Genomic DNA, 288,358 nt, shown 5'->3' with positions numbered 1-288,358 from the left:
AAGCTGGAGCCCTTTGATAGGGTAACTAGGGCTCTTATAAGAGGAAAAAATAACACAATACCACAGTACTCCCTTTGTCGCTATGTGACCTTCTCTGTCTGTGTCTCTTCCTGTCTTGTCTCTCTGTCTCTTTCTCTCTTTCCATCTCCATGTCCTTCTCCTTCCTATAACTCTAGACAGCACCTAAATAGTAAATTTCACATAACTCAGAAGAATAATAAATGTATTTCTTATTTCCTTCTTATATATTATTTTTATAATCTTATTTAAGAATATTCTTAAATTCTTCATTATTTAAGACACTTAGCCTATCATATTATATTACGGTGCCAAAGAGACTAAATGAAAAGTATTACTATAATAGCCAAAATATGTTAACAACCCAGATGCCCATCATCTAATGAACGATACAATGAGATACAGTATACTAATACAATGGAATGTTTGTTATTTGGAAATATTAAAAATCAGACAACAGAAATATTATGCTGAATGAATTTTGTTAGATATTAAATTCCATAGATTTTACCTTTCCATTCATGGGTAATATTCAGAATATACATTCAAGAGTGAATCAAGATGATTGGTTGTATCTGATTGAAGGAAGGATGGTAAATTAGGAATGAATATTAGCCGATTTAAACTTAAAAATTGCAAACTACAAAGTTAGGTTGTAGTAAAAGTTGTATGCCTCTATTCATATATTGAGAATCATGTGTCAAACGTGATAGATCTTTCTTACAATCTCAGAAGTCCAGAGGCTACTAAAGAAAGATCACAAGTTTAAAGTCAACTTTGGCTTAAACCTCCCAAATTAAAAATTGTGTTGTAGGTTTTTAAATATATAATGTATATTTTGGATATCAATGCAACCATATAATAATTACTTCATTTAAAATAGCTCTGAGGTTTTCCATTATAAATAATGCCATTTTTGCTATACATTTTTTTCTTTTCCTTTCTCTTCCATTCTTCTCTTCTCCTCTCCTCTCCTCTCTTCTCTTTTAAGAATGCAAACTTTAAGACTATTTAAGATAGCATGAATCCATCTTTGGTGTGCAGTTTGATGAATTATAGTGTGTATGGTGTGTGTGTGTGTGTGTGTGTGTGAGAGAGAGAGAGAGAGAGAGAGAGAGAGAGAGAGAGAGAGAGAGAGAGAGAGAGAGAGAGAGAGAGAGAGAGAAATCTAATTCAGTCAAGGGGCTGAACATGTCTCTCAACCCCAGTTACTTCATCATCATGTTCTATATAATAAAACTTCCATCAACAGTTCCAGGTAGCTAACATTTTTCTGTCACTACAGATCAGAAGAAAAATTAATGGCCATATGGCCATGAAATACTTGAAAGAATACTCAACTTATAACCCATAAATAGAAAAAGGAATTGAGGTGAAAAGGTAATAAAACCATGTTTCTGCACACATACACACACACAAAGGTCAAGGAGAAAGAAAGAGCAGGGGAGGAGGGAGATAATGGATGGAGGAAGGGCATTTATGAACATGTGCACATGTGTGTGCATGCACAAACACATACACACACACACACACACACACACACACACACTCACTCACACTCATACACCAGAAACTGTTCTGTTTGTTGACTACATGAATCTTGAAGAATTGGACACATTGATGGAAATAAGAAATAGTACTCTCTTTTGAACACAGTTTAGCAGTTTCTAGAAAGTCAAACATGGAACTTACTACAGGACTTAAAGGCACTATGTGTATTTTAGTTAATAAAAATGGAAACCTATTTCTTACTAAAAGATAAAATACAACTGAATTCCACTCAACTTTTGTATAATTGTCACTGTACTTTAATACTAAACTGGTTTTGGAACATACTTTTAAATTTTAGTAGCTCAAAAGAGTTCTCTGGATATTCAAAGTCACTTATTTTTTGAAAACCTCAACATTATTTTGTTCATCACTAAAATCTCTCCTAAATTGCTTTATAAAGAACTGTCACTTGCATAATGTAGAATCTTAATAAAACCCTAAAAAACTTGTTTCAAAGATGGATTATTATGGCTTTCAATCAGATTTCTTAATAATTTGCTTAAAAATAAGAAAGGGCCTATATTTATTAAGGGAAATAACTAAACAATAGGAATATTATGTGGGTTGTGGAGTGAGGAAGAAGGAGAATTTACTTTGCTTTTATAGAGATCAAATGATGTTTATATTTCTTCATCTGACTTGTTTAGATTATGTTGTATGAGGAGTGGGGCCCCTTGTTTGTCCTGGCCACCGTGTCTGTAGTAAGAGGAGCTGGCTGCATCCCACTGCCCAGCTAACTTAACTCCTGAAATAATCACACAGATATTGTATTAATTAAATGACTACCTGGCCCTTTACCTCTAGCCTCTTATTGGCTAACTCACATATTAGTTTAACCCATTTCCATTAATGTGTATCACCACTTGACTGTGGCTTACCGGCATGAGTCTAACCAGTCTCAGGCATGAGAACCACATCTGCCTGTCTCTGCTTTCTTCCTACCAAAATTCTGTTCTGTCTCCCACGCCTACCTGAGTCTGCCCTATCAAAAGGCCAACGCAGTTTTCTTTATTCAACCAATGAAAGCAATACAAATACAGAAGGACCTCCTACACCAAGATTAATATTATTCTCCTGTTGTATCTATCCTCAAGCAAATGATATAATTTGATTCTTCAATACAGCTAAATAAACTTCTATAGTGTGTGTGTGTGTGTGTTTGTGTGTGCACGCACACGAGAGCATGTGTGCACATGCATGCGTATAATAGTTTCTGTGTATGTTTGTCTGCTGATACATACCTAGGTGGAATCCATAACTTGGCTCCATTGAATATTGCTGCAATAAGAATGGACATGCAGGTATATCAGGTATATCTGTAATATGTGGCCTTAAAGGACCTCCTTGTGTTTTATTTCAACAGTTTCACAGTTTGCATTTGACATTAAGGGTTTTGATCTATCTTGAACAAAATTTGTTCAAGATGAGAAATAGAAATTAATTTCACCATTTTGCATATGACTTATCTGTCATCCAAGTACCATTTGCTGAATAGTCTGTTTTGTCTTCAGTGTAAGTTTTTGGCATCTCTATTAAAAGCCATGTCTGGGTCATGGTAGAATAATAATGGTTGAGCACAACCTGAGGTGGTCTTGGGAAGTGGCATGAAGTGACATCATGAAAGGTGCCATAGAAAGTAACAGCAACATAACAGGGCTTTGCAAGGCTTTCAGAGCCAATGGAGCAGATTTTTCATAGATTTATTTGGCTGGCATCACCTAATTGGCATATACAATTGATGGAGGAGGGTCCATTCCTACAACATACAATGTCTTCTGACTTATATGTAGGTCCATAGCTTCTCATTCAGAATATAGATTATTGGGCTGGAGAGATGCCTTGGTGGTTAAGAGCACTGCCTCCTCTTCTAAAGGTCCTGAGTTCAATGACCAGCAACCACATGGTGGCTTTCAGAATATAGATTATTTTGCAGACTAGAATTGTAAGGAGGCTTCTTGGTCATTATAGGATATCACATGATGGGCTGCATTTAAGACAATGAATCATCATCCACTAATATTAAAATCCCCTAAGATGCCATTGACCAAACTAAGTATAAGGAAGATTTTGAATGTGGTGAATATGAATTGAATTTTGAATATTAACTGGGCAAGGGGCACTTTAAGCTAATACTTCATATTTTGTGCCTTTGATATATAGTGCATTTAGTGTTATCATTGAGTAAACATAAGGTGTAGATGAACACATCAAGCTGATAACAACCACAATGTTACCATGGGCGTGTATGAATATACCGGTGATCTTCAAAGTGTAGTCAGAGGTTGTCTAGCAAAACTAAAATTTGCAGGCCTATTTTTACTGTATAATCTGGAAGCACATTGAAAGGTATCATACTTCCACAGTCACTCTGAAGAATATAGCACCTTGTGAATAAAAGAGTTATGTGGGTTTCCCTTCTGTATGCTGTGAATACCATTGGTTAGTAAAGAAACTGTCTTGGGCCTGCACAGGGAATAAAGGTAGGCAGGGAAAACTAAATTGAATGCTGGGAGAAAGAAGGAGGAGTCAGAGAGAAGCCTTGTAGCCCCACCAGAGACAGACATGTTAACTTTAACCAGTAAGCCACAGCCATGTGGCGATACACAGATTACTAGAAATGGGTTAAATTAAGATGTAAGTTAGCCAATAAGAGGCTAGAGCTAATGGGCCAAGCAGTTATTTAAATAATATAGTTTCTGTGTGATTAGCTCAGGAGTCTGGGCAGCCAGGAAACAAACAAGTGGCCTTCCCCACAACAAAAGATACTTTATGTAGATTAATTAGCATGTCATTTTGAAGTTACTTTCAGTCTTGTACAATTATACTTTCTACAATCAGAGATTCTAATTTTGTGATAACGGTAACACAATGTTTGGCAAAGAATATGCTGTTTTTTGCCCTTTCTGAATCTAAGTCCCCTGGTGGTTTATGAAACAATGCCTTTTCTTCCCACTGAAGACAGTTTTGTACCTGCTTTAGAGTGAAAAGTATATTCTGCAATTTTTAGGGTTAAGTGTAATATCATGTTTTTCTGTCAATTCCTTTTGATTGCAATGGCATTACAAACTCCTGCTTTTTGAGAAATAATTTTTAGAAGATTCTTGATTACCTATTAGTAAAAGTAAACTACTGAAGTGGAATTATTTTGCCATAAGTTAAAACTGCTAACATCTGTTGCTTTCTACTTCAGTTAATATGGAATATATTTTTACACACATTTAACCTATGTATCTTTGACAGTGAGAGGTATACTTCTCATATAAACAAATAAAGGGTCCTGATTTTCCGTGCAATCTCCTGGTCTGTCTACTGATAAGGGAAGTAACATTTATAATTACCATTGAAAGACACACATTTGTTGCTGTCATCATGTTGTTTTTGTCGTGTGAAGTACCTGCTTAATTCTCATTTGTTTATTTACTATACTAGAAAAGTTTATTCTTCCTGTAGTTTCGTGGATAAGCTTATGTTTCTCTTCTCTGTGTATAATTTCTTCAAGTTATCCTGTAGTGTTAGGTAGTGGTCATGAATTTCTTTCAATGTTTACCATAATTTTTTATTCCTCTTTCAATTATGAAGGGTAGATTTGCTAGGTATGGTACTCTAAGTGGTTGTTGTCTTTAAGAGCTTTTCTTTACATCTTCTCCTAGGTGTTAGTTTCTTTTGAAATATCTGCTATTATTTTGGTTCATTTCCACTGGTACTCCTTTCAGCTTTTTACATACTTTATTTGTTTCACATATTTTGTGTTTTTTTCTATAATATACAGATAAGTAATTTATTAGTCTTGGATGTTTAGCCTTCTAAATCCCTCTTGTACCTTGATAACCACCTTACTCCTTAGCTTTGACAATTTCCTGTTGTGGCTTTATTGAATATATTTTCTATGCCTATGGCATGAAATTCTTCTTCTTTTATGCCCATGATTTGTACAATGTTAAATGATGATATGTTCCATGGATGTTCTGTCTTTTTCTTTATTATTTATTATTTATTAACTTTATTATTGTTATAATGTTTTAATTCATCACTTTGTTCTAAAATCTTGATTTTTTTCATTTATTCCACTGTATACTGAGGAGTTTCTTGTTCTTTTTTAATTTATTGAATTTTTATTTTTAGTATTTTAGTTTCTTTTTCCCAGTATTTCCCTATCGTTTTGACTTCTTAATCCATTCTGCTTTTTTGTTGTTGTTGTTTTCTCTGAATCATTCAGTACCCTGTTTCTTCATTGGTGTCTCTAAAAATACTTAGAATCGTAGCCGGGCGGTGGTGGCGCACGCCTTTAATCCCAGCACTCAGGAGGCAGAGGCAGGCGGATCTTTGTGAGTTCGAGGCCAGCCTGGTCTACAAGTGCTAGGTCCAGGACAGGCTCTAAAAAAGCTGCAGAGAAACCCTGTCTCGAAAAACCAAAAAAAAGAAAGAAAAAAAAGTTAAAAGTGAATAGAGTTGTCTCACTGAGCATGCCCCCCAGATGAGTTCAATCAAGATGGGAGTTGCAGCCGGGAGGTGGTGGCGCACGCCTTTAATCCCAGCACTCGGGAGGCAGAGGCAGACCTATCTCTGTGAGTTCGAGGCCAGCCTGGTCTACAAGAGCTAGTTCCAGGACAGGCTCTAAAAGAGCTGAAGAGAAACCCTGTCTCGAAAAACCAAAAAAAAAAAAAAAAAAAAACTTAGAATCATTCTTTGTATCCTTTGTCTCAGATTTTATCTAATTTACTCACAATGGAGGTTCCTCTTATAGGTATGTGTGTTTAATTGAGAATACCCAAAGAGATTAAGTAAATAGTAAGGGACAAAGAGGAAAGACATAATCTTCTAAGAAAATAAAATATAGCATGGTTTTACATAGGGGTAAAGGAGAAATTATAACAGGAGGAATAAGAAAAGTGAGGAATAGAACAAAAAGAGTAGAGCAGAGAATATAAGGAATATTAAAGGTCTGGAAATTTTACCCCTACTGACTAGTTAGCATTCACAGTTATGAGTGGTTGCATATATTACTATCAGAAATTAATAATTAAATCAGTTTCAACGTCAACTCTTGAAGCTGCAGTAATGACATGTATGTCCATTAATGCAATAATGGGACACAAATTTTGGAAGTAACAAACCACTTAAAATGGATTTAAGCCATGTGATTTAGATAAAACATGTATCAGACACTAAATAAGGCCAAGGATATAAGGGGAGGTGTCATAGGTCCTAGGGAAAACCCTACTAGTATTCTTATAATAAATGAACTTAGTAATAAAACAACTTCTACTGGTTCATTGCATACAGATCAGAGCTAGTTTCAGGACAGGCAACAAAGCTACAGAGAAACCTTGTCTTGAAAAAACAACCAACCAACCAACCAACCAAACAAACAAACAAATAAGTAAACATATTTTTCCCACCCTACAGTATTAACTTCAGACAAAACCAAACGTGTTTCCCCACTTTTAAATCAAAACAATTCTCAGTATTTTGCTAGCTTGGCTAAATATTGAGCCAGGCACACCCTGTTCTTACAAAGAAAAGGTATAAAGAGCACACATTTTCAAGGACAGAAATATTGTTCAAAATATAACAAAGCATATTTACAGAAATAGGGGTGATTTGGCACAAGCTGCTTGCATACAGTTAACTTGTATTTCTCTAACTGTTCCCTTTTCCTACAAAACATCCTGCATGCCTAAGTTTCTCTATAAGGGCAAACTTTGATAAGGCATTCTTTTTCCATCATGCAACACTGTTATTAATGTTTTCCCCCCAAAATTGAGAGACAGAGTTAATATCCCCTGAGTTTCTTCCTTATATGTGCCCATTAACTTTTATTGCCTCTGATCCTGTCAGTACTGAATCAATGAAGTTCCCAGGGTCTAGAGTAACAGCTGGTGCTTCCAGATTTAAAAACTCATGAAGCATCGGTTTCCAAAGTTTTAGGGGAAAATATTTGAGAAAAACAAAAGTGTTTTTCGAAAATTATCACACCTCTCCCCTGCATGACTGACAAACTGATACTACAAATTTTTAGAGAATCATCATCATTTAGAGGGAGAGGAGAGTATACAAGCCACAAGGTCCCTGCAGTATTATTCTCTGTCTTCAGGTTTGTAGGAGGGCTGCTTGTTATTCCTGGCTGCCGAGCTAGCTTAGACCCAAATAATCACTCAGAAACTGTATTAATTAAAACACTGCTTGGCCCATTAGCTTTAGCTTCCTATTGGCAAACTCTTATATTAATTTAACACATTTCTATTAATTCATATATTTCCATGTGGCAGTGGCTTACCAGCAAAGATTTTAACCAGCATCTGTCTCAGACAGAGAATCCATGGCTTCTCCTTCCACCTCTTCTTCCCAGTACTCTGTTTGGTTTTCCCTATCTAGCTATGTTCCCCTATAGCTCTGTTATAGGCCCAAAGCAGTTCCTTTATTAACCAATGAAAGCAACACATGGACAGAAGGAGCTCTTACACCACATGCCAAGTGAAAGAACATCTCCATGTGTTTTGTCTTGCATAGACCCATTGGACAAGCATTTATACACTGATCTAAACATAGGGCACATGTCTCCTCCCAGCAGTGACACTATGTACAAGGTCTGCTCAGGCTGGACAAAACTGGATGTGGGCATGAAGTTATGTCCAGAGCCAAGAGGCTATTACGAATAGAGAGATTCTGGGAGAGGGGAATAAAGTTCTTTTCAGTAGAGTGCCATTGCGTTTACCAATTATACTTCAAAACAGGCCTGGTCAATGTTCAGGAGTGGTCATCCAATACAAACAAGAATTCCTTTTTATTTTGTTTTGTTTGGAGAAAGAAAAAACAAGATTTGGGTAGGTAGAGAGGTGATGGAGGCTCTTGAAAGAGATGGGGTATGGAAATGAATAGGATAATAAGATATTGTATAAAATTCTCAAAGGACAAATAAATATATTTTTTCAAAAGAATCATATTATCTTGTTTATTCAGGCTTCTTGTGTTTTTATATTGAAATTTGTAGAGTTTAGATTAAAGTTTATGGTTGGCTTCTTTTAATCATCCATATTCTTTCAGTGAGAGTGAAAGTATTTTTAAAGAGAGGCTATGTCACAGTAAAGTAGAAGTGTCATTTCTTTCTGTTGAACTGGGAGTATAGCTAAATAACCAGACTTTTAGGAAACATGTTCAGAGCATTAGACTTGATCTTCCAATGCTACTTTAAGGGTACAATACCCTAACCATACTTATGGTTTCTATTGTGATAACTCACCAAGGTCAAAAGCAACTCAGAAAGGAAAAGATTCTTTTTATCTTAGATCTTCTAAGTCCAACACTGGGGGAGGCCAGGGCAGGAACTAAGGGCAGCTTGTAGGTGAGAGATAATACAGAGTCATGGAAGAATTTTCCTATGTCTTGACCCAATCGCTTGTTCAGCTCACTCTCTTATAGCACTCAAGAACACCAGCTCCAGGACAACAATGTTCACAATGAGTTAGACTCTTCAATATCAATCACCGTTCATTAAAATGCACCACAGGCTTGTCCAGAGGCCAATCTGCTGGGGTCATTTTCTTAACTGAGGATCCTTGTTTTCAATCAATTTTAACTTGTGTTAAGTTGATATAAACCACACCCAGGACAAATACTATGTGAGGAAACAATTAAAACTAAAGGATGAGCCCACTTCAAAAATATAATTGAAAGTTTAGTGTCAGTCACCCCTTCAAATCCAAGTTTTATGAAGGAGGCAGTAGTGTGTGTTCTAAGAGTCTAATTGCTAAGGAATGGAAAGGGAAGAGGAAAATTAGTCTAGACATTGGTATTCGTGTGAAAAAAGAACATGGGATAGAAGAATAAAACATGGGAGAAAAATAAAGTGGGAAGGCAACCCTGAATACAGGTAGAATGAACAGAAAATAAAGAAAAAATGCAGTCATTGCAACCTAACATACCCCAAGCCACTGGGGAGTCTAAACTGGGGAAAGAAGCCCCTGACCAACTCCAAATATTCTATCATTTCTCAAGAAAGACTATAAAAAGGAGAATAAAGGAGAGAAAGGAAGAGAAGAGAGAGTAGAAAGGGGAGAGGAAAAAAGAGAGAGAAGAGAAAGAGAATAAGAACTCATCAAATTCACATTAGATATTAAGGAAGGGACAGAGTTATAGGAGAAGCGCAGGGTCTGTTTTCTCTGGTCTGGATGCTGCTGTCAGACTTCCAGCTGGATGTTCTTATTCCTTTCACAGATGCCATTCATACTCCTAGGCAGTGAATGCTGATCTTATTCTGATGATGTCTTTCATTGGTCAAGTTGTGAGTGCTGGTCATTTTCTTGGGCAGTCCTTCCTGTTATGAGGGAATGAGTTTAGAGACTGTTGATTTTTTTCTATTCTATGGCACAGACCTTTTATCTACCTTGCTGCATAGTATATATTGAAGCTTTTTCTTTGCTTTCTGGAGATATTCTGCAGTCCAGGTTTCAAACCACTGTCCTGTGACACTTGATCTGAGTTCCAAGACTGCACAGTTTTAGAGATGGCCTTTTCCTTCTAAGATGGACTCTCCCACTGCCTCCCTTGTCTCTGCCAGTGGAACCCCTGCAAGTGACTTTTATTCTCTCTCTCTCACCTCTCTCACCTTCTCTCCCTTTTCCTCCACTCTTCCTCCCTCCTCTTTAAAATGTTAGTTACTTAAATTACAGGGCATGCTTTCTGAGGTTGTCTGTCCTAGTCTGTATTTCCAATCATCTGCATTCAAGTTTGTTCTCAAACAAGGCTAAGCTTCCTAAGATGAACTCTGCTCTTCTCTTTCTGTTTTCCTCTGTAGAGTTCCTTCTTTTACTCTGCAGATAAAACTAGAGATTCTCCACCAGGACTCACTCTTAGGATTGCTATTCTTCAGTTTTGCTGTCTACTCAGCACAGATCCTACCAGACTGTGGCTAGATGTTATGTGTCATCTCAAAAATCATGGAGAAAGGCCGGGCAGTGGTGGTGCATGCCTTTAATCCCAGCACTCGGGAGGCAGAGGCAGGCAGATCTCTGTGAGTTCGAGACCAGCCTGGTCTAGAAGAGCTAGCTCCAGGACAGGCTCTAAAGCTGCAGAGAAACCCTGTCTCGAAACCCCCCCCAAAAAGAAATCATGGAGAGAGAGAAAGAAGGTGGGGGGAGCTTTCATGAAGCCTTTCATAATGTCTTAGTTAGGGTTACTGTTGCTGTTATGAAACACCAAGACCAAAGCAACATAGGGTGGAAAGGGTTTATCTCATTCATGGTTGCATAAAATGGTTCATCATCTAAAGCTGTTAGGGTGGGGACATAAGCAGGGTAGGAACTTGGAGATGGGAGCTGATGCAGAGGCCATGGAGAAGTGCTGCTTACTGACTTGTTCATCAAGGATTGCCCAACCTGCCTTCTTATAGAATCCTGGACCTTCAGCCTAAGGATGACACCAACCACAACAACCACTTCTATCAACCACTAATTAAGAAAATTCCCTACAGGCAGATCTTATGGAGGCATTTTCTCAATTTAGACTCCCTCCTCTGATTACATTAGCTTGTGCCAAGGTAACCTAAAACCAGTAAACACACATAATACCTATAATTTTCTTTTCCTTAAGGAAGTCCTGTCCCCATATCCATGTAAAAGCATCTTATCTTTTACCTTTGGAGGAACTGTCATCCACCACATTTTGTCTCAGCAGTCTGCACAGCACCTTTGGCAGTATAAGCCAGCAGGTAGTGGGAGGCTCCAACTTGATTCCTCCTTGGTGTCTCTGTTTCCTGTAATCAGGGTGTGGAGTCTTCAGCAACAGGCTTTCTATAGTTTTGAAGGACAACCAAGAAAGCTGGAAATAGGATGTATTGTCTCAGGAATTTGCTGGGAGTTAGTTTTCCAGAAAATCATGGGGAACCTCTCACTCTATCTACCACTGGTAGTTTCTGTAGAAATTCTCTGATTTAATCACCCATGCAGAGTACTTCTGTTCAAGCTCCTTTTAATAGAAATCACATGTTAGTTGGCAGATAAGGTAGCATATTTTGATATTCTTTTGCTTCTTAGTTTTGGTTGGCCTTCACCACCACACTCACATTCCTATTTCTCTACCCTATGCTGTATTAGACATTTATTCCATTAACATTTGGTTTCTCCTGACAATATACATATGTTTTACTATCCTCACCACCCAAGCCTCCTTGTCTTGCCCTATGGCTCCTGGCTCCTTTCTTACAGCATCATCACTGATGACACTCACTGCAACCTTAACACAGCTATGCAAAATTTGAGTATGAGCAGTCTATGTATTTGCATATCTGGGTCTTGTTACCTGATTCAATCTAATGTTTCCACTTGCATCTGTTTTCTGTGAGTTTTGTTTTTCCTAAGTGCTGAACAGAGGAACTCCATTTTATATATGTATCATGTTTCCACAAACCACTGATAAATTGATGGAGGCTAGGTTGATTACATTTCCTATCTGTTTTGCACAGAGTAGCAACTAACTGAGATGTGAAGGTATCTCTTTTGTACTATAGTCCTTAGGGTACATTCTCAGGCATGATGTAGCGTGGACATATGATATGTATACTTTTGTTTTATGGAGAACTATTTCCACTAGTTTCCATAGTGACTACATCAATTTACTCTCTTTATAGCAGTCTGTGAAGGTTTACTTTCCCCAGATTCTTTTCAGCATTTTCTGTCATTTGCTTTCTTAATAAAGGATATTCTTACAGAGGAGGGACAGAAGCTCAGTGTAGCTTTGATTTGTATTCCCCTGATTGCTAAGGCTGTTAAATCATTTTCTGAAAAAGGTGTATTAGCTATTTGTGTTTCTTCTTTTGAGAACTCTCTGTTAAACTTCCCAACCCATTTTGAAATATTTTTGCATTTACCCAGCTATTTGCATGTGTGTGGGAGATGGAGAGCAGTGCATGCCACAATATGTATGTGAAAGCAAGAAGATAACATTTGGGTGTTGATTTTCTTCTTCTGCCATTTGAGTTTCAGAGATCAAACTGAGATCATCAGACTTTCTTGGAAATGCTGGTCTCATAGCCCATTTTCTGTTTGGGATATGTGTTAGATGCTTGTCCTTTTAAGCTTCTTTTATTTTGGAAATATTAGTCTTCTGTCAGGCATAGTGACAGCTTTGTTTTCTATCTTTTATTTTGTTCTCTCTTTCTCATTCTGTAGACTGGCTTTTTATATGGTTGGCTGTTTTCTTTGTTACATATACAAACATATTTTAAGTTCCTAATGTCCCAGATGTCAATTATTGGCCTTATTTCCTGAGCAACCTGAGTCTAGTCCTTACCTATATTTATGGTTTATAATAAAAATTATTCATTTTCTGTAGTAGTTTCATCTCTTATGGACAGATCCTGTGGTTCAAGGACTTTTAATCTTTTCTGTAGTTGTATGTTATCCCTCAAACTGGCTGCTCTCGCTGCCATTCCACTATAAATCAGTTTTCCAGAAAGTGCACCCACCCCAACCCATGTCATTTGCTGTCACTTCCTAGTGACTGTGATAGTTATTAGTTGGGGTCAAATATATTCTCTTCTCATAGTCATCTCATAATTCATGTGACTTTATTATGGAATTTTATTTGTAACTCAGAGGGCCACACATTGCTCAGGCTGTGTTCCTATATAAGGGCTCCTCCTACTGTGCCATTATGTAATGTTTGCTCCTACTGTATCTCTTGTAATCCAGCCCTCTACTGTGTCTCTTCTGCAATGGCTCCTTCTACTGTATCCCTATAAAATACCTCCTTAATCTGGGTCCCTATGTAATACCTTCTATTCTGTCCTTTTATTGGGAAACTGTCTCCTGTTTTGTATCTCAGTTGTATATAATGATTTGGGACACTTTTCTATATTTGCCTTAGTTCTTTTTTTTCAAGCTGTAAATTCTGTATTTTTTCTCATTTTGCATGAATTCATGTAATCTATTTTTCTCTTTCTCTCATTTTTACCTACATACACTATACTGACTGAAAAACTTGTAATATACCTCTACATAACAATAACTCTAGCCTTTTATAACATATACTTGATCACATTCATTAATTTAGAAAGTATCTTTGATAACAAGTCACATACTCAAAATTTAATAGTGAAATAGGCAGATTCAGTTTCTGCTGCAGAATCTTAAAGAATCATAGATTTAAAAAAAGAAAAGAAAAAACACTACTCTCTTATTAAAGGATCTCACTATAAAAGTGATATCTGAATTTTACCCTGCTGCTGGTCCTTTCATACTCCAACTGGCCCTAAGTAATTCTTGTGTTCATATTCAATATCTAAGATTTTTAATTAAAAAGGTTCTATTGCTCTCTGTATCTTTATGATAAGGGAATCACCACAGCAATATCCTCAGGGTGAATTCCCAGCTTTGCCTTACTGGGCAAAGCTGTATATGTATGCTGAATTTCAAGGAAAGTTTGTTACCTGGTGGGTTCCAAGATAAGAGCTGTCTAATATATTTACTCAGTTTTTCCATGGTAATTGGCTATAGTCTAAATGGTTTCTATTTCTCTCCACCCTAGTTTCTATGTAGTGAGGAGCTGTGGGCCAGATCCCGCCACCCAGCTCCTGGCCGCCTGGCTCCTGCATGATTAGCTTTATACCCAAAATAATTACACAGAAACTGTATTCTTTTAAACACTTCCTGGCCCTTAGTTTCAGCCTCTTACTCACATCTTGACTAACCCATATCTAATAATCTGTGTAGCACCACAAAGTGGTGCCTTCCCAGGTAGATTCTAGCGTATATCCATCTTGGGCTGAAGCTTCATCGCGTCTGGCTTCTCTCTGAGGAGAGGCAAGGTGGTCTGTCTAATTTAGGAGAGGCGTGGCATCTGACTGAGCCATCTACCTCACTTCCTTCTTCCTGTTCTGTCTACTCCGCCCACCTAAGGGCTGGCCAATCAAATGGGTCAGGCAGTTTCTTTATTAGCCAATGAGAGTCCTCCATCATTTCTAATCTTATTCTATTTCTTCATACTTCAGTGCTTCTTCATCAGCATGAAATATCAATTTTTAGGACAAGTGCCCACAGCTTTGTAAAATTTGATGAACCCAGTCTCTAGCCAAAAGTAGTATTTCTCTCCTCAAGACAATACTGCATACCTTTTTTTATTCTTCTGATTTCACAGTATGTGCTTCTTTAAAAATTAATATTGAATTATTTTCTTCCAAAACTTCTACATGGAATAGACATGTACAAGTCAAAGCAGTGAAACATTGTTAATCTCATGATGTGGGATTCCCCTGTGTATGCTGTGAATAAGTTTTACTACAATTGGTTAATAAATAAGCTACTTCAGTCAATAGCAGGGCAGAATGAAGCCAGGTGGGAAATTTAAACAGAGATAGAGAGAGATAGATAGATAAAGAGAGAGAGAGAGAGAGAGAGAGAGAGAGAGAGAGAGAGAGAGAGAGAGAGAGAGAGAGAAAGAGGGAGGGAGTAGGTGGAGTCAGAGAGATGCCTTATAGCTGTCAAAAGAGAAAGATGCCCAGAACCTTTACCATAAGCTATAGATTAATAAAAATGGGTTAATTTAAGATGTAAGAGCTAGCTAGAAATATTCCTGAGTCACTGGCTGAACAGCTTTACAATTTATACAGTACTGTGTGAATTTTGGGGTCTGGGCAGCCAGAAGCAAATAAGTGGTCTCCACCTACAATCTCATAAGTTTTGATCTGGTATTTTATAATTTAATTGGCTTATAAGACATGGATCACAGATCCCATCTTCACACTAGATTAAGAGACATTATTTCTTCTACTATGGTCTCCTTCAGTTATTAGTTACTTCCTTATGCTGAATAAGATAAGGTAGACAGAAGGACTTTTGGAGTAAGATAATTATTGGAATGAACTAATTTATAAAACACTGCAACCATGGTTGACTTTAGAGATCTGGCTGTACATGAATGAGGAACTTGCATTTGTACACATTGGATATAATAAGTTATTGAGCTAAAGAAATGGGCTTGGAGTCTGAACTAGCCGGATGAGTTATTTCTTCCCTTGGCACTAAATATGCACCTGGCTTTGAGTTATAGTTAAATAAATTCATCTTATCCCAGCTAGACCTCCTTTAAAAACTTAGGGTATTTTAGAACACATTGAGCAAACGAACAAGAGTCTTATATTTTTTTTATAAGACATCCCTTGCAGGAGTCATTACATCTTTCAGGCCAAGTACTACTTAATCATTTAATTAGGAGTTCAATGGTTCTTAACCAAGCATACCTCATCTGGAAAAATAAAAATCCTCACTTCCAATAGCTCTCCCAAAATAAATAGGCAAAATATTACTGGGGACAGAATTTTGGGATGGATGTTTGTTTTGCTCTGTATTTACTTAACATTGTATTCTGAAATAATTTTAGAACTGCTTAAGAATTTTTAAAATAACAGTATGTTCCTGTGTCCCATGGCCAAGGTTTACTGATGTTCCTATCTTGTTACCATAGCACAATAATCAAAACTACCAACAAACACAGCTACAATGTCATTTTAAATGAAGCTGTGTGTCTCTTTCTGGCCTCACCTTTTCTTTTGACTGTTAATCTTTCCTTTCCTGCTCTAGGGTTTATTGCAAAAAGTTTTCATGCTTTTGTGATTTCCTCCAATCAGTGTTTGCCAATCCTTTATGTCTTTCTTGACCTTGAAATATAAAAAAGTCTGAAAGATCAGTCTACAGAATATCTCTACTGTGCTTAGTGCCTTTCCTTTACCACACTGTGACTGTGCATTACTGGGAGAAATGGGAGGAGAGGACTTTTCTGCATTCTCCTCAAAGTCACAATGTCTTTACCTGGTATGTTAACCATTACACAACTGGGATTTTTCACCAATAAGCCTTTTCTTTTCTAGTTTCATTAAATTTTGACTTGTATTTCTGGATTACACAAATAATCCATCTTCTGAAATTTAAATCCATTATTTTTAATCATCTAACAAAGATTCACAGCAATGACCACTATTATTATTTCTTGATTTTGTAATAACACTCTATTTCTCTTATTGTACAGCCATTTAAAAATGTTTGTGGTCAAGAACTTTACTTTCTTTTAGTGTTACAATCAAATCCTGTCATTCAAAACAAATACTTCATTCAGATTATTCTTCAATGACCATAAAATGATTTGGGATTTTTGCTGCTTTAAATAAAATTTCTTATTTGGGATAGTTTAAAATCCATAGATGAGTTAAGAAAGTGGCAGTGGAGTTGTCATATTCATCTAGTTTTCAATGTTACCAGCAGCTTGCATTGGTATGGTTTACTTGTAATATGAAAGCTAGTTGCTCCAAATTTACTCCGGAGATCGTGTCTTTTTCTTGTTCCTAATTGGATCCATGCACATCTGTCTTTTGTTCCTCTTTGTTGTCTAGATTCCCTATGGTTGTGGACTGTAGGGTGGTTATCCTTTGGTTTATGTCTCCACTTGTGAGTGAATATATACTATATCTGTGTTTCTGGATATGGGTTACCTCATCCAATATGTTTTTTTCTAGTTCCATCCATTTGCTTATGAATTACAAGATGTAATTAATTTTTTACCACTGAGTAGTATTATATTGTGTTAATGAACCACATTTCCTTTTCCATTCTTTGGTTGAAGGGCATCTAGGTTGTTTCCAGGTTTCTATTATGAATAATGCTGCTATGAACATAGTTGAGCAAATGTTCTTGTTGTATGATTGAGCATCCTTTGGGTATATGCCCAAGAGTGGTATTGCTGGTTCTTGGGGTAGACTGAACACTTCATGATAAAGGTCTTGAAGAGAGAAGTAATACAAGGAACATACCTAAACAGAATAAAGGCAATGCACAGCAGGCCAACAGCCAACATCAAACTAAATGGAGAAAAACTCACAGCAATCCCACTGAAATCAGGAACAAGACAAGGATGCTTGGCTTTTAACCAATTTAAGGGATCTCCTTCAGGATAACACATCACATCTCTTGGCCACCTCTTGTCAGGCTTTTCTGGATGATGCAGTTTCTCAGAATTCCTGTGATTTTGACAATCTTGGAAATTTAAGCAGCACCTGGCAGGTTAGGATGCTTTTCTTATTCGTGATTGCCTGATCTTCATTATAAGCAGAGTGTCGCTGTGAGGTCTAGGGGAGAATAAGGCATAACTTTCTTTGTATTGTATCAGAAATGTTTATAATTGACATAATTCATCACGGTTGCTGTTTACGTTGACTGCATGGATGAGACTATGCTTGTCGAATCTCTGATCTGAGACAGATCTTTTTCTCTCTTCCCACACTGTGCTCTTAGAAGAAAACTTGTCCTCATTCTCACAGGGAACTGGGCAAAATCACCTCCTCTGGGAGCCAGGGTATCTGCCCAAATTATGTGGATCTCTATGTGGAAAAATGGATCAAATCTTTCCACGTTTTTAATTCCTTCAAGCATTTGTTTTCATCATTAAAGAACCATGTATTTATTCACTAATCTGGTTTTGTTTCTTCCCTATTATATTGCTCCCATATTTTTTTTCAGATATGGCCACTGGAGGATTCCAAAACCCTGAAACCGGAAGCTGGCCTATGTATCCCTCTGATTTATTTTCCGACGACAGTTGCCTTTAGTTTGGAACTTCTTTAGTTAGGGAACTTCCTGGTTCCCTAAGTTAAAACATATTTGATACCTCCCATTTAAGTCTTAGAATCAGCTCTCTCCAGAAATAATGGCTCTGGTTCAGTTTAGAAATTATTGTCTGGATTAGGTGTGCTTTTTGACATTGTTACTATTATGCCGTTTTATTTAATGCAATGAGAAAAATCTGTCTCTGTGCTAAGCTGTGTACAGAGCACATCTATAAATATTTCTGTGTGTTCGCCGTATTTGCTTCAAGCTCAGCATGAATCTCTGGGGATGTTTTCAGTTCTACTTCATTGCTCTTTTATAGCACGTTCTTACTCTTCCCCTTGGAGATCTGTTTCCTCCCACTCTTGGAGAAGTCTGGTGCCTATGTTCGGTACCAGAATCCATCGGAATCATCAATCCACACCCCCGCTGGAGCAGTTGTACCAGGGAGATTAGAGTGTGTTATGAATACTTTATGCCTTTAACCCCACAGTATTCAATCACATGTGAAGTTAAGTCAGCACCATTTTTCTGAAATTTTTCAGTGAGATTACTTCATGCACTCATAATGCAGTTGGATATACTTGTCACAGTCTTTAGGCCTTCCTGCAACTCCAGAACTGTGCCAGATGTTTTTCTGAAGTTCTCATATAGTGAGGTTTATCAGTTGTCTAATATATTCTAACAGGTTTTTAGCAAAGGACTAATGGAAGGTTTCTGTCATTAAAGTAGAGGAAAATTTTTCTTTCCTATAAAAATGTTCCTTATACTCCATGTAGGTAATTCTTCACCAATGTCCCATTCTGTTGAAAACTGCTTATCTTCTGACAGGCTCTGCAGCTCTGTATCCTCCAGTCTGGCATACAATTGAGCCATATGGGACAGATTTTTATCAAGGTGTCCTCTTTCACTTAACAGTATGCATGCACCCTGGTGTTTTTGGAGTAACTATTTCTTTTTAATCACTAAAATTATTCAATTTATTCAGATATACCATAGATCATTTAACCATAAATTGAATAGTAATTCCAGTTATTAATAAACATTTTGTGTGAACATAAATCTGTACATTTAGACACATCTCCTTCAATTTTCTTTCCCATACTCATCACATTATCCCAGTCCCTCAAACCAGTAGGCATTTCCTGGGAAGCTGCCTGCCACACCAGTAAGGAAAGCAGGGAAACAAACTGAAGATCTTTCCCTCGTCTCCTCCACTCCTATCTATCAATTTCATCTCCAACTCTATAGCTAACTGTGTTATGCAGACTTCCCTCCCTCCCTGGCCCTAAATCCAGTAGCTCAAACAAATGTTCTTCTCCAAACCTTCCTTCTGCCACTATTTACATTAGAGTAGTTCCCAATTCTAGCAGGAATTTCCTGGAAAGCCAACATCCAAAACTGTCTGAAAAGCAAGTAGGCAGGCTTCAGATCTTCATTCCTCCTTCTGTCCTTCAAATACAGTTCCTTTAATCTCATTCCCAGCTCTGTAGAAGACTACCTGTTTTGTGCTCTCTTCATTCTCTGCATCCATTTCCAGGGGACTATGTGCATGCTAATGGAAAACCCTGATTCCCTCTGTCCTGTGGACTCCCTCAGGCACCTGAAGGCAAACCTACAGTCTAAAGTGTCAGCTTATAACCGAGAAACACATTTTACCCAGGATACCCAGTGGCCAAAACTCGGAGGATACCAGAAGAATTCTCCAGCAGGCAACACACAGTCAACACCTTTCTAAGAACAAGAGAGGACAACAGAAACCAAAGAACAAAACATCCATTGGAAAAAAGACACAATTAGATAGTAGAATAACAATAATCTTAGACCTAGATGCCTATATGCCCACAATAAAACACAACCAGTAACAACCAGGACATTATGTCTCCACTAGAGTTCAGCAACCCTTTTATAGAAGGTCCTCAGAAATGTAATATAGATAAAGCACAAAACAAGGACTTCAAAAGAGTCATAATGAATGTTAAAGAGCCATAAAAAGAAGAATAAATTCATTAATGAAATTTATGAAAACACAAAGAATAGAATGTAATGAGGAAAAGAGTTCAAGATATGAAAGTATAAATACGATTGGTAAAGAAAACACACAGAGGGAGTTCTGGGACAATGATGTTGCAGAACTTGTGGGAGTGTCCAACCAATGTCTAATTTGAGGCTTACATCATGACAGCAAATCCTTCTCTGACACTACCAGGAAGACTAGGAACTGGAATCTGTTTAGCCCTGAGACTTATTATAGAAAAAAGAAATGAATAAAATGATTCCTGATAATATTCCTAAATACTCATAGATTGATATCTAGCCAAATCATCATCAGGGAGGCTTTCTCTGACAGCTAGTGGGAAGAGATACAGAGACCTACAGCCAAACTTTAGAAGGAGAGAAACCCCAGATTGGAGATCTCCATCAGGTTCCTTTTCTTGAAGGTCAGGGTTCTTGTAGGAGTCAGAGTGGTCAAAGACACAAGAAGAGTATCAACTAAGTAGGACTCATAGTGACTTATAGAGATCAGTATGAGAGTCACACAGTCTGCATGAGTCTGGTCTAGGTCCTCCACATATATTTTATGGTTGTTAGTCTATGGTTTTGTAGGACTCCTAATAGGGTGAATGGGATGTATCTGACTCTTTTCTCTCCTCTTGGGAAGCATTTTCTTCTACTGGGTTGCTTTGCCCAGCCTTGATATGAGGGTTTGCGCCTAGTCTTATTGCATTTTGTTAATCTAGGTTCAGCGGATATTCCTGGAGTGGGAATACCCAGAGACCTAGTGTAAAAAAACAAATGTTACTAGAGAGAGAGAGAGAGAGAGAGAGAGAGAGAGAGAGAGAGAGAGAGAGAGAGAGAGTAAAATGATTCCTAATGACATTCTGCTATATTCCTAGATCCATACCTTACTCAGTCAGCCTGAGATAAGTATCCTCTTGCTATAGATGGGAAGAGACTCAGAGAGCCACTGCTATACATTATACACGAAGAAAAACCACAGTACTCTCAGCTCTAAATGGGATGCCCCACCAAATTGCTTCCCTTAAAGGTCAGGGGACCCCATGAAGATGAGACTAAAAGGGTGTAAGAGCTGGAGAGGATGGAGGACACTAGGAGAGCAAGGCCCTCTAAATCACCTGAACAAAGTTCATATGAACTCAGAGGGAATGAACCAGCAATCACTGGATCTACCCTGGTCTATATATACTATAGCTGTCAGTTCAATAAATTTATAGGACTCTTGAATGTGTAAAAGAGTAGATCTATATGGTTCTAGTGCCTTCTCCTAGGTTTCTTTAATTTTTCTATTGGTTTGGCTTATTTTCATTTTATCTTATTATATTTTTTATTGTTATTTCCTAGAAGCCAGATCTTTTCTAATGAGAAACAGAAAGAAAGTGGATCCAGAGGGGAGAAGATGTTGGGAAATAAGTGGGAAGATTAGAGTGGGACGGTACTTTATTCAGATTATATTGTATCAAAAATATGTTTTATAAAAGGGGAAATAGAAAAAATAAAAAGGCAATGAAGAAACTTGTGTAAGGCATTTTATATATAATCTTCAATGTAAATACATATGGCAACACACACACACACCAAGAAATAAATATGGTTGTAAAATAGTGAGTGGAGTATGCCAAATAAAAACTTGAAATTCCCAGCCTGTACTTGAGATACGAAGATACAATTGTATAGGTGTGAAGTTTAATCAATTCAAGTTGTAATTAATATTTAAATAAAATATTCTAAGCTCAGCTGGGAAGATGACTCAATGAGTAAATCCCTTTACATGCAATTATGATATCCAGCGACCCTGGTGAGAATGGCAGTTCTACTTTATCTCAGGAGATAGAGGCATACACAGGATCGTGATGGGAAAGAGGGCCTAACTTCACTAGCCAGGAGGAGTGAGCTCTGGTTTCAAGTGAGGGATTCTGTCTTGGTTTATGAGGTGGAAAAGGATTGAAGAACACACAAATCTCTTTACTTCCATGTTCATATACACACACTTGCACACAGGCACATGTGGATGTACATACAGACAGGTATTCCCATACATATGTGAGCATGTGTGGACACACAAAGAAATGTGTATACACTCACACAAACACACACATTGCATGACCACATGCATACTCTAACAAACTTTACGCAGGCACAAGTGTGAACATTCACACATGCAAACATTTGCTTACAAAATGTAAACCTATATTAACAAGTATATTCATGAGAGCCTGACTAGATGAGTAAAGGTATAACAGAAACTTACTTAGTCAATAAAGGTCAATTCCCTGCTTTATGCCATACAGTATGAAAAGCCAAGATTGCAAGAACTAAGTAAGACTGAATAATTTATTTTACATAACAAATCTTTAAAGGCTTCCTTGCTCAGCCTTGATACAAGGAAGGGGTTTGGTCCTCCCTCAAATTGGTATGCCACACTCTGTTAAATTCCCTCTAAGGAGTGGATGAGGGTGGAATGGGAGGTGGTAGCAGAGCAGGAAAAGGGGAAAGAGGGGACACTGGGGTTGATATGTAATTTTTTTTTTAAAAAGGCAGTAAGGAAAAATAAGATAGAAAGGTGAAAAAAATTCTCCAAACTATTATTGCCTTTAATTGTTGCTACTTTTGTTTCTCATGGCCACATTTCTATTGTTTTCTGCTCCTTCATGCACTAATATACATGTTTCACATCTATCTGATCTAAGAATGCACATATTAATCTCAAGATTGAGAAATTCTTGAAAACTAGACTGTATGCGTGAGGAATCATCACAGTACTATTTTTGCCCATGTTGTTATAGATGATTTTATCTATGAATCTTACTTCATCTAGAAAAGAAATGGCAGTTTCCTGAAATTTAAATGAAAATTCTAGGCAATGAGTGGTGTAGGAGGTTCTTCTGTTCATGTGTTGCTTTCATTGGCTAATAAAGAAAGAAACTGCTTTGGGCCAGATAGGGCAGAACTTAGGTAGGTGGAGAAGACAGAACTGAATGCTGGGAAGATGGGCAGAGTGAGAGAGACACTGCCATGGATCTTCTGCCTGAGATGGATGCTGGTTAGAATCTTGCCAGTAAGCCACAGTCATGTGGCAATACGCAGATTAATAGAAATGGATTAAATTAAGATCTAAGAATTAGCCAATAAGAAGCTAGAGCTAATGGGCCAGGCAGTGTTTAAATGAATACAGTTTCTGTGTGATTATTTTGGGTGTAAGATAGCCGGACAGCTGGGATGACAAGCAGTCCACTCCTCCTGTTACAGAGTGGTGCCCACATGGTCAACTAAATCCATATAAAATCTGAGAACTTCAAAAAGAATATAGAGTTTAAGACAGCTTCTTGCTGTTTGCTGGCAGTTTGCTGCAGCTGCCTTAAGAGAGATTTTCCTGATTCAGCTGTAGCGGGGATAGGGGGAAAGCCTCACAGTTTTAAAATGCCAGTTTTCTGGTCTATGCTGCTCGCATGACCTCTGTCTCCTACGGGAGACAGAGCATTTTGATGGTGTTTGTGAGTAAAGTGCTATGGTTTGCTTGATGGAAACGGACTCACTGTGTGCCTAAAAGAGAAAAAATGTATGCAGCTCAGAGGCACAAGTGTCTTGCTGGATTCTGCAAAGCACAGGCAGGAACTACTCTATTTACCATAATAACAGCACAGCTTAAGTTTTAGACTGGGCAGGCAAACAGGCCATATTACCCCTAACAAGGGTACACCTGAAGTCTTTAAGAAGTGCTTATCATTTTAAAAAGTGCTCCTGGACAGTAAAGAATTACAGATTCACAATAGGACAGATTCAGACATAAAAGACCTCTAAATGGGTCATAGTGTTGGATAAATGTACATAGCCTTGGGACAGAAAAGATAAAGACTATACAGAGTCATAAAATAATGTTAATTCTTTTTTTTAAAAAAAAGGAAAAGTCTTTAAAGAGACATAGTACAGATAATAATAGATTGATGGAAGTAAACAAAAATAAGCCACTTAAAATGAAAAGTTCACAGAGAATCTGGATTCTGTATATTATTGTGTTTTCTTTAATTTTTTTTACTGTGAAGAAACTAAGTACAGAGAGACAGTTCATTGTATGGGCTGCTGGGCTAACCCATGATGCATATTATAAAAGTATTATGACTTCAGAATTTTGGTCTAAGGATATGATGCTTTGGAAAAGAGGTTCTTCTTTTGTTTTCAAAGAGGATGAGACCCTGTGAATTGCTTCTAGACCAATATGGTATGATAGGCCATGCCCTCCTGAAAGGTTGCAATATAACACCCTCAGAAAATTACTTCATTCAGCTGCTGACTGAGATGAACCTAGCACACAGGATATACCATGAATTACCTGATTAACAGTGCCCCCATAGAGCAGGAAGTAGTTTGGAGAGAAATAACTATATCCATATTCCCAAATATTGTTTATACATCTTTGTTTACATTTAAAGGGGGATATGATATAGATAAGAATAATTTGCATTGGTATGGACCTTGCTTTATTGATAAAAATTTAAGGTCAATCTTGTCATATGTGTATTTCTGATCTCGATTAAGGTATTGTGATTGTGTACCTCATTTAAAAATATAATATAAAATTAAAAAATATAGGTTAATAGATAATCATCTATAATAGTCAAGTTCATAGTCATGTTAGATTTTCTAGATGTGCATAAATATAGTTCAGATAGGTATCCTTCATATCTTTCAAAGACTACAGAATATGGCATTTAAAATGCTTTAATAACTTAGGGCTTTTCATGACAATGAGACACATCTGCTCCTGGCAACACCAGCTACTTTAAGAGAAAGATGGGCATTGAAGAGGCTCATTATGGAGTTTGCTAGCCATTTGGGCAAGAAATTGCCTAGACTGCTTACTGGATATGCAGTACACACAGAGAGATGACTGCTGAACTTGCCTAAAGGTAAGATGGTCCTTCTGTAGTCTTCATGAAAGAGTCTGTAAGACATTCTGTAGGACACAGAAGAAAATGACTGAACTGTCTTTGAAGTTTCTGGCTTCATGAAAAAGTCTGCTGGATACTACGGGCCTGTAGGCTGAAGATGGATGCCCCAATGGTACGTAAGAACTCTGGGTGACTGTACAGGCAATGGGATGTCTCTGTCAATTCTAAAGTTTTGGAAGTTGCTTACAATGCATTTCCTGTTTACTTAGGTAATATTATATCCTTCTGGAGTCTTTGATGGAGTTGAAAAATAGATAGTTATTATTAGGGTTTTCCTCAGTTATGATAAAAGATAATGTAGATATAAATATTGTAACTGTAATTCTTGCTTAATAACTGTTTTGTTATATGTAATTTTACTATGTTAAAGTTAAAGCCTTCCTTGTTGTTTAAACAGAAAAGGGGAAATGGTGTAGGAGGTTCTTCTGTTCATGTGTTGCTTTCATTAGCTAATGAATAAAGAAACTGCTTTGGGCCTGATAGGGCAGAACTTAGGTAGGCAGAGGAGATAGAACTGAATGCTGGTGAGAGAGACGCCATCATGGATCTTCTGCCTAAGATCGATGCTGGTTAGAATCTTGCCAGTAAGCTACAGTCATAAATGAGTGTGCACAAAGTGCTCATGACTCAACAAATTTACTAAATCTGATCATATGTATTTTGATTATTTGTGTCTATTTACTAATCTCCCTGACTAGGAAACTCTCCGCATCAACATAATGAAAACTTTGAACTTGATGTGTAATACATCTTAAGTTATCTTTATTTTTCACAGGCATTGACTCTCCATTGAAGCTGAACTAATATTTTTCCATGCAGTCATTTCATGTACTATGATTTTTTTCTTTGTAAAATAAGGTAGTCGTCTTATTGGTAAGAGAGAAAATAAGATCCAGATTTTACATAATAATGGGACTTGAAACCCCAAATCAGGAAAAACTGAAAACTCTCATAAGATACCAAGATTAACATTAAAGAATGCTGTGGTTACCCACAAGCAGGAGATGTGAATACTCAAGGGGCCAAAACTTAAAGGATTTGGAATCTCTGCTATTATTCTACATAGAATTTCAATTACAAATTTGTTATATTAACAAATGGTAATGATCTACTTTTATATTATAAACAGAACTTTATGGGTATTACATGTTTAGGAAAATAATTGGAAAAAGTTGTGGTAATGATTGTTCAGTATAGATGTAAGTAGAATCAATATCTAATACAATGAAATGTCTGATGTATAAAATACAGTTTTGGTTTTATGTCTTAATTTTTCCTTTATTTCCTTCCTCTCTTCCCATATCACTCACTTATTAGATATTTGCCATGAGTCAAACAATGTAGTAATTATTTAATTATATAAAAATAAATTCTTGCCTTAGAAATAATATCATTGCAGGAGCAAATAACAAAAATCCTGTGAAAAGTAGACAAGAAAGAATACAGTCATTTGGCCAGGTATTGGTGGTATACACCTTTAATCCTAGCACTTGGGAGACAGATCTCTGTGAGTTCAAGGCTAGCCTGGTCTACAAGAACTAGTACAAGGACAGGCTCCAAAGCTACATTGACTTTAAAAAAAAGACAGTCATCTAAAAAAGTTTCTTTTCAACTAAAGCAAGTTAGTGGAGAATGAAATGCTCCTCAAAGGGGGAATTGCAAGCTAATTTGGAGACAAATGATTTTATTTTAAAAATGTGGTTTTTTAGACTTAAATTAATATGGAGTACAACATGGATTTTTGTAGACTAAAGCAAAAGGAGAAAACTAAGAAGACATTGACTTCATTATGTTGCCAACAAGAAGACCTTGGAGGTCTTTAGAATACCACCTCATAGTTTGGAATGTTTTTTATGGTCAGAGTATTGAGAATGAAAGTCATGAGTGTCACATTTATGAAGGAATATGACAAGATGAGACAATCATGATTCTCTGATAATCATCATTCTGGAGAAGCAGAAGAATTTGAGGCATGGGGAGATTATCAATGTGATTTGGTGATAGATTCCATGGCAGGTAGAAATCTTCAGATGTGTTGCTCCAACTTTCCACTGGAAACAGATAGGTTATTGTTTTGAATAAGCTCAACACTTAAGCAAAAGAAAAGGCACTTATAGACAAGAATGAGAGTTTCATTTGGTTGGCATTGAAGTTTAACATCTGAGTAGAAACATCAAGTAGGCATTATGGAACTTTAAGGGATATTCTGGGTTGAATGGTGATTTGACTAATCACCAATACAAAGATAATAATGATAAGGACCCTAGATGCTTTCTTAGAACTTACTATGTACTGATGTTTTATGCATTTTAACTCTAAATCCTCACACAGCCCTTTGATGTAGGTGCTAGTATTCTTTTCTACACCCTTTCTGCATGTGAGGAAACAAAGGAAGCCAGACTGAACCCAGAAGATCAGGTCCCAGAGCCCACACATATAGCCACTAACACAAAAGGAAAGATGCTATACTATCTATGGGGTGAGGGGGAGAGAGAGAAGAAGAGAGGGAGAGAGAGAGAGAGAGAGAGAGAGAGAGAGAGAGAGAGAGAGAGAGAGAGAGAGAAGTAAAAGAGACTAAAAATAGAATGAAGAGTCAGGAAGAAAAAAATATCATGACCATATCACAAAAATGGAAACATTTTCTTAGTTATGAACAATAATTAGTGCTGTGACATTATGAAAAAAAGACATCAGTCTGAAAATATACTCACTGAGTAGGCTACTTATGTAAGTAGAGCTGTGAAAATTCTTCTATATTATGTTGAGTTAAGGCACTCAACTTTTGCTCTGTGACAAAGACCATCTGCCCACAACTGTACAACAATACCCAATATGTGGTTCAGATATGAAGATGACTGTTTCTTCAATTCATATTCAGTAGCCTTAAACTCTTGCTTGGAGAGAAAATTTTCACACAGCATTAAAGCACTGCAGAAAGTTCTGATATGTACCCAACACTCAGAATCAACATATTAATCACTGAGATATTAGTGATAAGACAAGCAATGACATTGTCATACTATGTGTTTCAGAAAAGTTTATTTGATCAAAAGTATATTCAATATGAGAAGACAGACCAAACTATGTCTAAGAGGTTCAGAGACTTTTTATGTAGGTTATTTCGAAAACATGGATTTTTCTTCTTGAAGATTATAATGCATCTACCTGATACTTGAGTCCCTGTTACATTCATAACATGAAAAAGCCATTCATAATGGGATTTATAATAACTTATTTGGGAGTTGTAGTGTTTGTGTTTGAAAAAGTCCAAGATATACTTGTGAATAAGGGGCTTTCTAACCTTGTCCTATTCAATCATGAAAGGGCAATTATTTTAGTGCTTATAAATGAAACTTAACAGGTCTTTAATTCTAAAAGGTTTGAGAAGGTTCATTAGAAAGTGTTTGGTTTATTTATGTATTTATTTTACAGAATTAAAGAACAAAGAGGGAAGCATAAATTGTTTTCTTTCCTTTCTCTTGTTTTAAAAAAGGCTTAATTGAGAACAGCACAGACATAAAGCAGGAAATGACTGTTTTGATAATTCTATATTTCCACAAAATTCAAATGTCCTGTAAAAACACCAACAACAATCTTTTAGTTCAGTTGTAGATAGAGGCAGTTTGTTTGTTACTGGCTGCCCAGACCTGAAATACTCTCATGGAAACTGTATTATTACAACATTGCTTGGCCTATTAGTTCATGTTCTTATTGGCTAGCTCTTATATCTTAAATTAACCTATTTCTAGTAATCTAGAATTGTTTTGGCCAAATGTTAAAGTTCCATCTAGGATTCAGTGTCTGTCTCCTGTGATGGCTACATAGCTTCTCTTCAACTCTACCTTCTCTCTCTCTCTCTCTCTCTCTCTCTCTCTATATATATATATATATATATATATATATATATATATATATATATTCTTGTCTGGCTATATTCTGTTAAGCCATTGGCTGAAAGCAGCTCCTTTATTAACCAATGACAATAAAACCTATTTATAGCATATGAAGGGCAATCCCACATCATTCAATTATGCAGAATTGAATTTAATTCAGCAACCTATTTTAGGACCTACTCTTTTCATAGATTTTGATAAAAAGAAGTCAGTCTTTTTTTCTGTAGCCACCTAGACATACAAAATAATTAAAAATATAAGTAAGAAGTGAAAGAAATTTTTTAAAATATTGCAAGAAAGAGGGTGGGGTGCAAAGGAATAGAAGTCTTCTCTTCTACACAGAATTTGTCCTTTCTATGCTATGACTGCTAAGCACAATTTCACAGCTTTTGATATAACAGCAGTCCTTCCAGCACCACTTAGTTAGCAGGAACATGGCCAGTGATGAAGTACCTGGGCTCTGGGGAAGATTGTGAAGCACTTCACAAAGATTTGGTTTGGTAAAGTTGCTGCTGCTGCTGCTGCTGTTGTTGTTGTTATTGTTGTTTTCCCCTTTGTCAAATAAGACTGTGGGAGCAGCAAATCAATACTTGATTTGACTTAAGGCTACTCTGGGTGGTGCAACTCATACCTGCCCCTGCCTGGGTAACCAAGGACCAAAGCCACAGAGAAAAAAACAAATAATACTAGTCTAAAAAGAAAGAATTAAAGAAAGAATGAGAGAGTGTAGTGTGGGAGGTCCTTCTGTCTATGTGTTGTTTTTATTGGTTAATGAATTAATAATTGCTTTGAGCTTATGGCAGGGAAAAAAAGAAGTGGACAAAGAAATCTAAGCTATATGCTAGGAGGAGGGAGGGTGGAGTCAGAGAGAAGCCATGACCATGTAATGATAAAATGACTCCTAATGATATTCTGCAATACTCACAGATCAGTACCTTATTCAGTCATGATCAGAGAAGCTTCTTCTGCATTCAGTAAATGGGAACACATAGAGGGACCAGACAGAAAGTGATAGGTGTTGGAATACTTATCCCTAAACAGGATATCCCCATCAAATCTCTTCTCCTAGAGTTCCGGCAACCCAGTAGAACAGGAAGAAAAAGTGTAAGATCCAGAAAGTACACAAAGAAAACAAAGCCCTCTAAATCAACATAAGCAAAGTTCATATAAACTCACAAAGACTGAAGCAGCATGCACAAGACCTGCATGGGTTTGCACTAGACCTTCTGCATTTTTCTATGGCTTTCAATCTAGTGTTTTTATGGGATTCCTGTGTGAAATAGTGAATTTTAATTCTCTAGGGTTCTTTTCCCTTCTTTTTTTTCTTCTTTTTATACTGTCCAACTTGATGTGATGATTTTTATCTTATTGTATTTTCTTTTATTATATTTTTAAAAAATGAATGAATGCAAACCTAGTCATTAGGGTAAATATTAACAACTAAACCTTTACCTACTGGGAAATGTCTATACTTACAGGAAAGGGAAAAATCTGTTGTCTTCAATAGAGTAGCATTGGTTATATCAGTTACTCCAGGGAAAACCTCATCTTCAGGAGCTGTTGACCAATACATAATGGACTCTATGGTTTATTGGTGTGTTTTTATTTCATTGGTTTAGTGTTTTATTTATTTTCTGAGTGGGTGGTGTTTCATTATTTCTTGGTTTGGAATGTTTTGCTGTTGTGCTGGGTTTGAGTTTGATTTTTGAGAGAGAACTTAAACTTGAATGAATAGGGAAGAGGAAAGGATATGGAAGTAATTGGGGGGAACATGATCAAAATATATTTAAAGTTAAAGATTGTTTAAAATAATTAAAATTTAATAAAAATTGTTAAAACTAGTAGTTCTATATCTCTCATACCGTCTTAGTTTGTGTTTTATTATTCCTTGTCTACTCAGCTCTATGCTCACACACTGTCAGACGTATGTTCACAAATTCTTAGCCCTGTGCACACACACGCTCAGCCATACACACACATAATCTCAGCCATTTGCTCACAGACTCCCTGTCGTATGTTCACACAATCTAAGTCCTAAAATGTCATATAAGTTCTTTGAACACTATGTCATGCAGCCCCTTTCAATCCTTTGTCATATATCAATCTCTCAATTTACATCGAAAGTACATCCCCTCAGCCCTGTCTTGGATGTTCCTTCAGTTCTCTCAGCCACATGTCATGTAAAGTTTCTCAGTCCTCTGTGATACATCCTTCTCTGATCACCACCCCTAGTTCAGCATATGATATATTTACATCACTGACAGACAACACTGCTCAATGTTCTTGTTGCTTACAACAGAAGTGAACCGGGTTTCTGAAGCACTTGATTATTGTTTTCTCTCTAACAAATTCCTGTGTTTATGTAGCTTCCAGTGTGCTCAACATAATAATGTATGAATTCTGGTTTTCCAAATAAATATCCTCAGTTAAACAACAGAAAATTTGAAGAAATAGTAATATGTAAACACACAATGAAATTAACATACAGCATATGTTTATGGTCGTTTCATCCTTAAATGAAAAGACAAATTAAGCTATATGAAATTGTCAACAGTTGGCCATTTTTTGTGATAATTTCTTAAAATCTGACATAGGTGATAAGTGGAACCTATCGTAAATATTTTTGGATTATTATACTTACTGTAAGGTTAAATTAAATTCATAGATGAAGATGTTGATCAGTTCTATTTTGGACTATTGCACTAAAAAGGTAAATTTTGATTTATATTTTGATAAGAAAAGGGAAGAACAAGAGAGATGGAGAGATATAAAACATAGCATCAACACTTATCCAACCCCAACCTCAGTCATAGCAATAATAACAAACAGGGTGTATGATACATATTATATATATATATATATGTATATATATATGTATATATACATACATATATACATATATATGTATATATGTATGTATATGTACATACATATATACATATATATATACATACATATATGCATATATATACATATATATAATAACAAACAGGGTGTATGATACATATTATATATATGTATATGTATGTATATATATGTATATATGTATGTGTATATATATATAGTTAAGCCAGAGAGTCTAATGCCTTATATAACCTGCTAAAGTACTGCACTTCATACAAATAATGCAATGGTGTGCTTAACTAAGTAAATATTAAAATTTGATCTATATTTTAGCATGATAACTTCAGTAACCTCTAGGAACTCCAAACGGCACCTCTTGACCAGTTAGGAAAAGACAGCAACTTATTAAATCATATCTTTCTTACACTGGGGAAATGTTTTACTGTACTGATGTTATAACAAAGCACTTAACTGTCATTAAGTGAAATATTTTGAAATTTTCCCATCAGGAAAATATAGACAATACCTGTAGTGTGAATGGTGCTATGCACTGCAGTGTCTCTGTCCTAATTATGGGCATGGAGACCAAGACTTGGATCAGTTCCAGGTTAGTAACAATGCCAAGCTTTTCTAATAATCTTCCTAGCAGCAGAAGAGTGGGGGAACATTGGGGTGTGGGCAAGACAAATTTACAAGCATACATGATCTATGAGGGGGTGAGGAAAAGGAAGCAGAATTTGCACATTATTCTTAGCTCTGTATATGAGACAACTATATGAGAAACATTGCCTCTAATGTGAGTGTAAGTGCATAAAACCCAGCAAATTCACATCAAATTCAAATAATTATATTCTGCCCGGGATAAATTTAAAGTAAGCATGAAGCACAGACATTTGCCACCAGAGGTCTAGAATTCAGGAGAGAATTGGTGATATTCTCACGATTGTTCAGAAGTTAAAAATAGTAATACTGGAAGAAAGGGGATGAATTCAGACTAGAAATAGAGATCAGCAGTGGCAAAAATAAACAACATTTAAGTAACAATTCTGGAGGAAACCAGATGAAACTGCTATAATGTACTCCAAAGGAAAAATATATCCTGGCAGGAATAGACAAAGAGAACATTAATTTTGTGAGACCAATTTGAGCAGGTCAGTTACATCCTATGCAAGAGCAGTCTGAACAGCACAGTGATAATAAAATTATAACTTCTGGATGAAAAGGAAAGATGAGAAATGCAAATTAGAAGACATGCCTGTCAATTAGTTTTGCCATTATCATTACAAACAACATCTGACTGGACAGTAAATGACAAATAAGAATAAATGGTGGAAGAGAGGTTTTTTTTGCTAAGAGTTGGAAAGAATAATTAAATATATAATAAATACTTGCATGCATGCATAATACATGATACATAAAAGGACAGTGAATTAATTTCAAAGCTGTAACGACCAACAATAGAGCTTCTTCTAGTACCCAGAAGCACATTGTGAACTGCCAATTGGACATTTTGGGATAGAGGCATTAAGAGCCTCTATCAGTTCCTTCATCTAAGTATCTAATAGAGTATCTGAATTGGAATTGGGAATGTGAAAATTCAGTGCAAGGAAAGTGAAATATTATTTTTACATAGAGCTTGGAGATATTCTGAGGGCATAGAGCCAATGTTTTGCATCAATTCGGCCTTTCTAAAGCTTCTTCCATTGAGAAAAGTTGGAACTGAAGCTGAAGAGATGGTGCAGAGGTTAAGAACACTTAATGCTCTTACAAAGGGCTAGGGACCAGTTTCTAGCACCCACAAGGTAATTGTGAACCTTAACTCCAACTCCAGGGTATATGATACCATCTTTTGGTCCCTGTGGGCCCCAGACATTCATGAGCTGTATATGCATATGTGTGCAAAATTCTCACAAAGATGGAATAGAAATATAACCAAATTTGAGAGAGAGACACAAAGAGAGACAGACACACAGAGAGATCATTTCTGCTACATTTTAGTACATCACACACACACACACACACACACACACACACACAAATAAAAGTCCAGAAAAAGCAAAAATTCCTCCTAAATAGAAACATTCTGTATTCACACATTGATCCTGGAACATAAAAGAGTTGATTAATATTTAAGTCATTTCAAATTGTTGGTTCTCTTTTTGGTCTTTCCCCTTTCCTTGGACACTCCCGTTAATAGTATTAATTTCCTATGCCTAAATTTCCCAGACCCAAGATTTGTTCAGCAAACAATGTGTGAGCACAGCTCAAAAGAGATGACTCTATACATTATCCCCAGAATGCACCCAAGGCTGGATCATTCGAAGTTCATCCAGATTCTGATGAGACATGGTGACGTATCCAAGAGAATGTCTCTAGAGATATTCTGGTATCCATTATCCCAGACCTCTCTCTTTGCTAAGTGATGTCTCACAGTCCAAGCAAAACTTTGAAAAGATTTTATCTTTCCCTGAAAGTGACAGTCAAGGCTTCACAGCTGAGAATTCTTACAGTGTAATCAGATTAGCATAATAGGAATAAGTATAATTTTTGTTTTATTTTAGTGATGGTACCTGAAAGACTAAAATTATAGTTTGATGCTTTCAAAGTTATCCATAGGAGCTTAGAACTGAGAGTCACAAAAGTCACAAAATCTGAATTTTTGGTCACAAACAGATGAACCAGAAAATGCATCAATGCATTATTATAATGCGATATCCAGAATAAAAATTGTAGAATGCAAATGACTCAGCATGTTCTAAAGGTTTTGGTGAGTAAAGATAGCAGGCGTGTAGTCTTGAGCCAGTTTAGTGGTTTTGTCTTACAAATTTTTAAATCATATTTTAAAATTCATTATAAAACTAAGTTGTTTGCAATTTTTCATCTTTAAACAACTGTATCTGATACTGGAACAAAGCAAAAACTGAATCATAAGCAATAAATTCATATGGTTCATTTTCTTTTTTTTTTTTTTTTTTTTTTTTTCTCATGGTTTATTTTTTTTTTATATTTAAAAATTTCCATCTCCTTCCCTCCTCCTCCCCCCTCCCTCCCCTCCTTCTCCCCTTTCTCTCCCCTCCTTCTCCCCCTTCCCTCCCCTCCCCTCCACCCATACCTCCCCTCCCTCCCTCTCAAGGCCAAGGAGCCATCAGGGTTCCCCACTCTATGCTAAGACCAAGGTCCTCCCAACTCCCCCCCAGGTCCAGGAAGGTGATCGACCAAGCTGAGAAGGCTCCCACAGAGCCCGTCCATGAAGAACAATCAGAGCCCAGAGCCATTGTCCTTTGCTTCTCAGTCAGCCCCCGCTGTTGGCCACAACTCAGAGAGACGGGTTTGGTCGCATGATCCATCAGTCCCATTCCAACTGGAGTTGGTGATCTCCCATTAGTTCTGTCCCACCGTCTCCATGAGTGAACGCACCCCTCTCGTTCCTGACTTTCTCCCTCATGTTCTCGCTCCTTCTGCTCCTCATCGGGACCTTGGGAGCTCAGTCCAGTGCTCCAATGTGGGGCTCAGTCACCTTCCCCATCTGTCACCAGCTGGAGGTTCCCTCACGGTCCTGACTTTCTTTCTCATGTTCTCTCTCCTTCTGCTCCTCATAACCTTTGCTGGAGAGGTTGTGGGGTAAGGGGCACACTCATCCATTGCTGGTGGGAATGCAAACTTGTGCAACCACTTTGGAAAGCAGTGTGGCGGTTTCTCAGGAAATTCGGGATCAACCTACCCCAGGACCCAGCAATTCCACTATTGGGAATCTACCCAAGAGATGCCCAATCATACAACAAAAGCATATGCTCATCTATGTTCATAGCAGCATTATTTGTAATAGCCAGATCCTGGAGACAGCCTAGATGCCCTTCAGTGGAAGAATGGATGAAGAAACTGTGGAATATATACATGCTAGAATACTACTCAGCGGTAAAAAACAATGACATCTTGAATTTTGCAGGCATATGGTTCATTTTCATTATGAGGTGTGTAGAGCTCATCTAAAAGTTACAGGTGTGCAGGAGACACCAGGCGTCTCTGGGCCTCTGCTATACCAGCACCTGTTGTCTGCTCCTCTCAGAAGTCTGAGAGCTGGAAAGTTGCAGGTAGTCTGTTATGTGAATATGGATCAGAACAGGAAGAAGCCTCAAGCCTCAGGATACTTGTTACACCTGTATTTTCATCCTAAACCAACAGGATGGGGACTTTGGAAGGGAGACTGTGCTAGAAGAGTGGGAAGACTGTAAATTCTCCGGAATACCAGGCTACAGGAGAAAGGGCAACCACTGTTGCCTACCAAATCAAATCACCAGCCTAAGCATTTTGGCTTTTCCTCGACACTGGCCTCCTTTTCTGCAGACTCATATTAAACATTGCTCTGCTTTCCCTAAGCTCTTCTATTATCACAGAATGAGGGTCTTACTTCCCTTGTGGCTGTGTGCTTAGAAGCAATCAAGGCCAGGAAGAGCTGGCTGTTCCTATGATGCAAAATTTCTGGAGTCTGAGGTGGAATCTGCTTTCTCTTTTTTAAACTACTGCACATTATGCCATCTCTTAGACTCAAATTAGTAGATGGTTTTTTAAATGGTACATGAGTACAAATCACCTACACGTGTTAAATAAGTCTTTCTGCCACAGTTCACTATTGTGTCACCTACGACTCAAGTACAAGGGTGTCTACGGTTGTTTGTAAGGTCATTATCTCACCTTGAGCATTGCAGATTTCCAGGCTGCTCCAAAGGGATCTCTGTTTTGCATTGACATTCCCCCAAATGTGTGCTTCATTGTGTATATGTACCATGTCTTCCTTATTTATTTATCAGTTGATGGGCATCTAAAAGGATGCCATTTCATAGCTATTGTGAACAGCGCAGCAAGGAGCTGTGCAAGTCTCTGTGAGTAAGTTAGACACAAAGTCCTGTGGGTATATGTCCTACAGTGCCATAGACGAGCCACATGGTCATTCTGTTCCAGTGGTTTAGAAACCACCGGATTAATTTTAACGTGGCTACACGAGTTTGCACTCTCATCAACAGAGTATAATGATCCCCTTTACACACATCAACCACCAGTATGCAGGCCAGAGTTTGTGAGACAGGAAGGGGTAGGTGGTGAGTTGATCCATACTAAGCATATATGAAAAAGGCATGTGGAAACACACCAGTTTTTAAGCTACTTAGAAGTACATCATTTAAAAAGGACTTGGAATAGAGGACTCCTGCATGAAAAGACAGCAACATTCCCAGAAGACATGAAATATTAAATTAAAATTTCATTGCTAATTATAGAATGACTTTCTATGAGTATTTGGTCAGGAAGTTTCCGAAGGCTCACAAAATAACACAGGCCACTGCCATTGCTCTTGGTTCCTTGCCAAATCTAGATGATAAGACCCTGTGGCTGAAGAAATCATACACTTTGTTTATAGGATGTTGAAAAGTTAGTCTCAAATCAAAGGGACAATTCATCCCTGTGGACTAGCTTTCATAATACTGGAAAGCTGTTTGGAGAAAAGAGACATCAATCAATGATGTCACTAAGAACTGGTTCCCACATACTGCAAAACCAACATGACAGGCAAGTTGTTACCACTGGTATATTAGGATTACAAAATCTATGGGATGATGGAAAATGCTCTTACTTGACTTGAGGCTGGTCCACCAGAGGAAATTCATTCCTGATGGTCAAATGCCCAAGGCTAGTGAGGTTATAGGTCCTCGTGGGAGAACCTACACTTTTTATTTGGTTAAGTGGTTGTGTTATCAAACTGCTTTCTAAATGTTTATGTTTACAGCCATACATTTGTGCTGCTCACAAACTTGGCTAGAGAAGCCTGTTGTAGAAGATGGGGGTTAATGACTCGTAACAGATCAGGTGTTCAGAAGAATTGACTGTGTTTGCTCATTCCTAAACTTTTAAAAATCTGTTTCTCCAGCATATGGTTCAGGGAACATCTGATAAGAGGAATTAGAAAGATGTTTAGAGCTAAAGGATGGAGAGAATTGTGGAATACTGCCTTCTGGACATAACAAGACCATTACACTCCTAAACTCAACATAGCTGTGGTTACTTGAACAAAATCAAGAGAGCCAAAATTTTATTATGGTTCAGGGAGAAATTCATGAAGCCCAATTTCTAGCTGAGTTGCTTTTCAAATTCGTTGTCTTCTGGTAGAGGTATTATCATTTCCCTTAGGGGTGCAGTCACTACTAGAACATCAAAATTGTAATAGAACCCCCCTCCACACACACACACACACACACACTCACACACACACACACACACACACACACACACACACACACACAATAAAACATACATTTAGGTTAATGGGTAATCCTAATAGAACTCAGAGGAATGCGTATATGTATGTATATATTATTTATAAAGGCTCTAGTTGGGAAGGGCTGTGGGACATGAGAAGTCTAGGATAAGTTAGACAGGGAAGTAAGGGATAGACATTACCAATATACATTATACAGTGTGTATAAATTCTCAAATAATAAATTAAACAATTATTAACATACGATTTTTTTAACTTCCATGATCTTAGCTGGTGGCTTTTGGAGGAAGCAGTACCCATAAGGGCAAGACTTGTTATGCGAAGTTGTTTACATTATTTTAAGTTCTATTCTCAGAAGAGAGGGTTCAAAATAATCGAAGTGAAAAAATGAAACAAAAAAATAAGAGCTCTTAAATAATGCAGCTGCAGCAAAAAACAAAACCAAAACCAAAAAAAACCTTTAATCTTGGCAACTGATGTTCCTATCCCCAACTGACTTATATTTGATTGTGCCAAATGAGTAATAGTTGTGAGTTAATACAAATTATTTATAGAAATTCTCTTGTCTCTCCTTTGGCCACATTTGTCAGAGAAGCATGGCTCCCCATAGAGCTCTATACTAAGCTATCTGTCAAGAGTAGTTTAAATTACTAATGTATTTTATTGTAGGGGAGCAACCAGGACACTCCCTTCTATTTGTTCATTGTGCTGATTGAGCCTTTATCCGGGAAGGCAGAAAACAGGACTCTAGGGATCAGGCATTTCTTGTGTCTGACCTGGTGGCATTGAGCTTGTTCATTTTGATTTCACTCTCTGTCTTACTCAGTTTAAAGTTTCATGGAAGAGAGAACATGACTAATAGACTCTTCAAGCAGTTCTGATATTGTTCCTCTGTCTCATACACATATACACACATGTATGTACACATTTCATATATGTGTGTGTGTATGTGTGTGTGTATGTGTGTGTGTACGTGTGTGTAAGTACATACATTTTTCTTTCCATAGACTGTATCTTCACTTGATTGCTGCCTTTGCTATGCAAAAGATTTTTGTTGTTGTTTTAATTCAGTGTCTCATATACATGCATATATGCATACACATCACATACATATATTTATGTATGTATTTAATAAAGAAAAAACTAATTTTCAGAGAGATGGATGAAAATGAAGACCATCATATGAATTAAAGTGAGATACACTTTGAAAGAGACATACTATATTTTCATGACTCTTTTGGGGGCTGCATATCAAATATCCAACAATTGCAGCATTAGAAAGATTGAGAATCACTGGTCTAAATATATGTAATATATATTGTATGTCATATGTACTAACTTTAATGACATGGGAGTAAAAGGCGGGGAATTACGGGGACTAGGAAGGGGAAACAGAAAAGGATGAGGAAGGAAAGAAAGACAGAAATATCTTTTCTCATATGTGGACCATTGATTCAAATGTTGGCTAGATTTATGACATTAAAGCAGAAGGGAGAATATCTGGGCAAAGAAAGGAGAAAAGAAGAGGAAGGATAAGAGTTTGTAACGAGGAATGACTGTGAGCACAGTACATGGATGTATATGTGATATAACATGAGTTTCTTGGCCAAGAAACAATGGGGAGACCTACAGAGACAGTTGATCTTACCTAGTGGAAGCTCATGGACTCTGGCCTGATGTTTGGGGAGCCTGCATAGGACTGAAATAGGCCCTCTGAATGTGGATGATAGTTGTATGGCTTATTCTCTTTGTGTGACACCTGGCGGTGGAACCAGGACCTATCCCTGATGCATGAACTGGCTATTTGGTTCCCTATGGTGGGATACCTTGCTCAGCCTTGTTACATGGGCCAGGAACTTAGTCAAGCCTCTACTTAATATTCCAGGCTTAGATGGATCCCCATGGGAGGCCTTTCCCTCTCTGAGGACTGGAAGGGGTGGGGGCTAGGAGGTGAGATGAGAGGGATGAGGGGAGAAAGGAAGAAAGTGTGGTTGGTATGTAAAATGAATAAAAAATTCAAAATTAAAAAAATCTTACCCCCCCCCAAAAAAAAAAACAGAAATGAATTTTTTTGGCTTAGACATAGATCTTACATTCTCAGCTACTCAAAATGTAAAATTTAGGTCAATGTGTTTGGACTGGTTAATCACCTAGCTAAAGAAGCACTCTTCAAAAGAAGAATGATTCTTTAATGAGATAAAGTACTTTTCCTTTGCACAGTTCCAGCTCTCTAAATTGTCATTCAGAGCTGCAAGCAGGGTTGACTGGGTCTGTCCTTTCTGACTCCTGATTCAGTAAGACTTAAATAACTCTATCTACGTTTCTTTCTTTTTTTTTTCTTTTTTTTTCATGGTTTATTTTTTTATATTTAAAAATTTCCATCTCCTCCCCTCCTCCTCCTCCTTCCCTCCCCTCCTCCTCCCCCTTCCCTCCCCTCCTTCTCCCCCTTCCCTCCCCTCCCCTCCACCCATACCTCTCCTCCCTCCCTCTCAAGGCCAAGGAGCCATCAGGGTTCCCTACTCTATGCTAAGACCAAGGTCCTCCCAACTCCCCCCAGGTCCAGGAAGGTGCACCCCTATCCCCAATGCTGTCCCAAGCCTATATATGCTTTCCTTCTTTCCTTTCTTTCTTTCTTCCTTCCTTCCTCCCTTCCTTCATGTTTTCCTTTTTTCTTTCTTTCTTTGGTATTTTGCATTTCCCTTCTCTTTCCCTACCATGTGATGGCATATTTGCCGTGTGACAGATCTCCATTTGTGTAACTCAAATGGTATAGTTTTTTCCCCTTTTATTCTCTATTTGCCTTTTTAGGGCAGCAGCTGAGATTTATGACTTGTCTGCACTGGTTTCTTTCATTAAATTCTGATATAATTTTCTCTTTGAATAAACTTCAGCTTCTCTTGACTGTCAGACTTCTCTTGCTTTTGAATTCCTTAATGTGCAGAGCAAGACTATCCTGTTTCTGCAGCTCAAGATGGTGTCACATGGATGAAAATGCTGTGATGAGGTACATTATTTTGTGTGCATATGCATGTGTATACAATACAGAAAATAAACTTAACTTAAAAAGCAATGGATTTTTTTTTCTTCCAATATTCTTCATTTGTCTTTAAGCAAACTGTTTGAAGTGGCATAATGTTTCCAAAGTTGGGGTCATAGCCCATGTCTGAGCAAGTTACATCTGTGTACACATTCTCCATAAAATAATTAAGAGAAACAAATCAACAGTGAAAAGCAGAAAAGGGGGATTTAATCAATATGGCCACATTTGAGAGAGGGACAAGAGATTCAGGGACCTCCAAAGGACCAACTTTAGTGTCTTAATATGAGGGTAAGATTTGTGCAGAAAGCAAGAAATATGCATAACTGTGCAGTCTGGATTAGGTATGGTCCCCTGCTCTTCAGTGCTCCCATCCACCTTTCCTGCCAGGTCATGACAAGCTGTAAATCTTTCTCTATGTGACAAATTCCTCCTCTGAATGTCTCCAGGAACTTAGATTTCCATACAGGAGATTCTTTGACAAATTCCCATTTTTTTTTGCAGTCCCTTGTTTCATTGAGAACCAAAGAGGGAAGAAGAGGAATCTCCCTAGAATATATTCTCTGCTGTCAGACAAGCAGGCTGCAGGGCAGGACTTTATGTATTGATAGTATAAGAAAAAGGACATCAATAAATCACAGCCATATATTTTTGCCATTACTGATTTTTATGTACATATTTTATTTAAAAGTACATATTTTATGTGCCAAATGATAAAAAGGATTCATAAAATTTAACTTTAATATATATAGTGTAGAATTCAAGCAGAGCAAACAAAATGGACAGTAGAAGTTTTAAATTCCAGCTCTGATTCTGAAGTGACACTTGTACCCAGTAGCTAGACAGTAAGCTGTGTTCTCTGCTGACATGTAAATTCTTCCTTTAAAAATCTCTGCCTGTGAGTAAAGGTTTATTCTCCGGCCTTAAATTGTCAATCTCATTTTAAATTTCTATGTTAGCATTTATTTTGCGAGTAACTCTTTAGAAGAGCCTGACTCTTGCTTGCGTGTGCTTATTTGCACAGAAATACTGCTCAATTGAAGGTCATTTAGCTTTTGTGTCTCCCGCTTAAAGGTCCCAGCACATTGGAGACAACCTTGTTTGAAGGCATTATGTTTCAAGAGTGGAAGTAGTTGAGAAACTTATGGCTGGACCGGCTTTTTCTGCTTTATATCTGTTGATGCTCAGTCAGAGCCTCCACTGTCTACGCAATTTGATTATGGGGAGTTAAGGTCACCATTTGCCGTGTTTCATACATGTTGGTTTAGAGGCATAAGAAACAAATGTACTGAATATCCTGAGAGATTTCAGTATCAATATCTCCTGTTGTCAGCTTTTATTGATGTTGAGAATTTTCATAACCCAGAAGATGACATGTGGGAAACAGTGTGAACAATGTTATAGACTTCATGTTTGTAAGACATGAGAGTGAGGATTCCAATGAACTAACATTTTTAAGGAGTTAATGAATTGCTGTGCTGTCTAGATAACATTGCATGTAGAAGTAAGTAGAATGCAAGGCATGCTTTAGGTTACAGAAGAATGTTAGATAGAACCCCCAAGTCAGATATGACCTCCCAGTCATATATGGCCACCCAAATCAGATATGACCCTCTTCAAGTCTGTTATGAGCCCCCAAGTCAGCCATGCCTAAAATCTCAGTTCTGGGGGCTGGAGTGAAATTGTTTAGCTCTTATGAGAATTATATTCCCAGTACCAATGCTAAACAAATGACAACCACCTTGAACTCAAACCTTGAGCTTCAAAACCCCACATATTAATGTATTTGCTTCTCATGCCAGTTCCAAAGTTGTGTTCTTCTGATTTATGAATGAAGAAAAGATACCCAGGACAACTTTTTCTATTCATTTTATTTAGATTAGAATCTAAGTTTTAAAGAGAAGGTAGGTGTTGGGGAGACAGTTCCTTTGGTATAGTGCTTGCTATGAAAGCATGAGGACCTAAATGTAATCTTCACCACCCATGTTAGTAATGCCAATACTGCAGGGTTAAACAGGAGGATTCAAGGGCTTGTTGGACTCCCACGAATGTTATTGGAAAAGACATCTAAAGTTAACTTCTAGCTCCTATACACATGAATAGACATCACGTACACACATATTTCATTTGACATTTAAGAATGGGAGTTTAGAGAGACAGAAAATCTTAAGAAAAGGATATTTGTAGATACCAAAGAAAGGTGTATTGAGAGTTTACAAACAGGAAGAAGAGGAGGAGAAGAGGAAGAAATATATGGGGGAGATTTGCTGCCCTTCCAGATATGACATATTATTTATGTATGTGTACTTATGATAAGAAAAAATAAACTCCCTTTTCCCCTCATTTAGGAAACAAATAAGATGAGAACTTTCATTCATAGCTAAAGCTTGTATGGTTGAATTCAGAAGTAAATAGGACTCTATTGACAAATTCCTTCTAAAATCTAGGTTTATTTCACAGTTGCCTAGGGACAAAATCAAACAGCTCTGAAAAGAGAGCCATGCTGGAGACTCAGCTCATATTGGCTTAGTTTTGGTAGTAGTTTCATGCTTCTTCAGCACCATAAGTACATAAAATTAACTACTAGTCTCACAAGCTACATGTCAAAGTTAAAAAGAAATAAAAATATTCCCTATGAGGTAGGCCATTGTTATTTGCACGTAAGTTTCAAATTCCTATCTGAATAACTGAAAATGTATAAATCTATTCCTTTCTCCCTTGCCATGGAATTGGATTGAAGGTTGTGAATTTAAGCATGTCTGAAAGAAGGGATCAGCATTTCTCAGTCTCTGTGGGTGCTTCAGTGAGAGTATAACCAAGGCTGGGATTTGTGTGGCTACTACTGTGCCATACAGGCATGATTCTATCTTAGATTGGATCAGTTATTGAATTCTTCCAATTTCTCTGAGATCTGTTTGTCCCCTTCTCTAGAAACTGGATGGCAGCTGGGGAATGACTGACTACACAGGATTCTGTGAGGCAGGTCTTAGGGAAAGACAAGCATGACAGGTAGGAATTGTTCCTCTGCCATGTTCAAGAAAAAGTGATGATCTTTGTTCCATTTGTTGTTTGAGATAGGATTGATTAGCCAGCCTTGAACTTATGTCCCTGCCTTTGCTTCCAGAGGACTGGGATTACAAGGTCCCTCTTTTCATCATTCCAAACAGGAATAACTTTCAGGAGTCTCCAATGTGAATACCCAAAGTGAAATGGAAGACAGAGTAATACTGATCACTGTGTGTCCAAAAATCTGGTGTAACTCAGTTGCACTTTAGATGCACACCTGCACATTTGACAAAATTGCTGACACTAGAATTATCTTCTGACTAAAGGGAATCATATGATTTTCACTGCTCTGGAGTGATATTTAAAACCAACCCTCAGATATCTCTGGCTCTCAGGCCGTTTTGGAGTTTACCTCATTTTAATATGAATTTGCAGAAAAAGAATCCATATATTTATTTCTTTGCCTAGTGCTTTCTACTGGACTATGATATCTTAGTTATACTAATTGATAGGCAAATTTGCATAATTATAAGACATGCTTTATAAAGGTCAGAAATATGTGAAATATTTTCATATTCTCTTCAAAACTAAGAAAAATAGTTAAAGGATAGTGACACTAGTTAATGAATGCTATGGAAGTTTACCAGAGATGTTTTACATCAGAGATAGTTTACAGACATAATTAATAGTAATAAAAAGTCTTTATTCTGTTGTCTTGGGATCACAGTGTTTGGGGGATCTGGGTATTGTCTCAGATGTACAAAATGTGGGGTTTTGAAAGTAAGAAACCATGCCTTGGTACCTTGTTGGGCAGTGATGGGGGACTTCTCAGAAATGAGCAGTTTCAAGAGAGCAGTTTAACAGAGATTAGGATAGGTAGGTAGGTAGAGGGACTTCTGCACAAACAGTTTAATAAGGCTACTTTAGTGAGTCCATCCTGTCCTCAGGCTGTTAGAACAGAGTTGGATAATTTTCCACTAGATTTTCCATCAAGAAAATCGGATTATATAGATAAACCTGAAAGTGGCCTCAGCAATAAACAAGATGTACATGATGAAGGACCTTCTACACTGTCTTATACAGTCATACTTAGACCTGCAACTTGTTCTCAGGATGTCACAACAAAATAGACTGGCTTTATGCATTGCCACTCACACTGTGAGCACTCACAGGTCTCTTTACTCTCCAGATCCACTAACTGCCCAATCAAAGATAATTAAAGACTTCAATATTCTCTTTGATGTGGGATGTCCTTTTGTATATGTGTTGTTTTTATTGGTTGATGAATAAAACTGCTTTTGCATATAGAAGGGCAGAGTAAAACCAGGTGGGAAATTTAACAAAGTTACAGAGAGAAAGAGTAGACAGTATTAAGGAGATGTCATGTAACTGCCAAAGGAGACAAGCACCAGATAGAACCTTATCGGTAGGCCACATCCCTGTGGCAATAAAAAATAATAGAAATGTATTAATTTAAGGTATAAGAGCTAGATAGAAATATACTTGAGTTTTTGGCCAAACAGTGTTGAAATTAATATAGTTTCTGTGTGACTATTTTGGGTCTGGGTAGCCAGAAAACAAATGAGCACCAACATGGGACAGAACATCCATATAACACCTGAAAGAGCTTGAGAAGGGATTCTAGACATCAAAGAACAAAGTTAAGCATGACTTCTTAGTAGCTGTATTTTTTCAAATAAAATCTCTTCCCTGGCAGTGAGCAGAAATATGGTTTCTTTAAAAAACAACGAAATCCTGTTTGTGCTAGTAGTATGAACTCTGGCTCTTTTGGGACGTCCTGCACTTAAATGGGGTTTGTGAGCAACATGCTATGAGTTGGTTAATGGTGACATAGATCCACTGCGTCCTTGGATCTCGGGCAGCGAACATGGTTCACAGAGGTGGTGAATGAATCTCTGCTGTATAAAAAAGCCAAGAGAGGTGGAGCCAGCATCCAGGGCTGGCATGACCACACTGCTTACCATTTAAAAATGTTCCTTGTAGGAAAATGATCTCAAATACACAATAGGGGAGGTCCAGACATAAAAGACCACTAAACGAGACACAGTATGTTTAAAGAATGTATGTAAGCTTGGGAAAGAGAGGAAAAAGAGTATAGAAAGATATAAAAAGACATATAATGATAGAGTAAAGGAATAATGATAATAAAATAAATATTAAAAAGTAATACTGTAATAAAATAATAAGGCATATAAAGATGGAATATACATAAAAACCTGGATTATGCATATTATTGTGTTTTCTTTGAATTTTTTGACTGCAGAGAGACATTTGATTCTGGAGGCTGCTAAGTTAAACCAACATAAAGGTATCTTGTCTTCAAAATTTGGGTCTAAAGATGTGTAGCTTTGGAAAAGAGGCTCTGCTTTTATTTCCACCAAAGATGAGAACTTGTGGATTCCTTCCAGGCTAATGTGGTTTGATGGAACAAGACCCACAAAGAGTTCTCCTTGTACCCTCAAAATATTTCTCCCAACAAAAAACAAGAATTGCAAATTTCCAAAATGATTGTCTATAAATGCTTGTTTTAATAAATTATCAATGGTCACAGTCAATTTCTTTTAAAAAAAATAAGGGAGAGATGAATACTTTGCATTGGTATGTATCTTTGTCTATTGATACAAACTTAAGGTCAGTTTTGTTATATGTATCTATTCTTGTTTAGGGTATTAATTTTAGACAGCTTATTTAAAAATATAATATATAATTAAAAATTGTAGATTAATAAGCAGTAATTTAAAATAGTCAAACTTGTGTTCATGTTAGGTAGGTTTTTCTAGATATATAGAGATATATTTTAATTAGATAGATAGTCTTCAGCACTTCAAGGATCTACAGAATAAGACATTTAAAATGTTAGGAACTTAGATGTCTCTCATCAGTGAGACATGTCTGCTTCTGGTAGCACCAACTACTTCAGCGAGGTTGATGGGCACTGAAGAAATTCCTTATAGAATTTGCCTTAAATGTGACAAGGCAAGCCTTCTGGGCAAGAAACTGTTCTTGCTTGGACTGCTTGATGTTGTGCTGTATGAACTGGACATGCAGGACCCACAGAAAAGTGACTGCTAAGCATTCCAAAAGACTGGATGGTCCTTCGGTGTTCCAGTTTCACAGAAGAAATAGCAAGAAATTCTGTAAGATACAGAAGAAAGTAACTAACAAACTACCAAAATAGGTAATACAACCTTCAAATTCCCTGCTTTGTGAAAAAGTCTGGCAGATACTGTGGGCCTGTAGGCTGAAGATGGATGCCCCAGTGTTACAAAAGAAATTTGGATCACTATGCATGCATGGAGATGTCTCTGTCAATTATAGAACTTTGGGAGTTGCTTACAATGTACTTTTTGTTTACTTAGGAAATATTATATACTTCTGTGGTCTTTGAAGTGTTGAAGACAGATAGTTATATTTTTCCTCAGTTATGATAAAAGATAAAACAGATATGAAACTTTAGACTCACAAAGAAATATTGTTAATGTAATACTTGTTTGATAACTGTTTTGAATATAAAATTTTACTATTTTAAAGTTAAAACCTTCCTTTCTAATTAGACTGAAAAGAGGAGATGATATAGAATGCCTATCTGTATATTTGTCACCTATATTGGTTGATGAATACAGCTGCTTTGGCCTATGGCAGGACAGAGTAAAGCCAGGTGGAAAATTCAAGCAGAGATATAGAGAGACAGTAGGGAGAGTCAAGGAGAAACTATATAACCACTGAAGGAGACAGATGCCAAATGGAACTTTATTAATAGGTCACACACTTGTGGCAATACAAAATAATAGAAATGGGTTACTTTATAGTATAACAGCTAGCTAGAAATATGCCTGAGTTGTTGTCCAAAGAGTATTGGAATTAATATAGTTTGTGATTATTTTGGGTCTGGGCAGCTGGGAAATGAAAGAGCAGTCTTTATTTATACCTCTTCGATATTTTAGTTGCTGCACTAAAATTGAAAAATAGCTCCATTCTCCCAGAAGACCCAGTCCTTCAGGATCACCCTCCCACTGCAATAAAACAACAACAACAGTATCCCTGCCCTCACCCTAATTCCTGTTGATCCCAGAGACTATTCCCTCCAGATCTGCCTCCCTCTGCTCTTCTCTGCACACCAGCATCCACCTCAGTTCCCTATGAACACACCAGCTGAGCAGATCATCAAAGCAGCCAACACATAACTATCATACTCTTTGACACATACCATCAAAACAAGCAACACACAACTATCATGTTTTTTTGACAACCCAGAGAAGAGGCAGAAACCAGGGAAGGAAACATTCACTAAACAGAGGCAAACTCAGATATCAGCACCTAGACCTATAATGATCCCAATAGCAGATGCCAAGACATCACTGTGAGACCATAATCATTACCAATCACAGGAATATATCTGAACTAGAGTCAAGTTGTTCCAGCATAGCAGGGCCTGAATATTACAAAATACATGATGGTTAAGAAAAAGACCTTAAAACTAACTACAAAAGATAGTAGGTGTCTTTAAAGAGAAAATAAATAAATCTTTGAAAGAAAGACAAAAAAGAAACAGTTGAAGAAAATGAATAAAATTGTTCAAGATCTAAAAATGGAAATAGATGCAATAAAGAAAACACAAATTAAGGGAATTCTGGAAAGAAAAAATTAGTAATGCAAATACTTACTCCAGAGGCAAGCTTCGCAACAAAATACAAGCGATGGAAGAGAGCATCTACTTGGCCCCTATGCTGCTGCAGCTGAGCAAAGGGCATGGACAGCTCTCCAGCACCCGTGCCACTGCTAAAGCAACAGCATATAGGCCAGCAAAGGGTGGAACCAACTCTCCCAAGTCCCTGCCGTCAGGGCTAGATCAGCCTCAGCATGGCTTCAGGCAGTAGGCCAGACATGTGCAAGGTCTTTGGTACAACACAGCCTCTGGCAATATCTGGATCTTTGACCAACCCATGGGAATTTCTCCAAAATTGACCAAATACTGATAAATCAAGTAAGTCTCAACAGATTGAAAAAAATTGAAATAACATCATGAACCCTTTCAGACCTCCATGGGGTAAAGCTGGATATCAACAACAACAACAGAAACAATAGAAAGCATAGGAGTTTAAAAGCTCATTATTCTTTAAAAAATAGCTCAAGATAGAAAGGAAGAAACAAATTAAAGTGCTCCAAGAACTTAATGAAAATGAATGTGCAGCATACCCAAACTTGTGGGATGCAATGAAAGTGGTGCTAAAGGAAAGTTCATGGCCCCAAGTGCTTATATAGAAAAGGAAGCATCTCATAAAAGCAATAATAATAATAACATACCTGTAAGCTATAGAACAATAAAATATACACAGCCAAGTGGAGCAGGTGACAAGAAATAATCCAATGGTGGGTTGAAATAAAAAAATAGAAAAATTGAGAACACTACAAAATATCAATGAAATGAAATGAGTTAGTTCTTTGAGAAAATCAACAAGATAGTAAACCCTTTCTCCAAAATAACTAAATGCACACAAAAAATATTCAAATTAACAAAATCAGAAATGAAAGTGGGGACATGACGGTAAACAACAGGGAAATCCAGAAACTCCTAAGAACATATATTAAAAATCTCTACGCCACCAAATTTGAAAATCTAAAAAAAAATGGATAGGTACCATTTGATAAAGTTAAATCAAGATTAGAAAACAATTTAAATAGAGCTGTAACTTCTAATGTAATAGAATCAGCCATTAACGTCTCCCAACCAGTAAAAAGCCCATAGCCAAACAGTTTCAGCATGGAATTCTACTAGAATTTCAGAGAAGAGTTAAAAGCAAAACTTTTCAAATTATTCCACAAAATAGAAATAAAAGGAACATTTCCCAATTCATTTTATGAGGCCACAGTAACTTTAATACCCGAACCACATAAAGACTCAACAAAGAAAGGGAATTACATTATGATTACCCTTATGAACATTTATGAAGAAATACTCGATAAAATACTTACAAGCTGTTTCTAAGAAAATATCTATAAGTTCATTCACCATCATCAAGTAGGCTTCATTGCAGAGATGAAGGGATAATTCAACATACAAAAATTTGTCAATGTAATCCACTACATAAGCACACTGAAAGAAAAAAAGAACACATAATCATTTCATTAGATGCTGAAAAAGTCTGACAAAATCCAACAAATCCAACACCCATTTATAATAAAAGTTCTTGAGTGATTAGGGATATAAGAGACATATCTGAACATAATAAAGGCAGTTTACACAAAGCTTACAGCTAATATCAAATTAAATGGAGAGAAATTCAAAGAAATTACTCTAAAATCACAGACAAGAAAAGACTGTCAACTCTCTGTATATGTATTCAACATATGTTTGAAATTTTAGCGAGAGGAGTAAGAGAACTGAGGGAGATCAAGGGGATACAAAATGGAAAGGAAGAAATCAAAGGTGAGGACTTTTGCTTTGTATTGTTGTATTCTGTTTTGTCATGGTGTTTGGGTGTTGTGTCTTAGAAGCCTGGTCTCTTCTGAAAGGAGACAGAGGGGGAGTATATCCTGGGGAGAAGAGATAAGGGGAGGGAGGAGAACTATGAAAGGGATTAATTTGTGAGAGAAGAACCTCATAAATAATAAAATAAAAACAAATTTTAAAAATTGAAGGAAGATGGTTTCATTCTGTAAAGAAAACGAGTTTCTTTACTACTTAATCAGCATAAGTACCTCTCAATGTTACCTTCTAAATGAAGTAGATGAAACTTTAAAACAAATATCATACTCCCTATTTAATTCTTTTAAAACTACAATTTAACTTACTCCAAATATCTCTAACAGGATACAGAAAATGAAGGAACAAATTTTCAAAAACTCTGTAATGTCCATTGTTACATACTTCTCATTTTAGTTCAGAAACAGAGTGATAATCCAAAACCATAGGGTTCTCCTACCCATTTTCCAGAGTAACACTGCAGATCTTTTTTAATCTCCCTTCCTACTAAATATAGATATAGCTAAGCTCTGGAAAAGTGAAGGAGGAAGACGGGCTTTCTTTACTTTGCTCAGCAATCATTTACTAGAAAATGGTATTTCTTCTTAGTGAAGCTGCCTATGAAAATAGGGTCTCTAACTAATTATGGCTTCTCTTAAGTTGTTTCAACATAGGATGTCGTAATAGCAATGTGTATTTAGGAGAATGTGTACCTGACATCCCTGAGTCAGTCGCATGTAATGTGCATCTATGGTCATGCAAAGCACAGGTGTCAGCTAGTCACACAACTTGAAAAGAAATGCTACAACTTTACATGTTCTCCAATGCTATGATGCCTTTATAGAAAGTTAAGGTCATTAAGCATATTTCAGTCTACAATGGTTCCAGTACAGAGGGGCTTATCAGAAAGAACACAATACTGGTATGGTAATTCATGTCAGTAAACCCAGCCCTCAGGAGGTAGAGGCAGGAGGATCCATATTTAAAGTTTATCTTTAACTATGTAGTGAATTTGAGATGTCTTGACTACATGCAATCCTCTATTTACCTATCTATCTATCTATCTATCTATCTATCTATCTATCTATCTATCTATTAAAAAAGAAATAGAGGAGTTAATTTTAAAGTATAGTTTACTATCATGTTGACATACAATCAGCTTAAAAATCAGTGTGTTTCTAATAAGTAAGACCTATGCAAAATGGATCAGACATCTTAAACCTGTCTTATGTTTTGGTAGCTACATATAGCTTTAGACCCATGGAAAGGACAATTCAACTGCAGTTCTCAAAATTTTCATCTATAAGCTAAAGACACTGTAGAAAACATTTGCAGCAACTGAAATACATATTCATTTCTAGGGTGCTGCTTTATGCACGGCTTCATGAGCAAGGAAGCCAGGACCACGAGGAGTGCTTTTACCCATTGAGACGGTGGAACAGATCTAACGGGAGACCACCAAGTCCAGTCGGAATGGGACTGATGGAACAGGGGACCAAACCGGACTCTCTGAATGTGGCTGACGGTGGAGGAGGACTGAGAAACCAAGGACAATGGCAATGAACATGAACTCTACAGCATGGACGGGCTCACTGTGAGCCTTGTCAGTTTGGTTGCTCACCTTCCTGGACTTAGAGGGAGCTGGGAGGACCTTGGACTTAACATAGTGAAGGGAACCCTGATGGCTCTTTGTCTTTGGAGAGGGGTGGAGTGGGGGTATGGGTGGAAGGGAGGGGAGGGAAGGGGGAGGAGATGGAAATCTTGAATAAAAAATGAGGAAAAAAAAACAAAAAAAAAGAAAAGCAACCAACTTGCTATGTAAATATTCAAGATTCATTTTTTGCCAATGAAAATAGTTACATAACGTGTTATCTAGCTCTCATCCGTATCTGACCATTTCTTTAACACAAATCTTTCTTTTCAAAACTTTGGACAAGGTACTTTAGTCTACTAAGAAAATAAAAAGCCACTGGCATTGCTATTTACTTTCTCCCATGAGATTTTTTGAGCTTCTATGCTACACTGTCTGAAAATGTATTCATTAATCATATGCTCAAAAATTAAAGCAAAATTAAAATTCACTTCCTCTTTTGTGTTAGCTAACATTCAAGTGTTTGCTAGTCACATGTGAACAACAGCTATTGTATTATAAATACAGAGAAGAAGCTTTGTAATCAGCAGGAAGTACTTGATAACTCTCATCGGAGAAGTTCCCTGGACACTTATCTGAAAACACTCTTGCATTAGTTACCTTTCTGTTACTGTGATTAAACATCATGGCCACGATGACTTAGAGAAGGAAGGGCTTGTTTTGGACTTAATGGTTGCAGAGGGAGAAGCCTCCGTCACCATTAGAGTGGAGAAGCTGGAAAAATATGGCAACAAGCATCAGACACGGCAGCAGCAAGAACAGCTAAAAGCTCCCTTTTCTACCAGGAAACAGGAAGCAACAAGGAATAACTCTGAAATGGCTCAAGTCTGAAACCTCAAAGCCTGAACCCTGTGGCACACCTCATCATTTTATCCTTCCCAGACAGCTACCAAATGAAACTGATTATCCAGATGCCTGAGACTTAAGCAGGGTAGGGCGATGATCCACATTCAAAGCACCACAAGGATTAGGTATAAACAAACATTTAGAAAAATGAATATCAGCTGAAGACTAGAGGTCCTATGTGTCTTTCCAAAAGGAAGATGGAAATCAATTTAAAGGAATAATTACAAAGAGGGCAGATCCAGCACCTTGATAAAGTGAATGTAGAAATGATAGGCTTTCGGTGTCTTGAGTTTTCCTTCAGCCTTTCAGAGATATTATCCCAGTCTCCTTCCTATAGACTGACCCATTAGATTCCAGACCGTCGGTTCCCTAAGCAACTGTATGGAGTCTACAAATTATCCTTGCTTTCTGGGTGACACAGTTGAGTTTCCACCTTCAGCTGATCTCCCGACATCTCCATTCAACTGCTGTTGTCTCTTGAACAAGGCACAGTCAATACAGAGATCCACTTCTGTAGTCCTGTCATAAAGACGTTCACATTGGAGCCTTCATCCACTTAGATGTTGGAACCTGGCCATCTTCTGTATAGATGCTGAAGAGCGGCTTATCTGGCTTTCACCTAAGTAGCCTTAGTTAGGCTTACTTTAGTTCATGTTAACTTAGCCCAGAAGTGGTAAATTGCTTCTCTAGTGTCCCTAACACTGAGATTTAACTTCACTTGTCTAAATCACATCCCTTGACTTTGTAAGACTCTTCAATTGTGCTAAGCAACATAGGAAATAAAGTCGTCTCTGTATTTATGAGTTGAGAGACTTTCGAGAGAAAATAGAGAGTTGACTACTAAGGAAAATAGGTATGTTAGCACAAAGAGAAAGCTTCCTACTGGTAAACACAAGATGTATGTGCAAAAGAGTAAAAACACTCAAGCGTATAAAGCTGCATTAAATCAGGCCATTTTCCAAAGATCATTTTTATGCATATAAAAATAAACACAGACTTCCGTCTATGGTGCCTTGCTCTGCCAAGTTTTAAATCCTGGGACCTGTTCAGGACAGCCTCTCATTTAATATTTTCTTTTACTGATTTAGCATTGACTTGGCCAAACTTTTCCTGTCTGCCTGCCAAGACTCCCTGTGTTATTTAGTTGACAGTTTCCTTTTGGGGGCTAATGGGTTTTGTTGTCTGACAAATGAATTAACAACACAGCCCACAAGTGATTTCTGGATAACTAACGTACAGTTGACATTTCTGTGAGCTTATGCTTGGAAAAACATTTGTTTATGATGTTTGCTGCTAGCTTCAGTGTTGTCTGAAATATTTTCAGCTCCTTTTTGTAATCTTTGTAGAATAATGAAAGTATGTCTTCTTTCAGGGTGGACCCGGCTGTGTGAGCTTTGTTCTCGTGCACTGCTCCCTTTTCTCCTTTCCTGATACACCCGCTTATTTTAAAATGGACCATCTTCAAATACAATGCTCAGTATGCCAGATGCCTTTACTCTCTCTTGAGTAGGCTAAGCTGGAGTTGTGCACTGAGAATTGTGAGCATCTGGATAAAGTTGGACCATTCACTGGGAGACATCAGAAAGTTAGGGGGTAAGGGAAGTTATTACTACAGGAATAAATTGCTTTCTAAAGAGTAGTAGAATTGAACAAAATTTATTACTTCTCATACTGAAGTGTACAGATTCTGTTCTTTTTCTTTCTTGTTTAAAAAATAATTCAGCTGCCAGGCGGTGGTGGCGCACGCCTTTAATCCCAGCACTCGGGAGGCAGAGGCAGGCGGATCTCTGAGTTCGAGGCCAGCCTGGTCTACAAGAGCTAGTTCCAGGACAGACTCTAGAAACTACAGGGAAACCCTGTCTCGAAAAACCAAAAAATAAAATAAAATAGAAAAAACTAAAAAATAAAATAAAATAGAAACTACAGGGAAACCCTGTCTTGAAAAACCAAAATAATAATAATAATAATAATTCAGCTAAAATCACCCTTCATTCAACTAACAGAAAGTTGAAAAAACATGTGTACTTCTAAATCTACAGTCTTTTTTTCCACCTGTAGACAAATTAGAGATTACAAAGGTTTAAGGTACTATGCAAATACCTCTCCTTTACATTTTTTTGTTGTATATTATACATTAACCTTTTTATTTCTTGAAAACTGAGCTTTTCTTCCCAACCTTTGAAATGCTCTGATATCAGTGAGGGATGGTGGTGGTTGGAGGTCCAGAGACTGGACTGGGATGTTTGAATTTCCTTCAGACACTGTTTGCCAGAACTTTCTTAAATGACCTTGACAGCTTGCACAAAGCATGAAAATATGTCTTCAGTAGGTTGACCATGCCAAATGTACATCTAGCTTGTGGCTCATGGATGAAACCATTTCTCACTTGCTCCAGGGGCCTTGCATCCCCTCTCTAGTTTCTTTGCCAGGGATGTGAGTAGCATGCATCTGAACTAATGAACTAAGAATTGTTTCCACTGATGGAAATATTTCTAATGCTCTTTGTAGATAGGCAAATCAACATGAAGGAATATACTCTAAGTGGATATTTATAGCATATCAGTGGTCCAAATCAAAGGAAATTTGGCATCACTTAACAAAAAAGTGATCTGTGCCATCATTCTTAAAATGTTCATATTTTTTCATACCATTATTTATTTTTAGTAATTTGTATTAAGGCTAAATGTACAAGAGAACATTTCCACATAAAGGTATCCACCAACACTAATCTGAATAGCGGCAGCATGTTGTATTCCCTATTTCCTCTCTGTGTGGGCTTCATGATCCATGTGTGTCCTGTTACATGAGCATTGTTTCCTTTGTAATTTAACCTTAATTTTAATTATGTGCATGTACATGGCAGTGGCAGTATGGGCCCTTGAGTTCAGCTGCCTGTGGAGGCCAGAGGAGGAAACTGTATATTGGACTGGATAAACACTAAGCCATCTTTCTAGTCCGGAACAGTATTGCTTTAATAGTTACTTTTTTGTTTTGATTTTTGTCTTTTTGGGTTTTTTTTTTTGAGACAGGGTTTCTCTATGTAGCTTTGGTGCCTCTCCTGGAACTAGCTCTTGTAGACCAGGCTGGCCTGAAATTTACAGACATCTGCCTGCCTCTGCCTCCTGAGTGCTGGGATTAAAAGCATGTGTCACCACTGCCCGGTAATAGTTACTTTATTTTTAATTTGTTACATAATTATATGTAGCCTTCAAAATATGAAAATATAATACAAGAAAAGTACTACCCTTGTTACCCGTGATCTCAGCTGCCTTCCTCTTTCACTCCAGCCTTGCATATGTCCTTCACGTGCTGCTTTTAAGTGCACATCCAATTGTAGTCCAGGCTTTTGTTCTGCATCTGCCTATGATGTTCAATTATGACTTTCAGCTGAATGATAGTGACTTATTTTTTATCAAATAGTCTTGATTTGTGCTAGAAAAGTAATGTATGCTAAGAATCATCTTTGGGGCCTGAAGAGATAGCTCATTCTTTAATCCACCTGTATCTCCATCTCTGAGGACTTGGGCCTCTTCTGGCTTCTATGAGCATACACACACACACATACACACACACACACACACACACAAATGGGCTTGCAAACAGACATACACACTCACACACAATACACACACAGATTAATAAATCTTTAAGAAGCATCCTCTGTTGATGCTATGACAGTTTTATTTAATCACTGTGAAGTCAGATGAATCTTCCCAAGACACTTTCTACTTGAAGTTTTCTGAGGTATGGGGAATGAAAGGTAGGTCTTCTGATAATACAGAGAGCACCTTTCTTTTATTGTCTGGTTTGCCATACACTCAGATTGCTTTTTGTGAAAATGTGTCATCTGTGTCCTGTGTTGAATCAATTTTGGCCAATCTCAGTATGGTGCTTGTATTTTAAACTACTCTCGCTCAAAAGGAAATGTACATTTTTCACAGTGGTTGAGACTGTTGTTGCTCAGTCCTTTGACCACTGTGTTTTTAACTCCATTTCCTCATATGTCCCTGACTGCTTTCTTCCTGGCCATGTTTAGTCCCCAGAGATGTTGTGCGTGCTTTTTGCTCCTGTAAAATGCTCTTTAGAGGTTTATTCTTTCACATGTAATTTTGTATTACCCAGTTTCATTGTGAAACATAGTGCCACAGATATAAATGTTTTGATAAATTTCAGTTGTATGAAAGTAAAAATGTATGCTTCTGTAGAATTAAATAAGAAAAATTTTGAACCATTATGGATTGCAAACTAATGAAAAGAAAGGAATTTTGAATTCATGGTGCTGAGTATATAATTTAGATAACTTGCAAATTGTCTATGTATAGACTATCTTAAATATAAGGTTGTTCTCTTTCCCATTATGTTTGAAAGATAATTATTTGGTAGGAAGAATAATAGAGCAATAATTGGAAATGACTTATAAGGTGTTAGTTGATATTTTATAGAACATTGATAAAATATGTAAAGAATTGTGTTTGAATAGTGTGATAATGCTCATTAGTTTTAGAAAATGTTGAACCTCACATTTCATTTAAAACCAAACTATATCATGCAGTGGTGTTGGTTAGTTTAATGTGTCTACATGGTTGGACTTGAAAACTAAGTTGTTTGATACAAAAACTCACCTAAGCATTGATATAAAATAGTTTTTAATATGATTAGCATTTATTTATATCAATACTAAGTGCTATATTATTCTAGTAATGTGAGTGCATCTCAAGCAAACAAGGAAGTCCCAGTAGCAAATGTTGAGGTCTTTAAAGAGGAATGAATTTGGTCCTCATTTGGCAACACAGCCACATTACCCAATATGATCATGTCTGGAATTTTCAGATGAATTTCTCCATTAGCATTTAATGGCATTTGCATTTATATGGTCTAAGTTTCTCAAGTATTTTAACATCTCTCTCTTTCTCTCTTTATGTTTCTCTCTCTCATAATATATATAAGCACAGTAATGGAAAGATCCTCATCATTGAAATGAGTACAATCTATGGGAGTTGTATATATAGAGAAAAACAGGGTTCTTGTTACTTTCTTAAAAGTTATATACACATACCACACAAAAATAAAAAACAAAGAGACTTTCATTTGACTTCCTTGTAGTTAATAGCATCAATAATTTTCTTAGTCCCTATAAAGGAAACAAAAATGAAAACTCATATTGTGAACATAATTATTGAATTATGATAGTAAATGATGCTTTTCATTCTGAAAAGTTTTATAAAGTTGCTAATATTAACACAGCATCTATAATACATCAAAAATAGATGTATTATTATACAGTAATAAGGACATTAGTACATTGTTGCTAATGAGTAAACACAGGTAACTGGGAAAACATTGTATGAAAACAATAAAGGCCATGAGGCCAACAACTCTCCATGGACTTGGAGACAGAAAGACAGAGATAAACATTTAGAACAAAAGACATCACATTGCAACCACCATAGGAGTAAGAACCAATTAGCTAAACTGCAGAAGGCTTTGTGTGTACAAGTCCAAAATAAAACTGCAGGGAACACAGTCATCAGGGCTCTTTCATTTCTGTGGTTTTCTCTCTTGTTGTTCTTGCAAGTTATCATGGTGGAGATCAAAGAAAAAGATGCCATCATGCTTCTTGTAAGGTTTGGGGACAAAGAAAAGATTTGAAGTATACCTAAACCTACTTATTAAGGCTTACCTTAAGAGAAAATCACAAGCCAGGGCCCAACTCAAACAGTTTCTTTAGAATATAACTGAGGAGAGGCATATGAGAAATACCCAATCAAATTCCATCCTGTCTCACCTAAGACAAAGAGGAAGCCAAAAACTTGTGTGAAGTCAAAAACACCAAATCCCAGCTTAGCCATAGGACTGGAGAATGGCCACACACACACACACACACACACACACACACACACACTCACACATATACATTGCATACTACTTTCAATTCTCACCAGCAATTCCTTATACCAGCTTTACCATCACTGTAGATCCCATGAGCTGAAACTGTCTGTGTGGAATGATCTTGATACTTAATTGACATGAGGGTTTCCAATCCATTGTAGGTTGCATCATTTCCTGGGAGGGTGGTCTTGGACTAGATAAGAAATCTAGGCAAGCACAAGTCTGCAAGTGAGTCAGCAAAGAGCATTTCTCTATAGTTGCTTCAAGTTGCTGCTACTTCCTACCCTGAATTCCCTCAAAAGTAGACTGCAATGGCGAGTAGTACATTCAAAGAGCCCTTTCCTCCCGAAGTTTCTATTGGTTGTGGTATTCGTCACAGCAACAAATTGAACCTAGAACACAGAGTCTACATGGCCCTGAGTATTCCTGTGACATATGCATATAACCATGATGTGGGAGGGTCTTCTATTTGAGTTGATTTCATTGGTTAATAAAGAAATTGCCTGGCTCATTTAATGGGCCAGCTCTTAGGTGGGTGGAGTAGACAGAACAGGAAGAAGGAAGTGAGGTAGACGACTCAGACAATTGCCCTGCCTTGGCTCTCTGAGCCAGATGCCATGAAGCCAGCCACCAGGTCAGACTTGATGAAGCTCCGGCCCAAGATGGACGTATGCTAGAATCTTCCCGGTAAGGCACCACTTCGTGGTGCTACACAGATTATTATATATGGGTTAATCAAGATGTGAGTAAGAGGCTGGAACTAACGGGCCAGGCAGTGTTTAAATGAATGTAGTTTGTGTGTTGTTATTTCGGGTGTAAAGCTAACCATGCGGGAGCTGGGCATGACAAAATGCAGGCCTGCCTGCAACTCCTCACTACATAAACAGGTATTAGAATAGTCTTAAATGGATACCTTTAGAAGACAAGCATTCAAATGAGCATATTTTTTTCTTTTAGGTCCCTTTGTAAATTTTATACATTTTGATTTTGCCTTATTTTTCCATTTAAAGCTACAATTGAAACATATAAACACAAGTAAGTTTCTTTCAACATACATTAATTTGACAGTTTTGTCTTAATGCCCAGTTATTTTAATTGAGTTCTGTATTTTACAAAACAATATAAATATAAATACAACTTTTCATTCTTTAATGAAGACACTTCTGTAATTTAGGTCAAAGTATTGTTGAGTACAAAACGATAATCAAGCTATTTAAATAGAAATTTAAAACTTATAAATTTTGCTTGTGAATAATATAAAATTTAAAAAGCTGCTGGAGTTTTTCACATAAACTAATTATGCTCTCACAAAGTTAATGAAAAATGTAAAGTGTGACCAGCTATAGGCAATAAAAATTCATTTCTTCAATCACCAGTGCTGAATTTACTTCAAACAATTTTTCTCTAAAACTTTTCAAAAACCAGTATATACTAATCCATCTCACAAGGGGTAATGACATTCCCTAAGTGGACACCATTCTTTTTTTTTTTTTTTTTTTTGGTTTTTCGAGACAGGGTTTCTCTGTGGCTTTGGTGCCTGTCCTGGAACTAGCTCTTGTAGACCAGGCTGGCCTCGAACTCACAGAGATCCACCTGCCTCTGCCTCCCGAGTGCTGGGATTAAAGACGTGCGCCACCACCGCCCGGCCACCATTCTTATTTAATGTGGAAGACAGACTTGAAGCAAGATCAGAAATTCATGACTCTCCACAGAGCAACCAAGATGTGAGCTGCTGAAGAATTAACTAAGCCTGAATCTAACAAGATGATGGCTAATCAGCATACCAGTTGTTTAATCTCATATAATTATCCCTACTTCAGATAATTCTGTAAACTCATTAAGGCCTCCTGCTTTAGTCTCCTCTATGAAACTGAGTCAGGAAAGAATGACTGACATAATAAGAAGCTTTTACAGAGTGAACAAGTTCCAATGAAAGGAAATACGGTGATGGTGGGGGTTAGAGGGTTGATTTGGAAACTCCTTGATCATGCTAATAACAACAGGGTGATAGAGTGACTATGTTGTTCTCTTGTGTGTGTACCACATATATATCACATACATGCCTAGTATTGGTCAAGGCCAGGAAAAGGCATCATATCGCCTGAAACTGGAGTTGCAGATGGCACAATCGGGGTGCTGTGAATTGAATCCAGGTCCTCTGAAAGAGTAGCCAGTGCTCTTAACTGCTAAACCATCTCACCAGCTACATTCTTCTCTTATGAAAGGAAAACATTTCTCTCAATAAACAGAAAGTGAAAAATCAAAGCTATTAACTAAAGATTATCTCAGACACACCTTACACAATATGCGGTTTCTTATTTCTGTGTTAGTCTGATGGCTCATGCTAGAGAATATAAGCCCTCCAGTTAATCAGGCATTAGCAGAAAGAATCATAAGAGTGACAAGAAGCGCTCACTCTACACATATCCACATAAACCCAAAGATCATTGGCAGCCTTATCAATGTCGCCATACATGGATTTGTGTCACACATTTCCCAAGCATTACTCCGCTACTCAAATTGGCTACCGACCTGTCATAGCCTAAGTTACATGACCTTAAGCCTTGATCACGGAATACTGTGCATATTAGCTAAGCCTGTTTTCTCATAGGGCATGACCTCCTCTTCTCATGGAAATCTTTAAAAGTATACATCGTGCTTTGTCTTGCAGAACTGAAACTCTCTTTCTGCTATCACCCAACCCACCTTGACACACACCTATACTGACTCTCTTCCCTGTAGCTAATCTCTAACAAATCACCTGATTTTCCTAGCCAACAAACTGCCATTTGAAGAGAATCATTTCCAGACTGATTGATGATATTCTGTGAATTTCTAACTCATGGTTCCTGTAGCACATGTCTTTGGTGAATCTCATAGTTTACTTTCTATTGCTGTGATAAAACCAAAACTGAAAACAGCTTGGTGAGTAAGGCAATCACAGTCCATCCCTGAAGGAAAGAGAGGCAGGAACCTGGAGACAGCAACTGAAGCAGAGACATGGAGAAACACTACCTACTGATTTACTTGCTTGGGTAACACCTTGGTATTTGTACAATCTATTATTCATATAGTTCCCTTTTATTATATATTTCCCTATTTATTTTGTTAAAGTAATACTGATTTTGTAGGAATTTAGTAGTTCTCTTTCTGCATGCAAACATATATGCATATACTCATATACACATTCATACATACATGCATACATATATATATATATATATATATATATATATATATATATATATATATATATATATATGTACATTATGCAATTAGTGTCAAAGTATTGGTTAACATCTTTAAAATGATGGTAGAATTCTCCTATGAGTCCATGTGGGGTTGGGCATATTTTTAGGAAGGCTTCTATAAATGTTTCAGAATCCTGTTTTGTCGTGGATCTGTTTAAATTATTACTACCTCCTTTGTGTGATTTGGTTGGTTGGATGAATCTAAATTAGATTCTTTTGTTTTTTAGATTTTCTAACTAAATGAAGTACATTTTTTGAAGTTTTTTTAATCTACAATACAGTCTGAATTTCTTTGGTGTCTGCTGTAATAGTTCTCTGTCCATGTCTGATTCTGCTAATTTGGATTATCATTTTCTTTCTTTATTTTAATTGGACAAAGGATTTTTTGATTTTGTTTATCTTCATAAAGAATGAGCTCACAGATTTGTTAGTGTTTGTGTTATTTTCTTTGTTTCTCTTTCATTAATTTCTGCTCTGAACTTTATTATTTCTTCCTATCTGATAGTTGAGGTTTGGTTTGTTATTTTTTTAAATTCTTGAGTTGCTATATATATATATCCCTTAGCACTGCTTTTAGCATATGCTTGAGATTTTGTTGTGTTATGTTTTCATTTTCATTTGCTTCCAGGGAGTTTCGTGTTTCTTTTCTTATTTCTTCTTTGACTCATTCATAATTAAGCAACATGGTGTTTAATTTCCATGACTTTGTGTAATTTACTAGATATTCGTTTGCTTTGTATTCAGATAAGATATGTGGAGTTATTTCATTTTTCTGCATTTTATATTTGATTTGTGTCTCAGTATGGGTTATTAGATGAATGTATATTCTTTGGTTCATGGGTGGAATGTTCTACAGATATGTTAGGTTCATTTGATGGATAATGTCATGTAATTCTCATGTTGCTCTGCTTATATTTTTTCTTTGTGAACCTTCCATTGGAAAAAGTCAGGAATTGAATTTACCTTAATTAGTTGGAGTGAATCAATGTCTTTAAGTCAAGAAGGATTTTTTATGAAGTCAGGTACATCAGATTGTATTGCATAAATGTTTAGGATTGTAATGTCATCTTGATTAGTTGTTTCCTTCATCAGAATGAACTGTCCTCTACTGCTTAGTTCTAGTTTTAATTATATTTTATCAAATTTCAAGACAGTTATTCTCACTTTCTTATTTGTCTACTTTGTTTGTAATATGTTTTCTATTTTTTCCATGTTAAGGTGGTATTTATAGCTGAAGGTAAGTTGAGTTTCTAATAAAGAACAGAAAAAAATGAGTTTAATGTCTTACTGCATTTAAGGAACTGTGTATTTTGATTAGAAAGTTGAAGATATTAATATTTAGAGTTTCTATGGAAAGGTATTTATAAATTTTAGATATTTTGTTATCAGACTGCTTGTGTTCCTTAGTATTATTTAGTTTTTCAGCAAATTACAGCTTAATTTGTTTTCTTTCTATTTTCTGTTGGCTATATTTATTTTATTTTTTCTCCAGTTTGAAGTATTGTTTCCTGCATTCTCTATATGCCTTGCTAGATGGATGAATCTTTTAAGTTTCTTCAGATCATGTAAAAATTGTGTTTCGGATTTCTTGCAGCATTCAGGTTCATCACTTCATTCCATACAATTAATATTTTAGCTATGATATGTTGTGGAGTTGTTCTTCTGCCCTTTTCTAATTGGTATGCTTCTTGGGTCTGTATGGGTGTTCCTATTTCTTAGTTTGAGAAAGTTTTCTTCTATGTGTTTGTTGAAGGTTGGATCTATGCCATTGACCCTAGGATTCTTCTCCCTCTTATATTTAAAGATTTGGTCTACCCTTGGTATCACAAGATCCTTTGTGTCCTTTTCACATATTAATTCTTATTCTTTGTTTAAGTTGACCAATCCCTCAACTGTATTTATTTTATCTTCAAGATCCAGATTTTATATTATATTTGACCCTTTCCACTTATAAGGTTTCTCTTAAAATTTCTTTCTTTGTTTAGTATATATGTGTGTGTGTATGTGTGTGTGTGTGTGTGTGTGTGTGTGTGTGTGTGTGCTTTGCTTGCATATACATGTGTGTGCCACATGTGAGGTCAGAAGAGAATGTCAGAAACCTAGTATTGGAGTTACAGAGAATTATGGGGCTCCATTTGGGAACTGGGAATCCTTTAGAAGGACAGCCAGAGCTCTTAACTGCTGGAATTTTTTTCTAGTCCATTCTGCATTTTCTAGTTAGTTTTTAAGTTTTCCAACTCTATCTTTATTTCATTTTGAAATCTTTAAAGTAGCTATTATATCTCTTTGATGAATTCAGTTTTCAAATATTGAATCATCTTTGTCATTTAATTTAGCCATAAATTTGGTTTTTTTTGCTATTTTATAAGTCAAGAAGTTGTTTGTTAGTGTATTCTTTAACCTTCTTAAAGTCTGTGAGGAAATTTATGATAGTTTATTTAAATTTTGTGTCATGTAGTTCATTTAGGTAATTCTCATGAAAGAACTTTTTATAGGATTGTTTGATTTTTGAAGGAACATATTGTTTTAGCCTTTCATATGTACTTGCCATGTGACTGAGGAACATGGACTTAATTCATTAGTTGAATGTATGATGACTGATTCTAGGCTGCATTTGTCAAGTAAAAAATTTACTATTTGCCATTAATTAAGTTGATCTTTCAGATACATCATGAGGAGCTGGTAAGTCAGTCCTTTAGGTATACAAAATAATGTTAAATTACAGAAATGGAGATGATTATAACTCAGTAGTAACCAAGACTGCATGTAAATGGAAAAATGGAAGAATCTGCTCCAGATTCTTGTGTGCTATTTGAGCACTACTTGGTATAGTATAGGTGTGCCAGAGTCTCAGGGACTCATTAGACCAGGCCAGCATACAGTTTTTGTGACTTAGGCTATGGGTGATGGTTGGGAAGTGTGTGATTAAGTTTTGAGGAACTCACTAGATTGGCCAAATGTACAAAATGTATACCTGAGGATAAGTCTGAAGACTGGCAATGGAGCAGGTTGTGAGACTCTTGGGAATTATCAGACTGACCCAGTATATAGACTCTACCACCAGGCCAAGGCCTGAAGATTGGAGACTGTTCCAGTTAGCTAGGATCCAGTGGATCTTGACAGACTTGGCTGGTACATATGATGGATGACCTGGTGTAATCCTACATGTTAGCTATAGTTCAGGTGAGCTAGAATTTTGTAGACTAACAAGATTGGGGTAAAACACAAATGCACAACAATTGGACAGGTGCTGTGGTATAATCCTGTACATTGATAAAATATGTTGCTTTCATTGTTATTAAAAAGATGATTGGCCAGTAGCCAGATAGGAAGTATAGGCAGAACAGCCAAACTGAGAATTCTTGGAAGAAGACAGCTGGAGTCAGTGGACTCATCATTAAAACAGGCTGAAGGATATGCAAAGCCACGAGTCACATGGTTATACATAAATAGAAATGTGCTTATTTAAGTTGTAATAGCTAGTTAGTAATAAGCTTGAGCTATTGGTTGAGGTTTGGTAATTGATATTAAGTCTACATGTCAGTTATCTGGAAATGTGTGGGCAGAATAAAAAATGTCTGTCTATAGACCCACCTAGAGTTTAAATCTGTGGTAGGAATTTTAGGATTATGTGAACTCATTAGACTGTTATTGGGGCTTATCAAGTAAAAGAAGAGTTCATTCTAGAGGTTTAAGACTACATAGTTCAGCAGTTCAGGGAACTTAGTAAACTTAGATGACAGACAGAATGCCAATCTGCAACAGGGATGGGAATTAGTGGGTTATCCTAGAAGTTTCAAATTAAGTTTTAAATCTTAAAGTCTCTTATCCACTTTTTCTATAGAATGAGATCAGGTTCTAGTTTCAGTATTTTGCATGGGAACAATCAGCTTTCCCACAGCAGTTATTCAAACCTATCTTTTATATAACTGACATTTTTGGTGTTTCTTACTGAGAGTAAGTTGGCTGAAGATACATTGATTAAGAGTCCATTTGTGTTCCACTGGTTCATATCTACATAAACTCTGATACCATTTTCCTTTTGTTATAAAGGCTTCATTATTATGCCTCCAGAATTGTTTTTTGCTTGGGTTGTATTGGGTTTCAAGTCTTTTTGTGCTCTTCTCCCAGAATTGGGATGTTTTTCTAGTTCTGCAATTATTCTGGGTATTATTAGCATTACATACTCTTACATTGAGACTTAAATATTATTATGGTTTTTTTAGGGGTTGTAGACATTAGGACATGTAAATTTATTTCATTCAGATTTTCTTCAGTTTTGCATATATTATATTTTTTCTCTTATTTATATTGCAATTTTAATTTTTTGCAGTATGGATAATTAATAAAGGATCATTATGGTTGCTCTATAATTTATTTTCAAACATAGTTCATGCACAAATGTCATCAGACAAATGGGAGAATCTGAAATTGAGTCACCAGCTATTGCTCCAACTCTGCCATAGTTTATTTCACACTCTTGACCACTGTCTTTTTTGTCAGGTTAATTACAAATGAAAATGGACCAAAACATTCCTCTCAATTGTCTAGCAGACTTGTACCAGAATTCTCAGAGCATTTCTCCCTTTTTGTTTAATTAAGAAAGAAAAGTTCAAACCCTAACATAGTAAAACTATATAAAATTATAATTATTATTGTTGTCCAGATATAAAGGAAAGGGAATAAATGTAACAAAAATGAAACTACAAACAACATGAGCAATTATTAAGTAAGGAATATATTTTCACTGTCCAATACATAAGTAATTGGCGAATTTATAGAGTATTTCAATAGTTGTCCTTTCCTGAAGAATATAAAATTTTGTACTTAATATGCCTTTTACCAAGATTTTGGAAAGCTGTAACTATAACTGTCTAGTCTTTAACTCCACCAAAGACCCAAAAATTAAAATAATATTACCTGAGTAAGAAGATCAAGCAAGCAACTTCCAAAAAGTATCCAGAAATGACAGAAACAGTTGGCTGCCTGGACAGTCACCAGGGTTTCTCTGAAACATCGGGGTATCCATATTTGGCCACAGTTCTAGACAGGTCTGACAGACCATTTTTAGAAGCAGGAAATTTTGAAGGGATGTTATACCCTGTCTTGGCAAAGTTTGACAGTTGTATTTCTTTGTGATCTGCTTGTCCAGTTTGGACAGTGTACTGCAATTTCTCACCATAAAGGCCAGCTCTTGTCACAAGGAAAGCTGTAGTCTGTAACATTTTAGAAGTTTCTTGTATGACTCTGACAACTCAAAATAATATCTCTCATGCTTGGTATTGTAGTTTTATTACACAGTCTTTGGTTTTTAGAGGGAATATTGTCAGACAACATACTTTATTTCTTTTAGCTTTTATTTGTATTTGATCTTTTTAGCTTTTATATTATGTCTGTGGTACTTTCCTTAATTATTGAATGTTTATATCATTGTATGTGTGTGTTTATTTGTTGTTGTTGTTGTTTTTCGTGGAGTAGGCCTTATGTCAGATTAGACATTGACTGGATACTTACACAAGCTTTGTACTTCCATTGTTCTAGCATAATTTTTTAAGGTGGAACAGCATTTTAGATCAGAGCAGTTTTGACTGGCTTGGTGCATAGATTTCTCTTTTGGGAGTCAATAGAACACCTTCCTGGACCAAAAACATTAGAATATATGGTTGATGTGGGACTCCCCTCTGTATGCTGTGAATACCATTGGTTAATAAAGAAGTGGCTTTTGGCCAATGGCTTAACATAATATAGCCACGATGGGAAAGACATATATAGAAAGTAGTCAGTGTCAGAGAGAAGCCATGTAGTTGCCACAGAAGAAAGATGCCTCCACCAGAGTCCACTGAAACTTTGTCAGTTGGACACAATGAACGATTATTAGAGATGGGTTAGTTTAAAATATAAGAGCTAACTAGAAATATGCTTAAGCTGTTGGCCAAACAGTATTGCAAATAATACAGTTTCTGAGTGATTATTTCAGGTCCTACTGGCCAGGAATGAATGAATAGGCTCTTTCTATATAGAGGTGAAGGTTCTATGTAGGTACCAGCTTGACCTCTTCTTGTTCAATGGGTTATATGGGTTTGGATGTTGTCTTCAGCAATGGGGCCTTGTTAGTTTGTGGAGAGCAACCTATTGTCTTGGCAATATTCTGGGATATTTTGAGATTTCTATGGTACCCCTTTGGCCAATAACTCAATTGGATGTAACACTGGAAGCTTTGTTTGGTGACAAGAGATGGCCAGTTAAGATTGCATCTCACCCATTATTATTAGACCTCAGTAGGATTGTTTTCATATAATTTAGGAAGGTTTTTAGTGTACTGCGTTTTAATTTCACCACTTAAATGTCCCTTAATTCTAGCTGGTTCTCCTGTATTACCCCCTACCCATCTGATTCTCTCATTTGCAATCCATCTGCCATAAAAATCTATTCTTCTTCCCTACCAGGGAGATTCATGTGTCTCTCCTAGTCTCTTCCTGTATACCTAACCTTTATGGGTCTATGGATTGTAACTTGGTTTGATTTATTTAATGGTTAATATCCACAAATATGTGAAGACATACCACATCAGAACTTTTTAAAAAGTGTAATATAAGGGTGTTTTAAAGGAAGAAGTTATATATCCAATACATCACTTGTACTGTGTATTATATAGTGGGATGAGCCAGAAGAACTATCTCAGCATCATTTGTATTGCATATTGTATAGTGGGTGAGCCAGAAGAACCATCTTAGGGATGCCATGGATATACCTAGTCATTTTTTTATAGAATCTTCTTTTTTTCTCAGTAAAAAAGTATTTTCTCCATTTTATTATCTCTCTGAATTTAGAAACCCATTTCCTTTCTATGTTCTTCACCTGGATTCAGCCTTGCACAGCACCATTTAGACATTCATTTGTTTAGACATTCATTTGTCTAAACTACAGAGATGACATCTTGGGATTATTCTATTCTTATCCAGTTAATTATTGATGCTTATCTGGCAAAAGGACATGTAACTTAATGTCTGTGTGTTTTAATTATGCTTTTGACTCCTTTAAATCCATAGCCTAATAAGAACATGAAGACATAGCTGTTCTCCAAATGAATGGAAAATTTTGATCTTCTGTGCTTCCTGCCAGTACTGGTAAGGTGACTATGCTTAATATTCAAATTGTGCTCAGACAGAAAATTATACATATACTTTATAGGTGCTGCTTTCTCAACAGGTTTCATTCTTCCTATGTAAATGTTTTTGACACTTAAGTATCCCTTCCTTATGTTAATGAGATATTACTCTCTATTCCTTTCTGTTTTCTGTTTCTTATAATTCCCATTGAATTAATTCATATAAGACATGCAGGGACTAGTGTAAAAGATAGACAGAGTTTGTTGCAAGGAAATGTGGGAGACACTCAAGGACCTAGAATGGGATATGGTTGTGCAATCTATTGTGAAAGAAGGCATTCTCAAGGATAAGAGAGGACAATGGAAACAGGTGCCATTTTGTAGAAAAATACTCTTAAACACAAAAGTTCCAATAGCCAAAGAGACTACTCTGCAGTCCTACACTCTAAGGCAGGCTAAGTGCTTATAAAGTCTCTGGAACACTCTTAAAAATGCTGACTCTGGGAGCCGGGCGGTGGTGGCGCATGCCTTTAATCCCAGCACTCGGGAGGCAGAGGCAGGCGGATCTCTGTGAGTTCGAGGCCAGCCTGGTCTACAAGAGCTAGTTCCAGCACAGGCTCTAAAAAAGCTGCAGAGAAACCCTGTCTCGAAAAACCAAAAAAAAAAAAATAATAAAATAAAATAAAATAAAATAAAATAAAAAAAAATGCTGACTCTGCTTCTTCCAGAAGCTATACATTGCTGCTAATAGCTTTTTGGCCAGAGTTGGGATCTTTATGTCCACTTACCCAATATGTGTTACATTTTGCGTAGCTTGAATTATGCACAATTTCTCTGTATCCTCTTTACAATGACCCCTGAGCTTTGGGAAAAGGTGTTGTGACATAGACATTCTATTTACATTTAAGTATTCTGAAGAAGTTGTGGGTCTTCATGTTAATTGCCATATACTATAAAAAGTTTCTCTGGTGAGGGTTAAAAAATGTGTATACTCTATGGATATAACAATAAATCATTAGGAGTTGTTTTAATGTTAAGTCCTTTTAGCAGAATATTAGGAGTAGATTCTCCCTGAGGGCTTACAGCCTATCTGGTCATTCTCTTAGCAAAATAGTGGTACTGGGTATGATTATCAGCTTGTGCAGCTGGTGAGAAATCAGGATGTACTGGTTTGCCCCAGTGATGTTTCATACTATTGCACTAGTCGACATTTCTTGAGAGGTGAGACACTGTTGTAGCTCACATGGATCACAGCTGCATATGATTGATGATTACATTTCTCCTTTGATAATTTACATACAAAGCTATAAAACCTATCCAGTGGGAATGAAGTTTCCAGATGCAGAAAAGCTTGATCTTTCCATGTTCTATGATTTAAGCATATGCTGACTTTAGCAACAGAGTCTTATCAAAGTTCTGGAGGTTAATCAATAGCAAGGAAAATTCCTGTAATGTTTGGCAGTCTTTAGGATCAAACCTAGTCAATCAATCTAAAAAAGTAATTCATGCTTGTCAGGGGGCTTTCTTCATTAGCCTGTGGTATCTACTCAAAACATAGTTATTTTGCTATGGCATAACTCTGCTTCTGCCTTCCAGATCTGTTGGTTAGGGAAGCAAAGAATATGTCTCGGGCAAATAATACTGCCAAGGGCAGGAGGACTATTCCATTTTTGCCCTTTTGGGAAAATGGTTGTGTATTTTTCTTTGAGATGGAAGTCTTTATCCAGTTTTCTCAAGTTCAAACTTGAATTAAACTATCTTCTTTAATCTTTGTGTCTCAGTCTCTTTCAACAAGGTAACGGGTAGTAGAACTGCAAATGGCCTTTTGTCTGTAAGCCTCTTAACTTGAGGTTTTGCTATTGAAAGCCCATTTACAAAGTAATTACCAATCACTAATTGCAACCATGATTTTCTGTTTCTGAAGCATGAGTTAAAGGGTTAGTGAGGTTGAGAAGTGGTTCATGGATAAGTGAAGAGAAATCACTCAAAATATTATCTTTTGGATAAGCTGGATAAGTACAATGAGGTTTTACAAGCACAATGGCCCAAATTACAGTCACCTCTGTAAATGCCAAATAATTAAATGCTCTCTTTTGATCCAGTCACCTCCTGGGTTTGAAAAAGCATAGTACATAGAGGCATGTCCTTAAATATTATGGCTAAGGTATGTTTTTAAATATCATGTGGGGTGCTTTGACACTGTTAAAGTAGAGAAGCTTAACCCTATATCTGTTATATCTCCTCTTTTTTTCTTCTTCCACTCCTAGAAGATTATGCTCCCTTAGCTGCTGGAAATAATCTTCCAATTAAAACAGACAAAGAAGAGAAAAACCCTTAGAACATGACTCTTTCCCCATCACATCTCCTCACATTTGTAAAATTTATGTCCAATATTTTTTCTTCTTTTTTGTCAAGGAGTCATTGCTTATTGGAGATAAATTAAATATTTAATGTCTGGGTATATTTTATGTTTTCTGTAAAAAAATTATTAGTTTCTTTTCAAAACAAAGACCATCAAATAGATACAACCCAACTTATATGTTATGGAACCTCTAAGGTGTGTGGTTAGCTACAGAGCAGTATTATTTTATTCCAAGTCTCTATTCTTGAATAAATGTTCCCCCCAGTCAAAAAATATTCACCATCTTAAATTGGTATAAACATTGGGTGACCAGTGTTACTGGGTACATGGAGCCAAAATTTATCTCTTTAGTTTCTATGTATGTCCAATGGATTAAGGAAACAGTAACTGTTAAAGAAAAAATTGGTTTATTTATAATTTATCAAAGGGGAAACAGAAGTTCAGTTTCTTCCCCATCAATGTCTTTGGTCACCTTGTAGATTACCATAGAAAAAGCTTGAATTGGTATTAAAATTGTTCTAGGTGGGGGAACGGTCTATTCTCACTGACCTCTAAGTTTATAAATATCTGCCTAGGTATCAATCAATTACCATCAAATTCAAAACATACCACATATGCACCTGTGAGATAAATTAACCTTCATTTCCTGGGGAGAGGGGCTTGAGTCCTAAGTTGGTTTCCTTGACTCTATTCTGAGTTTCAGAGTTAGTTTTCAAAGCATAATAAGGAGAAAAAGGTAGGCATCCTATCTTCAAGATGCCCCATTTTTGAATGAGAACATGTCTATGGGCTTATTCACACATAGAGTGTAAGTATTTGTGTCTCTTCTGTAGAGGTCAGTTTCAGTCTGGACCTTTTGCATGTCTGTTAAGCAATTAATTTTTAAGTGAAAAGAGAGGTCAAAAGAATGGCTCAAGTGTCTGTCCATAAACTACGTCCTCTTTCAATAGGGCTACAGTGGGAGATCATGATAAATGAGAAACACTTACAAAAGTGATTTTTAATACCCACTCTATGAAATACTTATTCATGAAGTCAAGATATGAGGTCATGAACACACATTTAAAAATTCTCCCACTGAATATAATTATTATCCCATTTTTCACTGTGAAAGTTTTTTTTTTGCTTTTTCCCCTTTTATTAAAAATAGATTCTTTGCTCGTTCAATATATTCTAATTGTATTTTCCTCTCCCTCTGCTCCTCCCATTTGCTTCTGATTTCTCTCCCTTCCAAATCCATGAGCTTTATGTCTCTCCCCAGAAAAGGACATAGCCCAATTTTTATAACAATGATAGAGGAGATTCAGGAAATGGTGATCAGGAATATAATACCAGATTCTATTCCCCTCAAAACCTCAGTAGTCTTCTTTTCTACCCAAGTCTCTATCAGCAGTCTTCCCATTCTGTTGCTTTCCCCAGATTTCCATATTTTCAAAACTTGATGGGAAGAGACACATGTTAATTAGTCTTTAACTGTCTTCCAGAGCAGGGGATGACCACAGCCCTATTTCAGAACAGCAGGCTACATGCTCATTTTCTTTACACAGTTGGTGACAAAGACACAAACATTTCTGCAGGGAGAAGTTGGGAACAGCAAAATTAGCAGACAGTTATAAAATTAACTCTCATCAAGCTGGGTATCTCCCTGCCTTGAATGTTTCACTATGTGTAAGGCTGTTAAAACTATTTTAATATTCCACTTTTGGCAGTGAAAATCCAAAAGGATAGAGTACTATTCCTTTTCTTTCCTACTTTTCCCTTACCTGTTTTTGCTCTTGCAAGAAAGCATATATTAACCCTGACCCCACATAGAAGATAATGCCCTAACAACTTGACAGTTACATTCAGTTTTAGAAGCTCCTAATTACAGAACTGTGATGTTTACATACTGCCTTATGGATACAATCCTTTCCAGGTGTTTGACATTTGTGTTCGCCTTGATCCAGACATAAAAAGAAAGCAAAATTCTCTTTGTTACAAGTCACAGACCCAGCCTCAGGTCAGCCAAGGATCTAGGAATGCTGCTCTGTAGGTTGTATCTGTCTGGTTGCTCTGGGTTTCAACTCTTATGGATTGTGCCCATCAACACTCTAGATTTTTCTTAGATAGTTCCATCTTGATAAAAGACTCCTAATCATCATTCAGAAATCTTATCTGCAGATATTGTCATGTTCTATGAATCTAAAGCTTGACTCTGTTCACCTGTAATAAACAGACACTTAGAGAGCAGAACAACACACTTAGGCATTGTTGCTTGCTTGTGTTTTTGTATAGAACTCAGAGAAGTTATCTAACACTGAATGAAGAAGCATGTTAGCATTCATATGGAAATGCTTTCATCCTATGGAATAATTTAGTATCTGAGGGGTTTCCAGGTAGTTCTACTTGAGGAATAATTTCCCATATGACTTAAATAGAAAATGAGTTTGAGTTAGTAACAGGGATTGAAATAGAAAGAATGGATTTTCAGGAAAGCAGCAGGAAGCCACCAAATGTTTTCATAGTCTGCTGGAACCTACAAAGGAGAAAAATTTCTATACGGTGAAAGTAGAAGTGGAACAGGAAAAGACAAAGCACATCAGTGGAATTCCAAGAAGACCAGGAACCAGGCTACTTTGGAAGCATTTCCACATGTTCAGCACAAGGGTCACTTAGGACTCCTAAGACAAGCTAGCTCCTTAGACTCAGAATAAATATGAGAGTGGATGGATGATTTCTGAAATGAATTTTAGAGATATTATCTGTTAAATCTGTTCTATTTTTCTGCTACTTAAGAACTCACTCTAAGACCAGGAAGATACGCCTTGCTTAACCATAGGCAATTCCTGCCAGACCAGGTAGGAATCCCTTGAACCTTCTTCTCTTTTATCCTAGATCTGATTCTAAAGGTTGAATCTAAGATTGCAACAGAGCACCAAGGGAAGCTTACCCTCCCTCTCGTCCATAATGCTGTGGTTGACAGAAATCATCTTCTCCTGACCTCATCTTCCCCCAGTTTCCAATGCCATCAAGCATTCCCTCATGAACACACCAGCAGAGAAGGCCAGTAAAATAGATTATACTCAGCCAACACACTCTCTGAAAATCCAGAGAAGAAACAGAAGTCAAGGAACAGACCTCCCACACAACCAAAACAAACACAGAAAAGAGCATTTAGAACTATAATCATCTAAAATCCAGATGCCTAGACACCAGGGAAGAACACAGTCAATAACAGCTAGTGTAAAATGTCACCACAAGAGCTCAGAAAGCACTTAATATTCCACTATAAATGAAGCACAAAGAAATGAATTTATACCAACTATATGAAGATGATAGAGGTCATAAAGAGGAATGAATAAATACCACAAAGAAACCAGAGAAACATAAACAAACAATTGAAAGAAATTAGTAAGACTGTTCAAAACCTAAAAAATTGAAAAAAGGAGGAGGAGGAGAAGTAGAAGGAGGAGGAGGAGAAGAGGAAGAAAGAAGAAGAAGAAGAAGAAATCACAAACTGAAGAAATCCTGGAATGCAAAGAGAAACTACAAATGTGAGTTTCACCAACAGAATACAAGAGATGGAGTGTGGGGGTCCTCTTCCTCTTTACCTCTGGGCCTATTACCTATTAGCCTTCAGGCTGAAAGGGGAAATAGGCAGATGGAATAACAGAAATCTTTGACAGGTCATGAACATGAATGGAGACAGCCCTTTGGGAGACAGATTTTGGTAAATCAGCTTGATTTTACTCCAGAGTATAAGGAATATGTAGGATTCAGGAGCCTGGGGACAAATCCTAACTTTCATTTAGTGACACCTTCTAATTACAAGGCTTAATATGTGACAGTAGCATAGTCTAGCAGAGTTTATAGCATAAGCCTTCTCAGTGGGGATCTGTGCCAAAGATCAAGCTAAAGATGAATCTAGCCTCTGGCTCTAGAAGCAGTTGTTGGGTAAGGTGAGCCCTCCAGGCCAAAGAACATTCTCCAGATAAGAGCAGATGGAGGGCATGAAGTTTTGCTAGAGGGAGGGAGCTACAATTTGCCAAACTGTTGAAAAAAACTGTTAGACCATGGGGAGACTGTGACCTCTGACCACACAGCAGTGTCTTCCAAAAATGGAGGATGACATCTCAGGCATTCTAGATAGGATGGAAAAAATGGATAAGTTGGCCAAAGAAAATGTTAAATGTTACAGAAGAACTTTGGGTGACTGTCCAGGTAGCGAGATGTCTCTGTCAATTCTAGAATTTTAGAAGTTGCTTAGAACCTGTTTGCTTAGGTAATATTATATTTTTCTGAAGTCTTTGATGAAGTTCAAGAATAGATAGTATAGTGTTCCTTAGTTATAATAAAAGATATAAAACTTTAGACTCACAAATATAGGATAGATGATAGAGTATTTTACTTAATTTGACAAATGTAAATGAACTAAATATTATAACTATAATTCTTGCTTGATAACTGTTCATATATACAATTTTAAGTTAAAGTTACAACCTTCCTTTTTACTTAGAAATAAAAGGGGAAATGATATCGGATGTCCTTCTGCATATGTGTTTCTTTGACTAGTTAATGAATATTGCTGTTTTAACAAATGGCTTAGCAGAGTACAGCCAAGCAGTAAATGATATAAGAGAGAGAGAGAGTAGGTAAAGTCAGGGAGACATCATGTCGATGCCTAAGAAGCAAGAGGCAACAAACCAGAAGTCTCATGGTAACATATAAATGAATAGAAATGGGTTAATTTAACACCAATTAAGTTTTCTAATACTGTTGCAAGATACCATGACCATGGAAACTCTTATAAGGAAAACATTCAATTGGGGTAGCTAGAACACAATTTTAGAAGTTCAGTCCATTATCATCATGGCAATGAGTATTACAGCATACAGGCAGACATATTGATCAGAATGCAACAAGAAATAAACTATGATGCTTGGAGATGTTTGAGCATGGGAGAATTTAAATTCCATGTCCACTTCCTCCAACAAAGCCATACCTACTTCAGTAAAGCCATACCTCCTAATATTATCATTCCCTCTGAGGGATCATTATTCTTTCAAATAATTACACCAACCCAGATACAAAACCCTAAATGTACAATGATGACCTGCTTGCAAGGTGATCTGGTGCAATTGTGGTTGAAAGTGTATGTGACTAACCAACTAACCAGCTAATTACCCTGCACAATATCAAAGGAGAGGTATATGATAACACAGCAATGCTAGATCATTAATATATCTTCAAGACACACTGATGTAATAGTAGCATAAAGATTGTGGGTTTAAACAACCACTGTATGATTGGAGTTAAGGCTCACTCTATGAAATAGAACCCATTCCACACACTGCTTAGGTGGTCAAGACCCTGAGACAAGATAGACCAATGACCTAAGAGAAAACTAAACACTATTGTTCTGATTAAGTAATGTAGCCATAAAATTACTCCTAATGATATTCTTTTATATTAATATATCTGTGCTTTCTTCAACCATTATCACAGAAGGTTTCTCCTGCAGCAGACAGGAACTAAAATAGAAATCTACATCCAGACAATGTGTTGAGTAGGATACCTTGTATCTCTTAGTCCTAAATAAGATATCTCCATCAAATCCCTCCCATCAGGTCCCAGGGAACTCTGTGGAAGAGGAGGCAGAATTTAAGAGCCAGAGGAGATGGATGACATCGAGGAAATAAGGTCTTCCAGATATAGTAGAACCTACACACATAGGAACACACAGAGACTGTATCCTCTTGCACAGGCCCTGCACAGATTTACACTATATAATGTTCCAAAACAAGGGGAGAAGTGAGCATATGTCCCCATCCATAAGCCAGAAGCTATCTCCAATTGATAAACACTTGCAAATGAAAAACTAGTTTTCTACAAAAGAGTTTTACTGAAGACACAAACCACTCTTAAGGGCAGGCTCCATAACCAGCATTTGATGACCAACAAAACAAGAACTTAATAGAATCGTTGAAGGCTTTTTGTCTCATAGTGCTTAGTCGGGGCACCTAATTAATCAATCAATCAATGTTTATTTTTCCTTTATTCTTTCATTTTATTGTAGTTTATTTGTTTACCTTGGAGGTTGTTTTTATATTCATTACTGTTTCTAGTTTGTGTTTTTATGGGATTCTTGTGTGGAAATATCATGTGTTCTTAAATATATGTTCCTTGTATTTTTCGTCAGCTCTTTTTTTTATTAACTTGTTTTGACCTATTCCAATCTGTTTGCTTTATCTTATTTTATTTTATTAATATGCTTTAGATGCCAGTTTGCATTCTAAAGAGAGACAGAGAAGATGAGAATCCAAATGGGAGAGGAGGTGGGGACTATCTTGAAGGAGTTAGGGGAAAGAAACCACAGCCAGAATATATTGGGTAAAAAGCATTCTTTTTCCATGAGAAAAAACTATAAAAGTCAGGATTGATTTGTTTTTAATCAGAAAATGAATTGTGCTTGAGATCTCGAAACATTGTGCCTTCTAGCAACAATAAATTTGTCCTCACTTGTCCTTAGTGGAAGTTGCCTAAAATTTCTATATTCACAAAGCTGTTACCTTTCAAAATTATTCAGGTCTGCCTGACAAAATAAAAGTGCTTTGAATATTTTTTCTATCTTTCATTCATTGCAAGGATGATGTAAAAATACCAAGGTTGAATAAGACTGGAGTGCCAGTCACTGATCCAAGTTATATAGTATAGTAAAATTATAATTTAACATAGATTTATCCACTCTCATGGTTGTACTCCTACCACAAACTAAAAGAGAGGTTGTAAGATAGGCCAATGATGAGAAGTAAACACAGCAGGGCAAGTTGTGGTTCTCCACTCTTCAGGTACTGTTGTTCTTCCTGTCTAGGATACAGCTCTGGGCGTCACAGTGACTCATAGAGTGATAGGTTTTCTCAGAGGAAGAAGGAATAGGCACACTAGCACTCATGTTTGTTACTGGCTCTATTGTTGAGCAGTGTAATTCAGCTTTTCCTGCCTTCACATCTCCTGTTCTGCATATAAACCGTTCCTCTTTCATTTCTTCACTACCTGTCTCTCACATCTTTCTCCCCCTTTTCTCTCTACCACCTACTTACTGACTTACCACTGCACCTAGTCAGATGTAGAGCCTGTGTTGTCTTTGGGCTTCCTGGCATAACAGGGTGTTGTCTCAGCTCTTCCCAGAGTCTAGGATGTGTTTCTTATTGATCCCAATCATGGTGCCTGCTGGGCATCAGCAATGGTCTTGTGCCTTTCCTCACAACCACTTCTCTTTGCTGCAGTCCTCTCTTGGTTCCGCTGCACTGGGTCAGAGGAGAGGCACTCGATTGCTCACTCTTGGGAGAGATCAAGATCCTGGCCAAAGCTACTACTGACCAAGAGCATGACAAGACAGACCACCAGTGCCATCTTCATAAATTCTTACTGTAGAAGAATATTTATTGCTTTCATTTTACCTAAGAAAACTTGTGTTTGAGTGCCAGGGTATGGTGGTTTGAAAGAAAATGGCCCATAAATTGGGTTGCATTATTGGAAGTTATGGCTTTGTTGGAGTAGGTATGGCTTTGTTGGAGGATGTGTGTCACAATGGAGGCAGGTTTTGTGGTCTCATATAAACCAAGCCTAGTATGTCAGACCACTTCCTGTTGCCTGAAAGTCAAGATATAGGGCACTCAGATATTTCTCCAGCACCATGTCTGCCTGTGTACCACAATGTCACACCATGATGATAATAGACTAAACATCTAAAAATGCAAGCCACCCTAATTAAATGTTTTTTTTCTCTTCCTTATAAGAGTTACTGTGGTCATGGTGTCTATTCACAACATTAGAAACTCTAACTAAGAAACAGTGGCATTATAAAAACGTGTTTGGGTTTGGGGAAATAGAAACACTTTTCTAGACCCTGAGATATATATAGAAAATACAAAGTCAAGGATGGAAGATGGGCTGAAAAAGTATCCAGGTTCTTTTGCAATTTCAGAATTTATGACTCATGGGAAGAGAGAAGTCTCAAGGACTGGGTAACTTATCAGTACTCCAAAGAAAGTTAAAAATGTAATAAACATTAGTCTTTGAATTCTCTCACAGATCCTTTTTCCCTCATTAATTTAATTGTTTGGTTTAAGTGTCTGTTCTATGAAGCTTTAATGGTTTACTGAGTCCCTGCACATTTGCATTCTCATTGTTTTTCAGGGTGATTGCACAAGCCCTGTGCACTCATGCTTTCAAGGAGCTATTACAGCGCCCTCTACCTCAACCGGCTTCTCTCACTTCCTTTTCTCAGAAACTGAATTTTTGAAAAAGCTTATTACCAGCATTGTGCTTTGGAAAACAGGTTTCCTTGATTATGCAACCCATTATTGTTTATCTCACTAAGATTTTGATCAACAGTAGGTCCTACGTACCCTGAGTGCTGCAGATCTGAATGCTATCTCCTTTTAGCCATTTGTCACTTTATGAACTAAAAAGCATTGTATAAGAAGATACAGTTACTGAGAAATTCATAAACAGTCCCACAATAGAAGATCTTCTATACCGTTTTTTATTGACTGTTGAGAAAAATAATGCTGAGAAAATATCTTGAAATGAATATGTCTTTTCACAGTTCATGTGCCACATTCAAGGGGACAGAAAGGTCCAAAAGCTAATGAGTAATCCTCATTGAAGCCATGTATCAGAGTAAATAAGGCAAAAACATTTAAACATGTTAGGGAAATTTCTATGCTTCCATCAGCCACAGGTCCGTTCAAACATTTATCCATTCTATTAGTCTAAATTATTTATTAAGTACCTTTTTATGTGTCGAATAAGCTGCAGAAGAAAATGAACACTTTCCCTGAAGGAAAGAATGGGATAGAAAGAGAGATACTGAAGATGGAAATGCTTGCTCTTGTGACAAATTGAGACACGAGGCTAAGGAGTTAAGAGTGCCTTGAAGTGAGAATATGATTATCCTGGCAAAAATCAGACTGCATACTGAAGAAATGAGGGTAATGCTGCCTCCAAGTAAAATACATGGCTGGTGTGCACCAATGCCAAGAAAAGAAAAGCAGTAAACTCAGTTTGGAGAAATATTGACCCCCAAGAAGGCTACAAAATAGAATGAAATGAGGTTGGTAATCAGAGACATGTCTTAGAGAGATTTGTAGGAGCTGTAGGCAGAAAAAATGATGTGTTTGAGTCTGGATATTAAGGTGATCACTCAAAATTCATCGAGGAAAAGAGATTGACCACAGTGAGAACAATTAGGAGACTAATGTCATAGCCTAATTATTGCTCCAAGGGTGAAAATGGCTTGATCTAAGGAATAATCAGCTACTTTTGGAAAGGGGGACAATTTTCAGAAGTCATTAGCAAGTGGAGAGTAGATGATTTGTTGATTCAACATGTGAATGATAGAAGTGTAATTGAGTTTCTGCCTGGATTGAGGCATAACTGGGTGAGTGAGGATAGAAAACTGAGGAGAAGGAAGATGACTTCTGCTTCTGACATCTTGAGTATTATTTGTACATGGTAGATTAAAATGAAAGTCTTCAACTTTCTCTTTGAAATCAAAGTCTGAAAAAAATAAAACAATGTTTTGACTTCAGAACCATAACCACAATGAAGATAAATGAAGACCAATGGGTACCAATTAAAGATATTCAGAGTGTATGAAATGACCTATTATCTAAGTTAGAGTTTCTATTTATTTATCATCCAGAGAAGTCATGGCAGGAGCTGAAGTAGGTAAAGTAGGTACCTGGGGGACACAGGTGATGCACAGACCATGGAGTAGTTTATTGAGCACATGAATTATGGTTAATCTGAAATGAGAAAAGGCATACTCAATTCCAATGACATGGTATTAATAATATAAACATTTCAATATGTATTATGTGTGTTGCAATTGTAAATGGAAGTATAATTATGTTATAAGTATATAGTACATAGTATGCACATGATGTATATATAGTATCAGTTATATTAATATGTTATAAATTGGTAGATTACTAAATATTTGTAGATGCAATACAATAGTGTCTTAATTAGTCAGTCTATATGCTTTCGTTTTATTTAATGTAGTATCTTTATTTAGTTCATTGTAAGGTACTACTATAAACAGAGTAGCTCATAAACAAACACATCAGTATAACCCTCAGAGTTCTACAGTTGGTAAGTTCAGTATCAAAGCATAGAGACAGGGTCTGGTGAGGACCTGCTTCCTGATGCACATATACCTGCTGTGTCCTCACAAAGAAGAACAGTGAGGGTGCTCTCTGGGACTGAATTTTTAATATTTCAGATATTTCCTGGGACATCACATTGGTGTGTAAACATTTGCTGTTAACAGCAAATTTTAGTGTGATTTTCACAGTTGCTGATCTATACTATGATCAAAATCACCCTTAATGCTTCAGTCCTTTTTTTTTGTATCACACTCTCCTTGGTACCTGCTTTAAAAGTTATGCCCTAAAATATACAAAATGTACCAGTCCCTCAGGTACTAAAAGCAACTACAAATAGAAATAAGTGGCATAGTCATGATCACATAATTAGAAAGGTTCTAATCGTAGAAAACTCTTGAGAATATTTGAGGTTTGGAAGTTGACATGAGAGGATTGGCATTTGGTGCTAAGAATGTAACTATACCTGGTAGATTGGAGAAAGAAGAGACGAAGGTCCCAGGACAGTTAGTGAAGATCCTGAAGAGTTCTTGCAGAGAGTTGAATCCAGAAAATGTGATAATGCATCATTTGGTTTTTGTCAGTCTGACACAAATCTAGACTTATTCAAGGGAGAAACCTAACTGAGAAAATGCTTCCAAAAGACTCATCTGTAGACAAGTCTGTGGGAGTATTGGCTTGAATACTAATTGATATGGAAAGGTTTAGCTTACTGTGGGCCATGTCATCTTTAGGCCTGTGGTCCTTTAGAAAGTAGGCTGAGCAAACCATTTTAGAGCAAAGCAGTAAGGAACATTCCTCTATAGTCTCTGCCTCAATTCCTGTCTTCATGTTCCTGCTCTGACTTCCTATGATAATAGGCATTGATGTGGAAGTATAAGTCAAATAAACCCTTTCCTCTCCAAGTTACCTTTGGCCAAGCTATTTCTTCACAGCAATAGAAACCCAAACTGAGACAAGTAGTTAACCTTCGTTGTCAACTTGATTAGATTGAATATGATTAGAAGATTAATAAAATAGACTTCTGTGCATGTGTATGAAGATATAACCAGGGTGGGTTAAATTAAGTGGGTCAACCCACCTTAATGTAGGCAGCTGCATGGCTCTGTGAGCTGGGCATTGAGATGAACAAAAAGTGCTAAAACAAAATCAACATTGTCTCTGCCTCCTAAGTGCCATGTATGAGTAGCTCCATCTCTGCCCCATCTTTCTTCCATGATGGTTAAAATCTTTGAATCTGAGTTAGTGAGTATTTTTCCTCTCTTGTTTTTTTCGGTATTGCGTAAAAGTTGTTAAAGAATACTATTGATATAGGCAGCATGCATGTGATAGAGAGGGAAATATGTTTGATATTTTGGAGTTCATTAAACAGCTATAGTAGAACTATGAGGGGAGTCACAGAGTGCATAATCTACAATACATTACAGATTTAAGATAAACTCTCTAGTTCCTGCAGAGTTTGTCTTCCAAAGGAAATATTCCAAAGGTTATTACACCTTTGAGAAAGGGAGATCTTAGTGTCCCATTGTTGTCTGAGTTTGTGGTTTGTAGGCTGGTTTTCTTTGCTTTATGTTTAAAAAACCACCTATGAATGAGTACATGTGAGATTTACATAGATCTAATCTGAATGGGAAGTAGGAAAAGACAATATCTTCTGAGTAAATTGGGAGCATGGGGACCTTGGAGGAGGGTTGAAGGGGAAGAGGAATGGCAGGGAGGTGAGCAGAGAAAAATGTAGAGCTCAATAAAAATCAGTTAAAAAAAGAAAGAGGGAGATCAAAAAGTTCCTGATAATGCCCACTTGGCAAGAAGTAGAGGCAGATATTAAGGATACAACCAATACCCTTACATTCAAAAATTTTACAAAGCTTCAAGATCAGCAGACCTTAGCTTCATAAATAGTAGTAATGATATTGAACACAACTCTCCTGGCTCTCCAATCCTTCCAACACCAAACATTTATGCTCTTTTAATATGATGTCACTCTTTCATGAGGTTACATTGCTACATTGCAAACTAGACTGGAGAGAGAGGCAGCAGCTAAAAGCTCAAGGTCTGACTTTGTCAAAACAAACTGGGAGAGTGATGGACAGAACTTAAGTTCCTTTCTCCACTGATTGCAATGAGATCACTTTAAAGTTATTTTGGGCCATGTAGGTAAGGGAACTTTATAGATAAAGAAGTCATGTATAAAAAATTCCCATAAAGCATTTTAATAGCTTCTGTTTTAATGTTGCATATGTGCACACCCTCAGTGGAAATGTGAATATTTTCAGAAGATTCATTTGTCCTTCCATCTCTCTTTTTCTCTTACTCTTTTTCTTTCTCTCATTCTGTACATGTGTGTGTGTGTGTGTGTGTGTGTGCATGTGCATGTGTGCATGTGTATGTGTGCATGTATGTGTGTGTGGGTATGTTCAGGTGCACTTAATCTCATGTACAAATCAGAGAGTGTTATAGGATGATAATGTTGTCTTTCTGAATCAATTCTCAATTTTATGCTTTGAGACAGGGTCTCTTTCTGTACCTTAATTTCTCTGTCTTGCCTAGACTGTTTCCCAACAAGAACCTAGGATGATTCTGCTTTTGCTTTCCCAGTGCTAGGGCCCACGATGCTGCATCAGCAATTTTTTTTTTTTTTTTTTTGGTTTCCCTAGATCCAAACTCAGGTCTCCATGCTTGTGTAGCAAGTAGTCTGTCCAATGACCTATCTCCCCATTCCAGAATGGAAATTGTAATGAATAATTTCGTAAGTGTTGAGGGGGGAACTTTGAGCTACAGGATCTATTAACTAGGTTTCTTTCAATTTCTGCAATGTAAATATATCATGTGGGGGAGGGATGTGGGTGTGTATTTATGTGTGTGTAAGTGTGTGTGTGTGTGTGTGTGTGTGTTGAGCTGAGCCAAGGTCACAGCTTGACAAAACCTGATTTGACTGCTCCATAAAACAGTTTTCACAGTTAGCTCTGCTGATCTGTTTATAAATTGAAAATAGTCTAAACACACACACAGTTGTTCTCATTAATTTTTGATAAGCAACAAGGCTCCCAAATATTTTACTTCTAGGCATATGGTATCTGTCCTTCAGCAACAGCCATATGCTCTGACATATGATGTACCATCTTGTACCAGATGTACAAAATGCAGATCTGAGACAATGTCTAATCTGCATGTGGGCTCTCATAGGCTGTCTAGCTTTCTTACATTCAGTGTTCTTTGAGTTAGTCAGAGGTGATGCTTACATGTGTAAACCTCAAAGGCATTCAATTCCAGGAATATGCCTGTTACCCTTATCACTCTTAAAACCACAGAGATAATTAATATCTTTATAATCTAATTTGAGGTTTTTTTTTCTTTTTCTTTTCTTTTTTTTTCTTTTTTTTTCATTTTTTTTCTTTTCTTTTTTTTTCTCTTTTCCTCCCCCTCCCTCCGCTCCTCCTCCCCCTTCCCGCCCCTCCTTCTCCCCCTTCCCTCCCCTTCCCTCCACCCATATGGAATTTGAGGTTTTTAAATTGTTCTTTTCCTTACAAAATCTGTCGTCATCTAACCCTGTAGCAACTTGTCATATGCAACACTTGGAAAGATAATGGACAAAGTCATTCATTAGTTTGGCAAAATCTATCCAAATTAAATATGTTATCATAAATAATTTTCCTTATTTTATTGTTTTATTAGTTTATGAAACAGGTAGCTTCCTTATTGTATTTTCTTAGATACTTAGTTTTGTTTGACATCCCTACATACATCCTCTCCCCCATATCTTGGGCTATTACCAGTGCCATCCTTGTCCATCTGAAATATTCTCCCTCATACCCACATATTTTACTAACTTCTCCAGTCTTCTAATTTAAAACTTCCTTTACTATCTCATGGGTCCATTGCTGATTTCATGGCCTCTAGAGACACTCACACCACCATAAACAAACACTTTACTTCATATATTTTCCATTCGTTTTCACACAACTATTATAATTTCACTTTCCCATATCGCAGAGAATAAAATAATAGTTTGGATATAGAACACATTCTTCTATTTATCCCTTGAGGGACACACAATGAGAATCAACTGTATTGCTATTGTGAATAGAGGAGTAACAAATACATATTGTACATGCAAACATTTCAATTGTAGAATATGCTCTTTGGAGTATGCCAAGGAGGATATAGTTCAGTTGTTTTGTACTCTTTTGAGATAATTTAACATTGTTTTCTGTAGTGGCTGCACTAGTTTATACTCCCATGAATGATGAATAAGTGCTTTTTGTTTTCATATATCCATTTCATTGCTCACTATCATTTATTTTATGGTATCAAAATTGACTGGGGTGAGGCAAAATCTCAAAGTAGTTTTCATTTGCATTTCTCTTGTAGATAATGATTTCTAATGCCTTTAAAAGTATTTCCAGACCATGTGTATTTTTTTTTCTCTTGAGAACTCTATTCACCATATGTTTGTCTTATTATTTGACTGAGTTGTTCACTTATTTTGTTTTTTGAATTCTTTGCATATTCTAGATATTAATCTTCTTTGGATGTATAGCTGTCAAAGACTTTTTCCAGTTCTGTGAACTCTTAATTTGCCTTTTTTTTCTCTCTCTACATAAGACTTAGTTAGGTGAGGTTGCACTTGTCAATGATTGTCTTAGTTTTCAGTAATTATTACATAGGCTTATTTCTTGAAGTATTTTTCCATATGGTTTCCATCAATTGATTTTAGAGTTTTAGATTTTATGTTGAGGTGTTTGATCTATTTAGAGTTTGTTTCGTTGTTTGTTTTATTCAGGGAGAGATCTAAGAACCTAGGTTCACTTGATTATGTGGGCATCCACTTGTCTAAGAATCATTTGTCCTTTCTTCACTGTGTAGTTTTGGCATCTTTGTCACGATGAGATGGCTGTAGTTATGGGGCTTTATATTTTGCTTTGTTTTGTGCCAGTACCATGGTGCTTTTGTTTTCAAGGTTCTGTATTATGACTTGAAATAAGGCATGGAGATATAGTATTAGTCTTTAAATCAGGATTTCTTTGTCTATCCAAAATGTTTTGGGTTTATAGATGATACTTAAGATTGATTTGCCTATTTGTTAGAATAATGTTGCTAGAATTTGATGAGAATTATAGTCAATCTATTGATGTCTTTTCATAGAATGATCATTTTCATGATGTTTATTCTTTCAATCCTCAAGAATGGGGCTATTTCCATCTTTTAGTGTCTTCTTCAACTTCTTTCTTACATGTTTTCAAATTTTCTCTTAAACCTTCTTTCACTTTCTAGGTTAGATTTATTCCAAGGAGGTTTATGAAGTAATTATGAGTCTAATTGTTCTCCTGGTTACATCTTTGGTGTGTTTATTATTGATGCAAAAGAAGGCTAATATTGTATCAATGTTATTGATGAGAAGACTTTTTGTAGGTCAAGATTGTATCTTGTCATTTTGCTACAAGAGTTCATCATTTCTAAAAGTGCTATAATTGACTCATTAGGGTATCATATATATACAAGCATGCCAACATCAAGTAAATATACTAGAATTATTTTTTCCTATTTGTATCTCTTTTATTTCTTTTCTTGTCTTATTGCTTTGACCAGTTCCATATTTAATAAAAGTGGAAAAACTGGGCATTATTTTCTGTTTTTTATTTTAGTGAGACTACTTTTGAGTTTTCCCCCCATTCAGCATAATGATAGCTGTAGGACTGTAATGTATAGCTTTTATAACCCTAAGATATATTACTTCTGCTTCATGTTTTATCAAGACTTTTATCAAAAGAGAAACTGGATATTTTTAAAGTTTTGTTTTCATCTGATGAGATGATCTTGTGATTTCTAACCTTCAGTCTGTTTTTTCTCTATTAATGGCATCAAAATTGCAATATAGTGACCTAGGAAAAGAAAAATAAGAATTTGTATGTAAAACAGGCTACTTAAATCTAAACACAGAGTTCTTTTCTATAAAAACTAATGGATTTTGCCATCAGTCATTGCTAGGCAGGGAACCCTGAGACATTTTAAAATTGAAGACTGCATGGGTTAGAGTGTAGAAATACCTTCTCTACATGTCATTCACAGACAGCATAGGTTCACTGAGCATGAGCATAAATTTGACAAAGTTATTTAACCACACACACTACTGAGAACTCCCCTTCCAGCCAATTTTCACACCTTTCCTGGGGGCAGCTACTACTAACAGTTCAGAGGGCAGCTTTATTTCTCCCAGAAATACTTTCCTTTGACATTCTCATACTATGTTATGCCATTGTGTCTTTTTATCATCTTTGCTGTGAGTAGAAGCATGGGCAAGAGAACAGAAATAAACAATAACCAAAAATAAATCCCTTTAGAGTCAGATAAATACTTAAAAATGGTACTTTTATTTTTTTCCTACAAGGTTAAGGAAACTAACTTAACAAACAAATGTACCCTGCCTACTTACTTCCCTCCGCTAAGTTCTTGCTTGTTAACCACTGGTCAAGGACAGTAACAGATGATGTGGGGACCAGTGGTTTAGAGATTGTTTCTGTACTCAAGTGTGTGAATGCTAAAAGCCTGAATCCTACTATGACAACATTAAGGGGTAGAGAGAACTTTGAGATTGAGATACAGAGCTTCTTTGAGAGATGTTGCAGTTATTGTCCTTGGAATAAGTTAAGGTAGCTCTCATGGACCTCAGAGGTAGTTATTATGAAAGCAAGTTGTACAGTAAAACAAGCCCAGTCCTCACTGGTGCCTGCCTTCCTGAATCTCCATTCAAACTCTTGACACACAAAACTAACTCTTGGGTGGCAGTCAAGGCAACTGTAATCATGCTTTTTTTTTTATTTTCAGTCTTTAAAACAAAAAGGCAAATAATATTTCTTTTCTTTATAAAGACTCAGTCATGGATATTTCATCAGAGTCATGAGAAATAGGCTAATGTTGGTAGGTATCTTGAGATTCAACTTGACGTAGTATAATGATGACTTCTTCATGTCAGAAACCTAAGCACCTTTCATTCTCCACCTCTATCCACCAGAGAAACCTTGTCTTGCAAAAGCTTCATGACTGATAGCTCCTTAGTCCTGGGTTTCCTGCTTTGCCTACAGTATACCCATTGTTCACAAGTTCCCAATATGCTTTGACAAGGCTTTTAGGGTGGCTCTTTCATACTTTTGAAATAATTTGTCACTCTGTGCTTTGTGGTTTAAGCTAGAAAAGTGGTTGTGTTTATGGGGACAGCAAATCATGTCCCAGCCTGAAAAAAACAGACTTACACAATATACAGTAGCTTGAGTCCAGAAACAGCCTGATTCTAATACTATTATTTCCTTAAATGATCATAAATTGGATTTTTTATAATAAAATTATAACTGGGACTTATTAGATACCTATCTCACTATCTAACCTGATGAGTTGTTAATTTGTTGTGGGGACTCAATTTAACAACACCAGAGGGAAATTAAAACATTTGTTATCAAAATCAGAAAATTCTATGCCATATTATACATTTTTAAGAGACCGTACATACATACACACACACAAACACACACACACAACCACCACCACCACACCCTAATTGTAACAGCTGTCAAACCTTAGTAGGTGCCTCAGACCTTAGCACAATAATGGAAGTAATGTCATAATGGAAGTACCATTCAGGCCTTGAAATCCAGGGCATAGGCAGCAACACCTACCAAAACTAGAATTAAGACCTAACCCATCAATGTCCATAGTTCTGGGAAAGTTGCTAAATGTACTAACTTTGCTTTTTTTTTTTTTTTTTTTTTTTTTTTTTTTTTTTTTTTTTTGCTGTAGTATGACTTCTGGATAGGTATTGCTAACTGAGGTGTGTCAACACAGAATATGTTTTTTTTTGTGCTCAAAAACTGACCCTGAGAAAGGTTTAGGACTGCACTCACATCCTGAACACCCAGTGTAATCATTAGCCAGCTAATAAAAGCTTTCTATTGTTTCAACCCATGTCTGGGTGTTTTTTTTTTCTTTTCTGGTAGATACCTTGCAACAACAATAACAAAAGAAACAGAACTATGTTTTAAAATTTTTATTTATTGTGTGTGTGTGTGTGTGTGTGAATGTGGGCGTGTTTTCTATATAGCTATGGGTGCCTGCATAGGTCATCAGATGATGTTGGAACTTATGCTGAGAACTGAGGGCAGGAAGTACACTGAACCATCTCTTCAGTACCATGACTGCTATTTTGGACATTATCTGTCAGCGAATTTATTTTTAACTTTTGTTTAAGCACAGCCTCACAGTTGCTAAAAACTAAATTTATTCAGAACCACAAATGACCCTTTGGTTAGACAGAAAGGCTAATTAGACTTGTAGATGTCAGGGGGAGGACAGCTGACAGGTCACTTTATAGGAAGCTCGTGGTTGCCTGCTCTCACAACTGCCTACAGCACATTCCTGTGGTTTTGCTAATGACTTTTCCTGTGAACGCACTCTGATGGGAGGCAGCTCAAAGCTTTTCCAGACAGTCCCAGAACATTCAGGTGAGCCTGAGGTTGGAGACTCTAGAGCTTTCATAAGGAAACTGTGACTCTTTGCTTTTTTTCTTCTTTTAATTGACTGTCTGTTTGTCCCCTGATGCGATGCAGGGGCTGTGCTGCAGAGAGCAGGAATACAGCTTCAGGAGATATACCAATACAAAAGAAAAATTAAAATAATTGAAGTTAGCCATAGGACTTGTGAGGTAAATACTTCTCTTTTTCTCCTACTTTGAAATATGGTTTGTGGTAGAAAATAAAATAAGCTTATCAAAAAAATATTTCTGACTCCCCACAGGAAGTCCCGGACTAGAGGGGGCAATGTATGAATTCTGTGGCAGTGCTCTTTGCAAATTGTTGTTTCACCATGAGCTCAGGTTGCTTACTTCTTCAGAAAGCATCTTTGCAAAATGTGTTGCTTCCCCATGCATCCTTTAACTGCCTCTCTCAGGAGATCTTTGATTTGTGGCTTTTGAACCTCCAATGGTGAGCCCAAAGTTTGGGTTTCATCCAGAATAACCGAGAAAGCCCGGGAACCAAACTGACTGAAAATAGCACTGACATTGTTTTTTACCGCTGAGTAGTATTCTAGCATGTATATATTCCACAGTTTCTTCATCCATTCTTCCACTGAAGGGCATCTAGGTTGTTTCCAGGATCTGGCTATTACAAATAATGCTGCTATGAACATAGATGAGCATATGCTTTTGTTGTATGATTGGGCATCTCTTGGGTAGATTCCCAATAGTGGAATTGCTGGGTCCTGGGGTAGGTTGATCCCGAATTTCCTGAGAAACCGCCACACTGCTTTCCAAAGTGGTTGCACAAGTTTGCATTCCCACCAGCAATGGATGAGTGTACCCCTTACCCCACAACCTCTCCAGCAAAGGTTATTATTGGTGTTTTGGATTTTAGCCAATCTGACCGGTGTAAGATGATATCTCAAAGTTGTTTTGATTTGCATTTCCCTGATAGCTAGGGAGGTTGAGCATGACCTTAAGTGTCTTTTGGCCATTCGAACTTCTTCTGTTGAGAATTCTCTGTTCAGTTCAGTGCCCCATTTTTTAATTGGGTTAATTGGCATTTTACCGTCTAGTCTCTTGAGTTCCTTATATATTTTAGAGATCAGACCTTTGTCAGTTGCAGGGTTGGTGAAGATCTTTTCCCAGTCAGTAGGCTGCCTTTGTGTCTTAGTGACAATGTCCTTTGCTTTACAGAAGCTGCTCAACTTCAGGAGGTCCCATTTATTCAATGTTGCCCTTAAAGTCTGTGCAGCTGGGGTTATGCGTAGGAAACATTTCCCTGTGCCCATTTGTTGTAGAGTACTTCCCACTTTCTCCTCTATCAAGCTCAATGTGTTCAAATTAATATTGAGGTCTTTAATCCATTTGGACTTGAGTTTTGTGCATGGTGATAGATATGGATCTACTTTCATTCTTCTAATGGATGGAAATAGAAAACACTATTCTGAGTGAGGTAACCCAGACCCAAAAAGATGAACATGGGATGTACTCACTCATAATCGGTTTCTAGCCATAATTAAAGAACATCGAGCCTATAAATTTGGGATCCTTGAGAAGATAATAAGAAGGTGAACTCCCAAAAAAAGATATAGTAATCCTCCTGGATATTGGAAGTAGACACGATCGCCAGGCAAAATTGGGAACTTGAGGGTTGGGCAAGACTGGGCCAAGGGAAGATGGGGAGAGAAAAGTGTGAAGGGGAGAACGGGGGGAGCTCGGAGGAATGGGGTGCTTGGGATATAGGAAGGGTGGATATGGGAGCAGGGAAGCATATATCTTAATTTAAGGAGCTACCTGAGGGTTGTCAAGAGACTTGACCCTAGAGGGGTTCCCAGGTTTCCAGGGAGACGCCCCCAGTTAGTTCCTTGGGCAGCTGAGGAGAGGGAGCCTGAAAAGGCCAGTTCCTATAGCCATACTGATGAATTTCTTGCATATCACCATAGAACCTCCACCTGACGATAGATGAAGAAAATGACAGAGCCCCACATTGGAGCACCGGACTGAGCTCCCAAGGTCCTGATGAGGAGCAGAAGGAGAGAGAACATGAGAAAGAAAGTCAGGACCGTGAGGGAACAACCATCTGGCGACAGATGGGGAAGGTGACTGAGCCCCACATTGGAGCACTGGACTGAGCTCCCAAGGTCCTGATGAGGAGCAGAAGGAGAGAGAACATGAGGGAGAAAGTCAGGAACGAGAGGGGTGCGTTCACTCATGGAGACGGTGGAACAGAACTAATGGGAGATCACCAACTCCAGTTGGAATGGGACTGATGGATCATGCGACCAAACCTGTCTCTCTGAATGTGGCCAACAGCGGGGGCTGACTGAGAAGCAAAGGACAATGGCTCTGGGCTCTGATTCTTCTGCATGGACGGGCTCTGTGGGAGCCTTCTCAGCTTGGTCGATCACCTTCCTGGACCTGGGGGGAGTTGGGAGGACCTTGGTCTTAGCATAGAGTGGGGAACCCTGATGGCTCCTTGGCCTTGAGAGGGAGGGAGGGGAGGTATGGGTGGAGGGGAGGGGAGGGAAGGGGAAGAAGGAGGGGAGGGAAGGGGGAGGAGGAGGGGAGGGAGGGGGAGGAGGAGGGAAGGAGATGGAAATTTTTAAATATAAAAAAAATAAACCATGAGGAAAAAAAATTAAAAAAAATAGCACTGACAGAGAAGAAGAAATACATTGCTTTGTCATTTTTTCCTTTTCCTCCAATTTTTGTCCCAACTGGATGAATTCAAAGACTGCTTACAAGGAAAAATGGTGCATTCTTCAGGATGGAAGTTTACTGTGGGAGGTAAGAGGAAGAGGTATTCATTGGTACTCACATTTGAAGTTTCTTGGTGCTCCTGTGGAGAAAGTAGTCTATCTTTCTGAGACTCTGCCTTAGGGGCAGAGCCATAGGATAGACAAAAGATCAATTGAAAAGATATAAATACTTTAATGAAGCACTGTCCTATTTAAACAGTGCCTAACATGTTATTGATAGTACTTCTCACAACCAGGATGGATGCCAAGATGTTAGAAAGTAGTAATTGTATCAATACAAAAAATATATTCCTACAAGGTAAGTGGAGACAGGGGAAGAAGGGAGAGATAAAGAATGAACACCTTGGCTTACTCTAGAGCCCAGCTTCTTATGTGAGTTGCAACACCATATGGGGTTACATAACTGAATGAAAAGTTTAACTATAGTTAAAGCATTTCTGAATACACCATAGATAAAAAATGAAAATGAATGCAAAATGGGCTTGATTTTTCTGGTAACACTCGTCCATGTAGCATCATGTCACTGTGACTTGGCTGGATCCTTGGATCTGAGCATATAACACGCCACTTTGCAGTGCATTATAAAATCATATCATGCAATGGTGATTGCTACTGGAACATTTCTTTTCAGATTTGAGACTATTACAAGTTACAAACTTCTAAGATCTCTTTTACTATACACAGTTTTGTGCTCTTACGGAATAAAATTTAACTGTGAGACCAATGACAGCTTAGTGTGTCTTTATATTGTATTATGCTATAATGTTTGATTTAAAATTTTGTTACTTGGGGCTGAGAAGCTGGCTCACCTGGTAAGACCACTTGTTTTTGAGGAGTATCCAGATTCAAATTCCAAAACCCACATGGTTCCTCCCAACTGCATGTAATTCAGGGTCAAGGGGATCTGACATACCTTTCTGATCTCCACAGGCACTACATGTACATTGTGCAATACACTTATACACATAAATAAATAAACCAAACAAATGCCTGTTTGAGTTGGTGATTTAAGTTTCTAAAAAGAAAGGAAGGAAGGAAGGAAGGAAGGAAGGAAGGAAGGAAGGAAGAAGGAAGGAAGAAGAAGAGAGAGAGAGAGAGAGAGAGAGAGAGAGAGAGAGAGAGAGAGAGAGAAAGAAAGAAAGAAAAAAGGAAGGAAGAAAGGAAGGAAGAAAGGAAGCGAAAAAGAAAAAGGAGGCATTGAGAGTTTCTGACTTATAAGGAGGACAGAATTTTCAAGAAGTTCTTAACTAACATAAAACATACTTCTGTCATTTTATACTAGTCTTTTGTCAAAAGCTGTATTCTCATTGTTAATAATCATGAAATAGAAATCTTAGTGAACTCTGAGTAATGTTGAGAATGTTCTATAATATCAAGTATTAGTCAAGGCATATAAAACAAATAAGTACACTTTTCTTAATAAAGCACAGGTTTTTCTTTTCTAACAAATGGTAAAGTAGATTGTATACCAAGTAATCATTTTAATTTTTATTTGATTTTTTTTTCAAAAATGAAGGTGTACTATACAAAGTATAATTTGAACATCAAGTTTGGCTCTGATGATACTAGACTTGTGCTTAAAATTCATTACATAGTTGGAGTCCTTCTGGTCTCTCCAGTACTTCCACAGTGAGACTCAAGAGTCCAAAACACGGGTATGTCTGACTTTATGATCCCTTTTAAGTAACTTTTATTTTTACATTTTAAAAATATGTTTGTGTGTGTGTGTTTGTGTGCATCTGTGTGTGTGTGTATCCATGCATGCACATTTCTACATACCATGGCATTTGTGTGGAGGTCAGAGAACAATTCGTGAAATTCTCACCTTTCACTGTATAAGTGTCAAGAACTGAACTCAGTGTCTCTTGCTTGATGGTAAGCACAATTACCCTCTGAGCCATCTCACTGGCCTCTCTTTTGGAAAAATAACCTAAATCATACCATAGCAACAAAAGATCAGGACTCAAGTGGCCTTGGAAATCACTCTCCTACTGAGTGAGTTCTTTTGTCGGGTGTATCATATCCACTACTACAGAAATGCCAGCATTAAGGGTTTGCTCCTGAACCTAGATACCTCTAATTATCTTCCCTGTAGATTTTGAGCACTCATACATTGGACTCTACTGCTTTAAGGATCACAGGTTGATGATTAGAAAATATCCAACATGGAATAGGTCAGTAAAATCTGAATAGTTGTTGTGGGATTTCCCTCTGTATACTGTGATTACCATTAATGAATAAAGAAATTGCTTTGGACCCATTGCAGGGCAGAACGTGGGTAGGAAGAGAAAACTAAACTGAATGCTTGGAGAAAGGAGGTACAGTCAGAGAGAAATCATGGAGCCGCAGCCAGAGACAGATGCCAGACTTTGCCGGTAAGTCACAATCACGTGGCAATATAAAGATTAATGGATGTGGGTTAAATTAAGATATAAGAGTTAACAAATAAGAAGCTAGAGCTAATGGGCTAAGCAGTAATATAAATAATATGGTTTCTGTGTGATTATTTTGAGGCTGAGAGGCTGAGCAGCCAGAAACCAACAGGCAACCTCCTTATTACAAATTGGCACCCATGTGGCCAACTATAATCCACTAAAAACCTGAGAGAATTTGGAAAGGAATTCTAGACACAAAAATTCAGAGTTTAACACAGCTTTTTGCTGTTTGCTGGTGGCATGCTGCAGCTCCTTTAAGAGAGGTTTTCCTGATTCAGCGGTAGCAGAAAAGCCAGTTTTGAAATACTAGCTTTCTGGGTCATGCTGTTAGTACAACCTCTGGCTCTTTCAGGAGACCAAGCATTTGAATGGGGTTTGTGAGCAATGTGCTACAGCTTGTTTGGTGACAACATGGACCTTCTTTGTGCCTAGAGATGTGGCATTGTGCATAGCTCTTAGGGTGGTGAGCAGCTCCACCATGCTGGACTGTGTGGAGCAAGCAGAAAATATTGCACTATCCCTAGCATGACACAGCTGAAGTTTTTAAGAAGCACTTAACATTTTATTGAGCACTCTTGAACAATAAAGAATTACAGATACACAATAGGACAGATTCAGACATAAAAGACCTCTAAATGAGTTACACAGTGTGTTTAAAAATATACATAGACTTGGGATAGAGAAGAAAAAGAATATAGAAAGTTATTAATGAAGTAAATGGTTTATAAAAAATGAAAAAGTCTGAAAAGACAGAGTACAGTGAGTCATAGATTAAAAGAGTAAGGATAATAAAATAAATATTAAAAAGTGATAAATTTAAAACAAATAAGCCACATAAAGATGGAAAATACACAGAGAGTATGGATTATGTATATTACTGTGTTTTCTTTAAAGTTTTTTACTGTGAGGAGCTAAATACAGAGAGATATTTCATTGTATGAGCTGTTAAGCTAACCCAACATATATGTTTTAAAGAATGTTTCTTAAATTAAAAATTTGAGTCTAAGGATATGTTGCTTTGAAAAAGAGGTTCTTCTTTTGTTTCCACAGAGGATGAGAACCTGTGGATTCTTTTCAGACTAATATGGTTTGATGGACCAAGACCCTTAAAAGGTCACTGTGAACACCCCCCAAAAATTACTTCACTCAACTGCTGACTGAGATGAACCTAATACACAGGATACACCATGAAAGACCTGATCAGCACTGTCCCCAGTCAGCAGAAAGTAGTCTAGAGAACTACACACATATTTCCAAATATTGTTTATAAATATTTTAAATGCCATATTCTGTAGTCTATGGAAGGTTTAAAGAATAACTATCTGGAATACATCTCTATACATCTAGAAAATCTAACTAAATGAGTACAAGATTGACTACTATAGATGGCAATCTATTAACCTATATTTCTTAATTATACATTGCATTTTTAAATGAGCTGGACAAACACAATACCTTAATCAAGATCAGAAATACATATACACAGCATAACAAAATTGACCTTAAATTTGTATCAATAAACCAAGACCTCAAACTCACAGAGATCACCCTGCCTTTGTCTCCTGTATGCTGGGATTAAAGGTGTGTGCTACCTGACAATGATATACATTTACAAAATGAGAGAAAAGTTTTCAGTTAAAAACTAGGGGCTGAGGAGATGGCTTTCGTGCTACTGTGTTTGAGGAACTGAATTTGATTTCCAGCCTCCAAGCCTGCAAGCCTGTAATTTCCATTGTTAGTAAGACAGCAAAAGGAAGACCCCTGGAGCTCATTGGCCATCTGCTGTAGCTTAATCAGTGAGTCTATTCAGTGAGAGATTTGTCTCCAAGAATACAATGGGCAGTGATAATAAATACTTCAAATAGTACCTCAGTGTACACACAAATGTATGCTTACACATACACAGTGTCATACAGTAGTCTAAAGGATTTCTATAGTATTTGTTTAGCTCGGAACTCCACTTCAGCTCCACCTCTTGCCCTCCAGAACCCACTCTAAAAAAATTCACCAAGCTGCAGCTCCTCCCCTTGAGCTATTCAACACCACACCTATAGGGTATTTAAACTGTGTCCTGGAGAGCAACCATGTAGTTATTCCCAGTCTCCTTCTCCCAGTTGCATCTCTGGGGGTGCTGGAAAGGTCACGTGGGAATGCTTTGCCCAATAAACTTGTGTAGTGAGGGCTTTGGGCAGGCCTGCTTTTCGCCCTGCCCTGCTCCTGGCTGCCTGCTAGCTTATGCCCCGAAATAACATCACACAAATTGTATTCTTTTAAACACTGCCTGGCCCATTATTTTCAGCCTCTTATTCACATCTTGACTAACCCATATCTAATAATATATGTAACACCATGAGCGGTGTCTTACCGGGAAGTTTCTAGCATACGTCCATCTTGGGCTGGAGCTTCATCGCATCTGGCATCTCTCTGAGGAGAGGCACGGCGGTCTGTCTAACTTAGGAGAGGCGTAGCATCTTACTGATCCTTCTACCTCACTTCCTCTTCCTGTTCTGTCTACTCCACCCACCTAAGGGGCGGTCTATCAAATGGGCCAGGCAGTTTCTTTATTAATTATCCAATGAAATCATCAGATAGATAGAAGACACACCTACATCATTTCCCCTTTTTCTGTTTAAACAAAAAAGCTTTCACTTTAACATAGTAAAATTACATATAACAAAACAGTTATCAAGTAAGAATTACAGTTACAATATTTATATCTACTTTATCTTTTATCATAACTAAGGAAAACTATAACTATCTATTTATTCTTCAACTCCATCAAAGACTCCAGAAGGATATATTACCACCTACGTGAACAAGAAGTAAGCTACTTCCAAAACTCTAGAAATCACAGAGACATCTTGCAACCTGGACAGTCACCCAAAGTTCTTTTGTACCATTGGGGCATCCATCTTTGGCCTTCAGGCCCATAGTTTCCAGCAGACATTTCCATGAAGCAGGAATTTTCAAAGACAGTTCAGTCACTATCTGCTGTGTCCTGCAGAATGTCTTGCAGACTCTTTCTTGAATCTGGAACCCCGAAAGATCATCTCACATTTAGACAAGTTCAGCAGTCTTCTCTCTAAGGGTTCTCTGTGTCCAGTTTATGCAATAGTCCAGGCAAGAGCAGTTTCTTGCCCAAATGGCTATCAAACTCCATAAGGATTCTCTTTGATGCCCATCATCTTCTTGAAGTAGATTGGTGCTGCCAGGAGCAGACATGTCTCATTGTCATGAAAAGCCCTAAGTTATTAAGACATTTAAGTGGAATATTCTGTAGTCTTTGAAAGATATGAAGAATGTCTATCTTACTGAAATATATCTCTCTATATATAGAAAATCTAACATGACTACAAGCTTAACTATTATTGATGACTATCCATCAACAACCTATATTTCCTAATTATACATTACATTTTAAGTGAACTACACAATCACAATACCTTAATCAGTATCAGAAATACATATACATATAACAAAACTGACCTTAAATTTAAATCACTAAAGCAAAATCCATATCAATGCAAATTATTCATCTCCATATCATATCCCCCTTTAAATGTAAAAGAACATTTATAAACAATATTTGGGAACATGGACGCAGTTATTTCTCTCCAACTGCTTCCTGCTGAATGGGGACGCTGTTAATCAGATCTTTCATGGTGTAGCCTGTGTGCTAGATTCATCTTAGTCGGCAGTTGAGCAAAGTGATTTTTTGAGGGTATTTGTTGCAACCTTTCAGGAGGGCGTGGTCTATCATACCACATTGGGATAGAAGCAATCCACAGTGTCTCATCCTCTGTGAAAACAAAAGGAAAATCTCTTTTCCAAAGTATCATATTCTTAGATCCAAATTCTGAAGTCAAGGTATTTTCAAAATGTCTATGGTGGATTAGTTCAGCAGCATTTATAAACAAATATCTTTTAGCAGCTGTTGCTTCTTCCTCAGCATTTAAACAATTCAAAGAGAGCATAATAGCATACAGCATCAAGATTCTCTGTGTATTTTCCATCTTTGTACAGCTTTATTTTTACCTCTATTTCGTTTATTTTTACTTTTATTTTTTAAGACAGGTTCTCTGTATATCTTTGTCCTGGAATAACTCTGTTGACCAGGCTGTCCTTGAACTCACAGAGATCTACTTGCCTCTGCCTCCCCAGTGTTGGGATTAAAGGTGTGCTCTACAACACCTTGAACTCACAGAGATCTGTCTGTCTCTGCCTCCCAGGCACTGGGATTAAAGGTGTGTGCTACCACACCTCGAAGTCACAGAGGTCAATTTACCTTTGCCTCTCAAGTGTTGGGATTAAAGGTGTGTACTACCACACCTAACTACTTTCTTTCTTCCTTTTTTTTACCCTAAGAACTTTAACCTTTAGCATGCATATATTTTTAACACACTATAAATCATTTAGAGGTTTTCTTTGTTTTTTAATCTCTCTTTACTTTATCTTTCTCTCTCTCTTTCTGACCACACAAGTCTTTAAATTACTGAGCAATATGGGTAGGATTCAAGCCGTGGCTTTGCCAGCTAGATCCATCCCATTCCTTAGCTTTCCAGCCTCATGGCAGAGGTACCGGTTGTAGCCATGTTTATCACCACAACTCTGTGGCGGTTCAAGGTCCCTGCCAGCAAGCAAGCTGCAACACTGTTAAACAACACTCAAAAGCTCCATAGTCAGGACCGCCTGCTTGAAAGAGTCAGAGTTTGCCCTGGTGGGACTGCCAAGAAAGCTGGCATTTTAAAACGGCACAGCTTTTTTCCTGCTACGGCTGAAAACCGAAAAACAAACATTCAGCTTTTCATCAACACCATTTAAGTGTTTCATGGCAGGACCTCTTAAAAGAGCTGCAAGATTTTGCAGCTAAAGCTGAGTCAGGAAGCCTCTCTTAGATGAGAGTGCTTTCTTACCTCTAGCAAGCAAAGCCAAACCTGAGAAATAGCTGCTACCAAGAAAACATGCTTTACTCTATTCTTTCCCAAGCTTTCTCAGGCTTTCTGTGGATTCAATTATCCACGTTGGGCGCCATTCTGTAGTGAGGAGCTGTGGGCTGGATTCCCGCCACCCTGCTCCTGCCATGTTTAGCTTTACATGCGAAATAACAACACACAAATTGTATTCTTTTAAATACTGCCTGGCCCATTATTTTCAGCCTCTTTTTGTCTAATTCTCACATCTCTTGCTTTAACCCATATCTAATAATCTGTGTAACACCACAAAGTGGTGTCTTACCAGGAAAGATTCAGCATGTCTGACCTGATGGCTGGCTTCATCGCATCTGGCATCTCTCTGAGGAGAGGCACGGCGGTCTGTCTAACTTAGGAGAGGCGTAGCATCTTACTGATCCTTCTACCTCACTTCCTCTTCCTGTTCTGTCTACTCCACCCACCTAAGGGGCGGTCTATCAAATGGGCCAGGCAGTTTCTTTATTAATTATCCAATGAAATCATCAGATAGATAGAAGACACACCTACATCAAACTTGGTCTTTTATTTTAATTCAGTTTGATCTAGATAACTGTGTTAGCAAAGAAACTTAGTATCGGGGTACAGAAGCCTTTCCATATTTATACAGGTTCTTTCCCTGTCCTTTCATTTATTTTTAAACCATTTGGGTAAGAAGTTGGAAGCCAGGAAATTATTTACTCCTACATCAAAACAAATAGGGATCTTCAGGTATAAGGTTAGAATACTCCAGTCAGAAAACTACATGCCTCTATCTTTCTTTTTATTAAATTCTCTATTTCACTTTAATGTATCTATCTAGCTTTTACTTCACATATTATTTGGTACAATATTCTAGCACCATTTTTAAATATTAAAATTAATATTGCTGACTCTGTGTTTTACATCTGAATTGTTAGAGTTAAGGTAGAAGGACATTTGGAGTAGAGCTGGTAGCACATGATGGATGGACTTCTGGCCACCTACTTATTGTCCTCCAAAAGTCATCCACTGCCATTTCACAAGCACTCTGATTACTACATGATTGATCAGGCCTCTCTGGGTGTGTAAAAATCTTTTTGTATGTTGTGAAATATGTATTATTCTCATTAGTTAATAAAGAGATGATTGGCCAACAACTAGGCAGGGAAAGGTTAGGTGGGTTTTACAGACAAAAAGAGAGCATAGGGTAGACTATGGGAGTGCCACCAGGAGGTGTGGAGAGAAGCAAAATGAGTGTGTCATGCTGAAAAAAAGGTACCACAACATGGTAGACTATAGATAATAAACATTGGTTAATTTAAGTTATAAGAGCTAATTAGTAACAAGTTTAAGTTATCAGCAGAACATTTATAATTAATATTAAGTCTCTGTGAGGTTATTTGGGAGTCAGTGGTCCCGGTCTCACACAAAACTCCACATACACATGGAACCCACTGTTGGACAACATATATCTACATAAAACTCGATAAAGCTTAAGAAAATTTTCCAAATACACAAAAATGGAGTCAAACATGGCTTTCTACTCTCATAGTTTCACGTCATCTATAATACAGAGTCATATCTCCTTGCAACTGCCTGAAGGATAGCGCTAACTGCTAGCCAACATGCACTAGCACCACTAAATTGAGCCATGCTGGTGACTGACGTAGCAGGATAAGATTTGTCTTATGCAGTTAGAGAAATACTACAGATGCTCAATAAAGACAGATTCAGATGAAAGAAACCTATAAACTGGCTTCAGTGTCTTTAAAAATTTTCAAAGGCCTGGGAGAGAAAGAAGCGAAAGGATATAGACAATCATAAAAACATTAAAAAATAATAAAATCCTTAAAAAGAATTAAAATAATATGAAAAAAATAATTACACAAAGATGGAAAATACATGGGGAGTCTTGATACTGTATGTTATTGTTGTTTTCTTCAAATTTTTTGATTGCTGATGAACAAACAATAGCTGCTGGGAGTCACTGGATTATAAAAACACTAAATTAAAACAACCTATATTTTTAAAAATGTCTTGACATCAAAATGCAAATTAAAAAATGTATTAAATTGTGGGATAGGTTATAGTTTTATTTAAGCAGGAAATAATAGGTTATGGATTTGCTCCCGATTGATATGGATCAGATTTGACTGTGGAAGATCCTCTTGAAAATCCTGACAACAGACACAAATAAATAAACCTAGAAAAACTTCAATACACATAGTATATATTTTACCTACTCAAACATAAAACAAAAAAATCTTTGACTAAATTTTGTACAACACATGGTCTACACTTGTATTAAGCCACCAATGAAGACAATTGGCTCAAGTGATCCAGAATTCCAGAGTATTTTTGTTTCCCTCATGTTGTTGCCTTCCAAATACTTGATCTTTCTTTTCTATAATTGTTATTTGTACATACACAAATAAATATATAAATACAACCTCATGAATCCATTTAGTATTACTTATATGTATATTATTTCAGCACTGACTAGTATTAGGTAACCAATTAGTAGGCTCATTACACATACACACATAAATATATAAAAAACCTGCTGAATTCATTTAATATACTTGTATGCATACCATTTCAGGACTGATTATTTAGTTTTACATAATCAATTAGAGGGCTCATTCCTATGGAAGAATACTTTAACCGAATTTACATCCCTTAGTTGACTATAACTCTTTATTTATGGGTGGGGCCCTGTAAGATGTTCTCCTTCTAATTTAGCATGCATCATAGCTACTGTTGTGTTGTTGTAAGAGACACCATGGCCAGGGAAACTCTAATAAAAGAAAGTAGAAAGTATCCAATGGGGGTTGCTTGTAGTTACACAGTTATAGTCCATATTCATGATGGGAGGCATGGCGGCAAACAGGTACACATGGTAATGGAGCAGTAACTGATATATTACATCTGATTTACAGGTCCATGGCGCAAAGAGAGAAAGAGAGAGAGAGAGATAGAGATAGAGATAGATAGATAGAGAGAGAGAGAGAGAGAGAGAGAGAGCGCTACTTGGCTTGGTGAGATCTTTTGAAATCTCAAAGTCTACCTGTAGTGACACACCTTCTCCAATAAGCCCTCACCACTTCATACATCCTAAATAGCCCACTAAGTGGGAACCGAACTTTCAAATATCTGAGCATATGGGGACTAATTTATTCAAATCACCATGTCAGATCTATTGGTGGTGTCCTTGTTCAACTTTTCTTTAGGAAGCCATATTATTGAGATATTATAGGTAGAATGTCCTTGTTGTTTATGGAAGACACAATATCATAACAGATTTCCTGGACCTCTGGACCTTGCAATCATTTGTTCTCTCCTCTCTTCCAACATTAAATTGCCCTCCATATTTTCCTTTTTCCTTCTTCAATGATAGCAAGATATTCTTGAAAGAAGAATTGGGGGAAGGAATGAATTGACTTGTAGATGTGAATTCAGGATGCTTTGTAAGAAAGAAACATAGAATGATTCAACAAAGGACTTCAGCAAGTAAAGGAAGAATCATCAACTCTAAAGTCATTTCGAGGAATGTTAAAAGAGTAAAGTTAAATGCTACATGGTAGAAGATGAGAACTGACTCCCACAGGTTTTCCTCTGAAATCCCCATGTTCACACCATGGCACATGCCCTGCCCCTAATGACAAATAAATAAACAATAAATCATAAATATTTTTGAAGATATTTATAAACAAATATGTGCTTAACATATTAGTTCCTAATTACATAATGCCAATATTTAAAAAAAAATTGAACAGAATTGAAACACAGCTGTAATGGATTAAGTAAAAATTCTGTGGATCCCCAAGTGGCTGCAGCAGGCAGTGGGCCATGAGATCATTACATTCCCATCTCTTTTTTTAAATAATAAAAGGCAAGAGGTTAGGCACCACAATGATCTGTCCTGTCCCTTTAAGAGACAAGCCATGCCCACTCCCTCCCCCATCCACTGAGGCAAGCTAATCTTCAGTTACAGCCTAAGTCCATTCCTTTTCCATCTCTGTCTCAAAGAGGCAGCTTCTGCATTGCTCCATTCTCCCCATTTCTCCTCTTTCCTCCTACCTCTCTGGCTCTCTCTCTGTTTCTCTTTGCTCTTCCCCCTTCTTTCCTTAACCCTCTCCCCTTCCATTCTATAACCCACTGAATAAATATCCAACCTCACTCTGCATGGTGTGCCTGTCCATATCTCTGTCTCTCTCCCACATCATGGCTCCCTTCCCATTACCTGCAGACATCAGAGACCTGCAGCATTTTTACTTTTACCATTTCAACAGCAGTAGTAATGTACTAACTATTTTAGGCAAAGAAAACAAGTAACAAAAGACAACTAAGGACAGAAAACTTGGAGTCTCATTGGCCGAAGCAAATACACTCTGTCCTAAAGAACATCTAGAACATTAAATCTTTGAGTTAAATCATGTGTGACATCACAACAGGTCTGAACAAATTTTGGAAAGTTACCAAACTGAGGAGGACCAACTAAAGACCACATGACAAATTGTCAAACATATGGAATTCAGCAGTACACCTGCAAGTCATCCAAGGACACAGTGCAAAGAACATGGAAAACAATTTCAGTAAAGTGGGAAAAAATGCAACATACCAGAACTTATAACTACAGCAAAAGTAGTAGTAACAGTGAAGTTTACAGTGATTAAGAAAGAAGAACCCAAATCAATAACCCAACTCTATATTTCAAAGAACTAGAGAAAGAACCAATGCAGAATTACCTAATGGTAGAAAATAATAAGGATGTTAGCATAAAATGTAGAAAAGGTCAACAAGAAAAGAAATCAACAAATGAGGTGGCTATTACACAGGGGATAAAAACCTTAGCCTTGCAATCAGGACGACCAGAGTTTGAGGGTCAGCACCTACATAAATATTGGCTATGTATGGCAGCTGTTTTCAGAGTTCAGAAGACAGAGACGAATATCTGACACAGCTGTATCAGAGAGCCCTGGGTTCATGTGAGAACTATCCTTCCTTATTATAGAAAGGTAAAAAATTTCAGATGGCATTTGAGGTCAGCTTCTGGCCTCCATTTGCACATACAAGTGCACATGATCACTCATGACCATGACGGCAAACTTACATACACACTCACAAACACACACACTCATACATATTGTAATGGTCTACTGTCTCTTTAAGAGATAAGCCACACCAACTCCCTTCCCCCACCCCCTTGTCCACTGAGGCAAGCTGATCTTCAGCTTCCAGCCTGAGATTTTCCTTTTCTGTCTCCCTCTTAAAGAGACAGCTTCTGTCTGTCCCCACTTCTCCCCTTCCCCCTTCTGTTTCTCTCTTTCTCTCTCTCTCTCCGTCTCTCCCTGCTCTTCTCCTCTTTCCCCTCCATAACCCACTAAATGAATATCCAACCTTACTCTGCATGGCGTGCCTATCCTGTCTGTCTCTCCCCCACTGCATGGCTCCCTGCCTGGGACCCATCGCCTTCTGGAACCTGTGGTGTGGTCTCTTGGTGTGCCCACTGCAGCCACTTGTGGATCCGCAGAATTTTTACTTAATCCATTACACCTACCCTACACAACACATACACATTCATGTTGCATGCTGCATGGCTCAGTGTTTTCATGACTAGGGTGACTAAGAAATGAAGAAAGGAAGGCACATAAGCACAGTTACAGAAAAGTTGGAATTGGGTGATGTTGGAGCTCACAAGACTCTAAAATAAATGTACAGCTGACAGAATCATAAAGGTAGATCCACAATTGTACAACTTATGGGACCACCCATTTTACAGAGGTACGGAAACCTTGTCATTTGGAAAAGTTGCTGTCATATCTGTTGAAACCTTGTGAAGCCATGATTTTCCCCATGTGGAATGGGACTTATTCCCAAAACACCTCAGCAGTGTGACTTCTGCAACAGAATGACTTTACTCCATTCCTCCACACCATGAGGCCTTGGAGTAATGGCATTCAATCTTTGTTCTAGCAGTCAAATTTACATAGAGTCAATCCCACAAATTACCTGCTAACAGACCACCTAGAAATTTCTATAGAAGACAGGGGCAGAGCAAGGAGGCAGCATTCCCCACCTTTGCTAACAAACAAATCTGGGCATCCTCAAAGCTGGTTATCACAAAAGAGGTTAGGTGAGGATAATGGGTGAATGCAGGATTCAGGGATGTTTAGTAACTTTATCTAATGGTTTGGAATGTCAGGTATTTCTCCTTGAATGCTGGCTCTTTCCAGAGTTGGATCACCTGTTCCAGAGTACAGCTTTTCCAGGTTCTACCTGCCCCTTTTTGTGATTTTGATATGCACATTATCATTGTTCTTGCCTATGGAATTTTCCAACTTATGTCTATAAAAACTAGAACCCTCAAAGAGATCAACTCTTACTCTTCTTGCTATTTCTTCTACTTCTTTCCCTTACTCTCCTTCTTCTCCTTACTACTTCTACTTTCTCCCCTTACTCTTTTTCTTTCTTCTCTTTATTCTTCCCCTTATTTTTCTTCTTCTCTGTGCCCCGTCACTTCACTTTTCCCCCTTGTGTGTTATTTTCAGCTGAAAAAGGGAGCAGTTTTAGTGTTTCCTAGTAGGAAGTTTTTGTAGAGGCAGCTTAAGGCTTTAAACATCTAGGATAAGGAAGCCACAGTTTTTATTTTGCTCATGAACTGAATGAGGCCCAGAGAAAGGTTCTACTGTTCCCTTAAATCTGAGGTATTGGGGTTCTTAACATAACCATGCTCATGTCAACAACATACATTCTCTCAGGACTTATTCTGCTCCCCATATAAGCCAATGAAAAGTTAAATACATACATATATGTATATATATATATATAGATAGATAGATAGATAGAGATAGATAGATAGATAGATAGATAGATAGATAGATAGATAGATAGATAGATACATAGATAGATAGATAGGTAGAAAGATAGATAGATGATAGATATACTTCTTGCCTAAATTTTCCAAGGGAGAACTCCACAGACATATACAAAGTCATTGACCAATTAAAATATCAATGATTGTAGGGGGTTGGAGTGTTACAGGTTATGAGCCAACTCACCTTAGGATATTTTAGCCCAACAAATCACCCTTAATTGCTACTTCTGTGTGTAACATAACATTCATGTGTAAGTACTTTTGAAATCTATTAACAGATTCTGAGCTTCCACCAATTCTAAGGCTAAGAATGTCACCAAATAGTATCTAGACCAATAGCTAAGATTTCCATATATTGTTATAACCTGCCTATCTGATGTTCCTACAAATATATTAAATATTCCTTGACTTATGGTTTTCTTTGTTCTGCTACAATGCTTCATAAAACATGTGGTATTTCAGGTAACCTAAATCTCTGTTCCTATGCTACAGTCAGTCATATATGCTGGCTTCAGAATAAACTATTTCTATTCCCTTTGAAGTAAGAACTGACTTTTATTTGTTTGTTTTGTTTTTTTCTTCTTTTTCCCCCTCAATGATGTACTCACTGGTAAAAGACCAAAAGTATTTGAACATTGCCAGTACATAGATCTTGTTTAAAAAATAGTTTGCTAGAAATCATGTTAGACCCCTGCCCATTGCATAAAATGGCTACCTACAACAGTATCAGAAAACTTTCAGTCAAACTGCTGGTATTGATTTCTACCGCAGGTCTTCTGTGTGCACTGGAGAATCCGGAGTGCTCTTGTATGCCTTCAGTTTGCCAGGAATGTTTGCCAGAATTCAGGAGCCACTACTTTTCCCTCAAATTAGTGCCTAACTGGAGATGATATCAGGCTGCTTCTTAAAATGCAAAAAACAAATGAACAAACAAACAAACAAAAAATGTGTCATAGTTGTAAGGTTTTTGTTTGCCATTCAGAGGCTTTCTGGTCTGAAAGGATGATAAACTCATTAGGGCACTCCCTGAAGACAGTTACTGCTGCTCTCTTTGTAGTGTATCATGCTGTTGGTAAATCCTCGGTTTTGCTTCTATGCACGTAAGTCAGAATAGGAAAGATTTGCTTCAGGTTTGATCAATATTTCTCCTGGAAGAGAGAAGGTGACTCCAGGGAGGTGTTAATCCAAACTGCTGGTTATATGTGGTTTCTAAAACAACCGCCAGAAGTTGTGGGACTTGATGATATATAGACTTCATCTGCTCTGAAACCAAAGCTGATAATAAAGTTTACAGATTATAAAACTCAGGCTTAAATATTTATGTTGCTCCATAGGTGATCTGGGTCTGTGTTTTCTGCACTGCATGAACTCACACTGTACAGAAGGCCATGCATTTTTTCAGAATGAGAAAAACTTTAGAGTTCTAAAAAGTTGTTCAATGAATCCAAAGTCGTAACTACTGGAAATGGAAAAGCTACTATAGTTCTCCCTGCAAATTCCACAGCCTGTTGTATTCACCTTCTAGAACTTTCTAAAAGTTCAGACACATCCACACATACTGGTTCTTCAGGTAGGTACGGTTAGTGACTGTTTCTCCATTTTTGCTGTTTCCTTTCTAGTCTGTAGGGCACATGGGTCTAACCCTCCTCCCAGAGTTCATCTTGAGGACAGTTTCTGGCCAAACACCTTGTTGCAATTTCTGGCTAAACATCCTGTTTGTTCCTGTGCTCCCTATGTCCCCACTGGTAGTTAGTTTAGGGATTTGTTTACTCTCAGCCTGGTAATTTTCTCAGTATATAACCCTGTCTGGCTTGGTATTCAGTTTGTAACCCAGGCTGACCATGAACCTGTAATAAACGACTTGCATCAGTCAACTTAGGGCTGAGACACTAGGTCTGTGCTCCATACATGACTCCAGTGCTGTACTTCATGTACACACATCTCTGGCTTGCTGAGTGAACCCAAGCTGATGTATGCTAGAGCCCATGGGGTCCTTTTATGAGTAATATGTAGTCAATTAGTCAATTTAAAGCTTTTTTCACAGATCCAATTCTTAAACTGAATGAAAAAATGTTTATCATTTAATTCTTATACATTATTATGAAACATTTGTTATTAAAAGGCCCACTCCACAGACAGGAAAAGTTTCTAAGATTATGATCTAATTGATTAGCTTAATATAATGTGGCCATAATTAAATCCCAGTATATCTCTTTTGAATATAATGCACACACAATCACAATGTAGCTCTGAGTATATCTGTGTATTTGGAAAGTATGTGTTTATATTAAACACTTTCCTAAAAAGATTGCACAGTTTACAATGCTTTTATAATGGAGTCAATAAATATAATTTTATTAAAAATCAGTACACCGTGTTATCTTAGTAGTCATTGGCTATATGTGGATGCTTATAAGGTAATCAACTTATATTTAGTAAAATTGAAAATTAATTTTCTTTCTCATAATAGTCACATTTCAAATGTTAAGGAACCTGACCTGACTAGTCGACTACTGGCCAGCACAAACATCCAATATATTTCCATCGTTCTATAAATTTATATTCAATAATAATAGCATCTGTCAGACCTGTCACAGTAATGCCTGCTACCAATTTTTGTCTTAGTTATTTTTCTCTTGCTTTGCAGATACCATGACCAAGAAAACTTATAGAAGGAAGAGATGATTAGGGTTTACAGCTTTTGAGGGTGAGTCCATGATCAACATGGCAGGGAGAATAGCAGCAGGCAGATACGCATGATGTGGGAGAAGTAACTGTGGGCTACATCCTGAGGGACAGCTGGCTGGGGACAGTAGGCTTTTGTAACCTTAAAGTCCATCTCCACTGACACATGTCCTCCAACAAGGAAATACTGCCTAATATTTTATAAACAGAGGATAGGTGCTATAGAACATCTAAGGGCAGTCCAGCTTTTCATTTAAATATAGTGGTGACTCAAGTTGAGCCAGCCAGAGTATCACCATAGAGCACAGAGGGAGTTTAGTCTCATTTCCTCATAAGCCCTTCTATGTCTCTGAGGCTCCATGGTCTTTGACTAAAATTATGATATATCTGTATGAAGTCGGATTACTATCACCTTAGTGGCAAGCAGGCCTGATGGGATGCATGGTATTCACATTTACCTTCATGCCAGCAAAGATAAATTGCTCGCCACTCTTCCTGCGGCCAACTTACAGAAATAATGACATGTAAGTAAATGAAATACAATTGAAATTTTTATATAATGGATTCATTTGTTCTTATAAGCTGTCAAGTTATAAATAGCAGCCAACATGTTGGATTTTCCTAAGGCTGTGTTCTTTCTTCTTATCAAGTGTATATATGATTTATGAAGGCAGGTTGAAAGATGATAAAGAAAATGTGATTTGCTCACAAACAGAATCCAGAGATAAGCATGAGTTTTAAAATGTACTCAATCAGTAGTTATACTGTAAAATGCATCTGTTCTCTTCCTTCCCAAAATAGCAAAATTGGCATGTTGTGATACATCATAGGTAAAAGTTATTACCCAAACCTTATCAAGGTGACATTACAACTCTTACTTGCCCAAAAGTAAAAAAAAAAAAAAAAAAAAAAAAAAAAACTTGGAAGTTAGAGTAAATATATGCATTTGCTCACATGGTATAGGCAGCAGTGATGATAGGACCAACTTGCCTATAAATAAAGATAATCGCAAAACTATCTGAAAACATACCAAAAAGCCTTAGTCTGAATATACAATTTATAACATTCTCAAAGCTCTATGATTCCTTTCTACAGAAATTTTGATTTGAAAAGGAGTGTAAAATATTAAATGAAATTGACTAAAGAAAGGAAATCAGGCTAGCTAAGGTCCCTCAGCAGCATATTCCACTATGGGAGCACATGAGTACTCCTCGTCATGTTTTCACTAACAAACAAAATGCTCTCTGTCTCCATGGAGACTGCTGAGCAGGCAGGTTGATGCCCCCATCACTGAATTCATTTCTTTTGTCCATGCGTCCTCAGAAAGAGCATCTAGCAATTATTTGTCTTTGTTCAAACAGGACCTAATTTTTAGAGACAGACCCGCGTTTCTAATTAACTTGTCAGCATCTGACCTTGACTCTGTTTTAGACAGAACAAACTTGGAGTGGTCTTGCCTAGAGTGATCGTTATTCTGTCTACCACAAATCCACATTTTCCTATAGACTTTTGAGTTGTCCTAGCCCTAACTATCCAATAAAACAAACCTGAAATATAAAACACAGCACTGCAGAAAATAGTTGTACAGTGCAGTGCATTTGACTTTAACTTTTCAATAACTAATAACTGCTAATATTAGCTAATTGTATTGTTTTAGTGACAAAATATCTGGCAATAGCAGCTTATGAAAGGAGAAGGGGAGTTCTTCTGGCTTATTGTTCCAGAATGACAGGAGCAGGCGGCAACTTGTCAGTGTGTCCAGAGTGATGAATACTTGTCTCAGCTACTTTTCTCTTTTATTCAGTTGAGGACATCAGCCCATAGTTTGGTACCTTCTATGTTCTGGTTAGCTTTTCCCACCTCAATTGACGTATTTTAAGTAATTGCTCACATAAAAGCCCAGAAAATAGTTTCCTAGGTAGTTCTAGAACTTTCCAAGATGATAGTTGATACTAACCATCACAGTACCATAGGTTCCCCCCATTCCCCTATGTAAATGGGTATATAATTCCCCCATGTAAATGACTATAGTATGAATACATAGTACAGTCTGAGATTCTAATGAGGATAAGTTCTACTAATGTTACTGAATTCAGATTCAGGAAATTCTTCTGATGCAACCTACTATCTGTCCTACACACTTTTTTCCTCTTATAAAAGATTTTAATTTCTAATATCATGTCTTTTGAATAAGCTACTCTATGCTGTGTCTACAAACTACTTCTTCTATTTCCAGTCTTCACCATTAACATATGTAATATGCTATGTACTCTATTGGGCTATCATGGACCACATGATTGTTAAAAAGCAAATTTGGTAGTGTAGGCTGTTTCTTAGCTATAGAGAATAGATAATATGATAGTTAGATTTTGTGGGGGTCCACAAATATAAGCCTGTTTCACATTGACTAAAGGTCAAAGAGTTTGAGCTTACTTTTACTCTTTCAAAGTTGACAATAGGTGTGGCTACAAATAAGAGATTCTGACTTAGGGTGTGGTTAACTAGTATTTTGGGTATAGAGGTGGATCTGCTCCACCTGGACAAAAGGTGGGAGAATTCAAATATATTCCTTATATCATGTTAATGGAGTCTCTTGCCCTCCTCCTCCCCTTTTAGAGTGAAGTATATAAGCATATGAAAAATAAACATGTGTGTTCAATAGTCACTGAATTTCCCTCCAGATGCTTTCTGTGTTTCTGCCTCTTATTTCTCTGATATCTCTATTCCTTTTGCATAATAATTCTAATCTTTATGCTCCTACCCTGGAACATACAAATTTCATCGAGGCTGGACCCTGAAAGATGGTGCTCGAATGTGTGTGGTTTACAACAGAAATCCCTCAAAGTAAGACATAGGGCAGATAATGCATGGACATGTGGCCAGAAGTACAGGAGAAAAGGAAAACATGAAGGATCTGTGAAGTGAATATTACACTATTGGTGTAGAGGTGAGAATTGACTACTCAGAAATAGACAATAATAATAAAGGAAGAAAAGTCGGGGATGAAATATTGGGAGTAAAATTGCATATGACTATAAATATGGGACTAGGAAATAGTACTCAACTGTCTGTACATTTGCTTAGATGTATTTTGATAGCCAGAGATACTGGGGTGGGGTAGAAACAAGCACAGAGATTTTTAGAATTTATAGATAGTGTGAGCCTTCTGTTCCCTCAACCAAAATGGTGGCATAGACACCAATGATTCCAGGCAGCTCTGGGATGTGGAGAGGTCAAGGAGTGGCCCTGTTTGCTCTTCAGTCAAGCTGACCTGCAGTGCTCCAGTTATGGAGCCCCAGTAGCTGCTGTGAGTGTAAGAGAGAAGGAAAGTCGGGCACATGTCCTGATAATGGCTGCAGACAGTCACCACCAAGATTGTGGCCATCTGTGGGCACAAAATGTAGCCAGCTGAATCTGTTCCACACTGCACTGTGCAGCCAGGAAAGGCAGGAGACATGGAAAATTTGGAGGGTTATACCTTCCACAGCTGGGGCCCTGAGCCAATCAGCAGGAAATGGCTAGAGGCTACATGGCCCATTAGCTAATGAGTCAATAGTTTTTAATGGAGGAAAGTGTTTGTATCAAGTTTCCTGAGTGTTAATGATTCCCTGAGTGGCCTACAGGCCACGGAAGCCAGCGAGTATGGTGGGTGAGAGACAGAGATGCACCATACAGAGAAAGTGAGTATTCATTTAGTGGGTTATGGAGGGGAAAAGGAAAGGGAAAGAAGGAAAGAGGAGATGAGGAGAAGGGGAAGAGCAGAGAGAGAGAAAGAGAAACAGGGGTAGTCGTGGGGAGAAGGGAGTGAGGCAGAAGCTGCCTCTTCTGGAGAGAGTCAGGCTAGAAGCAGACGAAATATCTGCTTGCCTCAGTGGAGGGGTGGTGAGGGAGTAGATGAGGCTTGTCGCTTAAAGGAACAGGACCGACCATTACATTCCCATCTCTTGTTTATAGTAAAAAGGCAGGGGTTTAGGCACAACAAGTTAAAGTAATTGGGACAGCAGATTCTCAAGACTGCTTCCTGCTTATTTGTGGGCATCATCTTGGAGGGACAACTTGAGAAAACTGGGTGCTGGTCACATTCTTGTATAGCTTGTCTCTTTGCTCCTGTCTGGTGTTTTGTGGTATGGAAATGTCTGGTGTCTCTTATACCTGTTTAGGTATATATATTATCAGAACAGAGGGCAAAGTTAAAGTTAAGTTTAGGAAAATAAATTTAGGATCAGGGAACTGTAGGGGGGGGTGTATCTGACCTGTTTAAAGGGGATCCTTCAATTTGGCTCCCTGGAACTCACAGAATTTTTGGGATTTTTGGAAACATGCTTTAACATATTTGTGTCAGAATAAGTTTGTCTGTTTTTTTTGCACAATAAAAAGTTTCTTAAGACTATAAAAGGCAGCATGAGAGAGAGAATTGATTAACTTGCATTTGTCCTCACATCTTTATAACTTGCAGGTACACGCCTTAATAATTTGTATTTGTGTTTTACTGAAATGTGTGTGATGAGGTTGTCCTTTTAAACTGACAAAACCTCTCAATTCTCAAATTGCATCAGAGATCTTTAAGAAGAATAAAATTTTACTTGAGTTATTGATTATAGAATGACAGAGAACTTTTTTGGTTGACACCTAGAGCACCTCATAGTCCTCCATGACCTCTGAGGGTAATATTTGCCTTTTGCTATTTAGCACAAGGCCTGCCAGGCTCCATAAGATTCTGTAGGCTAAGACATCTGTAGGAAGACAAGCTTACCTTGACCTGAGCAGCTAGGCTTTGATTCCAGTGATTCTGTCTGCTGTCTGGAGATCTTCAGTTATGTGACAGGTAGTTTTGCCCAGTGGTCAGCACTTGTCAGTTGAAATGAATGGCAAATGGACGTTGTTTTGTGCCATGTGTCTTCTGTCTTCTCTGGAGGAAATAGAGTGATGCTGCTAGGAGCCAACCTGTCTCTTTTTGTTGTGAAAAGCTTTTTGATAATTAAATATTCAGATGTCATATTCCCCAGATCTCTCAGCAGTTGAGGACTGCTTACTGAGTATAAATTAGTTACAACACAGTCTAGAATCTGCAAAGAGAGCTGGGTCTGAGCTTGACGGTACTGGCTCTTAACTTAACATGTAAGATTTACACTCATAAAAAGACAGAAGAAAAAACTGCTTGCCATAGAAGGTTAATGGAAGAACTGACAATAGTAGAGAAAAACTTAATGTATTTTAAATCAGGATTAGATTACATAGATAGTATCTTTGTAAGTATATACCAATTTAAAACATGAGACTTATTATTTTTGTAGTCTGGAATGAGATACAATGAACAGACAATTATAACATTTAACAGTAAACATAGGTGCATTTAAGTTACATGTATGCACACACACACACACACACACACACACACAGGAAACAGGAATTGAATGAAGTAGATGCTCTTGGTGGACCCTACCAAAGTTATGGCACTGCACAAAACATACATGTAACAGAGTCAGCAAGAGCAATTTAGAGACAAATACATAAGTAAGCATGAGGACCAGGCAGAAAATACCTCAGTAAAGATGGGTAGACTTGGTCACCTGACCAGGCTATCTGTTAAGATGGCAATAAGGTTACCTGACCTCAGTCAAAATGGCAGTGGTCTCATGTTGTATGGAAAAGGTACGATTTTTGAACTGCGGGAGTTTTAAACATAATAACAAGAGAGATCTAGAGGTGTGATTCATCCTGTTGCTGAGCCACTGCACCACAAGTCATGGTGGGGAGCAAAGGCTGGAATTAAAAACAGCTGCCTGTGGATCCGACTAATCTTGCTGGTTTCCACAGTAACAGCAATAGTGGTGACAGGGATAGTTTGAGGAAAAGTCGAGCCTGTGGGATATTGGCGGAGCATTCACAGATGGGTGGTTGATAGTTTGAGGGTTTATACCACAGCTGAAAACATGAAAACCTGGGAAAACAGCAAATGAACACTGCAGGGCCTATAGGAGGACCTCTCCTCTCTACAGGCAGGGTGTTGAAGCCTGATTGGCTCCAGTCTGGGTGACTTGGAAGTCAGAGACTAGAGGCTGCTCTGAGTAGTCTCTCATGGCAGGGACCACTTACGAGTGGTCCCAAAGAAAAGAAAAAGAAAGGGAAAGAAAAATTTGTGGGACCCTGGGCACCAAATCGAATGCACCACACAGCATGAGCAGTGTTAGCAGGGGAGGACTGACCCTGGGTAGTCTAATTATGTTTTTAGCTATGGGAAGCAACCAGAGTTGAATGTCAGCAAAGGGCTCAACAATAGCTGTGAAGGCTGGGGTTGGGTGACTGGAAGGGGCAAACTCCCCACTGAAGTTGGTGGTGTGTTTAGAGGCCAGTGACCAGGCAGACAGAAAGCAGAACTGTTGTAAAGGAACATGGTTCCAGAGCTTGGGGTTCCGTGTGTCCTCAGCCAGCCCACCTGCGGGCAGGAGGGAATATGGAGAGAGCCTGGCTGAGTCATGAGCACCAAATATTATGGTAAACAAAACAAAACAGCGTAGTTCTCCGTGTGGCTGCAGTCACAGTGGGTGAGAGACAGACAGATAGGCACGCCATGCAGAGTGAGGTTGGACATTTATTTAGAGGGTTATGGAAGGGAAGGAGGGAGGAAGAAGGGGAACAAGGGAAGAACCACACACACACACACAGAGAGAGAGAGAGAGAGAGAGAGAGAGAGAGAGAGAGAGAGAGAGAGAGAGAGAGAGAGAGAGAGAGAGAGAGGAGGGGAGGAAGAAGGGGAGAGGAGAGGAGCCACAGCAGCAGCTACCTCTTTGGTAGAAAAATGAAAAAAGGGGGGGATTGGGGCTGCAAGCTGAAGGAAGATCTGCTTGCCTCAGTGGATGGGGGAGGGAGTGGGCGGGGCTTGTATCTTAAAGGACAGGACAGACCATTACAGAAAGGGTTCAGGAATTATCCCAATTTTGTGATTACATGATTTAAAATAAGAAATCAGGGGTAGTAAAATCAGCATGGTTATACCCACCTAAACTTGTGGTAGTGGCAGTCTCAGAAATGCTCAAAAGTAGGCACCTGGGAGCCTGAACTAACACTAACCTCTGGCGGGATGACTGAATGTGGAAAGGGTGGCCTGTGCCCTGACCAGACAGAACAGACAGAACAGACTATGAGGGACCAGCACCTCCTGGTTCCAAGTCCCTGGCAGGACAACCAGTTGGTGGAGAGCACCCTTGTGCCATATCCTGCTCCCATATTCAGTTGTGAGCGCACATTTGTTCTCAACCTCACAGCCCAACTGCAGCACAGGAGCCTCAAGAAGTCAGATTTCTATTGAAATGCAAATGCACCTTGAGCCAGGTGTCTATGAAAACCTATCAGTGAGGGAGACTTGCAACTTAGATTAGAGAGACAGTTTATGAACTTTAAATAAAATAACCATGACTGTGGTCCTATTTATTGTTGTTTACAGTATATCTTGAACCTCTCAGTGAGATTATTAAGGGGAATAATGATTCTGCTTCCCCAGGAAGCTCACAGAAACTGCTAAGCAAATTACTGGCACTAAATAAGCATGCAATTAATGTGCCCATAGAGCTTTGAAAAGAAAAAAAAAATGGAAGAGTTATACCTTCACTCAGTGTTGGAAAGGTCCTGATCCTGTGCTAATATGGGATTGAGGTATGTTGGTGCTTTTTTTTTTTCCACAGGAAGAGTGCCTGTAAAACTGAAGAGTGCCGGTGATGATGACATTTCAGCCATTAGTGTCCCCACAGAGGTTCTTAAATCTGTGTTCCCATGCTGCAGGCATGAAGGAAGGAGGATTGTGGTGATGTTTGGTCATTCCCAGTTTCTTGATGGACCGACTGGTCAAACTTCCAGAACTTAGTGAGCTCTGTTGACTTTGGAGCTGGTCCATGAATCCTGACTGAATGTCGGACAATTTGTCCATACTTTATCTTGGAACACAGAACACATTTTTGCCAGTGTGGTATTAAATCTGCTGTTGAAATAAAGGACCTGAGAACTGAGACTTCAATTTTCCTGTCTGGGAAAATGGGACTCATTACAAAGGGTAACTGAAGGCCCTCAGAGATGACGAGGAATGGCATAAAAGATTCTAATGCTACTCAGAGACTGGGACAGTTCAAACTTAACTTTAAAACATAGAAACATCAATGTAGGTTGACTATAGGAGAAAAAGATTTATGGCTCACCTATCACAGAAACTTTTTCTTGTATTTTGATTAGAATAGATTTAAGAGAACTGTGATTTGAAAAATTGCATGTTTATTTCTACACTAGAATAATAGTATTGACCTGTTAATGTTTGTAACTACTTTGGTTCATTATGAAGATGTTACTGATTAGAAAAAGATTAGAGCTTGTCTGAGAGAATTTTGCCATTGCCAATGAGTTCTTAGATTTTATATGTTTAAAAGGACAAATTTAGATTTTGATTGTAGCTAAAAATTGTTAAAGATATCCTAGATCAACTTAAAAAGACAATCCTAACCCTGGTCATCCTCCACTCCTTCATTAGGAGATAGTGTAGCCATAGGAATATATGTATCACAAAGCATTATCTGCTTGCATACAATTACCTAGTTGTTGGTGAATTCTCTTGCTAGAAAATTGGCTGAAAGGTACACAGAGCTCAGAGAAGCATTCTTCCATAACCCTTTGTTTATAGAGGTTGTTAGTCAATGATAGGTAACATCTTTCCCACTCCCCACCACTCCCACCCATGGCAACCTAGGACAGTGCATACTTGACTGAATGTATGTGTCAATGATGGGTAAGTCTGTAAAATGGGGAAAAGGCACCCAAGACAAGCACACTGGTCTGTCCTGTAGCAAAAGCACAAATTTTATTGAATAAAATAAAAAGGGAAGAATATGTGGAGGGCCAGAGGTATGAGCCTGTTCTGACTAAAGGTGCAAAGAGTTAGAACTTATTTTTTCTCTTTCAAAGTTGTTGACAACAGGTGTGTCTATAAACAAGAGATCCTGATCTAGGGTATGATTAATTAGTATTTTGGTTATAGAGGTGGATCTGCTCCACCTGATCTAAAGGTGGGAGAATTCAAGTCTATTCCTTACATCATGTTAAGAAAATCTGTTGCCTCCCCCTTCCTTTTTAGAATGAAGTATGTTAGCATGTGGAAAATAAATAGGTGGGTTCGGTATTCTCTAAATGTCCCTCCCAATGCTGTTCTGTGCTTCTGTCTCTTATGTCTCTCATTTCTCTGCTCCTTTTGCTCAATAATTCTATTCTTTACATTACCACCCTGGAATGTATTGACTGCTCCCTGACAAATTTTATGAAAACTTGACATAGGTTAGACCCATCAGACAGAAGGGAACCTCATTTGAGTAAACACTTCCATAAGGTCAAGCTGTAGACAGGTCAGTAGGACATTTCCTTTATTAATGTTCAGTGGGAGAGGACTATTGTGGTGGTGTCACTCCAGGCTGATGGTGCTGGGTTCTATAACACAGAAAAACATGCAAATCACTGGGAGTAAGTCAGTAAGCAGTACCCCTCCATGGCCTCTACATCAGTTTTTACCTCCAGGTTTCTGCCTTTGTGAGTTCTTGTCCTGAATTCTTTCAATGATGGACTAAGATATAGAAATGAAATCCAAATAAATCCTGACTTTGCCAATTTTCTTTCTGCTATGGTGTTTCATCATGGCAATAGTAACCCTAATTAGGATACATATTTTGCAAACTGTGGGAGGGTTTTAAATAGAGTTTTCTGGAGTTGGACATCACTCACTACAGGAGATGTAGTCCTCTTATGTTTCCAGATTAATATCACATTAAATCTTTGCTGTTTCTTCCATCAACCAAGAAAATTATATGGAAGATGAAACAGAATTTTCTAGAATATCCACCCCCCCATCCCCCCATATATAATACTCAATCTCCATAAAAAAGAGATATCAGCCAAACATGGCATAACAAAACACAATAAGATTAGGAAAAAATCTTCATATCAAAACCTGGTGAGGCAACCCAGTAGGAGGAAAAGGGTCCCAAGAACAGACATAAGAGTCAGAGACACCCCCACTCCTCTGTTAGGAGTCTCATGAAAACACATATCCAACAACCATGTATGTAGTGATGAGCTGTGGGCTGCATTCCCGCCGCCCTGCTTTCGGCCTCCTGACTAGCTTATGCCCCAAAATAATTACACAGAAACTGTATTCTTTTAAACACTGCCTGGCCCTTAGTTTCAGCCTCTTATTCACATCTTGACTAACCCATATCTAATAATCTGTGTAGCACCACAAAGTGGTGCCTTACCAGGTAGATTCTAGTGTACGTCCATCTTGGGCTGGAGCTTCATCGCGTCTGGCTTCTCTCTCCGGAGAGGCACAGTGGTCTGTCTAACTTAAGAGAGGCGTAGCATCTGACTGATCCTTCTACCTCACTTCCTCTTCCTGTTCTGTCTACTCCACCCACTTAAGGGGCGGTCTATCAAATGGGCCAGGCAGTTTCTTTATTAGCCAATGAAATCAACTCTAACAGAAGACTCTCCCACATCACATGTAATATATACAGAGGGCCTAGTGCAGACTCATGCAGGTTCCATGATTGCCTCTTCAATCTCTGAGAGCCTCAAAGAAACATACTTAGTTGATGAGGCTTATGTTCTCCTGGTGTCTTTATTCTGATCCTTCTGGCTCATATAGTTCTTCCCTTTGAACTTTTAAAAATAGGAATTATTTTATCTAAATGCTGTGATATTTAGTTTCCCCTTACTTTTACAAAGCATCTGTGATTTAAATATATATATATATATATATATATATATATATATATATATATATACAGAAAAAAGGAACATTTTGTTTTTTGTTTTGGAAGATACAGTTCCTGGTCAATTCACCTTATTACTTTTGGGTTGTAGTGATGAGGCAATGGGCTGCATTCCCACCCTGCTCCTGGCTTCCTGGCTAGCTTATGCCCTGAAATATCAACACACAAATTGTATTAATTTAAACACTGCCTGACCCATTAGTTTCAGCCTCTTATTAGCTAATTCTCACATCTTGCTTTAATCCATATTTAGTAATGTGTGTAGCACCATGAGGTGGTGTCTTACCAGGAAAGATTGAGCATGTCTGACCAGGTGGCTGGCTCCGTGGCGTCTGTCTCACTGAGGAGAGGCATGGCATCTGACCCACTTCCCTTCTTCCCAGCATTCTGTTCTGTCTACCCCACCTATCTAAATCCTGCCCTATCAAAAATCCAAGGCAGTTTCTTTATTAACCTATGAGAGTCCTCCATCATTGGGTGAGTGGCAATGAACAACTCATGATGGGATCTGGTGATAAAGCAAGATGTTTTCTCATGGTGCCTGCTAGCACAAGAAAGCAAAAGGAAGGGAATAGAGTTTCAACATGCTCTTCAAGGTTATATGGCTAATAAATAGATAATTCCCTTCTAGTTCTCATCTAGGATCCATAATCTCTTAATGAGACCAGGGACTGGGGACCAAATCTTTATCACATGTTCCTTTGAAGGACTCTTATTCTAACCTATGCCAATCTCTAATAACACATTTATTAGGACAAGTTTGCTGCAGTACCCTGACAAATTGCTTATGTCCAGAAGCTGCAGCTGAATCAGGGTAGGTGCCATGTTCAGCTAGCAGCTATGCATTGCTGACGTCTACATAGTGGACGGCTGTGTGTTGCCAGCATCTACACAATGACTGCTTTAAGTTTCTTTTACATGATATAACACAAATCTTACTTTTGGGACAATTCTCTTCATGTTTCTGTATAATCTCAAACAAAAATTACAAGATAGAGTGGTCATCAGGACTAAAACTCAGATTTTTTGAAATTGTGTCTCTATGTTCCATATTTTCTTGATCATACCAGCATCTTTGAGAAATCTTGAATGAGTCAAATATCCATCTGGCACCTATGTTCAAATGGAAATAGAAACTTATCACCATGAGCTTTTCCAAAAATATGAAGATGTAGTAAAATAATGAGATTTTTGAAAATAAAAAAGAGTGTGAGAGAGAGTAAAGAAAGACCCTCAGAGAAAACAACATAGGTCAACATTCAGTTTCTTTTTCAGAGGTCCAAAGTAGAATAAATGGTGACAAGGAACATTAACGAAGGTATGAAAGATATGTTGGGAAATATGGAAAGATATGTTGGGAAACAGTAGGATCACAACTCAGTGTTAAATGAGATTTGGGAGTAGGAAAATTTTAACTCTGGTAGGAGTTTGGAATTGTATTTAAGTCCGTTTTTTACCTTGATTAGTATCTAAATTGTTAATTCTTTTTCTTACCAATGTCTCAGTAAATTTGTTATATTAATCCAGGTGTTGTGGGAGCTTATTGCCTGCTTATGCACAGAAGGTACATCACACACACAGCGAGAAAGATAAATGTGTTATGCCCAGACTGCTTGCCCTCCAAAGAGACTACCAGGGATCCAGGACTTGGATGCAAAAGCAAGGTTTATTCCAAAGTACAAGCCTAGGCAAGGGACTTGTCCAGAACACTCAGTGCAGTGATGGCGGAGGAGCTGCCTTGCAGAGATTACAGGACTATTTACAGACAATCCCGCAGGACCACCAGTTTTCACCAGTTTCCATATCCAGACCTAACTGAGGAGAGAAAATTCAAAATGCATGACATCATTATGTAAATGAAGTATGGACACGAGATGCATGTTCTCAGTTGGCCCATTCCTATCTGTCCCCAAGGACTGGTGGACCTTTGTTTAAACCCCACAATTTTTATATTCAAAGGTTCCAGATTGGAGTAAAAAGTGAGCTGGGGGTGTTTTTAATATGTGATAGTTAAATATTCTTTTCTATTCATTTTATAAATCATTTCTACATTATGAATATAAAAAATGTGGGGTTTAAACACTTTTTAAATTATCAATTGTTACATATCAATCTGAAGTTCTAACATATCTTATTCAGCTAGCAAGAGCCCCATTTACTTGAATGAAAAGACATCAAATTATATAGTAACTACTCAGGGTTAAACAAAGGCAGGGGATTTATCAGTCTTCAAATCTAGAGCAGGCTGTGGCTGGTTCTCATTTGACATGAGCAGCATTTGTTTTGACCACAGCAATGACTATCCATTGCTCTGTACAGAGAACTTGAGTCTGCAATGTTTTAAGTCACTTGCCTGGAGTCTAGAGTTCAGAAGCAGGACAAAGTTACTTTAAATTTTTTCTTGCTAAGTGTTAGGATAAACTGCCAATACATGGAAACTAAAAATAGAAGAAAATTATTTTTGCAGCACTAACTATGAAATCCATTTGCTCTCTTACAAGTAAGTGTCCTCTGACATCATACTACAGCACTGACCATGCAGAATATTTTTCATAGTATCAGTTGAGGTGTTCTTAGGGCTATTCTTGCCACATCCAGGATCTAGATGATAATCCACTTCATCCCTCTCAGCTGCTGGGAGTAGCCAGCATTCCTTGGCTTGTTCCTGCTTTTTCAAACAGTTCTCTCTGTCTTGGTCACATTGCTCTCTCTTCCTTTCTATGTCTCTGTGTAAAATCTCTCTCTTTTATTTTGCAATGATACATGAAATTGCATTAAAAATCGAATGAAAAATTCAAACTAATCTCTGCATTTTAAACCAAAGATCCCATTTATGATAATGTTTTATTCCTGGTTCTAGAAAGTAGATTATTGGTGATGCAAGGAATATTTATTTCTATCTCTACTGAAAGCATCTTCTTGATAAATAAAAAGCTCATGAGCATCAGTGTACCAAGCTCATAACTAGAGCCCAGAGTCAGACAAAGGGGTATAGGAGTGGGACTTCCAATTGTTGTGCCAACTGTTTCCTTCCTTGTAAGAACCCAAAAATGTGAGCCTATTCCACCCTGTCTGAAGGTCAGAGAGCTTTAGCTTATTTTTGCTCTTTCAAAGTTTTTGACAACAGGTGTGGCTACAAAACAAGACATTCTGACCTAGGGTGTGGTTACTTGGTGTTGTGAACATTAAAATTTCTCATAGAGGTGGATCTGTTCCACCCTAATCAAAGGTCAGAGAATTCAAGCATACTTCTGCTCCTTCTTTTGGAACAGGTCTAGCATGTGTTCACTGTCCCAGATATCAAATGCTTTTTTTAGGGAATTAATGGCTTGATGTGTCAAGTATTGAAACAAGTAATTGTTCTGGTTGTCCTTTGTGTCATGTTAAAGCAGTCTTTTGCCTTCTTCCCCCTTTTCGTATTAGGATGTAAAAGTGTTCAAAAAATTAAACACAGGCAAACTCATTAGGGAGGAGGCACTGAGTTGCCTTCCCAGTACTTTCCTCTCTCACTGTGTGTTCTTGTCTCTGTCCTTCCTACCTGACATTTTTTATCTCCACGCCCCTACTTTGGAACATCTGAACCTTCCACAACTAGGGTCGTGACAGAAGTCACTCCAAAGATTTGGTTCCCAACATTGCTTTCTTCTTCCTCAGGAGAAATATTTACAGGTGATAGAAACTCCTCCCCCCAACCTAGTCAAGGAGTGAATGATAGAATGGAGGGAGGGAAACAAAGACCAGCACTCCTGACTACGTAAGAGTAATTTAAAGTGTAGTATTCAAACTGAGGCAAGATCCTCACATAGAAACACAAGTGCGCAGGTAGTATACCCCATAGCTATACCACATTTGTTCCTGAACTGAAACTGCACACAAACACACTCCAAATGCTAACAACTGCAGAACCTCAATCCTCCCACCTTCTTTGTCACCTTTGTCACCACTGTGCTTTCCTAATTTATTTCACATTTTCTCTCTAAAGACAAAGCTATGTAACCTCACAATGATGAAAGTTTGCCCCTAAACAAGTAGAAACAACTTAACTCTGTTGCATACAGATGTCAGAACAAATGCATAATTAATTTTGCTAGTGTGGAAACCCAGTCTACGCTGGGAATATTTCAGATGAACTTCTATGTATAGACTTCAAGCTTCAGAGAAATGTGATAAAGACACACTGAAGATTTCTGAGTAGAATCTTAAGGTTGGCTTTGTTGCTGCTTTTGAGTGTCTGTAACAAAATGATCTTCAAGGTCACTGCCAAGAACAGAAAGCTTTCCCCAACAGTACTCCCATCCTTGTATTTTCTCAACTAACTAACTGGGACAAATAATGTTGCATTAATAATTACTGACCTGAATGAGAGCTGAAACATGAATTATACTTTTCTTTTCTTTTCCTTTTTTTTTTTTTTTTTTTGTTTTTTGAGACAAGGTTTCATTTGTATAGCCCTGGCTATCTTAGAACTAGTTCTGTAGACCAGGTTGGCCTTGAACTAACAGAGATCTGCTTACCTCTGTCTTCTGAGTGTTGGGATTAAAGGCAGGCTCCACCACAGCCTGGCTTTTTAAAAATTATTTTTAATTAAAATCTCTATGAAAACAAATCTGATCTGTTGTCAAGAATAAGTTAAAACCAAATTAAAGGTGTTGCTTTTTTTTACTACAGCATTATTTTTTTATAAAAGGTCTTTAGCTTTCAAAAACATATTAACACTTCAGTGGAAAGCTTCACAGGCTTTCAAACAATGTAATCATTTTTTGAGAGTATCTGGAGAGATGGATGTTTTGAGAACAGCATTTCAGAACACAGCTGTAATGGAACTCCATCCAGTGTATAAATAATACACCATAGCTTTCTAGTACCATTTCTCCTTCTCAATTTAGAGCAAATTTTAGTCAATATGGAAAGGAAAAGAGAGAGATAGCAAAGAGACAGAAATGGAGCCAGAGGGAAAGACAAAAAACTACTGGAAACAAGGAAACAAAATAATTGCAATGTCCCTACTATGTCTTCCTGTCAAAAAGGATTAGTTACAATGGACTTGCCAGTAAATTCCAGTTAAACAGTTAATTAGAAGTATCCCATATCCTATATCTTACTAAAGGTCAATCAGACTATATGGCCAAATTTTCTTTGATTACAAAATGAAAATACATAAGAGGTATAGGCCCTACATCTAGTAGGAAATAAATAGCATTGTTATCAGCTGAACTAAAAAGTAAACAAAAACATTGTATTTTCTTGGGTGAAAAGACTGAATACTGAAAATGGATGTTTTTTATATCAGAAATCACTTTATATAAGCTGTCATCTCATTACGAAATGAGAAACTTGCTGAAAATTGGCAAAATTATTACTTTGGAAAATTTTGGTAAACTATTTTGAAAAGATTGGGAATTTTTGGCCACTCTTAAGTGTGTGTGTGTGTGTGTGTGTGTGTGTGTGTGTGTGTATGAGTGTGTGTATGTATGTGTGTGTGTATGTATGTGTGTGTGTGTGTAATCAATTTTAGAAATAGAAAAATTACTGGAGTATGGAGTTATGAGGGGGAATGTTCCAGACTAAAGACTGTATAAATGAATTTTGTACAATACATGATCTGTGACATGATATAATAATCAAAAAGCAACAGAGAAACAGAGACAGTCCTAAATGCCTAGATCCCCAGTTGCTGTAAACTCTAACCAGCAGATCAACATTTACGTCCTGGCATAGTCAAGCTAACTAATATATCTGACAAGTCATATTTAATTTTTCCTTCTCCATTTATCTTATTGAATCACAACTATTATAAATAAAGCCACAATATATTCAAGAATATAGATATGCCTTTATATTGTAGAATGTGGTCCTCTGAGTAAAACTGTCACCTTCTTCATCGGAGGAGTTGTGCCTGCTTGTAAAGGTCAGTCACTACTAGGTCTGTGGAGTTTTGGCATCCTCTGTTAGAAGATGGGAGTCAGGATTTTCATTGGTCCATCATCTGAGTTTGTAGAAAGATTCTCCCCACCATTTGGGTGCAACTTAGCACTAACTGCAGATGCTGAAGTATTGTTTCAGCCTAATTGAAAGGGGAACCTCCTATGCAGATGAGAAACCTCTATCTATAGTGGGTGAAGATTTTCTAATGTTGCCACTGTGGGGTCACCCATGTTCCTGCCAGTCGCTCTATGAATGTAACTGAAAATTTTACTGGTTCTTTGGGGTAAACATTGTTGGTAGAATTAATCATATTTTGGATTGTAGGGAGGGGTTAAGTAATGTTTACACCTCTCCAAGGAAGGGACCCCTGAAACAACTCTAAACATGGTTCACATTTCTTTTAGCTATAGAGCAGGAAGCACTACTGAGCCATATCAATGCACAAACATTAATCTTTTAGATTAACTAATGCTGCTTCACTTAGTGGCTGTACCAATTTGTGCTCCTATTAATTCTGGCCAGGGTTCTGGTTGCCCTGTATCTTTAGTCTATACCTCTGTAAACTTATTGTTTATGTTTTGGACAATAGTAATACTAATGGGAACAAAATTTTTAATTGCAGTTTGGTGATGCTCAACATATTTTCATATCTATTGAACATTTATATGCTATCATTTAAAAATGTGTATTCAGTTCCTTCACCCATTTTTAAATCAGGCTTTTTATTCTATTATTGATACTATTGTTAGGCTGTTGAGTTCTTGTGTGCATGTGCATTCGTGTGTGGGAAAACATATTACTTGTGACAGTTTGTGTGTGTGTGTGTGTGTTTATTGCTTGTTATGCAGTTTAAAGTGGCCTCAAACTCACAAATGGCCCAAGCTGGCCATTTGGCTGCTTCAGCCTCCAGTGTGTTGGGATTACACATGAGACATTGTCCTGGGATGATCTATAAGAGTTTCATTGTTTTGAGTGCCAGTCTTTCCCACATTCAGGGATTTCACTCCTTTTGCTGCCTTGCAGCTGTTTTTCTCTTTAGCTACGTGGACCTTCTAGCTCCACATAGCACTTGTTTACTTTTCCTTTGGTACCAATATGTAGGCCCATATTTCTACATGGCGGCCAGAATCTCAGGCCACAGTTTGCACCTGCTGCACAGAAGGTGGTCAATTAGTATAGACAGGCTGCTGCCAGGGTCAGGATATGCTTATGTTCTTCTGATCTTCTTTGTAATTTGGAGGATGCCTGGGATAGAGATGCTAATTTGGCCTACATGACAGAGCTGGCATACAGAGCAGGAAGTTAGAAAGATGTGACAGAGATGGCATAGGTAGTTGTGTGGATGTGACCAAAGCCATTCAGCTGGTTACCTAGGAAACAGAATGCTAATGAATTTCCCCCTCAGTTTATGTTTTAGTATATAAGGCTATTTAGAGAATGAATGCAGAGGAATTTTCAGGATGTGAACTCAGGATTTCACTAGGGATCACTGAGATTCTCCCTCCCGATAAAGCCATGTGAGTTGTGTCTTTAATCCCATGCCTGAACGTATTCACCTCTAGCCCTGATGACCTGAATTCTCTGCAGGGGACTCATATGGTAGAAGGAGATACCCAGTTTCACAGGTTTCCCAGGTGGGTAAACATCTCTACTTATACATGTACACACATGCACAATATAAATAAATGTGTAAATGAATGAATGGGTATAATTTTACAATACCTTAAAAATCCTCATTTAGACTGATGTCATAGATATTGTCCCTTAGGATGGCTTTCAGATTTATGGTTTTGTGTATTAAATTTATGTCTTTAGTCTATGATGGCTGACTTTTGTGTGTCCTGTCTGTATTGTATGTGGACATGCAGCTTTCCCAACAGTGAATGTTAGGTTGTCTTCTCCCTATTGTCTGCTTTTGATGCTCTATTGAAAGATAGTTGACTATGGGTTTGATTCCATATTTTCTGTTTATTTTCATTGGTCTTTGTTCCAACTTATGTATACCACGTTATTTGGTTCTTATAGCTTTAATTGGAATTTTAAGGCCAGAAAGTGTGATGTCTCCAACTTTTATTTACCTTTATGCTCTAGAGTAGTTTGGATATTTGGGGTTGGACACACATGAACTAATATATAGAGTGAAAGTATTTTAAGTTAAAATTATATCTTGGTATAACAATATACAGTAAAGCTAATTTAGAAATGCAAATCTTAGCAAAAAGCTCAATTGTTTTTGCTTCCTCTCTTTTGGCTTTTTCCCCTCCTACCACTCCCTCCCAATAAAAGTCATGGTCCATTTCAGTGTGCTGACTATGTTTAGTCAATACTTGCTCTTCCTACTCTGGACCCTTCCACTTGCTTCTGGCTGTACTGCCCCTCATAGATACAACATAAGCCTTTTTTTTTTTTTTCCCTTGGAGAAGTTATAGTCTTACATTTCTAGTGCTGAAACTTCTGGGTTTGACATAAATGGAGTTCTTTCCAAAGAGTTCAACTTAACCTAATCAAGTTCCTGATTTGACTCTTCTCAGGTACATATGAATTATTTGTTTCTGCTGACTTCTGTCAATGTTGGGGATTAGTCTTGACAAAAATACCACTCGCCAGGGTAGGGGTATTAGTATTTATAAATATAATAAAGAATACAAGGTGAAAATGAAAATAATGAAACAGGGAAACATATAGAACAATATCAGAAGGGAGTTCCAGTGCCTACTAAAATTAGTCACATTTAGTTTCCCATTGCTTAAAATACCCCTGACCCCAAAAGCTAAGAGTAAGACAAAAAACTGCATTAACATGACACAAGGTAATGAACATACCAGTTGAAGATCGCAGACTACATCCATAGTTAAACATTCTTTTGCTAGAACCAAACAAGTCATGCTCACACCCTAGACCAAAACATTCTGTAGGCAAAACACTCTCTGGGTGGAATCCAATGTTATCTCCATAAAGGAATTGGACTCTTAGTTGGATCCTTAGACTTTTGTTTGAGGTAGAAACACATCTACTTCTATATTCGTGAAATACAAGGTCTGGCTATTAGCCACACCTGATAAAAATAACCTTGAGAGAACAGAACTAAATCTAGGTGGGACCTTTGTTGGAGGTAGAAACACAGTAATCTTGAAAGAAAGGAGAGGTAATTTCCAACTCTCTAACCTCTGGTCATTGTGGAAACAGGTTCACACTTTTGGGCCTCCACATGCCAACCAGCATTATTTTATTCCAAATTCTATAGTACCCCTCTATAGCTGTTTCTTTCCTTTACCTGTTAGGTGTCTATGTATCTCTCAGTCTCACTGATGTTGAGAACCTGCTATGATCTCCTGTGTACAGATCACACGGAAAGGTCCTGTCTTTCCCTCTATCTGATCTCTCTCTGCCCACTTACTAAGTATCTTCTCTATTTCTCTGGCTCCTGGAGCATGCTAAGCCTTCCTGTGTGCCCATTGTTAAGAATATTTACTAACAGAGCCACTGCACCAGCGCAATGAATTCCAATCAGACCAGATTAAGCCAAATTAAATGCCCGAGTTTAATAGATGGCAGACTCCTGGGTGGCCTGGAGCATGGCAGGGAAAAGACAAAAGAAGCGCACATGCAAACCTAAAACCAGGAGTTCCTTGTTCCAGGGAGACCCTAAATACCCTGTGAGAGCGGTCAGTGCTTGGCTGACTGGGAGTTGAAGTCCAAGTGCTTGGCAGGCTGGGAGTTGTAGACCAAGAGCTTGGCCTACTGAGAGTTGGTGTCCAAGCACTTAGCAGACTGGAAGCTGGAGTCCGGACCAACACCCACCATTTGCATCTCTTTCTGCTAGGAAATTTATACCTATCCCTTTATTGAAAACATCCCTTTTGCCAGAAGAAATCCCCCAGTCTGCTTTTTTATCTGTGTTCTTCTTCCTGGTCTCTTCTCCTCTACTGGATAAGTGTCACCCTGGAGCTACCTGCCTTGTCAACGACTTCTACACAGACTACACTGGTGGGCCAGGAAGCTTCCTGTCACCCTAAAAGGCCTCCATCACGTGAAAAGGGATGCTTCCCCTCTGTGATAGAAGACATGTTTCTCTAACAAGTCTCTAAGTCTGCTTGGGGATGCCCCAGATTATGTTACTGTCACCAGGAACCTTCTCTCTCTCACCTTTCCTCCTATCTAGGTTCGGCTCACTCTAGGGACTCCCTGATAAGTCCCACATCTTCTGCATGTGTTCTATATAGATCCATGATACTGAAATCCTCCCTTAGTTGGAGTTTCTGCTTGTAACCCCTTTCTCCTCTCTCTATTAGCTCCTTCTTGGAGGTTATTGGAACTTTTCCTCTAACAGAATTCTTCTTTTGGTCTTTTCCCTCCTTGTCTATATTTGAATCCTCTTTTGGGTAGTGTTATTGTTGGCCATCCTTTCCTTTCATCCCTCTAGAAGCTGCCTGCTTTGTATTTTCCATCTGCCCTCCTAGGCCCCATAGTATTGGACCCCTTCCTTGAGTGGCACATGTGTTTATGACCACTGTCCCTCATATTGACATTCTTCCCTTCTGTCTCTCAGTTCCCTCTTGGAGCCTATTGGAATCCTCCATCTGGTGGATTTCTTATCTGTTTCCATTTTTCCTTTTCTCCTTGCACTCAAGGATTTTATTAAAGCCTCGCTGTCTTACTCAAACTGCCTTATTAGAGCTCAAAGGCCAAAGATGGCACTCATGATTTTCACATGCTCAGAGATTGTAACAACTACTGTCAACACACAAGCAAATGATGCCAAATGTTTTATCTCTAAGCTTTTTCTATTGCCCACTCATGAAAATATTTTAGTGCTATGATTTTTTTTTCCTCTCCACTTTCAAAGAAAATCTATTAAGAATTTTTTGTGTATATAAATTGTTTATCTCAGGATTTATAAGTTCATTGGGTATAGTATAAAAATCTGTAACAAGAATTACCTTAAAACTTATAACAAAACTTGATAGTTAAAAAATGCACTCATAAGTAATCTTAATCTGCTGCAGATACTATACATGTGATTCCACTTTTTTAAACAAAATTATATACACTGCAGCATACTATATATGTAACTTTAATTCAACTCTTGTTTAGGAAATTAGATATTTTAAAACAGTAAGTCTGAAGATCTCCTGAGTAAATTGGGAGCATGGGGATCTTGGGGGAATGGGAGAGGCAGGGAGGGGAGTAGAGAAAAATGTAGTTCAATAAAAATCAATTAAAAATAAGCTAAAAAAGCAGCAAGTCTGTGGCTCACCTCCATCTAGGTAGATGACCTTATCAAGATGGAAGAAACCATGTGACTGGCAGCCATATTTACTAAGGTTAAAGGGTACATGCCATGAAACTTCACCATTATCTAAGTTAAGATAAGCATATAGTATAAGGCCAAGGAGGCAGCACTCATAAAACTTCTTATTCCTACTGGTTCTCCTGCTTATCACTGTATCTCCCTTTTAGACTATGGAGGTAGCAACAGGTCTCCAAGATACTTTATTGGGATGTATTTTTGTATTATGGTAAATAATTAAGGCTTTAAATATATATTCAGGTTAACAGAAATGGATGTAGGAATGCATATCTAACTACTCAAGTCTTTGCTATCTGTTCAACAAATACACTATGCTGACAGAGATTAAATGGGGAGTTTATTGAGGGAATGGGGGAGGAAAGAGAGAATGGGAGAGAGACAGAGAGAGAAAGAGAAAAGCAGAGAAATGCAGAGAAAGAAGGGAAGAGAAAGAAGAGAGAGACAGAAATCTGACTGCTCAGAGAATTAACAAAAAGGTGAGATGGGAGTAAGTGGATCTTGTCTCTTAAAGGGACAGAGTACTGTCTGCCATGAGAGAAGGGTGACACACTGTGCCAGGTTCCCAGGGGCAGGGCCAAGGTATGTCTGGATGTTAACAAAGCAAGACATGGTTGATTAAAAAGTTTTATAACTTCCTAAGTTCTACAAAGGCCAAGAGTACCTGACTTGAAGATATATGTATAGCTTCTTTGTCTTTGCTAACTTGGCTAATGCTTAGGCATTTGGATAAACAGAGTCATACAAGAAACTGTGACAATTTAAAAATGGCCAGGAAAATAAGGTTTCTAAAATCTGTGTGGATTGTATTTAGGGCCTTGTAAAGTTCTCAGTCTCCCTATATGCATTTATGGTTTAAAATTTTATTATGATGCTAAAGGTTATTCAATTAAATCTTCAACTCAAACTTTTAAGGAACAAACTTAGCAGGGATAAAACTATAACATTTTAATTTTATAAAAGCTACTAGCTTGTTGCAAACTGTTAGAGATAATTAGGACATGGAAGTTAATGGTCAATTACCATACAAATCATCAAATTCTTCAATGTGCTAATAACTATGCTCAAAGTCATGCTACTTAAAATATAATTCATTTACAGAAACAAGCTTTATTTAGCCTCCGGAATATGTTTTCAAAGTTAAGCCTAGAAAAGAACAAGTAACTAAAAGCAAGTTAAACTTGTTTAAAGTCAGGTGTACTTAAGATATGCTCTTCAAACTTCTAAGAGATATTCTGAATATTGCATTTAAATTGTTTATTGGAAAGGGTTCGTAGGAAAAATACCAGTCTGAGAAGTGACCTCGAAGTCTCCCAAGAAAACGATGGGACACACATGATCCCACTTATATTGTGATGACGATAAGCACTTGGGAAAGAACTGCCAAATGCCTCACCCACAGCCAGGGCCCTCCCACAACTGTGGATACTGTTGTGCTGACTGCCCCACTCTGCCTCATCAAGGTAGGGCAGGTTTCCCAAGTTCTTCCTGCCAGAAAAATCTCTCAGACCTTCCGGGTCTGGCAGCCAAAGCCCCAAGCTATCCTGTGACACCTGAAGAGTTTATCTCCTGTGTGACAGCCCAAGACCTAAGACATTTGGCCCAAACAAAGCCCTCTAGACCACAGAATCCTAGGATAACCAGCTAGGTAGCTGGTAACCTGTCATTTTAATTGTCACCATGGTCATTTGTGTTACACTTCCTACTGTAACTTATCTTTCTTATATCTCTGATGGGATAGATGACTAACTGTAGTCTTGACAGTTGGGCAGTTGCAAGCAAACCAGCTCCTGACCCTACCCCTCCATGATTGCAGCTGTCTGGTCAACTCATTTCATATGTAGAATCCGCCCTCATTTTTCTAGAGCTGCTAGGTTTCCTACTGATGAAGGCAGAAACAGAAGTTTTCCTTGCTGATGGATTTCACAGTGAAAGAGATAAACTTACAAAACATGTTTCAATGCAACTTCTTAAGAATCCTTTCTTTATTTAAAGGATCCTGCTTTGCAATAATTAATCACTTTTATCTCATGGTAAATGACTGGAAGGAAAGAAAAGGTTTGAAGTTTATGTATGTTGTGAAGGTCTTTGAAGGTAGTTTCGGAGGATGTAAAAATTCTTGTTGCCAAGGTCTAAGAAAGTAAGATAAATGCAAATCAAATATTAAATAAATTGTGAGCGTCTGAGAAAGTGAGTTAAGGTGTGTAAATGCAAGTTGTAAAGGTCTGAGGTGTGATTTAAGGTATATGTGGAAAATACAGTTTCTGATTTCTTTCTCTCTCTATGCTACTGTTATAGTAAGACTTCAAAAGTTTAGAGTTTTCCCATTAACCAGTGGAGCTCTTAATCTAGCTCTGCTAATGTACTGACTACTATTTTCCCGCTCACAAGTGCAGACGTTACATTTCCTTCTGTTGTTTTCTAAGCACAGATGTAAGAGTGCTATCTCATTGTGCTAAAGATGTTTCTGTCCAATCTGGATATCAGCCCTCTAGAGAGTGTTCATGGATTTCAGCCCCAAGCTTTTTCTATGACTCAAAGAAATGAGGCTACTGCTTCTCTACAATGTGGATTTTTGTACAGATTACAAACACTGGCTATGCAATATATATAAAACTTCTTTGGCCTTTTGTAAACTTAAGAAGAAATCATGTAAGTTTCAGTGAGTCATGACTTGGGTTTACCTCTCACAGGTCAAAGGACTCCAGATGAGTGCTCCTGCTAATGAGTACCTTAGCTTTCCTGCCCAGACTATCAGGACCCCCTGTGGGCTTTCTCCTCGCCTTGGGCCTTGGGACGACTTCCATATCCCTGACTATAAGGACCACAGACCTAGAAATTTCAAGTGTATAACCAAGGTAACGACTCCCCCAAGCTCCTTAGCATTAGCTTCTGTCTCTAGTGTATATCTGTTCCAGCAGATTGCCAACCAATTGCAGACTGCAATCTTCCTGCTCCCTGCCAGTCCCAGGTGGACACTTGGAATCGTCACCGCAGACTTCTTCAAAGTGGTTTGCCCTTCACTAGCCCCAGGAGGTCCTGCAGACCCTGGGCAGTGGGTGAAACAGACATCCTCCAGACTCTACTCCTTTCTTCCTTCTAGAACTTTAACAAATATTCCAGTCTTCCTGGGCCTGGATAATGATACCCAAAGAGACCTGGTCAGTCATCCTCATCAACTTAGACCTTGAAGCCTAATATGGACAAGTTCAACAGAACCACCATATATGGATTGCCCATGCATGCTTCAGCATTGCCAGGGTATAAATTAAAAAAAAAAAATTCAGGTAAAAATCAGTTACAGAAGAGATTATTTTGCCCCTGATTAGCAACAAAAAGATTGAAATGTCAGATGCTACAGAAACCTGGAAGCAATGGCAAACTGAGGTGCCTGCCTATTAATATGATAAAGCTGGTTTCTAGGCTTTGTGATCTGAACTATATATTTATTTTAGTAATAATACAAACATGTCTGCGGTCGTGTAAAGGAATTTAGAAATTCAAATTTAGAAAAGTTTCCTAGCTATTATATTATATATTCTGTCACTGATCTAGAAGCACATTTTAGAACTAGAGAAATGGTTCGGAGGCTAAGTAAGATCTCTCTGACTATTCTTCCAGAGTCCCTGAGGTTGGTGCCAACATCAGTAACTCACGTCCTGTATTCCCAGCCCGAGGGATTCCAACTCCCTCTTCTGTGAGCACCATTTTTGCAATGTATTCTCTCTCTCTCTCTCTCTGTCTCTCTCTCTCTCTCTCTCTCTCTCTCTCACACACACACACACACACACACACACACACATACACACACATACACCACACACACACACACACACACACACACACACACACACCTTTAAAAATTTAGTCTTTCTAAGTCAGATGAAATCCCAATATGGAGAGCATATCTGGGCACACAATCCCACAATCCCACTCTAACCATGGAGAAAATGTTAATTGTTAGCGACAGATGGAGAGATAAAACACTTTATCTGAAAAATGTGTTCCTTGGTAAGATGACCACACCAACGTGGAAAATATCACACATGCAAGAATATTTGGACAGAAAAAAAATGTGCTTGAAAGTATTTGTATATTCCAAAGTGGCTTAAAGTGCCTCTTTTCATACTTTAGCAATTACCTTTGTCCTCTGAATCTTAACACAGAGAGATACTTCCTGGATAGAGCATTAGTTCCTAGGGAAAGAGAAAAGTAAGAACTTGACAAAATCTACCATGCATGCTATTGCAGAAATTCACCCTATCTTTACCAGATCCTTAATGACTAAAGTCATTCATTCTATGATTACGTTTTATTTCTCTAACTTCAGTTTGTAATGTTGCACACCATTAGAATTCAGTATCTGGCAATCCCAGTAGAGGGGATTTCTCTCTTCCAGGTCCACTCTCTATGCATTTATAGGTCTCTAGACACTGTAGTCTAAAACACATCCTGGCAGTCCTGTGTTTATGAGGTGGCTAGCATCCCTTAAGAGAAGTATCATTTTCCATGAAAGGGGAGTTAAGTCAATGATACACCCTCTTTTATAGTAAAAAAAAAAAGACTAATTTTTATTAAAAACACATTCTTTTATTTTAAATGTTTTTATTTGATGATTCTAACCATTTCACACTTAATTGTTCAAACTTTTAACATTCCAAATTTAGACAGAATACGTGTTCACCGTGCCATAAGTGTAATTGCTAATTATGTTTTAAAACGTGGAAGCTGTGTGTTCTTTTCTCTGAGTAGACTAGGAGCCATTTCTGTAGGAAGGGTCTTTCAAGCAGCTCTCAACCTCTCCTCTTTTTTCTGCATTAAAGTACTACCATTTTAGCAGCATCTTAAAGTCTCTGTACCCCAAGACATTCCCACAATAAGACAGTTTCATGTTTTAAAAATTGCACACATAAAGTTAAAAAAAAAACAGAAGAAAAACCAGAGAAAATATACACCTGATGTTGGGCATGCCCTTTTGAAAAATTCTTTAATAGTATTTTCTCTTTTTCTTTTTTCTTTTTGTTAAAGAGAGTAAAGTAACTAATTTCTATGATTAACAAGTACATATATTAATAAATAGGTATATTAACACATAAATGTAACTGAATAAAAGCTTGTTCATCTGTTCAGCTTAGTTCTTGGCTCAGAGGTGGAACTTCTGAGCCGCAGTAAGGAACTTAAGTTGTTAGGACTCTGTCCCTATTTACTTGAAGCTACTAATATTACCTTGTAATTTTTTTTCTAAAGAAGAGATGAAAAGAAGTACAAAGATTCATTTCTTCAGCACGTGGCAACATTGTTTAGACTCCATGAGTAGTAATCACCATCTAGATTCTGCACACTGCAGCATTAATTCCCCTCTAGAGATTACAAACAGTCTGTATTATAGGCAGAAATACTAACCTTAATAGTTTCTTTTTCTCTGATATAATTTCTGTCACCAAACTTTTCACCAAGAAACCCAAAGTACAAGTCTAATTTTTTCTAATAATCCATCCTCTCCTGCTTCATTTTGTCAGGTCATAGGTCTTATCATCCTGTCAGGCGTGTACCAAATTTAATGCTTAAGCCTTCACTCTTTTGTAAACCTGGGTTTTGGAGTGTTTGCTTCATTCTTATTACCCATGTCTCTGTTCCTTTTTCCCTTCTCTTTATAGTGTTTTGAGTTAGTATAAAAAGCAGTTATGCTAGCAAATTCCTAATTAATTACCTTCTATGCAAATGCATGTTTTGCCTCTATATTCGTCTGTGAAATTAAGTGCATGTCTGCTATCCAGGCAGGTGAAAAGAGGCAGTCAGATCCCATGGAATCAAAGTTAAAGATGCTTGAGACCCACCATGTGTTTGCTGGGAATCAAAACCAGGGTCTCTAAGAACAGCCAAAACTCTTTTTTTTTTTTTTTTTTTTTTTTTTTAAAGATTTATTTATTTATTATGTATACAACATTCTGCCTCGATGTATGCCTGCACGCCAGAGGAGGGCACCAGATCTCAGTACAGATGGTTGTGAGCCACCATGTGGTTGCTGGGAATTGAACTCAGGACCTCCGGAAGAACAGCCAGTGCTCTTAACCTCTGAGCCATCTCTCCAGCCCCACAGCCAAAACTCTTAAACACTGTGTCACTTCCACAGCCCCTCAAGCATTTATACTTAGCAATGAACACAACACATTTAAGGCACAGTTGTTGAATGTTTGCACCTTCTACTGTTCTATGTCTTTCTTGAGACCAAATACAGGTTTGGGTGTCAATTTTATTCAAGGTAAAGAAATGCTTGATTGGCCAACAAATATAATTGATTTCTAACAGCCGTTTGGGTGCACAATAGATCCTAACTAATATTAGCTTAATAACTGATTGTATTGACCTTTGCATTCTAGAAACCGTAAATGATAACCACAGACTTAAATATTACAGAAAGGGGGGGGGAGGTAAAATAGGCAGGACAGAGGAGAGATATTTGGTTTCTTAGGTTACTCCCCAAAGTATTCCTGTTTTTAAAAATAATCTTCAATATTTTTGTAGTTGAAGACATAACTAATAGCATAATTTAAAATGAAGTGAGCAATAAGCAAACATGTTTATATCACACACTTCCTCATGGGCAAGGAGGGCAATAATTTTTTTTTGATATCAGTTACAAAACAAATTTCTCATCAGAGCTATTTTGAAGTCATAAAACTCCAGTATATACTTTCAGGGAGAAAAATTAAAGTATCCAATAATTTTATAGAGCAGGAACTTATTAAATGTCAACATACATTAATGCCCTGAAATTTAATTTGAGGTGACTTTGGGACCATAGATACTTTTCTAGATATATAGTTATACTTTGTATATTTAGATATTGTGTTGAGTGTGAGTGTGAATATTTATTGGTGAGAACCAAGAACAGATAGTTTCACAACTATCTAGATAGCTCATGAATGTTAGAATAAAACTTTATGAAAATCTATTTAGGATTCTTTCAAATGTTTGAAAATGCTCCATGAAATGTTTCCAGAAGTGTCATTATTATGGGAGGGTTTGTTTCTGTTAGCTCCATGCTTGTTGTCCTAAGATGTGTTCAGCCAAGGGGCACTGAGGCAGCTCAGTGAAGGATTTCATTATGGATAAAAGCCAGTGTACTTAAGTGTTCTAAACTAGCAGCATTTGCAATAAAAATTTTTTTACTTGCCCAAACTCCTTTCTTTGTAATAAATAAATAAATAAATAAATAATAAAAATTAAAAAAACTTGATACCTTTACTCAAACAGTCATGCGAAGTTTGAAATTGTGATTGTTGAAAAGAAAAAGTAGATTGTCCTCTGGAATGGTTATCTAATTAGCAGTACTGAAGGCTACAGAGGTAAATGTTCTTTTCTTTTTTCAGACAATCACTTAAATTCATCTTCCTGATTTCTAATTAATGTGTTCAAGATCTGAATCCAATTTTCTACATTACGAATAAAATTCCTTCATTTAATCTAATGTCTTCTCAGACATGAGCACTCTTACAATTCTGTAAGCGTAATCTTTTATTAACCTTCAAATCTAGATTCCCTTGTTATTGCTATTTATTGAAGCCATTTAGGAAGTGTCTATTTAAATAGGGAAAGTAAAATTGTACAGATAGAGAAGAAACCATGTTGTCTCTGTGAAATGGAAGTACAACCCACCTCTGGGGGCAGCACAAGGTTCACATGACTGCTACTCTGGAAAGCAAACTCTAAAATGGAGCTCAGTTTTCAAAAGTGTGTCAACGTAAGCTTTGACAGTTAACCTTTGAAAGGAAAGGAGGAGGCAGACTTGGGGTGTATCACCATTGTAACTTGAATGCAGCCTATAGTGGTGATAGACTACCTTGCAAGAAGCTGCAAAACTAAGACTAAGACGTACCTTTGAAGTTTTCCTACTTGGTGATAGGGCCAAGCGGAATTTTGCATGTTTGATCCATTATTAGCTACGGGTTGTTGCCATGCTGGGTGTGACTGTGGATAAGGCAATGCCCAGGACAGTACTTTGTAGGGATTGTAAACTGATATTAAAGATGCTGAGTGGTTAAATCTTTCATTCTTAAATAATTAGCCAGCCAGTCAGAGCATCCACCACAGGTTGCAAATTCTACTGTCTTTTGAAAATGTGATAAAGCTTGACATTCAAGCTAATAACAGTGATGAAAGAACTCTGCCGAGTGATATAGGGATGTGTCTATCCATGAAAAACTAGAGCCTTAGACACCATACTCTACTTGTTTCCTCACTTGAAAAGTCCAAGCCATACGACATGTCACATGTTCTTAGTAGAAATATCACTGAGATCCTCACTTGCTCAAATGATTCCTTTCTCCTCACTGGTTTCTGGCATTGAGGGGGAAGTGAAAGCATCTAGAAGTGTGGGACTCTAGGCAGAGGATGCCCAGAGGGCAGTCACTATCTCAAGTAGGCTTGACTAACAACTTGTTGCTGAAATAAATGCTCAAAAGCAATCTTTGCTATATTTTCCACTGTGTATCCACTGGGCCCTCCAGCTACCTACTGGAATCTTCCTTAGAATATTAATCAATAAAGCAATAAATTTTCTTTTCTCTAATGTAGTCTACCTAAAAGACATATCACCTGACAGTGGGGCTTTGCACATTCCAGGAAGCTTTTATTTTGTCATGCTCCTACTAATTTCTCTTTTATGGAGGGATTAGAAACATTCATTGCAGTCCTAGTCTTGTTCAATATTGGAAATTCTTGACTCATTGGTACATGATTGTCTGGGCAAGTAAAAGTCAACCCATGCAACTTGTGCCTTGTTAGGACCAGACAGACAATTCAGTATCCAACAGCACTGCTTGCTACTGTTGTTCAAAACGAACCACCTATGTTGGGCTAGAACACATGTGCCTGTAAATTTAACAACCTTTCTGGTCCCTGTGGGCGTACATGCAGATTATCCTCACAAGGACACATATGAATAAAAATCAGTCCTCAAAGAGATCGTGGCATTTTAAAGTCTCTAACACCGCATGGTATTATCACAGTGTTAATTATAAATAAAATGAAATTAAAGAAATTAATCTGAAAATTCTAAATACATACAGAAATCCATTAGTAACACAAAGCAAATACAAATGAACCCCTTGTGGAATATAAGTATTGTGTCATTCAAAGTGTGCCATGAGTGACCCTGAGGAGAATAAAAATTCACTTTATAATCGGGATTCTATTAACAATAAATGCTCAGTTACACTATTCCACTTTTTCTAATCCATTAAGCTGATGTCTTAAAATTAGCTATACTAAAATGTTCATATGAGATATAACAAAATACCAGACTGCCACTGTAAAAGGTTGAATTTTAATTACTAGCCTTATAAAATATGAATTAACATGATGGCAATTCACTTGAAATCTAATTAGCTTGCCTTGGTTATCGTTATCAATGTCTGCAATCCTTAAACAATTTTTACAAAGTTAACACATTAATAAGAGTATGATTATGTCTTTCCCCAATTTAATATCTATTTAATTATATCATTAAGTTGGTTTGTCTTCCTGCAAAGTATCAATTTTGTGCAGACTATCTGTAACAGTCACTTGATTTTTGCTCTTAAAAGCAACTCAGCGAGCCAACCGTTAAATGCATCTGTGCTTAACATCCAAGTATCAGCTCTCGGCCACTCTGCGTCCATTTCTCTGTTTCAGAATTCCTCTGAAGTATACATGAAATCACAACTGTCCCATGCTCTGGGCATCTGACCTGAAATAAACTATACTAGGAAACTGAAAGAACAGAAGCAAGGGAAACGCAGTCCACGGTGGCACGGTGAGCTGAAAAGTCCTGGATCAATAAGGACCCATTATAAAGCTTCATATGCCATAGATTTTCAAGCACCGATGATAGGCTGAGCTATAGTCATTGCTTTTTACTCAGATGGCCAAACTCAGATTGTTTTTGGTGGAAGAAAGAAAAACATGTGGTTGGTAGAGAGATGGAAACAGTTGTTCTGTTGAATGTGCCTGTTCTAATGGTGCACATGTGCATTGGTGGATCCTAAGGTCACAGTTAGGCACGTAGTGGGGGGCTTATCATCATCCTTGAGAGATAGCATACATTTCGAGAGTGATGAATATCTCGTGCTACATTCTAATGCAAGGTTTTTATAAGCTTGCAGATTTTGCTTTTTCTCGGTCTTCTCTGGAAATAATCAATCACTCAGTGTTGAGATCAAAGGAGAGGTGTTAACGTGGCAATGAAATTTTTCTTTTCCTAAGGGGTCTGCTCATACCACACTTGCTCTTTTACCTGTGAAATTTCAGATTCTGCCTTGTATAGATGAAATAACTGCTCACTCTTTGTGATCTTCAAAATCCACAGTAAAGCTGCAGATGCCCTATGGAAACTTCAATTGTCCCCAATAGTTGATAATTGCAGGGAAAGATGGTAACAAGTCCAGTGTATGAAGACGACCACTCCACTGGTGAAGGAGTGAGCAAGAAATGCAAATCGTAATTTATTGCCCTGAAAGCCATCAAGATATTTGGTAAATGTTAAGAGAAGCTGCCACATTAATTTTTATAAAATTCTCAAGATTTAATCAGTACATTGATTGAATATTAATTTTAAGATTCTCTACATTGTTTTCTCATTGGACAGGGTCATTATATAGAAAATAGCTTATAAAGAATAAAAGAAAACAAATCTCAGAAAGGTGATCTCAACTCTTCAAAGGAAATCAGAAGAGATATAGGTTAAATGACTCATGAAAGTACAGGGGAGAATCACAATGTTTTACGTTTAAAACAAACCTTAGTCTTCCTTATTGTTATTATCATGTTACTTTTAGAGAAAATGTCTTATGTAACCTACATTGTCCTAAAATTTGTTGTGTAATTAACATAATCATGACATCCTGATTCTCTTACCTCTACCTCTCAAGTGCTGGTAGACTCAGACCCCCGGTGTCATCTATTCTAATCAAGAACTCTTCCCCTGAGTTGTATATCCAGCCACTCTTAAGTTTTCTCATAAATATACTGGCATTAAGCATTAAGTCTAGGATGCTCAGATGCGCAAGCTGAATAATTTGAATTTAATCTCTAGAAAACTTATGGTGGAAAGAGAACCCCAACTCCTGCAGGCTTCCCTCTAGTCACTAGGCATGTGCACACAACCCACACCATTTACACTCAATGTCACATGGCATCACTCAGACCCGTTACTGTCTATTTCATACACGAGGAAATAGATATTGAATAGGATGGAGTTTGATTAGGTTTCTGTAGCTACAACATGTTGCTTAAGGATGGTGAAATTGCAGCTCAACTCCCAGAAGGTCCTGGAAATGAATTTAGGGGAAACGCAAACTGTTGCTACCTCTGTTGATCCTTCTTCTGGTAAGAGATTCTTTACTAAATCTTTGTGAGCTTTAATTTTGGGGCTCAACATTTTTAGGGTATTTTTGCTTTTACAAGAAAGTACATTTGTCCTTTTTCACAGATTTGGGCTCTTTCCAGATTAAAATGGGTTGCGGTAGTTGCTTGTCTGGGACCAGGCTGACAGGACTGAAGGCCCTGAAATCTGGAAACTAGCAGAGAGCACCAATCATCAAAAAATTAGGGTGAACAAAACTGCACCCATGGGGAGACAGGAGTAAGGCATATCACAGAAATTTTGATTTTTTTGCTTGTTTGCTTGACTTTTTTTAACCTCAAATTCTTGCTATCCCATTAAAAGCTCTGGGTTTTGAGGGATATGATATAAGCCCAGAAATGTATAAGAGAATCAGTAACAATGGTGATAAGAATTGTATACCATATTCTTAGCTATGATGCCTCTAGAACAGGTCACAAGAGATCTAGTCTCATGGGTAAAATCACAGATTATGTTCTCCTCAACTATAATGGAAATATAAAAATGTGGTTGAGGTACATGGCATTTAATAGCTAATGAGAAAAAATGATTTGTTTTCAATTTATATACTATCTATCTCTATCTATCTGTCTACCTATCTATCTATCTATCTATCTATCTATCTATCTATCTACCTATCTATCTTTATCTATCCATAATCTATCACTGTCTATCCATCATCTACCTATACATGCTATATAAATTCTAGATTCTATGTCAGTTTTCTACTATTTTTTTCTGCTAAATGTAGGTCATGATTTTCAAGGCACGGATGATATCATTGTCAAAGGGATGAAGATTTATTCTTGCCGGGTGGTGGCGGCGCACGCCTTTAATTCCAGCACTCAGGAGGCAGAGGCAGGCGGATCTCTGAGTTCGAGGCCAGCCTGGTTTACAAGAGCTAGTTCCAAGACAGGCTCTAGAAACTACAGGGAAACCCTGTCTCGAAAAACCAAAAAAAAATTTTAAAAAAATATTTTCTTTTTTTTTGGATTATGTATATGTACATATCTGTGTGTAGTTATGGGAAAAGTATGCAGGTATTCATTGGGGTCAATGTTAAAGGATCCTCTTTGTCTGGGGCTATAGTTACAGGATCTGTAAGTACCATGTCAATGACTGGGAACTTAACTCAGTTCCTCCGCAAATGCAACAAATGGTCTTTTTGATTGAGCCATCTCTTCAATCCCACAAAGAACCTTTATCATTTTATGGCTAAAGCTCAACTATTTGTATGGCGCATAAATTGGCATCCCATTTAGCTATGGTATTATTTCATGTCAGGCCACTTAAGAAACAAATGTGTAGTTAGACTCCTTTAAAAAAGTAATAGAGATGAAGATTTCAAATAGTAATCCAGCTAAATATTTTTTTTAAAATTAAAGATAGATTGCATTTCAAATACCCAAGTGTAAATGTTTAGGTCACCACCCTCCCAGCCCTCCATCATTTTGTTTCTCTTGTTATGGTTTCTACAGTTTTCTTATTCTTGTTTTGTAAACTCTCTTTTGATACAAATTTGACTAGGTCTCTTGCAACAACCTAGGCATTAAAAGCCTGGTAATATCCTTTCTATGTTTCATACGATGGTCTCCATAGGCTACACAATATTTCTTATTCCCTTCACAGTAATCTTGTGCCAGATGACAAGTATTGGAGCTGCTGAGTCCGGAGCAGAGATAACAAGTCTTCCTGGTAGGGCACAGCATTCATCCACTCTCAACAATACTCTAGCTCCTCTCTGTTGGCCGCAAAAAATATTTGCTTCAGATGAGACAGAGCCTCCCTCCAGCCTGGATCCCTGGGAAGCACTTCAGAGAGCTACCCTGCCTACCTGCATTATAAGTATGGTTCTGAAGCAACCAGCCCAGCAAAAATAAATACACTCTAAATGGATGCTTTGGTTATCAGTCTGTTAAGGAAAATGGAATTTCCCAAACCATCTCATGCTGGGAGAGGAAAAGTATGGTCCAATCTAAGCAGAAATTTCTAGAAATGTTCTCAGTATGAAAAAGACTTACAAGATCACCAGGGTGGCCAGGACTGCACCTTCCTCTGGAATGCTTAGATGTATACATCACAATCACTTTGTAAATACTTTAAGGACTCCAAAGACCCATTGGGGTGGGAAGACCACTGAAGCTAATTGTTTATCTTTCTATATGGCCAAACTAAATCAATCTTCTTATTTTCACTAATAGTTTGGTTGTTTTAATTGGTTTAGTGAGGACAAGCGTAGTTAATATTAGTCTCTTGGAGGTAGAAACCATGATTCCAATATCAGTAACACTGGTAAGAAGCTCGCTGACTGAACGCTGTCATTAGAACTCTGGCTTTATATGTTATGATCTGATTGTTGACCTTTTCCTTAAAAAAAAAAAAAACAAAAACTGTGGGGGTTGCTAGTCTGAAAATGTGGGGAAGGTATTAGAGGTTTCAAATTTATTAATTCCTGTAGGAAGTTTAAAGCATCCATAAAATATACTGTTACCTGAAGCTCTAGTATGCACCACATGTTAGTGTTTTGTGGGCTTCCTAAATAGAAAACCCACAACTCTGCCCAGAAGCAATGTGCTCTTTGCTAGTGTTACTTAAAGAATTCATAGCCCACAATACTGAATCTTAATAATGGAGTCAGCTCTTAAGTTGGGCGGGGGGGAGCGACTGCTGTATAAAGCAAATATTGCCAATGCTTTAAGAATCCATTTTCATTTTATTAAATTATGCTTGCCTCTGGCATGCCTTTTAAAGTTGCTCTCATTTCTTTTAAATGCGAGGCCAGGGGTCCTTTGCTAATTTGCATGCTAAACACCAGCTGAAGGCATTTTATGCCAATTCAAGTTCTTTAATTAATGAACTTTTAGCTCAGAGGAGAGTGGCTTCACTTACTTCACTGTTAGCCATGGAACTGCATACTTTACGTCCATTGTCTCGGACCTTGGGTTGTTTTCACAGGAGTAGGAAATTTAGTAGCTGTGTTTGTATGCATGATGCACCTTCTGGATGCTTGTATACTTAGCAAACACTCAAAGCAGCGCAGTGAATATGCAACCGGCAGGAAATGGACAACAAGGAAGCCCACAGAGGACGCTGATTCTGACAGTTAGCACTCACTTCTCCTTCTCAGCCTGGAGGTCTATTACTTTATGTCATCTGTGATGATCTAGACTCCAAGGCTTTCTAGGAGTACTGGGGTTGACGACTGACATTTGCAATTCCGTCTCAACTGTTTCCTGAACATAGACATTCTGTCAGCTCACCATATGTCCTTTTTCACTGTAATGACAGAGATACAAAGTTATTGATGTGTGCACAGAGAGAAACCTAGTTTTGTTTGCATAAGTGCTTTTCTCGGATGGAGTTCAGAGCTGTTTGTGGGACGAGAAATATTGCTAGGTTACTAGCAATCTCAGAGGGTCCAATAGGTTTAATTCTGAATAATTCTTTCTTTGCTTCAGCAATTCAGTAGCCACATCTCCCTTTAGATTTAAGTCAACTTTCTAGTAAATCGCTTCTTGTTTTGATCAGCGGGGTACTTGGAACTGAAAAAGACCAGAGAGTAAGCATTAGACCTGCCTCACCAAGCTCCACAGGTTACTGTGCTGTGAGGAGTTATGACTCTTTTATTTGCTGTTCTAGATATGTCACACAAATCAGCAACTGGCAGAGTGAATAGTTAAGGAATATTTTTGAGTGAACTAGTAAATGAATGGTTTCTCCATCACAAAGTTCCAATTAGAGAACTAGCACTACTGATCCATTCTCTCATGTGCTATCAAAGCTCTGACATGAGCAGGCATACTGAATGAAGACTGCTGTAATCATTAATGCAATCAGCCTGACACAATCTGTAGATGAGCCCGTGGACAAGTCTATGGGCATTGTTTCAATTATGTTGAGGCAGAAAGACTGACCCCTATTTCGCTATTGATACTTACTACTTATATTTCTCAATCCTAAAAAACATGCAATGAAATTTGCTGATTTCTTTTTTTTCTTCTTTCTCTGCGTCTTCTTTTTTAATTTATTCTTTGTCTTTGTCATTTATTTTAAACTAATATTCTATTAAACTAACTAGTATCATACCAGTCCACTCCTTATTTCAGGAGAAATGTCACTAGATTCAGTTTTAAAGAATGAAGACAGATTTAAAATATATGTCTCTGAATTATAAATCATTCTTCTGTTTCTCTAAGAACTGCAGGAGCATTTATGATGGCTCCTAAAATAACGGTTATTAGAGCCATGTGAATGAAAGTTCATAGTTTATTTATAACTGACCTAGAGAAAAATGCATTTGGTGCACAGTTAATCAGGACTGCTGCTGGAGACCTTTTTCAGAGGGGGTCTAGGTTCCAAAGAGGATATGTGGAGCTGGGGTTGGAGTAGGGGGAATCATGGATGGGCTTAATCTGAGGGTGAATCAAAATGACTGCCAGTACCATTTATAGAGAAAAAGCTAAACCTTTTAATTCACTAGTCCAGTCACAGGCAAAATGGAAAGCAGACTCAATGATGCTGGGACAAAAGCTCACTATTAACTTCATAATAGAATTTTTCCTGAGATAAAAGTGATAAGTTTGGCAAATGCCTCTTGTACTCCAAGGTTCAGTATCTCCACCAGTAGCCCTCTTGCATCTATAGAAGGGCCACAAGTTCCTCCTGCCAGAGATAAGGATACTGACTACTTTTAGTAAACAGGAACTTTCCTCAGTTGTCTGAAGGAATAGAGGAAAAAGAACTTCTTTTGGGGACAGTCACTCCACTACAATTTAAAAACATCTTTTATTCCTCAAAGGGCACAATGCAGTGTTTGCGCTGAGCTGTCCCCTAGTCGTGTCCCTTTGTGTCTTAGTCGTACTCTATGGGCTGTCCTCCTTATACACCCCCAAAGGGAAGGCCCTGATAGCCTACTCTTTTCCCACCATACAGTGCCGTTCTGAACTTAGTAACTGAACACTTGCCCTGAATGGTCTCAGGCTCTGGACCTAGATTGTAGGTCGTTCTTCCTTGGAGGACAGGTGTGTGCTGAGTAAATCTTGAACTTTTCTGTTCTATGTGTAATTAGGAGCACACAATGTGATTCTTGTCTGTAGAGTCATTAGGCTATTAGGATTCACATGGCAGGATTTTTTTTCTAAGTATTATTTGAGGCTGACGTTTTATCTATTTTACACATTTTATACATCTTCATCCTTTACAGCCCACATAAAATCTCCCAAAGGGCAAGGCATAAGTGAACTCTGTTATGGTTGCTTTGTAGTCCATGTCTGGTAGCCTTTCTGCTAGTCACTTTTGGCCACCTTTCTCCCTCTCTGATGAAGACCTGTGATGAATTTTAAGTCACTCTCTGGATGAGAGTGAAGGGATGGGGCTCTTGGTAGAATCCAGTAGCTAAAACTTTCTGTTTCCTTTTTCTATGTTCTTTGTTGGATTTCATCATATTCTTACACCAAAAACCATTGTCGCAAGAGAATGGCAGGCTGAGAAAGGTTGAGAAAGGCATGCCTGCTGTTACTCTTAGCTTGGTTGTTCATGACTCAACCCTTAAGCATAAGTACATAACCTGTGCTTCAATATTAGCTATGATAAAGGAAGCTATTCAGTTCTGTGCTCAGTGTGCTACCCTGGCAATCCCTAAGAGTCATTCAGTGTTTCTGAAAAAAAAAGTTAATTATTTGACCCTATTCAATTACTGTGGGGTTGAGCCTGGGTTTCTGATACTGTTTCTCAAACTCCCCAGATGCTTATTATTAAAGGAAGCACTTATAGAGATACAAGAGCATTGATTTGATTAAGGATAGTCCTTTCACTAACTGCCTGATCTGAGATGTGTCACCACTTCTTGTTAAATGAGCATAATCTAAGGCCAACTACACCATGGCTCAGAACAGATTGATGGAGGACATAAATATACTCAGAAGCTTCAGAAATCTATATTATTATCAACCATGTTTACACCTGAATCTTAAGTGCTAACATAGATAGTGTTAAACTGTTTGAATTAGAAAAATGTCACCACCCTCATGATTATCACCATTTTATCATCTTCACCATCGCCACCAGCATAGTCATTATCATCATCACCATTGTCAACATCATGGCCATTTCTGTCAAACCCAGGATGTCTTAGGAACTCTTACCTGCATTGTGGGACTACAGTGAAATGTTAAACTCATGCAGTTGTTTCTCTTTAATGCTCTATAAATTGCTTCCCAGAGGCATCAGCTGACAAAACTCAATTTTACTTTAAATTTATACGTATCTAGTTAACACTTATTCCTGTGTATGCTTTCTTACACCTATTTTCTTCAGACTGATTCAGAATAGAGTTCTAAAATGCTGTGACTCCTCAGAGAGGGATTGCTTGCTTATAAAGCTGGATTACAGCATGAAGTCCCCAGGATGTGCTAGTTCTCATTGATAACCTGCCAGGACATGAGCAGAGAGAAGAGTTACCTGAAAGCAGGGAGCATAGGGAGTAGGGAATACTGGAAAGAAATATCAAAGCAAGATCCTTGAGCAGATTGCTAGGCAGGAGACAGTATGCTGGAAAATAGGGAGGCAGTGAGGACTGGCCACAGGGATGAAGAATGACTTGGAATGTCTCCATGAAGCACTGAGTTGTGAGTACTCACTGTCCAAATAAGTGAACTCAGTCATCTAGATGCCAGCCCACAAATCATCTGTACTCCACGGCACAATTTGTTTCTATACACCTATTTTCTGCATTCAAGTCAGTGCCCAAAGATATGGGGATACAGTTGGGATCTAGGCACTTTGAATTCTTGCCATGACAGACTGAACACTAAGAATCCTTACACAGATCTCTGCCACAAAAACATAGCGGAAGACTGCCAATACTAACACCATGGGTTCCTGCTTGGCTCTCTTTGAGGTTTAATGATGCCCTTCATACATTCATCCTTTCCAACGAAGCTCTGGCTAGGAGGGTTGTGCATCATGTAACTTCAGGTTTAAGTAAAAATTGGAAAACTACGTTTTGTCCTTTTGGTAACTTCTTGTTAAAGACATCTGTCATTCCTAGAATAATCTCAGCATGTCTAATGGTGACATTGCAAGCTTTTCAGTGGATCCTCTGCTCTTTTGTGCATGACTGTAAAGCTAATTGAAGACATATATTTATGGATGAATAATTCTGGAATATGTGCACGTGGCCTTGAAACTATGTATGCAATAAATAGCGGCTGTGAATGACTCATCTTGGGAAATAGAGCGAAATTTCTATTTCAGGACATCGCTGATCTGCATTTGCTTCAAGGCACATAATTCAACATTGCTGACACCTAGAAACTCGACAAGCAAGTTGTGGCGCTCCCATGGCCTCATCTCCCTCTCTTGGCCTCAGATCTAAGACATCTGTATTCCACATGTTCCACACGTTCTCTTGATTCAAGTATGGTTGGATGCCCATACTTGGTGTCAGAGAAAGCATGTCATAAAACTCCAAGGGGAGGCCAATGCTAGAAAATTATGAAATAAGGATGTGACTTCCTGTCAAGGTTTGCAGAGTTGACATCCTCTCGGCAAAGATGATGAAGAGCAGACCGTTCTGTGACTATTGGCGTCGTTCCAGTGCCAGCCACATGCTCCTCAAAACCAGGCTTTTAGCACATGCTTTGCCAAGAAATTTCAAAGAGAAACATGAGAAATGGTACTTTGGAAGGTACTTTGGAAATGACACTCTTGGAGGAGAGTCATTTTAACAAGACCCTCATGATGCTCAGAGAGTGTGCATGCCATGTGCGCCCTAAATTAATAAAGTGATGGGAACAAGCCAGAATTGATTTTATAATCTCATGTGCTGAAATAAACACAGGATGCTGACCCTCCAATTATCCTAGAAAACGGAGAGAGTATAGATGATTAAATTTTGTTATGGGATTAGATACAACAAAGGCTAAAAATGGGTGTCATTCTGTTTTCTGCTGCTAGAAAAAAACGTTCCTGATCCTGGATGGTGTATAAAGTAAAGAAGCTCATTTGTCTTATGATTCTCACGAGTTGAAGGGCTCATGGCATCAGCATCCTGGCAATGGCCCATGGCAACATAACAATGTGATGGAAACAAAAAGAGAACCAGACCCGCTGTGAGCAGGTCTGTACCAGGCTCCTCTCCTTATAGCCACCCATTTATATGAGAATTAGCCTAAGCCCAAAAGAACTCCATTAATCACTCCTGAAGATGATGCTTCTATGATCTAAATATCTCCCACTAGGTTCCATGTCTTTTGGAGAATGGTAAGAAAAGTGTTTATTTCAGCCTCCATCACTGAGGGAAGCCAAAGCAGCAACTCAAGGGAGAGACTGAAGCAGAGACCACAGAGGGAAACTGCTTATCAGCTTTGGTTCCCTGCCTTGCTCAAATAATTTTTTTCTTATTTTTAAGTCTTTTTCTTTTTCCATTATAAACTTTTTTCTCTTTTCTCCTGCAATATATCCTGATTATAGTTTTCTCTCTCTTTACACATCCCAGCCTCCCCTACTATCGAGATCAACTCCCTTTCCATCTCTCATTAGAAAAGAGAAGACTTATAAGAGATAATAACAAAACATAAAATAAAATACAATAACAAGAAAAAAAATGTGACATTAATATTTGACAAGGAACAACAACAGAAAGAAAATAACCTAGGAGAAGGCCCAAGAATCAGAGATCCACTTGTTCACACACTCAGGAGTCCTAGGCAAACATTAAACTGAAAGTTTTATATGCAGAGAAGCTAGTGCAGAGCTGTGCAGGCCCTAAATTGCTGCTTTGGTCTCTTTGAGTTCATATAAGCTTTGCTCAGATCATGTAGAAGGCCCGTTTTCCTGGTGTGCTCCAACACCTCTGTCACTTGGACTCTTTCTGCCGCCTCTTCCCCAGAGGAGCTCCTTAAATTATGAGGAGGTGCATATGTTGGAGACATCCACTTAGAACTGACTGTTCCTTCCCCTCCCTCCTTCCTTCCTCCCTCCCTCCTCTCTCCCTCCTTTCTCTCTCTGTCTCTCTCTATCTCTCTCTGTCTCTCTCTGTCTCTCTCTCTCTGTCTCTCTCTCTGTCTGTCTCTCTCTCTGTCTCTCTCTCTGTCTCTCTCTCTCTCTCTCTCTCTCTCTCTCTCTCATGATTGGCTGTGGGTATCTGTATTTGTTTCCATCTTCTGCAGGAGGAAGCTTCTCTGACGATGACTGAACAAGGTTTTACCCATGGTTTTATCCAAGGTATCTGGGATAGCTAGTCTCTGGTTTGTGGTCACCTAAGCAATATTAGTATGGGTTTAATCACATGAATTGGGCCTTAATTCAGATCAGATATTGGGTGGTTATTTGCACAAGTTTTATGCCACTAGCATATTTTTCAGGCAGGACAGCATTGTAGATAAGAGGTTTGTACCTGGGATGGTATAAATGTTTCTCTTTTGATAGCCCGTAGAGTACCCTCTTTACCAAAGACACTAGAACATAAAGGCAAGGTTCTATAAGGACACCAACTCAATCTCACCATGCTCAATGAGGGGTGTGTGTGTGTGTGTGTGTGTGTGTGTGTGTGTGTGTGTGTGTGTGTGTGTTGTCTTCAGGATTGGGGTCTTTCTGTCATTTTGCAGAGAACAGCCTATTGTCTTGGTAACAGCATAGGTGGACATTTTCGTGAGACCCCTTTGGAAGAAAGCTCAGTTGGATGGAACCCAGAGTCTAGATGATTCAGATGGTGACAAGAGATGGTCAACTGGGTTTCCATCTCTCTCAGAATTAGGAGATTTCCCTAGGACTTCCTTCATATAGCTTAGGAAATTTCTACTACGCTAGGTTTCCATGCCACTCTTCATGTGCCCCTCAATGCCAGCTTTCTTTACACCAGCATTCACTCCCCCACCTATTCTTTCATCCAGTTCCCCCTGTTGTCACTCCACCCATAAAATGTATTTCATTTTCCATTCTCAGGGAGATACATATGTGCCCAATAGTCCATTCCTCTATACCTAAGCTTTCTGGGTCTGTGCATTATAGTTTGGCCACCATTTATCTAATGACATATCCACATATACACGAATAGATACCATATTTATCATCCTGGGTCTGGTTAACCTCAATCATGATGATTTTCTTCTACTTTCATTCATTTGTCTGCAAATTCCATGACATCAGTTTTTTTAACAGCTGAGTAATACTCCATTGTATAAATGGATCACATTTTCTTTATGCATTCTTCTGTTGAGGGGCATCTAGTTTCTCAGTTTTGCTATACTGGGGACCAACTTTCAGTAGGGCTTCATTTTCTTCACGACTTCTTTCTTTTCTTTCCTCTTTCTTTCACTCGAGTCTTAACTATGGTTGCTATTGATGTGATGAACCACCATGACAAAAGCATCATAGAAATTCAGAACAAGAACTCAAACATGGCAGAAACCCGGAGGCAAGATCTGATGCAGAGGTCATGGAGGGGTGTTACTTACTGACTTCCTCCCTATGGTTTGCTCAGTCTGCTTTCTTATAGAATCCAGGACCATAATCTCAGGGATCACCCTGCTCACAAAGGACTGGGTTCTCCCACATCAATCACTAATTAAGAAAATGTTCCAGAGGCTTGACTATAGTCCAATTATGGAGACATTTTCTCAACTTGGATTCCTTCCTTTCTGATGATGCTAACCTGTGTCAAGTTGACATAAAATTAACCAGTACATCAGCAGCACAGCCCTGTTTTTTCCTTCAGATTCTTTTCTGTTTTGTTCAGAACATTTAGGATGGTTAGGGTTATTTCCCATCTTAGATGTTCCTTTCTCTCACCCACTGGTTCTCAACACAGTCCAACAGAAATATTGCTGGCATATACATTATCATGCTCCATGGAGGCTGTCTGAATCGGAAATAATATGAGGCTAATGGCCTACATTTTATCAGGTATTTCTGAAATAGCTACCTGGAGAACAATTGCTTATGACCACTCCTTTCTTCTTCTTTTTATTTTTCATTTACTGGAGTGTTTGGTAACAGGATATAAATATCTCAGAAAAACAGGCTTATAAAATGGTAGACAGTTAATAGTATGCTCTGCAGAGAGAGGGTGTCTAGAACATTGGCTGTCACTGAACTGAATCAAAGTTGTGTGATTTTATTCAAGCTGTGACTATCACTTTCTTAATATCATAATCCAAACTTCATGTGGCTGTGAGAGAACTGTACGATTTTCTGATTTTCTTTGCATTTAGAAACTAGGCACTCAATATTAGAAACTACTATACTTGAGTTATGTAGGTGTTTTATGGTATTATTTATTATGTTATCTGCTGAATATAAGAAGAGACAGAATGCAAATTAAGAATGTTCTCGACTGGTAGGGAGAATGACATTCTTTAAGGCTATTCTTGTCCTTACATACTTTAATCCATAAATATGCTTTTCACCTGGAAATAGAACACTGAAGACACATTTGAAAATATGTTATTTCAAATTTAAAAAAAATAACAGATTTTCTGGGTGGGCAAGTTTACCACAGAAGCTGAGCACTAAACAGTAGTAACCTTTCCCTGGGTACTGTCAGAGACAGGAATATTGATCAAAGGATAAGGAGAAAAGCTTAGAGAATGGAGGAAGATGGGTCAGATCCAAAAAATGGGGAAACGTAACACCTAGAAAATGGAGGAAAGTAAATTCCCCCCCCAGACTCTACGAAGATATATGTACATTTTCAGTCTTAATTCTACCTCATAAAGATCTTTCCATACTTCTAACCTGCATAACTTTAAGATAAAACATTTGCTTTTCTAAGTCTGTGTTTGTTTAATTTGTCAAGGCAGCAATAGGAATAGTATCTAGTACACCAAATAACTGAGTTTCTTGGATAAGTGTTCTTTAATTACACCATGTGACAGCTTCCTTACAAATCTTAGGTTTTCCAAGTATTTCATCCTTTAGACCATTTCAAAGTTCCTCTTGGTTAACAGAGTTGAACTCTGCCTACACAAAACTGCCTCCTAGGCTCTTTTGAGTTATACTTCTTCACTTAGACAATTAAGGAAGAACTAATGGCCCTTGCATTAATAGTAGAAGAAAAGGACTTCGGCAATCCATAAAATGGATAAGTACCTACTGAATGATTAATTTCAATTTAGAACTTCTTATCTAAGACAGAAATATAGTATATCCCAGAATGTCCAATGCTTTATAGAAATGTGTTCTGCTTCAAAATTATCCTGAGAAGCAAGTATGAAAGAATACATACACACACACACACACACACACACACACACAAACACACACATATGTACAAACATAAACACACACAGACATATGAAACCTTACATTAAAGTTCTGTGAGATTCATGAAATGTAAAATACTGCTGAAAATGAATGCCATTGTAATTACCACATTCATTATGAAAAAAGGTTGTCAATAGTTCAAATGACAAAGAAAAGAGAAAAGATGAAGGCCATAGATGTTTTGCTTCTGAGGTTCATAGAATACTAAGGTATACTAAGTTGACACATTGATATGGTATTATTGGAATCCCAACATCGTTAAGAACATGTTTTAGGGGCAAGAGAAATGTATCATTCAGTGAAGAGTTTACTGCATAATTGTGGGGACCTCTCTCTTACCTTCCGTACCTCCACGAGAAGACAGAGCAAAGTAACAAACCTTATAAAACCTTATAAAAGGCATGTTGACCCAAAGCCAGAATATTAACCCAGCATGTTGTCATTTTCATAGAAGCAACTAGTGTGCTATAAGAGCAAAAGTTTGTATTGTGGTACATATTTTCCTTGAGCTTTCATGGTAGCAAGAAAAAAAAAATGTATAAAATGTCTTATGTCCTGGTCCTGGAAGAACAGGCTTGTAATTCCAGCTCTCTGGGAAGTTGAGGTAGAAAGGTTATAAATTAAAGGTCAGCCTGAGTTTCAAAGTGAGCTCAAGGTCATTCTGGATGATTTAGTGATGTCTTGTCTCAAAAAAATAGAGATTGGAGCTATCACCCAACAATGGGGTTTTGATTAGTGTGTGTGAGTCTTTGGGTCGCATCTCTAGTGTATTATAGATAAATAATAACAACAACCCCAGCTTCCATGTTTTATTCTTTCCTTTTTAAAACAAAATATAACGGGTAAAGAGAGATATCTTCTTTTGATGATTAAAAAAGTAAAGACTTAGCCAGGCGGTGGTGGCGCACGCCTTTAATCCCAGCACTCGGGAGGCAGAGGCAGGCGGATCTCTGTGAGTTCGAGGCCAGCCTGGTCTACAAGAGCTAGTTCCAGGACAGGCTCTAGAAACTACAGGGAAACCCTGTCTCGAAAAACCAAAAAAAGTAAAGACTTGAGACTGGAGAAATAGAACAACAGGTATATGTGCTTGGTAACCTGCCTGCTGACACACGTGGTAGGAGAACAAAATTGATTTCTGCATGTTGTTCTCTGACTTACACACACACATACACACACACATACATACACACACACACACACAGAGAGAGAGAGAAAGAGAGAGAGAGAGAGAGAGAGAGAGAGAGAGAGAGAGAGAGAGAGAATAAAGGCAATAAAAATGACAAATTACTAGCATTCACCATTTCTGAGGCATGAATATGACATAATTCTGGCAAATCAGAATCTCACAGGAGAAAAAATTGTTCAGGTGTTTGTTCCATACTGACACATTGGTTACAAAGGTTGTTGGTCGTCATAATACATCCTTAACTGCAGGTTTTGGGGGAAACAAAAACCATAACTTGTACCATTTGCCAAAGAATATTGCTATGCTACCATAATTTTAATCTTACAAAACAAAGGAACTGAAGAGGAGCTGGAAACAATGAAGAAGCAAGTATATGATGAGTACACCATTGGGCTCACTCAGCTATGCCATACTTTTGTTATTTCGAGAGTCATGTGGATGTACTTTTCAGATCTACAATGCAGAGGTCATAATTAATGAAAGATTCCAGCATCTGAACTCTGGAGCTTCTATGTTCATACTAAGGCCACAGTTCCCAAAGTGTGTCCAAGCCAGGCATGATAGCATGGCCACTAAAGCAAGCCCAATAATGGAAGTCTCAGAGATTTTGACATCATGTTTTTGCTCACCAATATCACAGTATCTCTGCTAAACAGTTTTCAGATAGTTTGTTACCCTAGGAAACTTCTACCCAATCTTTTTCCTGTTTCCACTATTCACAGTCTCTACCATGCATATATATATATATATATATATATATATATATATATATATATGTGTGTGTGTGTGTGTGTGTGTGTGTGTGTGTGTGTGTGTACATCTATGCATACATATGTATAAATATATACATGTATATAAGTGTATTTATATATATGTATAAAAGTGGATCTCTGATCATTTTGCCTTATTTCTCACAGTTGTTTCAATAATTAACAATTCCATGATTAATATATTTTAATATCTATCCTTAAGAATCTACCTAGATCTAGGAAGCAGAGAAGGATGCAAACAACTCCAAAGCCCAGGCACCCTCTGGGAGGCCATAGATCTGCAATCTATTTGTTATAAAGATATGAGTGTAAATTTGGAAAGGTCTAACCCTTTTAACAACGCTGTGATTATCTGCACATAATATGCAAAGATAAAAGTTCAAAATGTCTATACAATTAAATGAACACAACCCACAGAAGTAGATCTCAAGCTATTGAGCTGATTAGAGATTGTAGAGATGTCTCCTGGTGGGCATAACATGTATACATACAAGAATAAGTGTCACTCCTTTGATAATATCCACTTTCAAAATCCATGCCCTGATCGTTCCTTGTTTTTCATTTTTAAACTCTTCAGGGACTTTTTGGTCGTCACCTATCAAATTCAAAATCCAGAGTCAAACTGGCAGTGATTTATTTGTATGGACTATTGATGTGAATGGATCAAGGAAAACACAAGTTTCTTTCTCCTGTCTCATTCTCTGATGTTTCAAGAGGGGAAGGTGGGGGGGGGGGTATTGTTGCTCCTCAGAAGAGTATTGCCGATGTTAAAAGCAAGCCAGGAAGATCAACTTCTTTATAACCACTAGAAGCAGGTCTCTCTCTGTAGCAAGTGTATTTGATGTATCTATTTGTCTCTTTTTATGTTCTGTTACTTTATAGGTTATACTCTGTTATCATCACTTCAGAATACTAATGCGACCATTTCTTCTTCACTTTCCTGATTCCAATATGTCTTCATCCCTCTTTTCTTAAGTCATTATTTAATCAAGACTTCATTTGCACACTACCACCTCAGTAAAGTTTTATTTCCCTGAACACCTAAATATAGAAGAATATATAAATATCTTCCATAAATATTTTTGCTAATACTCATATGATATATATTCCTGCTCTTTGATTCATTATCATTTGCTCTACACAGGAATTTGGTTGCAAAAAAAACTTTGTTTTTTGTTACAAGGCCTAACATAAAGCTTGCCCTGTAGTAAGTGACAGATACATAGTCTATGAGTGAAGGAATGACACAGTTTTCATGAATGAAAAATGACGTGTATTTCAGGAAGGAACAAATGCCTGTCTGATCTTCCGTTTCATCTTCCACATATCTGTTGCTTTCATAAATTATGGCAAAAGAAGAGAGTCTGGCTTGTTAGGTCCATTTAATGATATCCTCTGGATACCGGCATTTCCTTCTCCACATTCTTGTTCTTTTGGGCTTCTTAATTGGAAGTATAAAGGGAAAAAGAGGGGAAAACAAAAAAAATAAAATGGATGGAGAAAAACGAATAAAGAAAACCTTGATGATTTGAAGAGTTTTTTGTTTCCTCTTGACTGGATAGAGCCATTCTCAGAACTTTACTTAAGCTTTATAAATTCACTCAGAGATCTGGTAAGTAAACATGGTCTGGTCACAGAAGTGAGGATACTCAAAAGGGAGGAAATGCCTCAATGAAGCCTACACATCCACATCCTTCCTTTCTATAATACGATGCTACTGCTACTATCTTCCACGTGTAATGCCACAGGACATAGGTGACCTGCCTCAAGTCCTCTTACACTAAAAGACTCCATAAATTTCATCTTACCCTATTGTACCCTCACCTTTGTTTTTGTTTCTGTTAGTTACCTGCCTCAAGAAGCTAAATCCAGTGCCACCTGCGAAACTGGACTGACCTGCGAAACAATGCAGAATGGCTTCCTCTTTATAACCGGAATCCTAACTGTCTTGGTATCCACATGTCAACGTGGTTGGAGCTGATAATACGAGGCCTCCTGCAGCACAGGTGGATGAGATAGCTGGCCCAGAATCTCAGTGATTCATGGTAATATGAGTCTCCTTATGATAATAATTACCCAGGAGGAATAACTGAACAGCTCTCTTCGGGTGAGGCATGTTGTCAGGAGACAGGCCGCATGTGTCCATTTCTCTATCCAACATATGGAGTAGCTTGACTTGGAAGATACTGACTTCAAAATGGCAAGGGTATTTAGAAAGGAAAATCTATCAAGAAGCAATGAATAAGTACTGAGGGGTGGCAGGCGAGTTAAAAGTTTGAAACTATCTTGCACTGCAGAGCAAGCTTAAAGGGACTCTGTCTCAAGTAGATAGATAATAAAAACGAGATATAAAAATGTGACATATCTTATGCTTCAAAGAAGAAGAAACTAAGATTAATTAAGAGCATAACTTTCAAAGATTCCAATAGAAACTAACAAGCACAGCAAATTTGTCTTTGACACCAACTATCAATATTTTCAAGGAACAATGTACATTTTGTTATATGAAGATCTTATTATATTGAAGAATTTTCAATTCAAGATAATTAACATGCACTACCATATCAAGTTACTTGCTTCAATATTTTTGTAATACAAACACTTAAACAAACCCTACTCTTTCAGGCAATTTGCAGCTTTGAGCATTTTCAATTGCATTTTTACCTAGGATTATGGGAACTTGGGATGACTATACCAAAGAACTAACTTTGTAATGAATAATCACATTGATGTAAAAAACATTAGAAAAGAAAAAATCAGCAGAAGAGTAGCTTGATTGCATATATGAACAATGCTGAGGTAAATTAATTTTGAGTTATAAAAGATGGAAAAACTCATAACTCATTTTAGATTTTCAGCTGTTTAACCTACTAGGGCAATTTCTCTTGGCACAGCATCTTCAGTTAAACACTATACACACTCATATCCCAACACACCCACACTGGCATTCCCACACACAGAGGTTATAACTGTCAGTCACAACAACCAGTTTGAGCATGAACAGTATTTTTAATTTTTTTTTATTTCAGTGAAAAAGAGTAGTATATTAAAACAAAATCACTGTTGTCTTAAGTCTATGGATGTTTCACCTGAGTTAGAACCTCTCACACAGGTGGGAGCCAAGATTTCAAATTCTAATTATCATTTGAGATCATTTCAGACAAAGAAAATGAGGGGTTTGCAACCTTAAAAGTCCATAACAAAAATACTTGTTCAAAAAGGGAGCCAATGGGACAGATCAATGGTGTATGGTGCTTGCTACCAAGCCTAACTACCTGAGCTCCTTTCCCAACATCCACTAGGTGGAAGAAGACAGTGACTCCTCCAAAGTTTCCTGACCTACACACACACTGTGGGCATGTGCCAACTCCACCAAATATATGCAAAATTATAAAAATGGAATTTTAAAAAAAATTAAACTATTTTACTTGTTTTCCTATTGAATTCAATCCATTCCTTTCTGTTAGACAAACAGTGAGTTTTTCTTTCCTTTTATGTCATGCAAACCTTTAAAATTGGGACATAAAACAATATTCAAAATTTTCTCTATCTTCCTTTATAGCTTAGAGGTATCTAGTATGTAAACCACACATTTGATTTCAAATATATTAAATATGAAGGGAAATAGATTGAGTTCACATTACTAACATAATTATGAAAATTAACATTCATTATATTACTATTTCAGCATATAGTATTAGTATGATAGTTCACATCCTTTTATTTTAAGTCTTTGAAACATGGTGTGTTTCACACTTGTAATGTGTTCCTTTTAAACTAGTTGCCGATCCAGATTTCTGAAGACAGCCACACATACCTCTCACACTGGAAAGGGCAGCTCAGTGATTAAACACATAGGAAAATACATCTTTATTGGGAAGGAGTTCATGTGCTGATTACAGCATCCGTGCTTCTAGTGTGATTTCAATCTGTATTTGTTTCTGCAACTTTTTAATAGTAATACACAATTACACATTCAAGCTTGGCTTAATCCTTCATTGTGTCTTTGTTTCCTTTTATGCACTAAAAATTGGCTCTAGTCATGTGGAAAATCCAGAACAAGCTGTGACATTTCAGAGGAGCACCACAGCGGTGACAGTAGAGGGAAAGTTCTGCTTTCATGTCTTTCTGGCTTCCTAGAGGGCTAAGTGGGCATCTTCTGTTTCCCAAATAAACAATCACAGAAAACATTCTCTTCAGAAACAAAGTTTTTAACTGCTATTGTGCTAAGAATACCAGGATAATATTGTATGTGAGAGGTCCTTAAATATCCAGAAAAATTCAGTGACTTTGCCCAGTTTGTGTGACTAGCATTTAGAACACATGTCTACATGCGGTACCACTTTGAATTTGCTGTCCTTTGCTCCTTTTTATCTTAACTTTTGTTTGACAAACTGTACCAACAGTTACAAAATGCAGATCCAGCTTTACACTCCCCAAGTAGTACCTTCTTCTGACCCCTCATAATTTCTATCACATTTCTGTGAGAGCACCGGTGTATACTCCCTCTTGTCTGGACCTCACCACAGTCTATTCACAGGAAAAACCAATAAACTGTTTAAAATGTATCCAATTCTGTGGTTTCTCTGTTAAGTTTCTTCCATGGCTTCTATTTTCTCTTCGAGTACGAACAGTCTCACCATGGTGTGTGCTCTGATGTGTAACTCTTAACTCTTACCATGGTGCTATGCTCCTTCCTGTCCTCATCCCAGCCAGATCAACTGGACCTCTGATGTTCTAGCAAATTAGAAGCTCCATTGTTTGGCTTTTTTCACAGCAGAGAGTCTGATATATTGACATCCAATCTCCCTTTCCTTACTATCTCAACTCTACTTCCTGGCACGCTTTTCAAGAGAATTCCACTGAAAAGCAGAGGAGATGGTCAGTACTTATAAGCACAGGCTGCCTGTTTCTACCTTCTCTTCCCACCCCCAATGTGGCTACTCACAACCCCTCCAACTCCACTTGCAGAGGATCCAGACGTCTCTTTGGCCTCTGAAAGCACCAGGAATGCATATGGTACACCTACATACAGGGAAGAAACGCACCCACCACATAAAAGTAAATCTTTAAAATAATAAATTATTGACCTCTGTATTTTATATTGCAGATGACTGTGTCTTAAACCCAGGCACTCTGAACATCATTTATTTCCCATTCACCCATTTCTTATAGAACTTCACACCTTCTAACCTATATCCTTTACTTACTAATTATTTCAGGTTTTCTGTTCTCTTTGGGGGCATGAGTTTGCATACTTTATTAGGGTAAGAGTCTGTGCTTTTTTTTGTCATTACCTCCCCATTAGTAGATAAGTTTGGATACACATGCTTGTACTTGTAGAAAAGGAAGTTTTACTCTTTCTTCCATACTTCCTTTCCTTGACCTTGAGTTTATCATTCACCATTTTCAAGGCTGAGGATTTTAGCTAGTTGCTTTGTCAATTGTCCTATGAGCTTAGGTGAATGGAATATTTTTTTCACTACCAAGATTGTATTTTATTCTCCATTACTTCTTCCTAACCAAATTCCCAGTGACCGTAGCAGGCACTCAACACATGTTCATTGTGTATATAAATGACTTTGAGATCAAAGATTCCATACTTTTATGAGCTTCCTGATACAGTTGAAGCACATAATAATATAAAGACTTTCACATCTGTGTGAAATCTATATCTGTACTTATGTAGGTATTTCTGTTTTATTTTATTATCCTTCTGCCAATGAATTTTAGGTAATCACCATGACTCAGCATGCACAAAATTTAATAAATATTAATAAAAGAGATTCAATATGGTGTCCTTGACTATAAACTGATATTATTTCCATCTTCAACATATGCACCAAGCAACAAGGAGCTTCAATCACTTCATTAAATTAAAATAGGCTGTAAAGAAGATACATAAATAGGATTGGTACAGGTAGTAACAGGAAGTATCAGATAGTTGAGAAGAATCCTTTTTGCAAAACATCTATGCATGGTGGTTGTTCTAGAGTCATTATGCTGCTGTGATAAAATGTGCTGCCCCCCCCAAAAAAAACTTGAAGGAGAGAGTTATTTGCATTACCCTTCCAAGTGGCCACCATCATTGAGGGAAACTGGACAGGAGGTTAAGCAGGAATCTAAGGAAACCCTGAGTCAACACTGCTTGCTGGGTCACTCTCAGGCTCACGTTTAGTTAGTTGTCTTATACAACCTACGATCATCTTCCTAGAGAAGGGTGCTGACCACAGTGGGCTGGGCCTTCATAAAGCAAAACAGTTCACAAGTACATCAGTTCATCAAGGCACTCGTTCACAGACATGCTCCCCCACCAACCCAATAAAGATCATTACCTAACACAGACTTTCAATTCGGGCGATTTGCAGCTCTGTCAAGTCGACAGTGAAAGATAACGAGGACAGTGATTTATCAACAATAGATGCATTATTCATTTAGTCATGTAATTATCTGCCAGGCAGTCACATAGATTCCAAAGGTTTTGAATGAGACAATCAGGCCTCTTGGGCTTGGACTTGCTTACAGAACACATTTCCCCCTTTTGTTTGTTTGTTTGTTTGTTTATTTATTGGTGTTGCACTTTGGTTGGGATCCAGAAACCTCTTCCAGCCTCCAGAGTACTTGGGATTACAGGTGCATTCCACAACATCTGGCTTCACTTATATTTCTTACGGCTTCTGGAGACATTTTCGAGAAATATCTAAATAAGGAATGTGTGGAATATCTGGGACTTGTTTCAAATTAGGTATTTATTGAACCTGTCTTAAATTTTTTTATTTATAGATAGAATGGCCCATGCTCTTTGACACACGTTGACTGGGTCATATTGTTTTCAATATAGGAAATGTGTGCGTGCGTATGAGTGTTCGCTGCCTTAATTTACATGCCTCTCACTGTATGTTGAAGCTTTAGCCCCCAAAATTAAAATATTAAGAGGATACAGATTTTGCTGAACAATTTAGCATGCCTTCAATATTAAATATGTACAATGTTTAACTCACTACCAAACACATCACTTTTATGATATTCCTAGAAAATAAACCATCCTTAAATCAACTAAATGTTATCAAAGCAATCTCTCTATTTTCTGTAAATAATGACATCTCTTCTATAAAATTTGGATTTATCAACAAAGAAGACAAACATTTTTAGCTTTCTCCCAACCCACCCTGCCCCCAAGCCCGCCTTTTCACCTGTGAGGTCCTTGGAACCCTGCAACACAGCCTGCTCTAATGCTGAGGGACCGAAGAGGTGAGCCAGTAATCACATTACCGGACAGCTGGAAGCGCCACTCTCTGGGACCTTCCCAGTGGGACAAACCAGGGGCCCCTCCCCAACTCCCTGGTTTTCCTTGCCAGCCATCAGGGAGTATTCCTGCTGCTGGGCTTTCTTCCCTCCAACCCACCCTGCACCCAAGCCCACTTTTCATTTGAGAGGTCCTTGGAACCCTGCAACACAGCCTGCTTCAGTGCTGAGGGGACCTGAGAGGTGAGTCAGTACCCACAAGCCCAGACAGCTGGAAGAACCACTCTCTGGGACCTTAACAGTGGGACAGAACCAGGGGCCCCTCCCCAACTCCCTGGCTTTCCTGGCCAGCTAGTGGGGAGTGTTCTTGCTGCTGGGCTTTCTTTTCCCCCAACCCACCCTGCCTCCAAGCTGGCCATTTCGCCTGTAAGATCCTTGGAATCCTGCAACATAGCCTGCTCCAGTACTGAGGGAACCTAAGAGAGGGAGGGCAGATAAAAAAAAAAAAAAAAAAAAAAAAAAAAAAAAAAACAAGTACTCCAGTACTCAGACAGCCACAGCAAAGATTACACCAACATGACAAGACACTGCTGTCCTTATTTGAAGGAAGAGGTGGATAGGTGCCAATGCAAGAATTTCTCCAACATCCTAAGAAGCAACATGATAACACCAGAATCCAGTGGACACTCAACAGGAAGACTTGATCATCCTAACCCAGAAGAAGTAGAAGAAAATGACTTTAAACGAAACTTTATGAAAATGATGGAGATCTTTAAAGAGGAAGTGAAAAACTCCCTTAAAGAAATAGAAGAGAAGACAAACACAAGGTTAGAAGAAATTAATAAATCCCTCAAAGATACCCAAGAAAATAAAGAAAAAGCAATGAAACAGGTGAAGAAAACAGTTCAAGACTTGAAGACTAAATGGAGGTAATAAAGAAAACACAAACCAAGGAAAGGCTGGATATGGAATATCTGGGTAAATAAACAGGAACTACAGAGACAAGTATAGCCAACAAAATACAAAAGATAGAAGAAAGAATCTCAGGCACTGAAGATACTCTGGAGGAAATAGACTCATTGGTCAAAGAAAACATTAACTCCAACAAATTCTTAACACAAAACATCTAGGAAATCTGGGACACCATGAAAAGAACAAACCTAATAATAATAGGGGTAGAAGAAGGAGAACTCCAGCTCAAAGACACAGAAAAATATATAACAAAATTATAGAAGAAAACTTTCCCAACCTAAAGAAGAATATCCCTATGAAGGTACAAGAAACTTACAGAACACCAAATAGACTGAATAAAAAAAAAATCCCCTCACCATATAATAATTAAAACACAAACCATACAGAATAAAGAAAGAATATTAAGAGCTGAAAAGGAAAAAGGCCAAGTAACATATAAAGGTAAACCTATCAGAATTATACCTGACTTCTCAATGGAAAACATGAAAGCCAGAAGGACTTGGATAAATGTGCTATAGACACTAATACCACGGATGTAAGCCCAGAATACTATACCTAGCAAAACTTTCATTCAACATCGATGGAGAAAACAAGATATTACATGACAAAGACAGATGTAAACAATACATATCCACAAACCCAACCTTACAGAAGTACTGGAAGGAAAACCTCAACCCAAGGAAGTTAACAGCACCCACAATAACAAAGACATCTGATAACCCTCCACCAATACAACCCAAAGAAGGGAAACACATAAACACTACCACCAAAAATAACTGGAGTTAAAAACCACTGGTCATTAATATCTCTTAAAATCAATGGACTCAATTCACCTATAAAAAGGCACAGATTAAGAGAATGTGTATGAAAACAGGACCCAGCATTCTGCTATTTACAAGAAACACACCTCAACCTCTGAGACAGATACTACCTCAGAGTAAAGGGTTGGGAAAAGGATTTTCCAAGCAAATGGACTTAAGAACGAAGCAGGAGTGGTTATCCTAATATCTAACAGAATTGATTTCAATCAATCAGAAGAGATGGAGAACACTTTATACACTTTACTCTTGGACAGTTAAAAAAAATACCAACGTATTAAAAGGATGATGAAAGATGGGTGTGGGGGCATACACAAAATCCTCACAATCAAGTCAGAGGCAGGAGGCAGAAGGCAGGTGCAGCTCTCTAAGTCATAAAGAAAGAATAAAAGAATGACAAAAAAGTTATGAAAATCCCCTCAAAATTACAAATAAAAATTCCTTACCTTTGTTGATTCACCATACGCCGCATCCCACGCTTCCATATCTCTGAAACATTTATTCAATACTGTTATTAGCTCAACAAGGAGCTAATTCTAGATACATAACCAGCTATGATGAGAAGAATAGTTGCTTGGCTTTCTCTTTTCCTGTCCTAACTTAGGAAGTTTGTCATAGCATTAAAGTACCTTCTGTTTCCTTGTAAGATATTTTACTTCACCATGTCTCCAGGACAGAATTTACAGGAATGATAACTCGATGCTAGTCTACTTGGGAAAACTTAGAAAGCGAGATAGTGAGAATTCAAAATCACTAGTAATTTGTAGCTATCTAACTCATGAGAGGAAAATTTAAGTTTTAACTTACCACATACATCTTACTAGATTAGAATGTACTTTTTACCATTTTTAGTAGACTATAACTTCTCTGAGGGTGATGACATTTTTATTTCATTCACTATAGTATATCAGAATATAATCAATTGAATACATATTTGTTAACTGAAGACAGCCAGTGATAAAACAACTGGTTAAAGACAAAAATGCATTCTTAAAGCTTTCTATTAAAAACCAGGAGAGCAGTTGTCCTGGGTTCGGGAGTACGACCTTAGTGACTGGAAGGGAGGTATAGGGACTTGTGGAGTTCTCACAGTGTCTGCTTCCAGCCTCTAGTGTTGGCTGTTGTAAGCCGACACTCAATGTGTGACTGTTCATAATTGCTGAGTCTTTCTGTATCCACATACTCAGCAGCAGTCAGAGAAAACTTAAGGCTCCAAAGTGTTATTCACCCTAGCTATTTCTATCAGTGCACTATGAATACATCAGTGCTCAAAGCTGGGTGGGGAAGCACTCTGCAAAGACTAGCACTAGTTAAGGTCTCATGTGGGTGAGCCATTCCTTAGACATATATTGAAATGTAGAAGATGTTCGTAGCATTGCCAATGGATGGACCTTTACATCCCATTTCAAAAAGATATTGGCTATGGTTCCATGAGCACTGAAAATAAAATAAAACAAAAATTCAAAAGAAGGCTGCAGCAATGAAAGACAGTGGTCCATGCAGGATGTGAACAAAACTCTGTAATTTGCTTCTAGAACTTATTTTAATCCATCTAGAAGTTGTCTCTTATGGAAAGCCATCATAGTACTTTGTTTTTTGAATTTTAGTTAGTGTGTATTAGTTGTGCAGAACAATGAAATTTTGAATCAGGTATCCCTGTCCTTGCTTTAGATACAGTGATGCTGAATCCAAAAGGGATAAAGTTATCACATAAAACAAGTTGGGTGTTTGAGGCTTCCATCCCTGAAACTTGAACATGAGCTAACTACAAGGGTGACTTGCACTTATGATTTAATGGGAGATATTTTAACTTGAATTATAATGCATTTTCGAAACTTTGAAGAGAAAATTCTAAAGAAGAGACTATTCATTTAGATTGTCTCTTAGTTAGCTTGATAACATGAACCAGAAAGCTGAAAATACTTGGTGTAAATTCTCATCTTTTCTTGAATTAATATATGTGAATATTTATATTGAATATATATATGTATATATATATATACATTATTTGTCTGGATGTCCATATACCTATCTGTCTATCTTTATATCTACCATCTATCTATTTATAAATCTATACATTTGGATACTAGCCAATATCACAAAACATAGGAGAAATCAGTCAAGTCCAAAAGGCTTATTTATTCTCTGACAACACTTCTTACACTTGCAGTAAATTCTGCAGAGAGCCAGCATTGATTAGCATGTGCCACTAATCTCTTAATCTCTTTCAGAAAGGGTCTCTTAATTTCAATGGACAGAAATACAGTGATAGATAAAGGTCAAGTCAATGGGTAATCATGCTTTTTTTGGCTTATCTCCTAGAATAAGTTGGATACAAGAAAAAAGACAGTTATGATTTCAGAGGCTTTCCTTTAGGATTATTAAAGTTATTTATTCCTTTTAGCACATTAACATATCATTAGTTGGTTACTTTTCAATTAATTTTTTACTAGATCAGGTTTCATGATTGAAGGTAGCCTATTTAGTTTTGCTCTCACTATACTCAAACACTGACCAAAAGCAGCTTGTGGTGGAAGGGGTTTGGTTCATATTACAGATTAACCTTAACCCCCCCCCCCCTTTTATCAAGTGAAGTTAAGGGAGAAACTTGAAATGGAAACCATGAGGGAGCATTGCTTGCTGGGAGGTTCTCTCCAAACCTGGTTCCCACTACTATTCATTTTAGTATATATCCCAAGCCCATCTTCATAGTGATGGTACCACCTCAATAGACTGGGCACTTCTACAAAGTTAACAAATAGGAAAATGCCCCCAAAGACATGTCCATAGTCCAGTCTGATGGGTCAGTTCCTCAACTGAGCATCCCTCTTCCTAGTTGGGTCTAGTTGACAGCCAATTAGCCATCACAGTTTATGCAGCTGAGGTACCTTGTAAGTGTTCAGCCACACAGGGATAATTGTCTGCTGCCATAGAGAATCACCCAGGAAAACACAGAACAGTTGGAGGGAACTCAAGTTTAGGGCTGGTCATGCAGAGCCAGTGGATGCAGAGATATAGACAGGTGGTTATTAAGCAGTTGTGGGGCTTCATCACAAAAACGCGTAAAATATTTAGTGGGGAATAAAAATAAAAAAATAAATATTAAATATCTACCAGGAATTAGTTACTAAGGAGACTTGTAAGGAATGCAAACACTTGGATTAGACAAGTCAAGATCTCAAAGGCTCGGACAGACTACTCAAGAGCAGCTCCCACTCTGAGTGGAGACTTGGACAATATTTCAGGAGAGCAGACATTTCCTAAAATACCTTCTGCTGCAGATGAAATCCAGAGACCGTCCAGGCAGAGTCTGATGTGAGCCACTGAAAAGTTGCTTTTGAGAACCTCAGTAATTTCACTGGGATCCTCCTTGCACCACAACATGAAAAGCACTATTGAAATTCCCCTGCTGGAAGTAAAGGGGATGCTATGACTATCAGGCAAATCTTATCAAGAAGGCGGGGCGCTGGAGTTCACAGATGCCTCAGTGAGTTTCAAGTGCTACCTGCCAAGAGACCGAATATTGTTCCAGCTGTGAAAGAATATTATCAGAGACCAGATAAGCTCCACAAACTAGGCACAGAAGGGTTGGAGTTGAAAGACATGAAGAAATGACTAGCACCAATTTCAAGACTAAGAATATATTTGGGACTAGCTCAATGTCTCCATGAATTAAGTGCTTTCTCTGAAGACTGTGGCCCTGAATTGGATACTTGGGACCAGAATGATGGAAGGAGCAAACTGACTCTCATAAGCTGTTTATGACCTCCACACATGCTCCAAAAATGTGTGCTCCCCCCAAACACACAGTTCTTAAATATAAAAGGAGATATTTTCATATCTGTTTGAGCATGTGAAAAGAAGTCCACCTTACAGAATTTGTAAAATTCTTCAAGCTATGAAAATTACAAGAATTACAAACTCTGACTCTGTATGAGTAAACAATATCTGCTCAAAATATTAATCTTTTTAGTTAATACTCAGCTAAGCGTGTGTGTTTGTGTGTTGTCTATGTGCATGCACATGCATGTGTTTCTAGCTACTTGAACTATCTAAAAATATTTCTCTGAAAATATTTTTTTCTGTCTGCAGATGAAATCATCACCTACTAAGATGAGATAATAAGCTGTGGTTGATTTTTTTCTCTTTATAATTTTTTTTCTTTATTGAAAATAGCCTTTTTTCAAACAATATATTTTGATTAAGGTTCCTCTTCCCCAAATCCTACCAGTTCCTCCCCACATCCTTTCCCACCCAGATCCACACTCTGTTTCTTTAGAATATAAACAGGAATCTAAGGAATAGTGATGAAAGAAATCAAATCAAATGAAAGAGAAAACCCAGAATATGACTAAACAGCCAGTTAAGAAAAAGAGCCAAAGCAGCTCACAAAGCCCATGCAGATGCAGTGACAGACCCATTCCCACACCCACGAACCCCCCCCCCCAAAAAAAAAAACCAGAAGCCAAAATATTTGTGCAAAGGACCGATATGGTAAAAACAAAACAAACAAAAACAAACAAACAAAAAACACCAAAATATCCATACTACTTAACATCGAGACAAAGAACCAAGAATGTCCAAAGGAGGCACTGAGTTTCTTTTCTGTTGGTCATCTAATGCTGGGCACAGGGCCTACACTTAAGAGTGGTTTGTCTCCCCGGTGAGACTCCTTTGGAGAAAACTAAGTTTTCAATTGAAAGTGTCAATAAATTGGAGAAGGCGTCCGGGTTAAGGATAGAGGGCACATGTCCACTTTTCCTTTCAACACTAGGACCCAATCTAGTGAAGATGCTCGTAGGCCCTACACATGCTACCTCAGTCTCTGCAAGTCTATATGTGTGTCAGGTCCATTGTGTCTTGAATGTCTTGATTCCTTGGTGTCTTCCATTCCTCTGTCTCTTAAGTTTTCACCATCTCCACATCTGCAAGGTTCTCTGTACCCTGACGAGAGGGATTTGATGGAGATATCTCTTTAAGGGTTGAGTTTTCTAAGGTCTCTCACTCTCTGCACAATATCTGGCTGTAGACATCTGTGTTTGTTCCTATCTGCTACAGAAGAAAGCATCTCTGATGATAGCAGAACAAGGCATGAATCTTTAAGTGCATCAGAATGTTATTAGGAGTTGAACCCTTGTCAACTTGACACATAAAAATCACTCTTAGGCCACAACCTTTCCTTTCTCGTTTATCCCCAATGTCTCACCTTAAAATCATAAATAACTTTTAAAGTTCACAGGCTTTACCATTCAGTCCCTTTAAAATACCCAGTCTCTCTTTCTCTCTCTCTCTTTTTTTTTAAGATTCCAAAATGTCTTTTAAATGTTAAAGATCTCTCTACTGCGGGTTACAGTAAAAATCAAAATATAGTAAATGCTTTCTCACTTCAAGAGGGAAGAACAGGGCACAGTCACAATCAAAGCAAAGCAAAACTAAACCTCAAAAGTGTAAACAACTCAACGTGTCTGGGATTCACTCATGATCTTCTGGGCTCCTCCAATGGGCTCGAGTCACGTCTGCTATGTTCTCTGCAGCATACACTGCTCATCTTCTAAGCTTGGACAAGTCCACTCATAGCTACTACTGTTCTTGGTGGACATTCTGTGGTACTGACATCTCCAAAATGCTGAGGTTTTCTGTTGCAAGGAATATGCACTTTCCCCAATAGCCTGTCATAGTCTTACTTCATGGTGTTAAGCTTCAACTTCTTGGCATGACTTCTTCAATCCTTCTCCTGTTACAAAGGCTGCACCTTCACTAATGACCTCTCCTGGAGCCTCAGTTACTGTTCATGTCCCTTCATGCCTTTGAAACCAGTACCACCTGGACAACTCCTGCATTATTATGTTCAACTGCCAGCAAGTTTCACAACCTTGCCCACATCTGGAACACAGCCTCTCTGTGCTCTCAAGAAAATGCTTCCCAAGATTTCACCTCAATGATGCTAGTCTCAGTCACAACTAATATTTTCAGCTCCAGTCAACCAGCATCAAGTATTCTAGCAGAGTAAAGATTTCATTTTAGTAGTTTTGGTATCTTATTGATCACAGCTGATTCTTCGTTTCCTGCTAATTAGAACCACAGAATCTTAATTCAAAATAACAAATGGCCCAGATGGAGCCTTTAAACTTCCCTCGAAGCTCTCAACACTCACTGGTTTTTCTAGCTCAAAGTTCCAAATCCTTCTACAATCCTTCCCAAACATGGTTATGTCTTCCAGAATCATGTCCACTATCTTGGTACCAACTTGTCTGTTGTAAATAAGAGCGGTGGGCTGCGTCCCCACCACTCGGCTAGTTTATACCTGAAATAACAACACACACATTGTATCCTTTTAAATACTGCCTATCCCATTATCTCTAGCCCCTTCTTGGCCAACTCTCACATCTTGCTTTAACCCCATATCTAGTAATCTGTGTGTTACCAAAAGGTCGTGGCTTACTGGGAAAGATTCAGCATGTCTGACACTGGTGACTCCATAGCGGCTCTCTGACACTGCTTTCTTCCTCCCAGAATTCATTATTGTCTACCCTGCCTACCGATGTTCTTACCTATCAGGTCAGGCCAAGCAGTTTTCTTTATTAACCAATGAAAACAACACATAGAAAGAAGACCCTCCTACACCACTTGTCTTAGTTAGGGTTTCTTTGGCTGCCATGAAATACCATATGCAAGTTAGGGAGGAAAGTATTTATTTTGTCTATAGTTTCACATCATGGTTTATCATCAATGGAAGTCAGGACAGAAACCTGGAAGTCAGGAGCTGATGCAGAGGCTATGGGGGGATGCTGCTTACTGGCTTGCTCTCCATTGCGCTTTCTCAGCATGCATTCCTATAGAACCCAGGGTTACTGGCCTAGGGACAGGACCACCCATATGGGCTGGGTCTTACCCCATCAATTACTAATTAAGGAAATGCCCTACATATTTTCCCACAACCTTATCTTATGGGAACATTTTATTAATTGCTGTTCAGTCATCTCAAAAGACTTGAGCTTGTGTCAAGTTGTTATTAGATTATCCAGCACAGAATCATTTTATTGTTATGTTCCTTGAGCAGAACAACAGTATTTTCCCCCTAAGTCCCATGCCTATCTAATCTCCAGTTCTTGGCCACACAAGCAGCACTGAGTATGGGTTCTGTATTGTGAAATATACCTCAGTGAAACCATATTTATTCCCACAAATTTTGTTCCAGTGTTCCACTAGTACATGCAGAGTACCTCTTAGTGTCATAAACACTAGTCAGTATGGACATATGCTTTAGTTAGGCATCAGCTCAACTCCTTCAGGTTCAATAGTTGTATATGAATTGTATAGGCATTGTATTCAGCAACAGGGCCTTAGCAGTAGTTTTTGGAGAGCCACCAATAGAATTGTAAATAGTCTGGATTGTTTGGAAGTTACCATGAGACACCTTTGGCCAACAATTCAATTAGATGTAACCCATTTATGGTCCTAGAATCTTTGTTTGGTGACAAGAGATGACAAGATGGGGCTCAGTATACTCCATTATTTAGTGAATTCATTTAGATCATGTACTTATATGTACATATTATAGAATACTTCTATTATATTAGGTTTCCATGTGCCCGACCCCTCAAATGGCCCTTAGTCTTAGCTGTTTCACCACACATTCCCTCCCTTGACCCTTGCACTCCTTTTTCCTTTCTTCCTGTTTGATGCTCCCATTTCTACCACCCTGCCTTCCACATCCATTACAACTACTTAATCTATTTCTTCTTTCTAGGGAGAGCTGTCCCTCTGCCTTATTTTCTTGCTCTCTATCTAACTTTTATGGTTACATGGATTGTAGCTTTCTTACCAATGACTTAACTGCTAACATCCATATGCAAAAAAATATATACCACATTTGTCTTTCTGGGTCTGAGTTACCCATTCAAGATACTGTATCCATCCATTTATCTGAAGATCACACAATTTAATTTCTAATGGCTGAGTAAAGTTTTATTCTATAAATTACCACAATTTTTCAACCATTCATCTGCTGAATGTCTAACTTGTTTCCAGGTTCTGGCCTTTATAAATAGAGCAACTATAAACATGACTGAGCAAGTGACTTTGTGGTACGATTAAGTGTCCTTTTGGTTGTATGCCCAAAAGTGGTATATACGAATGCTTATTTTTATTTCGTGTGCATTGGTGTTTAGCTGAATGCATGCCTGTATGAGGGTGTCGGGTTCCCTGGACCTGGAGTTACAGACAGTTGAGAGTCACCATGTAGTTGTGGGGAATTGAACTCAGGACCTCTGCAAGAGCAGTCAATGTTCTTAACCACTGAGCCATCTCCCTAGCCCTGTATATCTGGATTTTGAGTAAGATCCATTTCACTGAGAAACCGCCACACTGATTTCCATAGTGGCCCTACAAGTTTGCACTCCCACCGACAATGAATGTGTGTTCCCCTTACTTTACATACTCACCAGCATGAGCTCTCTCTCTCTCTCTCTCTCTCTCTCTCTCTCTCTCTCTCTCTCTCTCTCTCTCGGCCATTCTGATTTCTGTAAGATAGAATGTGAAAGTAGATTTGATTTGCATTTCCCTGATGACTAATGATGTTGAACATTTCTTTAAGTGTTTCTCAATCAGGAGTTTTCTCTTTTGAGAATTCCCTGTTTGGATATGTACCCTACTTTTTAATTGGGTTATTTGTTTTCTCAATGTTCACATTTTTGTGTTCTTTATTTATAGTCAATAGAGAAGGAAGACTCAGCTGAAGGATTGCCCGGATTAATTTGGCCTGTGGACATGCCTGTAGTAAGTTCTTTTGTTTGTGAGCTGAAGACAGGAGTCCAGACCACTGGGAGCTGTTCCATTCATTGGGCAGGTTGCCCTGGTCTGTATAAAAAAGCTAGCCGAGCATTAGTCTGTGCGAGAACTAACAAGTAGCATTTCCTTCACTGCTTCTACTTCAAGCTTTTTCTTGAGTTCCAGTGCTGACTTGTCCCTATGAAAGACTGTTATATAAACTAAAATAACCCCCCTTTCCTACCCTATATTTGTTTCTGTCATGGCGTTTGTCACAGCAACAGAATACAACTAGGATAAAGACTATCAAACAGTTTGCAAAAAGGGTCTATCCTATGACATAAAAGCTCCCAGTGACTTCCTCAGAGAACTCAGGTTGTCTGGAGATCCTTCAACGATTTCCCTCTATCTATCATTCTGTCCCTGCCAGCCACCATGGATTTCCCTTAGCTCCTGGATGAGGAGTTACTCTTTCCAGCATTGGGTCCTTCCAATAAAATGTTTGCTGTTTGTTTCCCTTTCAATGATAAAGATTCCTTCTACACAGCTTTCAGAATTTTGCTGGACATCACTTCAAAGCATTTTTCTGCTTCCTCTCCAAAGTCTGACACAGAGAAGAGAGGGTCACTGTTATGTGACTCCATCTGCTTTATCACAGCAGTTACTGGAAATATTAAAAAACAAAACAAAACTGAAAAGCTAAGTGTGGCGGCAAATGCCTATAATCCCTGCACTTGGGAGGATGTGACAGATGTGTGAGACCAATTGGGGATATGTAATGAGACTGTTTTAGAAAACCAAATAGAACAAAAAGGAAAGGAATTATACACTTTAGTAGTTAATCACTGTCTATTTTTTAATGTAAGCCCCACAAGGGCAGAGTCTGATTTTTAAAGTATCTTTATCCCCTTATTCATGAATTGTTTGAAGATGGTGTTAAATAAATATATACAGATATATACAGAGTTAGTTTGTTAAGTATGAAATCCTGAGTTAAAAAGTTAAACTACTTTCTTTATTAAATACCTTATACATACATTAAGAGGCAGTCAATAATTACGGTGACAGAAGCATACACATACACACACAGATATATATATATATACATATATATAAATATATACATATAATATGCTTATATGTACTATTTTAAGTATGACATAAAATTTATGTGGAGATTTAACATCTTTCTAGTGTTTAAAGTATTTTTCATGCCAAACAAACTCTGCATTAAATTTGATCCTGGTCTAGGGGATCACAACTAGGGATGGATTCTAGGGAATCAACTGGTTAATATGTACTCTACAGGAGACAGTGGACATTCAAGGAACAATGGTGAAAAGAAGGGACTGAGTCACGAGCAGATTTTGCAGCATGGTAATATATGCCCGAATAATGAGAAGTAATTCTTTGCTGCCCAGCAGCTGCCGTTGTATACATAACTATGAGGTATAGATAGATATTCATAACTTAATCTACAACTAATTTTCTTCTCTGTCACTTTTATTTTCCTACTGCATTTTTGTCCTGGATATATCATACTGTTTACCTAAATCATTTATAGCTGTATATGTGCTTTTTCAACTTCAAAACAAGGTTTTTCAGTCAATCCAACATATGTACCCTCTTTTACAGACTCTGATCAGGAAATACTTATGGAATTTGTAAAGTTACTCCTTGTTATTACATTAACTTATTTTTCAGAGTTAATCATTTGAGGGACAACTTTTCTATGTTCATAGTCAAATATTTCCATACACTATAGCATTGTGACAGAAAGCAATTCTGTATTTCAGTATCATGTTCTTCTTTTCATGGTAGCAAAAAAGTTTGGTCTGTGTTGTTTAAGTGAACCAGTTCTTCTGGGGGACCTTTCTCCACCAGTCATAATGCTACTTGCCGTGGAAAAAAAACACACACCTAGATAATAGCTTCCACCTTTATGGAAATAGATTCAATGATAGAAATATAAACAGAACCCAGATTATGATAAAGTTTGTATGAGGCTAAATGGTCCCACAAATATACACAGCCATAATGGGAAATACCTGCATTGTCTAAAGACGACGCTTCATACACTAAGTCAGGCTGAGGACCTTAGCAGTATTTATACTCTTCAGTTACGGGCGTGGTTCTTTTTGTGCTTTTCCTATGTAAAGATGCTATGCAGCATCAAATGAACCAATGAAAAAGAATGTGTATCAAGCCCTTCTAGCTTGGAAGGCACACTTTTGAAACTGAGATCGCCAAATAAATTCACTTGTGTAATAGTATTGTACTTCGCCCACAGTGAAGCTCTGTTCTCACCGCTGTTCTGTCAAGTCACCTGATGTCTTTAAGGCTCGACAGTCATGACCAACCTTTCACCCTGGCTTTTTCCAGGTCCTTTCTTCACATTGTCCACCCGATTGCTCGACTGCAGAATGACTTAGGATAGATACTACTTTAGATTCATTTCCATTGTATAATAAAGTGCTCCGAAAAAAAATAAAACTCTAGGGGAGAAAGTTTGCTTGGCTATAATTTCAGGTCACTGTCTATTGTTTAGGAAAATCAAGCCAGGAACTCAAGACAGGAACTTGAAGGCAAAGAGTGGCAGGAAACATGAAAGGGGTTTCTTACTGTCTGTCTGGCAGGCTTCTGCTCAGTTAGCTTCTTTAGTATTTCAGGACTACAAGCTTGGGGAATACTTTTGCCCACAGCAGGCTGGACCCTCCTACATCAATTATTAATCAGAACAACACTTGAGACATGGCTGTAGGCTGACCAGATATAGGTGCTTCCTGAAATCAGGCTATCTTCCCAAGTCATTCTAGGCTGTGGCATTTCAACCTAAAGAGCACCAATGTCTCCGTAATGAGAAAAGACGTCAAGTTCCTCTGAAGTTTGGTGAAGGGGCCTTCACAAAATTCAGATACTTTCAAGCAGAAATCATAGGGTGGAAAATAGAGTGCAGAAGACTTCATGAATACCGAGTAGATGGTTTCATAAGTCTCAGCTGTCTTGAATAATAATTGAATAAATCTTAACTCTTCTAATGCTGCCTGAGAGAAATTATAGATCTTACGAGCAAGTGAAACACCGCAGATTCACTTTTTACCCATTGAACTTGTATCCGGAACTGCTTTCCTTCTATTAGCGCTAAGAAATGAGATACTCATGGGACACATTTAGTGTAAACTCAGCACATGGTGAGGGTTCAACAAATATTACTGAAAAAGAATAGATTTTTTTGTGCATCTGAGAACAAAGTTGATTGTTTATTTTCTTTTCACCACGTCGGTCTTCTCTGTAGAAATCAGGATTTCAGACAGAGGGTGACTTAATCCCTTGAACTACCTTTCTGGATTTCACTGAATCTTAAATGATGTCTTTGTTGAGACTTTGTTATGTGATCATACAATTAGGATTTATAGGAAAAGACAAATAACACGTATGCCACCTTTATCTGGAGTGTTTTGCATATTTCTCAGTGTGTGGGCTGCTTACAGCCATACTTCTTCAACTTTAAAGACAGAAGAGTCCCTTGATGCTGTCATCCCATGAACCATACTTTTAATAGCAAAACATGAACATCAGAGTCACGTAGGCCACTCTTTCAAAGTCCGTTTGCTATGTGATAGTTAATACTTGGATGTGAGGCTAGCAAATCATAATTTTCTATGCAATCTATAAGATCTTTTAAAGAGAGAATATTAAGAATTGTTTTGTGATCTAGCGCTCAATTTCTTTTATAGTGCTATTGTTATGGCACAAAAAATTAGTAATGGATGTTTTTACATGCCTGATTGTTTTATGTTTCAATTGTTTGGGAAAACTTATTTCACATTTATCTCATGATTTTTTTCAACTTAAGTTTTTAGATTCAAAAACTTATGTATTAGTAGCTGGCCAAGGCACATCAGTGTTCTTTCCTCTCCCCCCCATCTCCATCTCTGTGTGTATGAGTTTGTGATGTGTATGCATATCCATGTCACTATGCTTATGTGTTATTTTTTAGGATTGTCTTGATGAAACAGCTAGCAACATTGAGTGGACGGATGGTGATGCTAAGGGTCCATGGAACATCACAAAGGGAAAACAAGACACACTTTGTGACTGGGACAGGAGAGACACCCTAAGACATATTGATAAAGAAACAAAGAATATATAGTAACAAAATTTGGTTCTAGAAGGGTCTGTAATGTAATCTATCCAAACTCAGCTGATGCTGACCAACTTGAATTCTACCTGCAGAGGAAGAAGATAGGAACTAACATAATCAAGAAATAGCAATGCTCATGAGAGGAAGAGAAACAAATATATCTTTCCCAAGTCATTAAAATTATTTAACTGTTCCCCAAATCTAGTAACATAGAAAACTGAACAGAATCTAAATATCCCTAACAAGAAAGTAAATATAGAGGTCATCTTTGGTGGTCAAGGCTTATTGAGGTTTATAAGTTTACTTTTGCTTTTTATTTATTGTAGAACTTTTCTTGAACATGTTATTTTGAGACATGGACTGGTTGTGTACTCCAGGCTATCCTCAAACCTTCAATTCTCTTGTCTTACCTTCCTGAGTTCTGAAATAACAAGCTTCTGAGATCCTGGGGTCATCCTATTGATTTTCAAATATAGACAAACATGGAGGATGTGCGTGTACAATATTTAAGGAAAGAAACAGACTGAGTTTCTTCTGGAAAACATCAAACAACGGAAGCATGGAGTTTTGTTCTTTTTAGTTTTGTTTGTTTGTTTGTTTGTTTTTTGAGATAGAGTTTCTCTGTATAATGGCCCTAGCTGTCCTGGAATTAGTATTGTAGACCATGCTGTCCTCACACTCACAGAGATCCGCCTAACTCTGCCTCCGGAGTACTGGGGTTAAAGTCATGTGACACCATCACCCAGTGATGCATGGAGATCTTAAGGTAATCAGATAAAAGGTGAAGGCAATGGTAAAACTAGGCAATTTGTGAAGAAAATAAAAGGCCGTGGAATGGAAATTTTATTAAGTTTTGGAAGTGTTGAGACGTACTGAAGAGAAATGGCTTAAGACAACATTGATATGAAAAAAATGTTTCTGTTTGTGTGATATATTTTCATTATCATTCATTCAGATTTAAATTATGTGTGTTTGCTTTGGCTAACGGGATGATTGATGTCAAAGAACGTTCTATGAGTAACAGAAGACATTAAGAGAACTATTTGAAAGGCTCTGAGATGACTCAACATTTCAGAGCACAAACTGTCCTCGCAAAGGACTGGAGCTTGCCTCCCAGTACCTATATCTGATGACGCTACAGCCACCCGTAACTCCAGCTTCAGAGGCTCTGACTCCCTCTTCGAGATTCCTCTGGCACTATGCTTAGAAGAGTATTCCCACACAGAGACACAGTATGCATACACATAATTAGCAATGAAAACAATTAAAATGAAAGTCTTTTGAAATTGGAAATTGTTATGATTAGTGTTTTCTTTAAAAGCTTACTTCTATGTCATTTTGTCTCTGTAGATCAAAAATTAGAAAAATAAGATACTTTTCTATGAAGTGTGGTTCATAAGAAATGGCAGAAGGTGTTTGTAAAAAATAAAAAGACATGGAAATTTGAAAAATTCTTGCAGTAGTTCATCTTGTGGAAACAGTATAAACAGAACCTAGGATTTGAACTGAGAAGACAAACTGAAATAATGTTTTAGCTTTACATAATGTCAGTGTCCTCATATACAAGCTAGGATTACAACATCATAGACCTTTGTTATTAAATCACATAGAGGACACATGCCAGGCTAACCACACCCCTTACAGGATCTTCTTAATGAATGATTATTACATGATCAACAATACTGTGAAGGCAAATGCCCTTACAGTATCCTCCTGTCTGCCTTGCAGTATGTAGACTAGAACTTCAGCTCTTTCTTTATTCATCGGTGTGGTGTTAGTCCTTCCTTTCAGTCTTACATGTCAAAACGATGGGGATTGTTGCAATATGCATACACATATATATTGCATATGTATAAATAAATGTGAGGTTAAACCGTATTAAGAGTTCATGGTAAGGCAGCAACCACTGCAGTTTGCTATACTTTTATATCTATTTAACTTATATTTGTTTGTTTTTACTGGGGACATGAGATGCCATGGCATGTTTGTCCTTGCTACATTCAACTTGAAAAATGCACTCTCTTAACGTATCCTGTTGCAACACTGAAGTCTTATTTTATAAATCATTTTCTCTTAAAATGAAAAGCAACCAAGCAGAGCAAAATGTACCATTTCCCATGAACATAAAAGAAATCCGTGTCCTGGATCTATTTGTTTTTTTCCTTCAAAACAAAGTCTTCCTTCTTATAACATAACCTTTGTGATATTAACATAGACATCCTCAAACCTACATCTGAATTGAACATTTGGGTTTGCTAACCTCCTCATACTTTCTAATGATTGTGTTCCACTCCGCTAAAATAATAAATGATAAACAGTCACATGAGAGATGCTTGCATCTTTACTATGCCAGCACCTTCTGTCTTAGTGGCGTATTGTGCCAGATGGAATGTTTCATAGCACTGCAACAGACAAATTATATTAGATATCCTGGCTAGCACAGTGACACATACCACCTTGCTGTAACTCAATTTTGTCTTTGCCTACATCTCAGCCATTGCATTTTAAATCAGCAATGGGAGTGTATAAATTATCATGTATGAAAAGAATGAAAAATCTGTCTGCAGCATCTGCAATGCGTGAATCCCCTATTAATTACCTTCATTGAATTTTTATGCTAATAGTCAAACCTTAAATTTTGAAATAGGTTTATTGTACCCAGGAAGTCATTATTTAAAAGCAGCATCTTGTTTCAGGTGTAGGCTAAAGAGTATGAGATTATAGAAATAAGCTCCAGTTTTCTCAAATAAATACAACTATATTATTCACAACTTTTTTTGAGATTTTTTTTAATTTTGGAAGAAAATGTATGAAAAGGATGTTACATGGTGCCTGCCACATTTAAATATTGGTACTGAAGCCAATCCTTTAAAATCTGAAGTTGGCATTTACTGTATTATTTATACAGTCACTCATTGAATGAATTTATTATATTGTGTGATTAAAAATAAAGATTTAATAGCACATGACTATAAAGTTAATGCATCTTAGAAATGGACTGGATAAAAAACATGAAGAGGATGATACAATTTCCTTTTTATTGGCCAATACTTTGGGCATCTTAAGATGAAGTCTTTGGGACAGATTTCTCTGGGAAAGAGTCAACTGGATTAGCCAGATTCTCCACAGGAATTGGTTCTCCTGACAGCGTTTATCACATAGACATGCAACTGAGTGGTGTGTGGCTCTAGGCATCCACATCCCACACTTCTACCTCAACAGGGTGACAGAATGTGCTCCTCACACGCTGTAGTTTAGGAGGGAATCTCTGCTTCTTAAAGCAAGGTTGTGACAGCTGTCTAAGCAGGTACACCCTGGGAGGGAAGAATGAAGCAGCTGCAGAGACAGGGCCTACTCTGTCATTACCATCCCTGTCATTTAATATTTGCAAGGTGTCTGAATTGTGCTGTATTTTTCAGTACCCAGGTGCTGCCAAGGAGAGGAACAATTGAAAGTGAGCCCAGGTCAAGGAAGAAACAAGCACATAGGTTCTGTAGAATTGCTCACACGGTAGACAGGGGATGGTTAGGTAGGTGGAGGATGCTCTTTCCCTGGGCCTGATGTACATGCTGAGGGAGCATTTCCTTACCTGAAATAACAGGCCCTCCAAAGCAAAGGAAAAGGTGAGGTTTAAGAATTAAAGTAGTCGACAGATACTGAAGTAAGACTAACATCTTCACTACTTTAAAGGCCTGTGGTCTCTCCCTGTCCTCCCCTTCCCCTAAGATGGAGAGGTGCAAAAAGTGGGTTGATGGCTCTTTCTCCAGTGCTACATTGAAGATTTGAATCTTTGAGAATTTCCTCCTTTCTGAGAGATCACTGTGCATGGCAACCTCTGTATTGAAGCTCACATATATATTTTGATGTGAGGTACTATCCTTAGCTATTGTAATCCTATTATTATTCTTGAAAATTTATAGAGGTATAAGATTGCAAAAAATATAAAAGCTACTAAAAATCCATCATATGTTACATTTCTTTGTTTTACTTCCATTTAGAAAACTTCAAGCTTACAGTTTATATTTATAAATTCTCAACAGTTAATTCATAAGAAATTGATTATAAAAGCTAGTTTGAAATTATATTATTGGGACAAATAAAAATATACATTTTTGAAATTCTTAAAATGCATGTAATAAATGCACACACACATGTATTCACCATACACTCACTCATGCACACATACTCATTCATACACACATGCACTCATACTCATAGGCACTTACAAAAACATACATGCACTGACACACTCACTCTTACATACATTCACACAGCCACATACACACTGTCATCCTTTTCTCAAACATAATATCTAACATTTACAGATATTCATTTCCTTGTTTCATCTGGATAATAAACAATTAGTTTTATAATTAAATTTTGACATTTTAATTGTGCTATACTTTGAATTTATACACTTAAAATAGTTAAAGAGACAGACGAATCCAAATGATTTAAAATTAAATTCATGCATTCTTGGACTCTGAATTCACTATTAATCTTCAAGTTTGGCCTTCTTTTTTCTTTTGTTTATATTTATAGGCATCAAAGAAACTTTTGTTCAAAATTTAAAACATGTGTAGAAGACAATGTTGAATCAATTGCTAAAGAAAAGGGAGGTTAATACTCAGCCCTATTACCTCAGAGCCTATTGCTGGTCTTCATTGCCAAGGACAGTGCTTAGATAGGATGTGCCATCTATACTAATAATAACTGACCAAGGAAAAGCAAATTTTCTCCTATTTTACCTGCAATTGGTAATTGTACTATGTGAAGCAAGACTCCTTCTTCTCTGGACTAAGGTTTTCACTACCTTAGAAAGGAGAGTGAATGCACACTGTGTTGCTTATTAATTTTTCCTGAGAGGTGTTCCTTGGACCTTAAGCAAGTTTAGAATTAGGTGTGGTCATTAATACCTGCATTTCAAGCCTTTGGGAGGCAGACTAAGGGGATGGGGGAGTCTTGAGTTAAAGGTTAGCCTCAACTACACAGTGATGCACTGTCTCAAAACAGAAAAATAAAAGAGAAAGAAAAAAACTGAAAGCATAGGAATGGCTATAAATTCATAAGGAACTTCAAAAAGGACAAGTCCAAACAACTTTGAGATACCGTCTTATACTGGTCAGAATGGCTAAGAGCAAAAACACCAATGAAAGTTTATGTTGTAGACAATGCAGAGTAAGTGGAATACTCCTCCTCTGCTGGTGGGAGTGCAAACTTATATGACCACTTTGGTGGTTTCTCTGAAAATTGGCAGTCAATCTACTGCGGGACCCAGCAATATCATCCTTGGGTATATATCCAAAGCTTGCACATTCATACCACAAGGACATTTGCTCAACTGTGTTAATAGTAACATTATTCATAATAGCCAGAACCTGGAAACAACCTAGATGATCCTCAACTCAAGAATGAATAAAGAAAATGTAGTACATTTAAACATGGTGTACTACTCAGCCGTAAAAAACAATGGCTTCTTAAAATTTGCATACAAATGGATGAAACTAGAAAAAAACAATCCTGAGTGAGGTAACCCAGACCCAGAATACACAAACATGGTATGTATTCACTCATAAGTTGATATCAAACATAAAGCAAAGAATAACCAGCCTATAAGACGATGATCGCAGAGAAGCTAGGTATCAAGGAGAATCCTAAGAGAGACATACATGGATCCTCCTGGGAAGGAGAAAAAGACAAGACCTCCTGAGAAAATTAGGAGGGGGGAAGAAGGGAGGATGAAAGGAGAGAGGGAGGGAGTTAGAGAACACGAGGGAATGGGATGGTCAGAAAAGGGGAAGGACAGTGAGGGAGAGAAGGAAAGAGATATCTTGATTAAGGGAGTCCTTAAAGGACTAGTGAGAAACATGACACCAGGGAAATACCCAGGTATCCACAAGAAGACCCCAGCTAAGATTCTAAGCAACAGTGGAGAGGACACTTAAACTGGCTGACCTTCCCCTGTAATCAGACTGATGACTACCTTAATTGTCATCATAGAACCTTCAACCAGCAACTGATGGAAGCAGGTACAAAGATCTACAGCAAAGCACTTGGTTAAGCTACCAGAGATAAGAACAAGGGAGGGAGGAACAATAACATGAGCAAAAGGGTCAAGACCATGATAGTGATACCCACAGAAAAGCTGACCTGAGCTAGTGAGAGCTTATTGACTATGGACTGATAACAGAGGAACCTGCATATGACCAAACTAGGATCATTGAATGTGGGGGACAGTTGTGAGGTTTGGGCAGTCTTTAGGGCCACTGGCAGTGGGGCTAGGATTTTTTTCTTAGTGCTTGAACTGGGTTCTAGGAGCACATTCCCTTTGAATAAATACTTTGCACAGCCTAGATATAACGGGGAGGGCCTTGGTCTTTCCCTGAAGAGAAGTGTCAGACTTTATTGCCTCCTCATAGGAAGCCTTACCCTTTCTGAGGAGTGGATGAGAGGTAGGGTAGAGAGAAGTGTAGAGCAGGAGGAGGAGGGAATGGGGATGGCTATGGAAAAAGAGAAAAGATTGCATTAAAAATTATTTTAAAATGTTCTGCAAATACCGCAAAGCTTAGAGAATTCACAATTAATTGATTTCTTGAACAAAAGGCTCCGAGAAAAGCTGCCAGAGCCAAGAAACTGGAAGCTTAGTCTAAATGAGTAGGGAACTAGGAATGAGTTTAAGGAAGAAGTTTAGTCAGACTGCAAGGAACTTTAATTTTATCTCAGTTATATGATGATTTTCTCTTGAAATTCATGTTAAAAATTTATACCTTTTCCCAGTCTGCCTCTTCCATTCTTTACTTGTACGACTTTTGAAAATTTATTTTCAATAGAAGCATTTTAATTTTGGTGGAATAATTAAATGATTTCAAATAATTTATGTTGATTTGGAAAGGACTTTTGGCTCAAGTTTTAAATCACTTTTTGGGCCAACATGATGTCTCAAAGGTGCTTGTTGCTTAGCTCAGAGATCTCAGAGAAGTAAAGGGAGGGTAATGTATAATTTGATATATTATGTAAGAAAAGAAACTATTTGCAATAAAAGAAAAAAATGAAAAAACAAACACAAAATAAAAAAATGAATAGTTAGACCAATACTGTAGAAACAAAAAAACACTGTTACTTCTTAGTCAAGAAGGGAGAGAGACTGTTTCAACAGAACCATAAACTAATGAATATCCTCCTGTCATGAATTATAATACAACACTTGTAAAATTTAACTGTAACATAAATTTAATATAGTGCTACTTTAAATGGTAATTTTAGCTCACTTGTGTGGAAACCAAGTAAAGAATATATTGAGTATTTTAATGGAAACCATTTCACAGTTGACCTATATTCTTAGAACATTAATCAGAAAAGGAAAATGTTTTTATTTTTCCCATTAAAAAAGTAGAAATATTTTTCCTAAGGTAAAAATGAGAACTTTGTTGGATTATATGAACATCTTTCTGAGCCTCTGTGATCACTGCTTTCCTTTCTAGTTTTACCTCACCTGAGGGCATCACATGTCAGGCAAGACACTTTAGCTTTCTCTAGAAGTATATTGTCCTTGGTAGCATTACCTATCAACCTGACACAGCCTAGAATTACATGAGAAGAATTATCAAGCGAGGACTGCCTTTATCAGTTTAGCCTGTGAATATGTCAATGTAAAATTTAAAAAGGAAATTTAAATTATATTTTGAAATTATAATTATATCATTCCCTACCATGCCCAAACTCTCTCATACCCTCACTTGAGCCCTTTCAAATTCATGCTTTCTTAAATTATTATTTTATACACACACACACACACACACACTCACACACATATACCTAAATATATAAATACAACCTGCTCTATCCCCTTAGTTTTGTTTGTTTATTTATTTATTTATTTATTTATTTATTTATTAATTTAAAGACTGACCAACTGGTTTTGGATCACTAATTAGGTGGATCCTCCCTAGAGATAATTATTTCTACCATTCCAAAGATTCCTTAATTGTTCTTATTTCTTTGCTTGTGGTGAGGCCCCTTGAGATTTTTCCCTTTTCCATGTGATTATAGATGACAGTGTTATAGTTGTATAGGTCTTGTTTATGCAGCCGTATCGATGAGGTATCATTGGAGACACAATCCCACAGCAAATTTTCTAGTCCTCTGGATGTTAATAATCTTTCTGCCCCTATGATGGATTGTTTTGCTTGTTAATTAATAGAAGGGTTCATTCTGTAGTGGATTTCAAACTTTCCTAAAAATGTGGTCCTGGACTGAATTAGAAAACTAGTTTAGCATAAGCCTAATGGAGCCAGACAGTGAACCAACAAATGTTTTTCTTCCACAATTTCTGCATCCAGGTTCCTATGTGAATTCCTACCTTGACTTGCTTCAATGTTGGAGCAAACTGAGAAGTGTAAATTGAAATAAAATCCTTTTTTTCTGTCAGTTTCTAACAGGAAGTGCTTTTTATCAGCCAGAGAATGAATCTAGAACATGCATGCATATTTGGGAGATATGGTTGTATTATTTGAAGCATTGCACTATTTAATGGGAAATAAAAAATTTATGAACTACAGTTCCAGACATCACACACTTTCCCTTCTATGTTGTCTTGGCATACACCAATAGAAATTATATGGAACATAGCATAGAAATTATAACACACCCCTGTTTTATAGTAATTAACTTTATAGACTCTTCCTTTAGAATATTGCAATTACAAAAATATATGGAAAACACTGGAAATCGGGGCTTATTCCTTTTATGACAATTGAGAAAATGGATTTTGTTTTTTTCTGAGTACGCCCAAAGTTCTTCAAATACACAGGTCATTTGACTTTTTTGCAATAACCCAGGGAAATTTTTATGTGACACACAGTTAATAATGAAGAGGGATTTCAAATATATATTTGTGGATAAAGATGTTTTCTGAGTTGAATAGATTATTTTAAATACTAAAGATACTCTGACGAAGTAAACTAGGTTAGTCATTCATATCAGGAGGATGCTGCAGTCCCATTGCTGTGCTGAATAAGGAACTATGTCATAATAAGACCACAGTTTATTTCTACAATCTACATGCACTATAAAGGAAGTTTCTATGGTCCTAAAAAAGATGAATTGTCACAAATTAGTTAGCATCTAATAAATCCACCAAGGATTTAGCCATTCCATGTAGATTCATAGCATATTACTTACTGTAGATATAATGTGGAAGAAAATCCAAAATGTTTTTCAGGTAAGCATAGTATACACATACATAAGCATGTATGTCAAATGAGCACACATTAAGGCCTACATCTCCACTTGCACCTACATACATAAGTTTATATGACTTCTTATGTATGAATATATAAGATAATGTATGTTTTTATACATGATGTCTGAAGAAAGAAAGAAAAAGAATTGGCTGTAATTGTAACCTTCTCATAGCCAGGAAAGACCATTTCTATTTATTTTCAAGAAAAGTGGTGTCTTTCACTCTTTGTGTTTTCTATTTTCTCTGTAGTTTGGAGGCTGTTTGTTGAGCACTCATAGAAAGATCAGGATTCAAGATGAACTATGGTCCCTGTTTTGATTACAGCAAGAGGGGAATAATAGTATTTCTTTAAAAATAACCAGCAGTCCATTTTCTACATGGAAACAATCAGGAAGATGGGGACAAAAGGAGAAAAATAACAGGACTACAAAAAGGCATTGAGTGGCACCATTGATTGTTACCAAAAATTAATTTGTTCGTTGTTGTGAACCTTTTCATCAGGAGAAACTCTATCAAGCACAACATGATGTTTACAGCAGATATCCTCAAGGCAACAAGAGGTAAACCTCACTCCAGGCCTCAGCAAATGCTAACACTGAAATTGAACAGGAGTGATCAATTCAATTCCAAACACTAACATTTAAACAAATAATAAGAAAGACCTTAGGATCAAGGAAGGACATAATTAAAAGGCAGTCTTTTGAGAAAAGAGTGAATTTCAAATAAAAAAAAAATCCAGTTTCAATAGAAAGAAACTTGTTTAAAAGTAAGCACATTTCAAAATAATCTATTGTAAGATAAAAATCCTTGCTCTGTGGGAGCCTTCTCAGCTTGGTCGATCACCTTCCTGGACCTGGGGGGAGTTGGGAGGACCTTGGACTTAGCATAGAGTGGGGAACCCTGATGGCTCCTTGGCCTTGAGAGGGAGGGAGGGGAGGTATGGGTGGAGGGAAGGGGAGGGAAGGGGGAGAAGGAGGGGCGGGAAGGGGGAGGAGGAGTGGAGGGAGGGGGAGGAGGAGGGAAGGAGATGGAAATTTTTAAATATAAAAAAAAATAAACCATGAGAATGAAAAAAAAAATCCTTGATATTGTCTTTGCATATAGAGATGTACTTAGGTACATAGTACTTTGGCACAGAAAGTAAGATGGGCAGTAGAACAGACTTTTTATTATGGTCTTTGTTTGCTATAATGGGGAAGATATTAAGTTGAAGGTAGTCAATATCTTCAATATTTTAAGGAAAAGAATGGATACTGTATTCTTACTTGTATTTGCTGACATGAAATACATGAAAGAGGCAACATAAAAGAGGAAGGATTTGTCTCCACTCATTGTTTGAGAAAATATAGTCACCATTATAGTATGAAAGATATGGGGATGGGCTGTCACTCCTGTGGTACTGGCCAGTGAGAGGAAAGATTCATGATGAATCTGTGACTTGGCTGTAATTCATAAGGCACACCTCTATCTCTCTATATTTGCCAGCTGGTTCCCTGTTGTTTGAGTAAAAATGGCCCCCATTGTCTCATGTATTTGAATGCCTAGTCACCAGGGAAAGAATTAGAAGTAATAGGAGGTATGACCTTGTGGGGTATATGTAACTTTTATTAAAGCAAATTTGTTGTTGGTGGTGGACTTTGAGGTCTCAAAAGCCCAAGACAAATCCATTCTCTTTCTCTTTCTCCCCCCTCTCTCTGTGTGTTTCTCTCTCTTTGTCTCTCAGCCTATAGCCCAGGATATAACTCTCAAATACTGCTCTAAAGCAATGTGTGTTGCCATGTTCCTTTCAATTATCATCATAATTGATTAAGCCTCTAAAACTGTAAACACATTGCCAATTAAATGCTTTATTTCATAAGAGTTGCCTTGGTCATGGTGTCCCTTCACAGGAATAGAATAGTGACAGAGACAAAAGTTGGTACCAGTGTGCGGGGTATTGTTGTGACAAGCTTGAGCAGACTGGTTAGAGGATGCAGACTTTGGGACTTTGGATTAAGAAAGCAATTTACATGGGGTTGAATGAACCTTACTAGAATGAACATGGAAGGAACGTATACTGACATCAATGCAGATTATGATATCCTGGCTCAAGCAATTCTAGAGCACAAGAATATTAGTAAGTGGCCGAGAGGCCATGCTAGTGATATTTTAGCAATGAATGTGGCTGCCTTTTGTCCTTGTCCTAAACATCTGCCTGAGGCCAAAATGAGGAGGTTTGAATTAATGTCATTAGCAAAGATTTCAAGACAGTCTAGTAATGATTGTGTTACATGGTGATGCAAATCTATAATGAAAAGGAACAACTTAATAAAAAATATGCAGTTTAAGGAGAATAAAACACCAGAAAATGAAATGTTGCAACTAAATCCCATTCTCACAGAGAAAAGAAAAAAAAACATTAAAGGAAATGTTGATGTTAAATGGAATAATTAGAGAGGTATTCTCAGGGCAAACCCCACCCAGCGTAGTTGTGCAAAGGTATTAAAGAAAAGCTTAAGCAGTGAAGGAAATCATCAATAACAAAAAGCTGATGTAAATGTAATTTTAAAAGAGGGTCAAGTTTCAGCCCCATTAAGCAGCAAAACTTGGTAACTTGGATCACCAGGTGCTGGCATTAGAGTTAAGAATACAAGAAGTGATTGTGGAATCTCCTTTTGTGGCTAAGGAAATCCACTGAGGCACGATGTGTGTCAGGGGTGTCTCTACATGGAAGCTCAGAGAACCTATTGTATGAAGCTAAAAAGGTAAAGTCTGGATTGTGTTGGAGGGCCTGAGATGCTGGAGATGCCTGAGTTGTGGGATACCTGCCAAGGAGAGCAGCATACTGGATGTTGAAATAGAGAGAGAGAGAGAGGGAGGGGGAGGGAGGGAAGGAGGGAGGGAGGGAGGGAGGGAGAGAGAGGGAGATCTGTTGCACTCAACAAAGTTGAATGCAGTTGGGGATCTGAATATTTGCCCAGGAGTGGTATAACTGGATCTTGGGGTAGTTAAATTTCTAACTTTCTTAGAAATGGTCATACTGATTTCCAAAGTGGATGCACATATTTGCACTTCTACCAGCAACGGAGAAGTCTTCCCCATGCTCCACATCCTGAACAGCGTTAGTTTTCTCCTGTGGTGTTGATCTTGCTCATTCTGACAGGTATAAGCTGGAATCTCAGAGTCCTTTTTATTTACATTTCTTTTATGGCCAAGGATGTTGAACATTTTTTTTTGTTTGTTTTTTGTTTTTTGTTTTTCGAGACAGGGTTTCCCTGTAGTTTCTAGAGCCTGTCCTGGATCTAGCTCTTGTAGACCAGGCTGGCCTCGAACTCAGAGATCCACCTGCCTCTGCCTCCCGAGTGCTGGGATTAAAGGCGTGCGCCACTACCGCCCGGCTGTTGAACATTTCTTAAAGTGCTTCTCTGTCATTTGCATTCCTCTGTTAAAAAATTCTGTTTAGATTCCCTACTCTATTTTGTAATGGTATTATTTGTATTTTTGATGCCTACTTTCTTGAGTTCTTTATATATTTTGGATACTAGCCTTCTGTCAGATGTGGGACTGATGAAGGTCACATTTATTAATTGTTAATCTTAGCACCTGTGCTGTTGGGATTCAGTTCAGGAAGTTTTTCCCATGTTAATGCTTTCAAAGTTCATCCCCACTTTCTCTTCTATCAGGTTCAGTGCATCCTGATTTATGTTGAGGTCTTTTAATGCTTGGACTTGAGTTTTGCACAAGGTATAGATATGGTTTTATTTTCATTCTTCTACATGCTTATTGCAAAATATTTGATTATACTGTGTAAAGATACATCACTGTGATTGGTTTAATAAAAAGCTGAATGTCCAATAGCTAGGCAGGATTTATGGGGCATAGAGGACACTGGGGGAAAGACTGCCACCAGCCAGATGTAGAGGAAACAGGACATGTTAGCAGATAGGTAAATGCCACCACTCATGTGGCAACATGTAGATGAATAGAAATGAGTTAATTGAAGTTATAAGAGATAGTAGGACAAGGCTAAACTACTGTAGAAGCTTTCATAATTAATAATAAATCTCCCTGTTGTGACTTAGGAGTTGACTGTTTTGATGGATAAATCCACCCAGACAAGCTGACATCCAGTTATACCAGCATTATTTGTTGAAGATGCTTTCCTTTTTCAATTTTATAAATTTGGCTTTTTTTGGTCAAAACAAAAACAAATGTTCAACAGTGTGAATTTTAATTCAGCTAAAGCAGATGTGTTTTGCTGTTATTGTGGGCTGGATTATGAGCCCAGGAAGGAGGATGGAATCTGGGACTTTTCGTCATGCTTTAAGTAGTATTAGCAGGTAATGTAGCTGATGTCTTACCTGAAGTTTCTTGGATTCTTTACTTAGGTAAAGCTTCTGGTTTTTGGACAGGAATATGTGGTCCAGAGAAAAAGAGGAAGTTTGAAGCTATTTGGTGGAATTTAAAGAGTGTTAGCAGGTAGTGAGTGTTGTCTTACCTTGGGTCCCTAGATCTGAACTGGCTTCCAGTAAAGCAGAAGTCTTTTGCCCAAGGTGTTTGCCAGAATATGGAGCCTAGGGGAGGAGGTTCACTATGGGGTTGTTGGGTGGGATTTAAATGGTTTTAGTGCTTGGTATGAGATGTGTTATCTGGGCTTCATAGGACCAGCCTGAGTTCCAGTAAAGGAGCCGGAGCTATGGGCCAGTAGATGAACTCCAACGGAGGAGTTTCCAGGGTTTCTAGAATGAGCCTAGCCTGCGGTAAAGACACTAGAGATGTACTGGGCTTTTTGTTTGTTTGTTCTTTGTTTATTCGCTTGTTTGTTTTCAAAGAGAGTTATTGTACTGGTGTGATGGTTATTCATCATTGCCACCTTAAGTACATCTGTAATTAACTAAAACTCCAAAATGGAGGGGTATACCTGTGAGAAATTTTTACTTAATTTGAAGTGGGAGGATCTACTTCTAACCTGAATCTTTGGGTTAAGAAGACACATACCTTTATTCCAGATCTTTTGGGGTGGGAAGACCCAACCCTAACCTGGGCCACATCTTCAAATGAAAAGCCTGTATGGGGATGTGGAAGAAGGAAGCTTACTTCTTCAGGATTCCAGAGTACATTGAATACCAAATGAGACATCCAGCTTCATGGACTGAACAACTACTGGATTTTTGGATCTTCCATTCATAGGCAGCCATTGTTGGATTAGCTTGATCACAGCATGTAAATCATTCTAATACATTCCCATATATATATATCTGGGACTTTTCGTCATGCTTTAAGTAGTATTAGCAGGTAATGTAGCTGATGTCTTACCTGAAGTTTCTTGGATTCTTTACTTAGGTAAAGCTTCTGGTTTATATATATATATATATATATATATATATATATACTGTAAATTCTGTTACCTTAGAGAATCATGACTAATAAATCTGGCTTGTTTTATGTCATCTTGACACAAGCTAGAGTCATCTGAAAAAAGGGAACATCAATTGAGAAAAGCCTCCATAAAATCCAGTTGTAGGGCATTTTCTTCTTTAGTGATTGATGAAGAAGGGTCTAGACCTTTGTGGGTGGTGTCAACCCTCAGTTGGTGGTACTTTGTTCTATAAGAAAACAGACTGAGTAAGACAAGATAAGAAGCCTTCCCCCACATCCCATGACCTCTGTATGAGCTCCAGCCTCCAGGTTCCTGCTCTGTTCTAGTCCCTGTCCTAGCTTCCTTTAATGATGGACTACAATGTGGAATTTTAAGTCCAATAAATCCTTTCCTCCCCACCTTGTTTTTAGTCATATTGTTTCACAACAGCAATAGAAACACTAAGACACTTGTAAGCTTCCAATACCCAACAGACAGAGTACACATTCTCATTCCAACAAGAAGATCAGAGGTTGTAAAGGAAAATCAGATCACCGAAAACACCAATCCTTGAAGTTCCATGTGTAGGATTTGTAAATCATAAAGCTGTCTTCTTCACTCCAAGGGAATATGCATCCAACTCCTGGTCTGCTATCTGATGCATATATAGGTTCTTTCCTGAGCTGATGTCACTCAGTGTCTACAGCTCTCCTCAGCAGACCTCTCATCTATAAAATCTCATTTACCATTGCAGTTTAGGCTTTAGCTTCAAAGTTCCACACAAGTCTCCTCTAGGGGACACTGTCACATTTTCCAGAGTTAGGGTAGCCTCTGTGTATTTTCTCAATCATCTGGGAAACCACTTCTCTAGGTAGCTGACTGAGTACACCGTAGGATTTAATCTTCTGAGGTACTACTGTCATTTCAGAGAACCTTCTTCCAAGTGGAGGGTTTGTCCAATGCTGTTCAGTGTTGCAGCTTACAGTGTTTCATGCATGAGTTCCAGTATGTCAGTTCCCTTCTATTGTCTCCATGAAAAAGATGAGGATTCCCTTTACTGGTTTCAATCTCTTAACACTGTTTCGAAATTTTATGAAGACCAAAAGAACTCAAACACAATATTAAAAATTCTCACCTTCCTGGACCTGGGGGGAGTTGGGAGGACCTTGGACTCAACATAGTGTAGAGAACCCTGATGGCTGTTTGGCCTCAAGAGGGAGGGAGTGGGGGTGTGGGTGGAGGGGAGGGGAGGGAAGGGGGAGGAGGAGGGGAGGAGATGGCAATTTTTAATAAAAAATAAATAAACTGGAAAAAAATTCTTTTAACATATTCTTTAATTCTTTAAACAACTCACATTCTAAAAAACTACAGTTCAAAACTCAAAAAAAGGGGGTTGGAGAAATGGCTCAGCGGTTAAGAGCATTGCCTGCTCTTCCAAAGGTCCTGAGTTCAATTCCCAGCAACCACATGGTGGCTCACAACTATCTGTAGTGAGGTCTGGTGCCCTCTTCTGGCCTGCAGGAATATACACAGACAGAATATTGTATACATAATAAATAAATAAAATTTAAAAAGAAACAAAAAATAAAACTCAAAAAAATGAATCAGTAAATGTATGTTTATGTAATATAAGCATGTAAATTTATAAATCCATTTTCCAACTGAGCAACAAATATTCTTACAGTGATGACAGGTTCCATGCAAGGTCAGACGATGCCTCTTGTTGTCATGGTTCTTACCTTCTTCCATGGCTCTTTGTCTATCGTAATCTTCCCATTGCAAAAGCGACTGGAGAACAGTTGTAGAATGCTATTATCCTTATTTAGTCAGACATTTTCCTAATGATTCTGCATTTTCATAATGATGTTTTGCAGATATGACTCTGTGTCTTTTCAGCACATCGTTTTTAAGCAATTATTTTCATTTATGTTATGCATTATTTTTGTATGTATTCATGCACATGTGCATGCTTGTGGGTGCCTGAAAAGGCCAGAGGAGAGCAACAGATACCATAGAAATAGAGTAAAAGACAGTTGTGAACAACCTGATGGGGTGCTTGGGTGCTAGAAACCAAATGTATGTCCTTTGGAAGAGTTGAGAGCATGCTTAACCCATGAACTATCTCACAACTCTTTGGTATCTCAGTTTATCTCAGATTTATGAGTTCCTATGCTTTAGTGAAGTTAATAGCTGTTAGCTTCCTTCATTTTATAAAGTAACTATCATTTTTTTGCAATGAAATGGCGCATAAAAAGTTCCTTAAAAGTGTGCTTTAGTCAACTTTCTATAGCTGACATTTTGCTGAAAAAAATAGCATGCTATCTAAATTTATAAATTTTGAATTTACCCTTAAGGAACAGTAATCTTTTCTACTGTTTGTTTATTTTCTTTCATTATTCAGTTGATATGGATTTATTTTTTTTTACTCTGTGGGTGGTAGATACTTACTATCATCATTGTTTATCTTTCCCACAAATTGTTCTAGGGCAACTATGAAAGCCAATTTATCCAAAGTGACAGAAAAATAAGATATAATGGTAAATGTCTGTGAGCTGGCAAGGGCTGTCCCCACATATAGGTGTCATGCCACATAGATGGAAAGCACAGCCTAACCACAGAGGGATGACCAGAGGACTTGGTTACGATTCCCTACAAGCCTGCTCAGCTTTCCTATAATCTGGGTGTGAGAGATTACACTACCATCAGGTTCACAGGCCACATACCAACCAGCCTCAGACATCTCGCCTTTAGTTTCTCCCAGGTTCTATGTTAACCAGGCCCATTTTTATGTTGCCTTGTGGTACAGTATCGCCATTGCTCCCCACCTGGGACCTGTTACAATTAAAAGAACTCTCAGAGATCCTGTTCCAGGTGCTGAAAAGTGAGCATTGTTTAGACGGAAGTGAACAATGTTGGGAGTATGAGTGGAGCAATGATAAGGTTCGGTTATCAGGTTTACTTGTGTTATTTGCTTAGAGTGGAAAAATAATGTCAAACATGTAGAACATTATTTCGTTCTGTAAGTTTTTTACAAACAAAGCTAAGGAAACGCAGGTGACATGTTCAAGTTCATATACTATGTTGCATGATTATGCTAAACAGCACCAACAGCACAGGACATTGGGCAGAGTAATCACTAGTTCTGTTTTTAGAGTCAAAGTTTCTGGATTCTGGTGAGCCCTCCAAGGGAAGCAATATATTATGTGCCTTTCTAATGTGATTCCCTGGGGCCTGCCAACCACATGAAGTCCTAAGACTCATCTTACTGTGTAAACTGACACCAGCCTAACCCAGTCTCAGTGATTTTTCCTTCGCTGATTGGTTCAATTGATACCACCATGCATTGACCTATATATCTGTTTTTATTATTTCTCCAGCACATGGAGCTTCCATTAAAGTCTCATGTAGTGAAGCAAGGGGAAAAGCTTCTTGAGTGATTAAGATACAGAGCCAATGTGAGAAACGCCAACCCCCTGTCTAAGATTCTAAGGCATTGGCTATGCCTTGCTTTATTCAAAACAGAAGGGGAAAGGTATGCTCCACATTTTTAGTAGAGACAAATTTAATTAGAGACATAAGAAACAATTATTGATAGAAATCCTTGTTTAGTTATAGTTTATCAGATACATTCCCTTATACTAGCAGTTAACACTACACAGTCAAGTGTCAGAACAGCTGATTCTATGGAACTCAACACTTTTTGGAAATTGTGGATTTATGAAACACTTTGGGAGGTTGAAGTCATTTATAGTATAGCACATGTCATCTATAACAGCTGAATGGTGGAAATGAAATGCATGCTCCATGCCAGAGGTTTCAGAACACCATCACCTTGTTTATTGGAGAAGCTCCTCTACTGCTTCTTGGGATTTTGTCCAAGACCCAGGCCCACTTGCTGATGTCATTTGAAAAATCCAAACTGATTGTTGTAGTCTATTAACTTGGCTCTCAGAAAGTTTATGCAAATGAGTCTATGGAACATGTACCTAAAGAAAATTTGTGTTTCTTCTTCATCCAATACTTGAGTAAAAAGCATGAAAAGAAAAATGGCTTACACACCAAAAACATCTCAAACACAGCAGCTATAAAGAGTTTGTGATATGACAGAGACTATGCCTGATATACAGGATGCAGTCGTGAATACCACAGTAGGTAGATTCCTTGTTTCCTGGAGATGATAGAGATGGTGGTAAGACAGAGAGACAGACAATGTAAATATAATTAATCTATGTTCTTAAAAATGCCTGATTTTAAAAACAGGCATAAGAAAGTCACGTTTTCTTAGGCTTTATTCTTTGCTAAATTCTTCTATTCTTGAAAAACTGTGTCATACTTTTATGTCTAATAACTTTCTGTCTCCCCTGATAACATACAATTTCCAACAGCACAGAGGTATTTTCAGCTTTGGCCACTGTAGTAAGCAGAACCATTGCATCTCAGATACTATATTCCTGCCCTAATTCCTACAAACAAAGAGTGTTAGATTGTATAGTGAAGAATTATGGTGGCATGCTAAGTCTGCTAATCAGCAGATCTTAAGAAAAGAAAGAGAGGAAAAAAAAAGAAATGTCAGTGTAAAATTTGCTCCAGGGATTTGGTCTTCAACAAAGAATGAAGGTGTGGCCTTTTTGGAGGAAGTATGTTACTGTGGGGTGGTGTTTGAGGTTTCCTGTGCTCAAGCAACTCCCAGTGAGATAGATCACTTCCTTTTGCCTGCAAGGTATAGAACTTTCAGCTACTTCTCTAGGACCATGTCAACCTGCATGTCACCATGTCCCACCATCATGACAATGGACTGAACCTCTGAACTGTAAGTGAGTCACCCCAATTAAATGTTTTCCTTTGCAAGAAAAAAAAAGAATGTGGGTGATGTCTAAAACCAAAGGAGCAAGAAGCCATCTGCACCTAGTGGGAACACATCTGTGGAAATATGATTTCAGAAATTCAAGAAATACCTGATATTATTTTTTGTTATGTTAAGCCATGAAATTTGTGTCACCTTTGATTAAATACTGCCATTACTATCCAGACACTTATTTTATATCATTTTGTCCATGTAGTCTGTACCACAGCAGTGACTGTGTGCATATATATGTGTGTGTTATAAATAAACAAAAACCATTCATTTTGGAACATGATACCAGAATTTAATCGAGGAATGAATCTTAAGAGAGGTCATATATATAAATAAAAGACACTTTTAGTATACCCTTAAATTAATTTATATCTAATATTTTACATGTTGCATATAGAAAGATATGTTATTTTGAAATATTTTAGCATTTTGAATGCAAAACACAAAATTTTGTATTATTTTAAGGTCAGTGTGCTAATTTTTTCAGCATTATCACTTTCTTTTTTAGACAGACCCTCATGTAACTACACTAAACAAGTATCCTTGTCCTCTAATCCTCCTGTCTCCATTTTCTGAGTCTTAAAAAAAAATGCATGTACTGCTACACGCAGTTTTTATGAAGTGCTGGCAATAAATCCCATAGTTACCTGCATGTTAGATAAGCATATCACAAACTGAGCTACATCCCAGCGCTAAAGATGTCTCCTTGGCTAGCCTTGCATTCATGATGCCCAGCTTCATTCTTTCTTAGCACTTGTCTGCTAACTTGAGGTACTGCAGCAAACATCAATGTTCCTGCTGCTTTTCTCAAATCATTTAATGTTCAGTATTACATGAATTCTTAGACAACATTACTGAGAAAAATTATAATCAGAATCATGGTAATATTAGACCAGCACCATCATAATATTTTTATTTTCTCAGCTGTATCTCTTCAAATCACTGCCACTTTCTTCTCTCAGTGTGTCAGCTCATTGTGTTCCTAGTTCAGTGTGGTAGCCCATTTTTCTCCATAGGAGATACAGTCCTACACCCCAATGTATGCCTGATAGTGTATAAAGTATTGAACCCTATAATTTGGTACTTTTTCTATTTTAACCAAGCAGTAACCACTCACTGTGACCCAACTTCACAGTTTAAAGTAGAAGAGCAGAAGTAGCATGATTTTTTTTACTTGCTCAGTTTCATAGAAGATGCATTCTCACTTGCTGAGCTCATCTTACCATTTCCTTTTGCTCTCTTTCCTCTTAGCAGAAGTGTTTAGCACTCATTTTTGTTATGTCTTCATTGTCAGCATTTCTAGCCTCATATTTGGGGACCATTTTTGACTAATATGAGGACTGGTTGAACATATATACTCTAATCTCTTGAGAGTTAATTTGATAACTGAGGAAGGTACTAATAGATGGATAACATGTACAAAGTGGACACATTCACGGGGGATGGATCACATTTCAGGAAGAATGGAGTGTTATAGGTAGAGTCTATTCTATTGTACGTGTAGACAATTCAAAGTTTCCATCAATGCCTGGAGTTCTGAATAAGGTTGTGAGAGATGTATTGAAGATGCTGGGTTCATGTGCAAAGGAATAAGGACCCAGAAAATATATATGACACTAGTCACGAAAGAGAGATAAGGCCAATGACACTTAGGTTGTTTGTTATTATTATTTAGTGGCCTTGTTGCACGTGGAGCGAAGAGGGGAGTTAAAAGACTTCAGAACAAAGTTGGGAATCAAGTTTTTAAGCACTAGCTCTAGCTTTCTTAGGTTAGGAGTTTCTTTTTACCACCTAAGTTTTGAAGATAGCATATTAATTTTCACAATAAGGCAGTTATAGATGTTTAACTTGCATACAAAATAGTTACAACTATTCTTGGCGTGCAGTGTTTCAGAGGCTTCCTTTCTTTAAGAAAAGACATAAAAATGTTTCAGTTTTTTTCTCTAAACATGGCAGAAGTGTGTGTTCATACATTGTAAGACCCTTGAAGATAGCAAATTCATTTTCAAAACTAATGAATGATAAAAATGACCTCAGATTCTTTTTGTCTATCTTTCTGCTCACTGATTGTGCTTTGTGTTATGCATTGTGTTCAGTTATTCACAATGCTCTAGCAATCCTATATAATGATGACATTAAAGTGATTTTCAGGTTTTCCTTTCCTTTGAAAAGACATCACTGTCTCAAATCACTTTTGGATGTTTTCAGAGTAAATTATACTTTCTTCTACCTTCCGTCTTTATGTCTTGGTCTTGTTTCTAAATGGCAACTTACTTTTTGCTTAAAATCTATTTCATATCTTTCTCATTTTGCACATGTACTTCCAAAGTTCATATCAGAAACAGGAGATCCAAGTATCACTTCATAAACCTGTTCTTTTACAACCCCCTCCCATAACACATTGCATTATGCAAGAAACACTACTGTTATTACCAAAATATTTTGTCTCTTTTCATATAATGCCTTTGGCACAATAAATGATGTACAACAACAAACAATGTGTATCATAGAAATGCAGCAATTAATTGTGAAAATCCTTAAAATAAAAAAAATATTTCCAAACCCCCAAATTATCTTTGGTAAAGTAAGTTTGGTGGCTTGCCAGTTTTGCACCCAAAGCAAGTGTGGGAATGGCTCTTTATATCTTGCATCTGTGTGTATGAGTGAGACCTGAGTCCTTTCTGTATTTCAGGACTATTGCCTTAATGCAAGCATTGTACATACTGTGTTGAAATGACCAGAACTTTTACTTATAAAGAACTATCTACCTTGGGGTACAGCTAAGGTTTAGTTCAAACAGTCCTTTGCTCAAATCAAATAAAAAGCAACATAAATCATAAGAGGGTAGACATTGGGGGAAGAAGATCTAGCTAAACTGGCTAAGAAAGGGAAGGAGAGAAGGCAGTATTTGTGATTAGGTTGGAAAGACTGTTTCCAGAGAACTGAATACCTGATTTCCCTCTGTCATAACAATGTACTCTCTGAATTTAATCCTAATTATTTGTTTTTGTTCAGTCTGTGAATATTTTTATCCCAACACAGAACACTTTTAAATAATTCCAAGTATATTTATTTTTCCTGCCAGATCATTGTATGTAATCTGTTTTAAATATAATTGTGTTTGCTTTAGTAGAATCTTGGTTGACTTTTCTTTATTATCTTTCCTTTCGTCTACGTGAATCCATGGTGAAGAAATTCAGCTCAGCTTGTAAAAATTGCTTCAAATCAATATCTTAGAAGCCTCAAATTAAGAGATGTACCCATAACCTGGAGCTGGAGAAATGGTTCAACAGTTAAGAGTGTGTACCAACTTGTTGCTTTGTGTCTGCAATTAAATACTGGCCAAAGTAACTGAGGGAAGAAAGCGATATTTCCTTGTCAGGCATGAAGTCAAAGTAGAAGACAGGAACTGAAGCAGAGATCACAGAGGAGCACTGCTTGCTGTCTTGCTTCCAGGCTCACATCAGCTCACATTCCTTATGCAAACCAGATCCACCAGCTCAGGTGGACTAGATCCCACTCCGTCAATTAACAAAATGAAAAAATGCACCAATCTGAGAGAGGAAATTCCTCAGTCTGTGTTCCCTCTTCCCATGTGTCCTAATTTGTATTAAACTGATAAAGACTATCCAGCAAGAACTGTTTGGTACTCTTCCAAAAGACCTGATTTTGCTCCCAGAACCCACGTTGGACACTTCACAGCCTATAATGCTAGCTGTATAATGAATTCAGTGTTCTCATCTCTGCTGTCATCAACAAACATAGAAAAGATACACACATACACAAATAAAATAAATTTTTTATCAAAAGAAATGTACCATAATCCAAATGGAAAATATCTAATCCACTCCTTTCCTTCCTTAATGTGTTCTTTTTATCAGTAGAGGGAGATTACAAGTTTGGCATATTTAACAAACCACCCAAGTCTTAGTCACTTTTCATTATGGAAAAAAAAAAAACTCCATGGTGGTTTTCTTCATGATTCTTTTTCTGATTTTTGATTTTTAATTCATACTTAAAATTAGTAATTTTAAATGTGGAAGCTTTCACTCTAAGAAATTTAGGTCACCATTACTCACATTAATATACATCAATAATGACAGCATGGTTTCCCATAACATTCATTTACCTTTGAAGTATTTCTAGGAGTTAGCAAGAACCATGCTCCAATTTCAGGCCTTGTCTGTGTCCATTTATCAACATTACTGAACCAGATGGCCAAATGAGCGTCTGCCTTGTGTTCCAAATGGTGAGAAACTGGTGACAGAGGGACAATTGCCTTTCACCTGTGATCATATTTCTACAGATGGGCATAATAAAGCTCAGCAAATGTATCTTTCCTTTCCTAGCTCTCTTAGGAAGAGATATGTTCTTCTCAAATAGACTACTTATGTATTTACTGCATATTTTGCTTATAGAAAAATGCTAGTATACTTGCCTACATGGTGTTTATAACCCGGAATCAATATAGACTTCTCATGGGAACAACATGTCGAATAAATTAATTTTGTGTTTTGAGGTGACACGAACGCCTATTTGTAGATTTCTATGTTGCATATTTTCAATAAAATGCCCAATAGAAAAAGCTAACACAGCCTGTGCCTAGAAATGTCACAGGGATATTTTATTCCCCTCCATTCACGTGTACATTTGTTTGGAAAAAAAAACTTTCCACTAGTGTCTAAAATAAGGAGTATTTAAGTAATTACACCTTGAGGCCACTGTTTAAAGGAATTAGAATACTTTCTTTTTCCTTGTCTACTTCTGACACTGCTTCCATAACTGAACAAGGATGAGAAGGCCATCACTGAGGCCATAGCAGCCTCTTCTTGAATCACCGTGGGAAGCAATGGCCTGAGACAGAGCTGTATACTAGCGACTGTTGAGGAGCACAACAGTGTGAGTTATACGGGCTGCTAGAAACATGCTCCAGAGAGAAGGTACAGTGAGCTCTCACCTGGGGAGTCATGGTGATCCAATTCACTTTAAAACCTTTGTGCCATCTTCTTTTTATCTTAAAATTTTTATTCAGTTTTCATACCAACCACAGTTCTCCCTCCCTCATCTTTTCTTGCTCTCCACCATCTCCCTCCTACCCATCCCTAGTCCACTCTTCAGTAAGGGTAAGGCCTTCCTTGGGACAGTAAGTTGAGTCAGGACTGAGCCTCTCCTCCCTGCAACAAGGCTAAGCTAGCATCCAACTATAGAGAATTGGTTCTAAAAACCAGCTCATGCACCAGGGATAGATCCTTGTCCCACTGCCAGGGGCCCTTCAAACAGAACAAGCTACACAGCTATCACCCATATGCAGAGGGCCTAGTTAGGTCACATGCAGGCTCCCCAACTGCCATTCTAGAGTCCATGATCTCTCACTAGCTCAGGCCATCTGTCTCTCTGGGTTTCCCCATGATGATCTTAACCCCTTTGCTCTTATAATCCCTCCTCCCTCTCTTTGACTGGACTCCTGGAGCTCAGTCTGGTACTTGGCTGTGAATCTCTGCATCCATTGCCATCAGCTACTGGATGAAGGGTTCTATGATGACAGTTAGAATAGTCACCAATATGAATACAGGAGAAGACCAGTTCAGGTACCCTCTCAACTATTGCTAGTAGTTTTTGCTGGGGTCATCTTTGTGGGTTTCTTGGAATTTCCCTAGCATGAGGTTTCTCCCTACCTTATAATATCTCCCTCTACCAGGATATTGTGTCGTCTTCTTAAATATTGTATACAATATTATTGATTAAACCTCAAGGCCTGTCTTGCAATGACATACTTTTTTTAACCCAGCCCAACCTTTTAAGGTTTCCATTATCTCCCTCGACTTCACCACTAGCTGCAGACCAAGTGTTAAACACACACATGAGTCTGTGGATGACAATTAGTGTACAAAGCCTAAGAATGACCTTTCCAGTTCCTGTCTGTGCTGTCACTACCATGTACACTCCTGCTCCCCCGATAGCAGTAGAACACATGGATATTCTGAGTGCACACAGCGTTTCTGAAGGTGTCATATTAGTTAGGGAACTTTGAATTCATCAAAGTCCCTCAAAATTCAAAATAAACTCACTGAGCCAGGGGGAAAGAGGTACACAATGGGAAATAGGAAGGAATTGGAGAGAGATGTTTCTATTTGTGCATGAGTCAGCAGGCATTCCAAACCTGGGAACCTCAGAGGGAAAGAAGGAACAAACAGTTCACAAAGAAGCAGAGAGCCTGGAGTTCACTGTGACCTTGGGGACTAGAGCAGCAGCAGGGAGTAGAGCAGAGTTTTTTTCAGGGGGGGGGATGATTGGAGATGCCTGTGCAATTTAGCACTGAGCAATGAGTTCATGTGGTGTCACTATGCCCACCTTCCTTACTTCATCTGACACTATGTGACATATTATAATGCTTTGTAATGCATCTCACATGTGATGTTTTCTTGTATGTTTACTTTCAGCCTTTTGTACTTAGAAGATTCTGATAGGTGAAGAAATTCCTATCAGGTGCCATGTATATTTCTGCCGCAGCACCAGAAACCTTATAGGAGGGACTCAAGTTAGTTCGCCAGATTTTAAACATCTGTACCTTTAGTTTACCATGAAGCATTAGATAGATTCAACGAGTGAGATCTGACTCTTTTCGATGATTTGGTGTGATGTGAGTTTTCCCCAGTCCTCATAACTACAAGAATCCAGTTTTTCAATAGTTTGAATCATTAGCCAGTCTCCTTCATAACAGTGTAGCAAGGAATGGAATCCATCTCTAGAAATAGACATGTCCTTGTCTCTTCCCTTATTGGTTAGTGCAGTGGATCTCTTAGTGACCTGGCTGGCAGACTACCACAAGGAAGGTGGATAACTTAAGACCATGTATCTGTTCTTCCCAAAATTCTTATCCTGTAGTGAAGCCTCCTGGTTTGGTTGGATCTGACTGCTTTCTTTTTGTTTTATTTCATTTTTTTCTTTTTCTTTTTATCTTATTTACTCTTGGAAGCTGACTAGAGTCTAAACATGCTTCTAAACTCCTTAGTATTTGGTGCTTCTTTGATTTCCTTTTAAAACTTTTATACCTCCATACGATGTAATCTTTTCCACTCTTCTCTGTGCAGCTGCTAGATTTACAACTTGCCTGTGTTCTGGTTCTCTTTATGAAACTCTAATGACATGTCCTCAAGATTCTGTTTATATCCATTATTTGTCCTCATGTGTCTGTTTTATCTGTTCTTAAATTCTTATGAGACAAAGACCCTCAAGAGGGGACAGTGATATCCCCGGTATCTTACAACGGTTTTACAGGGACTCTTCAGGATTTCCAGTAATACTTCTTTCCTGCCTTTTCATTCTTCAATATGCAAAAGGAAAAAAAAAAAACCCATGACAGAAACCCTAGATGACATCAGTTTCTTCCTTGGAGTTTAAAAACAGAGGTATTTTATGAAGTTTCCTACGTAACAAAAGTAGATAGTACAACATGATGCAAGTTTGTGGATAAAGGGCCTTAGAACCCTGAAGCTTAGCTAATAAACGCAAAGATGGTAGACGTAGGAGCATGAGAATAGATGAGGGTAACGGCTGTTGCAAAGGTTAGAACAAAAGATTTGCTACAAATACGGATTTTTTTTTTCTAATTTGTCAATTTCTGTGATATACTAACGCCAAGCTTAAAGACCTCAAATAGCTCATGGAAACATTATTTTTTCCCAGTGTATTGTACAGAGAAGGGGAGTCTCTGTTTGATAGATGACAACAGTTTTCAATCTCTTTTCCCTTGCTCTTCATTATGGAGGATATTTCCAGCATAATAGGGAGCCCTTTCTTTTAGTAGCACATCTGTTCCTCTTCTGCTGTCTTCACTTAAAATCATAATTTCTTTCCTGGGAATGCAGGCTTGGTGGCAAGTACAGATGATTATGATGCAATATTCAGGAACTATGACTTCAGGTGGGTAATAATAGTTAAGAAACCAGGCCTTTGCTTCCAACTGAGTTCCCTCACTGGAAATGAGGAAAAGGAAGGGCTAATGATGTTGAGTGCTGTTCAGAATAGACTGAGAATTGAAAGGCTTCTCAATCTGATTGTCTGTGATCTGAGCTTGCCTATTCCTTATGACTGTGTCACAGCTATGGGTGCTGAAATAACTGATTATTGTGACTTATGCATAATGCATACTTCTGTATTTCAAAACACTGCCACTTCATTTTTACATAGTAGAAAGAGTAGAATCGTCTATGAAGCAACGTCTAATCAGTTTCTAACTGAAGCACTTTGTTCTGTGATTTGGGGCATACTAATTAATTATTTTTAGTTTCCAATGTCTCTTTAGTAAAGTCATAGATAAAAAAATACCATTTCATTCTGAAAATAGAGATATGCCTACACTCACACCTGACCCACAGATGTGTTCAATATATAGAAGTTATGATTACTTTTTCTTCTCTGAAAACCATCTTAAGCCTCAAATAACCTCTGTGTCTTGTAGGTTATCCTCTTATCCTCTTATCTTTGAATTTGCTGAAGTCCTTTCTATTCTAATTCCCCATTTTGCTTTTCAGTATAGATAAGCTAACTTCTATATTCTACCAGCTATATCTGTCTATGTAAAAATTGGTTGCTGCTAACTAAATTTTTAAATGGCAGTAATTGTGTGTGTGTGTGTGTGTGTGTGTGTGTGAGAGAGAGAGAGAGAGAGAGTAGCTATTTTGTTTATGAAGTAGTCTCATCAGGTAGGCCTGACTAGATTTGAATTCATAAACTTCCTGTCATGACAGTGCTGGTGTTACAGGTATTTGTCTCCATGTTTCACTAAACTTTTATTTTAACATATTTTAATATATTTAATGTATTTATTAGCTCCTCAACTAGCGGTGGGTGTTCATGAGCTCCTTCTTGCCCCATGCTAGGACGAAAGGTTTCTGAAACAAAGTCTCTCTATACAGTCACAGCCAATCTGAAATTGATGATGTAGACAAGACTGGCTCCAAGCTCTCAGAGTCCCACCTGCCTCCTCTGCCTCCTGAGGTTGTGATTGTGTCTTGTACCACCACAGCTAATGCAAAAGATTAGTTTGTAAATAACAACAAAAATTTACAAATTGATATCCAGCATCCTATGAAATTAAAAAGAATCTCCTACACTAACCCTGCCCATTGATAATTTGTATTTGTTAATGTTAGTACAATGGGTTTATATTTGAAGTCTTTAGCTACTGACTTTTTGCTGAAGGCTATGTGGTGAGAGTCTGACTTTGCCTTAGGTTTATTGAATTCTAAATATAGAATTTTTCTCTAGCTTAAAGTTATTTTCGAGAAAAGAACACACTTTCTGACACATTGGTGGGTGTTTCCAGGTTGCCAGGTGATTTATCTTCAGGAAGCTTGCTTTCCTATTTGCCTATTTTCCTATTTGCCGGAGTTCATATTAACTGACATGTAGTGACTTCCCCATGAAGAAAAGCTGTGTTTCTTGTTGAAGAGAGCTGTGCTCATTGAGAGGTCCCTTCATCCTAAATCAGACCACACCATACGGTATCAATGACATTTTCCAGGGGGTGGCAGTGTAAGTCTGAAATGCTTCTCATGGTTGTATGATGGATTGTATGTGAAATGTTCCCCAAAGTCCCCAATGTTTAAAATTTATACCCCAGTGTGAGGCACTGTTTCAGGATGTTGTGAGATCTTTATGAGGCAGAGGGTCACTGAAGGAAGTGGCTTACTGTAAGAAGACTTTGATGATTTATTAAAAGCTCAAATCCAATTCCTGTCTGCTCTCTGCTCCCTGATCTGTTGAAATGTGATGAGCTTAGGAAGCAGATCCTGAGGAGGGAGTGGACTTTGTGACTGTGCTGGCCTTTATGAACTGAATTCTCTTAAACTATGAACTACAATAATCATGTCTCCCAAGAGGTTTCTTCTAATGGGTATTTAGTTACAAAGATCAGAAAGTCCACTAAGACTACCCTAGCCAACCTTCTCCCTTCTACCATCAATACTTTCTTCACTTCCTTAATTCCATTTCCTTCTTGCCAATCTCTTTTTTTCTTATCATCTTCTTCCTTTAGAATCACAACTGTGAAAGCCAGAAGAAGGAAGCCTTCACCCATGAGACAAATTACTTTGGTTGTGAAGAAATTAGCTACTTTGATACACTGGCTGAAAGAAATAATGTCAGCCCCTAACAATGTAAGTTGAACATTTACCTGACTAACTGCAACACTGATGGATAAAAATTGACTTCTGGCAGGATAGAGGAAGTAAAAAAAAGATTGATATTTTTTTCCCCGGAAACGAGAGAGAAAGTGTCTGGTATCTGCATGGGTAAACCTGAACTTATCTATTTGGGACTTTGATGCTGTTATTTGGGCACACAGCATTTGAAATAATATAGGAATCAATTTTTTTTTTTTTTTTTGGTTTTTCGAGACAGGGTTTCTCTGCAGCTTTAGAGCCTGTCCTGGACCTAACTCTTGTAGACCAGGCTGGTCTCTAACTCACAGAGATCTGCCTGCCTCTGCCTCCCGAGTGCTGGGATTAAAGGCGTGCGCCACCACCACCCGGCAGGAATCAATCTTAATACACCATGTTACCGGTGCTGATGTATATGTGTAAGAATGCACAGAGGCATTTTCATGTAGAAAATCACAAACTAAATAATTGCTTTCTTTCTCTTTTAAAATGTTGACAACATAAGCTATGAATAATTTCAGTCTGCCTCTGAGCCTAAAAGATATATTTATAGTTGTTTAGCATTTATATTTATTTATCCTAACTTTAAAAAGTAAAGATACTGGCAAAAGAGAAAATATGAATAGCTTTTAATATTACCAAGTATATAGAATCAAAATGTCTTTGATGGGGAAACATTCTTACATTTGAATGGTCCACTAGACCTTCAGTGCAATAGATTGCACTGAAAAGTGCACAGAAAAGGTGAGAACAAGAAATCCCCACAGCAGTGCCTGGAAAGCGATGGCTGTATGAAGGAGACCTAAGAGGATGACAGCACTATGTGTTGATTGAAACAGGAAAGACATTAAATTGTATGTGAGGATTCTATGCTTACAAATGTGTATGATTATTTTGTTATTCAAGAATAAAAAGGAGAATAAACTTCTGAGTGCTCTAAGTTCATCATGATATATTATAAGCCTTATCAAGTTATCACACTATGCCCCATAAATGTTTTATTAACACTGCAGTATTAAAAATAAATTTTAATTAAAATTTAAAATTCAAAATGACAATACGCATAGAATCAAAAGTAGTTTTATGGTTTTTATTTATTATGTATATATGTATGTATATGAATGTGTGTGTATGTTTGTGCTTCAGCAGACATGTGGAGGTCAAAAACACATCCCCATAGGATTCTGCTTTACCCTTCTGATATCCATGTGCCTCTACCTCCCAAGCTCAGAGATTGAAGGCATGAGCACCATATCCAGTGTCTTTCCTTTATTTTGATTATCATGGGGCATAAAAATATTTGTGTTTAACAGAATACTTTACAAACTGAAATGAAATGTCATATCTTCTAATTAATGCTATAAACCTATTAAACAGAAAAGTATCAGTATCATTATTGTAACAGCTACTGAAACAAACATGGTGTTCTGTAGAATAAATGAGTATCTGGCTCTGTTTTCAGTAAATTTCTCTGTGTGTTTCCTGATCCTCCAATCTCCGTACAAACACCACATCAGATGGAGAATTAGAATTGAATAACATGGCTCTTCATAGGGTCCAGCAGACATTATTAGCGCATTTTGATACATTCTCATCTTACCACAGTCATATCTAATGTCATCACTGTTACAGTTCTGGAGGGAAAGATATCCTGACTTGTCAGGAACCCAGGCTGTACCTTGAGCTGCAAACTGACAGCTTTGGTGGCTGGAGCAATAGGACAGCTCCAGAGGGAAAGGCATCTTGACTTGTTGGAAAGTCAGGCTATACCTGAACCTGGTGTGGTGGGGGTAGTCTCCCTGCAGGATGTAGCAATCCCACTCCTCTCCTAAAGAGAGCCCTTACAGTTGAGCTTTGCTCGGAGTCCCTAAGGGAAATGTCCTAGCAGAGTTACTCATTTCTTCTTCTGCTCTGCTCCGTTCTGGCCCCAAGATGCTGTTTCTTCTACTCTACTCTGCTAAAGGGAAAACCCAGGCAGAAACATAGCAAGATCCTTAGGCTCCAGTGAAAAGTTACTTTTTCTGCTCTATAGTAAAGGGAGTATCACAGCAGGTGTAACTGTTTCTTCTGGGTTTTCTGCTCAGTTCCCCTAGGGGAACATGAAGGCTCTTCTGTCCTATCCCTGAAAAAGAAGATCCTCACCCAAACACTCTTTTAAGACAAAGATTTTGTAGAAGGGACTGCGGAGCTGTGTCCTGCCACCTGGCTAGCTTTACATCCGAAATAATTACATGGAAACTGTATTCTTTTAAACACTGCTTGGCCCATTAGTTTCAGCCTCTTATTGGCTAATTCTCACATCTTGCTTTAACCCATAATTAGTAATCTGTGTAGCACCACGAGGTGGTCACTTACCAGGAGAGATCTTAACCTGTGACTGTCTTGGAGAGGAGAAGCATGGCGACTAACTATGGCAACTGCCTGAAGCATCTGCCTTCTTTCTCCCAGAATTCTGTTCTGTCTACTCCGCCTACCTAATTTTCTGTTTTATTAAAGGGCCAAGGCAGTTTCTTTATTAACCAATGAAAGTAACACATAGACAGATGAATCTCCTCCATCAAGATTTATTTAGGAAGAGTTCAAGAGACTGGCTGCTTCTGCCAGGGTGCAAAAGGACAGCCCATACCTAAACAGGCAAGGGGACTTATTTAGGGCTTCTTAGGGGTGAAGTTTTCCCAAGGAGAAGCTTTTTATGCTCAGGTATTAGTTAGTTTTCCTCATCAGGAATTGGTTGGTCAGGGGCAGAGTTGGCTCTGGTTTCAGGGACAAACTGTATTGCTGTAAATGGCTTTTTTGTTGTTGTTGTTCTTTTGGCTCGAGTTTTGGGGACAAGGAATATTTCTTTCACTGGCTGTTGTTTCAGGGTCAAGGTATATTTCTTTGGCTGGCCCTCTTTTTCTATACCCAACAGATATTATTAGAACATTTTGATAAATTATCATCTTTTCACAGTAATATCTAATGTCATAATTTGTATTTTAAGGGACAGTATGTCCAAAACAAATGAGTTCTCAATTATTTTTCCTAATTAAATGTGTTATGTCAAGCTCTGTGGGGAGCAGGTGGACAAAATTTTAGTTCAAGGTCAAACTGGGCTGTATGTAACAAGACCCTGTCTTAAAGAACTGAGAAAACAAATTTCTACGGATATAAGATTTAATATACACAACATATACACAAATGTATAGCATCTAATATACAGAAAATTGGCTGACACTGTATGACTAAATTGATAATGAATGGTGGGCTGAAAAGGAAGTTAAAATTTGTCTTTTGTCTTCCAAACTGGAAATATGGCTCTCACCAGGTAAAAGTTCTTTGTATGTAAACCTGACAAACTGAGTTGGATCCCTGGAAACTCAGGGGTAATAAAGAACCATTGACTTCCACAAAGGTTCCATTGCACTTCTGTACACACCACACACACACACACACACACACACACACACACACATCCCAATGTAGGAATAAATTTGACTTGTTTGCGTTTACCAATTAAAGAAAGAATATTGCACCAAGTATGATGCACACAACTTTGATCCCAACATTTTGGACGCAGAGACATGAATTTCTGAGCTCTAGGCTAGCCTAGTCTACAGAGTTAATTCTAAGACAGCTAAGACTACAAAGGGAAACCTTATCTGGAAAAAAAAGAAACAAACAAGTGGTAACATCAGGAAAGAATATTCCTTCTAGAAAAATTATAGACGTAAAAACTTAGGAAGTAAATGTTAAATGGCTTTCTTTGGGAAGAGTTAACAATAACCACACTCCCTAAGAACCATCAAAGTCTCATTCAATTGTCGCATTGCTTCATTCTTTAAGTCTCTAGCATGTCACGAAATCTCAGCCATTGAGTAAATTGAGGACTTTAGCAGGTGCTTCAAGAGTGCTTGTCACTTTCTAAGAAAAGTATTTTATTTAAAATATAATGAATATGTGTCAATATAATATATGCATAATTATTGTCCTAAGTATCTAAGTACTAGTTACAAAGGCATCATTGAACAGAAATTGATATTTAACTTTTTATTCTTAAATTTTACTTAATTATATTTCTTTATCTGTGAAAGAGTGTGTATGATTGCACATGTATGTATGTGTGTGTGTGTATGTGTTATGCATATGTTATTTAAAGATATTCACTTGACATGGGGTTTGTGTGGATGTCAGAGAACAACTTGCCTAGCTTAGCTTTCTCCTTCCAAGATGTGGGTCCTAACATTTAAATTTAGGCTACTGGATATAGCAGCATGCATCTCTGAGCCATCCACAAGTCTAAGATTAAGATTTATTTATTAGTAGGTAGTAAAGATTGCTTCTCTAGAAGATTGCTTTGCTTGCAGTGTTTATTAATAATATTATGCCATATGCTGGATATGCACTTAACTCACAAGCCATATCTCTGGCCTCCTAATGAATTTTATTACACAAATGTGAAAACTGTACCTATGGGAAAGTAAGTGTCTGACGAATGTCACCGACATCTGCTGGCATCACTCTCAGCTATACTATATAACCTTTTCCATATCATAGCACATCATTTCTCCTTAATGCATGCTGGCTTTCAATAATAGAGATAATTTTTATAGACTTGTAACCAACAATGATGAAGAAAAGGTGAAGTTATTTTGAAAAAATTCCTTAAAATAATTCAGAAAAGGGAAAACATTATGACAAATGAAACTAGCTGAACTTAATTTAACAGAATATAGACATTAAAATTGTAATTGTGTGCAAATAACATAAAAAGATTTGAACATACTTTATAATGGTACACTAAAGCAAACATGGGAAGCTTCTACTGTTGTTATTCTCATTAGTTTTATTTTTGTTGATTTTTATTAATGATAATTTTAAAAATTTTCTTCAAAAGGAAAGCTATACCTAGTACCATGTATGCAATCAAAAAATTTAGTGTTTATGAATATTTAAAAAAATTGTGTGTGTGTGTGTGTGTGTGTGTGTGTGTGTGTGTGTGAATAACTAGTCATGAGTATAGGTGTTCACAAAGCCATAGGATGACATTGAATCCCCTAGAATTGGAGTCATAGGCAGTTGTGTGCTGCCTGATGTGGGTGTTGTAAACCAAACTTGGGTCCTCTGCAAGAGCATTATACACTTTTATCCACTGAACATCTCTGCAGAATGTAAGTTTTAGTTCTTAATGAAAGCCAAACCTCTTTCTATATGCTTTCTTTCCTGATTCTTTACACTTATGCGATATAAGTTTTGTCTTTATTTTCCTTTGAATTTTCATCATGCCTTTTAATTTGCAGCTTAAGTTTCTTCTGACTGCTGAAGACCGTCTGCCTTGTGGATGCTTTCCATTGCATAGAAAACACAGCAAGTTGAGAGTTTTGGGTGTCAGATTACTACTACAAAGTACACATTCCATGATTTTCCCTAAAAGATAAGTGTTTGATGGAAACCCACACACCACAGCTCAGAAGATCTACAATACTGAACAGGTAATAGCTACAAAGCAGCAGGGATCTCAGTATCCACAAACGCTATGGGAAAATCCTGCTTGCCTAATTTGCATACATTAGAGTTGCTGAAGTTTTCCCAGAGATAAAGTTTGGGCTGGCATTTCTGTAAGTAGAAGAGATTACTATTTTTTTTCCAATTTGTCACTTTTATCTGACTGTAGATCACAGGTGTTTAGAAGCTTAACCTCTTTAAGTTGGGCTTTCTTCCAGCATTTACCAAAATGCTTTCAGTGAGCTGATAAAAATAGTAGCAGAAAAGCAATTAGATGCATTCCCACACATTTACAGCCCAGGTCAGACCAGCAAATAGTTTCTCCTATTTCAGTTACATGTAGATTCAAAATTCTCGCTCAAGGTCCTGATGAATTGCAAAGAGTGAAAGAACACTTGAATAGCACACCTTCAAGTTCAGCTCCAAATACACCAGTTCAATCCTCACGGCAAAAATTGGCTGTCAGTACCAACAAAACTTAATGTAATGAAGTTATTTTCTATCTGGGTTCACTGGCAGAGAATAACTGAAAATTGGATTTCAGTTCAATTTAGAAAACATTTCACAATTACCCACTGGTCACAGATGTTCTCAAAAGTCAGATAAAGATAAATACAGCCTCCGATCTCAGATTCTAGAGGTGGGCTTTAATCATTTTTGCTTCAGTACTACAGGCAATACTTTTTGATATATTCATTACTGTCCTCTTTCTGACCAACTGAAACCATTTTTGAGAGCTAAATAGGTCTTCTCAGGCAGATTTTTTTGGTTAAGGAAGTCTTTTTATTGTATTAACTTCTTTTCATATCCAATTCTGTTTTCTGAGAGTCGATCTTGATCAAACTTGAAGACATTCATACATGTACACAATCTCTTTATATCGACTCTCTGAATGACCCCATGCCTTCATTTCCTTTTACTAAAACTGAACAATTACAGTCTTTAATTTCATAAAGGTAACACAGCTCCAAAGGAGAGATGTTGTTTGGAGTACTTAAGAAACAGATGTCAAAGTTAAGTGCAAGTGATAACATTATATATGGTGATGGTAATTCATAGGAGCAAAATGCAAAGAAGAAAATGGAGAGAAAAGAAGCAAAAGGAGGTAAGGGTAGCCTTCTAAATAGATAGGGAGGAAGAAGGTAAGACCTAAGAGAAGACACTGTTGAGCTGCCCTGAGAGAAGCAGCCAGCCACAAAGAGCTCTCATAGAGGCAGCATGGCAAGGAGATCCAAGCAAGCAAAATGCTCAGGAGGATGTTTACAAACCATGCTTAGGCTTGAGTATCCATCTCAGACAGAGATGGAAAAGTCCAGAATGTATGTAATCTAGGCTAAATTCTGAGGCTGACCTTGAAGGTGTCAGATTTTGAGAACTGTGCTCCCTGTTCCAGGCTCTTGATTAGGAAGAAATTTATGCATTTCACATTTATGGTCATAAAAAAATTGCTACTGATTTTATGTCTTATGCTGCATTGATTCTATAGCTTTCTAATTGAGATCTATGCCCACATAATCTCAAGGAATGTTATATATTTATTTTAATGTAGGTTTTCCATTTAACTTGAAGGAATTGCACCATTGCCTTTGAGGATGCCCACGTATCATAAAGAGTATCATTGAGCAATCTACCATTCATCAGGAAAGGCTGCCATATTAGTTCTCAAAATTCCTTGAGAAACCAAATACTTCACTTGGAAAACATATGACTGAGTTATAAGCATACAGTTGGAGCTAAGGAATAAGTGAAATCAGAGGTTAACGCCACACAGTCAGACTCTGGTGATATCTCTCAGGGATCTTTCTTTTTCCACTTTGATTAGAATCTTTGCCAGCCAATTCACTAAACAGGGCACATTTTAAACTGAATATTTTGGAGTGGAAGGGTGAGTTGGATATTGAATCAGTCCACTCTAAAGAGTTTGCTGTTTTTACATAGCATAGTTTCACACATATTGTTCAGCAAGTTGTGTCTGTTTGCCCTTAAAAAAAGTCATTTTATAGCATTTCTTATCTTTTTGATATCATCACACTGCAAAATTGAGTTGTTACATCTCCAACTTTTTCTCGTGATTACTTCAGTCCTAAATCAAACAGTAGTGAGAATATGAAAAATTCAATTTCTTGAACCATCTTTTAATACAAACATAAGCATAATGAAAAATTTTAACATTATAAACTGAACTAAAAATCTTCGATGTGAGTGTCTAAAAGGTAATATTCAATGCCACAAGATAAAAAATACTAATTAAATATCTTAGAAAATGTTGCTAATGTTTTATCATTTAATATTTCAAAAAGTGAACTTTCAGTAACTATAGACAAAAAGAAAAGCAATTTCATAAAAATTACCATGAATATGTTAGAAATTATTTTTGATGTATATGTGTGTGTGTATGTGTGTTAATCACAATGTTCACTTTTTAACATTTTTATGTATTCTTTGGGAATTTTACATCATGTAAACAAATTCCACTCATTTCCTAGTCCTTCCATATCTGTCCTTCACCTTTTAACTCTCCCCAGCCAAGGAATACTTAAGAAATAAATAATAAAAGTGAAAAAAATAAATATAAGAATATTTATTTGAAAGCAAACAAATAACAAAAACAAATGAAGAAAAGATGCAAACAACAGCAGTAACAAAAACATACTTCCCACCTCCATCTTTCCCACCTCGCTAGTGTTTCTTCATTCTTCTTAGTGGTTCTGGGAGCTGCTGTGTATCATGTAGTATACCGTTTTGTCTAAACATCTTTACTTGCAAATGTTAATTGTCTACTGTGTTGTTTGTCAAGTTCAAGGCCTCTGGCTTCTCGTACACCATCAGTAATGGACCATCACCAGAACTTCTCCAGGATATCATGCTGTGGCCGTGAATAATGGAGATCCTTTTGCCATGCTTAGACAATAGCAGTTCCTCCCGCTGTTCTAGCAGATTTTAGATGCAGTAGATGTTGAGATGTGCCAAGTCAATATCTTGGATATGTTTCTTGGTTTCTCGGTGGTAGCTGAGTTGGTTGGTCCTGGCTGCTCAGACCACACCCCCGCCCCATGGGAAGTGGCGGGAACAGCTTTCCTAAAGTCTGGGTGGGGAAATTTTTCCATAAGGGATGGGGCATCTATACCATGCTTGGGTCATCAAGTTCCAGTATCCCAGGGCTAGAGAGAAGGGGGCCTGGCTCTACCCAGGCCAGTGAGGAGTGGGGCCAGCTAAACATGGCCCTCATACTTCAAAACATGGTCAGCAAGGAGCCCTGGGGTAACATGGAAAGTGGACATCAAAACATATTCCAGCTTTAGCCAGACCAAGGACCTAGACATGGCCCTCAGCAGCAGCTTGAACTTGTATATCATCACAGTCTGGTTGGTAATAAAAACCTCTCAGATTGGCATGATCTCAATAGCAGTTGGTCCGTGGACTCCAGCATGGCCCCAAGTAGTGCCCCAGACCACAGGCCATGGCAGGCTTTTAATTGAAAACAGGAGTCATAGACAATACAGACCCTAACTGCAGTAAGGCCATGGGCTAAGAAAGACACGACCCCTAGCCACAGTTTGGGCCTGATGACATCATGGCCCTGGGTGGTAGCCTAGGCCACCCTGACCTGTATGACCCTTGTGGCAGCATAACCCTCAGCCATGAACATGGCCTCAAGGTCAGCCTACACCCTGTGCATCTGCAAGCCTTTGGTGGTAACATGAGCCACAAACATTGATGCAGACCTTAGCTGCAGTAGGACCACATATCCAAACATGGCTCTAAGCAGTAGTTTGGGCTTGGATGACTTTATGGCCCGAGATGGCAGTGTAGACTACTGTGACTGACATTATTCCAGCTTCAGGGTGACCCTCAGACAGTCATATGGCCCCAAGTGGTGGCCCAGACCTAGAGATTGTAACAAGGACTATGGATATCAAGATACACTGTGGCTGTAATAGAGTTATATGCTCAGACATGGCTCTTGGCTACAGGTTGGGCCCAGAAGTCACCATGGCAGCATAGGGCACTTGGATCTGTCTGGCTCCAGTGGCAGCATGACCCTCAGATACCAACATGGCCTTAGGTATTTGCCCAGACTCCCAGATACCTGACATCCTTTGGTAGGAATAGAGGCCACAAACTTCAACACAGACTGTGGCTGCATTGGGAACACAGACCCAAACATGGTCCTGGGTAGCAAGCATGCCTCCTATGTCAGCCTGTTCATCATTGCCTTCACCTCATCAGACCTGCTTCTCTCCAAGGACATGGACCATTCTGCTCCTCTCTCTCCCATATGACACCATATTTGCTCACCATAATAGCACCTGACTTCCTGGTGCCTTACTACCTGGTGCCACATGGCTCCAGGTGGACATGTGGGTGTCCTTCACCTTCCAGGAGCTAATGGCACTGGGCATGCTCATAGTTTCTCTTATCCACCCAGAGCAAGCAGCTCCAGTAGGGCCTATGGGTGTCCTTTTCCCACCCAGTCCTAATGACACAATGTTCTGTTTTTATAAGGAAATATATTAGATTTCTATTTCTGAATAATAAATTGCTAACCTCAAGATCAGCAACCTATAAGAACACATACTTTTATCCAACAATATGCAATATAGAGATCATGGAATAACTAAATACAAAATAAATAAATTAATTAATTTGTCATTTCAGGGTCTCATAAAGCTGTGATCAAGGGCTTGGCTACATTTTACTTTTATCTGGAGTTTGACTGAAGAAAAAAAATCTACTTCCAGGTTAAAACAGGTTGCTGAAGAATCCATTATCCTTGGATTGCGTGTTTGCAGAGTCAGTCTTTGTCTGCCAATCACGCCTTCCTCAGACAGAAGATACATCCAAAGTTCCTAACATTTACCCAACCGCTTTGACCAAGCAACTGTCTCCCTGTAGCTATCTACTAACCTCATCTAGCCTGCAAAGAGAATCTTGAGCTCCAACTCCTAGCAAAACAGTCCTGTATAACCCAATGTTATCACAGCTTTCCCAATGTCTTTTGAAGGATCACCTACAGTATAGGCAATGGCAGCACAAGGTAATAATTAACAGTAAGTCACGGCTCCATATCAGACTTGACAATAGGAAAACATGCTGCAGAGATTGGCAAGTGGTTCAGAATATGTACTATTCTCGCAAAGGACCTGAATTCAGTTAAGAACACTTATTAGGTAACCCACAATAAGTGGTAACACAGGCTCCAATGTATTGGACAGCCTCTTCTGACTTCTGCAGTCACCTGAAGTTGCGTAGAAATACTCACAAGTACACACGTGATTAAAAAGGAAAAATAAATCTTTTTAAAACATAAAAACAGCAAAACAGAAGAAGTGAGCACAAAGAAGTGTGAGCACCAGCATAAGGCACTCAAAGGAGGACTTTCTAGAACTTTCTGCTATAGAAAGCCTGCATTATGTTGAAATGAATTAGCAATTCAAAACAAATTAACATGTTTAACTAATACAAACAATTATTTGATTCATGAATAAAGTTATAGCTTACTATAGTTTATTGGCTATTTAGCTTTCAGAAGCAATTATTCACTAATGAATTTAATACATATTTAAACACATTTAATAGTTCCAGATCTTTATGCAATCAATGTTAATTATAGCTTGTAGTGATTGCTCAAACCTAATATAAACCTATTACTAAAATCAACAAATGTAGGTTTACCAAATACAAAAGAAAGCCTTGTTTTCTATCATTGCCCAAAGCTGTCCCTCCACAGTACTAAAAGTCAGCTTCAGTCTTAATACTTATGCCTGACATTTCATTCTTTATTGAAATTAAATATGTATATCCAAAGAGCCTTTACTTGTGTGTACTATTATGATTTAGAAAACTATGTTATACCATAAAGTATTTACATAAGATAATATATATCCATATGTGCTTGGATTATTATTTTTATTCAGCTTTGTTCATCAATTTTATACTAACTCCACAACATAGGCAGGAAAAAAGGTCTTTTTAATGAAGACCAAGAACTCTTCACCAAGATTTTTCACAGTAGATTTGTCTTTAATAGTACATATACAAAAGCTGAAAAGAAAACAAAATTCGAGTTCTCTTTTATCTAGTCTTCTTTTTAAAAATATTTCCTTCTCATAATTCCAATATTTCCTGGTTTAAATATGTGGCATTATATCATGTTGTATTAATATAAACTTAGACATAGTACCACATGCCTTAAATTCTGTATGAATTATTGATTGATGTACAAAGCATACAGATGATGATACAGAAACAGATGAGAGTGCTATGCTTCGTAGCTGGTCATTCCACATTGAAATATTGCCCAGGGGACTTGGGAATAAGCTCACAGGGTGACTGAGTTCATTAAAGCCACACAAGGCTCATGGGTACCCCTTCCCGTGATGTATAAATGCTGACTAAATGTAGATGGGAAGACAAAGGGAGTAATCTAGAAATGTAGTACCTGAAAATTGCTCAGGGAATGCCAGTAATGCAGCTTTTGTGAGTTCAAATTCACACTGGTCTGTGAGTCTTTTCAAAAATGCAACTGTTCAAGCCACTCATGATTCTGTACCTAATCACTTACCCATGCTCCTGTAATTAATCACAGTAGACTCTTTGCAAACCAAACTCGATCTGGATAGAATTCTTTCTTTTATCTGCTATTGCCCTCTTTTTCTAGAGTCAATAGAAATAGATTCTTCCAGGAAGATTAATGCAACACTTAGTACCTGCACAGGGACCAACAAAACCAAAATCAGGTCTGAAAAAAGTCAGTTGCCTGTCTCTGGATATGTGTGCTATGATGTGCAATTTAGACTGCACATTCTGAGCTATTGCACTTCATTGTGTAGCTTGGAATGCCATGATAATTATTATAGTGGCAGTGGTGTGCACTTCTTGCTGGTGACATGATACAGAACTAAGACTGAACTAGATAACTGTAGAATATTCAAGGGAGAATCCTCAGATTGTCATCTTTTTCTTAATAGTGTGAGGTGGTATTCTTCTCTGATGAACGAGTTATGCTGCATGAATAAGGACCCCATCCCTCAACGGTTAATGGACTAAAATACATTGTAATCAATAAAAGGAGCATGGACACGATCATAAGCAGATGGCAGTTGCATGACCCCTGCTGTAGGCAAAATGAGATGTAAGTAAGGTTGGACCTTGACATAGAAATAAAGTTCCTATATACAAGAGGAATTTCAACAGAAAAAGGGTGTGCAGATGCTGTCCCTCATATTATCCATGATTTGACAGGAGAAGTAGTAAACATGGATAATGTCATAAAGGTGTTGACTTGATGTTTCTTACAGTTGACAATGTGACAATAAAGAGAGTACAGATTAAACCTCTTCTAACGAGCTTTTCTAAGAATCTGGAAATTTAGAAACTGTGAGAAGAATCAGCCAAGGAGGAGGAAGGTAGCAAGGTCCCAGTGAAAGAATAGACCCCTCCAATCCAACCTTAAGTGTAGATGAAGGGAAAATTCTGATCCAGCAGCTAGATGAGGTCTCATTAGTCACCCCGAACAGAAAACTAAAACAATAGATGAATATTCTGTCACAACTGCCTGAGTTGGCCTTCATATCCTTGTTTATGAACCTGCATGTTGTAGGTGAAGATGGGGTCAATCTCATTGTTGTGGAAGAGAAGAAACTGTAATAGAACTACTACTTATTCCTCCTTAAGACAAACCATATGTGCTGAAACAACATAAAAGAAGCTTGTTCTTTAAGAAAATAAATCTTTTCTCATTTTACATACCAAGCCCAGTTCCCACTCCCTCCTCTCCTCCGGCTTTCTCCACCTTTTCCCCATCCCACCTCTAAATCACTCCTCAGAAATTTGTTCTTGATGGGCAGTTTCTATGAGGCATTAAAGACATTTGATAATCATAGCTACCTGAAATTCTCATGCGTGAGAGACTAGAAGACAAAAGAGGAAGAATGTCTACTGACACTGGAATTGATCATTGAAGAGGAAGTCTTTCATTTCTAGTTAATTGTATTAGGTAGGACTGTGGTCATGGTAGAGGTAAGAGAGAAACTGATATTGCAAAGACCTTAAAATGATTTGGGACTTCAGTGGCTTTGCTCAGCCCTTGGGTGGGTCATGTCTTTACAAGAGAAGAAAGGCTCTGAAGAATCTGAATGCCTTAAAGTGGCATGTAAATTAAGATGTAAGGTCTCAAAGTACTCATGAGATTTCTTTTTCAAAGGGAAAGCATATGCTAAGGCTTTTCTGAGTCACAAAAAAAAAAAAAAAAAAAAAAAAAAAAAAAAAAAAAAAAAAAAAAAAAAAAAAAAAAAACTATGGCAAGATTTCCATTGAGTTGTATCAGAGGGACACTTGATATGAAGACAAATTCAGTGCATACAAGTCTTTGATAAAGCTTACTAAAATCATGAATAGAACAGTGCAGGGGAAAAGATTAAGTTGCCATAGTGTCTTCATCCTCTTCCAGAGTATGATGTGGGCATTCATCACCTGTAAGAAAGCATATTGGGCATGGAGACTGTACAACCTACCAAAGGCCCTTTCAGAAGCCAGCTGTGACACTAGCAGCAGGGGCTGCAGTGCAATCCTAGTGTTTGTCATATCTGTGAAGCAAGATCAAGGGTTTGCATTCATCATATAAGAAGATTAATTCACTTTTTCTCACTCGCTGCCCAGGTCAAACAACTCAAGTAACCCTAACAAGCCGGTCAGAGCCAGGAAGATGAAGAACCTGTACCTATGTCTCAGTATAATGTGGGTGGGGAACTCTAGAGAATGACTGTAGATTGTCAGCCTTTGTAAGGTAGTGTCACCGATAGCTGCTGCTTTACCTAACATTGTTCTTTTCACACATTTTTTACAGTGTCCCTTTGCTGTATTGAATCTTCCTAACACTGTGGATAGTGTACTGTTGGTTTCTGAAGCACTGCAGCTGCTTTCCCGCTAGACATGGAACTCCAGTCCATGTTATGGCTCCCACAAATTCCTATTCAGGCTTGTGGTGGGAGACGATCAAGGAGATTCTTAGTTACCTGTAGTTACTTGTGTAGGGTGAAATACTTTGATCTTTTCTGATTCTACTTCAGCATGTCTGCTTTTGTTGTCTTTGTCCAGCTCATGTTCAGGTAGTTACACTGGTGAGACCTTGTGGATAAAACTTCTAAATTACAGAAGACACAACCTTACACCAAACTCCCTGACCTTCTGGGTCTTCCAATCTTTCTATTCCCTCTACTGCAATGTTTCCTGAGTGTTAGGCGTGTGATAAAAAGTCACATTTTCTTCTAATTTTAATCTGAATATTTCTGGGGAGCAGTGATAATTATTGCCATATGATTATTCTTATATTCTTTATACACTTACTGGCCATTCATAAGCCTTTTTGAGAAATACTATTCCAGTCTTTTACTATCTATAAATCAAGTTATTTCTTACATTACTGTTGAGTAGCATACATAGTTTTTCTAATAGCTCTTGATCAGATGAAAACTTTGCAGACATTTTCTCTGTGAATTGCATCTTCCTTATTAATTTCAATTTAGTTATTCAGAAAGCATTTTTACTCTCATCTGTCTGTTTTTGCTTTTTATTTTATGTCATGACCAATGTCTCACAAGCTTATACCTTAATATTTTATCTCAATTTTGCAGTTTTAGGTGATGTTGTTTTAGGGTTAATCTATTGTGAGATTTAGTACATGCTTTCTATGGATATCTTCTTTTGCCAGTATCATACATTAAGATGTTCTTTTCCCTATCATGTATCCTTGGTGTTAAACAAATGGATTTATCTCTGGATTATCTATTCTCTTCAATGGTCTATATGTCTATTTTATGCCCACACAATTCTATTATGAATGTTGAAGTAATGCTACATATTTTCACATCTGATAACCTTTTTCTGTTTGTTGATGGAGGAGTGTCTATGTGTTACTTTCATTGATTAATAAAGAAACTGCCTTGGCCCTTTAAGAGGACAGAAAATTAGGTAGGCGGAGTAGACAGAACAGAATTGTGGGACAAAGAAAGCTGAGTCAGGGAGACACTTCAGGCAGTCACCATAGTGAGTCGCCATGCCTCTCCTCTCCAAGATAGACGCAGGTTAAGATCTCTCCTGGTAAGCGACCACCTCGTGGTGCTACACAGATTATAAATATGGGTTAAAGCAAGATGTGAGAATCAATCAGTAAGAGGCTGAAACTAATGGGCCAGGCAGTGTTTAAAAGAATACAGTTTCCATGTAATTATTTCAGGTGCAAAGCTAGCCTGGTGGCGGGACGCAGCCCCGCTGCTCCATCTACACTTTTTTGAACATTGTTATAGATTTCCTGAATTTTCTATTGCTCCATATAGACTTTACAAGTGTTTTACCCCAGTTCTATGAAAAATGCTGTTGGAAATTTGATAGAGGTTGGAGTCTGTTGATTATGGCTTTTGATACAGTGGATACATTTAGTAGTATAGATTCTTCTGAACTATAAACAGTGGCTATATTTCTCTTTATTAGTGTTTTTAACTTTTCTCAATGCTTTATGGTCATTTACTTATTAAATTTATTTTTAAGTGATTCAAGTTTTTGTAGCTTTTGTAAAAAGAAATTTTAAATTTTGGTATCTACATAGTTGGTTGTTGGTATATAGAAACAATATTCCTATTGATTTTTTTTTTACATGACAGCTTTACCAGATTTTTCTGGTAGAGTCTTTAAAGCCCTATAGAAAGACTTGTATTCTGAAAACAGGAATAATGTCACTTCTTCCATTTTTACTTGTATGTCTTTTTTGTTTTTCTATTAGCTAATTGACCCAATACACTGTTAAACAGAAGTGGTATAATGAATATTCTCTTAATGTCTGTGCTTCTTACTTTTAGTTTGTCTTTTATCAAGTTTATTAGTTTTGGGTACATCTCGTCTACACTCAATCTGTTGAACAATTATTTTATCGTGAAATATCTTTCTGAAGGAAATCACAATGTTCACACTTGCTTTTTAATCAGAAAAGTAATTTGGTTACTGTTGAGGATATATCAATGGAGTGTCTCCCTGATGTCCTGATGTATAAAGTAGGGACACAGCTACTTTCCTAAAACAAGGAATGTGCTTGGCAGAGCAGACCTTGGAAATCAAACTCCTCCCACCCTAAGGGGAAATGATTTCAGTTCCAAGGCCATTGTGTACTTGACCTATAGAGTTCTATGTTCCTTGTGTGTAACATTGTTTGATCAACTTCTTGTTGTATGAAAGTCTTGCTAATATTGCCCCATATTCATTTCAGGGAGAATGTATATAAGGTACTATAATAATAAACTTGCTTGCTTGAGCCAGCAACTTGCTTGATACTTCCTGATCCCAAACTTTCTTTCCTCTGTCTTTGAGCTTTTCTATCTTCTTAACCCCTGCTCCCTCGCTATCAGCAACCTGCCATTGGAGAACAACCTGCTGGTCCAGGTCAGATAATATTATAGTTCAATTAACTATTCATATTTATTTGTTAATTTCAATCTACATGTGTACTTCTGTAACACTTGCTGTCTATGTTAAACATTCAGTCAAATGCAGTGTAACATTATGTTAGAGTTAGAAAAGTATCATAATTGAATCAATGCATGAGCATAGGAAATATTAGTGATAGCTTTGTGAGTAATAAGAGAAGTGGTGAATGTTCCCCATGATAAATAACACACTAACTCTACTTCACTTGGTACCAGCACCTCATGACACAACAACACTTCACCTGCTACAACAACAAAACCTCACAGGATACAATAACATATTTCCACAAAGTTACTAATGTAATAGCTCAATTCTGTTTTATGCTACTTAAGTTTACAGTTTAAATACATTGTAATAAGGAAGTAAAAACCTTCCTGTAAATTTTAATAGCCAAATGTCAAACTGTTTGTGGCCTTATTGAATGGACAGATAGATGTTATATCTGAATCTCTAAATTTAGCATCAGTAACCTATTTTAGTAGTTTTTGACCTGTAAGAAATCAGCTAAAAGTTTACAATTTTAGAATGGCGTGAGAATAATATGTATTTGGTAGGATTTGATTTTTGAATTCTGAATTCTGTTATTTTCGCAGGAGAGCTACCCATAAGACAATCCTCTCTCCTTGTGCTGGGAAGCAGCAGCAAGTCAGTACTCCTTCTCAGTCATGACTGCAGTCACTACCACTCTACAATGTACTTTGCTAATGTATTAGGATGCCCAATTTATTGAATACATTTTGACTTATTTGGTTTTTAACATTTTGATTATTTTTTATTGATTTTTTTGAGCTATACATTTTTCTCTTTTCCCCTCCCTGTCTCTCCCCAAGGTCCCCATGCTCCCAATTTATTCAGGAGATCTTGTCTTTTTCTAATTCCCATGTAGATTAGATCTTTGTAAGTCTCTCTTAGTGTCCTCATTGTTGTCTAAGTTCTCTGGGATTGTGTTTTGTAGGCTGGTTTTCTTTGCTTTATGTTTAAAAAATTACCTACGAGTGAGTACATGTGGTAATTGTCTTTCTGGGTCTTGGTTACCTCACTCAAAATAATGTTTCCCAGTTCCATCCATTTTCATGCAAAATTTAAGATGTCATTATTTTTTTCTGCTGCGTTACACTCCATTGTGTGCCAAAACCTCAAAAATCTATAAACATTTGCATTTTTAAATGTAATGACCTTTTACAAAGACTATTTCTCTATTAGTATTTTCTCATAAACTGTTTGTTCGCATTTTTCCTATCTACCATACTGCCTGATTTTCATAAATTATGTGTGAATTAAAAAACAATGAACATCTCCCCCTCTGTAAATATCTCTCTCTACCTGTCTCTATCTCCCTATGAAGCAGAGGCTGATTTTAAACTCATGATCTTTTTTTCCCTTAGTCTCTCTAATTCTAGAATTCCAGGTGTGACCTGCCACAGCAGTTTGTCAATATTTATCAGTATATTTCATAGAAAATTACCTGATTCTTAAACTTTTGTTTTGAAATGTCCATTAATACGAAGAAAATAAATGTTAAAAGTCGCTTGCCGTGATTCACTATCCCTTGCAATCATTTTCTTATAAGCATCTTGTTCTTTCTATGCCCTCACCTTGTTTCTCTGTTACCTCAGCTCTGTGACAATTGGATTATCAAACTTCTGAAGAATACTGTGCATTTGCTTCAGGCTTCTTCAATCAAATGGATACAACAATCAAATGAATTATTTGGTTTCTCACAGAGAATAAAAATTACCTCTGCACATAGTTTGCTAATTGGATAATAACAACATCACGCCTGTTAGAAAGAACAGAATACATGTAACTTAGTTAAAATATGTACAGGTAAAATGGCACCCGCCACTGGAGCTTCACCAAGGTGTCAACTTTGTTCTGTGAAAGGTGTTGGTTTGGTGTTAATAGCTGCTGATTGTCTAGTGTGCTGAATGATGGAGTACAGATGGTAGGGAACTTAAAATAATACTTTGTTGCATGGATTGGCTGGCCCCTTCATGAAAACTTTTGTTGTATCATTTGATGCTGTTGAAATTCCCTTAAGACTGGAACAAACCTTACTGCTGTGTAAAAAAAACAAAACAAAACAAAAAAAAAAAAACGATTTCTGTTGTACAATAAATACTAGCTTATAATTTTTAAAGTTCAGAGTATCTCCACTAGGAATCAATTCCATTTCAAGAAATCGTATGCAGTCATCAATAATAAGCCACTCCTCACATACTAAGTTCTTATCTTGAAGTTCCAGCCATGCACTCACATCTCTAAGCTGTACTGTGAATTACATTTTCTTTTCTATTTCACATGTATTTATTCCACTGAAGCCCTGAATTTCTCAGTGACCAATGAGGGATAGAAATGTGTTCAACCTCCTCTTAAAATTGACATTTATTCCTTCTTTCTGATAGTCACAACAAATACTCTTAGTGGCATCTATGCAAAAAAATCTTTTCCAGGAGGTTTTCCATTCCCAACTGTCATAGGAACCACTATCTACAACACCTATAGCTTCATGAATTCTATTTTTTAAATAATCAGTCTTGAAACTAAAATTTCTTTCTTTATTCATGGGTGGAGGAAATGTTGTGTGAGCAGGCATGGTATCAACAATAATCCCCTTGCACATCCCCATCAGAGCTCTTCAGGCTCTAGGTACATTATAATGAGCTGTGATAATTTTTTTTTTTTCCTGAGTCGTCAGTCTCAATTCCCTCAACTTCAAAGATTAAGCAAATCATGTGGTCAACAGATGCACTGCCACCCAGGCTTTGCTGTTCTATTTTAAAAGCACAGGCAGAGTAAATAGGCATGGTTGTTAAGGACCTTAGCATATCGGAATAGCCAGTGAACATTAGCTTCAAGTTAGCATTGCCAGCTGCATTAGCCCCTAACAAAACGTAGTCTGATTTTTGCAGTTTTGAAGGCAAACATCGATTTCTCACCATCTAGGAAAGTTCTAGATAGCATATTCTCTGAGTGCAAGTTTGTTTCAGTTACATGAGGCTTCTTCTCTCCAGGATCTCTTCCTTCATTGATGATCTTGGCTGGATCTCCATTGCTTGCTGTACTGTGTCAGCAATGCTGTGCTTTATACTGACTATTATATAATTAAGAATGCTTCTTCTCTTAAACCACATAAGCCAAATACTGCTGTAGATTACATGAATCTGTGCATCCCTAATTCTCTGGGCATTGTTCTAGTTTAGGATTTGGCTTCTTGTAATACTGGGGCTGATTTAATCATTTCCATATATCACAATTTTTTTTATTCTAGGTGATTTGCTTTATACTCATCTATAGGGTCAGTGAAAGAGGACTATCCCTTAAAAAACTCATGATACTATTATAATATATTTTATAAATGTATGGGAATGCCATGATAAAGCTCACTGCTTTATATAACTAATATATGTTAATACTAACACATTCTAAACATTCTAAAAACTAAAAAGAAGGTTGTCTCCCCTGTATTCACAGTTTTTTTTTAGCATAACAGCTCAATTTTGAGTCTGTCTTCATTGCTTGCTGTATTTAGCATCAATAATGTTTTTTTTAAATGCAATGAGCTTTTACAAAGACTATGTTTCTCTTTTAGTATTTTCTCATAAACTGTATTTCTTTGTATTTTTCCTATCTACCATATGACTTGTTTAATCACTCCTAGTTCTTGCTCACTTGAACATCTGGAGGCTATTGTTTGTTAGTGCTTCACTGACCTCTTTTCAATATTATTCTATCTCAGGAAATAGGGAGTTTGATCACTATGACTTAAAATAACAAGAGCAGTAACACAAGGTTCTTTGATCACAAGCTGTCACAACACACATGCTTAAACGAGTCTGAAGTACTCTTAGTATCTCTAGGTCATAGCACAGAGACAAAAAGTAAGTGTGTGCTGTGGGAAAATCATTGCTGGGAACTTCAGTAAAACAAGGTTGCCACAAACTTTGAACTTATAAAAAAACCACAAGAAAGCAAATGTATGCGTGCATTTACAGAACTTTGTAAGTTTATTTTATCTGGAACACTTTAGTGTTACTCTGAATAAGCTTTTCTGGGAACATTAGCGTGATAAAAATGATGCATCCTCAAAAGTAGATATCACATCAGAAAACAGGGTTTATATTCAAATTTAGCAAATTTTCAGGTGTAAGTTTTACAGTTAGTTTGTTCTGTGTTCAGAGAAATCCAACATGTGTGTCAATTTTCTCTTAATCTGTTATGTTTGTTTCACATTAATCATCTATTGTCCTTATAAATTTTGCATTATTTACTGATGTATTACAAATTTGTGTAGTGTTAAGTGATTTAATTTTAACATTTATTTTTTTCCTTAGAATTTTTACATATATTTTAATCTGACCATGCTTTTCTCCGTTCCCAACTTCTCTCACATCTTCCCTTCTTTTTCTACTCAGTTTCATGTTCTTTTCTCTTTTTTGACAAAAAGGAACAAAAACTACAATAAAAACAAACTGAAAAAATACAGCAGCAATACGAACATATCAAAATGAAACTAAAACAAAACACAGACACACACACACACACACACTGAAGTCCATTTTGTGTTGATAGGCTACTCCTATGCCTGGAAAATGGCCTGGAATGTGGTTGATAAAAACAGTAACACTCTATTGGAGACCACTGAATTTCACTTCCCCAGCAGATTAGGAGTAGTAATTTGTGTGCAATTCTTCTTTTCCTTGCTGGGGTTTTGTCTGGATTCATTCTGGGCAGCTCTTGTGTGTGCTGTCAGAGTTCTCTGAAGATTCACAATTAAAGGCCTTTTGAAAAGTCATATGGGATTCCACTGCTATTGAAGCTTCCTAAAATACATACATATGTGAAAATAATCTAAATGAAGTCACCAAATAATAGAGGAGACAATTTCCAAACTGGATATCTTATCTACTAAAAAATTCCATGACAAGAATGAACTACATATTGATGAGTCACTGGTCAAAGGGGTATCACAGACACCCCTGAACATCACAGGCAATTCCATGGTTTTGGTCACTCTCTATAACATGGTGAGTCTCTCTTGGGAATGATACAACTGACTTATGTCATAGAACAATGAAAAATGGAGCTCTTCTCATCTACAAGTTTCATACCTACTGATTGGTGTTAATGGTGCTAGAAGGCACTTTGCATGTTATTGGGGTAGAAGAGTAATCATCAACACCATCCAGCTACATTTCTTGTAACCTACAAAAGTGTGCTGCCTACAAGATAAACTGGTGCTATAATGATACAAATAATTATGAGAGTAACCAATTTTTATTTGTAATTAAGATCCATTCATGAGCTAGAACTCATATGTTATACTACTAAAATGACAAAAGGGCCTTAACAACTACTATTATTTTGCTAAGGAACATGGCAACAAAATTGCATTTGATAAAATATTGCTATATTTATAGATTAGAGACTCACTGAACACTCTTCAGAGAAGCTTCTGCTGTTAACTAACACAGTAACCGACTATTGCATGATGTGCAGAAAATGAGAGACTTTGGAGTACTCAGCCCTAAATCTGGTATCTTTATCAAATCCCTCCCTTCGAATAAACCACATTCTGCTTCCTATTATAATATTCTCTGTGAATTATCAATAACTTTCACAATAGTCCGTCTGATTGTCTTCATTATCACTCTATATAAGGTCTTTCTCTTTTCATGTACTAGGGTCTGATTTCTGAGCTCTCATCTCACTCTGCATTGTCTTATTTTTATTTCATCTTTTATTATTTATTTTTCCTGTACAGCTCTTAAAGAAACATCTTTAATAGACTAGTCTTTGGTATCTTTGAAGAGATATACTTTCATTTATTTATTCGCTTGCTTATTTTTTGTGTGTATGTTTCTACATGAATTTGTAGAAATGCTTATGCACATGTGGAAGCCAGAGGATGATTGTAGGAGTTGGATTTCTCCTACCATATCAGGTCACCAGACTTGGCAGGCTGCACCTTTATCAGCTGAGCAATGTTGCTGAGGCTGTCCTTTTACATTTTCTTAGCCTTTTATATTTTCAGTCAACTAATTTCAGAATATACAAATTTGGACTAATTATTTTCATATATATATATATATATATATATATATGTATATATATATCTTATGTACCTTATATATAATCAAGAAATACATTTCTTTATGAAGAATTATATACCCAGTGGTGGCAATTCTTAGCAGGGATAAATATACATTTTTGTGAAGCAGAATAATTTAATTAATAAATTGAACTCACTTTGAAAGATAGTTGCCCTTTCTTCCATGTCTAACCAGAAAATTTTCAATTCTTAGCAACAATTAAATGTTTTCTCCAAGGCCTTTTTGGGTCTATGTTTTGTCTCACTCCAAACCCTTTCTCAGTTTCATTTCTAATTTATGCTGTTAATGACCCTGTTTATGTTGAAAGATTGTGCCTGGATGTTTAAAAGATCTAGACTCGCAGCTTCTTTTTCCTTCTATGCATCTTAAAGTCTCACCCTATTTATAAAAGCTCAACTTCCAATGTACTCAGAGTTGTATTCCTGTCTGCTGCTGTGCGTTTTTTGAAGCTTTCACTGACTACTGGATTATCACTCACTAGCATACCTAGAATAGACTCCCCACACACAGCCCTATCAGTCACCACAAACACAAACCATGCGTAGGCCTTTAAATCCCAGTGCCTTATTTTAAATCGTTTGGGTACTATTATTGCCACTTTCCAGCCAATGTTGCTGTCTTTGCTAGGTTATAACACATAATATACTGGTACTACTATCAGCATTTTCCTTTGTAGCCTGTTTTCCATGTGGCCTACTGACCATTTTCTATAAATAAAGCTTCACTCTAGATTTTCCTGAAGTAAAGCATTCTTTTTCCCCCTTTGGCTACACACAGAGAGACCTGGAAATCTAGATTTCTAGATAACTAGATAGACCTCTTCCCAACTCTTTTCCATTTCTCACTGTGAAGAAATGGAATGTTCTACCTGTTAGCCTGGTGGGGTTATTCCGTCTTTCTTAATTCTGCCATCTCTTTCATTAATTCTATGTGTTTTCTATGGGACTATCTATCTATCTATCTATCTATCTATCTATCTATCTATCTATCTTACGATATATAAATATCTTATAAACATAAATATATGATATATAAATATATAAAATAATATATGTAAATTATTTCATGTTCCATAAATTATTTGTATGTCACATATTATGATTTATAAAATATATACATACATTGCATATGCATATGAATTAAAAATTTATATAAATATTTAACTTTACTCCAATAATTACACATACACTAGAAATTTGCAAACTCTCTGTAGGTTCTAATTTAGGAATGGGTGTTTTCCAATAATTCTATGAAAAGTAAGTGTCCTGTTCTTAAGTTAGTATTTTCTGTTAAGACTCTGTTAAGACTCCAGTGTCCACAAGAGACATTATGTAGGAATTACATTCACTCAAAGAAATCAACTCTGATTATTAGATAAGTGGTAAATGAGAAGCCTGGCCATTCTCATGCCTTTCTTTAAAATTTGTTTTTATTATTTTTACATATGTGTGCATGCTGGCAAGTATGTGTGTGTTTGTGTGTGTGTGTGTGTGTGTGTGTGTGCGCGCGCGCGCGTGCGCATATGAATGCTGGTACCTACAGAGAATAGAAGAAAGGGTCAGATCCCTTAGAACTAGAGTTATAGGCAATTTTGACATTTGCCTGACATGGGTGCTGGGAGCCAAATCCTGAAAGAATAGTAAGTGCTCTAAACTGTCAAGTCATCCTTCTAGGCCCCTCATGCCTTTCTTAGCCAGCTTATGCCTACTCTCCCTGTTTTCATGCTTTCTGGAAGGCAGCTAGCCACTCACTGCTGCTTCTGCAATCTGCTCATACTTAGTCTTCTGAAGCACATATTGTTAAGCTTTCTGTTCATTTGTTGAAATGTAAGAAAAAATGTGAATTTCTTTTGTGCAAGACCAATTCAGCTTTCTAAGTCTACATTATCCTAAACTCACTCATCTAAAATGAATGACCTTATCATCAACACTAATGAAGTGTTAAATGAGGATGAGGGCTTATGGAGGAGAAATCTGTTTTAGATAGTTCTTAGTTTCTTGGACTATGTGTATTTTCAGAAGGTACATGACACCTGAGAAGGGAAACATTTGTATAAGACACTTAAAAAACTAAATTCTAAGAGCTAAAGTGTGGCTCAGAGGGTAAGAGAATATACCTCTTTTACAGAAGACCTAAGTTCTGTTTCCTAAAATGACATCAGGTTGTTTTAACTCCCGTCCAAGGGGTCTGATACTGTTTTCTGGCCTCTGCAGCACTGAAAATCATGTACACAGCCATACACATATATACACAATTTAAAATAATCTTATAAATGTAAATAAAATATCCAAATTCATGTGTCTGGGGATTGAGATTTATATGTCTTTGTAGATAATGTTTACCTTTTCTGTAACAAACCACAAATTTTCCTTCAGTAATCAGTCAGTAGAGCATGAGACTCTTAATCTCAGGGTCGTGGATTTGAGCCCCATGTTGGGTGCCAAAATGAAGGGGCATGGTTGATCGGCAGTTATGATTAACCAGACTAGCTTTAATATATAATACTTAGCTTTAATAAAGGAAAAAAAAGGGAACTTATAAAAGCCAAGGTTCTAGTGAGTAGTGCAGGAAAACAAAGAGAAGGTGGGCTGCACACCCACAAGATTTTATAAGTAAATATTAGTCTAAGGGGGACATGCCTTACAAACAAGGTGATTGGCTGGGCTTCCTCTTCAGATATCCATATCTTGTGCAAGTAATATGGCATTTTTAAAAAAAAAAACATAGCACGATTCTGCTATAATCTCAAGAACTTGGATGCTAAAGATAGAAGATCCTAGGCCAACCAGGCTATGTAGTACCACTATATCCTAACCAAAAAAAAAAAAAAAATGTATTTTTGTTTCAGTATCAGGGGGCAGATTTTCTTAAGCTTCAGAGTTCCTATAAACACTGATAGTGTTCAAGTATATCATGATCTTCTACTGTAGGTAAGAATGCTCTCTGTTTGAGCCTGAGGACCTAACTTCTGATACTCAGAATCAGCATAAAAAGTCAGATATACCTCGAATTCCATTTAACCCTAGAGTTGTAAGGCAGTGTAGACAAACTTAACTTATGAACTCCTTGACAACATACATTAACAATATAACCAGCGCTGGGTGGTGTTGGCACTCATCTTTAATCCCAGCAATGTGAGGCAGAGGCAGACGGATCTCTATGAGTGCGAGGCCAGCCTGGTCTACAGAGTGAGTTCCAGGACTGGCTCCATAGCTACTTAGAAACCCTGTCTTGAACCACCCCCTAAAACAACAACAACAACAATAACAAAACCAATAAAACAAGTTTCTGGTTCAATGAAGTACCCTGTATCAAGCAAATAAGGCACAGAGTGATAGAGACAAGGATCTCCTCTGGCAGCAACATTTGAACAGTGACATGTACTCACACATTCATATGTATGCAATACACACACATGCATACACACACACACAAAATAACATCAACATCATATCAGAAATGTAAAAAATACAAGTTGGCTAATCCGAAATATTGAGCAAGAGTTTTGTTTTGGGTTATACTATCCCTTTGAGTATTAAGGAAAAGAGCTATAATTTTTAAAAAAAAAAAAAAGTAAGTGACACGCTTTAGGAGCTGTATGTGTATAGACTTGGTAGTACCAAATTGGCTAGTTTCTGAAGAACTGCTGTATTCTGTCCTAGAAATGACAGCAGTTGTGCTTCCTGTGGTCTCCAGATGCCTTTGTTTCTGATGTCAAGAGAAAGCTTGTTTGTTTTTGTAATGATGAAGCTCCTGGGTTTTCTGTATAGTTAAAAGTCAGAAGGCAATAATGTCTGTTGAGAACTGGTGAGGTTCCTGGTAGTAAGTTGGGGAAACTTGAATTAGTAATTATATAATCATGAGTAGGAAATAAAGAGAAGACATGACATATTTGTTCTCTGCATTTCTTGTAGGTTCCTAATAGCTAAACAGAGTACTCTGTGGAAGACCAGTATGATAATGTCATTAAATGAGATCATGCACTTAATGAGAACTTAAAAAGGTGCAAAGCAGAGAACACCTGAAAAAAAAACTTGATGACACATTATCGACATGAATTTAGCATTTACATCAATGAGAGGGCCTGTGAAAATGACAGCACTAATTATCTGAGTAAAATGGTTTTAAATAATTTGCATGAAGTAATTAACTATTAACATTTCCCTAACCCTTTCCAACAAGGCAAATAAAATAATAAGATGGTAGGGGTACAATTGCAGGTGTGCACTATCCATTAACCACTTAAGCAAGCTTGAAAGGCAGGTGTGCTAAGTCTGAAGCTTGATTGACTTGTACTCAGGGGTGAAAAGATTTCCTTTCCTGATAGGGAAAGAAGGCAAAGACTCTTGTTTCTGATGCTCTCTCTAGTCCTGTAACCTTTTATTACTTGTTAATGCCTTTAAATGAAGCCAAAACAGGCAGGTGAAATAGAAGATTAAATAGTGTTCAGTCAGGTGCTTCTCTTGAGCTCACTGTGCCCAAGATACATATATCATTTAAAAATGTCCCTTTTACAACTTGATTGATTTCCTATATTAATATTTATTTTACTCATATGTTTCCTTTCTTATTTGGAACATAGTTTTCTTTGTTAATTTTTTTTAACTTTTTAAACTTTATTTGTGTGTGTGTTTGTTTGTGTGGTTGTGTGTGCACATGCATTAGTGTGCCCATAAAGGTCAGAAGAGGACTTTGAATCCTTTGGAACTGTAATTAGAGATGGTTGATGTGGATTCTGGGATCTAAACTCCTGTACTTTGCAAGAGCAGTTGGAACTCTTAACTGCTAAGACATCTCTCCAGTCATCATTCTCATTTCTCAGTGTTTGCTCAGTTTGGATCATTAGAATTCCTCCTCCCTCTCTCTACCTCTCTATTACAGTTAGTATACTTAACTTGCTAGGTTCCCTGTAATTACCACATTTACTGCAATCCAGAAATTTTGCCTTACTCTGCTTTAGATTTTCTTCAAGTATGCAACTTGATGCCTTTTTATAACTTCCCTGGTGATGTGGTTCTAGGACTCCTAGGTTGCTATAGAATTATGCAGTGAGAGGTCAGCACATACGGCAGGGCCAGCTAATCAGACGTGCATATCTCATGGAGGACACACCTCATTCATCACTCAGCAAGGCAATGAGAAATATTGTCAGCAGGAATGCACATCGCATCAACTTTATCTGCAACACGTTAGGAATACTGCCTTCTGTATGTGTTAAGCTGCCCCCATTCTTTTGTAAAGAGCTGTTTCCATCACATGACATCTTGGGAATTCTTCCCATAGCAATACAGTGTGTTAATCATTTACTAGGCACAATCTCCCGAATGCATTGGCATATTGGATGACTTCCTCTAGCAGTGCATGATTCAGGCAAGAAAGTAATCACACTCAATACTGTTGCTCTTTCAACCCGGTCTTTGTATAAACTTAAAAGTCTGCCCTCCTGTAATTATTTGCCTTGGCAGACAGTTGTTCAGTATTAATATCGAGGCAAAGAGATTTCTTTTGAGACACCCACAGATGCCCAAGGACAAGAATTACAGCATGCCCAAAGTTGGTGAGCCATAACTCTCAGAAAGAAAGAGATCAAGGGTGTCCTGGATTTACTCTGCCAGCAAATAGGAAAGTGCTATCTAAAGCTAATCTTACATTAACTTTAAAGTGTGCCTATTCTTTGTTTGCCAGTCTGCTACAATGTATCTGTGTCTTAAAGTTGTCATTGTGCACTGGGTCCCAACCCCTTATCTGGTTGAGTTTTGCTCCTATGGCCTTGGGCTTTTTCATTGCCATGGTAAACAGCTCTGTTCCTTATCTCTTCAAGGCTCCTATAGAATAGTTTTTAGAATAGATGAATAAGAAGACTGGGAAGGTTAGAAGTAGAACAGGATTATTAGAGTAGAAACAGAACAAAAAAACCACATGAAATTAAGAACATAAACTTCATAGTGTGTGTAAAGTTACTATAGAGATCTTTCATCCCCTCCTTCACTTCTGAGAAGTATTTCACCTTTGCGACCCTGGGTCAGGGCTGGAGTTAGACTCATAGCCCTAACAGTGGGTTACAATTGAGCTCTTGAAAAACGTCCTCCAGCTCCTTCTAGCCACAGGGTCAAGGTGCTGAGCACTGGACATCTGTGAGAAAATTCAAATTATAAAACCCCTTCTTCTCCCTGCTTTATTGGCAACAGCATCTTTTCTTTTAAAAATAATCGATACATAAAAATTTTCTATATTTTCAAACTGATAGGTGAGTAAAAATGTTTTAACCAGTGATTGAGAAACTTAAAATACAATGGGTCTGGTCTTGGGCTTGCTGGCTCTCTTAGGCTTAACTGCATTCTGTTTAGGTTGCTGCAGGACTTCGATTCATTTCCCAACCTCTCAGATTATAAACTTTGGGCTCTATTGTCAGGTTTTAGAAATTATGGAGGGAAAGATTTTCAATAGTAATTATGGTGGTTGGAAATAAAATTGCCCCCATAGGGAGTGGCACTGTTAGAAAATATGGTTTTGTTGGAGTGGGTGTGGTCTTGTTGGAGGAAGTGTGTCATTGTGGGGTTGGGATTTGAGGTGTCATCCATGCTTAAGCCACACCCAGTATCTCAGTTCACTTCCTATCACCTGCATGATGTAGAACTCTCAACTACCTCTCCTGCAACATGTATGCCTGCAGACAGTTGTGCCCCACTATCTCGATAATAGACTAAACCTCTGAACTCTAGAGCACCCCAATTAAATGTTCTTCCTTATAAGAGTTGCTGTGGTCATGGCATATCTTCACAGCAATAGAAATCCTAACTAAGACAGTAATCAAAACACTATTTCTGCTGATGTCACCTAAACTTAAAGAATAAAAATAGACTTAAAATGATATAGACCGATACAGAAAATAAAAACTAATAATTTCATCTACAGCATCAAATACTATTTTTTATTGAACATCCATGATATTGACAATGAGCTAGATGGGGCGTGTTGTGCCTGAGTCCTGAGACCCCCAAGAAAACCATCATGGAGTCACACTTCCAAATGCAAGTAACTTAGGTTTTTTTCTTGTGTAACTTAGTTTTTATCATTAGCTAATACTTCTAAAACGGGGTCTTGTAACCTTCAACTTATCCTTGAGAACTGGAGTGTTGGCCTTTAACTTTTCCGTGGCCTTCAGCTTTTTCTGGGAGCTGGGGTGTATAGTTCAAGGTCCCAGAAGGGCCCAGCACATAAATTAAATCGTTTCTGGCCTTTCAGGGCCCATCAGTAAATCTGATTATCCTTTGAAAATCAGATAGTCTTGATCCCAGGAATCACACCTTTCTTACAGATGAACAGACAGAGGCAGTGAAAAGACTTTCTTTATATAGTAGTTAAAGAAGCTCTCAGGCTAACTTGAAAGACAACTTTATTATGTAAGATACTATTTACTCAAGATCTCAAATAGGATGGATGAAAGGCCTCCCAGAGTTAAACAACTCCTTATAACAATTATGTTGTAGAAGTTTTGTTTGAATGTAGCCCTGACTAGCTTGGAACTATCTCTGTAGACCAGGCTGGGCTTGAACTCACAGATCTGCCTATCTCTGCCTCCCAAGTGTTAGGATTAAAGACATGTTTACAATGCCTGGCTTGTTAAGAAAATTTTTATAAAGCAGCAACAATTGCCTTTATTTTTTCCTTCATTATTTAGAATCCAAGCCAGAACTTGATGTATTCTAATTAAGTGCTTTATTACTGAGCTTCATGCTTAGGCCCAGATGGTGTATTGATTAGATTCTGAAGTCTTCAAACTTACTTATCAGTTATGCCATGTCAGTTTTCAAAACAAATTTACAAAATGTGATCATGATACTAACTAGAGGCAGTAATATTTAGAAAAGTTTAATAACTTTCCCTGAGTTAAAGACATGCAGTAAGCTTAATATGTTAAAATAAATTAACTTTTACCAAAAAGTCAAGTGTCTTCAACATAATCAGTTATGTTAGAGATGCTATTGACAGCCACACAGAAAACTCTTATTATTCTCTAACATAACACATTAAGTTAATGGATAGTTAAAAGAAATGAGGCTTTGAGGTTTATATTAATAGCAAATATTATTCATGAAGTCCAGTTAACGGTATATTATTGTTTAGCATTATCTTTAATTCTCATTCCAATTTAGTAATATGAGTTACTTGATCCTCTTTACTGCTGTTTGTTCTTTGGGAAAGTGTTTTATGCAGCCCAGGCTGGCCTTGAAGTCAGGCATTATATAAAAACACATGAACTCATTATCCTCATATCTCATCTACCAAATGCTGGGATTGCAGGTGTGTCTTAGCATTCCAGTTTGCTCTTACTATAAGATAAAAATTAAAGATTAGGAAGTATAAGCATGTTCTAATGTCACCAGTGGGGGACTTCTTTAGAGTTGCTTTCAAAGATAACAGATTCCATAGCTCAAACTATTCTTACTATGCACAAAATGTTTATTGTTTTTTATTCAAAGAACTTGCCAGATATTCCTGGTGAGAATGGGCATCAGTGGTACCCAATGTCAAGGCAGCATAGTTGAGCTAGGACTTGATTGAATGGTTCTACAAAAGAATTGCAAACAGCAAAAATGGACATTTTCAACATATTCCACTAAGCCTAGAGATTCTTCAAATAAGTCCTCACAGAATGTGGAAAATCTGCAATTTAATTCTTTTATTTTAGAAACCAAAAGGTAGAAACATGGGGAAAGAGTATTTCTGCCCTGAACTCTGGCCAGCCTCGATAAAAGCTTGTGAAGGTCTTGTGTAGATAACCACACCTAGAGCTGCAAACAGTTCATGAATGCAATGGCTATATCATGGCTTATTCACTTAGTTTCCTTGCAGGATTGGTAGTTGATTATTGCTTAAGTGAGGAGTATTATTTTCTTCAGTAGTGTAGGCACTGGTAAGCTGCCATGTTGTAGGAAATAACTTCCTGCCTTCAATAAGACAAGTAGTGATAATTAAATGAAGTGGACCACACACAAAGAAAACATCAAAGAAGCAAGGGGAACTGTATGGAATAAAAGAGTAGGAAAAGAAAGGAGTAAGTTAGAAGGGACGTGAGAATGAAACCATTTAAATTTATTGAAGTAATAGCTCAGTGAGATCAATGGCAATAGCCTGCATTGTTCTGAATGCTCTCCGGATTTCTCTGCCCAAGGAGGTAACATGTGCCTGCTTAACTTTTAATAGCCCATGACTTCTTGGAGAAACATTTTTTAAAATAATATGAGGGTGCTTCTGTTTAAACGTCTTCTTTAAAAATGTTTGAACTTGAAGAGTTACTCCTGCCAGGGTAACAGTTAGATTCATATTGGATCCATACTTCTCCTTGTGCTTCTCCAGATCGAGTCTGCCCAGTCCCATCTCTAACTCTGTAGCAGAAAACTGCTGTGATCTCCTTTTTCTCTCTGACCCAATCTCAAAGGAGCACAAATTTCTTTTCCACCAGTCTTCCTTCCCTCAATTTATGCCATTATCTCAGCAAACATCCTCTGGTTACATACCAGCTAAGAAGCCAGGGAAACAGGTAAGCCTGCTCAAAACTTTCACCACCCCTTCCTTATCCCGAGTACAGCGACAGAATATCATTTGCAGTTATCCTTCCCACTGCCTACATCCCCTGTGGATCCCACAGACCACACTCTCCTCCCCTTCTCCCCTCCACATACTGCTTTATTTCAGTCCCTAGCCCCAGCAGGAACCCCTTGCTAGCCCAAAGGCCTCACCTGCCAGGAAGCAAGGTAGGCTATCTGCGGACTTTTCTTCTGCTCTCTAAGATTCAAACCCCGAGTCTCAATCCCTGCTCTGCAATAGAAAACCTGCTGCAGTCTTTCTTGTGCCCCATCCCAGTTACCATTTCCTAGAGATCTCACAGAGCCTCCCTTTCTAACCTCCCTGCACCCACAATGAGCTTTGTCCCAGCCCCCAACTACAGCAGGCATGGCCCCCAACCCAAGACCACTCCTATCAAGAAAGCAGGTAGGATTTTTCTAAATCTCTCCTCCTTTTCTTCCTCTAGACTTACCCCACCCCAGCCAGTATCATTTTCAATGTTAGACCAGACCATCTGGAATGAACCCTCTTCACTGTCTCCCACTGTTAGAAGGAGACAAAAAAGTAGATCCTAGTTAAACTCTCTGCTCTTTTCCTTCCCATGACCCTATTCAGACCCCAAACTTATTCCCATCCCTATATGTCAGTTCCTAATATACAGAAACACATATCTTGGAACACCCAGTATCCACAAATATCAGTCCCAAAGAAACGTTCCTACCATATGACATATATGAAACACACTCTCTGACTGTTCGAATAGGAAACACACATGAAGGACAAAACATGTGCCCAGCCGGGCGATGGTGGCCTTTAATCCCAGCACTCGGGAGGCAGAGGCAGGCGGATTTCTGTGAGTTCGAGACCAGCCTGGTCTACAAGAGCTAGTTCCAGGACAGGCTCCAAAGCCACAGAGAAACCCTGTCTCGAAAAACCAAAAAAAAAAAAAAAAAAAAAAAAAAAAAAAATGTGCCCAACAAAAAAATCAGCAACTAGACCTATAATCATCCCAATTCCAAATGCATAGGTGCCAGCATATAAACAAAATCAATAACATCCAGGGCAATGTGTCTTCACTAGAGCCTAGCTATGTGCTATTACAGCAGAACCTAAATATTCCAAAATAGCTAGCTAAAGCAAGAAAAAAGGACCTTAAAACACCTGTATTAAGATTAAAGAGGTCCTCAAAGAGAAAATTAATGAATCCCTTAAAGAAACACAGGAAAACACAATCAAAGAGTGGAAGAAATTATATAAACTGTTCAAGACCTAAAAATGGTGATAGAATCAGTAATTAAAAACAAAACCCAAATGAGAGAAAGAAATTTGAAAATAAAAAGTTTAGGAATTTGAACAGTGACAGGAGGAAAGCTTCATTAACAGAATACAAGAGAGGAAAGACCATCTCAAACAAGAAGATATGATGGAAAAAAAAGGATATATTGGTCAAAGAAACTCCTAAATCTAAAAGAAAAAAAATACTCTTGAAACAAAATATTCAGGAAATCTAGGACACTATGTAAAGACCAAATCTAATAATAAAAGGAATATACATGAAAGAGTAGAAAGTCAGCTCATAGGCCCAGAAAATATTTTCAACAAATTCACAAAAGAAAAAAAATTCTAACCTAAGTAAAAAGAGGCAAAAAAGGTACAAGAAACATGCAGAACACCAAATAGATTGGACCAAAAAAGGAAGTCTCCTCAGCACATAATCAAAAAAATTGTATGTACAAAAAATATTAAAAAGCATCAATGGAAGAAAAGCAAGTAACAGGGATGGGCGATAGTGGCTCATGCATTTAATCACAGCACTTAGGAGGCAGAGGTAGGCAGATCTCTGTGAGTTCGAGACCAGCCTTGGCTACAAGAGCTAGTTCCAGTACAGACTCCAAAGCTACAGAGAAACCCTGTCTCGAAAAACCAAGAAAAAAACACAACAAAACAAGCAATAGAAAGGTGGATCTAGTACAATCCCAACTGAATTTTCAAAAGAGATTCTAAAAGCCAGAATGACCTGGGCCCATGTGGTATAAATTCTAAGAGACCAGGGATTTTCTACCATACTACTATATCCAGCAAAACATTCAATCACCATAGATAGAGAAAAATAAGTTACTCCATGATAAAGTCAAATTTAAACAATATCAATTTACAAATCCATCACTGAAATGATGATAGAAGGAAATTCCAAACTATGGAGGTTAAGTACAGCCATGAAAATAGAAAGACCAAATGATCTCACACCATCAAAATCAGAAGCAAAACACACACATATAACACCACCACCAACAACAATAGCAACAAACTAACAGAAACCAATAATCATTTGTCATTGATATCTTTCAATATCAATAGACTTAATTGCCCAATTGAAAATTCACAAAATAATGGATTGAATGAGAAAAACAGATCCATCCTTCTGCTGTAACCAGCAAAAAACACCCACATCAAATATAAACATTATGTCAGATAAAGTGTTTGAAAAAAGATATTCCAAGCAATTGGAACTAACACACAAGCTGGTATAATATCTAACAGTGTAGACTTCAAGCCAAAACTAATCAAAAATGATAAAGAAGGACACTACATAGTCATCAAAGGAAAAACCCACCAAGATGACATTTCAATTCTTAACAACTACATCCCATACATAGGACACCCACATTTGCAGAAGAAACCCTACTATATCTCAAATAATGTATTTATTGACTCTCATGCACTGAGAGTGGGAGAATTTAATACCCAACTCTAACCGACAGAGAGGTCATTCAGATATAAATTAAACAGAAATGCTGAAGTTAACAGAAGTTATAAACTAACATTTATATTAGAGAACATTTCACCCAAATGTGAAAGAATATATCTTCTTCTCTGAACATCCTAAAACTTTCCCCCAAACTGAACACATACCCAGAAACAAAACAAATTTTAACAAATGCAAGATTACTGAAATAATTCCCTGCATCCTATATGACTACAAGAAATCAAAACAACAGAAGAAACAGAAAGTTTACAAACTCATAGAAACTGAAAATTTCTCTAATAAGTGAAAAATTGGTGAGTACAGAAATAAAGAATTTAAATACTTTCTATTTATTCAATGAAAATTATTACAAAATGTACAAATTTACAGGAAATTTGGAAAGAACTTCTAAAGGGCAAGTTTGTAGCACTAAATGCCTACATAAGAAAACTGGAGAGACCTCCTATTAGCAACTTAACAGAACATATGAAATCTCTTGAACATGAAATAATCACATACAACAGGCATAGATGGTAAGAAATCATCAAGCTAAAGGGCTTAAAATAATAAAATAGAAACAAAGAGAATAATATAATGTCAATGAAACAAAGACTTGGGTATTTGATAATGTAAATAAGATTGATTTTCTTTATCTAAACCAACTAAAATGCAGAGAGCTACTATACAAATTAAGGAAATTAGAAATGAATGGTAAGGCATAACAGCAGATACTCAAGAATTAAAGAGAATCAAAAGGACATACTTTAAATCCAGAAATACCAAATAATTTGAATAATATAAAAGGAATGGATTATTTCTTAACAGGTTAGTTAAATAAAAATCACATAATCATTTTAATTGGACCTATAACTGCTAGTGCAATAGAAGCAGTCAATAAAAGTTTCTCTACAAAAAAAGCCAGCATCAGATGGTTTGAGTACAGAATTCTATTAAAATTTCGAAGAAGAATTAACACAAATACTCCTAAAATTAGTCCACAAAATAGTAGCAGAAGGAACATTTCCTAATTCAGTTTAAAAGGCCATAGTTACCCTGATACCAAAATCACATAAAGACACCACAAAGAAGAAAAAAAAACTAATTACCCCTATGAACATAGACACAAAAATACTCTAAAATAAACTAATAGTAAACTGAATCCAATAAAACATCAAAAAGATCATCCATAATATTCAAGTAGTCTTCAGCCCAGAGATGCGGGGATGGTTCAATATATGAAAATCAGTAAATATAATCCTCTACATAAACTGAAAGAAAAATGCTTGATTATATCATTAGATGCAGAAAAGTTTTTTTTTGCAAAAATTCAACAGCCCTTTCATGATAAATGAACTGAAGAGGTTAGGGATACATAAAACATACCTAAACCTAATAAAGGCAAATTCCAGAAAGTCTACAGACATCAAATTAAATGAAAGAAACTCAAAGCAATTCCACTAAATTAAGGAAAAAGATAAGAATGTCCATCCTCTCAATATCTGTTCAATCCAGTACTTGAAGTTTTATTTAAAGCTGGACAACTGAAGATGAGCAAAAGCGTACAAATTGGAAATGAAAAGTCAAACATCATTATTTGAAAATGATCTGTAGTTTGTAGATACGATAGTTTTGGTGAAAAATTCCACCATACATGTCAAGGAAAAGTTAACAATACTCCTCATATCTTCCCACAAATATAGACAGGAGCACTATTTCTCATTTCATTTCATGAGACCACAATTACCCTGATAACCAGGTCATATAAAGATTCAATGAAAAAAGAATATTACACACCAGTTTCTCTTATAAACATAAATGCAAAAATACTCAATAAAATATTTGTAAACCAAATTAAAGAACACATTAAAAAGATCATCCATATATATATATATATATATATATATATATATATATATATACACACACACACACACACACACATATGTAATTAAATGCAATACCTTGGGCAAATAAATAGAAAGAAAAAAAGTACAAGATCATCTCATGAGTTGCAGAAAAGGCCTTTGACAAAATCCAGTACATCTTTATGATTAATGTACTCGTGAGGTTAGAGGTATAATGGATATTTCTTAACATAGTAAAGACAGTCTGCAAAGTGCCCATAGTCAGTATCAATTTAAGTAAAATAAAACTAAAAGCATTTCTACTAGAATCAATAACAAAAAATGTTTTCCACTGTCTGTATGCTTATTGTATAAATACCTGACATCTTATGAAGAGCAATAAGACAACTGAAAGAGATTAAGGGGATACAAATTGGAAATTTTCAGATGGTATATACTATACATACATTACCCTAGAAACTCAACTAATTAACTTCTACAAAAGAAAAGAATTTTCATCAAGGTAGTTGGATACAAAATTAACCTAGAAAACTCAATAATTTTCCATATATGAATGGCAACCAGACTGAGAAAAAAAATCAGAGAAACAAATCCTTTCACAATAGCCTCTAATAATATAAAATAGCCTGGGGTACTTCTAAACAAGCAAGTGAAATATATGATAAAAACATTAAGTCTGAAGGAAAAATTCAATAAGATATCAGAATATGGATAGATGTTCCATGTTTGTGGATCAGTAGGATTAGCATAGCAAAAGAATTCATCCTACCAAAAGCAATCTACAGACTGAGTGCAATTGCCATCAGATTTACAATAGAATTCTTCACAAACCTTTAAAAGATGATTCTGAGTATTATGTGGAGAAACAAAAAACCCACGACAGTTAAAACAATGCAGAAGAGTAAAAGAATGATTGTGCCTGCAAAGATTTTCCAATCAAAGGAACCTAAGAAACGAGTGTAGCTATCCTAATATCTAAAAAAATAGACTTCAAACTAAAATCAATCAGAAGAGATGGAGGACACTTCATACTCGTAGCAAAAAAAAAACCTATCAAGATAAAGACTCAATTATGAACATCTATGTCCCTAATACACAAGCACCCACATATGTAAAAGAAACATTACTAAAGCTTAAAATGGATATCAAACCCCACACACTAATAGTAGAAGACGTCAACACTCCACTCTTGCCAATGGACAGGTCAACTACACAGAAACTTAACAGAGAAAGAAGAGAACTAACAGATATCATGGCCCTAACAGACATCTACAGAACATTCAACCCAAACACAAAAGAATATGCCTTCTTCTCAGCACCTCATGGAACCTTCTCTAAAATTGACCACATACTCAGTAACAAATTAAACCTAAACAGATACAAAAAATTTAACAACAACATTAACTGCAGAAAGCCTACAAACTCATTGAAATTGAACAGTGAACTAGTGAACTACCCCTCAATCAAGGAAGAAATAAAGAAAGAAATTAAAGATTTCCTAGAAGACAAAGAAAATGAAAGCAAAACCTACTCAAACCTATGGGACACTATGAAAGCAGTGCTAAGAGGAAAGTTCAAAGCCCTAAGTGCCTACATAAAAAAAAAAGTAGAGAAAGCTCACACTGGTGACGTAACAACACACCTGAAAACGCTAGAACAAAAAGAAGCAGACTCATCCAGGAAGAGTAGAAGACAGGAAATAATCAAATCGAGGGCTGAAATCAATAATATAGAAACAAAGAAAACAATACTAAAAATCAGTGAAACAAAGAGCTGATTCTTTGAGAAAATCAACAAGTCAGACAAACTGTTATACAAACAGACCAAAAGTCAGAGAAAGAACATCCAAATTGACAAAATCAGAAATGAAAAGGGAAACATAACAACAGACACTGAGGAAAGGCAGAAAATCATTATGTCATACTACAAAAAGCTATAACCCACAAAATCAGAAAATGTAAAAGAAATGAACAATTTTCTGGATAGATACCACAAACCAAAATTAAATCAAGACCTGGTGAACAATTTAAATGGACCTATATAAACTGCAAAGAAATAGAAGCTGTCATCAAAAGCCTCCCACCCCCCCCCCCGCAAAAAAAATCCCAGGGTTGGATGGTTTTAGTGCAGAATTCTACCAGAACTTCCAAGAAGAGCTATACTCCTTTACTCCTCAAAGTGTTTCACATAATAAAAACAGAAGGAACATTGACAAACTCTTTTTATGAGGCTACAGTTACCCTGATACTGAAACCACACAAATAATCAAGAAAGAGAATTACAGATCAATCTCACTCATGAACATAGATGCAAAAATACTCAATAAAATACACGCAAACTGAATCCAAGAACGCCCCCCCCCAAAAAAAAACCCAACCTCCACCATGATCAAGTTGGCTTCATCCCAATGATGCAGGGATGGTTCAAACATAAGAAAATCTATCAATGTAATTCATCATATAAATAAACTGAAAGAAAAAAAAACATATGATCACCTCATTAGATGCTGAAAAAGTATTCAACAAAATCTAACACCCTGTCATGATAAAGGTCTTGAAGTGATCAGGGATACAAGGAGATATCTAATTGTAATAAAAGCAGTATACAGCAAGCTGGCAGCCAACATCAAATTAAATGGAGAGAAACTCAAAGCGATCCACTAAAATCAGGAACAAGTCAAGGCTGTTCCCTCTCTATATATCTACTCAACATAGTTCTTGAAGTTCTGACTATAGCAATAAGACAACAAAAGGGGATCAAGCAGATTCAAATTGGAAAAAATTGGGGGAGGTAAGTGAAGGAAATAAGAGGAGGGGAGGGAGTGGAAATTTGGATTGGTATGTGTAATAAAAAAATAGCCTGATTTCTTTTTTAAATAAAAAGTTGAGTTCAAAAATATAAAATAACATTAAAAAATAATTGTTGCATGTCTCAGTATTCCAAATTTCAATTTGTACTTCAGAACTATAGTAAAAACAAACAACAAATAAACCCCACAAGTTATTGCCAAAAAACAAAAACATCCTCTTCATCAAATGGTGTGATGGAGGAGAGTCATCTGTCATGTGTTACTTTCATTGGTTAATAAAGAAATTGCCTTGGCCCTTTAATAGGACAGAAAATCAGGTAGGCAGAGTAGACAGAACAGAATTGTGGTAGAAAGAAGGCAGATGCTTCAGGCAGTTGTCATAGGCAGATGCCATAGCTCTCCTCTCCAAGATGGACTCAGGTGAAGATCTTTCCCGGTATGACAACACCTCGTGGTGCTACACCGATTACTAAATATGGGTTAAAGCAAGATGTGAGAGTTAGCCAGTAAGAGGCTAAAACTAATGGACCAAGCAGTGTTTAAATGAATACAGTTTCCATGTAATTATTTCGGGTGTAAAGCTAGCCAGGTGGCGGGATGCAGCCCCGCCACTCCATCTACAATGGTGCTAGTCAAACTGGATGTCTGCTTGTAGACAAATTCAAAGAGATCCATTTTATCACTCTTCAGTAAAATGAATGCCACATGCATCAAAGAACTTAATATAAAACTACAAACACTGAACCTGATAGATGAGAAAGTCGGGAATAGCCTAGAAGACATTGACACAGGAGATGACTTCCTCACAGAACACCAGTAGTTTAGCCATTAATATCAACAATTGAAACATGGGACTTCATGAAACTAAAAAGCTTCTCTGAGACAAAGAACACCATCCTTTAATGAAGTGGCAGCCTATATATTAGAAAATGGTTTTTATAAACTCTATATCCCATAGTGAGCTAATATGCAAAATATGTAAACAGTTTAAGAAACTAGATTTCAAATAAATCACAAAGTCCAATTAAAAATGTGTATATATCTAATAAAAAATTTTCAAAAGAGGAAGGAAACACAAATGGCTGAGAAACACAAAGAAATGTTCTACATTCTTAGTTACCTGGGAAACAACAAATCTAAACTACAATGAGTTTCCCTCTTAGACTTATCATATTGGCTAAGATCAGTAACACAAGTGACACTTCATGATGACAAGGATGCAGAATAATGGGAAAACTCCTTTATTGTTGGTGGGAGTATAGTCACTATGAAAATCAATATGTTTTTTCTTCAGATAGTTGGGATTTGATCTTCCTCATGATCCAGGTATACCACTCTTGTGCAATATCCAATGTACACTTCTGTTGGCTTGCCTTTCCAACTTTTATGTGATGGTTTTTGTTTTATTTTATTATATCTTATTCTGTCATGTTTGGTTGTTATCTCTTTAAGACCTATTCTTTTCTAATCAGAGACAGAAAGAAGAGAGGAGAGGAATCTAGAGATGAGGGCAGGTGGGGAAGAAATGGGAGGAAGGGGGAACTGTAATCAGAATATATTATATGAGAAAAGTATCTATTTTCAATAGAAGGGTTAAAGATATTTAAACTTAGCTTACAAACAAATGTTTTATGTCAGGAACCATTGTAGCTTGCCACTCAGCTTCTAGGAGGTTTTCATTGTTTCTGGGCTTTATTATTCTTCTGCCAGAATGTCTTGTTCAATTTTTTATAAATTTAATAAAATATTTAATATATAAAAATTTATTATTTACAGATCTGTAACAGCCTAAGAATAAAAAAAATATAAAATGCAACTTGCTCTTAGAGATTTTCTCTGTGTTGTATTGTTTTGATAATGTTGTAGCAAGTTCTTTGGGATCACAGAAGGGAAAATATAACTGTCAACTTAAGTAATTCACAATGTTTCTCCATATTCATCAAATATAGTGACATTCTGTGGATTATCACACATGCTGGATCTGCCGTAAAGGACAAGCAGATGGTTTTTCTGGCTTTTTTCCGTTTCTTCACAATTACTGACTTCAAATCTCATAGCTTCAAGGTGACCAGAAAGGTGTTCAGTATTTAGGAGGACTTATGCTCTGACAGAGGATGAGGGTTTGGTCTCTAGCACATCTATCACGTCACTCACAATTCCCTGTAACTTCATCTCCATGAACTCAGATACCCTCTTCTGGCCATCATAAGTACCCACATGCACATACAACACACAACCACACAGACAACACACACACACACGAATAAAAATAAAATAATTCTTCAATGAACAAAAATGCTCACCTATACAGTGGAACAGAATGGGATTAGGGAAATTGATCTGTGAGTCTAAGTGAACCCAGTATATTATAGTATATAAAGGTATGATTTGAGAATGAATGAGAGCATGAATGCCCCACCTTTATTTTCATTACCCTGATCAATATTTTCAATTGCCCCACTATAGAGTTCTTCATATTACTTACCCTTGACTTTTCAAAATTCAAAATTAAAAAGGTTTGAGAGATGACTGAGCTGCTAAAAATCTAGGGATACAACCTAAGCATCAGTAGCAGAGATAAGATCATCAAGCAAATGGACAATAGAAGTGGAATTTGAATCCTAGATGTTTAGCAGCATGGCTGGGGCATGACAAACACAGCCAGAGTAGGCTTTGGACTATTCCAAGAATGATAAAGTTAACATCTGTGAGTACAGTCCAGTAACAAAGGACATGTCTTAAACAAGTTATCAAATAGATACATTTGCAAATGTATTTGGAATATGTGATTGAGGAAGAGTTGATTTTATTGAGGTATGAGTGACTTATTATGTGTAGTAAAGCGACAGATTCCTTACATATCAAAATGGACGAAGACAGAGCTGGAGAGATAGCTCAGCCAGTGCAGTGCTTGCCATAGAAACATATACATTTAAGCTTGAGCCCTAGCACACACCACCAGACCTGGGCTCTTGTATTCTCAAAGCTGGAGAAGCAGAGACAAGAGGCTTCATCAGGCTTGCTGGTCTGCCAGTCTAGCCTGTTGCATGAGTTACAGTCCAATGAGACATCCTACCTTAAAGAAAAAAAGAGAGAAGATAAAGAAAGGTGGATGACTCCTGTAGCTCCTGTGGAACAACATCTAAGTTGACCCCTGAAGCTGACCTCCAGCCAGGGCATGTTTGTTCACATATATGTACAAGCAGTTAACATACACATGCAAGGGAACGCATATACACAGTCACTCCCCTGTATATATACACACACATACGAAGAAAAAAATTAAGCAAAAGAGTCATAAACATCCAGTTGGTATAAATAAATAATAGGTTTAGACTCTGGTGATTAAATAAATACAGCGTTGCATCTCAAACGTGCTGCTCTAACCTATATAATATATTAGAATTAATTTTACGTTATTTTAGGTTTTAAAGCATATGGGAGAAAGTGATATGTCTATAGGTATTTGAACATTTTGGTTAATTGTATGCAAACAGTAACAGAAGCAAAATGTGATAGTCAGAAACACGATTATCTGGAATGAAAACGTGAAATGCTGATTACTGAGGACAAGATCACTACCCAGCTAAAAGGCTGCTTCTGAATACTGTCCATCAAGAAAATGATTTCTCTATATTACCTGGACCTACAGGTGCTCAGGATTTTATCATAAAATAGTATTAGTAAATAATTCACAAAATGCAATATTTTACATTTACAGAATGTAAATTAAATGATTTTTAATATAGCATATTATAGTATAAATGATTTTAATATAGCAGAATATAGGCTTGTGAAGCCATCACTGTTTAAATTCCAGAGCTCTTTTTTATGGTTTCATACATACTGTGGTCATATCATACCCATCACCTTTTTATTCCTGCAGAACACCCCCTTTGTAACTAGTCCCATCTCTTGGCATGAAATAGTTATTTATTTGTTTGCTTCTTTGTTTAATGTTTATTTTATTTAATTAACATTTTTATCATTTCTTTTACATACTGAATACAGTTTCCCCTCCCCCTCTCCTCTCGTTCCCCTGCACACTCCCATTTATGTTCCTCCACATCCACTCCTCCTCCATCACCATTCAGGAAGGCAGAATGCCTAGGCTTAGAGTAGCACTAGGCAGCTGATATAAACATAAATTTTAGGTGTCTGTTTGGCTCCATTTAGTAAAACATCAGGAGATTACTTGCAGTGCCTGTGTGTATTTATCCATGGACATTGGAATAGGTTTATAGTATCAGCTATGAATTCTGTTCAGTGGAACAGATCTTATATCCAATTAGAAAGTTGTTGGTTTCTCCCCCTCAAATAGCCATTTTACTACTGAACCAGTGGCCATGTTTTGCCTGGCAGGTCAGTATTGTAGCACACAAGGTCTACAGCTGGGTAAGACTGCTGATGTCTTTTCTTTTCTTCCCTAGTAGCCTGCTTAGCAACTTCTGATTCTATAAAAGCAAGTTGGCAGGGAGGAAGCTGCCAGCTCAGTTCCTGCTTGGTTTCTCAGTTACAAAACTTCAACTCTAGTACAGGCTGATGATATCACACTGGGCAGATTGAGGAGAAAAGGTCATGGGGTTACAGAGTAAAACTCTGTCACACAAAAGAAAAACAGTGTGTGTGTGTGTGTGTGTGTGTGTGTTTGTGTGTGTGTGTGTGTGTGTGTGTGTTTGTATGGAACATAGTCCTAATTTTATGCTTTAAAGCATCTATCTGATATGCCAGGTAAAATTCTGCTGTTAAATAGTTACAGAGATGGTGTAAAGGACAGAAAAAAAATCACAAAGCCCAAAAGTGTGTCACATTAAAAAAAAAAAAGCAATGTTATGATAGAATCAGTAATTTCATTTCCATTGTGAATCAACGTCTCATAGAAATTTTAGTATAATCTAGAGTGAAAGAAAAATTTTTCAGTGCCCATTAGGTCATTCAAACTCACCTGTGAATTCAGATGCTATCTAGAAAGAGGTCTGTAATATTTCCTTTGTTCTGATGTCAAATCCCTTAATTTATATGTATATCTTTTCTCACAGTAGCATAGTACAGCAGTGCTTCCTTAAATTGCTTTAATGCACGTTTTTCTTTTTCAAATATCCTTAACTATTTTACCAAGAAATCATGGCACAGAGATTTCAAATGCCGCACTGAAGGTTCACAGACAACAGGATGTCATGACAGTCTTATGCTACTTTTGTTAATTGTATGGTGTCTGTTGCTTGCTTTTCTTCTGAGCCATTGAAGGGTCAAACTGAAAAGGTACTGCATTAATTTGTACGTTCATTTAATAAACACCATGCTTTAGATTATATTGAGGTGACTCAAATTCTCATTCCATTTCATCCTCTCTTGAAAACTTTGTTGTCTGTCTCACTCAGCATTAATACCCCATGCCTATCTCCTAGACTTGACCCTGGTAGAACAAGTAAAGAAGTATGCAAATCTCCACACAGTGTTGTTCAGCACAAGCAAGCATACTGTGGGCCCTCTACATAATTCCTAAAATCTGGTAGGCACACATAAAATGTGTAAAAAGGTAAACATAATTTTCTTATTCCAATACATCTGAGGCTGGAGATTCAGCTCAGTGGTATATTATGCCTATCAAAGTGAAAGGCCCTGGGTTAAGTGCCCAGCTCTGGAAAAACAAATATCAACATATCTAAAATATGGCAATTTCTACTTAACAAATTACACAGAAAATACTATAATCAATAATACAGAAATCTAATTAATTACATAAAAATAAAAACTGCATAAATTATAAATAGTTTACATTTTGGCACTAATCTTTAATTAGTACCAAATCTGAAGAATTTCTAAGCTTTAAGTGGACTCTTGAAGAATTATCATGTAGTCTCTGCTAATGAAGCCCTGTTCTTATCATCTCTGTACAATTTTTCACTACTTGAATCTGGGGTTCTTTTTTTTAACAAACTCTGATTTCTTATTTCCTCATTCTATTCTGACATTATTTTACTTTACAATTTTGATGGTTAACTGTATGTGTGTGTGCGTGTGCGTGTGCGTGTGCGTGTGTGTGTGTGTGTGTACTGGTGGAGAAAAAAAGGCTTCAGATTTCTCTGAAGCCAACATTACAGGTAGCTGTGAGCAGAACAGCCTGACGTGGGTGCTGGAAACTGAACTCAGATCCTCTGTGAGAGTACCACAAGCTTCTAACTGATAAGCCATCTCTCCAGGCCATGACCTTTTACATTCTATAGAGCTTTATTGTAGCAAGGGAGGACCAGCCATCGATTCCAAACAGTACATGACACATCTTGAGCACAAGCATTATTAATAGCCATGTTCACAGAAGTCACTCTGTCCTTTTTATCTATTAACAAGCTCTCTAGTTTCTCTAATAGAAAAACAACAAAATTTCAGTTGCTAAATTTCTAAGGTACGACTCTCTTAGATTATAGTCCAAAGTCAGGCTCTTTCTCAGGAAGGGCTGTAAAAGGTGGGGACCAGAAATATCCCACAGTTCCTCAGACCTCAGTTCATTATTTCTAGAATTTACTGTCCAAAAGTGCTCTTTTAAGTCAATAGATAGAGAGTAGAATATAACACCATTTCCCCCTTCTGTTACTTTAGGATGGAAGCAATAGACATCAGTTTTGTATATGTTCTACGAATCACTCTCTGACAAGCGAAAGTCTGTAGAAATGTTGGTGCAATTGTTGAGGAGCTTCGTAGCATCACTTGCTGTAGATCGGAAATGAACACACATCTTTGACAGGTACCAACTCCTCTGCCGCACGTTCTATTTCTTCCGAATTCACATAGGATCACGCTAATCTGAGAAGTAGGGGAGGTACACTTCCTAGAAACATGGAGACCTGGCTCTACTTTGGATTCTGGCACCAGAAAAATCAATTCCTTTGAATCAATTTTCCTTCCACGAAAAAGCTGTTGGAGACTGCGACAGAAATTAGAGTTCTTTGTCTTTAAATCTTTAGTCTCTTATTCTTTTAACAGCAAAACTCCAGTTTTCTTTGACGAACAATTAATCATTTATTCAACAAAAATGATATATTCCAAGTTGAGCTAAATATATAATGTGTTAGTTTTTTCACCAATGACAAAATCACTAATTCATTATTTTTGATTTAGTCTTTTTGATATTTTTCTTTTATCTTTGAAATTATAACATAATTATACCTTTTCTCCTTTTGCTTTTCTCCCTCTATGTCTTCATAAATACCAATATCCTTTCTTTCTTTCAAATTTATGTTTTACTTTTTATTAATTGTTGTTACACACACATTTGTATGTGTGTGGAAGCCCAATAATGTGAGCTTATTTCCACCTTGACCAAAGTTCATACAGTTGGAAAATTATACCACAGGTATAGATGAGTAATGAGGGCTCAGAAATAAATAATAGTAGATAATAAAAGAGAAAAAAAAGGCAGGGCAAAAACTAAGGAAGAAAACTTGTAAATAATAATTGTACAGTTGCTTGGATGTATTTTTGATAGCTAGGGGAGCTGAAAAGAAGCAAAAATGAAGTCAGTGATTTTTAGAGTTTGTAAATATTATATTCCCACCCCCCATGTTGGCAGAGCACCCACCAGTGTCTTTGGGCTGCTCCAGAACTCAGAGAGTGCAGAACTCAGAGAGCCAAAGTACAGCCTTGCCTTTGCCCCCGAGAAACTGTAATGCTATGGTAACCATGTTGCAACCTCTGCAGCTGCTGAGCAGGTAGGAAGAACAAAGGGAGTACAAAGTCAGGCCCAGCAATGGCCTGGGTTACCGCTGAGATTGTGGCAGTCTGTGAACAAAAGCTGTAGCCAGCTGAATCTGACCCACACTGTGCCAGGGAGCCAGGAAAGGCAGGAGACAGGAAAGCTAGGAAGAATCTGACTCCTTTGGTCAGCGAACAGAGCTGGTCGATGGAAATGGCTAGAAATTAATTGGCCCATGAGTCAGGGAGTTTAGATGGATATATCTATGACTTTTAACACAGAAGAGGATATTCAGGAATTCTTCTAATTTTAAAATAGAAAATCAGAGATTAAAAAAAGGAATCAGCAAGGCTATACCCACCTAAAATTATCGTCTCACATGGCAGTCTCAGAGCTGCTACAATGGTAGGAACCTGAGAACCTCAACACACTTTGTCAGTCAGTCATAGTCTGTTATGAGACCACTGAACATAGCCTGTGCCCAGGAAATGAGGGACCAGCCTTCTGCTCCCAAGTACCCGAGCAGGACTGCCAAACAACAGAGAGCATGGCTTGAACCGCAACTAGGAGCCCAGATTCTGGTTCCTGGCATGACTGCCAAGGTGTAAAAAGATAGAAACTGCAGGTCTAGGTCCATACAGATGCCTGTGAAAATGTAAATGAGGAAGTCAAGCCTGTCAGCTTGGAGAATTGCAACTTAGATTAGAAAAAGTGCTTAAAACTTTTAAAAGGACATACAATGGTGAAAACCTTATTTAAAATAATCCTACAGGCATCCTTGAGCCACTAAAAGAAATTCTTAAAGGGAACAATGATTCAAATTCCACTAGAGAGTTTACAGAAACTGTCAGACGGGTACTCACACAGGTAGAGTATGCTATGCAGAATCAGCAAGTACATTATATTGATTATGATCAGCATTGGCATGATGTGGGATTCCCTTCTGTGTGCTGTGAATATATTTTATTACCCTTGATTAAGAAAGAAGCTGCTTCAGTCAATACATCAGCAGAATAAAGCCAAAGGGAAATCTGAACAGAGATATAGAGAGAGTAGGCAGAGTCAGGAAGATGCCATGCAGCTGCCAAACAATAAAGATGCTGGAATGACGGTAACTTACCAATAGGTCACAGCCTCATGGCCATACACAAATTAATAGAAATGGGTTAGTTTAAATATATAAGAGTTAGCCAAAAATGTGTCTAAACTCTTGCCCAATCAGTGTTGTAATGAATATAGTTTCTGTGTGATTATTCAGGTCTGGGATGCTTGTAGTCATGTTAGTTCTTTTTCTTTGCTGTCTAGTTTCAGCTCCTCAGCAGCACGCCTGCTTTATTCTACCAATTATCAAACTCAGTTTCCTGTTTGTATTTAAGAGACCCACACATCAGAATAGATCACAGTATTCCATGCATATTATACACGAAGATGTTTACAGTGTCCTTTCATGCAATATATATCTACTAATCCATGCTGCCACCTTTTTATAGATGTGCTGTTCTACCTACAAACCAACATATCCTTCAAATTTATTCACACTAGTCCCCAAACTGAAATGCCATTTTTATTTTGTTTTGTTCTTATTGTTATTGTTTGTAGTACTTTGGTGTGGGAAGTCCTTCTGTATATGTGTTGCTTTTATTGGTTAATAAAGAAGATGGTTTTGGACAATGGCTTAACAAAATATAGCCAGGCTGGAAGAGATGTATATATAAAGAATAGGCAGAGTCAGAGAGAAGCCATGTAGCCCCACTGGAGAAAACTTGCTGGTAAGACACAGCCATGTGGTGATACAAAGACTAATAGAAACAGGTTAACCAAAAATATAAGAGCTAACTAGCAATACGCTTAAGCTTTGGCCAAACAGTATTGCAATTAATACAGATTTTTGTGTGATTATTTTGGTAGTCTGAGTGGCCAGGAAACAAATGAGTGGCCTCCAACAACAGTACTGGGAATTGGAACTTGAACCCTACAAGGTAGGTATGAGCTCCAGAAATAAGGCATGTGGTCAGCCCTCTTTAGGTTTTTTTTTTTTTTAATTTGAAATATGAGTTTGTTTTTTAACCCAGGCTGTTCTTAAACTCATTCTATAACCAATGCAGTCCTCAAACTGATTCTTCTGCTTCAGCCACCAAAGTAGCCAGGATAAAAAGCCTTGCACACTTTTTACAGACTTACCAGAAGACTTTATTACTGTTTTATGGCACTTACATATTAAATTTTCATCTACCATATAAATTTATAGCTGATAATAAAATTAACTTATAAGCCTTTGCATAATACAAACTGTATATTTATCTTTATTCTCTCTTAATAACAATGACTAAGGAAGAAGATTTATAGAGGTAAGTTTGCTGTTCAGTAAAATTGATTTGATGATTTATTCAACAGAGATTTATTAGGCACTTGTAGTATACTTTATGTAGGCCTAACCTAAGAGTGTAAATATATGAGATGCAGAAAAGTAAAATATAATGTTCAGGGCAATAAAAAAAACCCCATTGGCCCAGGCATAGATTGTTAAATTTCCAAGTTTAACATGGGAATGTTATAAAGGAAAAACTTAAATATAAGTAATAGCACTAAAATATATTTGCATGTGTCACATCAGGGTTATAGTCTAAAGTGATTCCAATAATCTCAGACATTATACTCAAGTCCCTTTTGTAGTTCTCAAATTCGAAGGCTAGCACTAACTTTTTTCTAGTAATGCTTTCAAAGCCTGTCTTCAATTATTAAAGAAGAGAGCATCTGAATTCCCCTTTCCAGGGCTGTCTTATAACCACAGCAAGGAATGTGGCTCAGCACTGGGCTGTCTGTTTCTGTGAAGACTACGGGGGAAGTATTTGTTGCTTTATTCTTGGTATAATACAAAGGAACAATAGAAAACATGCTGGTTTAAGATTTTGATCATGACTCTGTAAGATTGTAATTACTAGGATAGTAAAACTTGCACCTACAACTTCCTCTTTCCTCTTCTGTACCCCCATACACACATAAACACAAGCAGAGTGAAGCAATGCATTGGGAATCAAAGAGACTCCTACTGACACTCTTGTTGATGTAGTTAAGCTTGAAGAAACCTTTTTATAAAGTTGTTATTGGTTTCTGGATGGAAGAGCAGATCTCTCCAAAATGCCTTAGTTTGTTTGACATATAGATACATAGCAAGGAAGAATGTCTTAGATAGAGGTATTTATAATTTGATTTGTTTAGTGTTTATATTGATAGCTAACTGAATTTGAATGAGTCCAAATATGTAAAGATAATGAGGCCAAAAGATGAGATGAAGGGGAAGAGTAGGAGGTAATTAAGGAATTTTTTAAATATCACTGAGCATATGAGAGAAAAATCATAGGGAAGAAGGATGAACTTGAATTAGAGATATTTTATAATATGATTCTTAAAAAGTAATGTTAGAATAAAAGTGTTGTAGGGATGCTACCTGAGAAAAGGATTTACAGATATCAAGCAGAAGAGTCTGGAGATCAAATAATAACTTGGAGTGGCATTATGATTCATTAATTTCAACAAACTCTATTCTGCTAAAATGGAATGTATGCTTTTCACTGTAGGGAGTGAGTGACAATCTTCCTTTTCACTGAAGCATTTTGGAACAGCTGTCTCTGGAAATGTGATAGAAAAGTTAGGACTTGAATATTGTAGAACATTATTTTAAGTTTTGTTACTTTTGTTGATGCTGTGGAAATTTGTTTTAATGATGTAAAGATATGTTGCATTTTTTTATGTTGCATTTGTTTAACTCTGTGAAACTGTGATTCTTTGCCTTTATAAAACACCTGATGATCTAAGAAAGAGTTGAATGGCCAATAGCAAGGCAGGATAAAGGATAGGTAGGACAGGCAGGCAGAGAGAATAAAGAGGAAAAATCTGGGAGAAAAGAAGGGGGAGCAATAAAAAAATGAGAGAGGATGCTGGGTCCAGATATCCAGCTATACAGCCAGCCATGGAAGAAGAGTCAAAGTAAGATATAACTAAGAAAAGGAAAAAAGCCTGGAGGCAAAAATGTTTCCTTTTTAGTTTAATATCAACTATTCTAAGTTGATATTAGACTTAGAGAATTTACTTAAAATATGATAGTTGCACTCCTGTCAGGGAAGCAGATAGGATAATTTAAGTTAAGAAAAGCTGGCAAAAAATTAGCCAAAGAAAGGACAGGCATTAATAACTAAGAATAAGCCTCTGTGCATTTATGTGGGAGCTGGGAGATAGATCCTCCAAAAGAGTCAAGAGGAAAGAAACAAACAGCATCATTTGGTTCATATGTATTTGGTACAATCCCTGGAAGGAGTTGTAACATTATAAATATCAAAAATTGACTCGAGTTTTGCCTTGCATGAGGAAAGAGTAATGCTATTCTCTGTTGAGACAAACTTTTTTTTTGGAAAGGAACATCATTTTGTCCATGAACCTACTTTAGTTCCATGACCCAGAGGGCACCCAAAGTTCACAATTTCCCATTAGTTATGTAAATGGCAATTAGTCTTAAGAGCATAAGAAAATATGCTTGAACATATGGAAATGCAACAAACTTTATGAGCAGAATCCTAGTAGCACAGACATTAAGATCATATAAACACATTTTTACTTTATACTTTCAACTTCCAGTTTGGTTATGACATACTGTTTATCAAGGAACATTTTTTGCCAAAAAAAAAGCAAACATAGGTTTTCTTTCAGCTTAACCATGTATTTAAAAATATTTTGACTGATTAAGTATTGGGGAATATTTTGTTTGATTGGACTTTGAATTCATGGGTCAATACTACCAGTTTTTAGCCTAAATTGTCCACTACAGGTTGCAGATAATTTTTTATCTTTTACACCTAAAATAAGAGTTCAAGTTGGTATTAGTTAGTTTCAAAAATATTTGTACCATTACCATTGATCAGTAAAATTCTTAAGTTCATCAATAATGTGGAACATTCTGGGTCCATCCATGCTATCCCTTTCTAGTAATAGTTAAGCCTATGAGCAGATGCTAAAGAGAGAGAAAAAAACACATGAATTATACTAGGTTTCTAAAGCTGTTGAAATGAATAGGATGATGCATTTAATGATATAAAAAATTTTTCCAGTGAATACAAGTTGAGACATCAAAATGATTTACTGTTGTAGTGATGGGCAGCGACTCTGTTCCTGTCTGGCTCCTGGCTGCCTGGCTAGCTTATGCCCGGAAATAACAACACACAAACTGTATTCATTTAAACACTGCCTGGCCCATTAGTTTCTGCCTCTTACTCATATCTTGACTAACCCATATCTAATAATCTGTGTAACACCACGAGTGGTATCTTACCAGGAAAGATTCAGCATGTCTGACCTGGTGGATGGCTCCGTCACATCTTACCCAGAGAGGAGAGGCATGGCAATTGCCCGAGGTGTCTGCCTCACTCCCAGCATCCTGTTCTGTCTACTCCATCCACCTAAATCCTGCCCTATCAAAAAGCCAAGGCAGTTTCTTTATTAATTAACCAATGAAACAGCAGATAGATAGAAACACACCTACATCATTTCCTCTTTTTCTGTTTAACCAATGAGAGTCCTCCATCATACTGTACTTTTTATTTCAATTCAAAGGCTTTGTAAAATAAAAGAGGCATTTGCCAATTAATGAATAATCAAAGAAAAACGGGATTTTCTTTTGAGGTAGAAACTGCATAAAAACAAACTAAATTTAAATTTTCATTGAAAAAATAGTTTTGAGAAGAATAAAAGTGTAGTAGAAGGTATTTTGAAATTGAACAAATATGTGCACACAATATCTAGATTAGCTGTAAAATTTCAAGAAAATAATTGAAAGGCTTTTCTCATATAGCAAATTTGAAATTTCCTTGTGTTGATGAGTTTCCTTTTGAGTTCAATATCATCAACTATTCTAAGTTAATATTAGACTTAGAGAATTTACTTAAAATATGATAGTTGTACTCCTGTCAGGGAAGAAGTAGGCTGACTAGATACTTCACTGCTTCTTTTGCTCCTCCAGTTCTTATCTTCTATATGATCCCCAGCTTTGCAACAGAAGATCTGTATACTCTCTCTTTCTTCTGTTAACTCATCCCAAATGGATCATATGATCATCTTCTCTTACCTTCCTCCCACAACTCACCTCATTATCCTCTCTCCAACACGAGCAGACATTCACTGGGAACACACCAGCTGAGCAGGTCAGGACAGCATACCCTAACTGAAGACCTATTCCCTCATTTCCTCCAACCCCATCAGCACTGGTGGCTTTGTCACAGAACACCTGGTTCAGACTTCCTTTGCACTCCTCCCCAAAAACACTCACAGCTGCGGTTCCCTCAAACATTCCCCTGTTCATCTCCCTTGCATTACATTTTGTTTTATCACAGTGTCAAACTGCTAAAGCAAAACTTCCTGAACATTAGAGACATCATGAAAAGACCAAATATAAGAATAATAGGAATGGAGGGAGGAGAAGAAACAGGTCAAATACCTGTTTATTCAATAGAATAATAGGGAAAATAAACATTCCTAACTTAAAGAAGGAGACATCTATAAAGCTACAAGAAGTATATGCAACAAAAATTAGAAAAAAAAAAAGACACCTCTCTACATAATAATAAAAATACTAGCTGTATAGAACAATGGAAGATTATTAAAAACTGCAAGGAAAAAGACAAGGCAACATGTAACAGATGAGCTTTTAGTGGTGACTCTAAAAACCAGAAGGAGCTGGGCAAATGTGCTGCAGTTTCTAAGAAACCACAGACGCCAGTCCATACTACTATACTGAGCAAAATTTTCAACCACTGTAGATGGAAAAAAATAAGATATTCCATGATAAGGCTAAATTTAAACAATATGTATTAACAATTTCAGCCCTATATAAGATAGTAGATGGAAAACTTCAATGTAATGAAGTTCACTACTCTCATGAAAACAGAAGAAATAGAAAATCTCAGAAAACAAAATCAAAGAGGGAAACACACACCACCATTACCACCAACAAAAACAACATCAATAAAAATAACAGGTGTTATCATTTATATAGGTATGGGGGACCAGAGGCTGGTCCCATGAGGGGTAGCGGCAGTGCCACAAGGCCTTAACAGGACAGCAGTAAATCATCCAAGACCTTGGCAGATCCCCTTGGTGGGTTGGAGAACATGGCAGGTGAGAGACTATGTCAAGCAGAGAAAGTGTGGGTAAAGAGTTTATTTAATGGGTTATAAAGGGGAAGGGGAAGAGGAAAGGGAGGAAGGGAAAAGGGTGGAGAAGAGAGAGAGAGATGGGGGGAGAGTGGCAGTAGTTACCTCTTCAGAAGTGGAATGGAAAGTGAGAGAACAAGCTGGAGAGGAATCAGTGATCCACTTGCCTTGGTGGAAAGGGGGTTGGGAGTGGTGGGGCTTGTTGCTTAAAGGGGCAGGGTACCTAGGTGACAGACCAGGCCAGCAGATTACAACAGTCCCATCTTTCTCTTATAATCAAAAGGCAGGAAGTTAGGCATAGCAGGTTGAGGGAACTGTGAGCGTAGGTTACCAAGACTGATTCCTGCTTATTTGTGGGCATTGTCTTGGGGGGGCCACTGAGAAAGCTGGGGGCTAGTCACATCCTGGGGTGGCTAGTCACTTTACTCCTGTCCAGGGTTTGTGGTATGGAACTATCTAGTGTTTATTGGCCCTGGAAAGGTGTTGGCAGAGCAGAGGACAAAGTTAAGTTTAGGAAGAAAAAAATTTCAGGACCAGGCATCTGACCTGTTTAAAGTGGATCCTTCAATTCTGCTCCCTGGAACTTACAAGAAAGTTTTGAGTTTGTGAAAACATAAGTTTTAGACATATATATTGTATAAATAGCAGCATATTTATGTCAGAATGACTGTGACAGATGTTTGTGCATAATGAAAAGTACCTTTAACACAATGAAAGGCAGCTTGAGAGAGAAATTTGATAACTTGTATTTATCCTCACACCTTTATAACTTGCAGGCACACACAAGGTACTTGGAGACAAAAGTCACTCACAAAAATCAGTAGCCTTCTTATATACAAATGACAAATACACCACAAAGGACATTAGAGTATCAAAATCTTTTACAATAGCCTCATATAATATAAAATATGCCGGAGTACCTCTAAATAAGCACACGAAAGACTTGTATGATAAAAGCTTTAAGTCTTCAAAGAAAGAAACTGAAGATAATTTCAGAAGATGGAGAGATCTCCCGTGTTCAAGGGTCTCATCCTATCAAAAGCAATCTACAGATTGAGTACAATCTCTATCAAACTTCCAACACATTTTTCACAGATGTTGAAAGGACAATTCTCAACTTCTTATGGAAAAACAAAAAACCCAAGATATCCTAACATAATCCTGAAGATATTGTACCCACCAGACTACCCATGACATTTATTCTATTTTCTCTATCAGGCAGACCCAAATGCCCCCTCTTCCCATTCTGTACCTAACCTTGTTGAGTTTATGGATTATAACTTGGTTGTCTTTTATCTAGTGACTAATATCTACGTATAAACAAACACATACCATACTTCTCTTTCTGGGTCTGGGTTACTTCTTAAAAGATTATTATTTTGTAGTTCCATTCACTTGCCTGAAAAATTTATGTTGTCATTTTTTTTTTTTTTTTGTGGATAAGTACCACATTTTCCTTACCCATTCTTCTGTTAATCGACAACTAGGTTGTTTCTGGTTTCTGACTATTATGTATAAAACAGTATAGAACATGGCTGAGCAAGGGTCCTTTTAGAAGTATGTGGAGGTTCAGCTGGGGAAGAGGGGGGATATAGGGTTGATAGAAGGAATGGGAGAAGATAAAGCTAGAACTGAGGGGCATTTGAGGCATATCATATAAACAGTGTAGTGACAAATTCTTTAAATATATGACAGAGATGCTAATGAGGTCTCTTACTAATTAGGGAGATGGAATCACAACTGGCCATCTCTTGCCACTAAATGCAGCTCCCAATACCAGGACTGGGTTATAATCAACTGAGTTGTCTAAAGGATTCCCATAGAAATCCTCAAACAACCAGGGCTGTTGCCAAGATAGTAGGTTGCTATCCACAACTGAAACATCAGCCCCAGTGCTGGAAACAATACCCACACAACTCATTGAAAACGGAGATATCCAAATAATGACTACACATAATCTCCATTCTATGTCTCAATGTTTTCGGAATGTTTATGGCATACCACCAAAAGAGAAACGCAAACACCAAACTTTGATCTACAATTGATGTGGGATAATGCACTTATGCCCTGTAAAAATTTGCCACTTTTATTGGTTTAATAAAATACTGGTCAGCCAGTAGCCAGGAAGGAAATCTAGGCAGGGTGATAAGACTAGGAAAATTCTGGGACGAGGAAAGGCTCAGTCTGCAGGCATTAGCCAGAAGCAGAGGAAGTAAGAGGAGAATGTCTCTCTGATAAAAGGTGATAAAAGGTACCAAGCCATGTGGTTAAACATAGACAAGAATTATGTGTTAATTTAAGTTGTAAGAATTAGTTAATAATAAGCCTGAGATAACAGGCCAAACAGTCTGTAATTAATATAAGCCTCCATGTGTTTCTTTGGACTGAACAGCTGTGAGACCAGGAAAGATAGAAACTTATATCTACTTATAATCTGTCCTCCCTGGAAAATATGCTAGGGGAATGGTAGAACAAATCTTGTAGGAGTAACAAACCAACATTAGATTTGACACAAGGCACATTTCTCAAGATTGAAGCTGTTGAATTTCACTGACCTGTGCAGATCTTGTCTGCTAGACTTAGGATCTGAAAATCTGAAAGAATGGGATAGACTACAGACTAATGCTGTAGAGAGCCTGGCTTCAGTTTCAGTGTACGTTTATACACTACTTTTATACACAAATGAAACATAAAAAACAATGATCCAAAGAAGGTTGAGTTCAGAAAAAAACATGATCAGAGAACCATGTAAATCATCTTCAGTAAGCACATACTAAATATTAACAGAGCAGCCTATTCCCAGAACTCTTCAGAACAGGTCAATGTAAACAAAGTTGTCTGGCATGTACTATAGATTATATCTAGGTCTAGGAAAACATGAAAATAATTCAATAATAATCCAGATTCAAGATAACCTGATCAAATTAGGATCTATAGCTGCGTTCTGATATCCAACAAGAAAAATCATGTCATATAAATTTAATGCAAATATTTGTCATGGGAGTGTGAAATCACATCCAAGAACAATCCAAGGAACAAAATAAACTTGAGGTAAAGGCTCTCTGCCTTTTTTCTTGGAGGCTCTGTCATATTTCTCCAAAGCATTGTTCAACATGGTTCATTCTTTTGACAGTGTTCAGATAGAAACCATATCCAATACTGCTTAGATGACCAAGAGTCAGAGACTAGATTGCTCAGAGACCTATGGTAAATTCAAATACTAATTGTCTTTTAAAAAATAAAGAAAAATAGAAAGAAGGGAAAAAGTAATACTAAAATACCTTCTAATGATGTCCTTCTATACTTATAGATCAGTGTCATACTCAGCATACTCAGATTAATCCTAGAGCAGACAGCACCAATAAAGGGATGCACAACCAGACATTAGGCAGGGAGAGATACTTTGAAACTCACAGCTCTAAATGGGATGTCTACATCAAATCTCTACCCCTCAGAGATCAGGGAACTCTGTGGAAGAAGAGATAGGAAGATTATATGAGCCAATGCAGATGAAAAACACCAGGAGAACAAGGAACAAGACCCTCTAAATCAGCCTAGGAAAGCTCATATGAACTTACAACGACTAAAGAAGCAAGCACAATACACACACACACACATGTGTGTGTGTGTCTGTGTGCTATCTTGTGTACTTTCTTGGGTTCTTTTCTGCCTGTTGGTTTACATTATCCAGCTTTAATTTATTTTTTTCTCCTATTTTAATTTTGTTATTTTTGGTTGTCATCTTTTAAAAGCTATTTTTAATAGGTAACAGAAAGAGAGTGGATACAGATGTCAGGAGATTGCGAGAGGGCCTGGAAGGAGAAGAGGGAGGAAAAACTCTAATTAGGTTATATTGTATGAGAAAAAAAAGTATTTTTAATAAAATTGGGGGAAACAACAGCAAAAAGGAAAAAAACAGTTTTTAAGGGATAATAGTAATGTAGTTAGATTAAAAAAAACTAACACATCAGACTGAGACAAGGCAAGTAACTAGAAGGAAAGGCATTCAAGGAATGGTACAACACCCAGAGAGATCTTTGAGCTCTGAATATTTAGTTTCATTCTTTATTTTTATTTTTAAACCTTATGTACCTGAGCTAATTAAAGCATCCTCATTAGCAAAAGTATACATATTCTAGTAAAACTGGCTTATTATTTCTAGAGAGAATTATATGGATATATGAACTTTTAATAATTTTAAATTTGTTGTGCCTCTGTGTATGTGTGTGTTCATGTTTTTGTACTTGCATCTACTTTCACATAAGCTTCAGTGTGCACATATAGAGGTCTAAAAACAGCTTTCAGGAGTAGCCTTTCTACCACGTGGACCCAGGGGATGAACTCACACTGTCAGCTTGGCCGAGCATGCCTTTGCCAGCGGAGCCACCTCTCTAACTAAAATCCTGGTCCTGCTTCAAAGTCAAGTCAATTTTATCAATAATGACTGCTTTGTCAAAATAAATGTGAATATTAACTGAACAATCTCTGAAACTCACTTCCTTTATTTTAAAACTTTTAATTAGGTTTGGAGAATCTATAGGATGTAAATCATATCTTTCAGCTAAAAATTATAATGAGCTATAAATAAAGAACAATACATCTTATGACAATTTAATATCAGAATTAAGATGTACCAGAAATATAAAATACTACTATATTTTTTAAAAATCTCATATTTATACTAGTCATGTCTTGAAACAAAGTTTTAGCTTTTGTTTGATAAATAATCTATACTTAATTATAATTAGTTAATTATATATAATTATATTAACAAACACTAATTTGGCAATGCTTGTTCATGTATATCTTGTCTTTATTAAAATACTAACTACGTTGCATACAAATAAACATATTTCAGATTTATATTTACATTGGGATATTGCAAGAGAAAAGAAAAAACACCAAAATATAATGTCCAGAACTGAAACTTAGCTGAGACTCAAACACTCGAAAGTATAGCTTCATATGAGTAGAGCCTAGAGGAAAATGATAAACAGAATAAATGTGGCTTGTTCCAGCCACAAAATACAAATTTAAAGAGAAATGGAGAGCAATGAAGCATGAAAGAGAGGCTAGAAACAGCTCAGAGAAATTACAAAAAGACTAAAAAAGCTAGCTCCCAATAACGACTGTGTTGGTGTTTACAATTTCAGTGTTTAACCTGAGTGCACACATCTAGCATTTCAAAAGCTCCAGTGCATTCACACATACTAATGTTTCACGTGAATTGTACACTGATGGGAAAATTTCAGATCGACTTGTTCGGATTCTGGATCGCAGCAGCACAGAACTGAGGTAGCTTACGTGAAATACCCTGGGACGGTGCATGTGTTTCTCCCTAATTTAGTGTGCAGCATAGACTGAACTTGGAAAAACACACACCATTTATTTTTCTCTTTAATAGTAAATGTCTAGAGATATTTGCTGTTTTGAAAACTATGGAATCACCAGCAGAAACGGTATGGGTTCACAAAATCTTGTTCACTTTAAGAAAACCACAGTAACACATCTGTTTTGTGCTAACCGTTATTAGCTAACTATTTTTTTACACTCCACAATTTCACCTTGATTTTTAGATATTCAGATTATGTATATTTTAATAACATTTTCTGGTTTTATCCAGAAACTAAAATTACTTAAAATATATTCTATTTTTATTTGAGAAATTTGTGGTTTCTGGGACCTACAACTATATGGTGACACCTTTAAACCCCATTGCCTTGAAATTGCCCCTCGTAGCCCCTCACTGCATTTCTGACTTCTATGGGTCCTCCAATAATCACGCAGATCTGGAGATTCAAAACTAACATTTGCATATGAGAAAAACCATGCAGTCTTTGTCTGGTTTGGAACTCCTTGTGATCACATGCTTATTTTCAGCTCCATTTCTTAACCTACAAATTTCTTAATTTCAAGGTTTTTGTTTGTTTGTTTCTTACACCTGAATAATTATTTTGTATATGTTTCATATTGTGTTATTATCCATTCATTGCTTGATGGACATCAAGGTTATTACCCAGGCTATTGTTACTATAGCATCAATAAGCATGGATGAACAAGTATCCCTCTAGTAAGGTATATTCCCAGGAGTAGTATAGCTGGGTCAAGAGGTAGACACCACTCTCGCTTTTTGAGAAATCTCCATAGCAGCTTCATAGTGACTGCACCAATTTGCACACAGAGAGAGTAAATATGTGTTGTCCTTTCCATGACAGCATGTGTTGTCATATTGTTTTTTTAATTTTATCTTAGCCATTCTGACTGGGTCAAATGAAATCTCAAAGAAGTTTTAATTTGCATCTCCCTTTGAGAAGCAAACACACTCAAAATATTTTGAGAAATATTTCTCAAAAATTTGCGTTTCTGCTTTTGAGAACTCTCTAGTTCCATGCTCCAATTTTAGTATGATTCGTTCTTGCCATTTAGTGTTAAGTTATTTGTATATTTGCATTATGGACATTTATTCTATGTCAGATGTATGTATACACACACACATACACACACACATACACACACACACAAACACACACTTGTATATCCCATTTGTTTTTACTCAAATAAATAAGCAGGATTGACTTACTTCTGCAAAGCTCACATCACTGAATTTGAATACATACTTAAAACCCATGTAAAAAATCTGAATGTTGCCATGTATGTCTATAAAATTCCAGCATTTCTACAGGGGATAGAAGTTGGAGACAGGATTATCCACAGAAGCCTCTGTACAAGGTGGCTGGTATAGGCTGAAGCAGACACAAGAGACTCTTCCACAACCAAGGTGGAAAGTTAGGACAACATCCAAGGTTCTAACTTCAATACTTATTCTGTGTTATATGTGTTCCCACACTCAAACACATGAAAATACGAATACCACATTTTCACATCATATAAATAGAGAGCATGCACACTTAGGATTCAAGAAAAGATAGTTCCTGAATGTCTTTTGTGGGAAAGGACTTGTTCTAAGTACCAAAAAGACAATAGAAAATAAAATAGTCAAAAATCCTCACCTTCATGGTGCTTGCTTCCCTTCTACCACTGACAAGTATATAATAATTTTCTGGTAAGCAAACGGAATGAAATATTGGAACGTGATGAATGCATTAGAGAAACATCTGAGAATAAAAAAATAGGATTTAGATTTGGAGAGTGAATATTGAAATATTTAAACATTAAATATAAAATGGCAGTAATTTAGAAAACTTAAAATAGATAAAAGTGTGAGCCATGAACAGTGCCCAAATGAAGCAACCATGACAAAGACACAAAGGAGTGAGGCACTTAATGCTACAAAGAATGGGTTATTGTTGGTGGAAGAAAATAATTTGCAGGGGTGAGGCAACAGGAGGGTGGGGAAAGGCCTCAAAGAAGAAGATTCACAGTCATTGTAGGGTATTGTTTTGAGTGACGTGAGAAATCATTAAATGGTTAGTCAGTAAAATGGTAGGTTTATAAGAAAACAATTCTGAGTGTCATTTTATGAGGATGAGTCAGACAAGGTGATTATTGATCCAAATTCTCCTGTTTGGAGGAATGTTTAAGACATTTTTAAGACTGTCAATGATAAAATCAGGAAAGTCCCAGGAAAAGAGAGATATTTATTCACATCCTCAGTACTTGAGAAATGTGAAAACCAACCAGTTAACTGTTGTAAACTTCACTATCATGATAATGATGATTTTGATGAGGGTGGTGGTGGTGATGGTGGTGGTGCCTTCCAGTATCACAGCCAAGGACTTGGCAAGGATGATATCATGTTCTAGTTTATTCTGAAGCTAGAGACACTGGTCTACTGAGAGATGGGGCAGTATGAGGTGAGAGGAGTCTGGAATTCCTGTATGTGGAAAGATTAAACCACCATTAGCTAAATTTAGAAAGCCTGCATATGGTGTTGAGCTTTCAAAGTACAACATCTACCTTGTTACATGACGTTCACCATTTGCATCAGACAGAGAAGACAGTTTGTGATTAGTTATCTCTACAAATACGCAGTAGACCTGAAAGGTCTGGGCTAAAGCTTTGGTTTAAGAGACATCAGTGAGAGATTTCAAATAGAATGTATGAGACTAAGTGAATATTGAAAAACTGGTAAAAGGTAAGTAAGTCTAAGGATAAGATGAAATCATATACTTAAACTGTGAGCAATGCTCTCAGTGGCAAGAGCGAAGATTTGAAGCATGTCATTTTTTAAATTGTTCTCATTGAGCTATAATTTTTCTCTACTCCCTTCCCTTCCTCTCCCCCCTTTCATCCTCTCCCATAGTTCCCATGCTCGCAACTTACTCAGGAGATCTTATCTTTTTCTACTTCCCAAGTAGATTAGATCCATGTATGTCTCTCTTAGTGTCCTCTTCGTTGTCTAGGTACTCTGGGATTGTGAATTTTGGTCTGGTTTTTCTTTGCTTTATGTTTAAAAGCCACTTATGAGTGACTACGTGTTATATTTGTATTTTCTGTGTCTGGATTACCTCACTCAGTATGATGTTTTCTAGATCCATCCATTTGCCTGCAATTTTCAAGTTGTCATTTGTTTTTCTGCTGGGTAGTAGTCCATTGTGTAAAAGTACCATATCTTCTTTATCCACTCTTCTGTCAAGGGGAAATTAGGTTGCTTTCAGGTTCTGGATATGGCAAATAATGCTTCTATGAGCATAGAGGAGCACATGTCCTTGATGTATGATTGAGCTTCCTTTAGATAGATACCCCAAAGTGGTTTTGCTGGATCTTGAGGAAGGTTGTTTCCTAATTTTCTGAGAAACCGCCATACTGATATGCATAGGGGCTGTATCAATTTGCACTCCCACCAGCAATGCAGAAGTGTTCCTTTTACCCCACATCCTCTCCAGCATAAGTTGTCATTAGTGTTTTAGATCTTGGCCATTTCTTACAGGTGTAAGATGAAATCTCAGAGTTGTTTTAATTTGCATTTCTCTGATTGCTAAGAATGTTGAGCATTTCTTTAAGTGTCTATTAGACATTTTAGATTCATCTGTTCAGAGTTCTCTGTTTAGGTCTGTACCCATTCTTTTATTGGATTCTTTGTTCTATTGATGACCAATTTCTTGAGTTCTTTATCTATTTTGGAGATCAACCCTCTGTAACTGTAGCCTCATAATAAGAATTTGGCAATCTTCCTTCTAAATCTACTTCGTGGAACAATTTGAGTATTGGTATTAGTCCTTCTTTGTAAATCTTATAGAATTCTACACTGAAACCATCTGGTCCTGGGATTTTATTGTTTGGGAGACTTTTGGTTACTGTTTCTATTTCATTAGCAGTTATAGGTATATTTAATTTGCTTATCTGGTTTTGATTTAATTTTGGTAAGTGATATTTATCTAGAAAGTTGTCCATTTCCTTTAAGTTTTCCAATTTTGTAGAGTACACATTTTTGAAGTATGAACTGATGATTCTGTGAATTTCTTCCATGTCTGTTGTTATGTGCCTCTTTTCATTTCTAATTTTGTTAATTTATATATTCCCTTTCTGCCTTTTGGTTAGTTTTAATAAAGGTCTGTCTGTTTGTTTATTTTCCCAAAGAACAAATTCCTGGTCTCATTTATTCTTTGTATTGTTTTCTTTGTTTCTATTTTGTTGATTTTAGTTCTCAAGTTGAATATTTCCTGCCTTCTAGTCCTCCTGGGTAAGTTTTCATCTTTTTGTTATTGAATTTTCAGGTGTTATGTTAACTCACTACTGTGGGATTTTTTTTTTCCGCTTCTTTATGTAGGCATTTAGTACTATGAGTTTTCCTCTTAACATTAATTTCACTGTGTCCCATAGATTTGTGTATGTTGTATCATCATTTTTGCTGAATTTTTAGGAAGTCTTTAATATAATCCTTTATTTCTTATTTGATCCATTGATGATTCAGGTAAGCATTGTTTAGTTTCCATTGTTTTGTGAACCTTCTGAAATTTTTGTTCTTTTGAATTCTATTTTCATGCCATGGTGATCTGATAAGATACATTGGGTTATTCTAATTATTTTTAATCTCTTGAGGTTTGCTTTGTTACCTAGTATGTGGTCAGTTTTTGAGAATATTCCATGAGGTTCTGAGAAGAAGGTATATTCTTTTATGTTTGGATGGAATGTTCTACAGATGTCTGTTAAGTCCATTTGAGTCATAACATTTGTTAGTTCCCTTATTTCTCACAAACTTGTCCAGTGGTGAGAGTGGGGTGTTGAAGTCTCCCACTAATAGTGTGTGGGTTTTAATGTGTGATTTAAGCTTTAGAAGTGTTTCTTTTACATGTGAGGGTGCCCTTGTATTTAGGGCATACAGCTAACTATTGAAATTTCTTCTTGATGGATTTTTCCTATGACTAAAATGAAATGACCTTCTTTGTCTCTTTTGATTGATTTTAGTTTGAAGTCTATTTTGTTAGCTATATGGATAGCTACACCATCTTATTTCTTAGGTCCATTTGATTGGAAAAATTTTTCACTAACCTTTTATTCCTAGGTGATGTCTATCTTTGAGTTTGAGATGTGTTTCTTGTATGTAGCAGAAGGACGGGTTCTGTTTTCATATCCAATCTGTCAGCCTGTGTCTTTTTATAGGTGAATTGAGTCCATTTATATTAAATAATATTAATCACCAGTGATTGTTAGTTCCTGTTATTTTAGTTTTCATTTTTGGTGATGTTATTGTGTGCATTTTTCCCTTTTGTGGGGTTTTGCTGCTGTGATATCTTCCATTTTCTGTTTTTTTTGGATGGAGCTAACTTCCTTGGGTTAGAGTTTTCTTTCTAGTACCTTTTGCAGGGCTGAGTTTGTAGCTAGGTATTGGTTAAATCTGGTTCTATCGTGGAATATCTTGTTTTGTCCATCTAGGATGATAGAAAGTTTTGCTGGGTATAGTAGTCTGGGCTGGCATCTATAGTCTCTTAATGTTTGCATAAAGCTTGACTAGAACCTTCTGGCTTTCATTGTTTCCATTGAGAAGTCAGGTGTAATTCTGATAGGTCTTCCTTTATATGTTACTTGGCCTTTTTTCTTTGCATCTCCTAATATTATTTCTTTCTTCTGTATGTTTAGTGTTTTGATTATTATATGGTGAAGGAACTTCCTTTTTAGTCCAGCCTCTTTAGTGTTCTGTAAGTTTCTTGTATCTTCATATTCATATCATTCTTTAGGTTGGGAAAGTTTTCTTCTATGACTTTGTTGAATATATTTTCTGTGCTTTTGTGTTGAACTTCTCTTTCTTCTACCCCTATTATTCTTAGTTTTGGTCTTTTCATGGTGTCCCTTATTTCCTGAATATTTTGTGTTAAGCTTCCATTAGATTTAATGCTTTGTTTGACTGATGAATTTAATTCCTCTATCATATATTCAATGCTTGAGATTATCTCTTCCATCTCGTGTCTTCTGCTGTTTATGCTTGTACTTGTGGTTCCTAATTGTTTTCCCATATTTTCTGTTTCCAGAATTCCCTGGGTTTTTTTTCTTTATTGTTTCTATTTTGATTTTCATGTCTTGAATTGTTTCTTTCACCTGTCTGATAGATTTTTCTTGGTTTTCATTAAGGGATTTGTTGATTTCTTCCAATTTTTTCTGTCTTTTTCTCCATTTCTTTTATAGAATTTTTCATTTCTCTTTAAGAGCCTTAAACATTCATGTAAAGTTATTTTTAGGCCATTTTCTTCTGCTTTATTTGCATTGAGGTATTCAAATCTTGCTGTTTTCAGAGCCATTAGTTTTTGTTGGTGTTGTATTGCTCTTTATGGTGTTTAGTGTGTCTTGTTTACTAATCTTTTCTTCTGATTGTTGTAGATGGGGCTGTGTCACTGGTGATCACTCTTCCAGGTGTCAGTGGATACAAGACTCAGATGATTGTTCCTTGTGGTGGAGTTGGGGCACAGTTCCAGTCAAGCTGGAGATCATTCAGTGTTCCTGGAGGTCCCTGGGCACTCCCAGAGGTCACTTAAGCCTGGACCTACTCCCATGAAGGTTGCTTGCTTGGACTTCTTCCATAGAGGTTGCTGGTTTGGGCCTGCTTCTGCAGAGGTCACACTTGGGCCTACTTCCACAGAGATTGCTGGCTAAGGCCTGGTCCCAATAAGGTCTTGAGGTTGCTCCCTTTGTACCTGCTCCACCAGAAGGCACTGGCACAGGTTTGCTCCAGGGGAGATTGCTGACTGTGGTCTGGTCCCATGGAGGTTGCTGGCTCTGTCCTGCTCCAGCAGAGATCACTAGCTTTCACCTGCTCCCAAGTGTGGCAGTGTCTTTGGCCCGCTCCTGCAGAGTTTACTGACCTGGGTCTGGGCCCATGGAGCTTACTTCCTGGGATATGTCCCCAAGGAGGTTGTTAGTTCAGGGGTTTGGTCCAGGTCACTCCCTTGGGCCTGCTCTGGTGGAGGTTACTGGCTTGGACCTGCTCCTGCAAAGGGTCCTTTATATTAATTTAAAAGAAGAAGACATTGTGGTAGCATATAAAACTCCATAGGTAGAAATTAAAGGCAAGGGAGATATGTAAGAAGAACAGAGGCCAGAGTCCAAGAGAGAAATAAAAAAGTGGGCTCACTCCAGTGATAAAGGAAAAACTGATTGCTCTTTGGCTACAGCTCAAATTTAGAAGAGTTATCTCCAGATTGGTTTTGAATCAACTCCAGTTGGTCTGTGATAACACACACAGCTACAGCAATCAAATTTGAAGTTCTGCTAGTCAGTAAACCTATTTTCTAGGTACCAGTTCTCTGAAGCTCAAGTCTAACCTGAGTTTAAGCTGGCTCCCATTTGAAACTTTGCCATTCTCTGTAATTTATGTCTTCCCATTTTTCCTGTTGTCATTTCCTCTGACAATATATTAATACTGAAAGGATGATGAGAGATACTCCATATGACTGTGGAGTCAGACAAGATAAAGACAAATTGCAAAAACTGAACTTACCAGCACAGAAGTCATAGGTAGCATTTCCGAGTCCTTTGGGGTAGTTGTCAGTGCTCTGGATAAGCTGAGTAATGAGTGAGAGTGGAAAGGGAGACAGGAAAAAACAGTAAGTCCCATCTGCCTAAACACAGTTATTTTATTTCTGTTTTAGATTTAGAATTGTTTTAGATTTATAGTCAATTTGTAAATACAGTAGTGCAAATGTATGAATAAAAAAAGAGGGATGGTAAGTAAGCAGAGAGGAAGTAAAGGAATTTTGAAATCTTGGGTTCCTTTTACTTGCTTTTTTCTCTTTGAATTTCAAATAAGAAAGACCTCATTAGTAAATGATGATTATGGTTATCATGGAGACAGAAAAATATGATGATCTCTATCTGACCTTTTTATTTATTTTATTTTTAGCCTATAATCATTGTATAAAATTATTGACTTAATCATGTTTTCTTCCGCTGGGTCTGCAGTGGGAAAAACAACAAACAAAAATGTGCAGTTTGGTAATAAAAGATTTGTGAGCAAGTTTAGTGAAGAAGACAAAGCCTCTGTAACTGCTAAAGAAATGTGAAATACCTAGAGAGGTCAGGGCACAGGTGCCTAGGAGTCAAGCCCACCTGCCAGTGGTGCTAAGTTGTGCAAATCCAAATTGATTTCAAAGGACTAAGCTTAAAATGGGAATGTCATCCAAGGGGTGCCCTACTCCAAACAAACACTGAATAATGAGTTCTGAAGGGTCAAATATTGCAAAGCTCTCTGCTGAGCTGGCAAAAGAACCTAACAGCAGCATCCCTGTGTTGCTAGTTTTATAGGCATGAGGGTGGAGCATTGAAATTTAAAGAATCACTGAGGGCAGGCTGGTCACTGCATGAAATTATGAAGGGGAAGCTGCAGGTAAAAATGGAGATCCCCGGGTGTTAGAGAAGCCAGGAATATGAAGTCTCCACTGAGAGAATCTGTCTGTGTCAAGTGGAGCTTGTGCAAACTATTTGGAGACCAGGTAATTTCATCATGAGTCCCAGATATTAGGCATAAAGCTAAGTGTTTGTTGTTTTCCTGCTGTTTTGGTTTGTTTGTTTTAATTGAGAGAAAGAATATCCTTTTAAAATTTATTTTTGCTTCATATGTGTGCATGTTTTGTTTGCATACATGTCTGTATACTACATGCACACTGTGTCTTCAGAGGACAGGAAGAGTTTGGGACTTGTCATGTGGTTGCTGGAAAACAGACTCTAGACTTCTAGAAGAACATCAAGCGCTCTTATCCTCTGAACCATCTTTCCAGTTCCAAACTTATGCTCGCTGTTTTTGTAGTGAGTAGCAAGGATTGAACTGCCAAGCATGCACTTTACTACTAAGCCAAATCCCAGACCCATACTGGATTTTGATCTTGCTTTGATATAATACTTTACTCTTGTGCCCACATTTTTCCCTTTTAAAATGCTTACTCTGTGCTATTGTATATTGAAAGTATGTAAATTCATTTTTATTTTGGATGAACTCACTACAAAGAGGTTGCTTTGGATCTTTAAACAATGTTGGAATTGTTAGACTATGAAGACTTTTGAAAATGGACTGATGGTGTTTTGCAGTGATATAAGTCTATAGGGATGAGGTGTGGAAGAAAATGCCTTAAAATTGATATATTTGGAGATTAAACTGACAAAGATTAGTGTTGTGATGAATAATCTTGACTTTAAACTTGATAGGATTTGGAATCAATCTTGATTTTCAACTTGATAGGATTTAGAAATGAATCTCCAGAAAGGTCTGTGAGGAATGGTCTAAATTAAGTCAGTTGAGGTGGGAAGAGAAACCCTGAGTGTAGGCAGTGCTTTTCAATATATGGGGCCCTAGACTGAATGAAATGAGAAAGGGAACTGGGTACCATTATTCATCTTTCTCTATTTCTTGACCACAGAGAAATTGTGAACAGCTGCTTCTTCAAGTTCCTGCCACCATGCCTTCTCACCATGATGAACTGTATCCTCAAATTGTGTACCAAAATTAATCCTTCCTTTGCTGAGATGCCTTCAAGGGCAGGAAAAATGAAACCGTATGAATGTATGGTGGGAGTGTAAACTGCTGCCGCCACTGTAGAAATCACTGTAGTGTTCTTCCAAAACTAAAAATAGAACTGCCATGTGGTCTAGGTTTGCTACTCCTAGGTATTTGACTGGAGAAGCTAAGTCAGCACTTTGCAGAGATACCCGCATGTCATTATTACAGCGCTATTCACAAAAGCTAATATTTGACTTGGGAGGAAATACACTAGTCAGTAATGTTTTTATTGCAGATTAATAGAGTGAATGCATTAAAGAATATGATGTAAATCAATAGGATAATAAATATAAACACTTCCTTCAAGAAATATACAAGTTCAAAGTGAAGGTTTGATATAGAAAGGGGTATCTTACAAAAAATGAGACTACAAAGAAGCACTTTAGAAAAGGCTCAGATAAACATAAACAAGGCAAATCACAGACAATGCCACCAATAACAGGTGACAAGAACAAGGCAGGGTGGTAGGCAGAGGTCCTTCTTGTGCATTCACTACAGCCATTTCCTTCCTGTTGGAGGCTAACAGCATCTTCTCATTGACGGCAATGATCCTATGCATAATTTCCCTCTTTCTCTCTAAAACCGATCTTCTGTGTGCTCCTGACACAGCCCCCTATCGTAAGAACTATCATGCTAGAAGTAGCACAATTACATGTACCAGAAGGCCCCACATTGTTGGAACAGACAGCTTATAAATGTAGACAATTGGGGCCAAATAACATGGCACCGACCTTATTTTCTGCTTCACTGATGTTCTTTCATTAGAATTCATTTCCGCAAAGCGTGTTTCTTTCCTTCCCTACCTTGTACCTGTTTTGTTGAACACTGATGAAGTGGGACTTGGGTCAGCTCCAGTCCCCTCATTTCTGGTGATCTGTACAGATGCCTAAATGCTGGCTAAAACTGCAAGAAAATGTTCAAGACCAGACAGGCCTTATGGATATGGATAAAGAACGGTATGCATGGGTGTGGAGTGGTTCTACAAATGTCAGTTGGGAAGAATATAGTGGGAGCCTCTGGATGACAAGACATGATCTAAGAGTAGAGCAACACTCCAGTTGAACATCATGACCTTCAAGCTCAACTTGGAAAACAGTGATAGCTTCTTCCAAAAGCTATCATAAAATTCCAGGTATGCTCTTGTTTTAGTAGTCTGATATGTTTTTTCTATGTGCTTCTACTTTAAGAATACAGGTAACTCTACTCCAACAGAAAATGCATATCAGGGCAGATGGGACACAAAACATCAGTCACTGCTGGGCCAGCAATCCTAAATAGCTATTACAGTGTACACTGGAGATATTTCCTCAGATGGCTTATGAGTTCTTTTCCAGTGTTGTCTTCTGTATCATCTCAGAGCAGGGCCCTGTTACTGGTTAAACCCTAACAGAATACCATGAACCAGTGGCGAGATCACCAGAGGAGCAGTCTTGAGGACATATGTGCTCTGTTTGATTCTTCCACTTAATAAATAAAACCGTGTAAGGTGTGAAGCAACAACCCTAAAGTTGGAATGAAGCATTTAACCACTAAATATTAATATGGTTTCAGAATCAAACATCCTTTACAGACTTATGTAATGTTATCTTGTTTTCTTGGAGGCGGGCTTATAGGAAGAGACTACAGTGAGGGTTTTTTAAAATTATATTACTTAAAAAAATACCAATTCAAATTCCCACTTCCTCCACTCCTTCCACTCCCCTCCCACTCCCCCCATAGGCCTTCCCACCCCACCCCCTCCAATCCTAACAGAGGTCAATGCACCCTACCTGTAGAAAGTCCAAGGCCCTACCTACTATATCTAGTTTGAGCAAGGTATACATCCAAAGACAATAGGATTCCAAGAAGCCAGTACATGCAGTAGAGACAAATCCCAGTACCACTGTCAGTGGCTACTCAGTCTGCCCCAATTGTGGATGTGGACTCATTCTGAGTTAAGAAAAATGCTGTCTGATCAAGGAAGACCACCTGAGAAATCTCCGGCAGGAACAGATGGCCCAAATGCCTGAGTTCTACATCCATAACAGATTCAAGACTGATGACTGAGATGATTAAGACTCACAAAATACTCCAGTCAGGACTTGATTATAACTCTAAATTTTCTTTAGGTCCCCATAATATTATCAGCATCCCCATCCAACAGGAAGTAGCCAGGAATACTACGCCCACATTCCCAAAAAAATGGACTATGGGTATTTTTCTTTGTTTAAAAAAAGGGGGGGAAGTGGTGGGGGAAAATTAACTTTATTCTGTCAATCATGTATTTTAATAAAACGCTGATTTGCCAAGCAAGAAGTATAGGTGGTTCAACCAGACAGGAAATAGAGGCAGGGCAATGAGAACAGGAGAATGCTGGAAAGGAGGAAACCCATTCCTCCCACTCCTGCCCAGACTCTGAAGAAGCAACATGTGATCTGCCCCACTGTAAAATGTACTGAGCCACATGGCTAACATAGATAAAAATAATGGGTTAATATAAGCTATAAGAGCTAATAAGAATCCTGAGCTAATGGGCCAATCAGTTTATAATTAATGCAGACTCTCTGTGTAATTTTCTTTGGGGCTTGCCAGCTATGGGGAAGTGAGCAGGACAGAAACCCCAACAAGCAGGCCCTCATTGTTACAAACTACCTTCAGAGGGACTTATTTGTCCCCATGCTCATTCACTCCCAGTCCAGTTGGAGTTGGTGAGCTCCCATTAGCTCAGGCTAGAGTGAGGGTTTTGATAAAATCAAAAGATGAATCCTTTAATCTTTATTTATCTTCATCTTTATTTATGTTTATAATGTAGTAGTGTATTAAATACATATTAAATGTTTATAATGTAGTAGGGCATTAAAAACGGGAAGTGGGGATGAATTGGAGGAAGTAGATCTAACCCTGGTGGCTATATCTTGCCTTAACGCTTACACTTTTTCACTATTCTCCCTCTGAATCTCTCCTTGATTATGCTCTCTGTCTCTGTCTCTGTCTCTGTCTCTCTCTCTCTCTCTCTCTCTCTCTCTCTCTCTCTCTCTCTCTCTCTTTCTCTCTCTCCTTCTCTCTGTTTTCCACCTACTATAAGGTGAGAGGCTTCTGCTAAATGCTCCCATCACCATACGATCTACTTCATCATGGGTCCAGAATCAGCAGAACCAAGTTAGGTCTATGGAGAGATTCTTCTGAAAACAGAGTCAAAGTAAATCTTACACTTTCCTAAGTTATTTTGTCAGATATTTCATCTGGTAAACAGTGATCTGTAGTTATTTTCCCCCATTTTTGTTTGTTTTGTTTTTTTTAAAGAAAAACTCAATCCCACTGATTACCATTTATTAAAGTCAACATAAATAATGAAAGATTATAAACAATATAGAAATTTCTTTTTTAATTACAATGAAATTTTTGTGAAGGTTAATTTTAATTGTAACCTTAATGAGATTTAGAATCATGTCCATTGGTGAGAGAGGAGTGTTGAAGTCTCCTACTATTAGTGTGTGTGGTTTGATGGCTGCCTCGAGTTCTAGTAATGTTTCTTTTACATAAGTGGGTGCTTTTATATTACAGGCATAGATTTCAGGATTGAGACTTCATCCTGATAAATTGTTCCTGTTATGAGTATAAAATGTTCCTCTTCTGATTGATTTTAGTTTGAAGTCAATTTTATTAAAAATTAGTATAGCCACACCCACTTGTTTCTTAGGTCCATTTCCTTGATAAACCTTTTCCCAACTCTTTACTCTGAGTAGATGTCTCTTTTGTGGTTGAGGTGTGTTTCTTGTAAACAGCAGAATGTTGAATCCTGTTTTCGTATCCACTCTCTTAGCCTGTGCCTTTTTATAGGTGAACTGAGTCCATTGATATTAAGAGATATTAATAACCAGTGGTTGTTAACTCCATTTTTTGTTTGTTTGTTTGTTGGTTTGTTTTTTTGGTAGTAGAGTTTGTGTGTTTCCCTTCTTTGAGTTGAGCTGGTGAAGGGTCACTAGATGTCTGAGTTATTGTGGGCATTGTTGGACTGCTTGGTTTGTGATTTTCCTTCTATTACTTTCGGTAAGGCTAGATTTGTGGCTACATATTGTTTAAATTTGATTTTATCCTGGAATATTTTGTTTTCTCCATTGATAGTGAATGAAAGTTTGGCTGGGTATAGTAGTCTAAGCTTGCATCCATGGTCTCTTAGTTTCTGCAGTACATCTATCCAGGACCTTCTGGCTTTCATGGTGTCCATAGAGAAGTAAGATGTAAGTCTGAGAAGTTTACCTTTATAAGTTACTTGACCTTTTTCCTTTGCAGCTCTTAATATTCTTTCTTTATTCTGTATGTTTTGTGTTTTGATTCATCTAGGAAGCTGGTCTCTGAGGATGCCTATGGGAATCATTTTAATTAGCTTAACTGACAGGGAATATATGTCTACTGTGGGTGGCACCACTTCTTACACTTAGATCCCACACTATATAAAAAAAGGAAAAAGTCATCCTAGCACAAGCATCTTGACCCAGATGCAATGTGAGGAGATGTCTCAACTTCCTGCTTCTATGAAGAACTGTAGCCTTGAACTGTGAGCCAAAATCAGCCCTTCAATACCTTAAATTACATTCATAAGAGCATTTCATCACAACAAATGTGAAAGTAACTAAGAAGATAGGCTTCATCTATTTCACTAAATTTTATAGTGATATGTGAGACAATATCTGTGAACTATAAAGCACTGTACAAAAGTAAGAGGGAAAAATCTGTTCAGTTTTAAAAGGCAGAATGTCTGCACCAAAAAACGTGAAATCAACAAAAACAAAGCCTACTGTCCATTAAGAATTTCATCATCTCTTCACACTGTGCTGGGCTGGATGGGGTTTTATATTTGAAGGCAGCACACCTTCTTTTTAAATTAACTTTTGTATTTTCTGAGAATTTCATTCATGAGATGAGTACATTTACAATTATATTGTTTCCTAGCCCCTCTCCCCATCAAACTCTTCTGCTATATATTGTCTCCAAGAATCAGTACTTCCTGATATGTTGGAAATTCCAGGAAATAACATCCACAAATATCTTTCCAGTGAACAATGTACATGGTAGGCATTTAACACATTTATTTCCTGAGTTGAGATGCTCACTCTCTCCTCCTCCAAAATATTGTAGACCCTACAAAGAGAGATGGAATATCTCTTGTATTTGAGGACTTGGCTAATCCTCACAATTAGAAAACAAACATGTTGAGTCAAGTTATACTGTAGCTCTGATTACTTCTTCTGGGCACAATTATATTATACTGGGGTGTGTGATCTATTAATATTGAGTGAGACTAAATTGTTTTCAATTGAGCACCAGTAACATTAGGCTAGAAGGCAAAATTCAGAAAGATTTTTAGAATCTGAGAATGGAGAACCTGAAACCAAACACTGAGAATATTTCAGGCACTAAATGAAAGCCATTTTTCTCAGCTAGGAAGGATGTTTCATTTGGAAAATGTCCAGGGGACAGAAGGGAAGACATTAAAGGGGGAAGAGTATAGTTAATATGGAAGGAGATTCACCACAGCTTCTGGGTTGCTGCAATGAGTCTAAGTGGGGGATGAGGTCTAAGCTTAGTCTTCTTGATCTCTGAATATGTGATTACAAATCCCCTCATCCCTATAAATTACATTTTCCTTACCCGTGAATGAGACTGAAGTTTATTTACGTAACAAATATCTAGTAGGACAATAAAGGAAACACCTAATAGTCAAGCACAATGTTCATATTATACATAGATGACCAGACTAAATCTCACTTTCATATGTATTTAATTTCATTCAAATAAAGCACCAAGCAAAATAGACTATAAGCATTTTTTTTTTTTTTTTTTTTTTTTTTTTAGAAAATTCAGGCCTAGAGCCTAGGATAGTGTTACTAGTAAGCTTAACATTTGGAATCTGAAACCACTGTTGATAGAGACATGTCTCGACTTTGCTCAAGCTCCAGAGTCAACAGCCCAGGGTGTAATTAAGCAGGGTTCAGGAAGCAGTTCTCCATGTCAGGGGGAGCCTGGGAAAAAACCTTCACAACTGCACTAACAAAAGAGTGGAATATTCATTTACCATCCAGACTTGGTTGGGATGTGGGCTGCACAGTGACCTAGAACAGTTCACTGAAAATGCAGGGTAAGTGCTCCACTGAAGGCATCAAGAGAGCAGTGAGAAAGAGTATAAGGCTAATTTCCCTCCCCAAGCTCATCCTAAAGAGAAATAATTCTAGAGACCACATAGTGAGTTTTTCTGATTTGTTTTAACAAAGTAATACATTCTTATGCAAATTTCCCCTCTTCTCCTAAATCCTCTTCATGAGATCACGATGGTGAGGGATCAGCACAGTTCTGTTTGGAACAATCTCAATGCTCTTTTTTTTTTTAAAAAAAAATAGTTTTTATAGTTTTTATCTTTTCTTTGAACAACCCAGAATGTGCCAGACTCTCAGGAAGTTTCATGACAAAACCCTATCATACCAGGAGGCACTGATTCTGTACGACAACTTGCAGTATTCCATATAGGTGATAGCTGCTTTGAAAACTAGAAACTGGAATCTTCACACACTTCAGTTAGGGTGAAGATCAGTTGTGGGAATGATTGAATGTTTCTCATCAGTCACAATAATAAAAGTCTCTAATATTTTCCTGAATTCCTATTTTATGTCTGGCTCTATAAAAACAGCTATGGCAATGTTGTCAATAATCTTTGAAACAACTTCAAAAGTGTATTTTAGGATTTCAGTCTGTTAGAGGTGATGGGATCGCCACATTAACCAAACACAGTTAGATGTAGAATACAGGACTGAAGTTAGGTCATCTACCCAAGAAGGGTTCCTCTGCAGGGAGGAACATTTTTTTTCTTTAGGATGAAGAAGCACCAATTTATATTTTATCATGGATCTAAATTACATGCATGAAAAAGCAAACCTTCACAAATAATTCTCAATTTATTTCTAAAAGGCAGCTCTAAAGTTCCTCTGCCTTAAATCAAAGCAACTTACAGCTTCAAAAACTGAATAGAACATACTCTACCAGAAACTCAACAACCACAAAAATATAGAACCCCCTTGTTCATCAAAATGGAAATTTCAGGCAGCAGAGAATCAGCGTTTTGTGGGGATGGCTACTACAGGACAGGGTATAGACAGCGTCTGTGGCCTGACTCTAGCAGTTTTCTTGGCTAAAGAATTATTACTTCCTTCACTTTCTGAACTTGCTGAGCCATCAGGAAAAGGAAAACCCTATACTCTTTGGATGGCAGGTAGTTCTAGAGGAAATATTGCCTTGGATGGGATATTGTCTCTCAACATAAGAGAAAGTGTGCAGGATGTGACCACAATCCAGCTTATTGACACAAAAATAAAATTCAATGATTCTTCCTCAAGATATAATGTTAGACTCAATACTAAGTTTGACAGATTTGCCGTGGTTAATAAGTTTTGTCACCCAGTGAGTGTCCCTACAATAGCTTCTTCTAATTGGTTTTACAAAATTGGAAATTTTAGTTTTAAAGCCCAAGTATTAAGAAAGCTTAAAAACTACAAACAAAGTTGTATCTCTCTCTTGGAGAATTCCAGATGCACATGTTTGCTTATTCTTTCTACATGTCTTAGAGACCAATTCATATGACCAACACTGTGCTACATAATGTGAGTAAAGCATGTGAGTTTATAAAGTCAACAAAATGATAAGGCCCACAAGAACGGGATCACCTCCATTCAGTGCTGACATAAAATACTAGAGAATAAGCTTAGGGTTCACACACTTTTTCTTATTAAATCACCACAGCTAAAGGTATATTAGTGTCATATGTGGTAGAACTAAAATATAAGAACCTTTTACTCAGGCAGGAAGCAATGAATCCAGTTCAAAGGAAAGTGGGTGGAGAATAGAGGAGCAGACTTTCGTTTTCCAATCTCACCCTGACATGTTCAAGTCTACCACACTGAAGACAGTTCGGGGTACTTCTTTCTGAAGAGCAGAGCCACAAATGGACACATTATATTTAACATGGAAACACTAGCAGATGCAAGGGCACACAGACCGAGTTTCACTGTGGTTCCCTCACAGCAAATGGAGTCAGGACCACACGACCAGCAGGGGTGTCCAGTGTGAACTCAGTACGAGAATAATACGTTATAGACGCACAGAACATAAAAGTATAGTCAGTCTGAGAACTGTTTACATAATTAGCATTGAAGCTGCTGCTTTAAGTTAGAATACATGCATTTGCTGATAGTGTAGTATAACACTTTTCTTGCCATAGAAGCTCATAAATGTTTGAGCAGAAATCACCTGTCAAATGCATTCCTGCTGCAGCCTTCGCAACTACCTTTCTTATTTTATAGGAGCCCGCCATTGAGAGCCTAAATTTTTAAATGGATTTTATGTTTTAAAAGAGACTTTGGATTTTTAAAGGGTCTGAGATTAAAAAGGCTGTGTGAATTTTTAAATTTATGAATTTTCATATTGTGGGGTGTTAAATGTGTGATCTTAGTGATGAACAAGAAAAGAAAGGTGATGTCTTAACATGATGTGTTTCTGTGTTAATCTGACAAGGGGTCAGTTGTACTGGCTAGTTTTATGTCAACTTGACGGGAGCTAAAGTCACCTGTGCACAGAGAGCCTATATTGAGAAAATGTCTCCATAAGGTCCAGCTGTAGGATATTTTCTTTATTTTTAATTTATTCTTCTTTCATATCATACATCCTAATTGCAGCCTTCCCTCCCTCCACTCCTTCCAGTGGCCCCTCCCCCATCTCTTCCTCAGATCCACTGCTCTTCTGTTTCATTTCAGAAAGGAGCAGGTTTCCCAAAGATATCAACTGAACATGGCATAACAAGGTGGAATAAAATTAGTCACAAATCCTTATATCAAGACTGGAAAGGCTAGCCAAGGCAACCTAGTAAGAGAAAAGGGGTCCCAAGAGCAGGCAAGAGTCAGAAACACCCCCTGTCCCACTGTTAGAAGTCCAACAAACACCTCAAACTAAACAATCCCAGCATGTTTGCAGTGGATCTCCTAGCACAGATGCATACAGGCTCAGTGATTACCACCTGAGTCTTGTGAGCCCCTAGGGGCCCTGCATAGTTGATTCACAGGACTGTGTTCTCCTGGTATCCTCAACACCTCTTTTTCCTACAATCCCTCCTCCTGAATTCTGTGTGGTTCCTTCAAGCTTTAC

The sequence above is a fragment of the Arvicola amphibius genome, chromosome 12, assembly GCF_903992535.2.
Source record: "Arvicola amphibius chromosome 12, mArvAmp1.2, whole genome shotgun sequence".
Classification (NCBI taxonomy): Eukaryota; Metazoa; Chordata; class Mammalia; order Rodentia; family Cricetidae; genus Arvicola; species Arvicola amphibius.
Note: the sequence above shows the minus strand (reverse complement) of the source record.